Below are 288,358 nucleotides of genomic sequence, written 5' to 3' on the forward strand. Positions count from 1 at the left end.
GGGGTTTGGAATGTGCTGCCTGGGAGAGTGGTGGAGGTGGATTCTATAGGAGGTTTCAAGCGAGAGCTGGATATATATTTGAGAGTGATGAATTTGGAGGGCTACGGAGATAGGGCTGGAGAATGGGACTAGCTGGGTTGCTCTTTTGGGAGCCAGTGCAGACACAATGCGTCAAATGGCCTCGTCCTGTGCTGTAAATAACAAGTGAACAAACAAATCTTATACCAGTGAAAAATGGGGTCAGCCAAGGCTGTGTCATTGCACCAACACTTGCTTTTATTTTCCATGCAGCAATAGTGCACCCCCATCTCCAGCAAATTACTCACCGGTGTGAAAATAATCTAGAGAACAAAGTGGAAGCTGTTCAATTTACACGACCTTCAATCCAAAATCCAAACTACTCCAAACTCAGTCACGGAGCTTCAGTATTCAGATGACACTCCTTGTGTGCTCTCTCAGAAAGTGATCTCCACATCAGAATCACCTCTGTCTATAAAGCAAATGAGCGAATGGGCCTTTCATTAATCACCCAGAAAACTAAAGTTCCCTTCCAACCAGTTCCTACAGCAAAATGCCTCTCCTCGTTCATTAAGGTCAACAGTGAGATCCTGGAAGATGTGGACCATTTTCTGTATTGTGGCAGCCTCCTTGTGACGAAGGCAGGCATGGATGATGAATAGCCAAAATAAAGCTTCTGGGATCTAAGGCAAAGGCCAGAATTCTCCGACCTTTCCCTGGCAGCAGGATACTCTGGTCCCGCCAACAGCGCACCCCCGCCCATGGGTTTCCTAGTGGAATGGGGTGGCTTCAATCAGGATTCCGGGAGACTGGAGAACCCCACCCAAAGCAGCAAATTGGATCCAAAATTAGCTCAGAGGCAGGGAACAAAGGGCCTTTGGTATTTCTGTGTGGGAAAGGCTGTTTCCAATGGGCTCAGTAATAGGCTCCATGCTTTTTGTGGTCTATCTACATGATTTGGACTTCAATGTAATGGGCATGATTAAGAAGTTTACAGATTATATTAAAATTTGCTGTGTGCTTGGAAATAAAGAAGAAAGCTGTTGACTGCAGGAAGACAGGAATGGTTGAGTTTGTGGGCCAAACAGTGGCAAAATGGAGTTCAATGCAGAGAAGTGTAATAAAATGTATTTATAAAGGCTCTCAAGGAATATACAATAAATGGTGGGATATTGAGAAGTGTGCGACCTTGGAATGCATGTCCACAGATCTACGAATGTGGCTAGACAGGGAGATAAGAAGGTCATGAAGGTATAAGGTATATTTGTTTTTTAGGCCGCGACATAGTATATAAGAGCTGGAAGGCTCTTTTGGAACTGTATGAAACTCGAGTTTGGCCAACACTAGTTAGCTTGAGTACTGTAGTTCTGGTCACCACACTATAGGAAAGCTATGAGTGCACTATCAAGGGTACAGAGGAGATTTACTAGGACGTTGCCTGGACTGGAGAATTGTAGTTATGAGGACAGATTGAACATGTTATGGATGTTTTCTCAAGAGCAGAGGTGACTGAACAGAGACCTAAGTATGTAAAATAATGAGGAGTGTAGATAGAGCAGATAACAAGGTTCTATTCTCCTTGATTGAGAGGTCCTTAACCATAGAACCATGGAAAGGTTGAGGCACAGAAAGAGGCCATTCAGCTCATTATGCTTGCAGCAGCTGAATCTCACCTCCCAACACCCGATCCGTAACCTTGCATGTTACAGCACTTCAGGTACCGATCCAGGGACCTTCTTAAATGAGTTGAGAGATTCCGACTCAACCACCAATGTGCATTGCGAATTCTAGACACTGACCACCCTCGAGATGAAAAAGATTTTCTGAATATCCCCTCTAATCCTTCTACCAATCATCTTAAATCTGTGCCCCTTGGTAATTGACGTCTCAGCTAGGAGAAACAAATCTTTCCTGTCTATGGGCGGCACGGTAGCACAGTGGTTAGTGCTGTTGCTTCACAGCGCCAGGATCCCAAGTTCGATTCCCAGCTTGGGTCACTGTCTGTGCGGAATCTGCACATTCTCCTCGTGTTGCATGGGCTTCCTCCGGATGCTCCGGTTTCCTCCCACAAGCGCCGAAAGACGTACTGTTAGGTCATTTGGACATTCTGAATTCTCTCCAAACAGGCACCGGAGTGTGGCGACGAGTGGATTTTCACAGTGACTTCATTGGATTGGATTTGTTTATTGTCACGTGTACCGAGGTATAGCAAAAAGTATTTTTCTGCGAGTATTTTTCTGAGTGATAATGTAAGCCTACTTGTGACAATAATAAAGATTATTATTACTCTCAATCCAGGCCTCTCATAATTGTGTACACCTTCATCAAGTCATCCCTCAGCCTCCTCGGATGTAAGGAAAACAACCCTCACGTACCTAATCTCTCCTCTTAGCTGCAAGTTTCAAGCCTTGGCATCATTCTTACAAGTCTCCTCTGCACTCCCTCAAGAGCAATTATGTCCTTCCTGTATTCTGGTGACCAGAATTGTACACAAAATTCCAGCTGTGGCCTAACCAGTGTTTTATACAGTTCCAGCATATATCCCTACTTCTGTATTCAATACCTCGCCCAATAAAGGAAAGCATTCCATCTGCTTTCTTCACCACATTGTCCACCTGTCCTGCCACCTTCAGAAACCGGTGGGCATGAACTCCCAGGTCTCCCACTTCCTCTAACCCTCTCAATATCTTCTCATTTTTGAGTATTCCCTTGCTTTATTTGACCTTCCCAAAATGCATTACTTCACATTTTTCCAGATTGAATTCCATTTGCCACTCTTCTGTCCACTTAACCAAACCTTTGATATTATTCTGGAGTCGACAGTTATCCTCTTCTCTATCAACTCCATGGCCAATTTTTGTGTCATCTGCAAATTTCCCAATCATGCCACCCTCATTTAAGTCTAAATCATTAATATGTACAACAAACAGCAAAGGGCACCAACACTGAGCCCTGTGGAACGCCACTGGAAACCACTTTCCATTTGTAAAAACATCCGTCGATTATTATGCTTTGTTTCCTGTCACTGAGCCAAATTTGGGATCCACTCTCCACATTCCCCTGTATTCCATGGGCTTTTACTTTTCTGACCAGTCTGTCTTGTGGGACCTTGTCAAATGCCTTACTGAAATCCATGTAGACAACATCCACTGCACTACGCTCACAAAAATCAAAGTTAGTAAGACATGAATTTCCCTGAACAAAACCATGTTGACTATCCCTGATCCATCTGTGCCTAAGTAACATTTTATATTGTCTCTCAGAACTGATTCTAATAATCTGCCCACCACCGAAGTCAGACTGACCGGTCTGTAATTATTAACGACGTAGGGGGAAGAGATATAGGGCGCGATTCTCCGCAAATGCGGAGAGTCGTAAAGGCTGCCGTGAAACCGGCCGTGTTTCACGGCAGCCTCCGTGTCCCCTCTGGGACCCGATTCACCCCCCCGGTCGGGGCTAGCATCGCGGCCCCGGGAAGAACGGCAGGGCGGGCTTAGCGAACGTCGCTAAGCCCGGCCGCCAAGACTCACAGCGGCTGACGCGCACGATGACGTCAGCCGCGCATGCGCGGGTTGGACGGCTCCAACCCGCGCATTCGTGGATGACATCATCGCGCATATGTGTCAAACCCGCGCATGCGCGGTCCGTCATGCCCCTCAGCCGCCCTGCGGACTGATCCTGCGGGGCGGCGGAGGGACAAATAGTGCGCGGGAATCGGACCCGCTGCCCGCGATCAGTGCCCACCGATCACGGGCCCATGCCTTCCTTGGCACGGCCGTGGTGCGGCCATGCCAATCGGTGGCATGGTTGTGCAGAACAGCACTTTGCGGCCGTTTTCACGAACTGTGATAGCCGGTGTGTTTAAATTCGTGAAAACGGCCGTAAAGGCCTGGGAAATCAGTCCATCGGATAGGGAAGAATCGCTGCCCGCCGTAAAAAAAACGGCGAGCAGCGATTCGTGTCGTGGGGCGGCCGTGGGGGGGGGGGGGGGGGGGGGAGAATAGCGGGAGGTCGGGAAAAATGTCGGGAAGGCCCTCCCGCTATTCTCTGACCCGTCGTGGGGGGCGGAGAATCGCGCCCATAGGGTAAGAGGTAGCAGGTTTAGAGCAGATTCAAAAGGAAGTTTTTTTCACTCAGAGGGTGGTGAGGAGCTGAAGCTCACTGCCTTAAAGGGTGGTAAAGGCAGAAACTCACAACTTAAAAAATGCACTTGGGTAAGCACTTGAAGTACTAGAAGGCTACGGATCAAGATCTGGAGAGTGAGATTAGGCTGGATGGCTACTTGCTGGCTGGCATAGACAAAATGAGCTGAATAGCCTCGTTCTGTGATGTAAATTTCTGTGGTTTTTATAATTTGTTTTTGTACAACACTATTGGTGATAGAGATTGCAAACTTACTGCATGATTTAGACATTTTAAAATGATCTTCTTTAGGTTTACTGGGCAGGGACAGCCTAATATTACAGCCAAGTTGGGAGCAGGCAGTTCCATTGGAGAGAGGAGAGAATGTGAACGAGATTGCAGGATGAAAATAAATCATGTGGGGTGGGTACTGAGATAACTGCGATGGGCCTGAAGGAAACACTCCTCTTCCTTCTGGCCCACCAGCAGTGCAAGAAAGCCACCTTACCTTACCAAAAGAGTCCATCTTAATTCTTTCCAGCTGCCTGGTTTCCCAAAATTGGGAAACCTGACCCACTGCCATTAAATAGAATCACTGTTAAAGTAAAAGCACGCAGCCTCCTCAAAATGTTTCAGTGGCAAAAATCGCCTCTTGCAAGCAGATTGGTCACTTGAACCTTATTAAAAACAGAAGTGGACAGTTTCTTGATTTAAATTTTTCACATTTCACTTTCCTTCCACTAAAAACAAACGCACACATCTTTTGGCGTTAAATATTGCACTTATGATGAGAGGGAATGCAGGCGTCCATGAGTAAATAGACTTGAAGAGGACATAAACAGGCTGGTGGAATGGGTGGATATGTGGTGGACGAAATTTAACACAGAGGAGTATAAAGTTCTACATTTTGGTAGGAAAAATGAAGACAGGCAATATAAAACAAAGAGTGCAATTTTAAATGAGGTGTAGGAGCAGGGTGGTCTGGGGGTATTTGTGCTGGCAGGGCTGATTGAGAAAGTGGATAATAAGGCACATGGGGCACTGGGCTTTATAAACAGGGGCATAAAGTACAAAAGCAACAAAATTATGATGAGCCTTTTATAAAACACTGGTTCAGCCTCACCTGGAGGGTTATGTCCAATTCTGGCTCCCAAACGTCAGCAATGATGTTAAGGTGTTGGAGAGGGCGCTGAAAAGAGATTTACAAGAATGGCTCTGGGGAGGAGGGACTTCAGTTACATGCATATATAAGCTGGGGCTGTTCTCCCTCAAGGAGGTTACAATGCCATTTTCTGCAGGTGTTCAGAATCATGAGGGGTGGGGGCAGAATTGATAGGGGGAAACTGTTACTATTGGTGGAAGGGCAGAGAAGCAGAGGGCATCATTTCAAGGTGATTTGCAAAAGAAGCAACGGGGATGTGAGGAGAAATGTTTTTAGGATTCAGAAAATATTGCCTGAGAGTGGGATGTAGGCTCATTCAATCGTGGCTTTCAAAGGGGAATTCAATCATTACCTGAAGGCAAAAATATCCAGGGGACATTTTTCTTTAAAATATTTTTTTAAATTAAGGGACAATCTACTGTGGCCAATCCACCTACCCTGTACATCTTTGGGTTAGAACATTGAACATACAGTGCAGAAGGAGGCAATTCGGCCCATCAAGTCTGCACCTCACTTCCACCCAATTCATGTAACCCAATAACCCCTCCTAACCTTTTTAGTCACTAAGGGCAATTTATCATGCCCAATCCACCTAATCTGGACATCTTTAGACTGTGGGAGGAAACCAGAGCACCCGGAAGATTGGATTGGATTTGTTTATTGTCACGAGTACCGAGGTACAGTGAAAAGTATTTTTCTGCGAGCAGCTCAACAGATCATTAAGTACATGGGAAGAAAAGGGAATAAAAGAAAATACATAATAGGGCAACACAAGGTAAAAGAGAGAGGTTAGTAATAATGTTAGTCTTAGAATTAAATTTTAAAAGACTAGAACGAGTATAAGTTAAGTAAAAACTGGATCTGTTGGGGAGAGCTCGCAGAGAGTAGCCTCGCTCCCGTGCCATCTTTTGAAACCCTTCAGACACGAGGAGAACATGCAGACTCTGCACAGACAGTGACCCAGCAGGGAATCGAACCCGGGACCCTGGCGCTGTGAAGCCACAGTGCTATCTACTTGTGCTACCGTGCTGCCCCATGGGGGTGAGACCCACGCAGATCCAGGGAGATTGTGCAAACTCCACACGGACAGTGATCTGGTGCCGGGATCGAACCACTGCGCCACCATGCCGCCCTATCCAGGGGAAATTAGGGAAAGGGCAGGGCGTACTGGGACTAGTTGTGTTGCTTTTGCAGAGTGCTAGCACAGACAAAATGGGCCAAAAAGCTTCCTGCTGTGCTTCACCCATTCAATGGTTCATTGTATGATTCTATAACCCACAGCAAACTATAAAGTAACACTTTATTCACACAGTTAGGGATGTTTTGCTCAGTATCTACTCACCTTAATTTAATAAGGAATCCAGTAACATTATTTTTGTTGAAAATTGTACATTGGACTTTTATAATTTCTGTGAAATCTTACAGAAATGAGCCCATGTTTGAAACCAGTCTGAAGAAGCCTTTGGCTTTGCCTCAAAGCTGTACAATATTAGATGCCTGTTTTGCAATCATTGAACATGATTTCATTCTCAGGGGAGAATACATTTGACCCCACAGATGGCCGTTTACTTACATCAGATTCCTAAAAACAGTTACTAATCAGAAAAGTCACAGAGTAATCAGATAGAATCTATCTTTTACTGGCATCAACAACATTGGAATGCAGGTCATAGTTTTCCTGAATCATGGATGGCAATTCCCTGAATGCCTTTCACTCAACATACTTTTTTATTTTAGACCTAAGTCTGCAGGAGCCATCTGAGCCAGATAGAAGCCAGAATCCATTAATACTTTCGAGTCGAGGTGGTCTAAAAATTTACTGTTGAACTAAACACTTATTGTTGCATACACTAAGTGCAGGTAGCCAGGCTTATAGTCCTCTGCAATGGGGATTTCGTAGCACAGAGTAAAGCCCAGCGGTGCCTGACACATAATAACAGTTCTAAACAGAGAAGGCCAGCTCACAGTGGTTGCTACCCCCAAACTGCAACAATAAAAAAAAAATCTGTGAATAAAGCGCCTTTTGTCCTTCAATTAGTGAGAACTACTGTGTTTTGCGCCAGCTGGTTTGGCACGCTCCCTGACTGCATATTTTTGAGCATGTAACTGTTATGAAAACTATAATGGCAATAAATGTTTTGAACAATTGGGGCAAGATCCCATACTCCGGTCGCATTGTCTTCTACTCCGCTCTTAATTTGGACCAATTATGAAAATTAGCAACCAATAATCACCACAGAAGCTAACGTGCGAACAAACTGAAGCTTCGGTGAGAGTCAGGCCAAACAAAAAACAAAAGGGTTATTTTAGTGCCGTACCCTGTGACGTGAAATAGGAACATTTCAAAAACGTTTTTCGGAAGGCAGCCAATTGGCCGAATTCACACTTGCAAGCAATACGAGAATACCAATATACATATAAAAGTCATCTGTTCTCATTTAACTGAGGCATTAGCCAGTGTAAAAAAAAAGAAATAAAATAAGCAGGTCAAGACCACGATTAAAATAGTGAAGAAAGGAACATTATGTGGCTCCATTAATGCAATTGTATGTTAATGGAGTACAGTGTGACTCATTACACAGGCATATTTAACTCCACGTACGGGCAGCATGGTAGCATGGTGGTTAGCATAAATGCTTCACAGCTCCAGGGTCCCAGGTTTGGTTCCCGGCTGGGTCACTGTCTGTGTGGAGTCTGCACGTCCTCCCCGTGTGTGCGTGGGTTTCCTCCGGGTGCTCCGGTTTCCTCCCACAGTCCAAAGATGTGCGGGTTAGGTGGATTGGCCATGCTAAATTGCCCGTTGTGTCCTAAAAAAGTAAGATTAAGGGGGGGGGGGCTGTTGGGTTACTGGGTATAGGGTGGATACGTGGGTTTGAGTAGGGTGATCATGGCTCGGCACAACGTCGAGGGCCGAAGGGCCGGCTCTGTGCTGTACTGTTCTATGTTCTATTGCAGATTATTGCATGCAGAGAATCCGTGACAAGTCAGATCGATACGGGATCAATGTCAGCCTGATGATTATTACAGAAATCTCAGAACAGATCAGTGACATAAACCTCAATCTCTAAATCTTCAATTTCTAGCAAGAGAAAAAGAATAATTTTCACTTAAGCACTGTGCCTTCGAGTGCAGTATTGACGGTAAAACTACAGATAACGTTGATGCCAAACTGGCTCCTGGACAGTTACTATAAAGAGTATAATTTCAACATTATCCAATACTTTTCAGTTTCTGTACAAGTTCCTTATTTGTAAGGTGCATGCAAGATACTTCCATCCAAAACTAAGGTTTGCATTTTATAAATATCCCATCGGCCCATATATCTGACAATCACCTTGTAGACAGAAATTCCATTCCCAAAAAAATTCAATATATGTTTAAGGTGAACAATATTGAACTGGAACTGCAGTTATAGCAGTGCTTAATTATGCATTCAAATGAAAAACTGGCACAAAATTCCAGCTAGCGAGATAGAAACTTTTTTTCACCAGATGCATCGTCTCCGAGATCCTTCAGGCAATCAGCTAATCCATTCAAGCTGAGGATAAGACACCAGGGGGATAATTTTGACGTTAATGAAAATGAAAAGTGAGATGTGTTACGAGTGGCTGATTAGATGTTAACTGTTTTAAGACTATTGCCCAAAGCCATACTTCTGCTGTGCTTTTTCTAGTAGCCTCTGTGATCAGAGGAACTGTTCGTTGCAGTAATATTACAGCATTGTGCTGTAAAACTCACAAACACACACACAAGCAGAGTCAAGTGTTGAATCAGTGCCTGCTGAGATCACCGGCACAATCAAGTGTACCTGCTAGACCTTGTTTGAAAGTAACCATAGTCCAAGGTGACCATAGGCACTTTTGATGGGGAGAGCTGACTGGTGGTGATTTAATCTGAGGATCATCACACCACAGATGAGGGGCAAGGTTGAGAAGGCGGGACCTTCATGAATAACCTCAGCCGGTACGGGAATTGAACCCACGCTGTTGGCCTCGCTCTGCATCATAAACCAGTTGTCCAGCCAACTGAGCTAAACTGGCCCTCAAACCTTGTTCTCGCTGATGTGGTTGGTCAATCTCATCAGGATATCCATCAACCTGTTTGCAAACATTTTGGTGATGTCCCAAGGTAGTTTATTTAATGGATAAATGCACTTCTTAAAGGAAGGATGTATTCTCTGAATGTGAACACTGTCTTGTGTTCACAGTTTGATTCTGTCAGAGAGTTGGGTGGAAGGAAAAGGTTGGCCCCAGGATTTTAGACATCTCTCTGGAGGTGATGTTGGCAGAGGTCTCATTTCCATTTACTATTCTCACTCCGTATACACCTGCTGTTTGCTCACTGCAATGATTTTACTAACAGCCTGCTCTTCTCACCTGGTAGCAACTGCAGAACTTTCAACTCCTACTTGACACCTTCCCTAATTCGCACCCTTGTTAGCTGTTCAACACGTCCTCGTTGTGGGATGAAGGACTCAACTTTGTGCTCTTCACCAGGTGAACATGAGGCACAGTGAGACAATACCATTGGAGATGGGGAAGCTGGTAATTTTGCTTAGCTAGGTGACTGCTTATCATTTGGACCCCACTGTGTACCACAACTAATTGCAACTTTCAGCCAAGTTCAAAACCTCAAGCTGTTTGGTCAAACCCTTCAAGTGTTACTGTCCAGCCTTCCATTGCCATCCTAACACTTGCACCTTTCTTCTGGATTCTCCTCAGCAATCAGAACCTCTCCCAGGAGCTTTTGAAGAAGGGCACATCCCTCTTGAGGAAATACTGTCAGATGTTCCATGCTTCCTACGTAGTAGTGCCGAATTAACACCATGGACTTGCCCCTACTGAAACACACAGTACACACGAGCAGGAGAAGACGGTGGGGTGGCGTCTTTTAGCTGCATTAAAATTGAACCGGAAATAACTCAAAATGGTTCATTTTTTGGCTCAGTCAAATCTGTTGCCTATCCTTAAACAGGAAATAACGTTTGCCCTGAAGAATATCAATGATCACTAAATTATTGCGTGGAAGGGTTCCCATTTCAACAGCAAATTCCAATGGTCGGCACTTCAACTTCTCAGATGGTCAGTTTGTTATTTTAATTTCATAGATCTCTTTGACAGGCCTCAAACAAATTGCGCAGTTCAGAGAACGTAAGCTCCATCGTCTTCCAGTCCATGCTGCCACTGTTGGACAGCTCAGCACACTTCTGGACGGCTTTATACAGCTGGGATTGCAATGGATGGTACACCCTAAATTCACTTAGCCGTGGCGAAAACAAGGGACGGAAAATTTTATCACAAATAACCTGTGGGAGACAAATAAACAAGTCAGTCATTACATCTGTTAGTGGTTTCACAATGATATAGAACATAGAATGCAGAAGGAGGCCATTCGGCCCATCGTGTTTGCACCGACCCACTTAAGCCCTCACTTCCACCCTATCCCCGTAACCCAGTAACCCCTCTGAACCTTTATGGTCACTAAGGGCAATTTATCATGGCCAATCTACCTAAGCTGTACGTCTTTGGACTGTGGGAGGAAACCGAACCACCCGGAGGAGACCCACGCAGACACAGGGAGAACGTGCAGACTCCGCACAGACAGTGACCCAGCGGGAAATCAAACCTGGGACCCTGGCGCTGTGAAACCACAGTGCTAGCCACTTGTGCCACTGTGCTGCCTCTTATATACCTGTTGCTGAACGTATCAAATGATTAGTCAAGGAAAAGGTGGTCCAGTGACCAACACATAACAGGTACAGTAAGACCATGTGAGGATCATAATCCGGATTTTCACCAGCTGTTGGAAAGACTGTGTAATTGGAAATAAGCCATTTTCCCTGAAGGTTTGAGGGGAAAAAAGGCTTGAAAATCAATCTGGACTGTTCTGCCACGCTTCCACAGAATCAGTACCATGCTGAAAGAGGAAAGGACTGATGATGCATAACAGGGCCTGAGGTAAGGAAGAAAAATAATTATTTCTCCAACCTTTTCCCAGGGGTGCAATTCCACATACCAGCAGCCATCAGATACCTCTGAAAATTGTCTCTCACGCATGAGTCACAACATTAAGTGTTGATCAGCTATTTGATCAGAGGGCGGTTAGTCGAGCCTCATTTGTCTGAAGTCACACAGTGTTGAAGTCACTGGTTACTAATCAGGAGCAGGATCACAATCTCATATTCTACCTCTCTGGCTTGGCAGCAGTAACGCTAACTACTAAAGCTGTGCCAAAAAATAACTTAAAAATGAGGAAAATTTTAATTTAAAATCTAATTGAGGTAAGTTAGAAGTGAGATGTGCAACTGTTTTGGGCACCTCACCATACCGTAATTAAAACAAACTATTCCTTCAATCAAATCAAGCATTTTCCCCTTAAAGAAAAAATCTTTGATCTTATGAATCACTTTCTACCAAATCAGAAAGTGCCAATCAGGCCTGTGACCCAATTTTGATACATTGCCTCGTTCCGATAAAGTTTATCACCTCTTCTTGATGCCTTCAAGAAAACCCGCTCTTGAGATCAGGGTGCCTTGGTAAATTTTCTCTCGCTGCACTCTGCTGTCACTGTGTTACACCGCAGGAGTAATCATCAAAGGTAAAGTCTCCATCGTCCCAGATGACCACAGGCTGCTTTCCCCTTTGATGGGGAGAGCTGACTAATGGTGGTTTAACCTGAGGATCACCACACCTCAGGCGAGGGGCAAAGTTGAGGAGGGGCCTTCATGAATAACGTCATCATATCAGGTATATCTCAGGCAAGTTCTGGGGAAACTACACTAAAAGTAGGCCATTCTCTTGGGCCTATTTCAACATTCAGTTGGACCACTGCTGATCTCTACGCTAACTCTAACTATCCCACTCGATTTCAGTAACCATAACCCTCTTATCCACCAAAAATCTCTCTATTTCTGTTCTGAAATATTCAATTGGCCTCGGCTCAACAGCTTTTTGGGGTAGACCATTCCAAATTTTCACTACCCGTTGTGTGAAGAAGTCCTTTCTGTCATCACCTCTGAACAGCCTAGCTCTAATATTAAGATTAATTCCTCTTTGTTATAGTCCCAATGGAGGTCCTGGGATCAGACCGTACGGTTTCCCATGACCTCCCTGGAAAATGAACTTCCCCTTTAAGGGGTCGGGGCTTCCCTTAACAAGGAGAGTCCCAGCTTGTATAAAAACTCCGGCCTGGGTGCAAGTCGGGAAGGAGACCCGTAGGGGAGTGTAGGAGTTTTGTATTGTATTATATTGTATTGTATTTTATTGTATTGTATTGTACTGTATTGTAATAAACCTTGCCTGTTAATTTCTACTTATCTTCTATGTATTCTGCTTACTGCGGATTCAACACTCTTGGCCGGGATTCTCCCCTATCCGGCGAGGCAGGAGGTCCCGGCGGGATGGAGTGGCGTGAACCACTCCGGCGTCGGGCCTCCCCAAAGGTGCGGAATTCTCCACACCTTTAGAGGCCAAGCCCTCACATTGAGGGGCTAGGCCCATGCCGGAGTGGCTCCCACTCCGCCGTCCGGCGTGAACGGCCTTTGGCGCCCCGCCAGCCGAGGCCGAAAGGTCTTCGTCGGCCAGCGGAAGTCAGCGCATGCGCCGGTATGACATCAGCAGCCGAGTGCTCCGGTTTCCTCCCACAAGTCTCGAAAGACGTGCTGAAAGACTACAATGAAGTTACTGTGAAAAGCCACTAGTCACCACATTCTGGCGCCTGTTCGGGTACACAGAGGGAGAATTCAGAATGTCCAAATTGCCTAACAGCACGTTTTTCGGGACTTGTAGGAGGAAACCGGAGCATCCGGAGGAAACCCACGCAGACACAGGGAGAACGTGCAGACTCCGCACAGACAGTGACCCAAGCCGTGAATGGAACCTGGGATCCTGGAGTTGTGAAGCAACAGTGCTGGTTACTATGCTATCGTGCTGCCCATTAGCTTGGATCTTGAAAAATTCTGGTGGATCAGTCTGGAATACGCTGAGTGGAGCCAGGACCCAGAATTCAATATTCCGGCCGTGGATCAGAAACATTAACCCTATTTTCCCCTTTGCAGATGCTGCCTGATCTGCTGAGCACTTGATTTACAGCATCTGCAGTATTTGATCTTTTGATCCAATTGAGAACTGGGTGCAATGCCTAAGGCCCTTTTACTAACAGTGCACCTCCAAATGTGCATTCACCCAATATGGACCCAGGATACAGAGGAGAGAGGATCCATGCAGCCATATCTGACTTTCATGTTTGTGTCAGCTGTAGGTGCAAGGGTTTTACTCCACTCATCTGAGAGGGTCCTCAGAACTCGTTGGAGAACTGGACGGGGCCGAGGTCTGGCATTATGGATTGATGTTGCTTTTTTTCTGCTTTAACTACCAGGAAATATGTCTTCCCCAGGTGAAAAGCAGTGGAAACTTAGTCCTACATTTATTACATTATTATAAAATTAAACACAAAGCAACATGCACACAAAGTATGCTTCCAATAGCTGGGCTTACCATCAAATTATAATCCAACCCCGAAACTGTGCTTGCTCATAACTGGTACAGCATGTAGTGTAGGATTTTTCATTTTTGCAAATCCATTTCAGTTTTTGTCAATTTACCAAAAGACATTCTGCTACTCTGCACGTTTACATCTGCTTTGACCTGAGCTCCAGTTGTCTCTGATAGAATTCCTACAGTGCAGAAGGTGGCCATTCGGCCCCTCGAGTCTGCACCGAGCCGCTGAAAAAACGTTCTCCCTAGGCCCACTCCCCTGCCCTCTCCCTTGCCCTATCTCCGTACCCCACCTAACCTGCACATCGCTGGACACTAAGGGACAATTTAGCAGGGCAAATTCACCTAATGGGCACATCTTTGAACTGTGGGAGGAAACCGGAGCACCCGGAGGAAGCCCAAGAAGATATAGGGAGAAAGTGCAAAATTCACACCATTATCCAAGGCAGGAATTGAACCCAGGTTCCTGGCTCTGTGAGACAGAAGTGCTAACCACTGTGCCACATGCCGCCCCTCGCTGGGTGAGATCTAGATTAACATGCTTAAGCATGCCTGCGCCGTAGTCTCCTGGGACCCGGGAACTAACAGCCTCACCTAAGAGCTCTTGCCATGGTACGATTTAGCAGTGGTCCATTAGAGACCCTCGCGTGGTCGGGCTCTGGGCAGGTGGCAGCCTGCCACTCCCGCTGGCACCCGGGTACTTTGGCATTGCCAGCACTGCTGCAAGCACCGAGAAACCCCCCCCCCCCCCGCTAAATGTGCCCAAAACAGGGGCGGGATTCTCCGACCCCCCCGGAGGTTGGAGAATCGCCCAGGGCCGGCGTGAATCCCGCCCCCACCGTGTCCTGAATTCTACGCCCCCCGAGATTCGGCGGGAGTGGGATTCGTGTCGTGCCGGTTGGCGGGCCCCCTGCACCGGTCGTCGGCCCCCCCGTGCCGGTTGGCGGGCGCCCCGCGGCGATTCTCCGGCCCGCGATGGGCCGAAGTCCCGCTGCTGACAGGTCTCTCCCGCCAGCGTGGTTTAAACCACCTACATGACCGGTGGGATTGGCGGTGCGGGCGGGCTCCGGGGTCCTGGGGGGGGGTGCGGGGCGATCTGACCCTGTGGGGTGCCTCCACGGTGGCCTGGACCATGATCGGGGTCCATCGATCGGCGGGCAGGCCTGTGCCGTGGGGGCACTCTTTTTCTTCCGCCTCCACCATGGCATTCATCATGGCGGGGGTGGAAGGGATACCCTCCCCTGCGCATGCACTGGTATGATGTCAGCAGCCCCTGACGCTCCGGCGCATGGGCGGACTTACGCCGGCCGGCGAAGTCCTTTCGGCCCCGGCTGGCGTGGCGTCAAAGGCCGTTCACACCAGCTGGCGGAGTGGTAACCACTCCGGCACGGGCCTAGCCCCTCAATGTGAGGGCTTGGCCCCTAAAGATGCAGAGAATTCCGCACCTTTGGGGCGGCCCGACGCCGGAGTGGTTCACACCACTCCGACACGCCGGGACCCCCCGCCCCGCCGGGTAGGGGAGAATCCCGGCCCAGGTCTCTGGTTTGGTCCTTTTAAATCGCACCCATTATTACAAAATCTGGTCCACTCTCTTGTGGACTTTTTATTTCCAAAAAAGACATTAGAATTTGGATCTTTGCATCGCGTGGGGTACACCACTGGTTCGACCCTTTCCTGCATCGTTTAGTGTGAAATTCCTTTGCACAGCAACTCGCTAAAATAGTGAATATGACAGGGCTTCTAGGATCTTAGTGAACAGCGAGAACAATGAGATTCAGGGGTTGAGAAAGAAACACCGATATAATGGAGGAGGGTCAATTAAAATCAGCCAATCAGGTGCAGCGTGAGAAATAGAGATGGGAAAGAGGGAATGGATTAAGAGACAAAAAGATAAAAGGGACAGGAAGGTAAAATTAAAATAAATGTAAATTAATGTCGTAAATCCCCAGCAAGAATTCACTACTTGGAGGAAAGATTTAAATGTAAACTCGACATTAAATTTGAGAGAGTTTATTTGGCAATACCTTAATAATGATCATATTATTCAATGGGCAATTAGGCTCTTAATTACCAGACTAAACTTGCTTCATTTAGTTTAATGGGCAATTAATGTTCAAATCAGCAAGTTCTAAAAAAGTAGCGAGATGCTGCGCATGAATAAATGGTAAAGCATTGTAACTCAATCAGCAAGTTCTCAAGACTTGCAACTCTTGGTATACCTTTTAATCCCCTGAATTTGCTGGGCCGAATTGTACATTAATAAAGGAATGCAATATTAGCACCCATTTATTTCTCCAGGAACATCCAGCCTATGATTCTGCTGCCTCCCAGTGAGCTCTGACAGAGAGAGTAATAGTTTCTAAAGACCAATTTTATATATTTAAAATGTTACCATCTGCTTTAATTTCAGTGTTACAGTTTGTTAATAATATAACATTATAGAGTTAAAGGTGCTGATTAAATTGTACTCTGAGGAATTGCACTGACAGACATGCGGAAACAAGTCTAAGTTCACAAATGATCTGTCTTATTCTTTGTTTCCTGTCAATTTAACACTTTGTATGAAGTTTCAAGGATTAGTTGCCCTTATTAACTTCTGTTCTTTTCAACATATAGTCATTACACATTTGTGATAATTTGCTAAAGTCAAGTAGATGCAGATGCAACAGGGATTGGTGAGTTTATAGAAAATAAACTATGGCGTGATGCATCTTTCATGACCTCCACCAATTCAACATATCAATTCAGGCCATCTATAAAGTTGATTTCGTTTTCAGAGTAAAATTGCTTTCTTTCAAATTGCAAATGCTGTAGCTTATGGCAAACATTTTAATCATAAATTTGGAAGAGAAGTTGACTTGCCCCTGCTTCACTCGATTGAAATTCTGATCATAGGCGTCTCCGAAACTTTGAGGGATTAAGACTGAGACATCCATGAACAATATGTATGTACATCAGACTTATCTTTTTAGATATGGGTAGATCTTGGTCATTGTGGTTTTAGTCCCAATAGGTATTAAAGGTTAGGAGCGACATGGTGGCACAATGGTTAGCACCGCTGCCTCAGAGTGCCAGGGACTCGGGTTCGATTCCGGCCTTGGGTGACATTGTGGAGTTTGCACATTCTCCCCGTATCTGCGTGGGTATCCTCCGGGTGCTCCAGTTTCCTCTCGCAAGTCCAAAGTTGTGCAGGATGGGTGGATTGGCCTTGCTAAATTGCCCCTTAGTGTCCAAATATGTTTAGGTTAGATGGGGTTATGGGGATGGGAGGGTGGGGTGGGTCTCGGTGGAGTGCTCTTTTGGAGTCTCGGTGCAGACCTGATGGGCCGAATGGTCTCCTTCTGCATTGTCAGGATTCTAATTCAAATTTTACATTGGTCACATGGTTTCCCCCAGAGCAAGCAGTGTTAGCCAACAAAGTTCCTGCAACAATTCTGCACTGAATGGGAGTTTGGGCGGGATTTACCAAACAACCCGCTGTGTGTTTTTCGGCGGCAGAGGCAGTCCGCCAGCTGGATTTTCTGGTCCCGCCCTTGGCAATGGATTTCCCATTGACTGCACCGCTCGTCGCCGGGAAAGCCATGCGCCATTGGTGGGACCGGAGTATCCTGCCAGAGTGAATAGTCGGTAAATTCCGCCTGTTATATCAGTTTAGGGTGTGTTGCGATTTCATTGGCTGTCGGTCATAAAGCACAACCAAAGTAGTTAGCACTGCTGCCTCACGGTGCCGAGGACCAGGGTCTGATCCCGGCCTCGGTCACTGTCTGGGTGGTATTTGCACATTCTTCGTGTGTCTGCATGAGTCTCACCCCCACAACCCAAAGATGTGCCGTGTAGGTGGATTGCCCCTTAATTGGAAAAATTTTAAAATAAATAAAGCACAACCAATATTTCATGTTCAATACCACATCAAATAACCAGAGGGTGTGGGCATTCTGCATAATTGATGAAATTCAAAGTAACAAACTACAACTGACCTGCAAGTTATTATTTGTGCGCTCTGCTCTGCATTTTTTAGTTTTTATATTACACCTAGAGAAACAGTCAAAGAAGTTGCAGTCTTCATCACCTGTACAATTTTGTTCAAGGATGTCACGCATTTTGGGTTCAAAAAAGGCCATATCTACATCAATTGCAACAACCTGTAACAGTAAAATACAGCTCTTATCTTCAAATTAATTTCAACAGTATTCATATAATGCATTCTCAATTACAAAATTAGTTTACATAAACCAGGATGGAAACTACCATGACCAACATTGGTGGATAAAACCTAAAAGTGCTCATTAAGGGCGGCACAGTAGCACAGTGGTTAGCACATCTCCAGGCTCCCAGGTTCAATTCCTGGCTTGGACGTCTGCACGTCCTCCCCGTCTCAGCGTGGGTTTCCTCCGGATGCTCCGGTTTCCTCCCACAGTCCAAAGATGTAGCCGTTAGGTGGATTGGCCATGCTAAATTGCCCCTTAGTGTACAAAAATGTTAGGTGGGATTATACTGGGTTACGGGGATAGGGTGGAGGTGTGGGTTTGGGTAGGATGCTCTTTCCAAGGGCGGGTGCAGACTCGGTGGGCCGAATGGTCTCCTTCTGCACTATAAATTTGCTCATGATTTTTATGATTAATATTCCTGTTTGCTCCCTCAATGGAGATGTTAACCCATGTAGTTGAAACTTAGAGAGTAGTTTTACTAGGGCAGAAATTGAACTGGGAAATAACTCAAAGCAATCAAGTCAAGGCTGTGGTAACTCAGTGAAAAAGAATTTTATCTATTCATATAGAACCATTGGTCATCCTTTACCTCATATCACATGGGATATTTGACACAGACACATGAGATTCTTGCACAAACACACATGAACTAATGTTTGTACCAAACATTTTTGTGCATCTTGCATTAATTTTCCTTAACTTGCTCATATGTGATTGCATTAAAGAACACTTCACTTTTAATCATTCTTGATATCAAAGATTGAAAAGGGCGGCACGGTGGCAGATTCAATTCCGTCCTTGGGTCACTGTCAGTGCGGAGTCTGCACTTTCTCCCCGTGTCTGCGTGGGTTTACTCCGGGTGCTCCGGTTTCCTCCCACAGTCCAAAGATGTGCAGGTTAGGTGGATTGGCCATGCTAAATTGCCCCTTAGTGTCCAAACAGTTAGGTGGGGTTACTGGAATAGGGTATGTACCTGACCCTAGGTACCCTAGTGCTCTTTCAGAGGATCGGTGCAGAGTGGATGGGCCAAATGGCCTCCTTCTGCACTGTAGAGATTCTATGGAAAGTATTAAAATTGAAACCAGCAATCACTATAGGCACCAATCTGTTGAATAAGCACCTTCCACTTCATGGTTACCGTTAGGTTATTTGCTCTTGTTTTTTATATAAGTATTATCTTTGTAGGTAGCGTGACAGCGGGCGGGATTATGCCGTAATTGGTGGGGCGGGTAACTCCGACGGGACGGAGTGGTGTGAACCACTCCGGCGTCGGGCCGCCCAAAGGTGCGGAATCCTCTGCACCTTCAGGGGTTAGGCCCGGCCCGGAGTGGTTTGCGCCCCGCTGGTCGGTGGGAAAGGGGCTTAGCGCCATGCCAACCGGCGCCGAAGGGCCTCCGCCAGCCGGCACATGTTGGCACATGTGCGGGAGCGCCAGCGTGTGCTGGCGTCATCCCCGTGCATACACAGAGGGCTTTGTTTCCACACCGGCAATGGCGGGCTGCTACAGCCGCCGGTGCGGAACAATAGAGTTGCCCCCATGGCACAGGCCTACCGGCGGATCAGTGGGCCCCGATCGCAGGCCAGGCCACCATGGGGGCACCTCCCGGAGCCAGATCCCACCGCACCCCTCCAAGAACCCCGGAGGCCGCCTACACCGCTGGGTCCCGCAGGTGAGGGACCTACTCCAATGTACGCCGGCGGGACTGGCAAAAGACGGGCGAGACTTGGGGCCATCGCGCGCCGGAGAATTCGGGCAGCCCCGGGGCCCATTGAGTCGCGCCGGTCCCCGCCATTCTCCGAGGCGAGCGTGCGATTCACGTCGGGCCGATTTCTGGGGGTCGGAGAATTTGGGGGACGGCGGGGGCGGGATTCACGACGACCCCCGGCGATTCTCCGACCCGGCGGGGCGGTCAGAGAATCCCGTCCAGGATCTGAGTTCAAATTCAGATCAGGCTTTTAAATCTGATGTCATCTCTTTCTGATTCATAAAACATGGGATGAGTAAGTCGTCTCCAATCAAGTTCATGGTGAGAACAGGACCATAGCTTGCAACTATCCATGAATTGCAAGTATTTTGCATTAAATTAGCATTGCTACTCACAGAATTTCATTCCAAGTTATAGCTTCAGCATCCTAACAGCCAGCGCCACATTCTGGAACCTTCCACATTTCGAAATGTTAGAATCTTCACTGATACCCAGGATTGTCCCAGTTCATTGATCTTGGTCCCAACCATTTTTAGCTGTTCCAAAATTGTCATGCCCGGTGAGAGTTCCCTTTAAACGGTATTATGACAGGTGATTAACTTCTGTTGTTTCCAATACATTGAACATTAACTGTGAACATTCTGACCTGGATTCTAACTTTCTTCCCGAAGTCTTTGTACCCAGGTGATCCTAAATTCTTCTTCCTCTGACGGTGAGTCACTTTCCAAGGAGGACAAAGCATATTATCCTCATAGTGATTATGTGGGAAAGGGTGAGGGGTGGGGGGTGTGGACTTCCTTCTCCTTAGAATTTTCCATTATAAGAGAGCAGTAACTTTATCTGGAGTTGACATTTAAAGTCTGGTTAGATCACCATCATATTCTATATTTCCCCTGGTGGACACTTCATGGGCCTTGCCGCTAAATTTCTTAAGAGTCTCTTATCCCATCTATATTGTACATGTTTCACTCTCGATACCTACCACTCCTGCAGACCCGAACTTCCAAATCCTGCTCAAATATTTTGCTTTACTCGCTCACTATCAGCACATTCATAAATGGATTCCCTCGTGTTTTGGAATTCCTTCCCCTTACGTCCACCTCTTGCATCGCCCTCTACGTTCAGCAGTGACTCAAAAGGCACTATCAGTGCCCCCTACAAGCATGCGCATATTTCCACATGTGCACACATGTGCATGCTCACTTATGGGACTGAAAATCAATGGCCATTCCAACAGATTCCCTCCCTCAAAGGCCATTGGTGTAAGCGATCGGGAACTCTTGTAAACTGGGAGTTGCAGTACCCTCCCCCAGGATCTGGTCCAGTGTCAGTGCAGATATGCCAGGTCCCTTCAGCGGAAATTACAAATTATACCAACCCTCCGTGATCTACCCTCCTGATACACTAGCACCACAGGTTCAGCACTGAAGCGACAGCCGTAACTTTCCGCAGTGTGTTTAAGGAGAACTGCTGCATGATAGAATTGGTTCCATTGGGAGCGGTGTGAAAATTTATTTCTGATCTGCAACAAGCTCTTGTTAACATCCTGAAGACTGGATATAGTTAGGTAATGTGAGGATAAAGTTAGTTTCTTGTGTATTGTTAGGTTACAAAAACATGAACAAAGAGCCCAGTGTTGTACTTAAATTACACAAAGATTCTCTTTTATGGTTCAGGTTATTTGAAATTATGGAGATTTCCATAGGCTCCAGCCTCCACTCCAACCCCAGTAACATATATGATTTTAAAATTCCACTTGGCTGTTTACACCCCGAACCAACTGAAATGGTAGCAGAATGTGTACTTCACATGTTGAGAAAACGCCATCTGTTAAGTTACTGTAAATTAAGCTATTAAAGGCACTATTATCCTCTCTATTAAAATAACAGAGTCAACTTTTACGGAAGAATATCACTTACAGTAATCAAACTTAAAAATGACTTTCAGCCCTTCTCTGTATTAATAAAGTCCTGAAAAATCAAGAAATCCTGAAATAAGTTCAAATAACTTATTCTGCCCAATTTTCTCTTCTTTCCTACTACCGGCCATTCCCCCCCCCCCCCCCCCCCACCCCATTCCTATCCTCTCCTGACGATGTTAACATCAGTGAATTGGGTGGCATTTGGTGGACTAAACAAAGGGGAAAAATTACCACCGTGGCTAATTCCGACTTTATCTAACATCTGCACGCGCACGTAATCCCAGCAGGAATCGTTGGATAGTGACCAAGCGCTGGAACTCCAAACAATCCCACCCTTTACTAACATTTCTTGTGTGCATTTTAACCTCTATCCTTAAAATCTAAGAATACGAGAAGAGGAACAGATCTTTCAGTACGCAAGTGGTTCTGCCATTCTATTAGATCGTAGCTGATCTGTATTTAATTCAACTCCAATTTGTTGCATTTGTCCCTTATTCCCTGATACCCTCATCTAAAAAAAATCTCAGTGCTTTAACAGATTTATTAAACACTGTGGATAATTAAACATTATTTCCACAGATTTGATAAGGTGCATATTTGATTGCTTTCTTTCGAATTATTTTTTTTAGAACATGTTTTTTCCAATTAAGGGGCAACTTAGCGTGGCCAATCCACCTACCCTGCACATCTTTGGGTTGTGGATGTGACACCCACGCAGACACGGGGAGAATGTGCAAACTCCGCACAGACAGTGACCCGGGGCTGGGATTGAACCTGGGTCCTCGGCGCTGTGAAGTACAAAGCTAACCACTGCGCCACCGTGCCGCCCTACATATTACATTTCTACCATCTCCTTTTATCACCATTCATGACCTCACACGTTAGAAGCACCCAGCAGTTTCACCACCATCGGAAAAGAGAAAGGACATTTCAGAGATTATATAGATATTCCGTGAGAGGCTCGACATCTGTGGTCTAGAATGACAAGGGCAGCAGACTCATGGACTTCCACCATTTGGAAGCCCCCCCCCCCCAAGTCACTCACCATCCTGGAAATATATCGCTGTTCCCTCACTGTTGTTAGGTCAAAATCCTTGAATTCCTTCCTTAACAGCACTGTGGGTGTATCTACACCACATGGACTGCAGTGGTTTAAGAAGGCAACTCACCACCACATTCCAAAGGGCAATTAGGGATGGGTAATAAATGTGACGCCTACATCCCTCAAAAAAGATGAATAACAAAAGATTTTAGCCTCTCTTTTCCCTTTTCAGATACTGATGGGCCTGATATACATTTCAAGTATTCTATGATTTTGAAATCTAGTGAACGCCACATTAGCCTAATTGAAGATAATGATCTTGAATGTCACGTAGTCCATGAAATAGACAACTGTGTACCTTCAATTTCTGATACCTTTTAAGGTCATGTATGAATGGGAAAATGTGAACCTGTTTTTCAATACTGCCTCCTGTTCTATACTCAGAAATTACCGTTAGATCAGCCCTGATGGCAAAGTTTTCTGGCTTGATGTCACAAAGGTGAAGTTGGTGAGAGAAGTCATTCTCAAAGTGCCTCGCCAGCTCGAGGAAGCTCAGTGCAATTCCATTCGTCATCTTCCACAAGGCCTTTCTGCTACTGCCTCGCCAGGAAGGTGTGGCAAACTCCTCGAGAGAGAAAAGGCTGTGATGCCAAGCATGGCCAGCTGTAAGATACTCAACAGCATAGAAATGCCCACATGAGCCCACCACTCTGAGAACATGCTTACTCAGATCTTGGAGCAATTGGAAAAACACATATTCCTCCTGCTGAAAGAGGGACCACATACTGGCTAGCTCCGCCCTTGAGAATGAACCTCTTCTGTCTTTCAAGTGCTTGGTCCATAGTTGTGGTACTGTGACATTCTTCACCTCCAGACCCAAGGAATGTTTGATTTCCAGTGCAGTAAAGACGAGAATATCGATGTCTGGAATGGGTCGATTTTCTCGCTCGTCCAACAGGTACAGGCTCTCATAGCTCAAGAAGTTTTCCAGCTTGGATTTCAAAATTATTGGCCGACCGTTCCAATCAGCCTGGATGACTTTTTTCCCTTTATCGTAGTAAAGGCAGCGTTTATAAACCATTGTCTGCGTGACGCACAAATCCTCACACAGATCTCCTGTGAGGACTCCTTGTCTGTAGTCATAGCACTGGAATAAACATAGAAATACACAGTCATTTCTACTGTACTTTATTGACACAAGGGACATCAACATATGCGTGTTCAAAGCTTCTAAAGTTCAACTAAACACCAAGGATTTATGCACAGAAAATCTTGGGCTAGATTGTCCGCTGGCGGGATTCTCTGTCGTGCCAATAGCGCACCCATGCCCGGGGATTTCCCAATGGCGTGGGGCTGCCCACAATGGGAAACCCCATTGGCCGGCTGACGGGATGGAGAATCCTGCTGCCTAACTTTATTCTGAAATAAAACTTTCTTTTATTTATTAGGGGCAGCACGGTAGCATTGTGGATAGCACAATCGCTTCACAGCTCCAGGGTCCCAGGTTCGATTCCGGCTTGGGTCACTGTCTGTGCGGAGTCTGCACATCCTCCCCGTGTATGCGTGGCTTTCCTCCGTGTGCTCCGGTTTCCTCTCACAGTCCAAAGATGTGCAGGTTAGGTGGATTGGACATGATAAATTGCCATTAGTGTCCAAAATTGCCCTTAGTGTTGGGTGGGGTTACTGGGTTATGGGAATAGGGTGGAGGTGTTAACCTTGGGTAGGGTGCTCTTTCCAGGAGCCGATGCAGACTCGATGGGCCGAATGGCCTCCTTCTGCACTGTAAATTCTATGAAATATCATGTGACAGGTAATAATGTTTCTGGAATGATTTTCAGCCTATTAGCTTGATCATAACACTCATGTTCAAAACTTCTGAATATTTTTCTTCAGGCTTTATAAAAATTAAAACAAAAATGATGGCATCTTGACAGAAATATAATTAAATAAGCAACCCCGGAAGCATATTGTTTACGTTAGACCAACTTTAGAAAAGAACTTGCCCTCCAACAAAGAAGGAAAAAGCAAATTAGCATTCATTTTCATTTTTCTAATGTGTTTTTTTTAAATTTTGAGTACCCAATTCATTTTTCCAATTAAGGGGCAATTTAGCGTGGCCAATCCACCTACCCTGCACATCTTTGGGTTGTGGGGGTAAAACCCACGCAAACACAGGGGAGAATATGCAAACTCCACATGGACAGTGACCGAGAGCCGGGATCAAACCTGGGACCTCAACACGTGAGACAGCAGTGCTACCCACTGCGCCACCATGCTGCTCTATTTTCATAATGTTTTACTTTGAAATGTAGTTCAGAATCTTACCAGAATTTGGCAAAGTGTAGGCTCAGACTGAAAACCGCCGTGTAACTCTCCAGTTGCACAAACTAGGGGCTGGCGTAAATCCCGCCCCCGCCGTGGCCGGAATTCTCCGCCACCCGGGAATTGGCGGGGGCGGGAATCGCGCCACGCCGAACGGCGTGCCCCCTGCGGCGATTCTCTGGCCCACGATGGGCCGAAGTCCCACCGCTGTGAGGCCAATCCCACCGACGTGGTTTCAACCACCTCTGGTGGCGGCGGGATTGAAGGCGCGAGCGGGTCCCCGAGGTCCTGGGGGGGCGCGGGGCGATCGGACCCCGGGGGTGCCCCCACGGTGGCCTGGCCCGCGATCGGAGCCCACCGATCGGCAGGCGGGCCAGTGCAGTGGGGGCACTCTTTTTCTTCCGCCGCCGCCACGGCCTCCACCATGGCGGTGGCGGAAGAGAACCCCCCTACCGCGCATGCACTGGTGGTGACATCAGCGGCCGCTGACGCACCGGCGCATGTGCGAACCGGCGAAGGCCTTTCGGCCAGCCCCGACGGCAGGTGGCGGGCATCAAAGGCCGTTGGCGCCGGTTTTGGCGTCAGTCGGCGTGGCGCCAACCACTCCGGCGCGGGCCTAGCCCCTAAAGGTGCGGAGAATTCCGCACCTTTGGGGAGGCCCGATGCCGGAGTAGTTGGCGCCACTCCGCTACGCCGGGACCCCCCGCCCCACCAGGTAGGGGAGAATCCCGGCCCAGTTTTCTCTCCAGATATTAAGCCTCCTTAAAGAAAACAAATGCGGGTGGGGTTTACGACATAACTGTTGGGCGGGGTCTGATCGAGCCGGCAATCGGCTCCATAGAGATCGGGGTGCCATCTTTAAAGAGTGGCTTGCTCTGCACTGAGATCTAATCGCCTCCTAGCCCCCACCGCAGAGGTATGGGGGCCCTCCCCACTGCCATCTCCCCACCCCCTCGCAACAATCATCGGCAGCATCCACCTCGGCCCCCGCCAGCCGACAATCAGCGCTGGCATTCCCCTCGAACTGGCATTCCCCCTGCACCACCCCCCCGACAATCATCAGCTGCGTTCTCCCCCCACTACAGACAAATTGCTGATTCCCCTTCTGCCCTATCACCACTCAAAGGATGCCCACCCCCCGCCATGCGGCTCCCACTGGGCCCTCCCCTGACACTGTTCCTTGGCATAGGTTGTAACTGCCAGGTTGGCACTTCCAGGTTGTCAACCTGGCAGTGCCAACCTGCACTAGCCGGGCATGTTCCGCTCCCCCTCGGGGCTATTTTTACCTTTGTGTGCCTGGAGGAATCCCCTCGACTGAGTCTTGTTTGGCCAAACCTGCTGTAAATTTGGCAGTCTCAATCTATGGCAGGGGTTAGTACCAGGGCACTGCCTGGGCATGTCTCTCCTGCTCTTCGGGCCATACTTACCTCTGTGCCTCTGGAGGGATCCCCTTGATTGACTCTCATTTGGCCAAACCTGTTGTAAACCTCACCGACGACACATCACGTTGGTGAGGTATGAATAGTTTGTGTGGGAGGATCATGTGGTGGTGGGGGGGTGGTGGGGGGGGGGGGGGGGTGCGTTAATAATATTTAAATGTATTAAAATATATTCAAATGAGATTCGCACACTTTCTGGGCATTTCATGATTCTCTTTGGATTTTCCACCTGTACGGGTTAATCGCGCACACAGCTAATGGAAGGCTCAATATTGCCCCCGTTGACCTTTGTTATGTGAAAAAGCACAGCAGCCATTTGTGAGCAACATGATCTCACAAACAGAAATGACTGGTCAATTTATAAGCTTTTGTTCATGTTGGTTAAGGAAAGTATTGGCCTAAAGACTTGGGAGAACTTACTGCTCACAGGCAGTCAAGGGTGCTTCGGTTAATATGGAGAATGACATCTCAGACAATGCAACACTCCCTCAGTGTCGGACTGTTCAGTCGAGGTGATATTGTTCCCCGGTCTATGGTTAAAATCACTTAACAGTATCTGAGCAGGGCAGCATGGTGGCCTAGTGGTTAGCACAACCGCCTTGCGGCGCTGAGGTCCCAGGTTCGATCCCGGCCCTGGGTCACTGTCCGTGTGGAGTTTGCACATTCTCCCCGTGTCTGCGTGGGTTTCGCCCCCACAACCCAAAAATGTGCAGAGTAGGTGGATTGGCCACACTAAATTGCCCCTTAATTGGAAAAAATAATTGGGTAATCTAAATTTAAAAAAAAAAAAAAACAGTATCTGAGCTGTAGTATGTGATTTTGCTCCATTTCAGTTCCTTGCAGAATTAATTTAAAATTAGGAACAGCACAGTCAAACAGTCATTTTGATCATAGCTAACATTGCTAAGAAACAGTGACTAGTTACATTCAGGTTTAAATAGTGAAAGCTACTAATCCTACTGTTCCGTCCACAATCAGTTCGGATAAACAATAACACCTCCTCCACGATAGTCCTCAATACCGTGGCCCCGCAAGGCTCCATACTTAGCCCCCTACTATACTCCCTATGCAAATATGACTGTGTGGCAAAATTTGACTCCAATCCCAGCTACACGTTTGCTGATGACATGACCGTAGTGGGTCGGATCTCGCACAATGATGAGTCAGAGTACAGGAGGGAGATAAAGAACCTGGAGGAATGGTGCAATGACACCAATCTCTCCCTCAATATCAGCAAAACTAAGGAGCTGGTCATTAACTTCAGGAAGCAAATTATCGTACGCACTCCTGTCTGCATCAATGGTGCCCAGGTGGAGATGGCTGACAGCTTCAAATTCCTAGGTGTGCCCTTCACCAACAATCTGTTCTGATCCACCCATGTCGACATTACGGCCAAGAAAGCACAACAGTGCCTCTACTTCCTTAGCAAACTAAGGAAATTCAGCAGGTTCATTTTTGACGCTTACCAATTTTGACAGATGCACCAGAGAAAGCATCCTATCTGGCTACATCATAGCCTGATATGGCAACTGCTTGGCCCAAGACTGTAAGAAACTACAGAGAGTTGTGAACAAAGCCCAGTCCATCACGCAAACCCGCCTGTCATCCATTAAATCTGTCTACACCTCCCGCTGCCTTGGGAAAGCGGGCAGCATAATCAAAGACCCCTCCCACCTGGATTATTCTCTCTTCCAACCTCTTCCATCAGGCTGGATATACAAAAGTCTGAGAACACGCGCAAACAGATTCAAAAACAGCTTCTTCCCCGCTGTTACCAGACTCCATAATGACCCTCTTATGGATTGATCTCTTCACACATCTTCCCTCCTGGATACTCAGAGGAAAGAAGCTGCTCTCCCTCTCCCTCATACTTTCTCCAGGAAAGCTTCTGTATTTCAGAAACTGCAGAGGGCTGAATGAATCTACAGTGGAAACCAATACAGACTGGAAACAGAAACCTCGAACTGAAAGCCTGGACTGAGGGACGGTGTGCTAGAAATAACCATCTGAAACAAAGACTCTTATCTTTTTACTTTAATTATTATTTTTACACCCCCCCTTTTCCCCTCTGTTTGTCTGTCTTGTGTGTGTATAGAGGGTGGGGCGAGTTTAAATGAGGAGGTTGAGAATTAGATAATAATTCACCTGTTGCATTTTCTCCATATTTAACTATAATTATTGTCACTAATAAACTTAATTTTGTTTTGTTTGTACAAACCTGGTGACTGTATTTATTGTGTAGCTATGGTCTAAAAACTTTGGGTGTTCTTCTGAGAATTGGTTATTCATTTCAATTGTGTTGCCACTCTGGGTCAAATGGGGCTTGAATGGACTGCAAACTTTGTTTTCTGTTATTTTAGTTGGGGCAAGGCGGTAGCACAAGTGATTAGCACTGTGGCTTCACAGCGTCAGGGTCCCAGGTTCGATTCCCTGCTGGGTCACTGTCTGTGCGGAGTCTGCATGTTCTCCCCGTGTCTGCGTGGGTTTCCTCCGGGTGCTCCGGTTTCCTCCCACAGTCCAAGGACGTGGAGGTTAGGTGGATTGGCCATGATCAATTGCCCTTAGTGACCATAAAAGTTAGGAAGGGTTATTGGGTTACGCAGATAGGGTGGAAACGAGAGTTTAAGAGGGTCGGTGCAGACTCGATGGGCCGAATGGCCTTCTTCTGCACTGTATGTTCTATGTTCTAAACCCGCCCAGGGGTTGTAACAAGTAGGCTAACTCTATAATTTATGGCTCCACCAAAAGCCTCTTGTTCTTGAAACAAAGGAAGGACTACCCCAAAACAGAGGCAGGTTTGGGTTGGGTGTGGTGTTGGGGGGAGGAGGGGGAGTGGTTGTGGGCTGGAGTGGGGTGTAGCTAAAGTATCCAGATTCAAACCCTGTCCACCATTCACCTCATTCTACCACCTTTACTTTTTACGGAGGTGATGGAGCAGTGGACCAATCTACTCACAGGAGGTGGGTTGGCACATTAAATATTATAATGAGGCCTCATGCCTTTATCTTTATCCACCAATTGAAACCGAACTCTGAACGGCCAGTTTTTCTGAGCCTCGGGAAACCCTTCAGCTAAACTGAGGCGAGGGACTGCTGGATAAGGAGGTAGGCCCTCACAATAGGACAACACTACACGCAACCCTTCTGATCACCCACCCTATCTCCATCACAAGGCCTCTAACCTCACCCCTCAGGCTTCCGATTTCCTGCATAAGGCCTCTGATCCCACCTCGCACGGAGGCCTCCAATACCCATCCACCAACGTGTCCCCCCCTCCCCCCCCCACCCAACCCTGACTTGCAACTTCGCTTGAAGCTTCCAAATTCCACTCCCACCGCTGAACTCCAGGACTGGACATTCCCATCTCTCAGGATTCCCTCCATTTCCTCCTGGGAGCCTCCTGGATGTTACTCTGCATGTTAAAACTCCAGAGCGCGTGAGGAAACCCTGACTTCCAGTCCCCCTGTTCCACCTGCCAATCCACTTCATGCTCTGACACCACAGCAAGTCAAGCAAATTAAAATTCCCCACAAAATGCTTCATGTTACATGGAGAAAAGGACAATTGTACCGGTCAACATATCTCCACTGAGCTGCTATGTAATTGATTCTTTGATTCCTAAAGCATAATATGTCTTTTTTCCAAAGGCAGAAATCTTTGTCCTTGGGATAATTAGCAAGATATTCCATTGCTCTAATTCTGACTGTGCAATATATGGAAATTAAAAGGAAGCACCAATTAACAACGGTAAGTGGTTATTAAGCTGAATGATATCTTCTTTAAGTTGCTCACTACATTGCATTACAGGGAATTTGAATATTTATGTGAATTATTAGAGCAAATCATAAACCTGTCACAAAATAATTAACAGTTCCCAAGAATGAGTGCATACATTATTAACATTGAATGACCCCGGTAATGTCCTTGCATCTGGAGACTCCTCGATTCTTACCTCGTCAGGCATTGTTCTCATGGATCGAGGTCTCCTTCTGTGCTAAATCACACACACCAGCCTCACCATTCTTACAGTGAATCTCACACTGTAGGGGGCAAATTGGTTTTCAATAGGCTTCAGACCCCTTAAGCCTCACTTAAGTTCGGAGTTGAGCTTGTGTGTTTCATGTGTGATTTCTGCCTATACCACAACACTGGCACCAACTCAGCCAAAGCCTTGAATCATATCCTCCATGTGATATTGACCATTGTTTCTATATTTCTCTGTACCTTCCTCAATCTTAGAGGTTGTTCATGGTGTCCTTCTCTCCCTGCTTCTCCTCAATTGTCTAGCTCCATAAGTCTGTCCTTACTTCCACTCCTTTCTAACCACACAGCCAGAGCAGCTCTAGTCATAGTTTACCTCCCTCGCTGCCACTGGGATCTACCTATGTTCATCAATACACCTTGCTTGGTGATATAGTCGACAAGCAAGAGGTCAATTTCAATATATAAATGGACATTAACCAGCTCAACCTCTCCTCTTGATCTTTCAGACACTTCTATGCTATCAGGCAGTGTGTCCAACGTCAAGTCTTGGATAAGCTACAAACTCCTTCAGTATAATATTTAGTGTTCTTCTACGCCCTTGACTGTAACTCTAGACCTCTCAGCCTGAACAACTGTGCACAGCTTTGGCAGCCTTTTTAGCCCAAACTGAGTTTCAAACCTTACATCCCATCCATTACTTCTTAGAATTAGATCTCCTCCAACACTGTCCACTTCTGAGTCTTGCTTAGCCCCACCAATCACCCATGCTTCTGTAATCTCCAGAATTTGATTTTTGCAATGCCTGCTGACATTCCTTTATCCATGCTTCATCAACTCCAATATGATCAAAGCACAACTGTTCATATCCTATCTGATACTAAGCTTGTCTGTCCATCACATCTGTCCTCACAAATCGATGATGGTTCCCTCTTGCCCAAACCGTTGTCCTCCCCTTCAAATTGATCCTGATGCTTGTTGACATTGGTGCTAGGTTATATGAAATATGGGATGGTAAATAAATGTCCCTGAACAGTAAAGTTGCTCGACTAACAATAGAAGTGGACACGTATGCTATTCAGAAGTACTTGTTGTCAATTGAAACTTCACAGACCAGCTTCCTTTGTTGAACATGATGTTTTGCTGTTCATGATTCCAAAGCAATAGTCTTGTCTGCCTCCACCTCTGCTAAAGCTTTATGCACCTTCCCAGCGTCTTCCTATTGTGCTGTTGTGAAGCAGACCATATCTGGGATATATTACAATTCTTCGTTTCATATATTTAAGCATATGAATTGTTTCTTCTGAATTCTAAATGACTGATTACCTTTTGTGGGGCTCTGAAGGGAAGGGGTGCTCCTTCAGGATCCCAAGGAAACTGAAATTCCACCACCCACAGCTTGTCCCTCTGCTTGATAAGCCCACTCCATGGCCCTACCTACCTGCCAGCTGGTTTGGGCTCCAGGCTGACCAGAATCTCCCCTCTGGCCAAAGGCAAGAAGCAGCTAACTGGCTTCATACGCCTAAAACTGGCTGGAGCGCTTCTGCTGGGCCAATGGGAGGGAGTGTGCCTGTGCACTTCACTAATCAGCTGCCCAAAGGTCAAAATCTTTGTCCATGCACGTAATAAGTGAACACTTTACATTTCTGGAGTCCAAATGTGTACATGTATACTTAAAATCATACCCTTCTACGAATCCACATCGTGGATGCATTTGGTTCATGTATTATGCTGCAACAGACAGTATCAATTGCATGACTGCAAAGAAGGGATCTGTCACATCTGATATTGCATTTGATATCAAGCTGGCCGATGTTAGTGAAGTCTCACACAAGTGTCTTAAATGAGTCTATGGTACAGACGTTCAAAGCAACAATGATGCTTACAGCCAATGCAATGCTGATGTGCCAATTTGTGGAGACACTGTTTTATTTTCTGAAATCTATATTGTGTAATGTTGAAAATGCAAAGGGTGTCTCTGGGACCTATGGTTCCATCTCACTGGCTTCATGGTTCCTGGAGTCCCCTTCTTGCTCCTTAAATCTCTTACTTCATCACTGCATGCAAGACCCAAGCAGCTGACAACAAATGATTGTTTCTGGATTTATACAGCTTCACTGTTCTACTGAACAATGTTATTGGCCTCGAATGCTGCTGTGCGTCAACTTTAAGTTACTTTGGTAGATGCACAAAACGTACTTTGGGAGGATATGGAATTGCACGAGTTGTAAGCAAGTTATTGAACAGAAGGTATGTTATTAACATTTGTAGTCTCGATTGTAGGAGAAAAATTTCAGCTGGAACTGAATTCATAATTATCCAGTAATGCACCTTGCGTTTATGTGCTTAATGTTATGGCCTGAGGAATTTCTAATAAATCGACATGAATGTACAATGTCTGTTTAATCAGTTCTCTCTTATCTGATAGGTGGAATGCTTTACGTCTATCCCATAATACAGAACTGCAGGAAATTAAATTCATCTTAGCATAGGAAGGTGTTAATAAACTCACTTGTCTGGTGCTAGACAGCTTCCGTAATTCTCATGTTATATAAGCTAATGATTACCTGGGAGTAAATTTCAAGGCCATCAATGAAACGAGGAGTTTGGATGAATCATAAATCGTAAAAAGGGAAGCCCGAGCAGTTGAGGAACATCAGTTGAAGCCCAATAGTTCTGATTTGTTATTTAATATTACTTTACAGGAACATTCTGTTTCCAGTCTTTGTGGAAAAATGTCTGCTCGTATCAGTTTCTCATGGCTTTCCTCTGAAGCTGCCCATTTGAACTTGCTATTTAATTTGGTGTCACACAATCGGCAAATACATTTGGCCCAGCTTCTGTATCTCAAACAAAGTATCAGAGAAATGTAACAATATCAAACCATTTTTTTTCTGGCTACTGTCGTCTGTCACCAGCTCCTATAAACAAAAGGAGATATTCTCCTGCTTCCGCATCCATCAAACCAGCGTTCAGTCCTTTACGACACTTTTCACATCCCATGTCCCCTTTCACTGCACCTTCTTTGCTTCTTAACCCCTATTTCATTTGCTAATCCTTCAACTTTTCACAATACCTTTGACCATTGTTCAGCGGCAATTCAACTTGAAATAAAATATTTATTCATTACAAAATTTTCAAAGAAGCAATATGCTAAATTTAAATAAAAGCACAAAACTGGGAAATAAAATGAAGGGCGTCTCTTGTACAATCAACACATGATACAACACATAAGGAGGCCATTCAGCCCATCACGGCTGTTCTTTAGTGAAGCTGACCAATTAACCCCACTGCCCTACACTTTCCCCTGTAAATGTTTTGCTTTAAGTGTTCATCCAATTCTCTTTTGAATATTACTATTGAATCATCCAGCCTTTGAGGCAGTGCATTCCAAATCTCAACAATTCGCTGTGTAAAAATGGTTCCTCGTGTCAACTCCTGATCTTCTACTAATCACCTTAAATCTGTGTTTCTTGGTTACTGACCCCCTCTGTCACTGGAAACAGTTTCTCCTTCACAGTCTATTCAAAACTATTCATGATTTTGAGCATGTCTCTAAAGGTTCTGTTTAACCTTTGCTCCAAGGGGACGAGCCCCAGATTTTCCACATAACTGAAGTCCCTCATCCCTGGTAGCATTCTAATAAATCTCTTCTGTACACTCTCCGAGGACTTGACATTCTCCCTAAAAGGCAGTGCCAGAATTGAACACAGGATTTAATACAATCTATACCCTAAACAGTGCTTTATAATGGTTTTAGCATAACTTTGATAATTTTGCACACTTTGTTTTAGTAGTAAAGCCAAGGAACTTAAACGTGTTTTCAACTGCTTTCTTGTCCTGTTACTTTCAGAGACCTCTATATATAAACCCACGGGTCATTCTGTTCCGACACCATCTTCAAAATTGTCCCAATTAATTCAGTCTGACCCTTCCATTTCTCCCATCAAAATATATCCCTTCCCACTTCTCAGTATCAAATGGAACCTGTTACATGTTTGACCATTTTGTCAGTCAGTCCATGTCCCCTTGAAGTCTCTTCTTGTTCTCATCACTCGCTATTACATTCTCAGTGGTGTATTGCCTACAAACTTTGAAATTATGCCCTCTATGTTAATGCCAGTGCTAGCAGCTTATCTTTCTTTTATCTTCAGTAAGTTTATTCTACATGCAGCTCAGTAGTTACAAACTCCTTATCGTTCCCCCATCACAGCTCCAGCTGTGTCCATTTATCCTCTTTTGGTGGTCGAGCCAATAATTATCACCTGTCTTTAATAAGGCAATTTGCTTAACAATGTAATTGCCAAAATATGCACTTGCTGATACATGGACACTATGCACCCAGGTCCAGGTTATTAATATGTATATTATATATAATTTCATGGACTTTCTTTTTAGTAACAAGTTTATTGTGTGGGACTTCTTCAAGTCCTTGTATGTAACATCAACAACATAACTATCATCAAATTTTTATGTTACATTATCAAATTATTGAATTTAGTTGGACAAACTTAATTTGCCAGTAACAGCTCCCATGTTGACTTTTGTGGAATAACCCATACTTTTCCCAATCCAAATTCATTGTGTCCCAGATTATGGTATTTTAAAGTTTCCCGTGACCGATGTTAAACTAGCTGTGGCCTGTAGTTGCCGGATTTATCCCTCGTTCATTTTATAAGGAGTGCAACATAGCAATCATCCAGTCCTCTGTTATCACTTCCATATTCAAGGTACTAATGGAAGCCTGTATCTAGATTCTGCACAATTTTCACCCTTACTTTCTCAGTAAACTAGGACGCATCCCATCCAGGCTGGATGACATTCCTCTTTGAAGACTGCCAGCCTTTTTAGTACCCCCTCTTTGTCTGTTTTTATCCTATTCAGTATTGTTACTGCTTCCTTCTTTACTGCTACATTGGCCGCATCCTCTTTAGTGAGGTCAGATGTAAAGTACACTTGCCTCTGCCTCCACAAGAATATTTCCTTTTTGAACCAGAATTAGCTCCGGTCTCACCTTTGGCTGACCTTTTACCATTTAATAGTAAATTGTAATAATAGATTGTTAATGTACTCTCTTCTCCTGATTTAGAATTATTCTGTATACACTGTCATTTTATCTACATGACCTGCTAGTTCAATATGCCAAACACATTAAAGTTTTATATTGATGCTGTTTGAGCCAACTGGTATGTGCTTTCATTGATGCAAGGCAGAATATCTAAGAGCTTGTCACCTATTTTTCAAATGGCTTCATTGGATTTGTTTTCAGCATGTAATTGTGCATACATGTGTGATATATATAGTCATAGAAATAGATATAAAACCTACACACATACATATGTACATGAATGTTTATAATGACAGAATATATTCAGATCAGAGAGGTTATCTGAGGGAAAGATAGGAGAATTCTATGGTGTAGGAAAATGTACCCAAGGCAGCTTAAGAGATTTTGAAAACAGTTTTTAAAAAAAGATGTTTTCAGTCATATAATTTTCTTTTTATTGACTCCTGGGAAAGTTGAACTAATTAGGATTTCAGGTGTGAGCCCTCATTATATGAAACATAATTATATAGGGAGATCGGCAGTGGATTTCCTAAATTATTGTAATATAACCTCACCCAATCCTTCACCACCCCCCAGCTCTCCTCCACTAAACCCCGCTCCCACTGCCAAGTGTAATATTCACTTCATTCAACAGGAAGGCACACCTAGCTGAAGATTTTTCTCACAAAATGCTTTGGAAAGAGTGACCCCCAAAAATGTGGTGGAGCTTTGGTTATTCACTGATAATTTATTCATTGTTCAATTAAAGTAAGTACCAATGGCCTGAAGGATAGACACGCCTGCAGCTACAACACGATGGAGAGAACTCTCTCATTTATACATTTATATTTACATTTATATTTAGCTCACTCAGCTAAATTGCTGGCTTTTAAAGCAGACCAAGCAGGCCTACAGCACGGTTCGATTCCCGTACCAGCCTCCCCGGACAGGCGCCGGAATGTGGCGACTAGGGGCTTTTCACAGTAACTTCATTGAAGCCTACTCGTGACAATAAGCGATTTTCATTTCATATAAATCTTATTTCTGCCACTAGTCCCTCCACTTACTGAAGATGCGAAATGGTGTTGGGCAACATTTTCGAAATGTACTTCCAGCAATTTGATTGGGACCAATTTTCTTCAGAATCGACATTTGTATTGATAAAGTGTTGCTGATTGATGGTGGTTGTTTACTAGTTTTCACATGTCCTTGATGGCTTTGAATTCATTTCTACATTCAATGGTGTGCCGGTTACCTATTCAACTGGGACTCGTTGCTATTTCATCTTCAAACTAAAATCTGAGTCAATCAGTTACCGTCAAGACACAGTCATCCCCCCCCCCCCCCCCCCCCCCCTCGATAAGCCTTACTCATCTATGTGTGGTAATATGAGAGAACCCTGTCATATCTCAGTATGGCATTCAAATATTCTAGGGAGAATTCATTTATAAAGATAAATCAGTCACCCCATTATTGGCGGTCAATAACAGAAATAGTAATATTTTATTCTCACAAGTATGAAGTTACTGTGAAAAGCCCCTGTGAATCAGCCGAAATCCATCTTTCACCTTTTCATAAATAATAATTCTAAAATTATGTTAAAGTAAACGGGAATCCGGTTCAGTTTCAATAAGGCCGAGAAAAATAACATATTTTCAAACACTAAATGCCATTTGAAATCGCCGCTTTGACCAAATATTTCACTCCTGACATTTATTTATCTGTTAAAGGAAGTAGGAAATGCCTTCTGTGAGCTCTCTGGTGTCCAACAAGTCTCCTCTTACATGCAGTTGTAAACTGCGATTACAAGTGATTTAAGTTGTTAGGGAGGCAGTAATGAAACGATTAAAAACGTCACCGTGTCTTTACAAGCAAGATGCACTTTGACCAACTAAAATATCGTTGGGTGACAGTGCTAATCCCCCCCCCCCCCTCCCTTCTCTCCCCCCGCTGGACTGGATCATGAATCATCCACACTGTATCATCTCGACAGGGAGTCTGCACCAGGTTAAAGCCTGGCTAAGACTATTAAAGCGGCGCTCGATGAATGAAACATCCCTCCTAAACAGTGTTTGGGTGGAAAAAGTGGTCCCCCCCCAACCCCCCGCCCCCCGATTGTTTTTACAACCAGCAAAAACACTCCATAAAATGCGCTGTGGTGCAACTGCCTCTTAAAGGCGCAGGTTGAATTGTTCAAATCTTCACCCCAGCCACTTGTACTGGTTAGCGGCTCATATTATGGGATGGATTATAAAGCTAGCTCCGGTCATCCGCTAAAGTGGATCCTCTCTCGCTTCCTCTGCGGTTTGGAGGAGACACTTGGGAACTTTCCTTCATTCCTTTTCCAGCTCGGGGACGGGGATTGTTTTTCGGGGGGATAATGTAGCCTCCGTGCCATCCAAAGAATCGCCCTTCCCCAAACACATATAGATCAGAAATGAACAAATCTTGGGCTTGAGCAGATCCAGGCTGACAGGGGAAAACCCCAGCGGTTATCCACTTGAACTTGATTGTAGCAAACCGTGCCAGCAAACAAAAAACTGTTTCTTTTTTTTTTGTTTAACTACAGCAGACTTACCTTGAGATAAAACAGCTAAATGGCAATTTTCTGATTAAAGGACAAGTTTACTTTTCAATATAAAACTGGATCTTTCGGAAGGGCCAAATCCAGACATTTGCTATTAATGAGGGTGCAGTGTCTGGACATCTGCGTTACAGTGTAAAATCTCTTACCAGCCTGCGGATGATCCCTTTACTTTTCTGGTCAGTGCAATATTCGGCGAAGATACTCCTGTGGATGAAGATTGACGTGTTTACAAGAAGCCAGCAGGCGATCCAGACAAGGAAACAGAGCAGGGCAGATTTCCTGACCGTCTTCGGTCTGATTTGCCGGAATGTTGGGGGGCTCCAGGTGACTGACATGGCTTTGGGGGGGGGGGGGGGGGGGTGGATGGGAGGTGAAGCTGTCAGCCCTCCAGCTTGCCCATGTGAAGCCCCGGCAGCCTCCCCCAGGACATGGCTCCCCCCAGCAGCCGACCCCAGACCCTCTCCGCGATGCACCTCACGAACAGAGGTGCAAGACCCGACAGCTCCCTCCCCATGCTGTGTGTGTGTGTGTGTGTGTGAGCCAGGCAGCCTGCTCCTGCGCAGCCGGCCCACACTCACACACATTCCAAGATGCATAGACAGGAAATCCCAACCCCCGTGTCACCTTTATCCCCAACTCTTTCATTCTCTCTCTCTCTTTTCATTCTCTCTCTCTCTCTCTGGAGCTTCCCAGTTTGCTTTTGTATTCCAGCCACGTACTTCCGCATTCCCCCACTCTCTCTGAGTGCCAGACACCAGCAGCGTTCGGGCGAAGTTTGACCATAATAATGTGGGACACGATTCCTGTGAAACCACCCGCTGAAAATCTCACACTTGGCTTTCGATTAAAGGGAGAGGAAGGAGAAAAGGCAAAAACACTGAATATCATTGCAATTCCATCCTCAGGATTCAATGTTAACCCCATGCTTGAAAAATATCAGGGTCTGTGCATCAATGCAGTTAATTACTGGTGGACTGTTAATAATAACAATATCGCATGTTATCAAAACAACCATGGCTTTACTCAAAATCCAGGATTGTTTTTCCACAGCTCATTGAGCACAGGTCATTTCATTATGAACCAAAGCGAACATGCTGGAAAATCTCAGCAGGTCTAGCAGCATCTGTTCGGAGAGAAAAGAGGTAACGTTTTGAGTCCAGATGACTGTGGTAGTCACCACTGATGTATATATTGTATATGTAGGATGTATATATAAGTGCTTTACGGTAAGGCCCCTGTACTACAGGTACGGGGGTAGATCCCTGCCTGCTGGCTCCACCCAGTAGGTGGAGTATAAATGTGTGTGCTCCCCATACAGCAGCCATTTCGTCAGCTGCTGTAGGAGGCCACACATCTCTGTGTAATAAAGCCTCGATTACTCCCGACTCTCGTCTTTGTGTAATTGGTAGTGCATCAATTTATTATACTGAGACTTTTCAGAGATGGACCTCTACATCAAGCCGGATCGCCTGCAGCTGCATCCTCAAGCAGACAACGGCAAAAAGGACTACTAACATTGGCTAGCTTGCTTTGAAGCGTACATCGGGTCTGCGCCAGACACAAGTCCAGAAGCACAGAAGCTCCAGATCCTTTACACGCGGCTGAGCACCAACGTCTTTCCACTTGTCCAGGACGCGCCGACCTACGCAGAGGCCATGACGCTACTGAAGGAAAACTACGCTCAGAGGACTAACAAAATCTACGCCAGGCACCTCCTCTCCACACGGCGCCAACTTCCTGGTGAGTCGGTGGAAGATTTCTGGCGCACTCTGCTCGCCCTAGTTAGAGACTGTGACTGTCAGTCCGTTTTGACCATGGAACACTCGAATTTGCTAATGAGAGATGCATTTGTTACGGGCATAGGGTCTGACTACATCTGCCAGCGCCTCTTAGAAGGGGCCACGCTCGACCTCGCGGCGACCAAAAAACTCGCGCTCTCACTTACGGTCGCATCACGCAACATTCAGGCCTAAGCCCCCGACCACTCAGCCCACTCACCGTGTGCATAGTGGACTCGGGAGACGGCCGCCCCATCGTGGACCCCATCAGCGACTGCCCTCAGCCAACCCCATGCCTGTGCCGCGCGGCAGCCAGCCAACCCCGGGGGGCCCAAATGCTACTTCTGTGGGGCAGTCAAAACACTCCCAACAGCGATGCCCGGCGCGGAGCGTCCTCCGCAAGGCCTGTGGCAAGAAGGGACATTTCACTGCAGTGTGCCAGGCCCGCTCAATTGCCGCTATTGTCCCAGCACCCCCCACGTGCGGCCAGTGGGCGCTGCCATCTTCCCCTCCTCGGACCACGTGCGGCCAGTGGACTCCACCATTTGCTTGGCTCACAACACGTGCAGCCCGTGGGTGCTGCCATCTTGTTCCTCCGAGAAATAACAGATGCCGCCATCTTGCCTTCTTCACGACACGTGCAGCCCCAGGGCGCCACCATCTTGCCTCCCCCATGACACGTGAGGGCCGTGGGTGCCGCCATCTTACCTGGTTCAGGACCCCTGCCCGTTGGTCACCTCATCAGGCTGCTCATCACCTGCAACCGCCGACGACCAGCTGCGTCACGCCTCGGTCACGATTGACCAGTCTCGACCACACAACCTCGCGACTGCTTCAACTAAAGTGAAAGTTAATGGTCACGAGATCTCCGGCCTGCTGGACTCCGGGAGCACTGAGAGCTTCATTCACCCCGATACGGTAAGGCTCTGCTCCCTCGCGGTACACCCCGTTAACCATAGAATCTCCCTGGCCTCCGGATCCCACTCCTTGGTGATCCAGGGGTGCTGCATTGCCACCCTCACTGTCCAGGGCGTGGAGTTCAGCGGCTTCCGCCTCTATGTCCTCCCCAACCTCTGCGCTGCCTTGCTACTCGACCTGGACTTCCAATGCAACCTTCAGAGCTTAACCCTGAGATTCGGCGGGCCCCTACCACCCCTTACCGTGTGCGGCCTCGCGACTCTTAAGGTTGACCCACCTTCCCTTTTCGCAAACCTAACCCCGGATTGCAAACCCATCGCCAGTGGCAGACTGGCCAGGGTGTCAGCTTGCCCGATGGCAAGTGGGCCCCTGATGAAGTGGGCCCCCTATATCAAATAAAAATACAATAAAGAAACAAACACAGACAACTGTTTTAGTAATAAAAAGGAATAAGAAAAAAAAGAGAACAGGACACAAATAAGCAGTGAATGAAAAGGAACAAAGCAGGGGAGGTAGTGGAAGGATGTGGAATGGGGGGGCCCGGGTCGGGCATAATTAAGGAAATTCCATCTTTTCAGCAAGAGTGTGTGAATTTAAAGATAAAGTTACAATTCGTGATTTGAAATGGTTGGCAACTTCAAAGGATATCAAGCAGTAGTCTTGGTTCAGCCGGTACAACGGTCCGGGGCCCGGAGAGCCAAGAGGGGGCCCATGAATCTCTGAAGGTCCCTTAAAAATTATAATTAATTAGATAAATAAATCTCCAACGTCTTTCCTGAGATTTGTATTCTAACTTAATAAAATATAATTGTTTTTAAAAAGAGCAATACCAAATAAAAATGCAATAAAGAAACAAACAAATAATCACTCAGTATATGAAGGAACGTAGCAGTGTTAAACGGATGTGAAAAGGAGTGGAGGGGGGGGGGGGCTGGTTCACCCGGGTCGGACATAGTTGGAAATCCACGTTTTCAGCAAGAGTGTGTGAATTTAAAGATAAAGTTACAGTTCATGATTTGAGATGGTCGGCAACTTGAAAGGATATCAAGCAGTACATAGGGTCGTGAGGTCACCGAAAAGGAGAAGCGGTACCTTTGACCGTGAATCATGAGGTCAAAGATATTGAAGTGATAATCCATGATCAGTAAACTCAAAGGGTTGCGACTTGTAACACTACACTGGTATCAAACTGGACATGTTAACTTTGGTCGTGGGACCATTCTTAATGTCTTACTATAGTTGGACCAAACTTCTAAGTTTCAACAGTTGTCTCAGTTGCTTGCTGGTGTGAACACTGGACAGTGGATTGTCTCCTCTTCTGAAGCTGCATAGGCCACAGTAGTGTTGACTAATGAACATAGCCTATTGAAGTGTAAGTAAGTTATTTTATATTTTTTATCAAGTAGGGGTTTATCTGGCGTTTCTTCAAGTTATTCTTGCAATCATCAATATTCATTTTTCCCAATGCGGGCTATTTTTAATTAAGTTTTTATTTCAGGAATATTACCCTTACCAGCATGGAAAAGAAAACGCATAAATCTGGGTCGCTAAAACGCAAAGAACAAAAAGAAGCAGAAAGGAAGGAATCAGCCAAGCGTTGCAGGCCTATTACAGAGTTTATAATACCACAAGCACAATCCGCATCAATATCCAGTTCTGCAACAAATAATCAAGAAGCAAGAAACAATGCTCATGGTGATGATGCAATGACATGCGAGTTACAAGAACAGAGAAGAGCTACTTTGAATGTAGAGCCAAATACAAGTGCATCCATTACTAATCAACCCAGGCCCAATATTTCTTCTGGCTTCCTTGTTCCGGTATCTGTACTGCCTGTAGTTGCAACATCTGAATACATAGCTTCAACTAGTGACAGGGAATCAGATATTCCTTCAAGCATAAATGACTTTGTTTCTGAAGCACATCCTGCAAATGAACCTACGCAAGAAAAGGAAAGATCAATTACTGGAATCTTCCAATATCCATCACGAGCAAAGCTAAAACAGTTTTTTGCTGAACATCCACTTCAGCCACTTGATGATCTGCCATTTGATGCTCGTTTGTATGAGAGGAAAATTATGAGTGACTCAGTCCCAAGAAAATGGCTAACATATAACAAAGAAAATAGATGCTTATATTGTTCATACTGCTTAGCCTTTGAGTTTCCCAACACTTGTAATCCATCACCCTTTGTACGTGGCTTTAGTGACTACAGGCGTATTAGCCAGAGCTTGACTTTACATGAATCGACAACAACACATGTCAGAAATGCTCAGCAATATATCAGTGTGGTTAATGATGGCACCTTAGATAAATTTTTTGCAGCATCACTAATTAAAAGGAAAGAGGAAGTATTGAAGCAGAGAAGTAGTGTCATGAGGATTATAGACATCATAATGATGTTAGGCAAGCAAGCACTTCCTTTTCGAGGTCACAGAAATGAATCGGCCTACACTATAGATAATGAGGTTCTGAATCATGGCAATGTTTTAACTACAGTGCAGTTGATGGCAAAATATGACCCCATTATGGCAGCTCACGTTTCTGCAGTGCAAAACAAGTCTAAACAAAGAATCAAACGATTAGAGCAACAAGGAAAGGCTCAAAGTAAAGGCCGTGGTGGACTTGTTACATACCTGAGTAAAACAACTATAAACATGTTAATCAAAATTATGAAGAATATGATACAAGAAAGAATTAGTCATGACGTTTCTCAAGAAAAATATTATTCTATTCAGGTTGATTCAACGCAAGATAATTCATCCATCAATCAGTTTAGCATTATTATTCGGTATGTGCTTAAAGGTATTATCTGTGAGCGACTACTTTCAGTTGTGCCAAGTAATGATGGTACAGGACAGGGACTTTTTGATCTATTGATTGAAACATTACAGCATCTTAAAATTGACCCCCAAAAATGCTTATCTGATAGCACAGATGGCGCTGCAAGCTACCATGGCCAGTATAATGGTTTACCAAGTAAAATTGCTGATGTGGCTGATCAACATGTTCATATATGGTGCTATGCCCATGTCTTGAATTTGGTGATAACTGAAACAACAAAATATTGTGTGCCTGCAGTTTCTTTTTTCAATTTGCTCCAGAATATAGCAACTTTTGTGAAAGCATCATACAAGAGAATGGCTGTATGGATAAAAGTTGTTGGAAAACATCTAGGACAAGAAAAAATGAAACGATTAAAGCTAATTCGTGAGACCAGATGGTCAGGAAAATCCAATGCAGCAACAACTATATTTGGACGTTTTGATGATGCCGCTGCCAGTACCTTCGTAAACTATTGACATGCTTATCAATGATACAAGATTTAGAAAAGTTTGATGCAAAAAACAAAACATGAAGAAAATGTTTTACTTCAAAGTCTTCTAAAGTTTGAAACCATATTGACAGCATTTACTTACTTGTATATATTTGAAACTACAACCCCGTTATCAAGTTATCTACAGACAAGTGGTTTAGATATGTTTACTGCATGGAGTTTGGTAGATTCAGCTACAACAAAGTTGAAGGAACAGACAAGAACATTTGATAACGTTCACAGCAAGGCTTTGGAATTTGTAAATAAATGCAATGACAGGATTTCACAGATGAATATGGATGAAAATCAAACATTGGAAATTGATGCGTTGGAAACAGCATTGCCAGTTAAGAGGCAGAGGAAGAAGAAAAGAATGGCAGATGAGCTTATTGATGATGAAAGAAATTCCTCAGATTCTCTAGCTGATTTTCGAGTAAGTGTGTTTAACCTAATAATGGACCGCATTGTCCAGTCACTAAAATCACGCTTTGTACAACACAAACAGTTGTATAAAGATTTGTCCTGCTTGGACCCAGCAAAGTTTAAAACTATTGCAGAGAAGGGCCTTGAACATGAAGCATTGGAAGGTATTATTAAGCTGTTTCCACAAATCAGCAAAGATCAAGTAATATTGGAATTGTTTTCTTTTGCTTCAAACTTTGATGTATTAAAGCTATTGCTTAATTAATAATGGTGAGAATATGGATTCCAGTTGCAACAATTGTAAAATTTGCAGCACTTGCCCATCGTGTGTACTACAAATTCTGGCATCCAACAGACTTTATGACAAGGCATGTCATAACCTTTATGAACTTTATAGAGTCATCTGCACAATATCAGTTACTGAAGTCCAATGTGAGAGGACATTTTCAAAGCAAAAGATCATTAAGACAAGGTTAAGAAATTCGCTGTCTGAGGAGAATTTGGAATCATACATGTTGCTATCCATTGAAAAGGAATTGTTAGATGAATTGGATGCAGATTGCTCTTAATATAGTGGACTGCATGCAATGCTCTATTGTGCTTTTGAACTATCTATTAATGTGTAAATTGTGCAGTAAACTATTTAAAAATATCAACCAATTACTTAAAATTTAAAAATAAAAATAAAAAATTCAATTATAACATTCTGTATTTACATTTGGTATCTACTGCCAGTAATATGTACAGTACATGTACACTGTAATTACTAAGAAGTACAAATTTTTTCCACAAAAATTTTAATTGTACCCATTTTTCCATAGGTATTTAAAAAAATTTTTATTTATTCGTTATGAAAATTAAATGATAGCATTGTAGTTGTGGGTGGGCCCCCTTTGTCTCCTGGCAACCAATATTTTTAGACTCAGTCCGCCACTGCCCATCGCCACCAGGAGCAGACGGTACAGCGCCCAGGACAGGACCTTCATCAGGTCTGAAGTCCAGCGGCTGCTTCGGGAAGGCATCATCGAAGGCAGCAACAGCCCCTGGAGAGCCCAAGTGGTCAAAACTGGGGAGAAAAACAGGATGGTCATTGACTACAGTCTGTTATGGGAGCGGTGTTTTCAGAACCCCAAAATGTATCATGGAGTTCAACCAACCCCCACCTTTAATGGATTGTAAATTCTTTAAAGACATCTGGGGCGCAATTCTCCGCACTCACGACGGTGCGGAGAATAGCGTGGCTCGTAAAATTTTACGGCGACGCTCGTCCGACGCCCTCCCGCTATTCTCCCCCCCCCCCCCACGCCCGACTCCCGATATGAATAGCTGCCACCGTTTTTTTACGGCCAGCAGCGATTCTCAGCTGTCCGATGGGCCGAGTTCCCAGCCCTTTACGGCTGTTTTTACGAACGGCAAACACACCTGGTCTGGCCGTTCGTAAAAACGGCCGTAAAGTGCCAATTTTTAAAACCATGGCACCGATTGGCACGGCAGTACCACGGCCGTGCCAAGGGTGCCATGGGCCCGCGATCGGTGGGCACCGATTGCGGGCAGCGGGTCCGATGCCCGTGCACTCTTTGTCCCTCCGCCGCCCCGCTGTATCACTTCGCGGGGCGGCTGAGGGGCATCCCGGCCTGCGCATGCGCGGGTTTCGCGCAAATGCGCGATGACGTCATCCGCGCATGCGCGGGTTGGAGACTTCTAATCCGCGCATGCGCGGCTGACGTCATATGACGCGTCCGCCGGCGCAAACTCCCCGGTCGGGGAGGGGGGGGCTGGCGTCAAACCCGCCCGGATTTGACGCCAGCCTTACGATTTCTCCCCCTCTGGGATAATCGCGCCCCTGGTACCTTCTTAACAATTACTTCTTGAGCAGGCTGTACAATCGTTTGCACCTCCTTTGCTTCACTTGGGCTTTCCTTCACCACTCTCACAAATCCCACTGTCTTATCCTGTTTTACCACATCAGCCTTCCCAGTGCTTTTCTTCAACCACCAACACTGTGACTTTACATGGCCTAGTTTATTACAGTGAAAACGCACGCACAAAATGAATGTTGGCCTTATTCTTGTACTCTATTTTCCCCTTCTTAATCAATTCCTTTGTCCTCCTTTGCTGAATTTTAAATTGCTCGCAATCCTCAGGTCTGTGTTTGGTTTGGCCAATTGGTATGTCTATTCCTTGGATCTAATACTACCTTTAATTACGCTTGCAAGCCATGGTTTGGCCACCTTTCCCATTTTATTTTTACGCCAGACAGGAATGAACAATTGTTGCAGTTCACTCATCTGCTCTTTGAATGTTTGCCATTGTCTATCCACTGTCATCTCTTTAAGTAATATTCCCCAATCCATAATAGCCACATCATGCCTTATACTATCATAGTTTCCTTTATATAGATTCAGGACTCGAGTTTCAGAATCAATTACATTACTCTCCATCTTGTGAAGAATTCTATCATACTATGCTTCCTCATTTCCAAGTGGTCTCACACAACTAGATTGCCCATGATTCCTTTCTCATTACACAACACCTAGTCTAGGATGACCTGATCTCTCGTTGGTTCCTCAATGTTTTGGTCCAGGAAACCATCCCATATACACTCCAGGAAATCCTACTCTACGGTATTGTTACTAATTTGCTTTGCCCAATCTATATGCAGTTGAAAGTCAACCATAATTACAGATGTTCCTTTATTCTGTTGCTCTTTTATCTTTATTAATAATAACCACAAGACGCAAGTATGTTCCTTGTATTGGACAAATGACCAAACAACCAGTATATTAGTTCAATTATTGTTTATTATTAAACACAGGCTTGGTTCTATGCGCAATAATCTACACGTTGCTACACATTAAACTATATCTAACAGTTTAAATGACCTTTACTTAACTTACAAGTGACCGGCTCTGTGCAGGTTAGACAAGGCCTTTGTCTGAATCCCCACATGTGGCGGCTGGAAGTTATCAGGTATGTCGAGGCTGCGGTTCGTCCTTCAGGTAGCGATCGCGGGTCCTTGAACTTGGCTGGTCGATGTGCTGCAGTTGGTGGGGCAGAGGCCGGTCCCAAACGAGGCAGAATATTGGTTGGGCAGTTCTTCTTATACTCCGATCTTTCGCGCTCTTTTGTGCGATCCCAACCCGGGATCCAATGGATTGATAGGGTTTCGATTACCCTAATCAATTCTGGCCAATTAGAGATGGGTACCTTGATAGCTGGCCGTCCTAGTTTTTATTGTCCAAGGCACATAGGCATTCCCAAATAAGGCAAATAGGCGCCCCCAAGTCTGTTACTGCTGCTATGTTTCAATCTGTATTCCATTGACTGGGGAGATCGGTTATTGACCTTTAGCAGGTGCAGGTTTCTGTGTAGGTCTGGTTTCCTCGGCACAATACACAGGGGCTGTGTGTGGTAAACACTACTGGTCACACACTACGTGTATTACAGTAGTGCCACTGTACTACAGTTAATACAGTAAATCCCAGCCTGCTGGCTCCTCCCAGCAGGCGATGTATAAAAGTGTGCACTCTCCTGCGCTACTTCCATTCTAGTTCTAGCTGCAGGAGGCTTAACATCGAGTGCAATAAAGCCTCAATAGTTTCACCATTTCGTCTCGTGGTCATTGATGGTACATCAATTTATTGCACTAGAATTTTAGAGATGAACGTCTTAATCAAGCCTGATCGCCTGGAGCTGAACCTTCACACAGCCGACGCCACAGCCACGTTCGAGCACTGGCTAACCTGCTTTGAAGGATATCTCGGAGCATCCACAGAAGCCCTCTCAGGCCCCGCAGAAGCTCCAGATCCTCTACTCACTGATGAGCCTACAGGTTTTCCCCATCATTTGGGACGCGCCCACCTACACGGAAGCGATGGCGTCACTAAAAGGACAGTACATCAAGACTGTGAATCAGGTGTTCACCAGGCATCTCCTGGCCACGAGACAGCAACGCCCGGGGGAGTCCCAGGACGATTCCCTGCGTGCTTTGCGGATACTTGGAAGGAACTGTAATTGCCAGGCAGTGTCGGCAGTCCAACACACAGAACTGCTGATCAGAGATGCCTATGTCACAGGCATTAAATCCAACTACATTCGGCAGCAATTATTGGAAGGGGGTACGCTTGACCTTACAGAGACTGTACAGCTCGCTAACTCCCGAGAAGTGGCATCCTGCAATCTACACCTCCGACCACGCGGCACCCTCATCAGCATCATGGGCCCCACCAACTTCCGACCCGGGTACGCCGCAAGCCTGCGCTGCACGGCAGCCAGCTAACTCCGAAGGCCCCAAATGCTATTTTTGTGGCCAAAACAAGCACCCCAGACAACGCTGCCCAGCGCGGAGCGCGACCTTGCAACGGGTGTGGCAAGAAGGGCCACTTCGTCTCCGTTTGCCAGGCCCGATCAGTCGCTGTGGTTTCCAGGCCCATGCTGGATTGCCCATGTTACACCCCCCAAATACGATCCAGGGGCGCCTCCATCTTCGCCGCCGCCCGCCACGTGAGGCCCATGGGTGCCGCTGTCTTGGATGTCGTCCGCCATGTGTGCCGCGTGGGCACCGCCATCTTCAGCGCCATCTTGGACCGTGCCTCAGGACCCCTACTCGCCTGGCTGTTCGCGGGCAACCAATACCTCCGCCACCGCCGATCAGCCCAACAACTCCCAACACCTTCCGCAGCTCACCTCCATCACCCTCAATCAGTCTCGGCCCCGCAACCTCGCGACCGCTACAACGACTGTACGGATCAACGGGCATGAGACGACCTGCCTCTTCGACTCCGGGAGCACGGAGAGCTTCATCCACCCTGCTACGGTAAGGTGCTGCTCCCTCCCGGTCCTCACCGTCACCCAGAAAGTCTGCCTGGCCTCCAGATCCCATTCCGTACAAATCCGGGGGTACCCTCTCCATACAAGGCATAGAGTACAGCAACTTCAGACTCTACGTCCACCCCCACCTCTGCGCTACCCTGTTACTAGGTCCCAATTTTCAGTGCCACCTCCAGAGCCTTACTCTGAAGTTCGGCGGACCCCTGCTCCCTATCACCATCTGTGGCCTCACGACCCTTAAGGTCTACCCGCCCTCACTTTTCGCAAACCTAACCCCGGCCTGTAAGCCCGTTGCCACGAGGAGTAGATGGTACAGTGCACAGGACAGGACCTTTATCAGGTCGGAAGTCCAACGGCTTCTGCGGGAGGGGGTCATTGAGGCCAGTAACAGCCCCTGGAGAGCTCAAGTGGTGGTAGCTAAGACTGGCGAGAAACACCGGATGGTAAGGGCAGCACAGTAGCATTGTGGATAGCACAATTGCTTCACAGCTCCAGGGTCCCGGGTTCGATTCCGGCTTGGGTCACTGTCTGTGCGGAGTCTGCACATCCTCCCCGTATCTGCGTGGGTTTCCTCCGGGTGCTCCGGTTTCCTCCCACAGTCCAAAGATGTGCAGGTTAGGTGGATTGGCCATGATAAATTGCCCTTAGTGTCCAAAATTGCCCTTAGTGTTGGGTGGAGTTACTGGGTTATGGGGATAGGGTGGAGGTGTTGACCTTGGGTAGGGTGCTCTTTTCAGGAGCCAGTGCAGACTCGATAGGTTGAATGGCCTCCTTCTGCACTGCAAATTCTATGATAATCTATGACTACAGTCAGACCATCAACCAGTATACACAACTCGTGCGTACCCCCTCCCACGCATATCTGACATGGTCAATCAGATTGCGCAGTATCGAGTCTTCTCCACATTTGACTTGAGGTCCGCATATCACCAGCTCCCCATCCGCCCGGAGGACCGCCAATACACAGCCTTCGAAGCAGATGGCCGCCTCTATCACTTCCTTAGAGTTCCCTTCAGTGTCACCAATGGGGTCCTGGTCTTCCAGCGAGAGATGGACCGAATGGTTGACCAGTTGACCCAGGGCTGCAGGCAACGTTCCCGTACCTAGATAATGTCACCATCTGCGGCCACAACCAGCAGGACCATGACGCGAATCTCCAGAAATTCCTCCACACCGCCAAACTCCTTAACCTCACCTACAATAAGGAGAAATGCGTTTTCCGCACCACCCGCTTAGCCATTCTTGGCTACGTTGTGGAAAATTGAGTCCTAGGGCCCAACCCCGACCGCATGCGCCCCCTCCTGGAACTCCCCCTTCTCCACTGCCCCAAGGCCCTGAAAGAATGCCTGGGGTTCTTCTCATATTACGCCGAGTGGGTCCCTAATTATGCGGACAAGACCCGCCCACTCATCAAGTCCACAGTTTTTCCCTTGATGGCTGAGACCCGCCAGGCCTTCAACCACATCAAGCCAGACATCGCCAAAGCCATGATGCACGCGGTCGACGAGACCCTCCCCTTTCAGGTTGAGAGCGATGCATCGGACGTGGCTCTGGCCGCCACCCTCAACCAGGTGGGCAGACCTATGGCTTTCTTCTCCCGCACCCTTCATGCTTCAGAAATTCAGCACTCCTCTGTCGAAAAGGAGGCCCAAGCCATTGTGGAAGCTGTGCGACATTGGCGGCATTACCTGGCCGGCAGGCGATTCACTCTCCTCACTGACCAACGGTCGGTTGCCTTCATGTTTAGCAATACACAGCGGGGCAAGATCAAGAACGACAAGATCTTGAGGTGGAGGATCGAACTCTCCACCTCACTATGAGATCTTGTATCGCCCAGGGAAGCTCAATGAGCCCCCAGATGCCCTATCCCGCAGTACATGTGCCAACGCACAAGTGGGCCGACTCCGGGCTATCCACGATGACCTCTGCCACCCAGGGGTCATCCGGTTCTTCCACTTTAACAAGACCCGCAACCTGCCCTACTCCATCGAGGAGGTCAGGACTGTGACCAGGGACTGCCAAGTCTGCACGGAGTGCAAGCCGCACTTCTACCGGCCGGACAGAGCACATCTGGTGAAGGTCACCCGCCCTTTTGAGCGCCTCAGCATGGACTTCAAAGGGCTCCTCCCCTCCACTGACCGCAATGTGCACTTTCTCAATATCATTGATGAGTACTCCCGCTTCCCTTTCGCCGTCCCATGCCCCGACATGACGTCTGCCACCGTCATCAAGGCCCCACACAGAATCTTCACCTTGTTCGGTTACCTCACCTACATCCACAGCGATCGGGGATCCTCCTTCATGAGTGATGAGCTGCGCCAGTTCCTGCTTAGCATGGGCAACGCCTCGAGCAGGACGACCAGCTACAACTCCCGGGGAAACGGGCAGGTGGAGAGGGAGAACACGACGGTCTGGAAGGCCGTACTGCTGGCCCTTCGGTCTAGGAATCTCCCGGTCTCCCGCTGGCAGGTGGTCCTCCCCGATGCGCTCCACTCCATCCGGTCGCTCCTGTGCACTGCTTCTAATGAGACCCCTCACAAACGTGTGTTTGCCTTCCCTGGGAAGTCCACCTCCGGGGTCTCGCTCCCATCCTGGCTGACAGTTCCTGGGCCCATCCTCCTCCAGAAGCATGCGAGGAGCCACAAATCTGATCCCCTTGTCGAAAAGGTCCTCCTCCTCCATGTGAACCCACAGTACGCCTACGTGGCACACCATGACGGGTGACAGGACACAGTCTCCCTCCGGGACCTGGCACCCACTGGTTCCCCATCCACAACCACCACCACCCCCGACCTGGTACCGTCCCCTCCCCGTCCGGTTGCCTCCCCCGCCCCTGCACCGTTCACCCTCCCACCAGCGACCCTCACCGCAGCCCCCACCCCAGCAGCATCGGTCCCCTCACCGGATCCACTACTGGGTGAAGAAGGAGAGGACAACACGCTCCCGGAGTTGCAGGTGCCCACATCGGCACCCACACCACAACCGGGACTGAGGCGATCGCGGCGGAGGGTCAATGCCCCCGACAGACTCAACCTGTAACGTTGTTTTCACCCCGCTGGACTTTTTTTCTAAACAGGGGGTGAATGTGGTAAACACAACTAGTCACACACTATGTGTATTACGGTACTGCCACTGTACTACAGTTAATACAGTAAATCCCAGCCTGCTGGTTCGTCCCAGCAGGCGCTGTATAAAAGTGTGCACTCTCCTGCGCTGCTTTCATTCTGGTTCCAGCTGCCGGAGGCTTAACATCTAGTGCAATAAAGCCTCAATAGTTTCACCATTTCATCTCGTGGTCATTGATGGTACATCACTGTGTATTGTCTGTGTCCCAACCTGACCACAATTCCCATTATCCTTTGTGGGCGGCCATTTTAGATGGCCACAATTCCATGCATCTCTAATTTCCTGTTTAATACAATTCCCAACATCACCACTACTAATTGGGGGCCTATATACAACCCCACTGACGTATTTTGTCCTTTGGGGTTTCTCAGTTCTACCCGTCCGGATTCCACATCATCGAAGCTAATGTCCATCTCTCTATTAAGATAATTTCCGCTTTAACCAGCATGCAACCCTACTGCCTTTGGCTTTTTGTCTGTATCCTGAATATCCCTGGATGTTTAATTCCCAGCCCTGGTCACCCTGCAGCCACGTCTCCATAATCCCCACTATGTCATATCTGTTTACATCTATTTGTGTGATTAATTCATCCACTTGATTGCAGATGCTCTGCTCATTAAGGCACAAAGTCTTAAGTCTTGTCTTTTTAACATTCCTTATCCCGTTCCCATCATTTTTCACTGTGGCACTGTTTGGTTCTTTCTGCCTTTTGTTCTTGTCCACATATCCCCCTCCCCTGGCTCCCTGCAGAGGTTCCCATAACCCTGTGATTTTACTTTGAACCCTCCCCAACCACTCTGGCAAATACTCCCCCTCGTCCTCATTATTTGCCACTTTCCAAGAGAATGATATTAAAACCAAATGTCTGCTGCTGCCGAAATAACATCAAAATGCTCTTCATGGCAGGGAAAACTTGGCACTTCATCTGGGTCGCGTACTGGGAGCCATTCATGAACGAATGAATGAACAGTGATGTTGCTGGGAGAGCTTCTATTCACTGTCTACAGAACTGTCAGGATTCAGGCTGCCTAGTGATTTGTAGAGGTCCAGAAAGGAATGTGGGAGGGAAAGAAGAATCAGAATACTGCAGAGGAAAAGAAGTGAAGCACATACATTCTAAAATTATTTAGACATGCCACTGTCTAACAAACTAACTTTATTAATCTAACTAAGTGAATTCATGCAAAATATCAATGGCAAAGAGCCGCTGTCACCTGAGTATCAAAATTGAGGTGATGGGGTACGGTTCACTCAGGAGTCCGAGTTGCTGTGGCAACATGCACTTTCAAATTCATATTGTAGTTTTATTAGATAGTGATGATAGAGGCTCAAACTTTCACATGGCTGTCCAGGAATCCCTCCCATCTTACCCTCTGCTATTGGCGTTGGAAGAATTTTCAGGTTGGTACTCTGACTGTTTGACTGCATTCTGGACGCACCTTCCTTGGTCACACAAGTGCAGGGGTGGGATTCGATCCCTCTGGCTTAAAGGCAGGGATGCCACAAGACCTCCATAAATGCGGAAGCCCTCACCTAAATTTTTATTCCTGAAAATCACAACTTCAAGTGAAACGACTTGAAGTGAATCACTGGGCTAAATAACGCACTCCAAAAATGGAACTGATTTGTGCCTGCGGTGATGTAATATCTGGTATGATGAAGTTTGGTTGTGCTCCTGATAAAAAAGGTGAAGTCACCATAGACTGTTGCCTTGAGGGGGAGAGCTGACATGAGGCTATTTAACCTGAGGATCACCACACCTCAGGCAAGAGCCAAGGTTGTGAAGGCAGGGCCTTCATAAATAACCTCAGCTAGTAGGGGAATTGAAAACTCACCACTAGCCTTAGTCTGCATCATGAACCAGCTGTCTAGTCAACTGAGCTAAACCATGCTGCCTGAAAATGACAATATGGTCAGCAGATGGCCCTAAGGAATCAGGAACCTTCCCACCATTTTCAAGTAGTTAATTAATGGGTGCTTGAGCTCATTTAAAACCCCAATCAATAATAATAATATGTGCTGACTGCAATAATACATTCAGAGTCTGGGAAATATGTCAGGTGGGGCACAAATTGTATTCCAAGGTTGCATGCCTGGACAGGTTTAGAAGCTGCAGTTGGGATAAGTGTTTGACTTCAGCAGTCAACACTGATGTGAGCTGTCTGAGCAGTTAGTCTTTGAATGTGCGAATTGAGTGTAATCTATAGGTGTTTTAACTAACCCTGAAAGTTGCCTGCAGCCTTGTGCACCTTGTGCTTCATCTGCACTTCAGCATGTGTGGTTTGAGCAACATGGGGATAATGGACTGCATGTGAGACACATTGTGCAGTGAGGAGAAGATTGAGAAGGAGAGGGAGAAGGCCAGATGGACAAAGGCAGGATATGCACTGGAGGTGCATGAGGGTGGCCGACCTACAATAGGACCTAGAGTCTGCTGAGGGCAGTGAAGGACAACAGTGGGTTAACTCTGTGGTTTGAGCTTCGGCTGGAGTTACAAATTCTGATGGCAGCAAACTATCACATAGCCCAATTGAGAAGTAAGGTGCAATAAACATACGTGTTCCTCATCTACAATGAGCCACAGTGGTTAGCAACTGCTGCCTCACAGCACCAGGGACCCGGGTTCAATTCCAACCTCAGATGACTGTCTGTGTGGAGTTTGCACTTTCTCCCCATGTCAACGTGGGTTTCCTCCAGGTGCTCCGGTTTTCTTCCACAGTCTAAAGATGTGCAGGTTAGGTGAATTGGTCATGATAAATTGTCCGTAGTGTCAAAAGGTTAGATAGGGTTATGGGATTACAGGGATAGTGTGAGGGATTGGGCCTAGTTCGTGTGCTTTTTCAGAGGGTCGGTGTAGACTTGATGGGCCGAATGCCCTCCTTCTGCATTGTAGAGATTCAATGGGGAAAGAGGTAAATGGCTGATGATCTCAAGAACCAGACCATGGAAGGAGATCAGCTACAATTTGTGTAAATACAAGAATCATAGGTGAGAAAGATTGGCATTCTTGAGATTGATTATCGGCGGGGAATAGGTGGCTAGGGTCCTTCGTAGAAAACCCTTTCTTTTTTTTAAGCAATATCATGAATGAGATCACAATTGGCAATTGGAACTAAAGGTTTGGAGTGTTGCCAAATTTGGGGAAAGAGTTGGCCAGGCCAACAGCAAAAAATGGTTTAATTGGGAACAGATCATAGGACACCACAATTCTTGCAGGCAGTTAAGGAAGTCGGTAGTGTCGGCTCAACTCCACTGAGAGGCCTACAACACCATCAGAGGGCCAACTGAGGGATTATTGTAAGTTTTAAGTTAGGATATAAAGTTAGATATTTTGTTAGGAACCAGGTGAGAGTATAACCTCTATGCGGATACAGTTCTGAGTGACATAACTGTAGTTGTAACTGTATTTTGTTTAATGCTGAATCAAGACGTCCTCCGAGGGACCTGGACAATTCAATAAACCGATTGTGAATTATCAGAAGAAACTTGTCTTGCTGCTCATTCTGTTCAAGCCTGACTTGTGAATCTGCTGCCATGAACGTGAGTGTGGGAAGGGTCTCTGAGGGAGAAAGGGAATCCCCCTACAGCTTTCTGGCGACTGCAGCAGGACACCAGTAGATGGTAAGGCTGAACTGACGGCACTGCAGACAGAGGTGGGGGGGGGGAGGAAAAGTGATCATCCTGTGACAAAACACGTTTGCATGCGGAGTAGTGATGTCACATAAGAAACAGGGCTCGGTAGAATCGGAAGCAGAACCCCTCGAATCAAAGATAGCACAGATGAGCGATGACACTCTGCGGGCAATGATAAAGGCGAAAGAACAAGGAGAGAAGGGCCCAAGACATCCACATAAAGGAAGGGATGTTGTTTAAGGATGATAAGTGTGTTAACCTCTGATACTAACTAGGACTAGAAAGTAGGTCTTGACTTCTTCGACTCTGTGTTTATTGTGTTCTGCAATCACTTCTCCAACAGCACCACAGTGCCACCTGTATCCCCTTTATATTTGGTGCAGTCTATTAAACAATAAGTAGTCTATTAAACAATTAACTCAATTACAACGTAAATATTCGGGAACAATGTGGGAGGTGCCATTAGATAACTGGGAGGAATTTGTACAGCTAGCACATGGGGGGACAGGGAGAAGATCACCCAGGGATGGGCAACACACTAAAGAGGGTTGCAGCTGTGGTTTGGTGGCTTGATACGAGAACATGGAGCAGTCTGTTCACAATTGCCGGTTCTGTAGTTAATGACACAGACTCACAGAGAGGGAAGACATCAAATAGGGCGTACACACAGAGTAGAGGGATCCTGGAAAAGTGCTCAAATGGACTTTATTGGACCTCTTCCCCCTCACTATGAAAAGGAACAGGTGCTGTTTGGTATTAGTGGATAACTACAACAAGCAGCTACTGCCTTATTCACTACTCAGACTCTGGTGAAGGAAACGTTTTCTCCACAGTGTTTCCCGGATACAGTTGAGTCAGACCAAGGACCCCATTTTACAGGGCGGGTAAAGGAAGTAACTTTGGCCACATTTGGAATCAAAGGAAAATGGCACGTGGCCAATAACCCACAGTTGTCAGAGATTGTGCAGAGGATGAATAAGACTCTCAAGAAGAAACTAAGGAAGGAGTTGGGGAAGCAAAGGAGAAGAAATGGGATGACGCCATATCTCTCAAACTGATGAGAGGACAGGCGGGAGTACCTAAAACCACAGGGTAGTCCCCAGGTAAGTTAGCTACAGATAGAGAAATGAGAACTGCTGTGCATTTGTTGGTCCCAGGGTGGGAGGACAAGTTAGAGTCGGAAACCAACAGAGACACGCAAAAGCGAAGCGGGAGTGTGAGATTCAGTTAAAGGCTGCTAAAAGTGTGGGAAGTAAACACAGAGAGAATAAGTTGAGAATGAAATTCACAGGGACTCAGGAGTGGGATAATGGAGATTAGGTCATGGTTCGTAACTATGTCCCGATAGGAATGTTTGAACCCCTGTGCAAAGGCCATATACCATTGCGGATAAAGTCAGTCCTATGGCGTATGCTGCCCAAGTGAGTAAAATGGTTCCATATTAATCAATGTAAAAGGTATGCAGCAGGGGCCTCACAGATTAGGTAATAGAAGGCTACAGATAACCCCCCATATCAGAGACCCATCCCATCACCCCATATCATAACCCCCCACCCCACCGCCATCGGTCACCTTTGCCTGGAGGCTAAAGAGCAGTCCAAGCAGAAATAATGAAAAATCTCTCCTTTTGTACTTGCCTGTCCCTTACACCTGCTGCCTCAGACAGGGATGTAGAAACCAGCAGTTGTTACTTCACAGAAAGTCAAAACACATCAAGAAGCACATTGCAACCTTCCGGACTTAACATTGAGTTCAACAACTTCAGACTGTGAACTCTCTCCTCCACTTTGTCCCCATTTTTTTTATTTCTATCTATTTATTTTGATTTCTTCCATTGATCTGTTTTTCCCTCACCATTGTTCCTCCTTCACCCACTCCACTTAGACCAACCTTTCCTAGTTGCCTTTTGACACACTGCTCACCTTTCCTCTGGCATTCACACATCCTAATCTCTTTATGTGTCACTATCAGCTCCCTTCTTAGCCTTAATCACCCACCCCCCCCCCCCCATTTACATTCCTTTTGTCTTCTGTCCTCAACATCTTTGTCAATCTCCACCTATCACTGGCCCCCTATCCAACCACACTGCTCCACGCCCCCACACTACAATATAAATCTGACCCCATTTCTACTTCTCTTGAGCTTTGACAAAGAGTCATTCAGACTCGAAATGATAGCTCCCTTTTCTTTCCTTGTATGCTGAAATTAACTTAGTTCTTGGATCAGTAAAGTTTCGTTCTCCAGTTTAAATAAAAAGCGAGGGAGTTTAGAGTACCTGTTCATGCAATAATTAGTTGCCAATTGTTTTAATAACATCTCTGCATCAGTCGATAATTTTGGCTCGGTCAGTTTCAAAGATATACCTGCTCAGCAACTTTTTTTCTGTAAACTAATTTCATGGCCACTATAAACAGTGAGAATTGGCCCCATTATTGAAAAGTATTGAAGATATTTTACATGCTTGATAGTTCATCACAAATGTTATTCTTTCCAGTGGGGCCCTGGGTGACAAGTCTAAAAAATATTAGAAACCCAAAACAAATTGTCACTGAAAACATTTGTCAACCAAACTAAAAGAATGTAATCTTTGCACACATCTCTGGGAAATGGCACTCACACCCGTATATTTGGCCACCTTGTGACTTCCTGTCTTTTGTCAAATATCCTGTATTATTTCATTCATCACCATCATTCTCTCAGTACTCTCCTCAGGCCACACTTGACTTGATTACCTACAAAGTGTATGGCAGGGGTATGTCCAAGAATAACAATTGATTGGATGACTCGCCTGTTAACTTAATGTAACTTCTACTTTGAAGAGCTGCTGGAATAGATTTATTTTCCTCTGACAACCAACCATGTTTATTTTCATTCTTTGACAAGGCTCTGGGTCTCGCTGGTTAAGCCAGCATTTATTTTCCATCCCTAATTGACCTTGAGAGGGTGGTCATGAACCGCCTTCTTGAACTGCTGCAGCGCGTGCGGCTTCAAAATTGGTACTAAATACCCCCCCCCCCCCCCGTCATTTCTGGTCAAACTCCAATATACTAGGACATGCTGTGGGCATGATTTACAGTTCAAATAAGATTGCTTTTTACTGGCCTTTTTCCTGACAGACATTGGTGGTTCAAGACTAATTAATAAAATGGTAAAACCCCCTTTCTAACAGCACTGTGGGTGTACATACACAACTAGAACCGTGGAGGTCTAAGGAGGAGACTCAACATCACCGTTAGGGCAATTATGGATGGGCAATAATGATGTCCTTGCTGTTGCCATCTTGTTGGGGTGGTATGGTGGCACAGTGGTTAGCACTTCTACCTCACAAGGCCAGGGACCTGGGTTTAATTCTGCCATCGGGTGACTGACTGTGGGGAGTCTGCACGTTCTCCACGTGTCTGCGTGGGTTTACCCCGGGTGCGCCAGTTCCCTCCCACAGTCCAAAAATGTGCAAGTTAGGTTACGGGGGATAGGAATGGTTGGGCGGGGGAGTGGGCCAAGGTAGGATGCTCTTTCGGAGGATCACTGCAGACTCGATGGGTCGAATGGCCTCCTTCTGTACTGTAGGATTCCATGATCATCATAGATCATAGAATTTACAGTGCAGAAGGAGGCCATTCAGCCCATCGAGTCTGTACCGGCTCTTGGAAAGAGTACCCTACCCAAGGTCAACACCTCCACCCTATCCCCATAACCCAGTAACCCCACCTAACACTAAGGGCAATTTTGGACACTAAGGGCAATTTATCATGGCCAATCCACCTAACCTGCACATCTTTGGACTGTGGGAGGAAACCAGAGCACCCGGAGGAAACCCACGCACACACGGGGAGGATGTGCAGACTCCGCACAGACAGTGACCCAAGCCGGAATCAAACCTGGGACCCTGGAGCTGTGAAGCGATTGTGCTATCCACAATGCTACCGTGCTGCCATATAGCACGTGATACTATATAGACTATATACTATATAGTCCCAAACTGTTTGAAAGCCAATATAGTACTTTTAAATTGTAGTCACCGTGGAAATGCAGGAAAGGTGACAGCCAATTTGTGCGCAGCAAGCTCCCAAGGTATCCTGTCATAACTTTGATAGGAGGTCAGTGGAAATCTTGGAAATATGGCTGCTCTTCGGGAATTCCACTGAAGTTGCTTCAGGAAATCGAAAGATTGTCCACAGGAATGTTACCCCTTTGTTTTCGATCCAGGATTGATTGACACCCCTCTGACTTCAGAAACTCTGGGCGGCATCCTCCTGTTCCCAAGCCATGTGTTTCACTGAGGCGCCCCTTGTGCTGGCGGCAGAATTCTCTCCTCCCTCCGCCTGTCAATGGAATTTCCATTGAAACCACCCCATACCATTGGGAAACCCAGCCAGCAGGAAAAGGGAATCCCGACGACCGGAGAATTCCAGCTTCTATCGAGCAAGTGTATTAGAAAATTAAGTACTGTAGCTATGTTGTAATTCAGTAAAGTAACAAAAGTTTTGCTAACATTACAACAATTTGATTATAAGTTAAAAAGAAGGTTCATTGTTGCCAATTCATAAATCCTACTGGATCAATACATTTCTTCTGAAAATGCTGCGAAATCATAATATTAAAAATTATTTACTTTCCAGTTGGAATGACACTGCCACTTTGGGAAAGCTGAAGCAGCATGGGGCTTCCCGCCTGAGGCAAAAACGTATTGCATTTGTTAATCAAATTGGCACAAAGCCATTGCCATCAAGTCACCACTGAACAAAAAGAAGCTCTGGCCTGCTTTACAGCTGCTGTGCTGCCTGAACATTAGAAATAAACATCTGATTCTCCATCAGTACCGTATGTTTTTTTATCTGTCCACAGGATGTGGGTATCATTGGCAATTAAGGCCTGCGTTTATATTCCATCCCAAATTGCCCTCGAGAAAGTGGTGGTGAGTTGTCTTCTTGAACCGCTGCAGTCCATTTGATGTAAGTACACACGCAGTGCAGTTAGGAAGGGATTTCCAGGATTTTCGTTAATGTTGGAATTGTGCTGCTTTAAGTTGGCAATCGAGAGAATTTGTCCCTATTTGTGGAAGTATTAGGGCTTCATTACAAGAGTATTAAAAGGTGTTCACACTGGGTGTTGGGGGGAATTGCAAAACTCTGGGTTGGAATCTCTGATTTTGAGGCTAAGCCCAGAAGAAGTGTCTAGTTTTGCAATGAAAAATGCTCCCCCCGGTGGGGGGCTAGCAGCCGCGCCTGTAAATCCCCCCGCTTTGCCTGCAGATACGGATGGAGAATTGCCGTGTCCATGGCCGCGCATGTGCACGGCGGCGACCTGCGGCGGCCGAGCCATACAACATGGCGCCGGCCGCACGCAGACCTGGCCTGCCAGATAGTGCCCTCCTGTAACCGCCCTCGCCACCCTCTGACCATCCCCCACCAGTCCCCCCAGCTCCTGCCGAAGCCCCCCCGGCCAGCAGAAGGGATCCCCCACCCCCTGACTGTGGTAGCGCTGGACACAGTCCGCAGCCGTCATGCGAGGTCCCCGAAAACTGTGAGCACACGCGACCGACGCCGTCGGGAAGTCGGCCCATCGGGGGCGGAGCATCGGGGGAGGGCCCTCAGGTGACGTCCTGAGGCCGCCCCAACGGCGTGCGGCGTACTCAGTGAATATGCCGTTTTTGAGAGGTGGAGCATCAGAAAGACAGCACCACCCTCGATTCGGCGTAGAAATGGATTCTCCAACCAATCGGCGAATGCGATTTCGGCGTCGGCAATTGGAGAATCCCACCCACTGTGTCTTTGCAGGCTTGGAAATAAATTTGTCTTAAGGTACAGGCTTTAGATTCATTCCTCCCTCAACATACGACTGTGAAATGTAACAAATTTGACGCAGTGACAGTGAAGGAATGCCGATTTAGTTCCATGTCAGGATAGTGTGGGACTTGGAGAAGAACGTGCAGGTGACCATGTTCCCAAATATGTGCTTTCCTTGTCCTTTTAAGTGGCAGTGTTTGTGGGTTTGGAAGGTGCTACCACAGGAAGCTTGGGGAGGTTCTGCAAGGCATCTGGTAGCTGGTACGTACTGCTGTTACTGTGTGCTGGTGGTGGAGGGGGTGAATATTTAAGGTGCTCAGTGGGGTGCTAATCAAGTGGGCTGCTTTATCCTGGATGCTGTCAAGATTCCTGGATATTGATGGAACTTCACTCATCCAGGCAAGTGGGTTTGACCTCAAATTTTGCTTTTGCTGCTTTATTGATATATAACATTTGAACATAGGTAAATAGAAATTATCCAGAGGCAAATACAAACCATGTAGCACCCGCTGAGAGTGGAGTGTCAAATTTTGTACACTGCTAGTCAATCTTTGTGCTGTTGCACAGAGGAGAGTCAAGAGAAAGTGTACAGGTAAAGAAGAATGAGATGCAGAAAGGGGCAAGGAAATATGGAGGAAGCAGGTGGAGCTAGGAAAGAGTTGTGAGGGGAAAGGCAAGAATTAATAGTTGAAGGGTGATGGGAAATTGGCGGGGAGGAGAAGGGAAATCAGGAAAGGATGACAGAGAAACGGAGAGAGATATTAAAGCTGCCTGTTTCTCGCCTTAAAGCTTAGCAACCAACAGATAATTCTGGCAGAAATTTTTATGCACTCATTTAACAGCCTAAATCAACATTCATGGCGCGTTTAAATGGGCACACAACATCCCCAACCAAAACTGATAGAAGGCTGTTTAAATATTTAGTGGAAAACTTATATTCATTGGTCAAGGAGAAATGTTTGGAGCATTAATAGTGTGCGTTAGTTTGAGTTTCTCAAAGTGCTACGAGGTTTATGAAAATTTTAGGAGCCACCATGATGAGCCAGGAAGAACTAGAGCGGTTTTTTCAGCACCACAATATCTTTGTTTCAATACTAGCCAATTCTTGCTCCCAAGGTGCATTTATAACTTAGAGGCAAAGACCTTTTTCGACTGTGCAAAGCCTTAGACTGTCAACCGTGAAGGCTTGTTATAGATATCCTCTTTAAATCAATAAATCCCTACAGTGCAGAATAAGGCCATTCGGTCCATCGGGTCTGCAGCGACCCTTTGAAAGAACACCACACCTAGACCCAATCTCCTGTCCTATCCCCGATACACCACCTAACCTTTGGACACTAAGAAGCATGGTAGCATAGTGGCTAGCACTGTGGCTTCACAGCACGTTGTGTAGCAAAAATGCTAACCACTGTGCCACCGTGCTGGTGGTACATGGGTGCCACCATGTGCAGGTTAGGTCACGGAGATAGAGTGGGGTGGGCTGTGGAATGGACCTGGGTACAGTGGTCTTCTGGCGTGTCAGTGCAGACTAGGTGGACCGAATGGTCTCCTTCTGCACTGCAGAGATTCGATGATCTTCTATAAGTTGATTAAAATCAATGACAAGAACCTGAAAAATATGCACCTTTCCCCATATCTTAGGAGCATCCTCTCAACAAAGGGAGACATAGACAATGAAATTCATCATCATCGCCAATGTGCGTGCTCAGCCATCAGCCAACTGAGGAAAGAAGTATGTGAGGATAAAGACCTCTAATCCAAGACTCAAGGTTATGATTTACTGGGCAGCAGCAATCTGCACTCTCCAATATGCTTCAAAGACTTGGACAACAAACAGTAGGCACTTTAAAGCACTGGAGATTTACCACCACCGATGTGCTGACAACATCCACTATATATACTGTAGCCACCTAAGATGGACACTGGGCTACAAAAATGGAGAACTGCTAAGGCTGCAGGGAGAAAACAGTCTTAGCAAGGACAAGCAGTTTGCAGAAGGCTAATTAGCATTCTGCACGTACAGAAACCAGTTTATGGCCAGGTGCAGAATCTCAGCTAAAGGTGTAAATGGCAACAACGATTTGCATAGTAATGAGGTGATCCAGATCTAGGCCCACACAATAGAAACATTTAGGTTTGAATGGATACTTTGAGTGGACGCCCAGACGAAACGGCACCATAAGTATCCATCACAAAGCACCATAGAGACCGCCCCATGCATCGAGAAGCGACCCTCAGATTGGGGGGTTTGGAAAATATCGATTGGGAGAAGACCCAATCGATATACAGCAGGTAGAGACCGCCCCGAAGAGGCACGGACTTTGGGGGGGGGGACCTATAAAAGTAGACTCCGCACATGGTCCGTTCTGTTGTTTTGGCTCCGGCTCTCTGTTGTCTTCATCGCTTGCTGATACATCGCATCCTGACTCCAGTTCCATCACCAGCCGTTGAGCCACCAGCCATCGAACTGTAAGTTTCACCACGACGCTCGCTACGTGAACCAGACTTGCTAGACCCTGACGACCTCTAACTTTCTGAGAGTTGCAGACCAAGAACGGGACGAAGGCCTCGCTCCCTGACCTTGCCTTTTCCTGTTTAGATAAGTATTTTAGTTGTTTAGTTTAGAAGTAACTTAGTCTTTAGCGTATGCATGTATATTTATTATATTTGTTATAATAAATATCAATCGTTTGAACTTACTAGTCGGTGTACAGATTTATTACTTTGAACCTGACCTTGATATACTTGTGAGGTGTCTAAATACGGCACCTGGCGACTCCGAGCAGAATTACATACACAGAGCTGTAGTAGTGTTAAGCACACGGCCTTTAAACGGAGGCGTGTTAATACACGCCAATAAAACGCGTAATACACTCAAGTAAAACGTGCAACAATACTAGCATGAAAGGCAGTCCAACAGCAGCAACTCCACGGCCAACATCGAGGCATTAACAACTCAAAACCAGCTCCGCTGGGCAGGGCATGCAGATTCTCCAAACAACTGTTCAATTCAGGAATGACTCCCAAAAGGAGACTCCCAAGAGGACAATGCTTAATAAAGAATTAAGTATGGATCAAATGTGGTCACTGTTAAAATGTAAGAAGTGTTACTGGCAATTTGTGCACAAGGTTTCACAAACAGCACTGAGATAAATGACCATGTTAACCCCTGATTTTAGTGATGTTGATTGCAGGCTAGAAATGGCCTAGGACGTCCGAGGGACTCCCCTCCTGGTCCTCAAATAGTCTATGTGATCTTCCAAATCTTGAAGAGGTTAACATCTCATCAGAAAGTCTGCACCTCTGTGTTGCACTCACTCAGTAGCCGCACTGAAATGTCAGCCCAGATTATATGCTTAAATACTTGGAGTGTAGCTTGACCCCAGAACCTTCAGACCCAGAATAAAAATGCTATCACTTAGCCAAGGCTATGCGATTGGAAAACCCCTTGAATGTATTGGATCAGATGAGTAAATATATTGCAATTGCCTGACAAGTTAACCAAATATTCTGGTTTTAACAGCCAGCACATGCAGTTCTCAAGCTGAATGGATCTTGCCAAGGTACACAAAGCAAGAGCACAATCATTGAGCATTGAAATTGACAGGCGACAAAGCATTTAAATAGTGACACTGTACAGCTGAGCTACAGCCATGTGGACGCCTACTGACTTACCTTGCATTTTACTCAAAATTCATACCTGCCTCTGCCTTTGCTGCAGGCACATGCTGACATCCGGAGAGGAACGGGATGAGCAACACCAGCAGCAGGGACATCAAACAGCTGCCTTCTCTACACACACTACTCAACAGGACAGAGGGGAAGGACGCAGAGCTACAGCTCAAAGGAGACAATAGCCGCCAGTGACCGACAGAGTTTACTTTTACTGTCTGTAATCAGTATATTTGTATGAAAGTGGTGAGTGTTCTCTCACCCAGAGTGAGTGTCCCAATTAAATAATTACAGCAGCAAGCTTTTTGTGAATTTAACAAAGAAGATTACTCACACTTACCCTGAAATAATGCATGTTGCACTCACTCATCTCATAGACACGAAGATTAGATACAGGTGAAAGTAATTGACTGTTACAGCTTAGAAATATCTCTGTCTCTTTCATGGCAGGCCTGTAGTTTCTTAGATGAAGTTGATGCTTTACAGTTGAAGTAAAGGTCTTGTAAAACATGGGATTTTCAGCAGGCTGAGGTTTCGTGTTCTAATTTCCAGGAAGTTCAGGCAAATTTTCACCAGGACTTGTTGGGGAATCCTCCTTCCTGGCAGAATCACCCACTTTCAGGGTATTGCTATTTATTACTGTTACTGCTTGGATAATAACTTGCAGCTTGTTTGATGACTTTTGGTAGAACTCTGTCTGATCCTGCCTCCACCGACTTGGAAGCCACAAGCTTCCGGACACCCGCTTGACGACCCAGAACCCAAATCAGCCACCGGCCAAAGCAGAGCAACATCTCTGCTCCCTCGCGGTGTGGGCAAAGGTCTACATAAGTGCAGAAGCTCCAAAAGACTCCAGGAAGAAATCCGAAACAAAATGTGTCCCACAACGGTCTAGCCTAGGACATGGAATGGAAAGCCAAATTATGGGACAATCCTTTAAAATCCAGGATGGTTGGTCACCCTGATCTGTAGCGGCTTGGAACAAAACCTCCTTCCAAGAGTGTCAAGTGGGCACGCTTTTCTACAATCTAAAAGATTCAGCCACAATCATATTCGGTTGGAAAAGACTTGTGAGTGCCCCCTTATCAATCAAAACTCTATAAGATTTAGCCAAATTGATCCAGAGGGCCTTGCAATGAGGACTGATGTCAGAGGTAAAGACATTTTGTGATCAGGACAGTGTGTATTGGGTGGAAACAAAGGGTCAATTAACCTGACGATCGGCCCGCATGCTGAAACTGCTGATGAGCAAAATTGTTATGCCGGCCTGTAATACATGGTTGAGATTTGTGGAAATGCATTCTTATAAGAAGATACGTGAAATAACTATGAACTGTGGAGAAGGGGTAGGGTGGAGGTGGAGTGAAACCATCAAAATACCATTGGAGAGGGGAATAATAAAGTTGTAATAAAAAGCTATAGTTGGAAAAACCCACCTGGTTTGCTGATGTCCTGTAGGGAAGGAGATGACTTGGTCGGCCTACCTGTGACTCCAGACCCACAGCAAGGTGGTTGATTCTTAAATCCCCTCTGAAATGGTCTATTCCGTCAAACTGCTACAAAGTCTAAAAGGAATGAAACTGGACTGGCCATCCAGCATCGGCTGAGGCCCTGGAAACGCCAATGACACTTCCAGCCTCGTCAAACCTGCAAAGTCGCCACTACGAATATCTGGGGGCTTGTGCCAGAACTGGGAGAGATGGCTCGTGGCCAAGTCAAGCAAATAGCTAAGACAGCCACGCTCATAGAATGATACCTTACAAACTGTGGCCAGGATTCCCTGCCCGTATTGCACCTGACATACATCCTGTTTTTTCCGGAGAATAGCAGGAGATTTCCTAAACGGGTTTATGCCAGTGCTGAACACAGTGCCAACTCTCAGCACGAGGCACCATACGCCATCTGGTTCACACCCTCACTGGGCATGCACCAGATTAGCATATTTAAATAAGCTCCCTGGATTCTCTACCCTCACCAGCACAGAGTGAGGCCGGCAGCGATTACTATTAGTCTCCATCAACAGAGGCCAGATGTGATGACCAAACAGGGGATCTCAGAGCCCCTGGATAGTCAAGAACAGGACAAGGCCCTGCCATCCTGGCACCGGCAGGGGTAGGTACAAGGCTGGCATTGCCAATGTGCCAAGGGGCACTGCCAGGCTGCCTAAGGGCACTGTGAGAGAGTCAACGGGCGCTGCCAAGGTACAGGGCCTGAAAGGCAGTGTGGCCATGAAAGAACAGGGGGATTGAGTGGGGGCATGAAAGGGGGGGATTGAGGGGGAGCCATGAACGAGGGGGGAGGGCTTGGACCAGGACATGAAGGGGGGACATGAAAGGGTGGTATTTGGTCACACTCTCTTGATGTGTCTCTCACCAGGGTGGGGTACTGCTCCTGAGAATTGTGGACGGATAGGGCCTGCTGCTGGTTAGAAGGGAGTGGGGCCTGAAGGGGGAGCCTTTGGGGGGCCCCAATGCTAGCGATCATAGGGTTCGGGATTGGGGGGCCTGCACTCTAACCTTGAGATCGGGGTGCCCTTTTTTCTGGGCTTCCTGGCGTCTTTGGTGCCCACACATCACTTTCCTGGCGGGCATTACCCCAAGCACCAAAACAATGATTAGATTTGAGAGAACAGCGATGGGAATCGTGCCAGAACAGCCAGCAGGGTTCGCATATGTTTTCCCCAACCGAAATGGCACTAGAGTGCGATCTTCCCAAAAGGGGACAAAGTCCCCTGGCGAGCTTGTTTAGCCACATGTTTCCTGGCACTCGCAGTGTCGAGAAACATGTGGCTATTCAACGCTACCCGCGCTGAATAAGGGGCCTAAATGGGGAGTGCGCAGCAGGGCACACATAGCCCCGTTTTTTACAAAGGGGAGCTCTGTTCGCCGGAACTACCCAATGTAGCGAGAGATCGGGAAGCCATGGGAGAGTCCCCCACACCCCCAACACCCACGGTGGACAACCCTGGCCCAATCACCCATGCAGAAATGCCAGCTTTGCACCTTGGCAGTGCCAATCTGGCACTGTGTCAGCGCCCCTTCCAGCTGTTAGTGCCACCTGGGCACCTTGGCAGTGCCAGGCTGGCACCCAGGTGACATTGCCAGGGTGCCAGGCTGGCACTGCCAGGGTGCCAGGCTGGCACTGCCAGGGTACCCATGTGGCACCAGCAGTGCTAGGGCACCATCCTGCCCAAAAGCATGCAACTGGGGACTTTCGATTTCTTTGGAGACCCCCATGAGTGCCGTTCCGTCTGGTCCCCATTTGTAGGGACCAGCAGCAAACGGTGATCGCCCGAGGTGAAGGGATTGAATCCCAAAGCCTGAGGTACCTCGGGAATCTGAAAATTAGTGTAAGGCTTACTGCCTTGGCCTAATATGCAGGTTTTCTAAAACGTGATCCCGCTCATTGTGATTGGGAGTCACCTTGCAACATCTCGTGAGGTTGCGTTGAATCTCGCGAGGCATTGCGAGCTGGGTGGATCCCGGGAGCGGGGTTTCCTGGCTTTCACTGGCCACGCTGTGCTGCAACAAGGTGCTTTTCTGGCACTGCATGGCCAGAAGATCGCACCCTTAGTCATTTCTTGGGAAAATCCCACCTAATGTCTGAGACTCCACCATCACCATCCATGGATATGTCCTATTCCACCAACAGGAGAGAAGACCCAACAGAGGTGGCGGCACAATGGTATGCAATCAGGAGGGAGTTGCCCTGGCAGTCCTCAACATTGACTCTGGACCCCATGAAATCTCATGGTATCAGGTCAAATATGGGGAAGGAAACCTCCTGCTGGAACCATGTATCGCTATCCCTCAGCTGATGAATCAGTACTCCTCCATGTTGAACACCACTTGGAAGAAGCTCACTGGGCTAATCGCTGGCTTTGAAGGCAGACCAAGGCAAGCTGGCAGCACGGTTCGATTCCCGTAACAGCCTCCCCGAACAGGCGCCGGAATGTGGCGACTAGGGGCTTTTCACAGTAACTTCATTTGAAGCCTACTCGTGACAATAAGCGATTTTCATTTCATTTTCATTTCATAATTGTGACAAACTATTACAATTTTTTTCAATGCATCCATGAGTCCCAATCAGCTGGAACACAACTTCATCAGCACAATCTTTCTTCCCCGCTTGGACTTTAATTATGTTTAAATTAATGGTGAATGTAAATTAATCATGTGCTATTTCCTTGAAATATTGAGCCTTTGTATTTCATGCGATGAACAATTATAGTACTTTTTCAAATTTTGTTCATCTTTTCTTCCATCTGATTAGTTTAAAACACTGCTCCCTTGTTGAGGGATCCTAGGACTACTGAACTGGTAAACCATAAAAACTGAGAGCAATCCTCTGGGGTTCCAGGTTCGAATCTCACCACAGTGTGTTGTTCCTCGTGTCTTAATAAAGCTTGTAGTCTCAAAGGTGGAGAAGATGCTTTATTGTGAATTTGTTCTCTCTTCAGAGCTTAACTTATGGCTACCTCAAATGCTGCCTGTCTGTGTCCTGCTACGAGTTCTGCCTTCCTTGAAGTGTGCCGTCACTTCCTGTCCCTGTGTATATATAGCTCTCCCGTGCTCCCTCTAGTGCTTGCTCAGTTGTATTGCATCTACTCAGATCTACGATCACCACATCCCCCCCTTTTTTCTTTACATATTTTCTGTACATCGTTAAAGAAAATTGTACAAAACAGTTACTTATGATATGTGTATCTATACAAGTGATGGTGCTATTGCATATTTTACAAAGCCAACTTATATTTATGAGTCCACTCAATAAAAACATTTATGAGTCCATACTTGATGAATTTGTTCACTGAGTTTTTTCTTTTGTTGTTGTTGACGTGGTGAATGTTGTCGGTGTTCTTGTTATTTTAAGTACACAATGCGTCATCCTGAGGTGTTTGCATGGTCGAACCACTGATGTTGACTGACATGGCCATTTTTCTGTGGTTGTGGTATCGATTTATTATGTCATCTGCCTTGAAAGCTGGTGTGCTTGCTTGTTCTGGACAGATGTGAGTTTGTGTGATTCGTTGTCATCCCATGGCATGTTTGTAGTCTTGTCGCTGTTTTCCAGTGTGCTGTGACACTGTCCTTTATGTGCAGAGTTGTACCATTTTGTACAAGTCGTTGTTTCATTGCTGTTGTTTCTGTCGTTCCTGTCTTTGTTGTCGTTGCCATTCTTGTTACTGTTTTTGTCGTTTCTGTCTTTGTTGTTGTCGCTATCTATGTTATGCTTCTTGTTGGTTTTGTTGTTCTTCTTGTAGTTTTTGTCGTTGTGCTTGTAGTTTTTGTTGGTGCTGTTGTTCTTGTTTCTGCGGTGCTTCTTGCGACTTTTGTTGTTCTTGTCGTGCTTCATGTTGCTTTTGTTCTTGCTGTCGTTGTTCTCGTTTCTGCTGTGCTTCTTTTGGCTTTTGTTTTTCTTGTTAAGCTCAATGAGTGTCCCGTGTGGATAATTTGAGTCATTGAACGTTTCGTCTCAAGAATGGTGAGAATGATCTGATGTTGCATTGATGCTGGTGACATCAGTCATTTGTTGTGGGTTAGATTCGTCATCTTTGCTTTCTTGGTGCTCCTCTTCTGGAGTCAAATTCTTCACGATTTCATTTGACGCGGTCTCTCTGGACTCTTGATGCTCCTCTTCCGGAGTCAAATTCTTCACGATTTCATTTGACGCGGTCTCTCTGGACTCTTGGCGCTCCTCTTCCGGAGTCAAAATCTGCATGATTTCACTTGACGTGGTCTCTCTGGACTCTTGGCGCTCCTCTTCTGGAGTCAAAATCTTCATGGTTTCTGTTGATGTTGTCTCACTGGACTCTTGGGTGGCCCTACTCTGTGCTTCTGTACAGACAAGCTGAGAACTGTCAGTCTCGCTGTGATCCTGTATCTCCTGTCTGTCGAGTGTGATCACCTTGTCACTGTTTTTGCATGCAGTGGGTAGATGTACATTGTCTTTTTCTTGATTATGTGAGCTTGGTAGACTTTCATAGTCTGCTTGCGGTTGCTCAGATACGGCAGGTTGACCTTCACGGTCTTGTTCATGCATGGTGTTCGCCTCCCTTTTGGAGTCTTTCATCACTCTCACTGTGGAGCCTGTCATCGCTCTTTCTGTGGAGTCTTTCTGTGCTCTCTGTGTGGCGTCGTTTCCGTCTTGGGTATTGCTGTCATCCAATGTATCGACGATCTGCCATGGCACCATGGTGTTGGATTCATCTACCACGAGTAGATTCGTGTTGAGCTTTGCGACCATGTCGCTGATGCTGTGATCAGCATATCCGATTAACTCAGCCATGTCTGAGTAGTATTCTGCGAAAACCAAAAATGATCTTGGTTGGATTCATCTACCACGAGTAGATTCGTGTTGAGCTTTGCGAATGTATCGCTGATGCTGTGATCAGCATATCCGATTAACTCAGCCATGTCTGAGTAGTATTCTTCGAAAACCAAATGATCTTGGTTGGATTCATCTACCATGAGTAGATTTGTGTTGAGCTTTGCGACTGTATCGCTGATGCTGTGATCAGCATATTCAAATAACTCAGCCATGTCTGAGTAGGCCGGAGAATTTGGAGGACGGCGGGGGCGTAATTCACGCCGACCCCCGGTAATTCTCAGACCCGGCGGGGGGGGGGGGGGGTCAGAGAATCCCGCCCTCTGTCTGTTCACCCTGGCGGGATTCTCCGTCCGTTCATTCCGGCAGGATTCTCCGCCCGTTCATTCCGGCGGGGTTCTCCGCCCGTTCATTCCAGCGGGATTCTCCATCTGTTCATTCCGGCGGGATTCTCCGTCCGTTCAGTCCGGCGGGATTCTTCGTCCGTTCATTCTGGCGGGATTCTCCGTCTGTTCATTCCGGCGGGATTCTCCGTCCGTTCATTCCGGCAGGATTCTCCGTCCGTTCATTCCGGCGGGATTCTCCGTCTGTTCATTCCGGCGGGATTCACCGTCTGTTCATTCCGGCGGGATTCTCTGTCCGTTCATTCCGGCGGCATTCTCCGTCCGTTCATTCCGGCGGGATTCTCTATCTGTTCATTCCAGCGGGATTCTCTGTCCGTTCATTCCGGTGGGATTCTCCGTCCGTTCACTCCGGCAGGATTCTCCACTGGCGGGATTATCATTCTGGCTGCAGCAAATGGAGTTTTGGCTGAGCGCCGCATTCTCAGTTCTCGCTGGCAGCTGGTAGCTGGGCGAATTTGGAACGGAGAAATCCAGCCAATATTTGTGACAATGAGTAGGATTCTCCATTTGAGAGACAATGGGCGGAATTCTCCGTTGTCCAATGCCAAAATCATGGCCCGCGATCGGGTCCCCCCGCTCAGACTCCGGGCCTATGGGCGGGATTCTCCCCTACCCGGCGTGACGGAGGGTTCCGGCGTAGGGGAGTGGCGCCAACCACTCAGGGGTCGGGCCTCCCCAAAGGTGGGGAATTCTCCCCACCTTTGGGGGCCAGCCGCGCGCCGGAGCGGTTGGCACCAGAAGACTGGCGCAAAAAACCAGCGCCCCCGGCAGCGGGGCTGGCCGAAAGGCTTTCACCGGTCGGCGCATGCGCCGGCAGTGACGTCAGCGGCAGCTGGCCGCTGACGTCACTGCCGGCGCATGCGCGATGTGGTGTTCTCTTCCGCTTCCGCCATGGCGAAGGCCGTGGCGGCCGCGGAGGAGAAATAGTGCACCCATGGCACTGGCCCGGAGTCTGAGTGGGGGCCCCCGATCGCGGGCCAGGCCACCGTGGGGGCACCCCCGGGGTTCGATCACCCCCCGCCCCCCCAGGATCTCGGGGCCCGCTCGCGCCGCTGATCCCGCCGTTCCAGAGGTGGTTCAAACCTCGGCGGCGGGAGAGGCCTCCCAGAGGCGAGACTTCGGCCCATCCGGGCCGGAGAATCACCGCAGTACCCTCTCCGATCGGAGCGGCGAGATTCCCGCCACTTCCCGGGTGGCGGAGAATCTCTGCCACGGCGGGGGCGGGATTTTTGGCAGCCCGTGTTTGTCAATCGGGCGGAGAATGGGCTCTGACACTGAAATCGGGGGCCGGCGCCGGTTTGGCGTCGGTCAGCCATGCGCCAACCCCTCCAAACTGGAGTCATCGTGATGCGTACCATGTGCCATTGCAACAGTCTTGGCATGTCATCGGCCAGCCGACCCATGATGCTCCGCCCCCGATGGACCGGGTGCCCGACGGCACGGGACACATGTGGTCTCAGCCATGCGGGAACCCAGCGTGGCGACTGCGGACTGTGTCCAGCGCCGCCACACTCGGCCGGGATCAGTGTCGCTGGCTGGGAGGACTGGTGGCGGGTGGCCAGGAGGTGTGCTGTGGGGTCGCGGATGATGGGTGTGGTCCGCGCTTTGCTGGCGCCTTGATGTATGGCACGTCCGCTGCAGGTTGTCAGCCGTGTGTATGCGCGGCCCGGGTCCCAGCCATTCTGAGGCGGGGGTTTCACTTGGCACTGGTGCTAGCTCCTCACCAGTCCCGGAATCGATGAGGGTTTCGCGTAGATTATTTAGTCGTAAAATACTTAGTCGCTGAAACGGAGAATCCAGTCCTATGTTCGCTTGCCAGAGTTGAATCACTCCTGTTTTGCACTGGAGCTAGGAGCAGCACTCAGGAGTGCTTCACTCTCCCTTGTCATGTAAACTTATACATGGCAGGGAGCTCTCAAATCCCTCTATCAGGCAGCTATCTTGAGCTGTTTGGCAGCTGGACCTCTCTCCCCCACCAACATAAACCCTGCCCCCACCCACTGACATGTAGGGACATCCTCCCTTATCCCCACCTCCACAGTCATTTCTGGGTCAACCGCCCACAGCATACATGCATGAGGGTGACCCAACCCACCTAACCGATTCCCTCACGAGACCCCCATCAGAGACCCCCATATCTGAGACCCCCATCAGAGCACTCCCATATCAGAGACCTCGCCATCATGGACTACCCATATCAGAGACCCCCCATCATTCACCCTGCCTAGAAGCTAGAGAGCAACAAGTAGATACAGTGAAAAATTCAGCTTTTTCACTCACCTGTCCCTTATACCTGCTGCCTCAAGTACCCTGCTTTGAACCTGACCACAATGTTTATAAACATCTAGTTACAATTGACAGGTTGTCACCACACCAAAAAGCAGTTAAGTGCTTTCTGCTGATAAAAATAGGAAATGAAAGCACTTACCTCCCAGATTTTTATAAATATTGGTGGGGGGACCGGAGCATTGGAACATTTTACCTGACATGCGATTTTAGCTGCATTGGGAAATCCTGCTACCCGCAGCGGGCATTGGAAAATTCACCCCAATGTACTCGGGACTTGATGTTTCCTGCTCTCATCCTCCTCTCATTGAATGAAAATTAGCAAAATGTTTTCCAGTTTTCATGTGATTGATAACATGCCAACAAAATTGTGTTCTTAGAAATAGCACATTTTAAGGCTGTGCATTCCAAATATAATTTAATATCCAAGTCTAGTTTTAAAGTGAGTTTGTGTTAGCAAGGCTTGGTAAGCAAAAGGGATCCTGGTTGGATAGTATTTTATCTGACGAGAATTGACCACAAAATTGTCTCTTATTTGCTCTCTAGCCACAGGCGGCAAAGTAGCACAGTGGTTAGCACAGTTGTTTCACAGCTCCAGGGTCCCAGGTTCAATTCCCGGCTTGGGTGACGGTCTGTGCAGAGTCTGCACGTTCTCCCCGTGTCTGCGTGGGTTTCCTCCGGGTGCTCCGGTTTCCTCCCACAGTCCAAAGATGTGCAAGTTAGGTAGATTGGCTATGCTAAATTGCCCTTCGGTGAGGTGGGGTTACTGGGTTACAGTGATGGGGTGGAGGTGTGGGCTTAATGGGTGCTCTTTCCAGGAGCCGGTGCCGACTCGATGGGCTGAATGGCCTCTTTCTGCACTGTGAATTCTATGATACTTGCCATAGATCTTCAAATTTGGGATTGACTCAGGTTATGGGGAGTTACTCTTGTAAAAACTTAAGTGTAGCTTATTTAATGAGGTACTTTCTTGGATTCTCTGGCCTTACGATCGCGTGTTTCTTGGCAGCGAGAGGCGGCGCGCAATTCAATAGCGGCGGGATTCTCCGCTCCCATCGCTGTCAATGATAATTCTCGTTGAAGCCACCCCATGCTCCCGGGAATCCTGCAGGTCGGGGTGCCCTGCCGGTGAGAAATAAGGGTCGATACTCTTGGTCCATTAACGGCAGCGGGAGTCTCCCGTCCCGCTTCAGTGAATGGGAGGTTTGACTGAGCGCCAAATTCTCCACCCTCGCTAGCAGCGGTAGTGGGGCGACTGACAACGGAGAAGGCTTAAGAGGGATTTTAGAATTGGTACTTCAGAACCTGTAAAGGCTTGGTCAACCTGTCCTCTTGAACTGAAACCTGTGACTTGCTGAATCCTCTGCCACTTGCTACTTTAAGCGTTCCAAGTATGTAAGTAATTATTACCAGTAATGGTTAATTGTAAATAATAGTTAAAATTTTATGCTTGATTCCAATGAAAGCCAATAAAAACTGCCTTTGAAACCCATGATCTTACGTAATAATTATCAATGTGTGAGAAGAAAGTTCCACTCCTGACTGCCACATTTTTGGCTTGGGGGATCATGTGGAGTGCACATTTACAGCTGCATTTGCACATTACAGCAGTAATGATGATGGCTCAAAAGTGCTTTATTGGCTGCAAAACACTTTGGAACGTCCACAGTTTGCAAAAAGCATTATATAAATGCAAGCTGTTTCTTTCAGAAGGCCAAAGTCACTTTGAGGACCTGATTGTGGTGGGATGGGCTGGTTAAAGTGAGCATTTCTATTCTGCAATGTAATCCGCGTCAATGTTTCTCTCGGGAACTGGGAGGAGCTGGCTTGCTATTAGAGAGCTCCCTCTGGTGTGGAGTTGGTGGCTTAGCTCTGATCCTTTCACGTTAATAATTTTGTTTGCGATCTCCCTCTTCAAATGTCGGCATCAATCACTATCTTCATTCCAAACTCTGTTGAGTCGATTGGTAATAACTACAGCAGCAAATCTATCAGGGATTTTCAAAACTATTTTGGGTAAATTGGGGGTAAATGTGCTCCACAAATGAGGGGCAGGTTTAGCTCGATAGAATTGACAGCGTGCGGGAAGCTGGCTTCAACCTGCCAACCTCCTGGTCTCACTGTAGCACGCCAAGGACCGGATTTTATGTGGACCTCGCCAGGTGTGCTTTCGGCAGGGTGGGCACCTATAATCAGGCAGGTGCCAAACTCACCACCTCTCCGCTCCCATAACGTGAGTGGGTGGGAGCCAACATCAGCAGCCCTCTCGCCATATAATTAAGGGTCAATTGAGCTTGTTGAGAAGCCAACTGACCCCGACAATACACTGTCCATGCCATTATTTGGTTGGCGTGGGGAGTCAGATGGAAATAGGTAGTTTTTTATTTTACTTTTTAGAAGGGCAGGAAGGGAGGGTGGGTGTTAATCTTTGGGGGGGGGGGGGCACTCTTTGCACATCAATGCCAACCTCCCTAAAATAGCAACACCCTTTCCTCCGACCCACTTGCTCGCCAAAGGCCACCACCCTCACCACTCCAGTCCTCTATCAAACCCGCCGATTATCATGCTCTGGGGTCCGTTGCACGATTCTCAGACTGCTTGTAGTCCTGGCACTGCCTCCCAATTGCACTGCGTTTTGGTAATCACATTGACTGGCAGCTCCCAAGCGTGGGACCTCTTCCTCAGTGAGGGGTGTAAATCCCACTGGCAGGCTGTATAGCCCATCCATAGTGGATTATTGCTGCAGGGTGGGCTGACATAGACTTTCAGCTCTAAGCCGACTTTGTTTCCAGGGGCACGAACAATCTGCCTACCCCCTTAGAAAAGTTAGGTTGCCACTTGGTGTATATTAATCTTCTGCAAGTTCCGCCAAATCCAGCATGATGCCACCACCAAACACATCTTCCCCTCACTCCCCGTGTCAGCAATCCACTGGAATTCCCTGGTCCACTCCTCCATTACCCCAGCACCTCAGCCCCTTCCTTTGACACTTTCCCATGTAATCGCAGATGGTGTAACACCTGCCCCTTTACCTCCTCCCTGTTCACAATCCAAGGGCCTAAAAACTCTTTTCAGGCAAACCAGTGCTTCACGTGCACCTCCTTCAATCTGGTCTATTGTATTTGCTGCTCCAATGTGGTCTACTCAGCATTGGAGAGACTAAATGCAGACTGGGTGACCGCTTTGCAAAACACCTTCTGTCTGTAGGCAAACAGGACCCAGACCTTCCTGGCCTCTTGCTGTTTTAACACGGCATCCTGCTCTCATGTCTGTCCTTAGCCTACTGCAATGCCCAATGCAAACTGGAGGAGCAGCTCCTCATCTTCCGATTAGGCACATTACAGCCATCTGGACTTCACATAGAGTTCAACAACTCCAGGCTGTGAGCTCGCTCCTCCACCGTCACCCCATTTTTATTTCTATCAATTCATTTTATTTATTCCATTGATTCATTTTTCCATCCCCCTTTTCACCCTGCTTTTCACCTTGGATTTCCTTTACCACTGTCTCCCCTTCCGCCCCACCCCCCTCGGGCTATCTGTTCCCTGTTCCAGGTTGTCCTTTGAAACACTGCTTACCTTTGTTCTGTCATAACAAAGTCCGACCTCTTAAAATGCCACTATTATATAGCACCCTTCTTAGCCATGATCACAACCATTTACATTCCCTTTTTCTTTTTGTCCATGACATCTGTCAATCTCCCTCTACCTATCGCTGGACCACTATCTAGTCTCACTGCTCCACACTGCGTCCCTCTCCCCCCCCCAGCAGTATAAATCTCATCCTTTTTCCAGTTCTCTCTAGCTCTAAGTGTCCTCAAGTCGAAACGTTAGCTGCCTTCTCTCTCCACAGATCCTGTCAAACCTGCTTAGATTTTCCAGCATTTTCTGTTTTTGTATCAACTTACCCTTCTCAGCTCTTACTGCCCCACTTCCTTCCCCACTCCACCTAATTACATTTAAAGAGAGGTGGTGACGCTGCTAATGTCACCGGACTATAATCCAGAGGGTCCAGGCTAACGTTCTAAGGACACAGATTTGAATCCCATCAGTGCAGTTTGTGGAATTTAAATGAAACTGATGAATGTGGAATTCAAAGCTTATCTCAGTAATGAAACCATTATCGTTATTGTTAAAAACCCGTCCAGAAGGAAGTGAAAGACTGGAGAGGGGAGAGGAGGTCGACAAGCTGAGTCAGAGAGCTTGACTCCTGAGTGTTTGGAAATAATGGGCGGGATTCTCTCAGCCATGCCAGGCCGGAGAATCGCCGGGACGGGCGCAAATCGCGTGATGCCACCCTGACACCAGTCCGCCGATTCTCCGGAGAGCGGAGAATTGGCACCATTGGCACCGGGATTCTCGGCCCGGGATGGGACAAGCGGCCGTACAAAAAAGCCCCGAGTCCCGCCGGCGCCGTTCACACCAGGGTCGGGATTCTCCAACCCCCCGTCGGATCGGAGAATAGCCGGGGCCCGGCGTCAATCCCGCCCCCGCTGTGTCCCGAATTCTCCGCCACCAGAGAGTCTCCGGCCCGCGATGAGCCGAAGTCCCGCCGCTGTCAACCCTCTCCCGCCGGCGTGATTCAAATCACCTACCTTACCCGCGGAACCAGGCGGCGTGCTCCGTGCCCTGGGGGGGGCTCGGGGCGAACTGGCCCCAGGGGGTGCCCCCACGGTGGCCTGGCCCGCGATTAGGGTCCACCGATCGGCAGGTGGGCCTGTGCCGTGGGGGCACTCTTTTCTTTCCGCCTTTGCCATAGTCTTCACCATGGCGGAAGCGGAAGTGACCCCCTCCCCTGCGCATGTGCGGGGATGACGTCAGCAGCCGCTGACGCTCCGGCGCATGCACGGACTTATGCCGGCTGGTGAAGTGCCTTCGGCGCCAACTGGCGAGGTGCCAAAGGCCGTCCACGCCAGCCGGCAGAGCGCCAACCACTCCGGCACAGGCCTAGCCCCTCAAGGTGAGGGCCTGGCCCCTAAAGGTGCGGAGTTTTCCGCACCTTTAGGGGCAGCCCAACGCCGGAGTGGTTCACCCACTCCATCACACCGGGATCCCCCGCCCCGCCGGGTAGGGGAGAAACCCGGCCCTGGTCTTACTCGGCATGAATGGATTAGGGGGCGGCCTGGTGAGGGGAGACCGACCCCGGGGAGGGCCTCCGCTGTGGCCTGGCCAACGACCGGGGCCTACCAATCAGCGGGCCAGCCTCTCAGGCTGGGGGCCTCTTTTGTTCCGCACCAGATCCTGTATCCTGACGCAATCTTGCGTGGGGGCTGGCGGGGATGAAGGGAGCCACCGCGCATGGGCAGCAATCGCGCCGGACCCACTGTGCATGTGCAGACCCGCGGCACCTGACGCCGGAATCGGCAGCTGGAGCGGCGTGGGTCGCTCCAGTCCGTGCTGGCCCCCTGTAGGGGTCAGAATCATTGCTACTGAGGCCATATTGACACTGTCGAGAAAAGCGACGGCGTTTACGACGGCACCAACACTTAGCCTCAGGATCAGAGAATCCTGCCCAATATATTTAGGCTTGTTGTCACCTTTTCTTTCACTTCCGAGTGACTGCACAGAATCAACTATAGTGTACTAAGACATAGATGGTTTTGGTAGTTCCACCCTACCACAACCATTCGGAGCTGAGAATTAAGAAGGTTCTGGAAAGATAGGCAGCACAGTAGCACAGTGGTTAGCACAGTTGCTTCACAGCTCCAGGGTCCCAGGTTTGATTGATGGCTTGGGTCACTGTGCGGAATCTGCACCTTCTCCCTGTGTCTGTGAGGATTTCATCCGGGTGCTCCAGTTTCCTCTCTCAGTCCTAAGAGGTGCAGGTTAGGTGGATTGGCCATGATAAATTGCCCTTAGTGTTCAAAAAGGTGAGATGGAGTTACTGGGTTACGGGGATAGTGTGGAGGCGTGGTTTTAAGTAGGGTGCTCTTTTCAAGTGCCGGTGCAGACTCGATGGGCCAAATGGCCTCCTTCTGCACTGTATATTCTATGATTTGCACCAGATAGGAACCCTGTTTATAATAAGCTGCTGCCTCTGGACAATCAGCTAAGTCCTTGAAGGAAAGGAACTGGAATTTTGTTTGGAAGAATTCTGTGGCCAAAACTGGGACCATCCAGACAGAGTAGGCGCCTTACTAACTCCATGAGGTAGTCTTTCTTGTATCTGGTATTCCATATGTAATTTATAGTTTGTACCAATCTGAATTTGCCTGCTAATTTATGTTGATTCAGATTCAATAAAAGTAAAAGTTACAGAACGTGAAATCACGTTGTCTGGTTGTTCAGTGAATTTATTATTTTGGTTGAAGGATCCCCATGGGGATCCTGTGCTATATTTTTCATTTGTGTATCTTTTTTCTTTTATTTCATGTTGTCTTTTATCTCTTTAGTTGTCCAGGGCTGTTCCTTTAGCAAGTAGAACATGGGTTCTTACTGTTCTTTTTTCAATTCCAGAACTGACTTCAGTTGTAGTATTTCCTATCTGCTCGAACTACTCATTATACAAAGATAACACCTGGCTTATTTTCTGTACTGCAAACTGTCTTCACCCATCTCTATTTCTGCCTTCTGCCCTAGCCCTGAACTCGTGTCTATCTCTAGTTACTCTTCTATCTTCCCGCGTGCCATCTCTGAACTTACCTTGTCAATGAGAGCTCCTGTTGTCACCAGAGTAACAATAAGGGGTCAGGGGGAAAAGCCATTGTAGGTGATACTCTGGCTAGGATTACATAGATAAGAATGGAACCAGGCGAGTGCAGTCCCACCCACTTGGGTGAGAGTAGAAAGGTTTTGGAGAAGGGTGCTGTCATCAACCATGTCAAAGGCTATAGATAGGTTGAGAAGGACGAGGAAGGATAGCTTACCTTTGTCATAGTGACATACAATGTTGTTTGTGGCTTTGTTAATTGCCAAGTTGGAAACCTGATTGGAGGGATGAAAACATGGGAGTTCTGGTAAAGATGGGCATGGATTTTTGAGGACTCTGGAGAGGAAGGGGAGGTTGGAGTTGGGGGCGGCAATTTGCAAAACAATGGGATTGAAGATTTTTTTTGACAAACAACGACAAATTTAGAGGAGGTAGAAGCGAGAGAATCATTAACCACACCAGATAAAAAGGCAGCATGGTGGCACAGTGGTTAACAATGCTGTCTCATGGTGCCGTACTCCCAGCTTCGATCCTGGCTCTGGGTCACTGTCCGTGTGCCGTTTGTACATTCTCCCCGTGTTTGCGTGGGTTTCGCCCCCACAACCCAAAGATGTACAGGGTAAGTGAATTGGCCATGCTAAATTGCCCCTTAATTGGAAAAAAATAACTGGGTACTCTAAATTTATGAAAAAACATACCAGCTAACATGGGGACCAGGCGGGAAAGTTGGGTGGTCAGCTGTTTAACTGGAATAGGGTTAATGGGGCAGCAAGTGGATCTTATGAACAAGATGAGCTCAGGGGTGGTCTAAAGTGAGATTAGAAATAAATTAGAGAAAGATACAACAAAGCAGGTAATAATTTATTTATAATGAATCCAGGTTTTTCCAAAATACATTGAATATGCAACAAGTTAGAATGGTTGTGTTAAGTACAACAGACTTTATTGTTTAACTGTAAATTTTGCAGCAAACCTTCAAAAACCTTCTTCCCAAGGTGATTAAGTAAATATTCAGTTAGTTGGTAACCAGTTTAGCACCTAATTTAGATGTATGCTACAAAAAACACAATTAGAACTAAAACATTATTTGAACTTCTTCTACTTAAAAGTATTTTTACATTTAAACAAATTCCAAAGATAACAAAAACATGAAAGTCAGAATTGTTTAGATTCAATTCAGATTGAGACTACAAGGTAGACTGTAAAGTGGCCCTGAAATTGCATAAGACTATCACTGGTACTCATTGTAACTTTAATTAAAACCACAGGGAAATGGTACGAACTGCCATTTTCAGCTGTTTATACCACTTTATTTCCACTGGAATTATTGGTACTAGATCTAATTTATTTTCTATGCGAGAAAGATCTTCTATGTGTCAACATGCAGAAAAGTTGCGATTGCACTCTTTGTGAAATCATTTGATGGTCTCATATGCAGTACAGAAAACAGAAAATCTTCCAGGTTCAATTAACAGATCAGTAAAATTAACTAGGATCGCAAAGTGATTCTTACGGGATAGATGTTGACCTCGTTTAGTAGTGCACAATGGGTGACATTGAATCGATAGCCCAATTTACAACTCTCCCACTTAATATAGCCTATGATTTTAATGAAGATTGTGAGAGTTTTACAATGAGCTGCCAATTTGCTATCATTCAGTCACACTATTGCACAAAATCAAAATTGCCATCAGCGTGCTTTTATAGTCTCCATGCAACATCAATAATCCAAAGGCAATACTTGATCCAAAATGATAGCAAGAATCAAGTTGATCACCTTTGAATCAATTTTATTTCAAAACTGGTTACCTATAGACAGCCATGTCAGTGACTATCAGTTTCTGCTCCACGACCTATTGGCCAGTGAAGTCACTTAAAGGAACGGTCAATGGTATGAGAAAAGTTTGATTTTAAATGCCAATTAATCATGCTGGACTATTTTTGTGCTGTTGTTCATATGTCTGGAGGAACTTTGATGTTTTGTATGGATAAATTCCTTGTCCTTTAAAGGCATCAAACCTAACGCTCAAGGTGCCCACTTCCTGCAGGAGCATTTGGACAGCACTCAGGAACGGCAGCTTTGTGTGACTTTGCACTTTCTGTCTCAGGAGGTGCTACGGCCAACCACTGCCTCAATTGAGTTCAGCTAACTCAGCACAGCTTGCGCATAGAACCTTGGACCTCATGTTTGTAAGTCTTAACTTCTCAGTAACCATCAATCAGGAACCTATTCAAGTTACAGGATCGGTTTCAATTGTTTGCACTCGGTTGGGGGGGGGGGGGGGGGGGGGGGGGGGGGGGGGCGGAGAACAAGTGTCAGAAAATCAGTCACCGATATCATGGAGAGAAAGATCAAATTGAATGTAAAATGACTGACCAGCCTGCTGCTGCCTGCTTTTCATTTTGCAGAATCAGTTAAAATCGAACCCCACGTGTTTTAAATGAGATATAATTATAATTTTACCTATTCAATATTAATTCTATTCTCAGTTGTCTGAATCTCACTGGCAGTAAATGGATAACTTCTTAAATAAATGTTTAATATATTTTAAACTATCTTGATGGAGCAGATCAGACCACATTCATATGTAATAAACTGTTAATATCACTGTACTTATCAGAATGATGAATTAGTGTCTTCTTTCATTAAGAGTAAAATGCACTAACATTTTCTTTGGCTCAGTAACTTTTACATTTCTAAAATTCAATGGCACAGGAAGTGAATTAGATGTAGATTCTTTCTGATTCGCACAATAGTTACTGCAGCGAATTAATAGTGAATGTAATAGTATATTGAATAGCTTTTTGAAATAAATTACTGTCGCCATCACCACTGGATAGTGTGAATCAATTCTGCACTAGTCAATATATTTGTTTCTGAATAAATTAGATGGCATTAGGATACAAGTAAAAATCAAGGATAACACTCAAGACACACACTGCACAAGCTAAACATTCCAGACAGTAGGAGGTGCACAAAGAACATGCAACTTACATTAAAATACTTGGAACATCAATTTTCTACTCTATTCTACTCTGTGTAGAAATCCATCTGGATGAATATTCCCAAATTCATTCTGTAGGGCCTTTGATGAATTCCATGATTTTGGAAACTAGGTGCTCTTTCTTGTCCCTTGTCTTTACAGAAACGCCACGACTTTTCAGCCAAGATTGAAGAGTAACACTATTCAGTTTGGACAGCTGCAGAGAAAGAAAATGTAGACTTCAGAATTATTAACCCAGGCTCTAATTTGACTTTTTTTTACATGAAGTAAAAACAGACAACTTTCTTCCTCCATTCAACATCACCAACGTAACCTATAATAACTCCCTCCTTCCCATAAATACTTTACTGACAAACTGTAAGATAGCTTGGGTTAAACACTCATTCTACTGTACTGATAGATCACTATAGACCTTCATCTATACATTAATGACAATTTCAACAAAAATTATCCAAATCTGCCACTAACTTTGGCAGAAACCCTGAGGAAATAGAGTAAAAGGCAATTTGCACCATTTTCCAGAGTTTCCACCTGTCGCTCGTCGGAAGTTCCAATGAATTATGCCCTGCACTCTAACAATTTAACACCAGGCTTTCTCACACGATATAATGAGCCAATTTAAATGAGTTGGAAAAATTAAGTTGGCCCGAATCAATTAAACTGCAGTTTCTTAGTCCACCTATTCTGTAGAGATTTCACCTCTTTGGGTGGCAGTATCATAGATTTAAGGTAGAAGGCTAAAAGGGGAGTTGAGGAGAAACTGGGGGCTGGATTCTCCGCTGGCGGAATGCTCCGTTTTTCCGGCGGCCCGGGGGTTTCCCGACGGTGTGGGGCTGCCCCACAATGGGGAACCACATTGATCAGCCGGCGGAATGGAGCATCCCGGCGGTGGGGTGAAACAGAAATGTGGCGCGGCGGGGCGGAGAATCCAGCCCTATATCGCCCAGAGGGTGGTGGGGGTCTGGAACTCCCTGCCTGAAATGGTGCTTGACTCAGAATCTCTCGTAATATTTAAGAGGCATTTAGATATCCACTTGCGCTACCATAACGTCCAACGGGCCAAGTGTAGTCAGATTTTTGATGATCGGTGTGGATCGATCGACAAACCGAATGACATTCTTCTGCACTGTTAACATCTACAAATCTAACCTAATCTAAAAATTATGAAAGACAGGTTTAAAAATTGCATTATAGATAGGCCACGTGCAGGCAAAAGCACAGAAAGTGATGGACAGATAAGTTTATCTAAAGAGCACGGATATTAATTTATCTATGGCACAGTACAACCCGCTTCTAAAGTAATATTTCACATCGGGGAATTACATTAAAAAATCATCAATTTATCCTTCTAATTTCTCACAATTTTGAGTATAATGCAAGGAAGTAAAAATAAAGATAAGTTGCTCCACTAAACCAGTTTCTGTACAGGCCTTGTACAATATTCAAATATGTACAAAGGGGCTGGGTTAGCTCACAAGGCTAAATCGCTGGCTTTTAAAGCAGACCAAGCAGGCCAGCAGCACGGTTCGATTCCCGTACCAGCCTCCCCGGACAGGCGCCGGAATGTGGCGACTAGGGGCTTTTCACAGTAACTTCATTGAAGCCTACTCGTGACAATAAGCGATTTTCATTTCATTTTCATTTCATATTCTGGAAGGAAATGTTCTGCTAAATGTTTCCTGTCTTTTCTCTTCAGAGACATAACAAGCTAATCGCCTTAAGTTACCCATCCTTCAGCAACTGCCTCCCTTAGCATGAGATTTTCAATGGCCCAGTGGCTCAAAGCATTATGTTACAAAGAACATTCAGTCATCTTTTACTCAAGTTACTCTTAGAACTCTTAATTCCATTCCTCACTCGGCATCTAAACACCTCTGTGAAGTACCTTGGATCTCTCTCTCTCTCTACATTACAGGTGTTATAGAAATGCAAGCTATTACTGTCAATCAACCCCAGATTAAATAGTTCAGGTGTGAGCATACTTTTCATGCCCAGAATTATGTCAGGACTTTCTCAGGGCTTGTTCACTTTATTCCTAACTCCTCCAGTTCCTTGCCCATTGCATAAATAACCTTCGTTTAGCTTTGTTATCCATCTCAGTTGTTAAATAAATCTGGATTTGCCCTCAATTTTATTTCGTTTCACTAAGCAGCTGCATAAATAAATCTATGCACAACTAAACAAACCCCTGCACATAATTAGTCAGTTTTAAAAAAATTACTTCAGATAAAATAGATAAATTCATGCTTTCCTTTTCTTTTGTTTAATATTTTCATGCAAACAAAATGAAAACAGTTAGCTCCACAGTCCTACCATCAATTTTCTGGCTTTTAATACCATTGGTGGATAGGTATTTTCACTGTCGGGTTATGATAATAGTGAGTCATTTGCTAAATATCAGGGCTTAAAGGTTAATGCATGGGGGGAGGTGACGTATATTCCCTTGAGTGTAAAAGTTGAGACTGGAACATCATGGTATTGCGAGAATAAACTTCAAATTCTCTCTATGTGCAGACAGTTTAATCTCTCTGGGCGAAATTCTCCCCCCCCCCACGACGGGTGGGAGAATAGCGGGAGGGCCTTCCCGACTTTTTTGACGCCCTCCCGCTATTCTCCCCCCCCCCCGCCGAAATCCCGACACGAATCGCTGCCGCCGTTTTTTTACGGCCGGCAGCGATTCACAGCTGTTAGAAGGGCCGAAGTCCCAGCCCTTTACGACCTTTTTACGAACGGCAAACACACCTGGTCCTGCCATTCGTAAAAACGTCGTGACCACCTGGAAAAAAATAACCATGGCACCGATTGGCACGGCAGTACCACGGCCGTGCCAAGGGTGCCATGGGCCCGCGATCGGTGCCCACCGATCGCGGGCAGCGGGCCCGATGCCCGCGCACTATTTGTCCTTCCGCCGCCCCGCAGTATCAATACGCGGGGCGGCTGAGGGGCAACCCGGACCGCGCATGCGCGGGTTTCGCGCAAAAACGCGATGACGTCACCCGCGCATGCGCGGGTGGAGTCTTCCCATCTGCGCATGCGCGGCTGACGTCATATGACGCGTCAGCCGGCGCTAAATCCGACAAGCGGGCTTAACGATTTTCGTTAAGCCCGACTTGTCGGGGCCTCCGACGTCGGGCTGCTAGCCCCGACGGGGGACCAGAATCGGTCCCCCGTCGGGAAGGGGCGCGATGCCGTAAAACCCGCCCGGGTTTTACGGCAGTTTGACGATTTCTCCCGTTTTGGGAGAATTTCGCCCTCTATCATAAACACAGGGCACAATTTTCCCCAAAATTGTAAGTGTCACTTTTGGAGTGAAATTTGGTGCGACTTTCACCGGCTTGATCCAGGTCGCAATCTTTAGGCACTTAGAAATATTGTTTTCCCCTACATGAAAAACACCAGACCTGAGGCACCAAGCGAATGATTCAACCACCCCAGGGGGTCATCTGAGCACTTCAATCAAGGTGGTAATACACAATAAACAGCTCCACACACTTGACGCTGGATTCTCCATCGGCGGAATGCTCCATTTTGCCGGCAGCCTGGGGTTTTCCGAAGGCGTGGGGCTGCCCCACAATGGGAAACCCCATTGACCAGCCGGCCTAAGAGAGCATCCCGCTGGCGTGCTGAAACAAAAATGTGGCGCGGCAGAGCGGAGAATCCAGCCCTTGATCTCAGTCAAGCCACGGGGATGGCAGCTGGAAGACCAGATCCCAGATTTTTGTTGAGCTTGTGAATGCCCCATCACCAAACCTTTTGTCATCAGGAAATAAAATACGAACAACACTTGATTCAAATTTGAGGATAAATTTTAAGGTATGGAATATTTCCCAGATACCTGATTATTGTTTGCATGCTTTGCCACATCAACATCCTGGATAGCTGGCTTGGACCTTGGTTTCTTTGGATTTGTATCAGACCCTTTTTCCTGTGATTGAGAGACCACAAAATACAGCTTAGAATTTTTCAAATTCAGGACTCAAGAATACTTTGTATTTGGACAGTCGCTCAATAAAATGTCAACAATCACCGGAGATATCCAAACAAAAATTGTGCTTGCTACTTTGATGAGACACCAAACTATATTTTAAATTAGCAACGATGCAAACTATTAGATTACCCAGTCGTGGGTGCTTCAGTCAAAAAAGACCATACTATCATGAGAAAAATTTTACGCAACAGAAGGCCATTCAGCCCCTCGAGCCTACTTTGTCAGTCATTAAGATCATGGCTGATCTGATGTGGCCTTAACTCCACTTTCCTGCCTGTCCCCAAAACCCTTGACCATCTTGCCAATCAAAAATCTGTCTAACTCAGCCTTGAATATATTCAATGAACAAGCCTCCATTGCTTGTTTGGGGAGAGAATTCCAATCAGTAATAGCCCTCTGGGAGAAGGATTTCTACATCATCTTCATTTTAAATGGGAGATACCTTATTTTGAAATAGTGCCCCCTTGTTCTATATACTCCCATGACGGCAAATATCCTTTCAGCATCTACCCTATCGAAATCCCTGAGAATCTTATATATTTCAATAGGATCACTTCTCATTCTTCTGAATACCAATGAGTATAGGCTCAACCTTTCAACGCAAGCCAACCTTTTCATCCCAGGAATTAGCCTAGTGAATCTTCTCTGAGCTGCTTCCAATGCAAATATGCCCCATCTTAAGTAAGGTGATGTAAACTGTACACACTACTCTGTGGTCTGACCAGTACCCTGCACAGTTGTATCAAGACTACCCTATTTTTGTACTCCATCCTCCTTGCAATAAAGGCCAACATTCTGTTTGCCTTCTTAATTACTGGCTGCATCTGAGTGCTGACCTTTGGTGATTCATGTACGAGGACACCCTAGTTCCTCTGCATCACAGCATTCTGCAATCTCTCTCCATTTAAATAGTACTCTGCATTTTTATCCTTTCTGCCAAAGTGGATGACCTCACACTTTCCCACATTATACTTCACCTACCAAATTTTTGCTCACTCATGTAACCTTTGCGAACTCTTCGTGTCCTCCTCACACCTATGTTGCGACCTATCTTTGTATCATCAATAGATTGGGCTACAATACAATCCGTAAAACTGTGTAGCACTCAGTGTAGGCCAAACAGGGTTGGAGGTGGCTGGCTCCAGGATATAACTGGACCTGGGGAAGGGAGTAAGCAAAAAGGGAAAGTGGAACAGTGACGGAAAGAGAGAAGGGAGGAAGAGAGAGCAATAGTGGAGATGGGAAGTGAAGGTAAGAGAAACTAAAGGGGGTTAAATTGTCAGGTTCAGGAGGTGGCTCTAGAAATAGTGGATGCATTGGTGGTCATCTTCCAGGATTCTATAGACTGCGGAATAGTTCCTGCAGATTATAGGGGGGCTAATGTAACTCCACTATTTAAAAACGAGAGAAAGCAGGGAATTATAGACCAGTAAGCCTGATGTCAGTAGTGGGGAAAATTCTAGAATCTATTATCAAAGATTTTATAGTAGAGCACTTAGAAAACAGTGGCAGGATCGGACAGTCAGTATGGATTTACAAAGGGGAAATCATGCTTGACAAATCTACTGGAATTATTCAAGGATGTAACTAATAGAATTGGGAGCCAGTGGATGTGGTGTATTTTGACTTTCAGAAGGCTTTCGACAAAGTCCCGCATAAAAGATTAGCGTGTAAAAGTAAAGTGCTTGGGATTGGGGATAGTGTATTGAGATGGATAGAAAACTGGTTGGCAGACAGGAAATAGAGTAGGAATTAACGGATCTTTTCAAATCGGCAGCCAGTGACTAGTGGGGTACCGCAGGGATCGGTGCGAGGACCCCAGCTATTCACAATATATATTAATGATTTAGATGAGAAAACAAAATGTCATATCTCCAAATTTGCAGATGACATCAAGTTGTGTGGGAGGGTGAGCTGTGAGACGGTTGCAGAGATCCTTTAGTGTGATTTGGAGAAGTTGAGTGAGTGGGCACATGAATGGCAGATGCAGTATAATTTGGATAAATGCGAGTTAATCCACTTTGGTAGCAAAAACAAGAAGATTTTGAATGGCCATAAATTAGGAGAGGGGAACATGCAACAAGAACTGAGTGTCCTCATACACCAGTCACTGAAAGTAAGCATGCAGGTGTAGCAGGCGGTAAAGAAGGCAAATGGTATGCTGGCCTTCATTGCGAGAGGATTCGAGTACAGGAGCAGGGATGTCTTGCTGCAATTATACAGGGCCTTTGTGAGGACATGCCTGGAATATTGTGTGAGTTTTCGTCTCCTTATCTGAGGAAGGATGTTCGAACTGTAGAGAGAGTGCAGCGAAGGTTTACCAGGTTGATTCCTGGGATGGTTGAACTGACGTAAGAGGGCAGACTGCATCAGTTAGGATTGTATTCGCTGGAGTTCAGAAGAATGAGGGGGAAATCGCATCGAAACCTATAAAATTCCATCAGGACTGGTTAGGGGAGATGCAGGAAGGATGTTCTCGATGGTAGGTGTGTCCAGAACCAGGAGCCACAGTCTGAGGATGCATAGACCATTTAGGACATAGATGAGGAGACATTTCTTCACCCAGAGAGTGGTTGGCCTTTGGAATTTGTTACCACAGGAAATGGTTGAGTCCAAAACATTGCATGGTTTCAAGAAGCAGTTAGATATAGCACTTAGGGCGAAGGGGATCAAAGGATATGGGAGAAAGCAGGATTAGGCTATTGAGTTGGATGATCAGACATCATCATAATGGATGGCACAGTGGGCTTGAAGGGCCGAATGGCCTACTCCTGCTCCTAATTTTTCTATGTTTCGGAATTTGTGCAGGCATATAGGTTTCGAAAATTGGGTCCAAGATTTCTGATGGGAAGCACGAGACTACCATTGCGTAAAGGGGTTTGCAAATGCACCCAACAACCATAATCTAGACCACAACATGGTGCCATTTATGAACTCAACACTCCAGTCAGTCTTAACCTCGTACAGCTGAACATGGAATTGAATGGCCTTGAGATCCCCTCAACAAATATTGTTTGAAGGGATTAAGAAGAATTTATGGGTTATCTGAGAATTATTTTTTTCTGGTTGCTGGTTCAGTTTTAGATCTTTTGAAGTTTCCCTGGGCGCGATCCTCCCAGCCTTGCACCAGGCCGGAGAATCGCCGCAACCGCCCGAACGCTGGCGCGCGATTCTCCAAGGTGCGGAGAATAGACGCGATTTGCGCCGGCGCATTTGGCGCGGTGCCAGTCGCGGGCCGCTGTACGAGGCTGGGCCGCCGATTCTCCGGCCCGGGTGGGCCGAGAGTCCGCGCGGAAAAAGCAGAGTCCACACCTGGTCGCTGCCGGCGGGAACTCTGCGCGAAGGGTCGGGGGGAGGGTGGCCTGTGGGGGGGGGGGGGGGCCTCCGTCACCAGGGGGGCTTCCAATGGGGTCTGGTCCGCGATCGGGGCCCACCAATCGGCGGGCCGGCCTCTCCACAACCCCCCCCGGCCTTCTTTGTTGCGCATCCGGCCCCAGAACCCTTGCGCCATGTTGTGTCGGGGCCAGCGTGTTCCGTAACGCCACCGCGCATGCGCGGGTTGGCGCCACCCCCAGTGCGCGCCAGGAAGTGAGGCTGGAGCGGCGTGAACCGCTCCAGCGCCGTGCTGGCCGCCTATGGGACACTCTGTCACGTGATCAGAGATTCGCTCCCCCTATACTTGGCTAAAGTTTGACAACACTATAGGCAATAGTGTGACTGGTGCTGAAACACTTTTTAAATTTGAATATTGTACTGAAGAAAGTTGCTTCCAGACATGGGTGGCTTGGTAGGGGTTCCTCTGGGAATTGAACATGACTGGGATAATGAAGGTGGTCATACCGAGAAGGACAAGCTGGCTGATGATATAAGTCAAATTTGCAGTTTTCAGTATGCATATGTGTAAGGGTGGTCACTAAAGCGACCTTTGCAAAGAGAAACATATTCATATCATACCCACTTGCCAGAGACAAGCAGGGAGTAAGGGCACAACAATTTGCATGTAGGCTTCCCCACGGTGCAGGATGCCATTGTCTGCATGCACACTGCCTTGAAATGGAAGAAGTTTCACTCTCCCAATACGAATCTGGGGCGGAATTCTCCGAACCCCCGCAGGGCCGGCCAGCGATGGGCTGAAGTCCCGCCGCTGTCAGGCCTCTCCCGCCGACGTGGTTTAAACCACCTCTGTGCTGGCGGGATTGGCGGCGCGAGCGGGCCCCGGGGTCCTGGGGGGTAATCCCCGCAAATGGAGCCCACCGATCGGGCGGTGGGCCTGTGCTGTGGGGGCACTCTTTTTCTTCCGCCGCCGCCACGGCCACCACCATGGCGGAGGCGGAAGAGACCCCCTCCACCGCGCATGCACCGGTGGTGACGTCAGCTGCCGCTGACGCTCCGGCGCATGCGCGGACTGACGCTGACCGGCGAAGGCCTTTCGGCGACCCTCAGGAAACCCTTCTTCAGCTGGGCTCGCATTCAAAAAACCTTGCAGTACTCACCTGAGAAGTTATCAAGATTTCCAATTGTGTGCTGCATGCTGTCCCAAATTTTACTCTTCTCTTGCAGCATCTAATAGTCACTAAGGCAGACTTTCATTCATTTCCACAGCTAATATTTCCTGGAACAGGAATCTAGTCTGTCGCCAGGGGCTTAAAGATTGAAGGGCGCCATTGTACATCAAGCATGGCTGACCGGTAGGCTTTCTTGCTCTTACCGTCAGCCATTGGCACGTTTGGAAGAATTTGCAGGTTGGCACACTGAACCTGTTTGACAGCATTATGAACGCACCTTTCTTGGCCATCAAGTCCTGGGGTGGGACTCGAACTCGGAGCTTCTGGCTCAGACGTAGGGACACCACCACTTTGTCACAAGACCTCCACCACATGCTGTACAACCTGACAATTATGGGGAACAGTCCTTGGTTCCACCTATCAAAAGCAAGTGTACAAAACAACTACCATGGACAAAGCTTCTCTGATCCAAGGCAAAACTTTACGGGGGCGATTCTCCATTATGGAGTCCAAGTGTTCGCGCCGTCGTGAATGCCGTCGCGTTTCACTACAGCGCGAACCGGGCCCTGGTACGACCGATTCTGGCCCCCATAGGGGGCCAGCACGGCGCTGGAGTGGTTCACGCCGCTCCAGCCTCCTTTTGCAGCGCCAAATGGGCCCCACGTCAACCCGCGCATGCGCGGGGGACTTCTTTAGCGCGCCGGCCCTGACCAACATGGCGCCGGTGTTCAGGGGCCGGCTGTGCCAGAAAGTAGACCCTGGAGGGGAGAGGCCAGCCCGCCGATCGGTGGGCCCTGATCGCAGGCCAGACCCCATCGGAGGGCCCCCCCCGGTGAAGGAGACCCTCTCCGCCCCCCACAGGACACCCACTGACCGTTCGCGAAGAGTTCCCGCCGGTAGCGACCAGGGGTGAACGGCACCAGTGGGACACTGTAGTATCGGCGCGGCCACTCAACCTATCCGGGCCAGAGAATCGGCAGCCCCGCCGATTCCAGCGGCCCGTGGCGGGCACCACGCCAAATGCGCCAGCGCAAATGGTGCCGATTCTCCGCACCTCGGAGAATCGCGTGCCGGCATCGGGGCATCGCGGCGCAGTTGTGGCGATTCTCTGGCCCGGCACAGGGCTCGGAGAATCGCCCCCTACTTTTCTTCAGTGGTCAGAGAATTCCGCCCATGATGGTAAACACCGTCTCACACTAATTCGGTGCACAAACTGCCATCTCGGGGCTGGTTAGCACACTGGGCTAAATTTCTGGCTTTTATAGCAGACTAAGGCAGGCCAGCAGCACGGTTCAATTCCCGTACCAGCCTCCCCGGACAGGCGCCGGAATGTGGCGACTAGGGGCTTTTCACAGTAACTTCATTGAAGCCTACTCGTGACAATAAGTGATTTTCATTTCATTTTTTCAACAGCCTTTTTAATGTCCAGTTTTAAAAGAAGAGGCAGTTCTGGAAAATTCTACACTGAATGCAGTCCATGTTTAAAGCTATGAATATGACATGCGTTTACTGGGCATGACAACGGAGTCGATATGATTTCTCCAGTTCTCCTGAGAACTCAAAAATTGTAAATATAAACCTTAGCGAGAAACTTTGTAAAAGGACTTCAGTTGATCTTGTAGAACAATCCTTCATTTATTTTTTGAACAACAGTGACAAAAGTAAGCTAATTGCTGAAATACTAAAAATTATTTCAAGAAGGTTCAGATGCTAAGGACATGAGTTATCAGGATTTCGATTCACAATGTCTGTTTGATGGAGGAGCCCATACAGAATTGCAGGGCCTGAACCTCCTCAAAGTGGCAATCGGATTGCCACTCCGTGCCCAATTACATATGGGATTTGTTTTCTCCAGCCTGTCTTGCCCAATCTTCCGATTCAGAACAGGCGAGATCCAGGCAGCGCGAGGCACAGGATCAAAGTGCAAGAGAGTTGGAATGAATAGCTTCTGCTGAGAATCAGGTGACTTCTGCAATTTCTGCACAAACTACCTGAAGTCTCTGGAGAGGTTTCGAGTTGATTGACCATGAGATGCCCCCTTGAATCGACATAATAAGATGAAAAATATTTGTGGATTTCGCACATTCTATTGTGTGTGAGATTATACAAAAGTCAAAATCTATTGACACTATAGATGTTCAGGAGACCTGAGAAGGTGAATTAAAATGTTTATCTTCAGCCTAAAGAAAAAGGACGCAATGTGGCATACAGTACAAAGCTCCCAACCGGGACAACCAATCATGCCGGTCCCAAACCAGGCTGGCTTTTAAGAGGTGATTCTATAAGCCCCAGCTGATGGGCTTCCGCCTATTAGCAGGGGAGCTTTAGTCCATGAGCCCCACTGGGAGATCAATCAGGTTGTCCCTGTAGGTCTCGTGAGGGTTATTACATCCCTGCCCCATGAGGTCCGAAGGTCCCTCTGTCGCTGGATGCAGAGGAGGTCTTTGCCACTTTGCCTGTGGCTGTGCTTCCAACATCTGTGGGACTGGGTCAGGAACCTAGTTTTCATGCCAAACATCGGAGGAGTCCCATCAGAGATCCGTCTCTGACCATACTGTCCTCCAAAAATATTGATTCCGTATCCCTGTGTGATGCCAAGTCTTTGATCTCTTGCTGACCTGGGCCCAGGTCCTTGGAGAGTTGAGCTCCTTGGCTAATAGATGGTGGGCAGGGGGAATGAGGGACTGATTCATCTGGAGAGGTTACCTCTGGTGCGGGCTCCCTCCCTTTGAGGCGGTCCACTTGCTTGGGTACAGTCCATTCTCTGCTACGACCGTATAAGAGATTGGTCCTGTTTTCTCCTCTATGGCCCCGGTATTCACTGGGTGCCATCCACAGAATTCCAGACATATACTGTACACCCTGGTTTGAATCTCTCTCCTGCTTCTGGTGGCCGTGATACTTCTTCTGGAGATCTTGTTTCTTTTCCACCTTCCAAGTTTGGGAAATGCTAAGCTTAGACAGGTCCGGAGCCGCGACCCCACCAGTAGCTAATCCAGCGCTACGCCAGTCACAGCATGCAGTGTGGTTAGATAATTAGATTAAAAACCTGCCAGTTTTGTTTTAACTGACCCTCGTGGTTTGTTTCTTCTCTTCTTAAAGGTTTGCACTGCCCATTCAGTCAGACCGTTCGAAGAAGGGTGAAATGGGGCAGTATTTGAGTGTGTTTGACCACATTGTTTGCATAAACCCCTGATATTCTTCACTTATGAAAGGGGTACCGTTATCGGTGACAAGTGCCTCTGGAATACCATGGGTGCTGAATGATTGGTGTAGCTTCTCTATGGTGACTCTCAAAGAAGTGGTGAAAGGCATCCGGTGTATATCCAACCATCGATCAGTAGCAAAAACATTGACCCCAGGTAAAGTCGGCTTGCAAGCACACTCAAAGGCTGGTGCAAGGCTGATGGTGGGAGCCACTTATGCTCTTGGCAAGCCGCACACTCCTGCACCACCCTCCCAATATCACCATCGACTCACCACACGTAGCTCCTGGTTAGCATTTTCATGTTGGAAACCCCCGGATGTCCACTGTGAAAGTCCTGCAGAATGGTTTTCTGGCCTTGCCTCGGGGAGACTACATGGGCTCCCCACAGAAGGATGTCGTCCTCTAAAATGGGCTCCTGCTGCACTGTTACAAAAGCTCGCAACTCTTCCAGAAGTTTCTCTTATAGCCCCCCATGTAGGACAAGATGCCGCAGTTTTTTCAATGTGGGATCCTTTAGGGTCCATATATAAATTTATGAGGGTATGACTGGTAACATGTCTATTAAATTTAGGGCCAACTCTGTTGGACAGGTATCTCTGCACAATCACTGACGGTAATGATTCATGACAAGCTCCACGAGTTCACTTAAAGTCTTTGAATCTGGAGCTGCTGGGTATCAATTATCACATTGAAAGTTGGGGCTCCACAGGCAGTCAGGACTATTACCTTTTGCCGGACGTCTCCTATCACACTATTCTCTTGGAAGAAATATGCATCCGTTCGGTAAACTGGGTTCAATCTTCCACACCTGAGTGAAAGGCCTCTAGCCTGCCAAAAAGCGGCATTTTTAAAATCTCGCCGACCTTGTTCTCGTGCTGAGGAATTCAAGTGCGGTACGGACGTGTAGAATTATTGCCAGCTTAAACACTCAGGAGACCCGAGAAGGTGAATCAAAATGGCAGTTTATTTTCAGCTGAAAGATAAAAGGCTGCAACACGGCACACAGAAAATAGATCCCAATTGGGACTATGGATCATGCCAATCCGTACCCTGGCTGGCTTTTAAGAAATGATTTATGAGCCCCAGTTGATGGTTTCCACCCATTAGCAGGGGAGCACGTATTCCATGAACCCCACTGGGAGATCAATTGTGCCATCCCCTCGGGTCTCGTGTGGGTTATTACAGGCTCCTCAACTTGCTTTCTCCGAGCTTGTAATTTTACAACCACAGTTGTTGAAAAACCAATCAAATCATAAGTAGGTGCGAATGGCCACTATGTATTCTCCTTTGTATAGCAATAACTTTTAACTTTAAATCATTCTGGGCAGACAGTAGAATTATTGATCATGTGACTAAAACTGACTAAAGATAACAATAAGAAGTCTTACAACACCAGGTTAAAGTCCAACATGTTTGTTTCAAACACTAGCTTTCGGAGCACTGCTCCTTCCTCAGGTGAATGAAGAGGTATATTACAGGAACATATATATGTAGACAAATTCAAAGATGCCAGACAATGCTTAGAATGCGAGCATTTGCAGGTAATTGAGTTTTTACAGATCCAGAGATAGGGGTAACCCGAGGTTAAAGAGATGTGAATTGTCTCAAGCCAGGAGAGTGGTAGGATTTTGGAAGCCCAGGCCAGATGGTGGGGGATTACAAGTCTAATGATGACCATGAACCCATTGTCGATTGTTGTAAAAACCCATCTGGTTCACTAATGTCCTTTAGGGAAGGAAATCTGCCGTCCTTACCTGGTTTGGCCTAAATGTGACTCCATACCCAAAGCAATGTGGTTGACTCTTAACTACCCCTCAAGGGCAATTAAGGATGGGCAATAAATGCTGGCAAGGCCTGCGACGCCCACATCGCATGCAAAAAAACACTCTGCGGGTCTCGGTGTTTCCACCCTGGGTGGTCAGGGACAGGGCAACCTAGCAATGTCAGGGTCCCAGGGGCAGTGCCCGGATGCCAGGTTGGACATGTCAAGGGGTGGGGCATAAGGGAGCCATGCCATTGAAAGGGAGAGTGAAGAGGTATGAAGGTTGGGGGGGTGATGAAGGGAGGATCCTGAATGGGGGTCCCTAAAAGCGGAGGGCACTCAGCAACCCCATAGCGTGGTGTTCTCACTTGGTGGGAGGGGGGGGGGAGTGGCAATGCCCCGATGGCCACAAGGATGGATGGGTGTGGGGCAGGGTCACCTACTTGCCTGGGTGGGGGCACATGTTCACATTTATTGTTTGGGGGGGCGGAGGTCGCCCTCGAGGGTCGGGGGTTGGGAGGGTTGCCCATATCTGCAGGGGGGTGGGGGTCACATTGTCCATGGGTGAGAGGGTGTGGGGGACCCTCAAACTCACTTTGCAATCTGGGCATGCTTTTGAAATGGCGCCCCGATCTCTGAGGAGCAGGTCTGGCCTGTAAGTTTAGTTCCTCACCACAGAAAAAAATTCCATGTGTGGGATTGAACAATGAGAAACTCTCCTCGTCCCAAAAGATGAAGTGAGGTTGGGAGGGTAAGAGAGATGTGACTGAGGAGGGATATAACAAACAGATCAGAGATAGCCTTATCCCTGATCGGCTCAATAGAAGTAGAGGGGCAACAAGATGACACGGTTGAGCGAAAGGCAGTGAATAGGGTAAAAGTGTTTGTATGGAGGAAGAGATTAAGAAAGGTTAGGAAGGCTGGGGTAAATTGAGATGGAGGTTGAATTATGGTGCAGAGGCTGAAGGAAGTAAGCTGTAAAGGTATCTTGGGCTGGATTCTCCCCTACCGGGTGGGGCGGGGGCTCCCGGCGGGATGGAGTGGCGTGAACCACTCCGGCGTCGGGCCGCCGCAAAGGTGCGGATCCGCACCTTTAGGGGCCAAGCCCTCACCTTGAGGGGCTAGGCCCGCGCCGGAGTAGTTCCTGTCCCGCCGACTGACGTGGAAGGCCTTTGGCGCCACGCTAGCCGGGGCCAAAGGGACTTCGCCGGCCGGCAGACGTCCGCACATGGCCAACGCAGAAGGAAAAGAGTGCCCCCCACAGCACAGGGGCCGATGGGCCCCGATCGCGGGCCAAGCCACCGTGGGGCACCCCCGGGGCCAGATCGTCCCGCGCCCCCCCCTCCCCCCCAGGACCCCAGAGCCCGCCCGTGCCGCCAGTCCCACAGGTAAGGGAGGTGGTTTGATTTACGCCGGCGGGAGGCATTACAGCAGCGGGACTTCGGCCGGAGGATCGCCGGGGGGGGGGGGGGGGGGGGGGAGACACACACCGACCGGCGCAGCGCGATTCCCGTCCCCGCCGAATATCTGGAGCCGGAGAATTCGGCGGTCGGTGGGGGCGGGATTCACGCCGCCCCCCCGGCGATTCTCCGACCCGGTGGAGGGTCGGAGAATCCAGCCCCTTGTTTTTTTTATAGTTACTTCATTTGAGCCTTTGGAATGGTGGCTACAATTTTCTGGGCCACCATGCATCCATTTGCCTTCAAGCAGCTCTTTAAGAACTGTTAGTACAGCAGATATTCAATTTCCTCTCTTTGTCAAGCTCCTATTGGAAGTTTCTCATATACATGAAATGAGAGCTCAACTCTAAGATCTGGTAGGGTGTCTCGTTCCTAAATTGAGGGAACACAAACTTACTCGCATATTAGCATCACAACCCAAATACCAAGACTGGAAGATCTGATCCAATTTTTTAAAAAGTCAAACAGCAAGTATTTTAAAGATGAAAGCTTACTTCACATTTCCTTTTTTCAGGTCCTTTCATATCAGAAAAATGTCTCTCTGTCAAAGGTTTAAGATTCAGAAATTGAGTAGACATTTGTTTTTCTTGCTGATGTTCCTTTACATCAAACACATGTAGTACCTGGAAGACAAAATACAAATAAATAATGATATATTAGACAACCATACTTTTTAGTTCTCAAACTTACATGAATTAGCGGAGTTTGTGAAATTTCTCAGTCAATCTCCAACAAATCAAACGCAAATGAGGAACCTCAGGATTACATTTCAGATGAAAACCTCTTTGCGGAAATGTTTTTTAAGGGACTTATTCACTGCAGACAATTCTACGAGTGTGTGACAATATGTGTATTGTAAGAATAATGAAGGGTTAACAATTTACAGTAACTACATCCAACCACTAGGTGGCGATCAAGCGTGTACACGTGGATCGGGACTGGAATGATTGCCAAAGGACACAGACATTTTAACCTGTGGGAGCAGGGAAAAGTGACCTCTGCTGGAGAGCCAGGAGTTACTTTGAGGCGGATACTTTAATGCTAGATATCTGCCAAAGGTGTGGCATTGAGTAAAGTGTTGCATAAGATATATTTAGCTTATGTTAGTCAGTGAATGCAAAATTTACCTTTATCTTTAGTTCAATGTTATTAGTTGCCTGTTTATTACTGTGTGATTTGTTTATTTTAGTTTGCTTATTACAGGAAAAGTATTAAAAAGTGAAATCTTGTCCTTCAGCTCTCTCCGTTGGTTGTTTAAGAAATTCATTTCTTTTCAAAAATCGTTGGTCCCTACAAGGACTCTCACTTCAAATTAGTTCAGAGTTTTGAAAATGGGGATGGAGTTAATTGATTCTGTACCACAAATTCCTACAATCAGATGCCTAATGTTCGACACAGAAAGTGAGATGACAGACAGGGAATATATGCTCTCAGTTTGTGATTTATAGGTTATTACTGAATGCCCTAAGTTGTTCTTCACAGTAAATTATTCATTTTTTAATATCAGCAGTATTATTATACAAAGCAATGCCCGACGTAGTACTCTGCTGCAAAGAGAAAGTTGTGATCCTGTGGCCTGTCATGAAGGATAGAAAATCTAACTGCTGCAGGTAAACATAGCCCAAAGTGAAAGAATCCTCCTGTTTAAACCCTGGATGTTCCCCTTTCCTCCTTTTAATATTCATTAACCTGTTCTCTATTGTTTCAAACACTAGCTTTCGGAGCACTGCTCCTTCCTCAGGTGAATGAGGATTCACCTGAGGAAGGAGTAGTGCTCCAAAAGCTACTGTTTGAAACAAACATGTTGGACTTTAACCTGGACTTCTTACTGTGTTCACCTGCTCACCCCAGTCCAACGCCGGCACCTCCACATCCTGTTCTCTATTACCATTTTTGTCCGTGGATGGTTAATGCTTTTAAGACCAAGCAGCTTACCTTTAATTTAAAACAGGAAACTCTAACAGGATGTGCTGTTTAGTTTTACATCAGTGGTGATGACATCTCTTGATGGACTTGGCTGGCGGCCAAGTACCGTTTTAAATTGCCGGGCCCTTTGCTGATACTGCCCATTCTGGAATATTCTGCAGAGCTATGATAATTTGACCTTGGTTCTCAGTTTTAAAAATCCAGCAGAAGAGCAACACCTGGGCTCGAGCTCACTCCAGGTAAATGGATCCAGTCAGCGTTTCCTCTGTATCCAGACTGTGAGTGTTTAAGTCCTGAAGACAAAGCTGGAGGGAACTCTTTGGATTTCTTTCCCTGAAAGGTTATCAGACCTCTTTAAACACTCATGGAAGGTGCTTCACTGATATTCTCTTTCTTCCTCAGTAAAGCTAGGGGACATTCAGGTGAGTCTGGAAACCAGTTACATTTAAACCACAGGCTGAAGCTGGGGAGGTGAGACTGGGAGTCTTATGATTCGAACTGGCCCGAGGCTGTTTTTTGAGTGAAGGCCCAGGGTAATAAAACCTAAAATTACTCCGCCAGAGAAAAACCATACAGCCTGAGAGTTCTGACTGAATGCTACTGCCAGAAGATCTTCATTAGCAATCCAACCGGTGGTTTCAATCACCCAACTTCTTGGGAGGACAGCCTGCTGCAGCGACTTCCACACCAGAAGCAAGGACACTCATCTCTCTCTTTTCATCTTAATCCCCATTATTTTACACAATTGCTTCCCTCTGTGTGTGTCTGCCTTGTGTGTGTTTGGATAGAGGGTGGGACGTTAAAAGGGGGAGTAGTAGCTTAGCTGGCCGTTATTGTGCTATAGCTATTGCATGTTTCAACTCTATTTCTGTTATGAATAAACAGTTGTGTGTAATTTACAAATCTGGTGCCTGTAAGTTTTTGGAGCAATCGAGGGCCAAAAGTCTTTGAAACATCATACAAAGTATTGGTTAATTCACTTGTGTTGGGTCTCTGGAGCCTGTGGGTTTGGAATTGCTTTGCAGATTCAAGTATGCCTATCCATTTTCGGTAGCTGCAATTTAGAATTAGCAATACTTTGAAATTGTTTTATCAATGTCATGTACTTTTTTCATATATTAAGGTAAATTCAAATATAAAGGTGGACTCTGCATATGAAAATAAGCTATTTTAAATATCAGCTTCTCTGTATGCAAGGTCTCGAAAAAAAATATTAACAAGTGCAATTTTATGTTTACTACACCGGTATCCTGTTAGCAAGTGACAGACCAAATGAGCAAACCATTTGTTTCAAATACATGCTTCTAAAAGAAGTACTGATTTCAGCAGTCATTGTTTGTGAGAAATGAATTGTTGAATAAATAACTTCTGCCTCTACTTTTATATAAAAAAGCAGGAAAAATAATGCAGGTTACAATATAAAAAACAAAAGATTACTTGAAATCCAAGATTATCTCACTTGTTTACGTTGATGATTTCCTGCCAGGTTGTCATTCCATTTTGTGCGTGGTCCATCAGAAATTGCAACACCAGTTGTAGTTTTGCCTCCCATCTGGATATTTGTGGTGCTCAGATCTTGATTTTTTCCAAATGTCTGAAGTGGTCTAGCTCCAGCTTTCACAATATCTGTACTTGTTTTTGACTTATGAAGTAGAATATTACTTATGCTGACTTCAGAATTGGAATTGACATTTTGGATAAGTTTGGCACATGGATTTTCCACCCTTATATTTGTAATTGACTTTTGTTTTTGTGTAATCTCTAGCAGAATTGTTTCCTTTTCACTCCTGGATTCTTTTTCCTGCATATTGTTTGTTCTTTTTGTTTCTGTGTTTGCAGTTGATGACTTTAAAGTTAAAGGTTTCTTTGAGTTAAGTTCGACGTACTGCTTAGTTTTACTTGCGTTTACCTTTGCACTTATGAACTGCTTATCTTGTTGCAGCAATTTGCTTTTAAATATAGGTATAATCTTGTAAGCTTTGGAACTATGGCTATATGAAGTAGAATGTACTTCCATCTGATGGGATGCAGCTAATGGAGTAACTTGTGATTTTTCACTTTGTGAAAAACTGTGGAAAACCACACCTGTCTTATCTGTTGATCTGAATGTGTTTCTGCATTGCATAGCAGTATTTGCTGAACCGGGCTCCAACCTTGATCTTAAGTCGATTTTCTGCTCATTGTCTAAGACTCTGGTGTTTTGACTTCCACCAGTTGGACAAGTTGAAGAACTTTTGTTGACATGCGTGGCTGTGGGAACCTGTGTCAGAGCAGTCTTGAAGGCAGGTTTGGTAGTAAGGTTTGGTGGTCTTGTCTGAACTGTCTAATTTATAAACACATAAGAACAATATTATCACCAGAGCTCAGAGATGCACGACATAAAATACCTTTCTGCACTACAGTGATTCTGCAATCTTTTCCATTTAGTAGAAGGAGAAACCACTCAGAGGGAGGGAAGTTTGGAAGGGCCAGGCTACACTGTTCTTGCCTCATGTTCAATTGGCACTCCTGCTAAGTGTTGCATCAGCCCTATAATCTGGAATCAAACTTCTCTTTATTTTCCCTAAATGAAAGCAGAAAAGCCGGAAATACTCAGGTCTGGCAACATCTGTGGAGGGAGAAAGAGAGAAACATTTCAGGTAGTAAGTGACCTTAAGGGCAGAATTTTGTCAACGGCATATCATTCCTTATGGTCTAACCGGAAACATGTGCTACTTCCACTCTTTCACCCTTTAACGTTTTGAACATAATAACAATAAAAATTTAAAGGGCCTCTGCCGCTCTCAAGAAAGCTGTGCAATTCAGTGGCAGGGAAAGTTTCTCGTTGGTGAAACCCTGTCAGCTGGCAATGTTGCAGCTACAAGTGGCCTAATAAAAAGGCCTTCTGTTCAACATGAAGCTGTGCTTCGCTGCCTGAATACTGCAGTTTTCTCAATAAATTCCTCAAGGAAAAGCATCAGCCGAGAGCTGCCCAGCACTTCAACAATGCCTTCTGCAGGGTGTCCTCCAGGTCATTAGGGAAAGGCGCTAGGCGCTCCTTCCCACTTCTGGCATCAAAACACCCTGGCCAAGGCGACCTTTGGGAAAGTTGCAAAGTAGGTGAGCAACCATGGAATCCAGAATGGAATCTGGGCCCTTTATAGGAAATAGGTCAATGAACTGCTCCAATCCGCCAGGGTAAGTGCCAGTCTTGCATCTTCAACAGGAGTTTCCCAAGAGGTTATCAATAATTATGTTCAAGCTATGCGAGAAGAATGAATGGGCTGATCAAGCCTTAGCATCATGTGGCATTGAGACCAAAACGTATGTAGTCTGGCTTTTGTGCGCGTTTGGATGCGTGAGATGGAGATGCATGCAGATAAATGGGTTAAGTCTCACTTGCTAACTCACTTGCCATGCAGAACAGACTGACAATGCACGTGCAATGGACAGGAGGATGAGTTCCTGACTTCAAGCTCCTGACAGCCACTGAGGAACAGGCAGTGGAGATCACTGGTGGTGGTGGTATGATCCACCTGCCAGGCAAAAGGAAGAAAATACAACCATGCTGGGTGGTGGCATATGGGCTCACAGGAGACATGTGATGAAATGTGACTTGTTCAAACTGTGATAGATCACCTCCATCCAAGTTTGGAGATGAGGTTCTAATGCCCTGGAGGATGTAACATCACCTGTCTCATAAGCAACCTTTGCTACTGTTACACCCACACGGCCCAAACAGGATGTGTGTTTGGATTCAGAAAGGCAATCTGCTGAGCACAACAAAAATACATCTCAGCATCTGAGGGAGACTCGAACAGCCAGGTCCCCAGATAATTGGGGTGCTGCTGAAGCCTAGGCCCATGCTGAGCCTCATACTGATAATGGGCTCTGGTTGCAAACATAAGGATATGCAGTAAAGGATAGGGTAAAGTATAGCTAAGATGCGAGGGATTTTATGCAGCTTTGCAGGAGGTTATGGAAAAGTCCATGCCAGCCATGCGTTCTGCCATGTCTCAGGCATTCAAGCACATGCCTTCATCCATGGAGAGAACGGCAACCATTATGGAGAGCCAGGTCATGCATTCGATACATATGCGCTCAGACCTGTATTCCAATGCATTAGTCTTTGGCTCAGTGCAGCAGTAGCTGGGCGAGGGGGGGGGGGGGGGGGGGGGGGGGGGGGGCAAGGCACATTTCTTCCAGGAACCCAATTCCTTCATGTAAACAGGGAGGTGACTTTATGTACCAGATGGAGTAGGCATGTGTCATCTGCCTTGGGACCTTCCTCTCAGAGTTTTCATCTCTCACCTTTTCCTCTGCCATTGCTCCAATAGCACCAGCAAGCAATGCTGTGTGGGGCACCACTGTATCAGTGCAGGAGACCCTCAGTAGGCTGGAACCTTCAATGCCCCATACCTCCAGATGATAACCCCCAGTGCCATCCAAGGAAAGAGGCAATCACACTGAGCAGGCTGCCTCCTTCTCCCATGCTGATGTTGGGGTTATATAATTGTATATACTTAGTGAGAAGTGTTGGGGCATGTCACAGTATCAGATCTAATGGTCATAGCATGCATCATGTTTGTCACTATTTGATGGTTACAGAGGTAGAAACGTGGACATTAGTCCTGAATGAGACATGTTGTGTTTTTGCGCCTTCTTTACTGAATGCTCATGTGAATTATTACATCTGTGATGATCATTCTAAGGAGAATGGCTTAAAATGCAGGCACAACTGCTCCCCATTCTTTGCGCTCTAGAGGATATTGGCCCAGATTACTCTCAATTAATATAACTGAAACAGGTCCAGTTGCTCCAATGTACTTTAAAAATGGCGTTGGATCAGAAACATTGGTTGACAGGTTGTTATATGTTTTCACTTCATTTCATATGTATGTCCACTTTCCCCAGAGATATCCTTGGTACTGTCACTCACTAGTGAGTGTGTGTGATAAAGCTCTGCTGGTAGGACATTCAGACATATAGTTCACTCAGCAAGGGAGGATGGCAGGGCAAGATCTTCACTCTAGGAAGGCAATGGAGGTCTGACTATAGAGCGAAGTCATGCCTTATTGTTGTGCAAACCTTTTCCGATCAGGTTGTCCTTGGCATGCCTTGCACGTCTCTCCATGGCTGGCACCTGTAAAAGGCTCATTTGCATTTATGGCCTCCTCGTGCTCCGACAAATCTTCATCATTTGAGGAGGACTGATATTCCTTGTGTTCTTCCCAATGCAACATATGCCCACATTGTAAAGACAGGTTGTGCAGTGCACAGCAGAACACTACTTTTCATGACACCCTCGGGGATGTGTATCGCAGAACCCCGCCAGACCAGTCAAGACAACCAAACACAGAGACACAACTACACAAAGCTGACTGATGGACACCACCTCCTGAACCAGGTATCATGAGAATCTCAAGTGCCATTAACTTTATGCTGAGGGTAGGAGCTTTATTAAAAACAATTCCAGGTGAATGAGTGTCCATAGCATGCAAATATATTGTAAGTATGAGCCGCCATCGGCTAGTGAGGACTTGCATGCAGCAAACATGCTGTTGACTTGGTGTCTGCATCTCAACCCGTCGCCAAGAAGTCGGATTCAGTCACCTGCACGCCATGTTTTCTGCCAGCACACCACCCCCAACTTTCCCTCTCCACAATTGCTTCCAGACCTGCTAAATATTTTCAGCATTTCTTTTTATTTCAGATTTCTAGCATCTGCAGTATTTTGCTTTCTTTTTTTCTCCTATTTTTATCAGCAGAAAAAAATTCAGTGAGGGAAAAAATTAACGTGCTGGCAAACTGTTTAAAAAATGTTGCGCACGATCAGAATGCAAGAACAACTCCAAATGGCAGGCCTATATCTTTGGAACGTCTCAATTAAATCATAGGTTAGGGGTGAAAACAAAAATTATTACATTTCTTTGGCGGGGACTTTCTGGCCCTTCTCAACGCCGGGACCACAAGGCGACCCCGGGTGACGGGTTTCCCGGCGCTATGGACAATGAGCAACGCAAATGGCCATTGAATTTGGCAGGACCAGGAGATCTATCAGTACCCAATGGCACGCCAGCTCTGTTGTTGGGGAGGGGGTGGGGGGCAGAAAATCCCAGCCTTTGTCTTCTACTGTCACTTCTAATCAGCATCACAGCATAAAACAGTGAAGTTCTTTCAGTTGTCACTTACCTAAGAATTAATTCAATACGCACTTTAAATGTCTTTGGACCTAGTTTTAATTATTATCCCAATGCTACCATGTGTAGCTTTGTCTCGTCGTTCTATGTTGTGTCAAATGTATTTTTCCTATTTTTACCTGAGAAATGTTGAGTTCATTGGTAGCATAGTAAGGCTTGTTGGTCATTTTTATTGGCAGTCCACAGAGATTAGGCAGGTTTACTTTTAGGTCAGAGAAGAACGACGTCAGTACTGCCTCCAAATCCACTCTTGGGAAAAACTGAACAGGTTCACTTCTGATGCAACAAAAAGGGTAACTGAATTGCTACATTAAGGATCTGACAGCTCTTTGTGACAATAATGTTTAGGAGGTGTTTATAAATCAGGTCTAGAATGCCATAAAGTTTCTTAACCCCTACCTTAAAAGTTGACCACCAATCCATTGGTCTTTCAATTCGCACATCACCATCCAACAGTCTCGGTAAGCAAAACTGCTTACCTCTGCTTAACTGCTTAAGTTCATAACTTTATACTGAATAAAGAAAGAGACTTTCATTGCAAATGAAACGTTGAAGCTCTGTGCAAGGCAGCAGCTTCAGTCTCAGAAAAATATTGGTCAACAAACCAAAGTTGCGGCAATCAGACAATTCACCTTGACTGTCTAAATTACCTGATCACATTTAATAGAAACAATGCCAGAATATGCAAGGCTCCCACCCATAATGTGCCATGATCCTTGGCAGTGCCACCCTGGCAGTGCTCCTGCTGACTTTGCAGTGTTAGCCGGGCACCTTGGCAATGCCAGGCTGCCAGTCTGGAAGTGCCAAGATTCTTCTATTCCATAGGGAGGGCCAGGGGATATCCTGCACTGTCTCTGGCCACCCAGGGGCCACCGATGGCATAGCAGACCCTCCAGGAGCCATTCTGCGTTGTCCACATGTGTGTGGACCAGTACTGAACAGCACCCGGCCGGGGTCTCCCTGGGGATACCGGTAAATCCCGGGAGGCCAGTAGATCCCGGGTGAGCTAGCTGAAGTTGGTTGAAAACCGATTTAAGCGAGCGTGGTTTGGTCACGCACATTATGGGTGGGATCCTGGTCCCTGCGCCTCGCAAAATCTGGATGGATCTCTCGAGGTATACTGGCTTCCAGGAAGCCAGTGGGAGGCTTCACTCGGCATCTACCAGCCGCGCGAGGCTCCCATGCTGCGACATGGCGGGTAGATCGTACCCTCTGTCTTTCTATTTCTAGTTAACCTTCTCTCGTAGTCTAATATTTCCATCCTTATGAATAGTCATTCTTTACTATTATTTTTAATATTCTGTCCAATCTTCTCACCTGCAACCCATCTTTTTGAAGTTATATGCATTTTGATACTATCTTTGACTTTTTTGTTAACCACTAGTGGTGAATCCTCCCCTTGGAATTTTTCTTTCTCATCGGAATGCATCTATTCTGCGTATTCTGAAATATCCCCTTAAATGTCTGCCACTGTATCTGTTGACCTATCCCGTAATCTGATTTGCCAGTTTACTTTAGCGAGCTCTGCTTTCATGCCCGCACAACTGCACGTAAAATACTAATCGTGGACTTACTCTTCTCTCCCTCAAACTGAAAGTAAAATTCAGTCAAATTATGATTGTTGCAATTTAGGGCCTTCAGTATGCGGTCATTAATTAATCCTATCTCATTACACAATACCAGGTCTAAACCTGAACTCTGGTTGGTGCCAGAACAGCTGTTCTAAGAAACTATCCTGAAAATATTCTATAATCTCCTCATCTAAGCTACCTTTACCTATCTGATTTTTCCAGTCTATACGTAGATTAAAATCTCCCATGATTATCGTTGTGCCTCTATGACACCTCCAATTGTTTCATCCTTTTTACCCCGTCCTACCATGTGGTTACTGTTCGGGGGCCTGTACACCACTCCTATAAATGACTTCTTGCCTTTATTTTTTTCTAATTTCTACCAAACCGTTTCTTCATCCTTGTTTTTAGAACTTGGGTCACCCCTCTCTATTCTGCTAATAACATCATTAATTAACAGAGCCACACCTACATCTTTTCCTAGCTTTCTGTCCTTCCTAACTACCATGTACTCTTCAATATTCAAGTCGAAATCTATGTCATCCTGCAACCATGACTCCCTAATGGCTACCAGATTGTACTTATTTCTATGTGCGCTATCGGTTCATCTGTTCCATTTTGAATGCTACCTGCATTCAGATGCAGAGCCTTCAGTTTTGTCCTTTTATTATTTTTATAACCTCTAGCCTTATCCACTGATTTACTCTTATATTTGTAGTCCCTGTCACAGTCTGTTTATCATTAATACCTTTCTCTCTTGCCTTTTCTTAACTATTTTGTTTCCTACATCTTTGCAAATTTGATCCCTTGCCCCCACTATATTGTTTAAAACCCTCTCTACTTCCCTACGTCCACCGCTTGTTCCAACACAGTTCAGGTGTACACCGTCCCAACAGTACAGCCCCCATTTTCCCCAGCACTCTTGCGCCATGAACTGGAACCCACTTCTCTACACCAGTCTTTGAGCCACGTATTCATCTCTCTAACTTTTTTTACCCTATGCCTACAATTTGTACATGCTTCAAATAATAATCCACCATTGAGCTTCTGCTTTTTAATTTATTGCCAAGTTCCTCATACTCTTTATGCAGAATCTCTTCCCTAGTTCTACCCATGTCATTGGTACCTATGTAGACCATAACGGCAGGATCCTCCCCTCCCACATCGAATTCCTCTCCAGTCACGAGCAGATGTCCCAAGCCCTGGCAAAGGGCAGGCAACACAGCCTTATGAATTCTCCCTCTTGGCTACAGAGTTATTCTCGCGACTATATTGCCCCGTTCGCTGGTGGTGGGATTCTCTGCTTTTGCCGCTTGTCAATGGGATTTCCCATTGAAGCCACCCTGCTGCCGGGAAATCTCTCAGCGGGAACAGAGAATTCCAATGGCGGGAGAATTTAGCCGATGATGTTTAATCCTATGAAACAGAAGGATTCTATGACAACCCGAACAAAGATGAAGGGACTCTGACACCAGCCAGTGGGAGTACCCCATGTATCACAACACAAAATTAAACGCTGGAGTTACGGTCTCCACTCGCTGGGCCTATCTATGGTGGATCTTTACAGTAGTCGCCCAACATGGCACTAAAATACAACAGGACAGTAAAATTAAACGCAGAACAAGCATTTAAAATAAAAATGTAAAATGTTGGAAACACTTAGATCAGGAAGCATCCATTCAGAGAAAGGAGTATCTGTCAGAACTCAACACCCGAATATTGTAAAACAGTCAAAACAATAAAAATAAAACTTTACAGTGCAATGGTAAACATCTAAGGCAAGGAATGCTGCATGCCACACTAAGCTCCATAATTTTACTGTAATGGTACATCTATAACATTACATTTCCAAAGCTAAATGCAGAACATTTAATGATTTTTCAAGATAAATAATGTTTTGTGGACTATATATATTTTTGGCACACATCAATTCCTTAATTGGATTATAATGGCCTTGCAATTATGCTGTGTCCACCCTGTGCCTGAATGTTGAAGCCTGGTTTTCATATTAACTTCAATGCAATGTTAATGTAAGCCGACTTTTAAAGTTTAATAAAGTTTAGTAAAGTTTAATAAAGACTAATAAAGTTTATTATTATTATTGTTGTTTTTGAATTCATGAGATATGTCCTTATTACAATATTGCTGTTGATATGTGATAATCTTTTCATTTAAGAGGAGTCAAAGTTTGGGCCTTTTCTAGCAGTAAAGTGGTCCTCTTCAACATGCCATCGGGGACTGGGACCAAGGTCGACACCGCTCGTCAGAGATGCTGGATGGTGGCAGGTATTGAGAGGAAGAAAAGAAAGACAGAATTGGTAGAGGAGGCTTGAGAACACCAACTGGGGGTTGGAAGACAAGGTGGGAAGATGGAAATGGCGATTGCAAGAGAGTATAAATTTGGGATCAGAGGAACAAGAGTGCCCACATTCAGATAAGTTGCCTGCCTTCTTTGTTGCAGACAATTACTAATGCTTAGTGTAGCTCGTGATATGGTTAACGTTTGCTTCAAATGTTGATAAAGGATGCTTTTGTTTGCCATTACCCATCACATCAAGCAACACAAATTCGAATGGATTAGGACATGCTTCCTGTCCACCATATATGTGCCTTAGTAGTTCAGGTGGTACCTGAACAATGTGTGCTGAGCAGAATAATTCCTAGTTAAGTTGCTTGAGTAAACTTGTCAAAACATGTGCAGACATTTCAGAGAACACAGCTATGAGATCACATGAATGGCATTTCAAAAATCAAAAGCGACCAAAAGAACTATTGAGCCAGATTATTTTGGTTACTTCCCTGGAAGAAGATCATTTTATGTTCTTTTCCTCTTGTTTTAAATATGAACATACTCAACATGATGTTGATTAGTAGTATGCAACGGAAGGAGAGCACAGTTACACAATGGATTCTTCCTACATCAAGGATACGTGAAAAGCTTCTCTCCAATCAACTTGAAGTAGACAGTGTAGTAAAGTGTAGCATCATTACACTCTGGAAGATTATAACCATACTGTAATAAATAAAAACAATTAGCAATGTTATCCAGGCTTCACTGCTTATTTCTCATTGAATAAATAATTTAGAATTAACAAGAAAGGTAGTATATTCAACTTTAATACAGTCATCATTTTTGTGTGGATTTCACCTTATTCCAAATTATAGAATTGGGAAAATGAGAGGCAGCAGCTTCTTTCAAGTGTATATATGCGGTATTTTCCAATTCTAAAAGACAATCCCTTATTTCATAACCTTAAGTTATTGTTGATCATACAAGTCTTTTGCTCTCCTATGGCAATTAGGAAAAGTAGACATGACAATAAATATTGTATACACTTTGAAATAAATGAATCAAACTTCTACTGCTGCAAACTTCTGCTGCTGAAAGAATGCCCTCCTGTTTTGGTGAATCTGGAATTGTAGCTTCCTCAAACATGAATGACCAGAGGGGACAGGCAACCACCGCGACCAGAGGGTAGGTGAGTGGACCGATGAGGGAACCTGCACCCAGACCAAGTAATGTTCCCGGCGGGTGTCTAGAGTACAAGGCCTGGGGTCCGGTGCCCAGGCTGCTGCCGGGGTTGCACGTGTAGTGCGGGATCCCCCAGCACAACCGACTCGTTCGACGGCACCCTGGGGGTGGACAAGGCCTGGGGCTCCTGAAGGTACCAGAATGGAAGCTATAACTGATTTTTGATCTCTCACCCTCTCCGATTCCTTACAGGTATCACATTATGGATGATATTGTGGATCCCACAGCAGCTTCCCTCATGGTATTGGCAGCAGTCCAGGCGGCCAGATGCTGGAGAATGCGGTGGCAGCAGCATCGACAGAGGCTTGAGGCGGCAGCCCATGTGTATGACCCCGCCCCACACCCTGAGGATCCGGCCACCCATTAGACCAGGGAGAGACCCAGAGGGGGAGACTAGTGACGGCCCAAGGTGTCCAGGTGCACTGGTCGTTCAAAGAGAATTCGGATAGCATGTGCCACAGGAGGCTCTGCCTCAACAAAGGGATGGAGCAGCATTTGTGGCATATCCTTGTGGACTAGGCATCACGTGAAGGAGGAGGCTACTCATTCCCGGTGGCCATCAAGGTCACCGCAGCCCTGACCTTTTACGCTTTGGGATCGTTCCAGGGCTCAAGCGGGGACTTGTATGGCATTTCCAAACCTACAGCCTATAAGTGCATCCGTGAATTCACAGATGCCTTTTTTCCCGGGAAGCTGGCTGGACCAAGCCCATCAAGATGCCCGAGCTGCAGGGTTCCCTACCATCGCCGGGATGCCACAGGTCCAGGGGTTAATAGATGGTTTGCATGTCGCCTTGCGCGCATTAGGTAGTCCGGGAGCCCCTTCATTCCACTCCCGGAATGTCCAACTTGTGTGCGACCACCACCTCTGGATCATGCACGTGTACACACTCCCAAGGGTATCCTCTTAGGTCCTGACTAATGACGCTAGTACGGAGACCGATATGGAGGAGGAGAACAAGCCCAAGGAGGACCTGCAGAAGCAGCCCACTTCTCATAGGACATGGCTTCATCCATCATCTCACTCCACTTCCCCACCCCATCCGCCTCCCCCTCCCCACTCCCTTCCCACCCAACCATTATAACATCCACACACCCATTAAACACCCCCCCTCCCCCCAACCCGACCTGTTCCACCCTCCCAGGATCTGTGTTACATCACTCCAGGATGATGGGCCTGTGTCAGCCTGTTAGCGGGTCAATTTACAACACAGGACGGTGATAATAATTCACTGTGAGCTGAGCTCTGGTGCTCCTCAATCTATGCCATAGACTGATTCCAGTTGACAGCGTGCAAGCACCCATCATCTGCACATGGTATGCCTCAGGGGCTCCAGATTTAGGACTACTGTGCTCGGGGCCAGGGGCTAAGGGGGGAGGGCAGAAGGTAACTGGGGGAGGGGGGTGCACTCCGGCCGCAGTGCAGAATAGCATGACAGAGACTTCACATGTCTTGGGTGTAACGTGTTTTAATGGTGTACAATCATGACCCCAACTATCCCTAGATACAGATGGTGCTAACTCCCTTCCCCGCAGTGCCCTCTGAGTGATCCACCACCTGCTTAACCCTCCGTGCTCTGCCGCTACATCTAGGTGTGTCCTCACAATGCACATCACAGTGGAACCAGTCTGCTGCTTACCAGGCCGTGGCCTTTGACGCCCTTGGTGAGTGTCGTTTGGATGCCCTGGGGCCGGATGACCCAGGCCGGCTTTACAGTGGCACATGCCTCGCTGTGCCACTCTGTTCTGCCTGCTGACCCTGGGACGTGCCGGTGTCAGGAGGGGGTCACTCGAGAGAGCTGGTGACTACTGTCGTCACTCTGTAGGGAGGCTCTTGGTTGACTCCCAGCACTCCCTCCTCCCTGTTAGTGCACGTAGGGCCCTGGGGGTCACCTCGGGAATGAGGGGCAGCACTATTGAGCTCCGAATGCCCCTGCATCACCTGGCTCTGCCAGTCCTGGAGGCTCCACATTGTCTGCACCAAATTTCTGATGCCCTCAGCGAATGCCCACATGTTTCTGGGACAAGGTCCTCAGTGACTGGCACATGCTCTGGAGCACCTCGCCAATGCCCACATGAGATTGGGACATGCTCCTGAGCACCCAGCAAGGTTCACATGAGACTGGGACATGCACCGGAGTGCCTCGGCAATGCCCTCCTGAGACTGGGGCACACTCCGCAGCATCTCAGCAAGGTCCACCTGCATCAGGGACATGCCCCCAGCGACTAGGGCATGCTGCCGAGGCATTCAGCCATTGCCGTCACTGACTGAACAACGCATGGTGTTGACATTGTGTTCCAGGTTCACCACTGCGGTCGGCACCCTAGCAGTGTTGACCTCGGTGCCACGCACTGCTGGCACAATCTCCTCCGCCCGTAGCCTTTGGGCCCGCTGGAGTGTCGCTGCCAGACCCTCTAAATTTCACCATTGCACCCTAGCATCTGCACCAGCTCAGGAATAGCCTGGCCCAGAGTCTTGACATCTTAGTAGGATCCAACCGGGTCCTGGGATCCAGCAGACCTCTGACTACTGTTCCCCCCCTGGGTGTTCCTGCCTCCACTTGATGGGCATCAGCAACTGCGTCGTGCACACCAGATTGTCCACTCGTGCCACCCACTGAGGTGCATGTCTCTGCGCTGGTGGAGAGTGGGGATGACAGCCGTGACACATTGATGGTGGCCTTCTCAGAGCTCTCCTCCTAGGTGTTCTATTGGGTGGCAGTGGGGGGCCACCATGGATTGGCTGGCAGCATCGGATAGGGATGGTGTTGGGGAATGGACATGTGGTTAGTGGGAGGGAAAGATCATTATTCTGGCATGTACAACTCATGTGTGACATCTGGGTGGGGGCCGGTGGATAACCACCTCTGTAGCGCAGGCCCACCGAGACATCGGTGACCAATCTGTACTCGGCCACCCCACGACCTGCAGGGCCCTTTCCTCGTTTTGGGTGCGGACTCCTCGTTAGCTGGTAGCCACCGGCCATGGTCCCAGCGAATCAGCTGTTGTGATGGCCATTTCTGGCGTGAAGCCAGTGGGGCATTACTGTCCCTCATTGGTATTAGATACCAGTGGCAGTCTTGCCAGGTCAGCCATTGGGAAACACCCGACATGCCTCGCTGTGCCACTCTCTTCTTCCTGCTGACCCTGGGACGTGCCGGTGTCAGGAGGGGGTCACTCGAGAGAGCAGTGGGCAGCACGGTAGCTTTGCGGAATTGCTTCACAGCTCCAGGGTCCCAGGTTTGATTCCGGCTTGGGTCACTGTCTGTGCGGAGTCTGCACATCCTCCCCGTGTGTGCGTGGGTTTCCTCCGGGTGCTCCGGTTTCCTCCCAAAGTCCAAAGATGTGCAGGTTAGGTGGATTGGCCATGTTAAATTGCCCTTAGTGTCCAAAATTGCCCTTAGTGTTGGGTGGGGTTATTGGGTTATGGGGATAGGGTGGAGGCGTTGACCTTGGGTAGGGTGATCTTTCGAAGAGCTGGTGCAGACTCGATGGGCCAAATGGCCTCCTACTGCATTGTAAATTCTATTCTATGATTTCCCGCTCGCTCCCACACTTAAAAGCTTTTCCGTTAGATCACACCCTTAAAGGTTACTTTCTTACACTACTGAATATGAAGGGCCTAATTTTAAGTAAGTGGATCTGTTCTAAGTGAGTTAATAATATTTAAACATATATTATAATATGAGGTGTGGAAATCAATGGGATATGTTTTCAACTTGTCAACAGGACGTAAAACTGTCAAAGATTTTTAAAAATTAATTTAGAGTACCCAATTTTTCTTTTCCAATTAAGGGGCAATTTAGCACGGCCAATCCACTTAACCTGCACATTTTTGGGTTATGGGGGTGAAACCTACGGAAACATGGGGAGAATGTGCAAACTTTATTCGGACAGTGACCCGGGGCCGGGATTGAACACGGGTCATCTCCACCGTATGCAGCAGTGCTAACGACTACGCCATCATGCCGCCAAAACTGTCAAAGATTTGAATGAAAATTAAAACTGGGTAATTGCTACAATATGCAGCTATACCATACCATTGGTTGTAGCCCAAGTAACAAGCTGAAAATCAACCCTAGTATTTACTTTTAAAGCCAGGCCATTTTCCCAGCATTTCTGTATTCAGCCACGATTGGCGAGTGCGGCATGCCCCGTACCAACGGCCTCAGGACATTGCCTGAGGCCTGCCCCCTGATGCTTCGCCCCCAACCGGTCGAGTACCTGACGGCGTCGCTCGGGTGTTGTCTTACCCGTCGGGAACTTGGCGTGGCGGCTGCGGACTCAGTCCAGCGCCACCACGGTCGGGGGAGGGCCGATCCACGGGCAGGGGGGACTTTGCCAGGGGCTGGGGGTACAGTTGGGGGGTGATCTAGAGCACGTGAGCCGGCCAAACAGGGGGCACTATTTTGCAGGCCGGGTCCACCATGTTGCACGGAGCGCTCGCTGAAGGCCACCGCCGTGCGCATGCGCGGACACGGACCCCGGCAATTCTCCAGGCCGTATCGGCAGCTAGAGCTGCCTTGATGCTAGCCATCAGCCAAACAGAGGATCGGGGGCCGTTTTATGCCATTTTTTTCTGTAGTAAAACGCTACCGTTCCCACGCCGGCGCCGGTAGGGACATAGCCTCAAAATCGGAGAATCCAGCCCCATGTATTCAAAACGTGCGTTTCAGGTAAATATCGATTCCATGAACTGTTGTTAATTTATAGAGAGCATATCAGGAAATTTGGCTATTCAAAGCAAAAGATGCACTAAATTAGCTACAAGTCCAAGGAATTAAGTTGCCCACCATCCTTCAAGTAGTTTGGTTTATGTGTTTTTGTCTATTTGTAAATAAGAAAAACATAATAGGCATGATGCTAATCATATGTACATAACAAGTAGTACTTGTGATTATTTTGCAAGTAAATCAAATGCTCGTCTCCTTGAAGCTTTGAGGCCATGCAATATGCTTAATATGGTTGTATAGAAATTTGTTTGCCACGATTTAATTTGTCAACCTTGTCCCTCACCTGAGGTGTGATAATCCTCAGGTTAAATCACCATCAGTCAGCTCTCCCCCTCAAAGGGGAAAGCAGTTTATGGTCACATGGGACTATGGCGACTTTACCTAACCGTACTACTCATAATTCATTTACGCTAAATTGGTCATTTTTGTTTTGCACAATACATGATTGAACCAAATGATACTATTTTTTCTGAAATAAAGGTCAAAAGTCTTATTATCTCACCATATTTTTCCAGTGTTTCTGAAAATCTCCGTAGGACTGAAATGGACAGTGTGGCGGAATCTCATGGCTGATGCTGACAATTTGTCCCTTCTTCATACTTAATTTTTTAAAAAAAGCAAAAATTTGAACATCCATAACAATTTTATTACTTTGTGAGAACTGACCTAGGCAAAGACATGTCAGGTTTCTATGCCTAGCGACTAGAAGAGTCACAGAAATTACTCTGTACCTTGTCTTTCTCTTTAATGTACACAGGGGCTTAACTTTTGTTCAAGGATAAGGCAATTTGTTGGGATTAGCCCATCCCTGAAATACCCACTGAAACACATTGGGCAGGGTTCTTCATTTGGGAGACTATATTATGTTCTCCTGCCAGTGCTGAACGTCACCTGATTTGCACTCACGCTGGGAGCACAAATCAGGAAGCGGTTCCCAATCCTCAGCCATGCCAATTTTTGCAAGGCGACGATTGCGAGGAATTCCCTAGGCACGTCCCTCCACTGGAGACCCCCTAATTACAGAGCCCCCCCCCCCACCGCACCCCAGGACCTCCTAATTAAAGAGACCCCCGGGGCAGCATGGTGGCACAGTAGTTAGCATTGCTGCCTACGATTCTGAGGACCCGGGTTCGAATCCCGGTCCTGGGTCACTGTCCGTGTGGAGTTTGCACGATCTCCCCGTGTCTGCGTGAGTTTCACCACCACAACCCAAAGATGTGGAGGATAGGTGGATTGGCCATGCTAACATGCCCCTTAATTGGAAAAAAAATTGAGTACTCTAAATTTAAAAAAAATTAAAGAGATCCCCCAGACCCCAAGCTGTGAAACTAACAGAAAGCACTGAACTCTTTGATGTGGTCCAGGAGCTGTCAATCAAAGCTTGATGTTGATAAACGTTGTGGTTAATTTCACAGCTGACTACTTCAAAGTCAATCAACTTTGGAGGGAACAATGCAGACCGCTGGGCGTGTGTTGAAGCTGTCAATCACAGCCTAGTAAAATCAATATCAAAAATAAATTAATAAATGGCTTGCAGATCAAAGCTCTGAGGGGGTTTAAACCAGCTGACTGGTTTTCTCTTTCCAAGAATTGACAGGTGCTGCTTCCTCTGCCTGAGTCAGCTGGTGTGTTGCACAGGTGAGTGTTAAACCAGAGGTTTTTTCACTGCCTCTGTCTGGACTGCTCTCTAACTTCCAGACAGTGTTCTCCCTTCTGGGGGGCTTCCAAACAAGGGTCTCTTTTCTGGGGGACTTCCAACTGAGGTGAGGGGGGGGGCGATGGGGAAGGGTCTGGTGGGGGTGGTCAGGTCTTACATTCTGAGGAGGGAGGATAGCTCTTCGGTGGACTTTGGGGGAAACTCCCTTGGCCCACTGCGAGGTTCACCATGTCAGTCACATGCTCGTCAAGACCTGCACTAATTCTCGCACACGTGATTCCCGGCCTAGAGGGCTGGAAAATCACAAGGACATACAAAATATGATGCACAGCTTGTTAATAAAATACAAATGGGAATGACCGATTTACATCCTCCCGCTGGCGCGGGGGAAACCTCGATCCTGACTCCAACAAGGGCCGGATTGGCACCTGTTTTCTACCCAAAACTGGATTCTCCGCTGGTCGCCATTGCGGCGGAGAATCCAACACATTATCACATTATTAGAAAGACAATGGCGTATTGCTAACGTCATTAGATTGGTGATCCAAAGGCCCGTCTAATGCTCGCCAAAGCTCTAGGAATCGTGGGTTCAAACCGGATCAAGACAGCCAGCAGAATTTAAATTTAATCAATAAAATCTGGAATTGAAAGTTGATCGTGACAACCATCAGTGATTGTTGTAAAACCCATCTGATTCAGCAATGTTCTTTAGGAAAGGAAATCTGCCATCCATGTCTGGCCGACATATGACTCACGGCACACGGCAATGTGGCTGACTTTTATTAGCCCTCTTAAATGACCTAGCAAGGCATTCTGTTCAAGGGCAATTGAAATGGCCAACAAATATTGGTATGCCTGCTCAATGACATCCATATTCCATGAAAGAGTATGACAATAATATACTGTACCCTAAGGATAAATTAATGCTACTACCACTTCATTAAGCACTCCTTACAAATCTATTTTCCACAATCTCAGGTTCTGTGATATCAAGGTTTGTGTCTTTTCTAATAGTCCTTTCAGAAACAGTTTGGCTTCGTTTTTACAATCCTTTCCTGTGATACACTCAGTTATTTGTTCAAATAATAACTCTATTCCAATTTATTCCTTTTCTCTATGGAAATAATAGGCAGTGTAATATGATTACAAAATTACAAAAATGACTCCACAATCAATTCGAAAATGTTGATTCACTTTGGATTCTCCTATTCCAATGTATGCTCATCGCCATAGCTCAGGGAACGTTTTCCCTTCAGTATTTATCTTCAGAAAATGATTAACGTTTCAGGCAATGTAATCCAGAGCACAACTCACGATTTTAAAAAATCCTCATTACATCTCTCCTTCTTTTGCCTTTCATGTTACATCTGCGTTCTTTAGTTACCGACCATTCTTCCACTGGAAGCATTTCTGCACATTTACTCTATCGAAACCATTCATGATCTCGATCTCTTCACCTTCCCTGCACAATTTTAATAAATTGCTTCTGCAATCCCTTTAGGCATTGACATTTTTCCTAAAGCGTGACAAATCTCCCCCTCCACTAACAAGTAGGGGCACCACCCCCCCCCGCCCCACCACAGGGATAATGGATCACTCCCCACAGCACGTACGCGTGAGGGTGACCTGAACCCCCCCCCCAAACTGTCAATCCTAGCAAGAGTGTATATAAACATTGTGGCTAGCATCACAACAGGGTACTTGAGACGCATTCAACTGTGAAGAGAAAGATAGATCAACAATCCACCAAGTAGCTATCTCTGAAGTAATAAAACTGTCAATAACTGGGTATGCAATGTACTGCTGTGGGAAATTGAATAGAAGATTTGCATTTCAAAGGCTGTCAAGGGATTCAAAGCCCTTTAAAATGTACTTGCCTGTTGAGGAAGCCTCTGACACTTGTAACAGCAGCTGCTTTAAACATTTTTGTCTGCCGCAGCAGATGTTAGGGAATGGTAAGTGAAAATGCATTGATTTTCACTCTACTGCATGGACTACTCTTTAGCTTTCAGGCAGGAGTGGCTGATGGGGGTCAATGTTGGTGGAATCTGTGATGAGGGGCCTGATGGGGGTCTCTGATGCGGAGTCTCTGTTGGGAGGGTCTGGGCGGAGTCAGTGGGGGGAGTCGTGTAAAAGGGAGAATTTGCTTTGTGAGGGGGACTTTGCGATGGACTTTGGAGGACACCTCATTTATCCACTGACCTCCTTGACACCCCCCCAACGGGGTCCACCACATCAGGACCACGCTTGGGAAAGCTTACTGGGACGGCTTGCCGCTGTGGGGGTCGATGCATAATGGAGGGGGGTGGGGGTCGATGCATAATGGAGGGGGGTGGAGCTGGGGCTCCCAGCCATTTAATCAGATGCAAATGGGTGCTAATTACTGATTTGCATCCCCCTGCTGGTGCGAGGCGTGTAGTTCTTTCCCACCGCCAGGGGACTGGAGCATCGGAACGGGTTTGGCACCCGCCGCTGATCCCATTTTTCGGCTGCAGCTCATTTCTCCACCGCATCGGGGAAACCTGTTACTGATGTAGGGCAATAGGGAATCCACCCCAGGTTAATCCCTTTCAATTTTCTTCAATATTAAAAGCATAATTAACCATTTTGACGGCAAATACTTATGCATGAAAAGCATTCACCCTAATCTGAAGAAAACCAATAGAAATAGTACTACTGTGTTGTAATATTGCTGGTTTGTGAAATCATACAAAAAATACCTGGGCAGCACATAACACCATTTACTTGCAATAAAATGTTTTGGGATTACAGCAACTCTCTTGTGGTAGAAACTCTTCAAAATTCCTGTTGATATATCAAAGTCTTCAACCTATGAATAAAAAAAATAATTTTAATTAATCAATTAACCAGGAGATCCTCATGGCTCTGAGGATCCAGGTTCAATCCTGGCCCAAGGTTATTGTCCATGTGGAGTTTACACATTCTCCCCGTATCTGCGTGGGTTCCACCCCCACAACCCAAAAAGATGTGCAGGGTCGGTGGATTGGCCACGCTAAATTGCCCTTTAATTGGAAAAAAATAATTTGGCACTCTGAATTTAAAAAAAGAAATAACCAGGAGATGGGCAAGGACAGTGATGAACCTTTGGATGAAAATGGTTCTGGGAGTCCTTAAAATGACTCCAAACCCCAGGAAATTTCAGACAGGCAGTCAAGACCAAGCTTCAGAGGAAGCGTGTTCAAAGTTGCGAACTAGAGCACAGTGCACAGATATAAAATTTAGGAGTTTCGCTGCAATACGGGTAGGGGAGCTGAGAGTGGTAAAACTCAGATGCTACATGCAACAACAGTCTCACCACTGATAAGAAAATGTCATTAAAATATTACAGATTTTCCATAATAAATGTGGACAAAGGAAGCTACACTAAGAACTTAAGGAAAAGAAAATAACAAAATGTGACAAGAGGTAGTTGCCCTTGGAGAAAACATATTAATAATAGAAATAATTCCAACCAAAGTAGTGAGATAATGACCTTGTACTGGCCGCCCATGAGGTTGCTAGAAGCAGAGGCGATCCATGATTTCAAAAGGAAATTGGATTGTCACTGGATGGAAGTAAGTCTTCAGAGTTGTGAAGATAGAGCAGGGGAATGGGTTTACTGGACTGCTCCATGGAGAGTCGGCATAGGCACGATGGGCTAAATGGACTCCTGTGCTGTAAATGACTATTCATCCAGAAGTGGCTAGGTCCTGTTGATTGCAGATCTTCTTCTGACACTTGCCAAGACCCTTCCTGTTGACGGCAGTAAGAGTCTCTTGTGTCTTCCATCTTTTCGGACTATGGACCTTGGTTATCATAATAACTGGACCATATTGACCTCAAAAGCTTCTCTACGATACGATATCCAATAATGTGCTGAGTTTTTTGTTTATACCGGAGATTTTGAACCCACCCAAAAATTGCCTACCTTTCATAACTTTCTTTCATTAACTTTCCAGGAAATGAAGCCCTCTGTCGTCATCCTTCCAGAAAAGGATGCCTGCAAAAGTGTCATGCAAATTACTAGCCCCATCTTGTGTAATTTGTACAGTCTCCAAGAACTGTTTCTCAGAAACCCAAATATCAATGTCATCTGCACTATCTCTGTGCCTTTCCAAAAGCATTCATTAGTTTCACAGCCCAACAAATTTAGCAAGTTTATTTTTAAGCAGACTAGGAACCAAGCACTTGTCCCTCGACTACTGTTTATAATTTTCAATCCACGCTGGTTAAATAAACTTGTTTAAAAGTTCCTCCAGCCTCCTACAGGAGCTGGTGCCAACGTTGGAAGAGCCGTTCCACAGACCAGTCAAGCAACAGCCTGACGCAGTCATGCTTACAGAATCTTACCTATCAGGTGCATGTTCATTGACTGGGCTCAATTTGCAGGAATGTCCCACAGGATGTAGGCAAGGACAATGATAAACCTTGGATGGAAATAGCTCTGGGAGTCCTCAAATTGACTCCAAACGCCATGAAATCATCAGTTCAATCATGGGCAAGGAAATGGCCCGCTGATTACCATTTCCTTCCCTCAGTTGTTGAATCAGCACCTCTCCATATTGACCACGTGGAAGCAGCCGTGGGGGTAGCAAGAGCAAAGAGTATACTCAAAATTCAGGACTTCAATGCACATCAACAAGAGAGGCTGCATGGTAGCACCACTGACCAAGGTGGCTGAGACCCAAAGGACAAAGGTACCAACTGGTCGTGCTACTTCCTGGCATCCTACTGAAGTCCCTGTCATCAAATATGCCATTCTTTAGCCAATTAAATTCATTCCACAAGGTAAGGAAACAACAGAGTGCACTTGACATAGCAAAGACTATGGGTTCTGACAACGCTCTAGCTGTTGTCTGAAGACCTGTACTCGAGAACTTGTCCTCCCTCCAGACAAACTGTACAGCTACAACATTGGTAGCTAGGGTTAGGCAGTGGCGTAGTGGTCTTGTTGCTGGACTAGAGACCCATGGTAATGATCTAGGTGCCCGGGTTTGAATCCCACTACAGCAGATGGTGGAATTTAAATTCAATTAAATATCTAATCAAAAGTCTAACGATGACCATGAAACCAATGTAAATTGTCATAAAAGCCTCATCTGCTTTCGAGAAGGAAATCTGCTGTCCCCACTTGTTCTGGCCTACACGTGACTCTAGATCCAGACCCACAGCAATGTGGTTGACTCTTAATGGTCTAACAAGCGACTCAGTTGTATTCACCCACTATAAAAACAAAAGAAAAGGAATGAAACTGGATGGATTACCTGGCTTCGGAGCCTGGCATTACAAACAACAGGGGCAAACCCAGTCCTGTCAACCCTGCAAAGTCCTTATTACTAACATCTCACGCTTGTGCCTTTGGAGGGCTGTCTCACAGACTAGTCAAGCAACAGCTTGACATAGTGATACTCACAGAATCATACCTTACAGAAAATGTCCCAGGCACGACAATCACCATTCCTGGATATGTCCTGTCTCACTGGCAGGACAGACCCAGCAGAGGTGGGTGGCGGCAGTGGTACACAGTCAGAAGGGAGTTTCCCTGGGAGTCATCAACATCGACTCTAGACCCAATGCGGTCTCATGGCTTCAGGTTAAACATAGGCAAGGAATCCTCCTGCTGATTACCATGTAATGGCCACCATCATCTGATGAATCACTGCTCCTCCATGTTGAACACCACTTGGAGGAAGTACCAAGGGTAGCAATGACGCAGAATATACTCTGGTTGGGGGACATCAATGTTCATCACCAAGAGTGGCTTGATAGTACCACTACAGAACAAGCTGGCCAGGTCCTAAAGAACATAGCTGTCACACTGGGACTGCAGCAGGTGGTGAGCAAATCAAAAAGAGGGAAAAACACACCTGACCTCATCCTCACCAACCTGCCTGTTGCAGATGCCTCTGTCCATGACAGCACTGGTAGAAGTGACCACTGCAGAGCCCTTGTGGAGACAAAGTCTCATTTTCACATTGAGGATACCCTCCATCGTGTTGTGTGGCACTACTACCGTGCTAAATGGGATAGACTTCCAAAAGATCTAGCAACCTAAGACTGGCCATCCTTGAGGTGCTATGGGCCATCATCAGCAGCAGCAGAATTGTACTCAGTCACAATCTGCAACCATATGGCCCGGCATATTCCCCACTCTACCATTACCACCAAGCCATGGGATCAACCCTGGTTCAATAAAAAGTGCAAGACAGTATGCCAGGACCAACACCAGGTATACTGAAAAATGGGATGCCAACCTGGTGAAGCTCTGACACAGGCTTACTTATGTTCCAAACAGCATAAGCAGCAAATAATAGTCAGAGCTAAGCAACTCCATAACAAACGCAGATCTAAGCTCTGCAGTCCTGCCACATCCAGCAGTGAATGATGGTGGACAATTAAACAACTCACTGGAGGAGGAGTCACCACAAACATCCCCATCCTCATTGATGGAGGAACCCAGAACATCTGTACAAAAGACAAGGCTGATGCTTTCGCAACAATCTTCAACCAGAAGTGCCAAGTGGATTATCCATCTCAGTCTCCTCCGGAGGTCCCCAGCATCACAGATGTCAGTCTTAAGCCAATACGATTCACTCCAGAAGATATCAAGAAACAGCTGATGCTAGATGCTGAAAAGATTATCGGCCCTGACAATATTCTGGCAATAGTACTAAAAACTTGTGCTCCAGAACTTGCCGCACCCCTAACCAAGCTGCTCCAGTACAGCTGCAACACTAGCATCAACCCGGCAATGTACACAAGAAACAGGCAAATCTAACCTAGCCAATTACCGCCCTTTCAGTCTATTCCCCATCATCAGCAAAGTGCTGGAAGAGTTATCAACAGTGCTATTAAGTGACACTTGCTCAGCAATAACCTGCTCATGGATGCTCAGTTTGGGTTCCGCTAGGGTCACTCAGCTTCTGACCTCATTACATCCTTGGTTCAAACATGGACAAAAGAGCTGAATGTCAGGAGGTGAGTTGAGAGTGACTGCCCATGACACCAAGACAACATTTGACAAAGGAAGATGGTTGTGGTGGTTGGAGGTCAATAAACTCAGCTCCAGGACATCGCTGCAGGAGTTCCTTTGGGTCGTGTTCAAGACCCAACCACCTTCAGGTGCTTCACCGATGACCTCCATTCCATCAGAGGCTGGTTCAGTTCATTGGGCTAAATCACTGGCTTTTAAAGCAGACCAAGCAGGCCAGCAGTGCGGCTCGATTCCCGTACCAGCCTCCCCGGACAGGCGCCGGAATGTGGCGACTAGCGGCTTTTCACAGTAACTTCATTGAAGCCTACTCGTGACAAGCGCTTTTCATTTCATTTTTTCATTCATAAGGTCAGAAGTGGGGATGGTTGCAGATGACTGCACAACGTTCAGCACCATTTTCGACTCCTCAGATAATGAAGCACTCAATGTCCATGGCTTAGGCTGACATGTGGCAAGTTACATCCACACCATACAAGTGCCAGGCAATGACCATCTCCTACAAGAGAGGATCTAACCATCGCTCCTTGACATTCAATGGAATTGCCATCGCTGAATCCCCCACAATCAACATCATGAGGTTACCATTGATCAGAAACTGAACTGGACTAGTCATATTAATACTGTGGCTGCCAGAGCAGATCAAAAGCTAGGAATCCTAACTGAAACTTACAGAATGTTGAGAGGTCAAGCTAGAGTGGATGTGAAGAGGATGTTTCCACGAGTAGGCAAAACTAGAACCCAAGGGCACAGCCTCAGACTGAAGGGCTGATCCTTTAAAACTGAGATGAGTAGGAATTTCTTCAGCCAGACGGTGGTGAATCTGTGGAACTCATTGCCGCAGAAGGCTATGGAGGCCAAATCACTAGTGTCTTTAATGCAGAGATAGATAGGTACTTGAATAATAAGGGGGTCAGGAATTATGGGAGAAGGCAGGAGAATGGGGATGAGAAACATATCAGCCAAGATTGAATGGCGGAGCAGTCTCGCTGGGTCAAATGGCCTAATTCTGCTCCAATGTCTTATGGTCTTATAGCGACGAACCCCTCCTGATCCCCCAAAGCCTGTCCACCATCTATCTACAATACACAAGACAAGAGTGTAATGGAGTACTCTCCACTTGCCTAGATGAATGCATCTCCAATAATATTCAAAAAGCTCGACACCATATAGGACAAAACAGCCCACTTGATTGCTACCCCTTCCACAAACATTCAATCCCTCCACTGCTGACGAACAGTGGCAGCACTGTGTAGCATCTACATGTTGCACTGCAGTAACTCACCAAGATTCCTTAGGCAACACCTTCCGCTTCCATCCAGAAGGAAAAGAATATTGGGTACCTGGGAACCCCAGCACCTGGAGGTTTCACTCCACGTCACTTGCCACCCCTACTTGGAAATATATCACTGTTCCTTCACTGTCGCTGGGTCAAAATCCTGGAACTCCCTCCCTAACAGCACAGTGGGCATACCTGCACCTTAGGGACTGAAGCAGTAAAAGAAGGCACTCATCCCAACCTTCTGAAGGGCAACTAGGGCTGGCAATAAATGCTGGCCTAGCTAGCGACTCTCGCAAAAATTTATTTTGACAAAGTTAGCCAAACAGGTGCAAATTCACAAGAGGTGAAGACAATGGGCGGGATTCTCCGACCCCCCCGCCGCCGGGTGGGAGAATCGCAGCAGCGCCACGCCCCGCCGCCGGGATGCGATTCTCCCAGTCCTGTGAAAAAGGCCGTGCGCGAATGGCGCCGGGCCGTACGGAGAATTGGCAGAAATGTAGCGCCGATTCTCCGGTGGGCCAGCGATTCTCCAGGGCGCAAGGGCCGAAGTCTCGCCGGCGCGATCGGATGTCACGCCGGCGCCGTTCCAACATGCTACAAAACAGCAGTCGTGCTGGGTGGGCGACGGCGTGTGGAGGCCCCGGTGGGGGGGGGTTGCACGGCGGCATTGGGGATGGGGACCCAGGGACGGGGAGTGGGACGTCCGTGTCTGCGGGCGGTGTGGGGGTGGGCCGGGGGGGGGGGATGACCCCACACATCCGCTGCCAGGGGTGGGGGTATGTAGGCGTGGAGATGGGGGTGGCCCCACACATAACTGCTACTGGGGTGGGGGTGAGGGGAGGTGGGGGTGGCGGTGGGAACAGTGGGGGCGCGGAAGGCTGCGGGGCCACCCAGCCCATCCGCCGTCGCGGCCCATGGGGCCGGCCGTCCTGACGTGTTCCAGACCCCCACCCTCCCCCACCAGGCCAGCGGCACCCACCAGCGGGTGGCTCCAGGGTGGCACACATGGCAGCCACCCCGAGAGGGCAGTGCCAGTGGACGGTGGCCCTGGCACGGGGGACGGCCGACAGGTGCCTGGGCACCGAGGGGGCGTGGGTGGGGCACGTGCTGGCAACTGGGCCTGCCATGCTGCCCATGGCACCTGGTCGTGGAGGGGGGTATACCAATGATGAAACCCTGTCTACTCCCACCCCCTACAGATCGTACAGTGTTCAGCCACCTTCCAACGTTGTTGGTCGCCGTGGCGGGGGCTGTTGCCTTCGTGAGGCTCAGTGGGAGCTGGATCACGGGCGTGAGAGGGAGGTGGTGGAGCCTGCTGTCGAGCAGCGGGCTGCAATGGGGCACATGTAAGCCGCCCAGGCTGCAGTGCCATATGCCCGAGATGCACAGGAAGGTCACCACGCCATGTGGGAGTCACAGCACGGGGATGTCGAGGGGGACGAGCAGGAGGAGGAGGGTGTGTCACGGCCACGGAGGCGTCCGAGGCAATACTGTGTGTACCGGCTCCGCATGTCCTTCGAGGACATCCCGGATAGGGCGTGCAGGAGGAGACTGCGGATGACCCGCGAGACCGTCGCCCACATCTGCCACCTGATGGCACACCTGGCACCACGCGGGACCAGGGGTGGACATGCCATCCCGGTGGCCATCAAGGTGACGGTCGCCCTCAACTTCTTCACGACGGGGTCGTTCCAGTCGCCGTGTGGGGACTTGTCTGGCATCACCCAGCCATCGGTGCACAGGTGCCTCTGGGCCATCACCGACGCCCTGTACGACATCGCGGACCGGTACATACAGTTCCCTGCGGACCACACCCATCAGGATGCCCACGCAGTGGGGTTAGCCGCTGTTTCCCAGATGCCCATGGTGCAGGGGGCGATCGATGGAGTGCACATCGCCATGTGGCCCACCTCGGAGGAAAGGACCATGTGCCTAAACAGGAAGGGTACACATTCAATGAACGTGCAGGTTGTCTGCGACCACAGGATGACAATCCTGCACGTCTGCGCCAGGTACCCTGGCAGTGTGCATGACTCCTTTATACTGGCCCAATTGTTGATCCCTGCCGTATTCAAGGGACACCCCCCCGGCTGTGGGGCTGGTTGCTGGGCGACAGGGGTTACCCATTGCTGTCGTGGCTGATGACGCCTATACGGAGGTCACAGACCGACGCAGAGCAATGCTACAACGATGACCATGTAGCGACCAGGGGTGTGGTCGAGAGGTGCTTTGAGCTGCTCAAGGTGCACTTCAGATGCCTGGACCGCTCTGGAGGGGCCCACCAGTACCCGTCGGAGAGGGTCCACTGCATCGTCGTGGTCTGCTGCGTCCTGCACAAGATAGCCCAGCAGAGGGGAGATATGCTGGAGGAGGAGGAGGATGGTCAGGATGAGGGAAACCCTCCCCAGATGAGGGGGATGGCGAGGGGGAGCCGATGCATGGGTCATGGGGGATGGACGGGAACACAAGGCTGCCCGGTGCCGCTGGCTGGGCCAGGAGGCACGGGAGACGCTGCCCGTTTCGGCGACCACGGTGGGCGGCAGTAGTGATGGGTATGGGCACTGGCAGCGGGTTTGGCACCTCTCCAACAGACGACCACCCTCACCTCCCCCAGCCCGACCACAACAGCCTCACCTCCCCCACCCACAACCCCCACCACCACAACAGCTGCATGCACACTACCCCCCCATGACACATCTGCCTGTGGCACAACGGGATGGGGGCACAGTCGATGGTGTACGCGGGTCTGCTATAAGGCATGGAGGATGATGACAGCCTGCTCTGCGATGGGCTCCGAGCCATACATCGTTCGACAATATCTGACTCATGGCCACATCACGACCCTCCAATTGGGTGGATCTGCATGCAGCCCTGACACTGCATCTCATGGCTCTGTCATATGGGAACCGTGGGGGTGGGGGGCTGCAGTCACATGCACTGGAGCCCAACTTCTATCGCGGCGCCCCTCACACACACTGGCACACAGTCTCCGCCCAACCCCCCACGCATCGGACAGAGTACAGAGGCAGTTCGCATAGGTGTGGAATGTATTTAATAACAGACATCCTGTACATGTGCCTGATGCACAATCAATAGACACGAAACGTAGGTGTAGTCCGAAACGAAAGGCTTTAATCAGCAAGAAGTATGCCCAGCAGCAGGAGTACAGAAATGACCTGGCTGCTGGGGAACTTGGGTTCTTATACCCCGCCTCATAGGCGGAGCTACCTTCCTCTCGACCAATGAGGATACAGAGGACACGATACTTGGGCCAATGGGCAGCGAGCCCTCTGCACCAATGGCAGCTCACACTCCCAGGTACCGTAATACCCCTAGTCATACTACCACAGTGCCCCAGCCCATCTAACTAATCTGTGCCCTGCACCCATGTCTGCCTTTCTGGCCTTACGGGCCCTATGACTACCTCTTAGTGTTCCCCCAGACGGTACATCAGAACTGGAGGTGGACTCCTGTGATTCCTACCCTGTGACTGGGGTCCCCGTCGCCGGCCGCTTCCTGGACGGCCCGGCTTGGATGGGCTAGGCCGCACCTCGGGCAATTGGGATGGCTTGGTGCCACCCTGTTCTGCTCGCTAACCACCAGGAGCGGATGGGGGGAGGGCGGAAGTGGCGCGGGGTCCTGGGACCCTCCCTGCAGAGGTACACAGGATGGGCCCCAGTACTTCCTCCCCCCCCCCTAGGGTGCCCGGTGGCCCCCGGGGCTCTTCATGGGATGGGGGTGCGGGTGGATCCAGCACCTGGGGCACCGGCATCACCTGGCACTGCCAGTTCTGGAGGACCGCGCTGGTATCGACCAGGGTCTGGCAATTCACGGCCATGGAGCTCAGGGAGCGCGCCATCCGTGTCTGACTCTGTACAATGCGTCCATCACCCGGCCAATGGCACTGATGCTGTCAGCGATGGCCTGCAGAAACTGGGCCATGGCCTGCTGGGAGTGGGCCATGGCCTGCTGGGACTGGGCCAGGTTGTTGAGCGCATCTGCGATGTTCAGCTGGCTCTAGCCCATGGCTTCCTGTGGGATGTCAGCCCTGTCCCAGGCCACGGAGGCCGTGGATAGCCCCAGGCCTTGCAGGCTCAGACCCATGCCCGACACCAGCGCCACAACTGTCTCCACCGTGGACGCCACCTGTGCGGTGTTGGCCTGTGTGGCACTCATGATCGCCACCATTTCCTGCTCCTGGACGCGGATGCACTCCTGCACTTGTGTCTGCAGGTGCTGGAAGCCGGCCGTCACTTTCTCACGCCCCTGGGTCCCCAACTGCATCGGGTATATGCGTGGGCGGGGGAAACTCCAGGGACCCGGGACCTGTCCGGGCGACAGATGTTTGCCGGGGCTGAGCTGCCCTCCCACCGTCCGGCCCCTCAACTGCTCCTACCTCCACCTGCTGTACCGGAGCGGCTCTGTGGTGCGCACCAGTTAGTGTCCCAGAAGCCTCACATCAAGAAGCCTCATGGCCAATCGAGGTGAGTGTCTCTGCGATGGTGGGGGGGGGTGGAGGAGATAGCTGTGACGCAACCTCAGTGTCTTCATCGGACCTGTGGTCGGGGGTCCCCTGGGGTGCTGTGTCCTATCTGTCTGTCCCCTGTGTGCTGGTGTCCTGTATGGTCGTGTCGTGTCCCGTCTGTCCCCTGTGTGCTGGTGTCCTGTATGGTCGTGTCGTGACTGTCTGTCCCCAATGTGCTGGTGTTGTGTGGTCGTGTCGTGTCCGTCTGTCCCCTGTGTGCTGGTGTCCTGTGTTGTCACTGGACTGGGCCGGGAGGGCTGTTGTTGGAGCTGCCCTCCCCGTCGCTGCTAGAGACCCTGTGGGCTGGGTGGTGTCTGCCAGGTGCGCCCTGCTGGTCTGCGTCGGCTGGCCAGACAGGTGCTGGATGCGGGCGGCGTCAGCCGTGTGCTCCAGGTCGGTTACCGCGTGGCCCTGCAACACACAATACACCATCATGGTTAGGCGGGTGCAGGGGGGTGTGGTTTGCTGTATGGGTGAGGGGAAAGGTGCTGAGGGGAAAGGGCTGAGGGGAGAGTGCTGAGTGGAAGGGCTGAGGGGATAGGACTGACGGGGGAGGGCTGAGGGGAAGGGCTGAGGGGAAAGGACTGAAGTGGAAGGGCTGAGGGGAAGGGGGCCAGGCAGGGAGGGGATCTCACTTGGTGGCGCGCCCCCAATCTCGGCATTGGCAATCTCCCGGTCGTCGGGTGCACCGGCTATGTCCAGTGCCCTCTGCTCGTGCATGGTGAACTGGCGCAGTTCAGGTTCACCCCTTCCGGTTCGGGCTTGCTCCCTTTGGTTATGGACGCTCTTTTCCTGGGGGGAGGAATAACAGCATTGTTAGGCGGTCCACTGCATGCAGTTGGGTCTACGTTGGCATGGGTGCACAGGCCACAGTGCCAACGTGGCTTGTATGGGTGGCCATGTGCCCCACGGCTATGGTTGTACCATCCCCCTGGGGAGGGGGTTGGTGCCATGGGCACACAGCTGGGTACTCACCCTGGCTGCCCTCAGTAGGTCATGGAGCTTTTTGTGGCACTGCTCGCCAGTCCTGGGTGTCACCGCGGTGGCACTCACGGCCGCGCCCACCTCCCTCCACAGACATCGGGCCACGTTGGCTGGCACCCTCCGGCCGGGTCAGGGGTACAGATGCCCCATCCTCTCCTCAAGAGCGTCCAGCAGCGTCTCCAGGTCGTGGTGTATGAACCTGGGCGCTGCTCGTTGTGGCGCCATGGTCCCCCCGTCGGCGGCCTGTGCACTTGCGTAACCTGTTGTGCGCCACCATGCCTCGTTGTTTACATGGCGCCTGGTCTCCGACCCCGCTCCGAGGTCGCGCACCCGCGCCTCCCGCCATGGCTCTGCTAGCCCCCTTGTGGGCCGGAGAATGCAGTCTCGGAACAGGCGCCGGCAGCGAGGTAAAACGCGCCCGTTTTCACGCTAGCGCCCACACTCTGTCGCCGGAGCGGAGAATCGCGGCCAATATTCCTAGGTGGGGGTGGGAGCCACTCCTGGGTGGCCAGCCATAATGGGTGACAGTGTCAGGGGGTTATGCTTTGCTCCATGAGAGGTGAAAGATAATGAGGCGGAAGGGACAATGATGCCACCTACATATCTCCCCCATCCTCAGGCAGCAATCCGCAGCTGTAGGGCCTGAGAAGTTTGGAGGAGCCCTGCCACTGGACTGGAAAATCTGGCCAACTGGTTGCGTGGATGGCTGGGTATACGGAATTCAAGGCTCGTAACTCTGGGAGCTGGGGAATGCAGGCCATTGTTAATGGTCGAGTAAAGTTTAATCTGGAGGCTTGGCAATAATCAACTCACCCGGAACACACTTAACTATTAACACTCCTGAGCCTTCCTGAATGAGTCTATTGTGCCTATTTAGTTAGTAGTTTGATAGGTGAATCTGCCACTGTGCGCCACTCACGAATTAACCCTATCATCGCTGAGTACCCTCCCCTCCCCCCACCAATACATTGAAGTCTCGATTTGAGAGAAATGGCAGAGGTACTCCCTCCACAGACGTCGGGCCATGTTGGCTGGCATCCTCCGGCCGGGTCCGGGGTACAAGGGGGAGTGATTTCAGAGCTCAGCAGGCAGCCCTGATCTGATGACATGCGCTGTTGCACGGGCATCCCCGCTGGCATTACATCCCCCCCCCCCCTCAGGATATCTGCACACATGCCCATCAGTTAACACATGTACCCTCAGTACTGATCCTTGGGGAGTCCTGAGGGCCATTAAGGGTCTCTGAGGTAGATGTCAATCTGTCATGCAGAGTTGAGAGATGCTCGTGTGGGTTCATGGCCATTGTGGGTGAGAGTAACGGAGTGGAGTTCAGTGAAAAGGCGTTCATAGCAGTGAATGGCCACTAATGGCATATCCCATGTCTTGAATGGGCAATGGGTCATGGCATTGACAGGACTCAGTGCTCACAATGTTTCCTCTCTTTCAGTTATTGGAATTTTACAATCATAAATCCTGTGGAGCCGGCAGTGATCCTACTAGTCGTGGGACAGGAGAAAATACGCCAGCGTCAACCTGCGGCTGCACAGAGGCATGGACCATGCGATGCAAGAGGATGATGATGACTTGCAGTGAGTACAGAGCAATGATCCTCATATATCTTCTCAAATGTCTGACTCCTGCCTGATGGAATGATGCTAGCGAAGTACCACCGATCAGGGTGATCTCAGAGCGATGAGATGCTGAATGACCCATTCCTGCTGATGAAACCTCCTTCAAGGTTAGGGATGCCAATGAGGATCTGCATCACTGGTACAAGTTGAACGGCTTTCACAAGACTTTAGCCAATGGCTTTCTCATGCTGAAATCAGGCTTCCCCAGGTGAATGGGGCCGGTGGGTCCTCATTACCAGGATCACGGCAGTGTGAGGGAAGGACACCCTTGCAGAAAGGAATCATAGAATCCCGACAGTGCAGAAGGAGGCTATCTGATTCATCGAGTCTGCACCAACCCTCTGAAAGAGCAACCTACCTAGGCCCATTCCCTCCACTATCCCCGTAACCCCAGTAACCTTTGACACAATTTAGCATGGCCAATCCATCCAACTTGCACATCTTTGGACGATGGGAGGAAACCAGAGGGCCCAGAGAAAACCCACGCAGACACGGGAAGAAAGTGCATACTCCACAGTTGCCCAATACCAGAAATGAACCAGGGTCCCTGAAGCTATGAGGTAGCAGTGGTAACCACTATGCCACCATTGTTGAATATCCAGTCTAGACATAGAGAATGGCAGTGCATGCTGAATGATGTGAGAGTGGATAGGTACTAGGGCATTGCATAAGTGATATTTAATACATAAAATGATGGTTACATCAGTGCTCACAATCTTATCATGTCTAATACCACTACGTGTCCAAACTGTGACTGTAATTTCTTTCCCTTTCTAACCGTACTGCTACGACTAGATGTTTCCCCAGGATCCACTTACTATTTTATGCTGGATGTCTTTGCATCTTCTGGTCCTGACTCCAGTTTGAATTTAGTGGTGAGCAGAGTTGGGAGTCCGAATGTAATTCCAACGAAGACATGCCCCCTTTTTCTCACCGTGAACTGAAGATGTACCCCATAAGGTCTGTCTTCAATTCATTATTGACTTGCACTGATTTAAATGTTCACCTCAATGTTCACCCCCTCCCTCATTCCCAACAATGCTCACCCTCACTCCTTCCCCAACAATGTCCATCCCAGAGATGGAATAAGGCTGTCGGCAAAAGAGACTTGAGGGTCTCATCAGTTGGGTGGAAAACTTAAGAGAACCTCCACTGGAGGCAGATTCGGAAAGACTGTGAGATCCTACATGGTGCCACATTTGTGCAAGGAGTGATGCGGATACTTGTAAGTTTGTGAAATAGTCTTTGCTGTATCCGCTATTCCATGTGTAACATATAGTTCATGCCAACCATAATTTGTTTGTTAATTCATGTTTAATCAATGTTGATTCTGATTCATGTTGAAGTAAAGGTTATAAAATGTAAAACCTTGCTGGTAATTTCTTTATTGGGGGTCATTCAGTTTTTTTTGTTTCACATTTTCTTCATGGGGGGTCATAACTATATATTTAAATATATATGTCTGTGTTTAATTTTAAATTGGGTGGCATGGTAGCACAGTGATTAGCACTGTTGCTTAACAGCGGCAGCGACCCGGGTTCTATTCCTGTATTGGGTCACTGTCTGTGTGGAGTCTGTGTGGGTTCACTACCGGTGCTCCGGTTTCCTCCCATAAGCCCCGAAAGACTGTTAGATTAATTGGACATTCTGAATTCTCCCTCAGTGCACCCGAATAGGCGTCAGAGTGTGGCAACTAGGGGATTTTCACAGTAACTTCATTCGAATGTTAATGTAAGCCTACTTGTGACACTAATATATTATAATAAATTTGTTGCTATACCAACATTTTGGACAGGATACAGTGTGTCAGCAATTTGAAATATGATATGGCAGAAGTATCATGCTTCTAATGGGCAGGTGACTTTGAAATGAAAAGTGAAATGAAAAGCGCTTATTGTCACGAGAAGGCTTCAATGAAGTTACTGTGAAAAGCCCCTAGTCGCCACATTCAGGCGCCTGTCTGGGGAGGCTGGTACGGTAATTGAACCGTGCTGCTGGCCTGCTTGGTCTGCTTTAAAAGCCAGCGATTTAGCCGAGTGAGCTAAACCAGCCCCATTTGGACCTATGATCCCTAATACATTCCACCATTGAAGACTTCCTTGCATCGTGTCTGGGTCTGTTGTCGACTAAAAGAAATAGCGATTGATTGCAAGGATTAGTCAACAACACCTTTGTTGTAACATAGATTATCATAGAATCATAGAATTTACAGTGCAGAAGGAGGCCACTCGGCCCATCGAGTCTGCACCAGCTCTTGGAAAGAGCACCCTACCCGAGGTCAACACCTCCACCCTATCCCCATAACCCAGTAACCCCACCCAACACTAACAGCAATTTTGGACACTAAGGGCAATTTATCATGGCCAATCCACCTAACCTGCACATCTTTGGACTGTGGGAGGAAACCAGAGCACCCGGAGGAAACTCACGCACACACAGGGAGGATGTGCAGACTCCGCACAGACAGTGACCCAAGGCAGAATCGAACCTGGGACCCTGGAGCTGTGAAGCAATTGTGCTATCCACAATGCTACTGTGTTGCAAGATCGTAAGAAAGCAAAGTAGCTAGACCTAGGGGCGGGATTCTCCGACCCCCCGCCAGGTCGGAGAATCCTGGAGGGCGGCGTGAATCCCGTCCCCGCCGGCTGCCAAATTCTCCGCCGCCGGGGATTTGGCGGGGGCAGGAATCACGGCGGTCGGCAGCCGCTGGGAGCGGCCCCCCGCCGAATCTCTGGCCTGCGATGGGCCGAGTGGCCGCCCATTTTCGGCCGGTCCCGCCGGCGTATGTTATGACAGGTACTTACCAGCGAGACTAGGCTCGGCAGGCGGCCTCTGTAGTTCTCAGGTGGGCGCGGGGGGATCTGTCCCTGGGGGGTGCCCCCATGGTGGCCTGTCCCATGATCGGAGCCCGCCTGTGCCGTGGGGGCACTCTATTCCTCCACGTCGGCCGCTGTAACAGTCCGCGATGGCCGGCACGGAGATGAACCCCCCTACGCATGTGCTGGGATGACGCTAGCACACGCTGTGCTCCCGTGCATGCACCAACTCGTGCCGGTTGGCATGGCGCCAAGCCCCTTCCGCGTCGGCTGGAGCGGCGCAAACCACTCCGGCGCCGGCCTAGCCCCTGAAGGTGCGGAGGATTCCGCACCTTCAGGGCGGCCCGACGCCGCAGTGGTTCACTTCGTGCCTGAGTTGCCCACCCTGCCGGTTTTCGAAAAATCCCACCCCTAGATCTTTCATAGCCTAGAAATGTTCAGGATTCATGTTCGCAGCCATCATTTCATTTTGAGCTTGACCAGAATTAGGTTATCCACCCCATCATTTAGGGAAAAACTTATGTGCATAAATAACCAAAGTAGGAATAAAAATCCATTAATTTTTTTAAAAATACATTTAAAATTTTAAAGGATAAAAGCGGGCAATACCTTTGCCAGAGACAGTCGAACAGTTGAAGCTTCCACACTAACACACAGTTGTGTCTCTGAGACATTTAACTCCACAACTGTAATTAAGAAGGACATTGCACCACTGATTAAATTAGTAGTATAATTCTTTGAGCAATTAACTCTTGAATAGGTTGAACACTTTTTAACATGTTGAATTAATTAATGGTGACCTTTACTTTTTTAAAGTCATGCAATCTCACTTTACAAATATATTTAGTTACTATTGTTACAAATCAGTAATTTAATAAATTCATCACTGACAAAATTGAGCAATTGAATTTCAAAGAACAATCCACCTCTGCAAATATTCGGAGTGTGTCACACTTCAAAATGTCAAAACGATAATGAAAATACAAAAGAAATGTTGTAAAATGTTGACCTTGAGCAGGAAATATAGAAGCTTCTGATAATCTGAAAACTTTTCATTGCAAAGCAAATTAAGCTCCAGCTGACCTCAGGGCGCATTTAGACCACTCCTCACAGGGAATGCATGAGTAGATTTTAAAGTTCACACAGGTTAGGAACCAAATATTACAACCATTCTCCAGAAACATGCCACAGCATGAAAAATCAATCTTACTGCAGAACCTGCAGCCCGATAAAGCTTGAAGATTACTGAAATCTCAGAAGAATTTTTAAAGCCATTTTATTTTGCCTTGCGCCGGGTTACAACTTGATCTGACACTGACACCCGGAAGACACATGAAACATTTTGCCCCCAAACATATTAAGAGGTTCTGGATGTCATAGGCATTCAATTGCTTGCAATTTTGATGAAGGATCAGACAGAGGAAATAAGAGTAAGGCAATATATCACACGGGTCCATTTTACAAGATATTGGCCACATCCCACACTCAGAGAAAGAAACAGGTCAGTCACATCGGGTCTTACAAAGATCTATGTGAGAAGAGTGCATTTTACCAATGGGGAAATAACAGCTGGGCAACAACTATGTAAAGAGCAAGGGCCGGAGGGGGATTCTCCGGTCTCCGACTCCGTAACCGTGTTTGGCGATTGGCCGGAGAATCCATGTTGGTGCCGAAATCGGGGACGCGCCGCTTTTGCGATACTCTGCCCCCTCCAAAACGGCGTACTCTAGAAGTATGCCGCACGCCGTATGGACAGCCTCAGGACGTTACCTGATGCCCTCCCCCCAATGCTCCATCCCCGACCGGCTGAGTTCCCGACAACGTGGGTCTCACATGCTTTTTTCGGGAACTTGGCAAGGCAGCTGCGGACTGAGTCCAGCGCCGTCACAGTCAGGAGAGAGCCGATCCACGGGCAGCGTGGGCTTTGGCAGGGGCTGGGGACGCTGGTGGGGGGTGGTCCGGGGATGGTGAGCATGGTCAAAGGGGGTCACTATTTGGCAGGCCGAGTCCATGTGTAGCCGGCGCCATGTTGCACCACGCTGCCGCTGCAGGCTGCTGCTGTGCGTGACCACGGACCCGGCAATTCTCCGCTATATCGCCAGTTTAGAGTCCGGTGCTCTACTCTGCGTGTCTGCTAACCTCCCACCAGATGGAGGATCAGTGGCCATTTTGCATCGATTTTGCGGTCATAAAACGCCACCATTCCCAGGCCGGCGCCATGACATAGTCTCCAAATTGGAGAATCCAGCCCATGATTTGTCAACCAGAACATGTCTGCCTGTAACAGTGGAAGTGATGGCCCCATGTAATCTGTAATCTTTATACCGCAGGTTAATTTCAAGCAGCCATTGAAAGTCTGCGCAATATCTGCAATAGTAGGCTTGTGGGCACTAAATGTTCTCATGCATTTTCCAGGTGACTTTTAGGCCAATTGTGGAATTCATCGAGATTATCAGTGAGCTAATGCCAGCCATGCAAATGGATTCTTCAAAGTGCAGGATGCAACTGATCTCATGCATGATTGTAAATTCCTACCAATAATTACCTTCAATTTTCTTGATACAAACGGCTATCAATCGGCAAATATCCAGATTTTATACGATGCGGTGCAAAGAATCCTTTGTGTTAATGCTAGAAATTCCCATTCATTCAGCTTTAAGAGTTCTGCACTCCTCCACTCTTCAACGATAATCAAGTGAAGTAATAGTTTGAGTAGAAAAAAACCTTGCTGCCATCAATACTAACCCCTCCCAAGAAAGAGAAGAACAGCAACTAAGAAGCACTAAATTGAAAACTCAACCAGAGTTGTCGTTAAGTGAACAGTAGCAATTCTAAAAGGGTGCTTTTGTTGTCTTCACAGATCAGATGAAGTTCTACAATATGCTCCAGAGTATGTATCTATCATTGATGTTGCTTACTATGCAGCACCTAGATCAGGAGACATCTGATAAGGTGCTGCACAATGATGCAATGGGGTTGAGTTTTTATATTAGCTTGGGATAGTGGATTAGCTAACCAACAGAAAGCCGAGAGTGGGGATAGATGGGTTTTTTTTTGGTTGCAAAGCTGTGACTAGCGATGTGCCACAGGGTTCAGTACTCAGGACCCAACTATTTACAATCTATATCAATGACTTGGATGCAGGGATAGAATGTACAATAGCCAAATTTGCAGATGACACTAAAATAGATGGGAATGCAAATTGCAATGAGGAAATAAGGGTCAGGATCCTCTGGCCTCCCAGGCGCATGTTTCTCGGTGTCAGGAGGCAGCGTGCCTTTCGCTGGCGGCAGGATTCTCTGCTCCCGCCACTGTCAATGGGAATTCCATGCCACCAGGAAACCCGCGGGGTGGGGGCGTGCAGCCAGCGAGACCAGAGAATCCCACCGCAGCACACGACCAAGGAATTCCGGCCAAGAAATATAAAAATGGATATGGATAGGTTAGGTGATTGGGTCAAAATTTGGTAGATACAATTTAAAGTGGATAAGAGTGCCGTTATCCATCTTGATCAAAGGAATAAAAAGGCAACGTATCATCTAAATGGAGAGAAACTTCAAAATGGTTTGGTGCAGAGGGATCCGATTGTCCTAGTGCGCGAATCACAGAAAATTAGTAGGCAGGAACAGCAGGTAATAAGGAAGGCAAATGGAATTTTGGCATTCATTGCTTATGGAATAGAGTATAACAGTAGTGAAGTGCTGTTGCAACTGTACAGGATATTAGGGAGACCGCATCTGGAGTGCTACGCACAGTTTTGGTCCAATTACTTAAGGAAGCACTTAAATGTATTTGAGGCGGTTCAGAGAAGGTTCACTGGATTGATTCCAGGGATGAAGGACCTGTCTTATGAGAAGAAATTGAGCAATTTAGTGATAAGATCCCTTGTCATTCTTCTAAACTCCAGTAAGTAGACAATGCCGGATGACGGCGGAGACCCAGGTCTCGTTCCAGCTGCACCCCTGTCTCAGGGAGTAGCCCCAAGAGAGGAGGAGGTAATGGGGCCTGGGCCAGTGACAGGGAAGGTGCCGGAACCACAGAACCTCTGAAGCCTTCCCAGCTGTTCCTGGCACATCTGATGGGCAGAGGGCAGAACAGGGTGGCACAATGCCATCTGTGACACCCAGTAGACTGCCGCGCCTATTCAGGCCTGGTCACTCCCGAGGACAGCCACCAAAGAGGACCCAGGTCAGCATAGGTGGAGGCAGCCTGCTGCCTACCATGTCCTGTGGCGTTCGCTGCTTCTGGCGGGCATCCCCTGGGGGCCCTGCTGGTCACCAGAGGGCCTCCGGGCCACTTGCTGGTGGCACATGCAGGTAAGCGCTGTCACCACTCCTGGTTGGCATCCAGCTCACCCTCCTCCTGATCGGTGCCATTAAGGCCCTGGGATTCACCTTGGGGTGGAGGGGCAGCTGAATCGAAACCCTATGTCTATGTGGGTTTCCTCCGAGTGCATTGGTTTCCTCCCACGAGTCCCGAAAGACGTGTGTGTTAGGTGGATTGGACACTCAGAATTCTCCCTCAGTGTACCTGAACACAGCAACCTGGGGATTTTCACAGTAAGCCTACTTAATGTAAGCCTACTTGTGATACTAATAAAGATTATTATACTTGTGGGTCTGACCAAGTAGGGAGTCTTTTGTGAAAATGTTTTGTAAGACTAATTTTAATTGTATAACTGTAACATTGTGCACATAAGTTTTCTTTTCTTATTCTTAATAAACCTTTTGCTTCTTATTTTAAAATCCCAAAAGTGTTATAGATTTATAGAGAAATACAGCACAGAACAGGCCCTTCGGCCCACGATGTTGCGCCGAACTTTTGTCCTAGGTTAATCATAGAATTTTGGACAATTTGTCATGGCCAATCCACCCAACCTGCACATCTTTGGACTGTGGGAGGAAACCGGAGTACCCGGAGGAAACCCACGCAGTCACGGGGAGGATGTGCAGACTCCACACAGACAGTGACCCAAGTCGAAATCGAACTTGGGACCCTGGAGCTGTGAAGCAATTGTGCTATCCACAATGCTACCGTGCTGCCCTTAAGAAGTTAACCTACACTCCCTTATTCTACCCTAATCCAAGTACCTATCCAATAGCCGCTTGAAGGTCCATAAATTTTCCGACTCAACTACTACCACAGGCAGTGCATTCCATGCCCCCACTACTCTCTGGGTAAAGAACCTACCTCTGACATCCCCTCTATATCTTCCACCATTTATCTTAAATTTATGTCCCCTTGTAATGGTGTGTTCCACCCGGGGAAAAAGTCTCTGACTGTCTACTCTATCTATTCCCCTGATCATCTTATAAACCTCTATCAAGTCGCCCCTCATCCTTCTCCGTTCTAATGAGAAAAGGCCTAGCACCCTCAATCTTTCCTCGTATGACCTACTCTCCATTCCAGGCAACATCCTGGTAAATCTCCTTTGCACCTTTTCCAAAGCTTCCACATCCTTCCTAAAATGAGGTGACCAGAACTGCACACAGTACTCCAAATGTGGCCTGACCAAGGTTTTGTACAGCTGCATCATCACCTCACGGCTCTTAAATTCAATCCCTCTGCTAATGAACGCTAGCACACCATAGGCCTTCTTCACAGCTCTATCCACTTGAGTGGCAACTTTATAAGAACAATGAACATAGACCCCAAGATCTCTCTGCTCCTCCACATTGCCAAGAACCCTACCATTAACCCTGTATTCCGCATTCAGATTTGTCCTTCCAAAATGGACAACCTCACACTTGTCAGGGTTAAACTCCATCTGCCACTTCTCAGCCCAGCTCTGCATTCTATCTATGTCTCTTTGAAGCCGACAACAGCCCTCCTCACTATCCACAACTCCACCAATCTTCGTATCATCTGCAAATTTACTGACCCACCCTTCAACTCCCTCATCCAAGTCGTTAATGAAAATCACAAACAGCAGAGGACCCAGAACTGATCCCTGCGGTACGCCACTGATAACTGGGCTCCAGGCTGAATATTTGCCACCCACCACAACTCTCTGTCTTCTATCGGTTAGCCAGTTTGTTATCCAACTGGCCAAATTTCCCACTATCCCATGCCTCCTTACTTTCTGCATAAGCCTACCATGGGGAACCTTATCAAATGCCTTACTAAAATCCATGTACACTACATCCACTGCTTTACCTTCATCCACATGCTTGGTCACCTCCTCAAAGAATTCAATAAGACTTGTAAGGCAAGACCTACCCCTCACAAATCCGTGCTGACTATCCCTAATCAAGCAATGCCTTTCCAGATGCTCAGAAATCCTATCCCTCAGTACCCTTTCCATTACTTTGCCTACCACCGAAGTAAGACTAACTGGCCTGTAATTCCCAGGGTTATCCCTATTCCCTTTTTTGAACAGGGGCACGACATTCGCCACTCTCCAATCCTCCGGTACCACCCCTGTTGACAGCGAGGACGAAAAGATCATTGCCAACGGCTCTGCAATTTCATTTCTTGCTTCCCATAGAATCCTTGGATATATCCCGTCAGGCCCGGGGGACTTGTCTATCCTCAAGTTTTTCAAAACGCGCAACACATCTTCCTTCCTGACAAGTATCTCCTCAAGCTTATCAGTCTGCTTCACGCTGTCCTCTCCAACAATATGGCCCCTCTCATTTGTAAATACTGAAGAAAAATACTTGTTCAAGACCTCTCCTATCTCTTCAGACTCAATACACAATCTCCCGCTACTGTCCTTAATCGGACCTACTCTCACTCTAGTCATTCTCATATTTCTCACGTATGTGTAAAAGGCCTTGGGGTTTTCCTTGATCCTACCCGCCAAAGATTTTTCATGCCCTCTCTTAGCTCTCCTAATCCCTTTCTTCAGTTCCCTCCTGGCTATCTTGTATCCCTCCAGCGCACTGTCTGAACCTTGTTTCTTCAGCCTTACATAAGTCTCCTTCTTCCTCTTAACAAGACATTCAACCTCTCTTGTCAACCATGGTTCCCTCACTCGACCATCTCTTCCCTGCCTGACAGGGACATACATATCAAAGACACGCAGTACCTGATCCTTGAACAAGTTCCACATTTCACTTGTGTCCTTCCCTGACAGCCTATGTTCCCAACTTCTGCACTTCAATTCTTGTCTGACAGCATTGTATTTACCCTTCCCCCAATTATAAACCTTGCCCTGTTGCTCGCACCTATCCCTCTCCATTACTAAAGTGAAAGTCACAGAATTGTGGTCACTACCTCCAAAATGCTCCCCCACTAACAAATCTATCACCTGCCCTGGTTCATTACCAAGTACTAAATCCAATATGGCCTCCCCTCTGGTCGGACAATCTACATACTGTGTTAGAAAAGCTTCCTGGACACACTGCACAAACACTACCCCATCCAAACTATTTGATCTAAAGAGTTTCCACTCAATGTTTGGGAAGTTGAAGTCGCCCATGACTACTACCCTGTGACTTCTGCACCTTTCCAGAATCTGTTTCCCAATCTGTTCCTCCACATCTCTGTTGCTATTGGGGGGCCTATAGAACACTCCCAACAAGGTGACTGCTCCTTTCCTATTTCTAACTTCAACCCATATTACCTCAGTAGGCAGATCCCCCTCGAACTGCCTTTCTGCAGCTGTTATACTATCTCTAATTAACAATGCCACCCCCCCACCTCTTTTACCACCCTCCCTAATCTTGTTGACACATCTATAACCAGGGACCTCCAACAACCATTTCTGGCCCTCTTCTATCCAAGTTTCCGTGATGGCCACCACATCGTAGTCCCAAGTACCGATCCATGCCTTAAGTTCACCCACCTTATTCCTGATGCTTCTTGCATTAAAGTATACACACTTCAACCCATCTCCTTGCCTGCAAGTACTCTCCTTTGTCATTGTTACCTTCCCCACTGCATCACTACGTGCTTTGGCGTCCTGACTATCGTCTACCTTAGTTGCTGGACTACAGATCCGGTTCCCATTCCCCTGCCAAATTAGTTTAAACCCGCCCGAAGAGTACTAGAAAACCTCCCCCCCAGGATATTGGTGCCCCTCTGGTTCAGATGCAACCCGTCCTGCTTGTACAGGTCCCACCTTCCCCAGAATGCGCTCCAATTATCCAAATACCTGAAGCCCTCCCTCCTACACCATTCCTGCAGCCACGTGTTCAACTGCACTCTCTCCCTATTCCTAGCCTCGCTATCACGTGGCACCGGCAACAAACCAGAGATGACAACTCTGTCTGTCCTGGCCCTTAACTTCCAGCCTAACTCCCTAAACTTGTTTATTACCTCCACACCCTTTTTCCTACCTACATCATTGGTACCAATGTGCACCACGACTTCTGGCTGCTCACCCTCCCCCTTCAGGATCCTGAAGACACGATCAGAGACATCCCTGGCCCTGGCACCCGGGAGGCAACATACCTTTCGGGAGTCTCGCTCGCGACCACAGAATCTCCTATCTATTCCCCTAACCATTGAATCTCCTATTACTATTGCTTTTCTATGCTCCCCCTTCCCTTCTGAGCCCCAGAGCCAGACTCAGTGCCAGAGACCTGGCCGCTGGGGCCTTCCCCCGGTAGGTCATCCCCCCCAACAGCATCCAAAACGGTATACTTGTTTTGAAGGGGAATGGCCACGAGGGATCCCTGCACTGTCTGCCTGTTAGTTTTCTTTCCCCTGACTGTAACCCAGCTACTCTTGTCCAGTACCTTTGGTGTGGCTACCTCCCTGTAACTCTTCTCTATGACCCCCTCTGCCTCCCGGATGATCCGAAGTTCATCCAGCTCCAGCTCCAGTACCTTAACACGGTCTCTGAGGAGCTGGAGTTGGGTGCACTTCCCGCAGGTATAGTCAGCGGGGACACCAGTGGTATCCCTCACCACCCACATCCTACAGGAGGAGCATGCAACTGCCCTAGCCTCCATCCCCTCTTACTTTACAGAATTAGCTGCCCCGTGGACCAACTGGACCTCCGCCCTCCGACTCTACTTCCAGTCAGCTGTACTCTAAACTCCTGGCTCCCTTCACGCTCTTTGATAAATATATGAAATTAAATGTCAGGAGCACCTTACTCCCTCCTCACCTAACTCCCTCAGTCACCAAACTCTCACTGTAGCACTCAAATGCCACAAGCTCAGCACTCCCTCAGTCACCAAACTCTCACTGTAGCACTCAAATGCCACAAGCTCAGCACTCCCTCAGTCACCAAACTCTCACTGTAGCACTCAAATGCCACAAGCTCAGCACTCAGTGCAAACAAAGTCTGCACTGTATCTAGCCCCTATTTATACTGTGACTCTAGCTTCTAAAAACTGGCCTAATGCAATTAACTAATTAACAAGCTCCAGCTGCAAGTAAGTCCAAGTAGAACCTTGTTTAAAGCTGATTCAAAATTCACCTTCTTATAGACCAAACAGCAACTTTTAAGTTAATTAACTAAATAAAAGAAATACTAGACTTTAAATAACCCTTATACTCCCTCAGTCACCAAACTCTCACTGTAGCACTCAAATGCCACAAGCTCAGCACTCAGTGCAAAACCTTACTGGACTTCATTCTATGGAGGTTGATACTTTTATTCTCATTTTCAGAATACAAACAAAGTTCAGGGATGGGATTTTCCCCTAACCGGCGGGACGGGTCATACTGGCGCCAAGGAGTGGCATGAACCACTTGGCGTCAGGCTGCCCGGAAAGTATGGAGTCCTCCGCTAGGCCGGCACCGAAGGGCTTGGCGCCGCGCCGGCCGGCGCGCATTGGCGAATGCGCGGGAGAGCCAGCATGTGCTGCCGTCATCCCAGCGCATGCGCAGGGGAGCTCTTCTCCACGCCGGCCGAGGTGGACCGTTACTCCAGCTGGCACAGAGGTACAGAGTGCCCCCATGGCACAGGCCCGCCCACGGTATGGTGGGGCCCGATCGCAGACCAGGCCACCATGGGGGCCACCCCCATCCCCAGATCCCCCGCTCCCCGCCAAGGACTCCACAGGCCGCCCGTAGAGCCAGGTCCTGCCGGTACTGACCTTGTGTATTTCACGCCGGTGGGAGCCGCCGAAAACGGGCGGCCTCTCGGCCCATCGTAGGCCGAAGAATTGCCGGGGAGCCGCTGCCAACGGCCCCCGACCGGCGTGGCGCGGGTTTCACGCTGCCCCCCCGCCAATTTCCCTGCCCGGCGGGGGGGGGTCGGAGAATCCTGACCCAGATCTGTGAGCCAAGTATCCCTCTGGGGTTTGATTTGTTCAGCAATTCACATCTGCTGCGATCATAACAATGTTCCAATAAATCTGGAGTATTGTGTTCAGTTTTGGTCTCCTTACTTGAGAAAGGACGTACTGGCGCTGGAGGGTGTGCAGAGGAGATTCACTAGGTTAATCCCAGAGCTGAAGGGGTTGGATTATGAGGAGAGGTTGAGTAGACTGGGACTGTACTCGTTGGAATTTAGAAGGATGAGGGGGGATCTTATAGAAACATTTAAAATTATGAAGGGAATAGATAGGATAGATGCGGGCAGGTTGTTTCCACTGGCGGGTGACAGCAGAACTAGGGGATATTGCCTCAAAATAAGGGGAAGTAGATTTAGGACTGAGTTTAGGAGGAACTTCTTCACCCAAAGGGTTGTGAATCTATGGAATTCCTTGCCCAGTGAAGCAGTTGAGACTCCCTCATTACATGTTTTTAAGGTAAAGATAGATAGTTTTTTGAAGAATAAAGGGATTAAGGGTTATGGTGTTCGGGCCGGAAAGTGGAGCTGAGTCCACAAAAGATCAGCCATGATCTAATTGAATGGCGGAGCAGGCTCGAGGGGCCAGATGGCCTACTCCTGCTCCTAGTTCTTATGTTCTTATGTTCTTATGTAAATGAGTTGGCCACGTGGCTTAATGTAGCATTAGTTCCAAGATGAATGATGTGTAGAAAGCCTGGCTTACTGGTGCAGTATTAGGGCAAAGTGCCCTGTAGAATTGTCGGTCTAATTCATTTGGGTTTATGTGTTTTGACAAATTTGATTTTGCAAGCTTATCATGCATACAAAATTTGAATTCAATGCAATTTTTAACATTACCCAACATGAGATTGGATTATCAATATTTTTTAATTGTTCACAAATTCAGTATCAACATTTTAACTCACCAACTGCATTCTGTTTTTCTGCTTTCCCCAAAAAGTCTTTCCCTTATTCAGAAAAGAAAACAATTATTGCACTTTAGGAACAACAATATATTCTGCAAAGCGTACTTTGTTGTCTTGCTTTACTGACGAATAACATTACACATGCAATGCGTTTTTGCTTTTCATCACTGCAATGATGTTCTAACATCATTTCTTTCACTGATAATATTTACGACTTGAACAAAATGGGTTTTTGGCACTGTTAAATTTACTTGTCTGATCTGCCTGAATGTCACAGGCTCTGAGATAAGTGTAACACTAATATGACAAACAACACAAAACACAATTTTTTTCCCTGACATCCATTTCACTGACATAAAACACATAAGTACACGCTGGAAAAATGAATTCTGAATACAACTGGCAAATCACAATACGAATGACAACTCTTAACTTACTGAAAATTTAAACGATGCTGTACTCCACTGGCTTTCAAAAATATTCAACTGTCTATACATACTTTTGTTTGTTTGTTTTAAAGGGCGCGATTCTCCCGAGTCACGAAGACTCGGGAAGCTGGCGTCAAAAACGGGCGGGTTTGACGCCAGCCTCCGCCCCCCCCCGACCGGGAACCGATCCAGCTCCTCGGTCGGGGCTAGTACCGCGCGGCCGTGAACTCCGGCATCGCGAGCTTAACGAATTTCGTTAAGCCCGCTAGCCAGACTTAGCGATGGCTGACGCATCAGATGACGTCAGCCGCGCATGCGCGGATTGGACGACTCCAACCCACGCATGCGCGGATTACGTCATCGTGCTTGTGCGTGAAACCCGCGCATGTGCGGGCCGTTATGCCCCGCAGATGGATCCATCGGGGCGGCGGAGGGAGAAAGAGTGCGCGGGGTAAGTACTCGCTGCCGATCGCGGGCTCATGGCACCCTTGACACGGCCGTGGTACTGCCGTGCCAATCGGTACCATGGTTCCCCAGATCGGGACTTTACGACCGTTTTTACGAACGGTCAGACCAGGTGTGTTTTACGTTCATAAAAACGGCCGTAAAGGCCTTGGAAATCGGCCCATCGGCCAGGGGTGAATAGCTGCTCGCCGTAAAAAAACGGCGGGCAGCGATTCGTGTCGGGAGGCGGGCGTGGGGGGGGGAGAATAGCAGGAGGGCGTCGGACCAGCGTGTCCGTAAAAATTTACGCCGCCCGCTATTCTCCGCCCCGTCGTGAGTGCGGAGAATCGCGCCCAAAGTGTTCTGTGCTGCATGCAACTTATTTTTTTTTAAAACAGTAAATAAAAGAATAATATTCTCTTTTGGAAGAAATCTAAAAATGCCAGGATCATTGACATCTATAAAACAAGAATACACATAAAATTAAGTTTTGTCAATTTGATACACGCTAGGAGAAGAAAATATTCCAAATGGCACACTTTAATGGGATAAATTCAATTCTGAAATCTAACTCACTAAATCATATATCAGTGTAACAGATCATAACTCCATTGTTAAGTTGATCAAAAAGAAACTGCTTTTCCAAAATACTTATTGTGTCTTCTTTTTAATTCATGCTAGTTCTTAAAGTCACATTCAATTCTATAAATTCAATATACACATTAAACAAGTGCACTGAATGATTTAATATCCTGATAATTACCATGAATCAGTAAGTGTCCTACTTTGTTCCAGTTGGGAGAAAGTTTTGCCACCAGGGCAAAGGACAGGCATGTTTGTAGGATAGTCGGGATCACCCTTTGCGGAACATCCATCTGTCATCATTGAGAAATAGTCATGAACACCACTATAAAAATCGCTGTCAAAGTTCTCAAATGTAAATCACAATCCACCACAAGATGCTGAACGCATCTAAAACTTAAGGTAATTTGAACTTGAAAAGTCAATCAAATTAAATCTATTTCTAAAAAATGTTCTCACCACGTTTTCTACCCTTGTTGTTTGTCCTGATAATAATAATCTTTATTGTCATAAGTAGACTTACATTAACACTGCAATGAAGTTACTGTGAAAAGCCCTCAGTTGACACATTCCGGCGCCTGTTCGGGTACACGGAGGGAGAATTCAGAATGTCCACTTCACCTAACAGCCTGTCTTTCAGGACTTGTGGGAGGAAACCGGAGCACCCAGAGGAAACCCACGCAGACACAGGGAGAGCGTGCAGACTCCGACAGTGACCCAAGCTGGAAATCGAACATGGGACCCTGGGAGCTGTGAAGAAACAGTGCTAACCACTGTGCTACTGTGGCACTGACTCCATGTTGAGGTATGGGTAGGTAATCCTCAGTACCTTTCCAACTGGTTATCAACAAAAAGTTGCAATTATATAATTCCTCTAACATTAAAAAAAATCCTAAGGAATTTCAGACGAGTATGTGAAAAACATGCTAAGCCTAGAAATGAGAGATTAGGTATGGGTAGCGAAAATTGGTTTCAGGGTTCAAGCTTGAGCGTCTTTGACCTCCCCACCAGCCCAACCCGACCCCATGAACCTCACTCAGCACTCCCCCCCCCCCCCACAGACCAGACCCGACCTGACCCCCCACCCCTCTCACCGAACCGGCACCCTTCTTGCCCGCAGTGGCATTCTCCTCCACCCCACCTCCGGTCCACCCTGTGTCCAGTCCTTGCTTTACAGCAGCTAGTGACATATAAAAGGGGCTCTTTGCTTCATTCCTTTTGCACTTTGCCATTGGAGGCGGGGGCATGTTTTGTTTCTTCAGTCTCACCCTGCCTGAGTCGGGAAGGTCGGCGGGACTGGTGTTTTACATTTCAAGTGCGGATAAGTCACAATGGAGCAGCAATCCGCCGTTGATTGCCACTCTGAGGAAGTTGCGGGCCCATATTCCTTATCTCGGAGGGAACTAATGGTGTAGTAGTAGTGTGACTGGACCCAACCTAACGCTCTCGTGCAATTTAAATTCAATAAATAAAATCCGGAATTGAACAGCTAGTCTCAATATGGTGGCCATGAAACTATCATCGATTATCATAAAAACCCACCTGGTTCACTAATGTCCTTTAGGGAAAGAAATGTGCCATCCTTACCTGGTCTGGCTGTTTAGAACAGGGCTAAATCGCTGCCTTTGAAAGCAGACCAAGCAGGCCAGCAGCACGGTTCGATTCCCGTAACAGGCGCCGGAATGTGGCGACTAGGGGCTTTTCACAGTAACTTCATTTGAAGTCTACTCGTGACAATAAATGATTTTCATTTCATTTTCATTTCATTTTCATGTCGCTCCAGATTCACAGTAATGTGATTTACGCTAAACAGCCCTCTGAAATGGGCTAGCAAACCATTCAGTTCAAAAACAATTAGGGATGGACTACAAAAGCTTATGTTGCCAGCGACACCCACATACCACGAAAGAATACATTTTAAAAATTAATCTCATTTCGTTTTCATAAGTTCACTCCTGCAGCCTGATTCAAACCTGATTCACAATGATGGAATGCAATTGAGAGGTACATTTTTCTACTGAACATAAATCTCAACCCACTTACTTCTTAGTAGGGTGAGAGTCCATTTCATAAAAACAAAGAAATTAATAATGATGCCCAATCTTATTCAAACAGATTGCGAAGTGGACTGCTGTGACCAACAGAAATATTTCACACGTGAAGCAGAGTTTTCATCAAAGTTGAGTTCAAGGCAGGAAGAAATGGGATCCTTACACCCAACTTGCATCATCTCAGACCTGACAACGCATATTAATATCATTGGCTCCCCAGTATTGAAATCCTTCACTTGATTAGCAATAAAAACAAAATTTTTAATTAAGTTCTTGAAAGAACACTAACTCACTATCAATTTTGATATTGTAAAAGATTCAAGTATGTTCATTTACATTTGTGAAATTAAACTGAACTTATCGTGTGTAGTAAGGAATACAACTTGCAGAATATCTCTAGATATGAAATAGAACAGCTATGCTAACCATGAAGTCAACTTAATGTCACTCAGCATCAGCATTTTTTTTGCTGTAAACACAGGGACACATATGTACACAAGTTGTTCCCTCATGAGACATATATATGCACAATTGGTGAAAAATCAATATGGAGCAACAAACATTGATGACCTACCAGTGAGCCTAATAAATCTAAGCAAATACATTAACCTCAAATCTACTTGACATTCCCATTTAATGAATACATATTTGGAGGACATGGCACACTGGTGAATAAACCGGAAAGTGTCACATGGTTGACAGTTAAGAGCTAGGTCTAACACATTGTGATGGCATAATTTTCCAAAATCCACCAATATTCTGCTCCCATTCTGCATCTTAATTTCCTTGAAATATGAAAATGACTACATAAGACCATAAGATATAGAAGCAGAATTAGGCTACTCAGCCCGAGTCGGCTCCGCCATTCAATCATGGCTGATATTTTTCTCATCCCCATTCTCCTGCCTTCTCCTCATAACCCCTGACCCTCTTATTAATCAAGAGCCTCTCTATCTCTGTCTTAAAGACACTCAGTGATTTGGCCTCCACAGTCTTCTGCGGCAAAGAGTTCCACAGATTCACCACCCTCTGGCTGAAGAAATTCCTCCTCATCTATGTTTTAAAGGATCGTCCCTTTAGTCTGAGATTGTGTCCTCTGGTTCTAGTTTTTCCTACAAGTGGAAACATCCTCTCCACGTCCACTCTATCCAGGCCTCGCAGTATCCTGTAAGTTTCAATAAGATCCCCCCTCATCCTTCTAAACTCCAACAAGTGCAGACCCAGAGTCCCCAAGCGTTCCTCATACGAAAAGCTGTTCATTCCAGGGATCATTCTTGTGAACCTCCTCTGGACCGTTTCCAAGGCCAGAACATTCTTCCTTAGATACGGGGCCCGAAACTACTCAGAATACTCCAAATCGGATCTTATACAGCCTCATACTCCCTCTTAAATGTAAAATTGTGGTGCTTTTGTTGGTATTTTTGCACTGAAGCAGTGATTTAATAGGATCACGATATCTTTGAAATCAATGAAGAATTGGGGCTTTAGTCAAAGCTCAGATTCCTGGGTGGATTCAAGTCCCGCCGCTCCCCTGCTGGCAGCGGGATTCTCCATCCCAGTAGCCGACCAATAGGGTTTCCAATTGTGGGCATCCGCATGCCGTCGGGAAATCTGCGGGTGTGTGAATACGTTGCCGGAGTAATGGAGGATCCCGCCGACAGAGAATCCAGCCCCTGATTTTAATCAGAAACTTTAAGAGAGGGGAAGAGATAGATTAGAAACATAGAAATATAGAAAATAGGAGCAGGAGGCGACCATTCAGCTCTTCGAGCCTGTTCCACCATTCATGATGATCATGGTTGATCTTCCAACTCAACAGCCTAATCCCACGTCCCCTCCAGATCCTTTGATCCCTGTCACCCTAAGTGCTACATTTAACTGCTTCTTGAAAAAATACAGTGCGGAATTCTCCGCTCCCCACGCGGCGTGGGAGAATCGCGGGAGGGTCTCCCGACATTTTTTACTCCCCCTTGGCGCCCCCAGCGATTCTCCCCGCCCCCCCGGCTCGGAAAAATCGCCGCTCGCCGATTCTCAGAGCCCGATGGGCCGAGCGGCCGGCCCTTCACGCCCGTTTCACCACGGCAGCAACCACATCTGGTTGCTGCATTCGTGAAACGGGCACCTTATGCCCGTTTGGGGCATCTAGGGGCCCCGATTGGCACGGGAGCACCACGACTGTGCTCGGGAGGGGACAGACCCGCGATCGGTGCCCACCGATCGTCGGGCCAGCGTCCAAAACAGACGCACTCTTTCCCCTCTGCCGCCCGGCAAGTTCAGGCCGTCACGTCTTGCCAGGCGGCTGAGGAGAAAGACGGCCACCGCGCATGCGCGGTTCGCGCCGTCTGCGTGATGAAGTCATCCGCACATGCGCGGGTTGGAACTGGCAACCCGCGCATGTGCGGATTACCTCACAAATGCGCCGTTTTGCGCTTCATTTCCGGCGCTTCAAGGTCGCGGCCGGGAAAGACAGAGGCCTGCTCCTAGCCCCCCGGGTGGGGGTGAATTAGGTGCGGGGAGCGGGCTCTGAGGCCGTCGTGAACCTCGGCCGATTTCACGACGGCCATCCCGATTTTTATCGGGAGCGGAGAATACCGCCCCCAATGTTTTGGACTCAAATACGTCCTGTGATAATGAATTCCACAGACCGACCACTCTCTGGTTAAAGGCATTTCTCCTCATCTCTTTCTTAAATACTCTACTCCATATTCTCAGACTTTGACCCCTGTTTCTGGACACACTCACCATTGGGAACATCCTTCTGCATCTACCCTGTCCAGTCCTGTTAGAATTTTATAGGTTTCGGTGAGATTCTCCGTCATTCTACTGAACTGCAGAAAATACAATCCTAACCGATTCAATCGCTCCTCATACATCAGTCCCGCCATCCCAGGACTGTTCAACCTTTGTCGCACTCCCTCAAGAGGAAGAATATCCTTCCTCAGATAAAGAGACAAAAACTGCACACAATATTCCAGCTATGGCCCCACCAAGGCCCTGTATAATTGCGGCAAGATATCCCTGCTCCTGTACTCGAATCTTCTCACTAGTTACTGCCTGCCAATTTGAAAAAGACCTGCTAATTCCCACTCTTTGTTTCCTGACTGCCAACCAGTTTTCTATCCATCTGAATACACTACTCCTGATTTCAGACGCTTTAATTTTGCACACTAATCACTTATGCGGGACTTTATCAAAAGCCTTCTGAAAGTCCAAATATACCACATCTACTGGCTCCCCCTCGTCAACTCTACTAGTTATATCCTCGAAGAATTCAAGTAGATTTGTCAAGCATGATTTCCCCTTCATAAATCCATGCTGACTCTGTTCTACTATAAAATCTTTGATAATGGATTCTGGAATTTTCCCCAGTACCGATGTCAGGCTTACTGGTCTATAATTCCCTGTTTTCTCTCTACCTCCCTTTTCAAATAGTGGAGTTACATTACCTACTCTCCAATCTGCAGGAACTGTTCCTAAGGGTATAGAATCCTGGAAGCTGACAACCAATGCTTCCACTATTTCTAGAGCCACTGATTTCAGTACTCTGGGATGTAGATTATTAGCCTTCAATCCTATAATTTCCCCAACACCGTTTCTCTGCTAATATTAAACTCCTTCAGTTTCTCCCTCTCACTAAACCCTGCATTTCCCAACATTTCTGGTAATATTTGTGTCCTCATTTGTGAAGACAGAATTAAAGTATGTGTTTGTTGCTCAGCCATTTCTTTGTCCCCTATAATGCATTCCCCTGTTTCTGACTGTAAGGGACCTTAAGAGACCTATAGGAACTTTTACAGTCAGTTTTTATGTTCTTTGCAAGCTTACTCTCGTACTCTATTTTCCCCTTCTGAATCAATCCCTCGGTCCCTCTTTGCTGAATTCTAAACTGCTCCCAATCCTCAAACCTGGTATTTATCTTCCTTGGATCGAGTACTATCTCTAATTTCCCTTGTAAGGCATGGATTGGCCACCTTTACCGTTTTACTTTTGTGCCAGTTAGGAATAAAGAATTGTTGCAGTTCCCCCATGCACTCTTTGAATGTTTGCTATTACCTATCCACTGCCATCCCTTTAAGTAACGTTCCCCAATCGATCAAAGCCAACTCACACCTATTATCATCGTAGTCTCATTTATTAAGATTCAGGACTCTAGTCTCAGAATCAACTACTTCACTCCGCATTTTGATTAAAAATTCTAGCATATTATGGTCGCTCATTCCCAAAGGGTGTTGTACAACTAGATTGCTAATGATTTCATTCTCATTACACAGTACACAGTCTAGGATGACCTGCTCTCCAGTTGGTTCCTCAATGTACTGATCTAGAAAACCATTCCGTATACACGTCAGGAATTCCTCCTTTACGGTATTATGGCTAATTTGATTTGCCCAATCTATATTCAGACTAAAATAACCCATCATTACAGATGTTCCTTTGTCGCATGTGTCTCAAATTTCCTGCTTAATGCCATTACCGACATCACTACTGCAGTTTGGAAGTCTATATACGAAGCACACTTATGTTTCTTGCCCCTTGTGTGTTTCTCAGCTCTACCCATACAGATTCCACATCATCAGAGCTGATGTCCTTTCTCACGATTGCGTTAATTTTCTCTTTAACCAGCACTGCCACTCACTGCCTTTCCTTTTTGTCTGTCCTTCCAAAATACTGAATACCCCTAGATATGCATTTCCCATCCCTGTTCACAGTGGGCAAAGAAGTGGCAGATGGAATAAAATGTGGAAAAGTGTGAGGTTATGCACTGTGGAAGGAAGAATGGAGGCATAGGCTATTTTCTAAATGGGAAAAAGCTTCAGAAATCAGAAGCACAAAGGGATTTGGGAGTCCTAGTTCAAGATTCTTTTAAGGTTAACGTGCAGGTTCAGTCGGCAATCCCGAAGGCAAATGCAATGTTGGCATTCATGTCGAGAGCGCTCGAATTCAAGAGCAGGGATGTACTTCCGTGGCTGTATAAGGCTCTGGTCAGAGCCCATTTGGAGTATTGTGAGTAGGTTTGGGCCCCGTATCTCAGGAAGGACGTACTGGCCTTGGAAAGGTCCACAGGAGGTTCACAAGAATGATCCCTGGAATAAATAGCTTGTCATATGAGGAACTCTGGGTCTGTACTCATTGGAATTTAGAAGGATGAGGGGGGAATCTGTATCTATACAGGATACTGGGAGGCCTAGATAGAGTGGGTGTGGAGAGGATGTTTCCACTGTTTCCACAATGTTCCGCGCATAAAGTAAAAGTTAAAAAGAGATAAAGTGCTTAGCACAAATGAAAAGGAAAATAACAGAGGCAAATGATAGAGGGACATACTATGGAAGCACCTCAGGAAAGTGGGCAACAATTAACAGGTAACAAGGTCTTAAATTAGAACATGGATATTAAAATTTGAGAGTAGGTTCACCAGAGGCTTCCAAGGCTTCTGAAACAATGTCAGTGAATTGAAAAGTGTACCTACCTATTGTACTCCAATATCATCAGTTCTCATCAGCAACTTACCTTGCCACCCCATTTTTGAACATATGTTTGAATGTTGCCCGTCTTATAAAAGGGTATCTAAAATACAAAAACACCTTTTAGCAAACTGTGGGTTAGACATTATTCCAGAATTTCAGACGTAATGAAACGAACTGTCATGGCAATATGCACTTATGAAAAGCAAAAGTTATGGAGGTCAATTGATATTCAATGTCACTCACACCATCTCTGCTGTAATTTCCTAGGTCCAGGAAGATGGTAGGTAACTGCCCTTGAAAATACCATATGCATGCATCGGCAACTTGATGTTAGGGACTTCACCCTTCCCCTTTTTATTGTCGCTTGATATTCTTATTCTCCAATTTAAGCATCTACTGAAAGGCTGCTAACAGTTTTGTAAAAAACAATCTTATAGCCTTAAATCATGTTGACTCCTCTTACCTTCCAAGTTCTTTCAACAAACAAAAGCCTGAATTTTCATGCAGAGAGAGGCGTTCCATCTCAGCAAAAATAGCAGTAGAGGCACAGGTACAGATCTCCCATCCCATACCACTTTCGCAGGGGTGTGGGAATAGGGCGGGTTCCAAATTGTACAACCGTAGTTCACAGAGGCAACTGCCCACAAGGCCCCGCGAGATGCCACAGAGCTTTGCTCTTTTCTTGGATTGGTCAATTATTATGGTAGATTCATTCCGAATTTGGCAACAGTCCTCCCCCCCCCCCCCCCCCCCATTTGCACCTCAAGAAGCACCAGTTTTGGGTGCGGAGCAAGGTTCAGGATGAAGCATTTAAAAAAGTGAAATGGCGTTTGTCCTCTTCGAGGGTGTTGACGCATTTCAATCCTTTGAAGCCATCATTTGCCACATGTGACACATCGCCCTGTGGGATTGGAACGGTCCTGTCTCACTTGATGAGTGATGGCCATGAATGTCTGAAGGCCTTTGCCTCCCGGACGCTGGTTGCAGCTGAGAGAAAGTACTCCCAAATAGAAAAGGACGATCTGGCGATCGGATTTTGAGTGAAGAGATTCCATCAGTACGTCCATGACCACCATTTCTTTATCATCACGCATCAAAAGCTATTGCTGGGCCTCTTCCATGAAGACAAGGCGATCCCACAAATTGCTTTCACGAGGATACAGCGTTGGGCCTTTTTACTGGTTGTTTACGAATATTCTTTCGGCGTTGAGCCGTCTTCCTCCCCAAATCAAATTCGCAAACCCCCCCTACGGCAGACGAGGTGGTCTCTGCCCTACATTTTATGGACTCATTGCCTGCCACAGCATCATGTTTTGTGACAGGACACAAACAGACCCCGTCCTTACCAAGGTGCGGCATCTGGTGCTATACGGTGGCCATCATCGACAACTACCAGGGGAGTTGAAGGCTTTCTCCTCGAAGTTCTCGGAGCTGACCGCTGAAGACAGTATCCTCCTGTGGGCACAAGGGTTGGTGTTCCAGTGAAGGGCCAGGCAATCATGTTGAAGGAGTTTCACAACGGGCACCCGAGGTGTCCAAAATGAAGATGCTGCCGAAAAGTTTTGCCTGGTGGTCGGGTTTGGACACAGATATTGAGACGTTGGCTCATAAGAACATAAGAACTAGGAGCAGGAGTAAGCCATCTGGCCCCTCGAGCCTGCTCCGCCATTCAATGAGATCATGGCTGATCTTTTGTGGACTAAGCTCCACTTTCCCGCCCGGACACCATAACCCTTATTCCCTTTATTCTTCAAAAATCTATTTATCTTTATCTTAGAAACATTTAATGAAGGAGCCTCAACTGCTTCACTGGGCAAGGAATTCCACAGAGTCACAACCCTTGGTGAAGAAGTTCCTCCTCAGCTCAGTCCTAAATCTACTTCCCCTTATTTTGAGGCTATGCCCCCTAGTTCTTCTTTCACCAGCCAGTGGAAACAACCTGCCCGCATCTATCCTATCTATTCCCTTCATAATCTTATATGTTTCTATGAGACCGCCCCCCCCCCCCCCCCCCCCCCCCCCCCACTACTCAACCTTTCCTCATAATCCAACCACTTCAGTTCTGGGATTGACCTAGTGAATCTCCTCTGCACACCCTCCAATGCCAGTACGTCCTTTCTCAGGTAAGCAGACTAAAACTGAACACAATACTCCAGGCGTGGCCTCACTAACATCTTATACAATTGCAGCATAACCTCCGTAGTCTTAAACTCCATCCCTCTAGCAATGAAGGACAAAACTCCATTTGCCTTCTTAATCACCTGTTGCACCTGTAAACCAACTTTGTGCAACTCATGCACTAGCACACCCAAGTCTCTCTGCACAGCAGCATGTTTTAATATTTTATCATTTAAATAATAATCCCGTTTGCTGTTATTCCTACCAAAATGGATAACCTCACATTTGTCAACATTGTATTCCATCTGCCAGATCCTAGCCCATTCACTTAACCTATCCAAGTCCTTCTGCAGACTTCGAGTATCCTCTGCACGTTTTGCTTCACCATTCATCTTGGTGCCGTCTGCAAACTTGGACACATTCCACTTGGTCTCCAACTCCAAATCATCTATGTAAATTGTGAACAATTGTGGGCCCAACACTGATCCCTGAGGGACACCACTAGCTACCGATTGCCAACCAGAGAAACACCCATTAATCTCCACTCTTTGCTTTCTATTAATTAACCAATCCTCTATCCATGCTACTACTTTACCCTTAATGCCATGCATCTTTATATTATGCAGCAACCTTTTGTATGGCACCTTGTCAAAAGCTTTCTGGAAATCCAGATATGCCACAACCATTGGCTCCCCGTTATCTACCTCACTGGTAATGTCCTTAAAAAATTCCACTAAATTAGTTCGGCATGACCTGCCATTTATGAGCCCATGCTGCGTCTGCCCAATGGGACAATTTCCATCCAGATGCCTCGCTATTTCTTCCTTGATGATAGATTCCAGCATCTTCCCTACTATCGAAGTTAAGCTAACTGGCCTCTAATTACCCACTTTCTGCCTACCTCCTTTTTTAAACAGTGGTGTCACATTTGCTAATTTCCAATCCGCCGGGACCAAGCCAAGGTCGCGTGAAATTTGGTAAATTATCACTCGTGCATTTGTAATTTCCCTAGCCATCTCTTTTAGCACTCTGGGATGCATTCCATTGGGGCCAGGAGACTTGTCTACCTTTCGCCCCATTAGCTTGCCCATCACTACCTCCTTAGTGATAACAATCATCTCAAGTGCCTCACCTGTCATAGCCTCATTTCCATCAGTCACTGGCATGTTATTTGTGTCTGTATTTTAAATTCCACCATATTGTGATCGCTCCTTCCGAGAGGATCCTTAACTATGAGATCATTAATCAATCCTGTCTAATTACACGAGAAGTAAAAACATAAATGGAAAGCGACATGCCTACGTTCCCTCGTAGGTTCCATTACATATTGTTCACGGAAACTATCGCGGATACATTCTATAAACTCCTCCTCAAGGCTGCCTTGACCGACCTGGTTAAACCAATCGACATGTAGATTAAAATCCCCCAATATAACTGCTGTACCATTTTTACATGCATCAGTTATTTCTTTGTTTATTGCCTGCCTGATTTCCATCTAAATGGATTCAGCCTTATTCTCCAGAGCACCGATGTCATCCCTTATTATTGCCCGAATGTCATCCTTAAATAACAGAGCTACACCACCTCCCTTACCTTCCACTCTGTCCTTCCGAATAGTTTGATACCCATGGATATTTAATTCCCAGTCGTGACCATCCTTTAACCACATTTCAATAATGGCCACTAAATCATAGTCATTCACGATGATTTGCGCCATCAACTCATTTACCTTATTCTGAATACTACGAGCATTCAGGTAAAGTACACTTACGTTGGCTTTTATACCTCTGTTTTGAATCTTAACACCTTGATCAGTAACCTCTCCTAAGTTATTTTTCCTCTTAACCTTTCTCCTAATTTTCCTTGTCATTGAACCCATATCTACATGTAACAACCTGCTGTGTCGCTTTCTATTTATCATTTTACTTCCTATTTTATTCCTTTTCGTATTACTGGGCCTATTCACTGAGCTCTTCTCAGTCACTGTACCTTGTGCTGTCGCCCTTTTTGATTTTTGACTCTGGTTTCTCTGCCTTACACTTTCCCCCTTACTGCCTTTTGTTTCTGTCCCTGTTTTACAGCCTTCCAACTTCCTGCATCGGTTCCCATCCTCCTGCCACATTAGTTTAAACACTCCCCAACCGCTCTCGCAAATAGCCCCCCTCGGACATCAGTTCCAATCCTGCCCAGGTGTAACCCGTCCAGTTTGTACAGGTCCCACCTCCCCCAGAACTGGTCCAAATGCCCCAGGAATCTGAAACCCTCCCCCTGACACCATCACTTCAGCCATGTATTCATCCTATAATCCTGTCATTTCTACTCTGACTAGCACGTGCTACCAGTAGTAATCCTGAGATCACTACCTTCAAGGTCCGATTTCTTAATTCCCACAGAGTGGAAGGTAAGGTAGCTCTGTTATTTAAGGATGACATCCGGGCAATAGTAAGGGATGACATCGGTGCTCTGGAGGATAAGGCTGAATCCATTTAGGTGGAAATCAGGCAGGCAATAAACAAAGAAATAACTGGTGCATGTAAAAATGGTACAGCAGTTACATTGGGGGATTTTAATCTACATGTCGATTCCTTCCTCACTCCTTGTATTCTGCTTTTAGGACCACATCCCTTTTTTTACCTATGTCATTTGTATCGATGTGGACCACGACCACTGGCTGTTCACCCTCCCCCTCCAGAATGTCCTGTGCCCGCTCCGAGACATCCTTGACCCTAGCACCAGGGAGGCAACATACCATCCTAGAGTCTTGTTTGCGGCCACAGAAACGCCTGTCTATTCCCCTTACAATTGAATCCCCTATAACTATTGCACTGTCACACTTATCACCCCTCCCCTCTGCAGTAGAACTAACCGTGGTGCCACGGGTTTGGCTGTTGCTGTTTTCCCCTGAGAGGCCATTCCCCTCAACAGTATCCAAAGCGGGATATCTGTTCTGCAGGGGAATGGCCACAGGAGGTTCCTGCATTACCTGCCTCGCTCTCTTGCTCTGTCTGGTGGTCACCTATTCCCTTCCTGCCTGCGGAGTCTGAGCCTGTGATGTGACCACTTCTCTATACGTGCTATCCACGATGCTCTCCCACTCGCGGATGCTCCACAGTGTCTCCAGCCGCCGCTCCAGCTCTGAAACGCGAGCTTCCAGGAGCTGTAACTGGAAACACTTCCTGCACACATGCTGACCCTGGGGACTGGAACTGTCCCCAGCCTGCCACATGGAGCAAGAGGAGCAGGCCACGCCTTGGAGCTGTCCTGACATGATTTATTCCTTGAAATTAAACTTTTGAAATTAAACTTTCGAAGGATGTTTTTGTGTCAGATTATATCCAATCTCCTGTATACTATTTAATTAGGGCTTTATCCCTGAGTATTTATCTTGCTTGATCTGACAACAAATTAACTAGTTATTTAATTAAAATTAAAAAGTTATTTAATTAAAATTAAAAGTTATTTAAATCAACTTAAAAATAGTAATTTAAATCAACCCAAAAATAGTTATTTAAGTGAGCTTTAGAAATTAAAAAATAGTAATTCAAATCAACTTAAAAATAGTAATCTAAGTCAAATGTTTAAAATGGTAAATCAAATCAGCTTTAAAAAAGTAATTCAAATCAAATTAAAACTAGTAATTCCACAAATATTCAAATTTAGCCCAGTCTGCCTTTCAGCCAATCAGGTCACAGTCTCTTGTGACGTCACTTTACCGGGTTTTTTTCAATTTTGAAATAAACAAACAGACAAGCAGCTGTCCTACCTGCAGCAGAGTGCCGTGCAGGTCTGCTCCTCTCTGCTCCCGGAAGGTAAGTGAAGGCCTCGAGCCTGGCGTTGCCTTTATCCTCTCCCCTGCAGCAGAGTCCCGTGCAGGTCTGCTCCTCTCTGCTCCCAGAAGGTAAGTGAAGGCCTCGAGCCTGGCGTTGCCTTTATCCTCTCCCCTGCAGCAGAGTCCCGCGCAGGTCCGCTCCTCTCTGCTCCCGGAAGGTAAGTGAAGGCCTCGAGCCTGGCGTTGCCTTTATCCTCTCCCCTGCAGCAGTGTCCTGCACAGGTCCGCTCCTCTCTGCTCCCAGAAGGTAAGTCTCAACAGGGCTCCACCTGTCGCGAGCACCAGAAGATCCCCATGGCTGTACCCCCATACCCTTAGGAGCGTCTGGGGTACCTTTCGGCTTGCGTACACGCAAATTCCATCTAGGTTCAATGTTTCTTGTCCTGGTGGATGCCTACTCCAAGTGGCTGGAGGTCCACAAGATGGCAACCATCACCTCCCAGGTGACCGTCGAGTGATTGCACATTTCTGTTTTCACCCATGGAATCCGGACGTGCTCATAACAGATAATAGGGCCTCTCTAATGAGTGAAGAATTTATTACTTTCATGAAAGGCAATGGGATTTGGCATGTGAGATACCCTCAATCACGACACAAGAGAGAAGATAGATGATTCAAAGGCTTTAATCATCTGAGAACTGTACAGCAGCCGAGAAGTGTGCTCATCACATGTGGCCTGAGTGAGCCTTATCTTATATACCGTTTCCTTGGGGCGGAGCCATAGGCGGAGTCCCCCAGGGTTCCAAGCCCAGTCTTAAAGGGCCAATGCATTAAAGGTAAGGTAGCATTATATCAGCTACTGATAACATTCATCACAGCATGTATGTACTACCCCGCACCATCCAGCATCAAATAGCTTGGCAGAGAGGGCAGTGCAGATAGTTAAACGGGGGCTAAATAAGCAGACATTGGGCTCGATGGACACCAGGTTAGCACGTTTTTTATTCTTGTACAGGACCATGCCATACGCAATAAGTGGGGTGACCCTGCTGATGTACTCAATGGTCATCGGCTGCGTAGCCGACTGGTTTGATTCGCCCAGATAACGGCGAGCCGTAACGACGTGTTGCAAGGGTGTTGCCTGGTTTAAAGTCAACCTCTTTGACGCTTCGCACCTAACAACGCGGTGTTCGTTGGTAACTTCACTTGCTGGCTCTCTGGGATTGTCGTCTGTCAAACAGACTCTTACCAAGTTCGGGTCCGGGGCAAACTCGTCACTTGCGGAGGTTGGTCCTTCTTGAGATTCCTTGGAAGAAATATGACCTTAATCCTCCAACTCCATTGCCGAACCAGCTTGCTGTGATGCCTCCAGTCTGTGTCAATGCCTGACGTTGTATCTTCAGATTCGAACATGGAGATGCAGATGTCTGAGGATGCAGATTCAACTATTCAACCGCCTCCTGACGATTGTTCACCAGTGTTCCTGCTGCAGATGACATACCTCTGCGAGGTACAGGCCGACTGATCCGGCACATCAGGTGTGCGACAATTTACTGGAGCCAAAGAGAGTCCGATGTCTTCCACCTGTTCCTCCTACTCCTCCTCATCGGCCGTCAAGGGGGTCCTCGGACTTACACTTAAGTAATGGGGAAGGAATGTCATATCCGACAAGGGCCCTATGGAGTGGGAATGATTATCCTCCCTGTGGTTCTCGTGGAGTCCAAGCACTGAGGGGTCGGGGACCTCCATTTAGCATTGTATAAAAGATCAGCCAGTAAGGCACCGACCAACAAAAGACCAGATAGGGGTCTACCGTCAGTTGTATATAACGTGGAGTTGTATATAACGTAACTGTAAATAAAGCAAAGTTCTTTATTTTACTCAGTGTGGACTCTCCATGACCTTATTAAAGCTGCAATTATGTTACAACCATACAGAGATATGGGGCGGCATTCTCCCCTACCCGGCGTGACAGAGGGTCCCGGAGTAGGGGAGTGGCGCCAACCACTCAGGGGTCGGGCCTCCCCAAAGGTGGGGAATTCTCCCCACCTTTGGGGGCCAGCCCCGCGCCGGAGCGGTTAGCACCAGAAGACTGGCGCAAAAAACCGGCGCCCCCGGCAGAGTTGCTGGCCGAAAGGCTTTCGCCGGTCGGCGCATGCGCCAGCAGTGACGTCAGCGGCAGCTGGCCGCTGACGTCACTGCTGGCGCATGCGCGATGTGGGGTTCTCTTCCGCTTCCGCCATGGCGGAGGCCGTGGCGGCCGCGGAGGAGAAATTGTGCACCCAGGGCACTGGCCCGGAGTCTGAGCGGGGGGCCCCGATCGCGGGCCAGGCCACCGTGGGGGCACCCCCCGGGGTTCGATCGCCCCCCCGACCCCCCAGGACCCGCTCGCGCCACTGATCCCGCCGTTCCAGATGTGGTTCAAACATCGGCGGCGGGAGAGGCCTCCCAGCGGCGGGACTTCGGCCCATCCGGACCGGAGAATCACCGCAGGGGCCTCTCCGATCGGAGTCGCGAGATTCCCGCCACCGCCACTTCCCGGGTGGCGGAGAATCTCTGCCACGGCGGGGGCGGGATTTTCTGCAGCCCCAGGCGATTCTCCGACCCTGCTGGGGGTCGGAGTATTTCGCCCCTGATTAGACCCCAGTTGGCAGTCCCTCCATCCCTGGCCCAGTCCTCTCACATTCCCAACACCTTGGGTGGGATTCTCCCCTACCCGCCGGGGCGGGGGGTCCCGGCGCCGAGGAGTGGCATGAACCACTCCAGCGCGGGCCGCCCCAAAGGTGCGGAATCCTCTGCACCTTCAGGGGCTATGCCAGCCCTGGAGTGGTTTGCACCGGCTGGCGGGGAAGGGGCTTGACGCCACGCCAACTGCCGCCTAAGGGCCTCCGCCGGCCGGAGCGAGTTGGCGCATGCACGGAACCGGCCATGGCGGACCAATACAGCCGCTGGTGCAGAAGAATAGGAGTGCCCCCACGGCACAAGCCCACCCGCGGATCAGTGGGCCCCGATCGCAGGCCAGGCCACTGTGGGGGCACCTCCCGGGGCCAGATTCCCTTCGTGCCCCCCCCCCCCCCCGAGGACCCCGGAGGCCGCCCGCGCAGCCAGGTCCCGCCGGCAAATACCTGGTGTAACATACGCCGGCGGGACTAGCCGAAAACGAGCAGCCACTCGGCCCGTCGCGGGCCGGAGAATTGCCAAGGGGGGGGGGGGGGGGGGAGGCGCTGCCAGCGGCCGCCGACCAGCACGGCGCGATTCCCGCCCCCGCCAAATCTCCGGCACCAGAGAATCCGGCAGCCAGCGGGGGCGGGATTTCACATCGCCCCCTCCCCCAGTGATTCTCCGATCCGGCGTGGGGTCAGAGAATCCCGCCCCTTATCCTCCTTCCACGACATTCTCCCATGCAGTCTCAGAACATGTAACACCTGCCCTTTTACCTCCTCTGCCCTCACTGTCCAAAACACTCCTTCCAGGTAAAGCACCACTTTACTTGTACTTCTTTCAATTTAATATTCTGCATTCACTGTTCAGAATTCAATTGTTTCTACATTGGGAGACCAAAAGTAGACTAGGCGACCTCTTTGCGGATCACACCCGCTCAATACCCAAGCATAAAAACACGATCTTCGGTTTGCTTGCCAATCTAATTCACCACCTTGCTCACAAGCTCACATTTCTGACCTCCGCCATTGAAGCCCAACACACTTCATCTTCCGATTAGGCACCTTACAGCTTTCAGGACTCAATACTGAGTTCACAACTTCAGACCATGAACTCTGTCCTCCATTTTGATTTTTTTGTTTGTCAAGTGCTAGTCTAACTTGCTTTCATGTCTTTGTTTTCAAACAGAGCTGTCCTTTATCCTGCCATCAACATTTACTCTGGACCAATGCTTTGTTTCTTTATTCCATTACCACTTCCCTCATCTTTTTCCATTATACCGTTGTCACATAATCTCCTCTGCCCTCCAACCTATCCGACCGTCCACTCTTTTACAGTCGATGCTGCCAGTCCTGCTGAGTTTTTTCTGCACTTTCGCTTTTCAAACAAGTGCACGCTACTAGCAAATTTATAGGTACCCACAAAAATCTATAGGGGAGAATTCTCATAATACATTTTTTCCAAAAATGATACTTTATTATTAAAAATTCGTAAAATTACACTTAATAACAGTTCAAATTGGGCATTGCCTAAAGCGCAATAGGGTTCATTTCTTTCCCCTTTTAGCACTCTGAGGTGCCTCAATACAATTACAACATATATTACACGACAAAGGTACCACCCTAAGGGCTTTGCAAAGTTACCAACCCTTGGTAAACTATGATAGGTGGAGTACCAGAATACTGATGCATTAGTTCACTGGTGGAGCTGAATACAGAACAAGTGTCGTGCAGCAACAGAAGATGGAAAAATCTGAACCAAAGGCAGCCAATCAGAATGTAAGGGAAGGAGATTTTAAGGAGGAAAAAAGGTGCAGTTAAACTTTAGCAGGTGTATTTTGGACAATAATTGGAAGCTTTCAAAAAAAATGCAAGATTGTGATGAGAGTCACAGCATTCATATTTAAATCATAGGTTTTTTTTACAGCGCAGAAGTAGGCCATTCAGCCCATTGAGTCTGCACCGACCCTTGGAAAGAGCACCCTACTTAAGCCCACGTCTCCAACCTATCCCCGTAACCCCACCTAAGGGTGGGACTTGGACACAAAGGGGCAATATAACATGGCCAATCCAACTAATCTGCGCACCTTTGGACTGTAGGAGCACCCAGAGGAAACCATGCAGACATGGGGAGAAAAGCAAATTACTGCTGGAAACTGAAACCAAAAAGAAAATGCTGGAAAATCTCAGCAGGTCTGGCAGCATCTGTAGGGAGAGAAAAGAGCTAATGTTTCGAGCTCAGTGACTCTTTGTCAAAGCTAACAGACAGGGAAAATAGGAAATATTTATACAGTGGAGTGAGAATGAAAGTCGAGTCATAGCCACAGAAACCCAGGGAAACCGGTTGTTAATGGCCACAGAAAACAAGGGAAAGAGTGCTCATGGAAGTCCCCAGAGAGAACAAAAGATGTGAGAGGCCAAACAGCAGAAAAACTGACATCAGAGGGTAAACTCTGACAGATGTAGATGTGGGGGGAGGGGAAGGGAAAGGCAAAGTGGAGAAAGGGTAAGGAAAGATGGATATGATGGTTGGGGGGGGGGGGTGTTTAATATATATTAAGAAAGAAATGGTAAAAGACAGTTAAAATTAAATGGGATGAAAACAAATGGGTCGAGGTGGGGTGGAGCTAATCATCTGAAGTTGTTGAATTCGATGTTAAGACCGGAAGGCTGTAGCGTGCCTAACCGGAAGATGAGATGTTGTTCCTCCAGTTTGCATTGAGCTTCACTGGAACATTGCAGCAGGCCAAGGACAGACATGTGGGTATGGGAGCAGGGCCTTTTGTTAAAATGGCAAGCAACGGGAAGGTCAGGATCCTGAATGCGCATAGACCGGAGAGGCTCACCAAAGCGATCACCCAGTCTGCGTTTGGTATCTACGATATAGAGGAGACCACATAGGGAGCAGCGAATGCAATAGACCAAATTGGAAGAGATGCAAGTGCAACGCTGCTTAACCTGGAATGAGTGTTTTGGGCCTGGGATGTTAAGCATGGAAGAGGTAAAGGGGCAGGTGTTGCATCTTCTGCGATTGCATGGGAAGGTGCCATGGGTGATGGGAGAGGTACTGGTATGGTGGAGGAGTGGACTAGATTATCTCGGAGGGAATGGTCTCTGCGGAATGCTGACAGAGGGAGTAAAGGGAAGATGTGTTTGGTGGTGGCATCACGCTGGAGTTGGCGAAAATGGCAGAGGATTATGCTTTGCATACGGAGGCTGGTGTGATGAAATGTGAGAACGAGGGGGACTCTATCCTTGTTTTAGGAGGGAAGGGAGGGGGCGAGGGTAGTGGCGCGGGAGATGGACCGCACATTGTCAACAACTGCAGGTGGGAAATCACGGTTGAGGAAGAAGGAACACATTTTCAAAGCACCAATTTGGAAAGTGGCATCATCGGAACAAATGCGATGGTGGCAAAGGAGTTGAGAGAAAGGGATGGAGTCCTTACAGGGTGTTGGGTGCGAAAAGCTGTAGTCCAGATAGCTGTGGGAGTTAGTGGGCCTGTAGTGGATATTAGAAGATAGTCTATTGCCGGAGATGGAGACAGAAAGATCAAGGAAGGGAAGGGAAGTGTCTGAGATGGACCAGGTGAAAGTGATGGAGGGGTGGAAACTAGAAGCGAAGTTAATGAATTTTTCCAGGTCCGGACGAGAGCATGAAGCGGCACCAAAATAGTCATCAATGTATCGGTAAAGGAGTTGTGGGAGGGGACCCAGGTAGGCCTGGAACAACAAATGTTCCACATACCCCATAAAAAGGCAAGCGTAGCTAGGACCCATGTGGGTACCCATTGCTACACCTTTGATTTGGAGAAGTGGATGAGTTAAAGGAGAAGTTGTTGAGAGATAGAACAATTTCAGCCAGGCGGAGGAGAGTGGTGGTTGATGGGAATTGTCCGGGCCTCTTTTTGAGAAAGAAGTGAAGAGCTCTCAGGCCATCCTGGTGTGGTATGGAGATGCAGAGAGATTGCACATCAATGGTGAATTGATGTGGGCCCGCGAACTGGAAGCTGTCAATATGACGCAGTGCATCAGAGGAATCCCGGATGTAGCTGGGGAAGGAATGGACCAGAGGAGTGAGGATGGAGTCAAGATAAGAGGAAATAAGTTCGGTGGGGCAGAAGCATGCTGACACAATGGACCTGCTGGGACAGTCCTTTTTGTGGATTTTAGGAAGTAGGTAAAAGCGGGTTGTCCAGGGTTAAAGGCATGCGGAGAAAGTGGAAACTCCACAATCACCCAAGGCCAGAATTGAACCCGCGTCCCTGGAGCTTTGAGGTGGCAGTGCTAACCACTGTGCCACCATGCCGTCCATAATGTTAATACAATATATCATTCAGGTACCCACCTAGGCATACTTGCTGAGATTTTGAAATCTTTTATCCAGGGGATAAATACGGTTTGCATTCACATGAGTCAGCACCTTCTGCCAATTATCCTTTATTCTGGCCTAAGAGGCATCACCATCGATAAGAAAGAGAAATTCCCTCCTCATCCAAACGCTCCTACTAAAACTCTTGCAACTGTATTAAAAATGTGGGCAGCACCACGGTTCTCAAGATTGCTGGTTGATATGTTTGCAGATCTTATTCAGCTATTTATAACAGTGCACCCTTTAAACTGCCTCAAAATTTGAAGTCCTACAACTTGTCCACTAATGGACAAACTGACAATCAGTCCTATCTAATGTGTGAAATGTTTAAATCAAGCTGAGCTCAAACGCAGGAAGGTTCAGTATTCATCAGCTCAATCAACTCCTGTTTACCTCCACCCACAAGAATACATTCAGTCCCGTTGCCTTTTGGAAACAAAGGAGAGACTGGAAAAAATTACTCTTTTAAACTTGTATTTATCTAGCACCTTTAACATAGCAAAGTGTCTCAAGGTGCTTCAAAGGTGCAAGATTAATAACTAAAATGCTTCATTTTCAATGGGGCAGCAGGGTAGCATGGTGGTTAGCATAAATGCTTCAGAGCTCCAGGGTCCCAGGTTCGATTCCCGGCTGGGTCACTGTCTGTGTGGAGTCTGCACGTCCTCCCCCTGTGTGCGTGGGTTTCCTCCGGGTGCTCCGGTTTCCTCCCACAGTCCAAAGATGTGCGGGTTAGGTGGATTGGCCATGCTAAATTGCCTGTAGTGTCCTACAAAAAGTAAGGTTAAGGAGGGGTTGTTGGGTTACGGGTTTAGGGTGGATACGTGGGTTTGAGTAGGGTGATCATGGCTCGGCACAACATCGAGGGCCAAAGGGCCTGTTCTGTGCTGTACTGTTCTATGTTCTATATGTTCTTTGTTATGATCTTCAATTTTTCTATTTGATACAATCAAGTTATCAAATTTCAGTTACCAAATGTCAGCTTTATCATTTTATTCTACATTTTAATCCATTTATGTAATTACTTCACATCTCCTAGATAGAATATGGTGATTTAAAATCCATTAACAGTGTTATATTAAAAATTATACTCACTGGCATTATCAATATAATTTCTTTATATTCTCCTGGAGCAGCAACAACTTCTGGATAAAGAAATAGCAGTTCCCTGTAACAATAAAAAGGAATTAATTTCCTGAGTATCTTGTCACTGTTTGTGAGAAAATGGTAACTTAAAAGAATGCAGATGATTTATCCAATGATGTATGTATCTTGCATTTCATAACTACAGTTCAACTGTAACGGTAAAAATCTACTGGAAACCACACTTTACAATACAGCCAATAGTATGGTAATCCACAAAGAAGTAATCAACTTGAAATAATTTGTTTGAGATATCTCAGCAGAATCTGGGAACTGCTACAATTACAAAGCCGTGAAAATCTTTAAAACAAACACTTGTCAGCTGCTGTTACATTTTAATAGTGCATTTGAGGCATTTTTCCATCATTGGTCAAATCAAGACATATAAACCGACTGACTTAATTGTTCCAACACCAGCAGAGATGTTTTTTCTTCTGAACCTTGTGATTGCCAGAATAGCCGTCTTCTTACTAATGTGTGGGAGAATTTACCAGATGTGAATGTAAATGAGAGTGGGTGTGGGGCGGTGGGTTCAAGAAGGAAGCAGCAGAGTGTCTTGCTGGAGTGTCTGCCAGAATCAGAATTGTAAAATTAAAAGCACGTACATATTGTCAATTTCACAGGATTGTTTGGCAAAAACCCTGAGTGAAAGGTACACTACAAAATAGCAGTCTTGGCAATACTTTGCACCACCATGCAAAAGAACTTTGGTGAACCCTCCTTGGAATGGTATTTTACATTCTTCTTTGGTCCTTTTATTTTTTTTAATACACTTCTATTTACTTTAATTGAATTAACTGCTATACTGAACTAATGATTGTGCAGTGGTGATTTTGATCTTCCACCAAATACCAGATTTCATAATCATGGGCGGGATTCTCTCAGCCCGCACCTGTTCGGAAAATCGCCGGTACAGGCGCAATTTGCGTGATGCCGGTCTGCCGATTCTCCGGGTGACTGAGAACCGCCGCCATTGGCATCGGTGCGGTGCCAGTCGGGCACAGCTCTGCGCTGCCTCCCTGGAAATTCTCTACCCGGGATCAGCTGAGTGGCCGCCAAGAAAGCCCGAATCCCGCCGGCACCGTTCACATCTGGTCTTACCCTGCGGGACCTCGGTGTCCATCCTGTTGGGGGCAGCCTGGTTGGGGGGCGGGGGGAGGGGTGTCCGACCCCGGGAGGGGCCTCCACTGTGGCCTGGCCCGCGATCGGGGCCTACCGATCAGCAGGCTGGCCTCTCCTGGTGGGGGCCTCTTTTGCTCCGCGCCAGCCCTTGTCGTCCTACGTCATGTTGTTTCAGGGCCGGGGCGGAAAAGGAAGCTACCGCGCTTGCGCGAGTTTGTCGCAGTCCGCATGCGCGCATTCGTGCCGGTCGCAGCGCGCATGCGCAGATCCACGGCACACGTTTGACACTGGTATTGGCAGCTGGAGCGGCATGAGTCGCTCCACTGCCGTGCTGGCCTCCTGTAGGGCAGAGGATCACTTCACTTAGCGGTCCAATGACGCCGTCGTTAAACTCTCCGGTTTTTGCGACGGCGTCAACACTCTGCCGTCAGAAGGGAGAATCCCGCCTCATATCTTTTTTCCAATCTACAATATACAAAAGAATTAAACTGTGGGCCAATTCTGTCCTCGCATAGCAGATCAATAATCATTAGATACCTTGAATGCAATAATGGTCAGTCGGTATATTAATATTTTTGGTGCCTCTTCCAGAAAGGAAAGCATCATGCACTGCAAGTGTCTATTTGGTAGGAGACTAGAATGTGAAGTGCTGCTAGATGCTGTTAACATGCGACCATTTGTACAGCAGAAATGGTGGGGGCAATTACAGTCCTGTTGTAGTATTTGACCATTGTAAGACTTTAAACTTGAAGCAGCAAATGGAGATATCCCCTTGAGCCTCTCCTGCAGTGTGAACCTTCTAGCACTCCAGGTGACCCCTCTTCTAAATAAAACTGCAGCCAATATTAGACTTATGTAAAGTTTTCACACTGGCGTATAGAGCATATAATTAAGCAAGGTTGACTTCAGGACTTCCACACTGCGATAATGATGTATATTTGCAAAATGGATCTCAGCCATTGTGTTTTTACCCCTGTTGATTGCCATCGTACAATATGATTTTTAGCACCATACCTTCAGATGATCTTGCACCGCAAACAACTAATAGTGAAATAGCATTGCAGTAAAATGCTCTGGTGCGCTAAACAAGAAAAACTTCAATACAAAAAAATGACATTCTTTGCCTCTGAGCTATACGCCAAAATCAGGAGATGACACAAAAGCTTGATCAAAGACTTAGGATTTTAGAAACATCTTAAAAAGAGAACTGGAAAGACAAAATTCCAGAGTTTAAAGCCGAGACAGCTGAAAGCACAGCTGTCAATAGCGGAATGATTAAATTCAGGAATGTGCAGGAGATCAGAATTGGAGGAGCGCAGAGATCCCGGAAGTTTGTAGGGCTGGAAGAGGCTACACAGAAAAGGTCATGCAGGGAGTTGAAAACAAGAATGAGGATTTTGAAATGGAGGCACCGATGGATGGAAGCCACTGAAGGTTGGCAAACATAGGGGTCATGGGTAAAATGAGATTTGGAAGGACAAGCAGCAACAGAATAAAAAATAGTTTACAAGGAGTAGAAAGAGGCTAACAGGAAAGCAGACTCACATTGTGTTGAAATGAATGTGTTAATGTGAGGTGCATTACACGAGGTCAATGAGTTACAGACACAAGTTGCCACATGGGGTTATGGCACAGTTGTTGCAACAGAGAGGTGGACTAAACAATGTCAGAATTGAGAACTAACGATGCCTGGCAACGACGAATGTGAAATGGATAGAGAAGGGGAAAACGACGTGGAATGGGAAGGTGGCAGTATTGTCTAAGGATACAATTACAGCTTTTCAGAGGGACAAAATTAGACTGGAAAGACTTCAAAGACTGAACCTATATGGTAGAGTTAACCAACAGAAACGCAGCTCTTATATGGTTGCGTGATTCCTCTAGACCCAAAATAGTGATTTAATGACCAAGAAAGCCAGCAGTACGAAGCAAAAGATTTATTTAATTTTGAACAATAATCTGTCCGCATGCAGTATCGACAATCACAGTCCCCGTTGGGACAACCAACATGCTGGTCTCTGCTCAGGCTGGCTTTTATGCTCAATACTAACAAGCCCCAGCTGGGTCGGCCTCCGCCTCCTACCTGGGAAGCTCGTACTCCACAAGGCCCATGGAGAGATCGATGATGGTTCCCCCGTGGGTCTCATGGGGGTATCACACCCCCCCCTCCTACCCCTCCCCCCCCTCCTACCCCCCCCCCCCCCCACTCCTACCCCCCTCCCTCCCCCCCCCACCCAAGTCCGAAAGTTCCCCCTCTGCCATCATCAGCGGGGGCTTCCTGCGCCACTTTGCCCGAGGCTGGGGCCTGGGATGGGTGGTGTATACCGGTTGGTCAGCCATCTTTTTCTGGCAGACCTGTGGAGGGTTATTGCCAGAACCTCGGCCTCGGCACAACATCGTCCGTCTGAGTAGATGCCTGTGTGTCCATGTACGAGCTGGAGTCATCTTCCTCCTGCTGACCCGGTTGATGGGCCATGGCAGATTGGGTTCCCTAGCTGAGGGATGGTTCTTGGCATGGTGAAGGCATCGACGTTGTCGTTTGGGTATCGTGCAGCACGGGCTCTAGCTTCTTGAGGTGGTACACATGTTTTCATTGGATTTTCCCTTGAATCTTGACTTTACAGGAGACTTTGATCACGGCTTCAAGGAGCCAGAGTGCACTGTCTCCAAAGTTGCCGGCATAGACTGTGTTCCCTGATTGAAACTTCTACCTTCAAATCCAACAGTCCTGATGCTGTTTCGGTGCTTTTTGCTGCACTTCCACTTTCCCCACCCAGGTTCGGGAAAGTCAGACTTAACCTGGTCCTAAGCCTGCGGCCAATCAGCAGTTCTGCTGGTGCTACCCCTGTCATCATGTGTGGTGTCATCCAGTAATTAAAAAGGAATTGTGCCGGTCTGTGGAGCTGTGGTCTGCTTCTTTATGACTCTTTTGAATGTCTGAACCGCACTTTCGCGTAGGCAGTTTGATGAAGGATGGTACGAGGTGGCTCTGGTGTGCCGGAATGTGGCAAACTCCTTGCTCGTGAACACCCTTCCATTGTCCATCACCAAGTCTTCAGGAATCCCATGGGAACTGAACAAGCACCTCAGCTTCTCGATGCTGGCCCTTGACGTCATCGAGGCCAATTTATAAATGTCAAGCCATTTTGAGTGAGCGTCCAGGATAATGAGGAACATGGACCTCCTGAAAGGCTCTCTGAAGTCTGCTTGCAGTCTCACCCATGGCCGTCCTGGCTGTTCCCAGGAATGAAGGGCGGCTGCCGGCGAGAGATTTTGGTGCTCCTGACATACCGCGCAACTGTTTAAGACTTGCTCTGTCTCCATCGCCCACAGGATGCCATAGGTAGCTCCAAGCCAGCATCTTCATCATCGAGGCACCCGTGTGACTACTGTGTAGATCCTTCAGAAGGGAATCCTGACCCTGTGGCAGGATGACCATGTGAGCTCCCTGTAGCGCTAACAATTATACTCAAAGCCGAGAGACGAGTACAATAGAGGCTTTATTGCTGTACGATGTTGTCCCTCCATCTGCAACAGTAGAGTAAGGGTCTGAGCAGCTCTCATACATTTATACATAAGCTCCCTGTGGGCGGAGCTAGCCGGCAGGAGCTTACCGGAGGAACCTGTATTACAGGTACAGGCATACATCCCCCTACTGCAGTACACATAACTACAGTGGTTATCTCACCACATTCACCCCCTGTAAAAATGAGTCCGGCGGGGGTGACATGTAACTCTAATACAAAGGATGCTATTTACAAGAGGGTCCAACAAGGAAAATCAAGAGTCCATCCGGTTAGCAGGTTACAGGTTGAGCCGAATCGGTGGTCGAACGTTCCGCTGTGATCGGCGTAGCTGTGGTGGTGATGTCGGCACAGGCGGTGATGGCAACGATGGTGCAGGTGTTGGCGGTGTTGGTGCTGGCTGCTGGCGGGATGACTCCGAGAGCAAGCCAAAATCTTCCGTGTCCTCCAGGGTGGGCAGGGGGATGAGGGATGGACCTGATGGGGACGAATAGGGGTTGGCGCGGGAAGGGGTGTGGGCATGGGATCGGCACCTGAGGGAGCCAGGTCCCGGAGCGAGACTGTGTCCTGGCGGCCGTCGGGGAACTCCACGTAGGCATACTGAGGATTGGCGTGGAGAAGGCGTACTTTGTCCACCAGGGGTTCCGCCTTGTGGTGCCGTACATGCCTACGGAGAAGGACTGGGCCCGGAGTCGTGAGCCAAGTCGGGAGCGACACTCCAGATGTGGACTGCCTAGGGAAGGCAAAAACATGTTCATGGGGTGTACTGTTAGTTGCGGTGCACAGTAGCGACCGAATGGAATGGAGCGCGTCAGGGAGGACCTGCTGCCAGCGAGCGGCTGGGAGGTTCCTGGACCGTAGGGCCAGCTGGACAGCCCTCCATACCGTCCCGTTCTCCCTCTCTACCTGCCCGTTTCCCCGGGGGTTGTAGCTGGTCGTCCTGCTGGAGGCAATACCCCTGCTGAGCAGGAATTGACGCAGCTCATCGCTCATGAATGAGGATCCCCTGTCACTGTGGATATAGTCGGGGAAACCGAACAGGGCGAAAATGGAATCCAGGGCCTTGATGACGGTGGCAGACGTCATATCTGGGCATGGGATGGCAAAGGGGAACCTAGAAAATTCATCGACCACACTAAGGATGTAGGTGTTGCGGTCGGTGGAGGGAAGGGGCCCTTTGAAGTCCACGCTGAGGCGTTCAAAGGGGCGGGATGCTTTCACCAGGCGCGCGCGATCTGGCCGGTAGAAGTGCGGCTTGCACTCCGCACAGATCTGGCAGTCTCTGGTGACTGTCCGTACTTCCTCGACGGAGTAGGGCAGATTGCGGGCTTTGATCAGATGGTACAAGCGAGTGACCCCCGGATGGCAAAGGCTGTCGTGCAAGGCACGGAGCTGGTTCACTTGTGCACTGGCACATGTACCTCGGGAGAGGGCGTCTGGGGGCTCGTTGAGCTTGCCGGGGCGATACAAGATCTCGTAGTTAAAGGTGGAGAGCTCGATTCTCCACTGCAAGATTTTGTCATTCTTGATCTTGCCCCGCTGCGTGTTGTTGAACATGAAGGCTACCGACTGTTGGTCAGTGAGGAGAGTGAATCTCCTGCCGGCCAGGTAATGCCTCCAGTGCCGCACCGCTTCAACGATTGCCTGGGCTTCCTTTTCAACAGAGGAATGCCGAATTTCGGAGGCGTGGAGGGTGCGTGAAAAGAATGCCACGGGTCTGCCGGCCTGATTCAGCGTGGCGGCAAGGGCGACATCTGAAGCGTCACTCTCTACTTGGAAAGGCAGAGTCTCGTCTACGGCGTGCATCCCCGCCCTGGCTATGTCAGATCGAATGCGGGCGAAGGCCTGTTGTGCCTCGGCCGAGAGGGGAAAATGTGTGGACTGGATAAGTGGCCGGGCCTTGTCTGCGTATTGCGGGACCCACTGGGCGTAATAAGAGAAAACCCAAGGCAGCGTTTGAGGGCCTTGGGGCAGTGGGGGATTGGGAGCTCCATGAGGGGGCGCATGCGGTCGGGATCGGGCCCCAGTAGTCCGTTTTGGACTACGTAGCCAAGGATGGCTAAGCGGTCTGTGCGGAACACGCATTTCTCCTTGTTGTACGTAAGATTAAGGAGAGATGCGGTGTGGAGGAATTTATAAAGGTTGGCATCATGGTCCTGCTGGTCATGGCCGCAGATGGTGACATTGTCCAGGTACGGGAAGGTGGCCTGCAGTCCGTACCGGTCAACCATTCGGTCCATTTCTCGCTGAAAGACCGAGACCCCATTCGTGACACCGAAGGGAACCCTCAGGAATTGGTACAGACGACCGTCTGCCTCGAAAGCAGTGTAGGGACGGTCCGATTTACGGATGGGGAGCTGGTGGTAGGCGGATTTCAGGTCAATAGTAGAGAAGACCTGGTACTGTGCAATCTGATTGACCATATCAGAAATGCGGGGGAGGGGGTACGCGTCGAGCTGCGTGTACCGGTTGATGGTCTGGCTGTAGTCCACGACCATCCTGTGCTTCTCCCCGGTCTTAACCACTACCACCTGGGCTCTCCAAGGGCTGTTGCTGGCCTCGATGATACCCTCCCGAAGCAGCCGCTGGACTTCAGACCTGATGAAGGCCTTGTCCTGGGTGCTGCACCGTCTGCTCCTGGTGGCGACGGGCTTGCAATCCACAGTCAGATTGGCAAAGAGGGAGGGAGGCTCGACCTTGAGGGTCGCGAGGCCGCAAACGGTGAGGGGAGGTAGGGGTCCACCGAATTTGAGGGTGAGGCTCTGGAGATTGCACTGGAAATCCAGGCCTAGTAAGAGTGAAGTGCAGAGGTCGGGGAGAATGTACAGACGGAAACGGTCGAATTCCACGCCCTGTACAGTAAGTTTAACCAGGCAGAAACCCCGGATCGGGACAGAGTGGGAACCGGAGGCAAGGGAGATCTGCCGGTCGGCGGGATGGACCGCAAGGGAATAGCGCCTTACCGTGTCCGGGTGGACGAAGCTCTCGGTGCTCCCGGAGTCGATGAGGCAGGAGGTCACATGGCCGTTGACCAGCACCGATGTGGAAGAGGGTGCCAGGTTGCGAGATCGGGACTGGTCGAGCGTAACGGAGGCGAGCAGTGGTTGGTCGGCGGTTGAGTCAGATGAGTCCGACGAGGAGCGGTAGCGACCCGTGTCCCGTGATGGCGGCCCCTGGAGACGAGATGGCGGCATCCGCAGTACCTGTGGGTAAAATGGCGGCATCCATGGAGCGCACGTTATGGGGTCAGAACAAAATGGCGGCGCCCATGGAACGCACATGGCTGTGGTGGATGAAGATGGCGGCGCCCATGGGGCGCACGTGGCGGGGGCGGCAAAAGATGGCGGCGCCCACTGATCGCACGTGGGTCGGGGGAAGCGGACGGCGGGGCCCATTGAGGGAGCGGCTGAGGCGTGGGGACCAGCGGTGCGATAGCGGCGACCGTCCGGGACTGACACACCGCTGCGAAATGGCCTTTCTTGCCACAAGCTTTGCAGGTCGCTGTGCGGGCCGGGCAGCGTTGGCGAGGGTGCTTCTGTTGGCCGCAGAAGTAACAGTGGGGACCCCCAGGGGGTGCGGTGCGGCGGGCAGCGCAGGCATAATGCGCAGGGGCGGCTGCTGGGGGGGCCGTTTGCGGGGTCCACGAGGGGTAGGACGGATGGGCCTGGGGAGCCGTTTGCGGGGTCCACGAGGGGTAGGACGGGTGGGCCGAGTGGCTAGCGGAGTAAATTTGCGCACTACGGGAGGCGGCCGTCATGGAGAGCGCCAGGGCCTTTGCGGCCGCGAGGTCGGGGGCGACCCCTTCCAGCAGTCGTTGCCGGATGGGGTCCGAAGCAATGCCTGTAACGAAGGCATCGCGCATGAGTAAATCAGAGTGTTCCGTGGCTGTGAGGGCCCGGCAGTCGCAGTCTCGTACCAGAGGTATAAGGGCCCTCCAGAAGTCCTCAATCAACTCACCCGGCTGCTGGACGCGAGTAGAAAGTTGATGCCTCGCAAACAGGGTGTTCGCCGATGGTGCATAGTTCTCCTTGAGCAGTTCCATAGCTGCGGTGTAGTCGGTCGCATCTCGAATGAGCGGAAAGACGCTGGAGCTAAGTCTGGAGTACAGGAGTTGCTTTTTCTGAGCCTCCGTCAGGGGAGGGTCTGCTGAAGAGATGTAGGCCTCGAAGACTGCGAGCCAGTGATCAAAGTCTTTTCTGGCATGAGGCGACTGCGGATCCAGCTGCAGACGGTCAGGCGTGATTCTGATGTCCATGGTGACTGGGAAATCGTACAGCAATAAATTGTAGCGGTAACAATTATACTCAAAGCCGAGAGACGAGTAGAATAGAGGCTTTATTGCTGTACGATGTTGTCCCTCCATCTGCAACAGTAGAGTAAGGGTCTGAGCAGCTCTCATACATTTATACATAAGCTCCCTGTGGGCGGAGCTAGCCGGCAGGAGCTTACCGGAGGAACCTGTACTACAGGTACAGGCATACATCCCCCTACTGCAGTACACATAACTACAGTGGTTATCTCACCACACTCCCCACAGCATGACCATCCCCCATGCTTAGTTCTTGAAGTTTCTGGGCATAGGGCAGGAGGGAATCCCCTGCAGTCCATCGGAATTTGCGGTCGAGCTGTGTCATAATGGGTGAGGAGCTGCAAAGACATTGGTGCTTTTTCACCCAAGTGAATGATTCTTCTTGTAAGCACCCCAAACTCCCTCTGGTTCTTCTTTATCAGTATGTATGTGTGTGTGTGTGTGTGGGGGGGGAGGGGGGGGGGGGGGGGGGTGGTCAACAGAGTGGCCAAGTTGGAGTTGAATTTCCCTTAATAATTCACCAGCCCCAAAAAGAACCAAAGTTCAGTGGCATTCCTCAGAGTTGGGGCCTCTTTTATGGCCTGAACATTCTCCTCCACAGGTGTACGCCATCCCTATCAACCTTGTACCCCAAGTATGTTAATTCCTTCGCTCTGAACACACACTTGCTCCTCTTCAGCCAGGTGCCCACTTGGGAGAACTGTCTGAGCACTTCCTAAAAGTTATCCATGTGCTCCTTATCGGTGACACCCATGATGAGCATGTCATCTAAGTATATGGCTACCTTTGGCAGACCCTCCAACACTTTCTGAAAGAGAGCTGAACTGACGACACTCTAAATGGGATGCAGATGTACTCAAATAACTCTCTATGCGTGTTTATAGTTGTGTATTCCCTGGATGAAGTTCCACCTGTAAATAGGCATGGTTCACATCGAGCTTTTTAAAGTAACACCCTCCAGCCAGTTTCACGTATAAATCTTGCACCCTGGGCATCGGGTAATGGTCCAGGCGCAAATCCCTGTTCATGTAAGCTTGTAATCCCCGTAGAGCCAGATAAGCTTGTCCGGCTTGCTAACCAGTAACACGGGTGCGGAAGAGTGTTCTCTTCACCGATTCTGGTGGCTCTGACCACTACATACTTTCCATCCACACATCTGGCAATGTGGTCGGCCTCCCCTTCGTCCTCAAGGGAGATATCCCATAGTTCTGCAGTGGCTCCTGAGTGCTGGTCCCAAATGCGCAATTGCTCCTTGGGTTGCCTCTTGGGAGGTGATCTGGCCAGCCTGGCACTGCCCATGATGCTGCGGAAGTCTGATATGGAGGGCGCGCCAAACTATGGACCCCATAGTCCATGGACCCCTGAAACTTCAGGGCGATAGTGACAAGTCGATGGCGCATTTCAAGTCTAACGTAGGCTCCACCAACGTTATGTATTCCACAAACAAGCCTATCCCCGAACATTTCCGAGAGGAACAGCCCAAACCCCCAGTGCTCTGATAGTCGCCTAAGGCTGGTCAAAAAGTCAGTGACCGACTCACCCAGACACCGTGCAGCCGTATTGAACCTGTGACGTTGCATTATAACTGAAGGTTTCGGACCATAATGTTCAACCACTAGTGCAACCAACTCACCGAATGATTTGGAGTCCAGTGTAGTTGGGTTTCATAGATTTCATAGAATTTACAGTCCAGAAGGAGGCCACTGTGCCCATAGAGTCTGCACCGGCCCTTGGAAACAGCACCCTACATAAGCCCATGACTCCTCCCTATCCCCAAAACCCAGTAAACCCACCTAACGTTTTTGGACACAAAGGGCAATTCACCTAACCTGCACATCTTTGGACTGTGAGAGGAAACACCCGGAGGAAACCCACGCAGACACGGGGTGAATGTGCTGACTCTGCATAGCCAGCGACCCAAGTCAGGAATCAAACCCGGGACCCTGGAGCTGTGAAGCACCTGTGCTAACCACTATGCTACCGTGCTGCCCTTATGCAAGACTATGTAAGGGTATGTAAGACTCTTTATAATTCCAAACGGCGGAGCCCCACAAGCTGTCAGGAGAATCACATTTTGGTGGTCTTCCCCTCAAATACTGTTGGCCTGAAAGAAGTACCTCATAAATTCTGTGTATTGGCTCCAATCTTCCAGGCCTGCAAAAGAGGCCTCTCGCTTACCAAAAGCGGCTTTTTCAAATTTTATATCCTCACGTATCTGCACAGTAGTCGCCTGGGCTGAGCATTTTAACAAGCGGGTTCGGAGTCTCCTTTGTTCCCGTCACCAGTTTAATGGGCCAAGGAAGCCAGCAGCAGGAAGCAAAAGATTTATTTTACTTTTAACAATAATCTAACCACAGCAGATCTACAATCACAGTCCCCATTGGCGCCTCGTGGTGGTTAAGAAATATGTATAAAAATGTCAGAGTAATGTAAAAACAAAACAGCAACAGTAGAAGGCTTCAATTATTCTCATATCGACTGGTGAAAAAGATAGTAAAAAGGGCAAGAAAAGTGAAGAAATATATATATTTTAAAGCAATGAGGAATGAGGCTGAGAAGGATCTAATTCTGGGACTGAATGAGACCAGTGGACTGTGTTTCAATGGAAGAACATCTGGGAAATAGTGATCAAAATATAATTAGGTTCAAAGTAGTTATGGAACGCAAAAAAAAAAATGAAATACCCACCTAATAATCAATGATTGAGCAATGGCGGGACTTCAAGACAGAGATAGTTCAGATACAAACCTATTATGTTCCTATAAAGATGAATATGAAACATCTAAAGTTTGAGCTCCTTGGACAAAAAAGGGATTCGAGTTTAAACAAAATAGGAAAGGAAGTGTATGATAATTGTCAAGTACTGAATACAGTTCAAGAACCAGCAGGAATACAGAGGAATCTGTAAAAGGATGCAAGAAGGACAAGGTGAGAGTGCTCTGTTTATTTTCAACAAAACTTGGGATACAAGACACTCCCAACAATTAATCTGGAACCTGCAATTTGATCATGTCTTCTGGAGTAATAAACCCATTTTTATGCATAGAGTAAAGCCATTCAGCCCATTTTGACTCTCTGTAGTGCAAACCAGTCAGTCTCATTCCCCTGCTCGATCCCCGTAGCTCTGCAAGCTTCCAGCCAATATCCCAGATTTCATGTGCCCATCCAAATTCCTTTTGAAATCGTTGATCTTCTCCAGACTCATAGGCCACAAGTTCCAGGTCATCACCACTCACTTTGTAAAAATAAAATCTTCCTCATACCAAACCTGCATCTCTTTCCCAAAAACCTTAAATATGTGTCCCCCAAGTCCCTGCACCAACAGCTTGGGAACAGCACTTTTTTTACCCACCTTATCCAAGTACATCGTAATCTCTAACAAATATCCCCTTAATCTCCATTGCTTCAAGGAGAACAAGCCGAGCTTCTCCAACTTAACTTTGCAGCTAACATCAGCCAGCCCTGGACATCTGATAAATCTCCTCTGCACCCCCTCAAAGACCCTCACATTCTTCCTGAAGTGTGGTCACCAGAAATAGAAGCAATACTCTAGTCACGGCATAACCAGAGCTTTATGAAGGTTCAGAAAACCTTTCCTGCTTTTGTATTTAATACATCTATTTATGAAGCACAAGATCTCGTATATTTTGCTAGCCACTCTCTCATGTCCCATTGAGTGGAGGATGGTGACACTGATATTTTTACTGGACCAGTAATCCAGAGACCCAGGCTAAAGGTCTTTGGATATGGATTCAGATGCCGCCATGGCACCTGGTTGAATTCAAATTCAATTAATTACTAAATCTGGAATTAAGAGCTAATCTCAGTAATGGTGACAATGAACCTATTGCATTGTCATTAAAACCCATCTGGTCCGCGAATGCCCTTTAGTAAATCTGCTGTTGCTACCTGGTCTGGCCTGCATGTCTCTCCAGACTCACAGCAGTGTGGTTGACTCTTAACTACTCTCTGAAATGATTGAGCAAGACACTCAGTTGTGCAAATCACTACAGTAATTTAAAAAAAATTAGATGGATCACTTGCATGAACCGAGGCACCACACACTGCTTAGTCAACCCTGCAAAGTCTTCCTTACTAACATTTGCCAGTGGCTTGTGCCAAAATTTGGAGAGTCCCCCCAAAGATTAGGCAGGCAGCAGCCTCACCGAATCGGGCCTTCCAGCCAATGTCCCAGACTCCTCCATCAACAGCCCTGGATATGTCCTATTCCACCAGCAGGAGAGAATTAGCAGAGGTGGCAGCAGAGTGGTGTGCAATGTGGAGGGAGTTGCCTTGGAAGTGCTCTGGACCACAGAAATTCTCACAGCATCGGGTCAATTATGTGCTGATTACCATCTAGGTTCCCTCCGCTGGTTTGAGTCTGGCACAAAGGTTGCAGTGGTTGGAGGTCAAACATCTCAACTCCAGGAAATCACTGTAGGAGTTCCTCAGGGTAGCGTCCTAGGCCCAACTATCTTCAGCTGCTTCATCAATGACCTCCCTTCCATCATAAGATTAGGAGTGGGGATGTTTGAGGATGGCACCATGGTTCAGCACCATTCGTGACTCCTCAGAAAATGAAGCAGTCCGTGTCTAAATGCAGCAAGACCTTGACAATACCAGGCTTGGGCTGATAAGTGGCAAGTTACAATCACGCTGCACAAGTGCCAGGCAATGACAATCTCCGACAAGAGAATATCTAATCACCATCCTTTGACATTCAATGGCATTACCATTGCTGAATCCCCCACAATCAACATCCTGGAGGTTTACCATTGATCAGAAACTGAATTGAACTAGCCACATTAATACTGTGGCTACCAACGCAGGTCAAAGACTAGGAATCCTACGGCGAGCAACTCACCTCCTGACCCCCCAAAGCCTGTCCACCATCTACAAGGTACAAGTCAGGAGTGTAACGGAATACTCTTCACTTGCCTGGATGAGTGCAGCTCCAACAACACTCAAGAAGTTTGACTGCATACAGGACAAAGCGGCCGCTTGATAGCTCCCCTTCCACAAACGTTCAAACTCACTACCACCGATGAACAGTGGCAGCCATGTGAACATCTACAAGATGCACTGCAGTAACTTACCAAGGTTCCGTTGACAATACCTTCCAAACCCAAGACCACCACTAACTAGAAGGACAAGAACAGCAGATACCTGGGAACCCCACCATCTGGAGGTTCCCCTCCATGTCACTCACCACCCTGTCTTGGACCACCCTGTCTTAGAAATATATCACCGTTCCTTCACTGTCACTGGGAACTTCCTCCCTAACAGCACAATCGGTGTACCTACACCTCAAGGGCTGCAGCAGTTCAAGAAGGCAACTCACCACCACCTTCTGACGGGCAACTGGGGATGGGCAATAAATGCTGGCCTAACCAGTGACGCTCACATCTCACAAATGAATTTTTAAAAAATGAATCAGTACTCCCCCAAGTTGAACACCACTTGGAAGGAGCACTGAGTTGCAAGGGTACAGAATGTATTCAGCTTGGAATATTTCATTGGACATCTCCAAGAATGGCTTGGGAGCACACTACTAACCAAGCGTTGAAGGCTGATCTGCCAGACTGGGCCAACAGAGAACAAAACTTATTCACCAATCTATCACAGACTGGTTGGGGTCACACCGAGCACAAAGGAGGATGGTTGCAGTTGTTGGAAGCCAATCATTGCAGCCCAGGACATCACTGCATAAGTTCTTCAGAGTAGCATCACAGGCCCAGCCATTATCAGCTGCTTCATCAATGACCTTTCATACATAATACTTTCAGAAGCGGGGATGTTCTCTTATTATAGCACAATGTTCTGTACCACTCATGACATAACAAATACTGAAGCAATCTGTGTCCATATGGAGCAAGGTTAGGGGCAGCACGGTAGCATGGTGGTTAGCATAAATGCTTCACAGCTCCAGGGTCCCAGGTTCGATTCCCAGCTGGGTCACTGTCTGTGCGGAATCTGCACGTCCTCCCCGTGTGCGTGGGTTTCCTCCGGGTGCTCCGGTTTCCTCCCACAGTCCAAAGATGTGCGGGTTAGGTGGATTGGTCATGCTAAATTGCCCGTAGTGTCCTAAAAAGTAATGTTAAGGGGGGGGGGTTGTTGGGTTACGGGTATAGGGTGGATACGTGGGTTTGAGTAGGGCGATCATTGCTCGGCACAACATCGAGGGCCGAAGGGCCTGTTCTGTGCTGTACTGTTCTATGTTCTATCTGTCCAATATTCAGGCATCAGATGCCGCGTGGTCTTATGGGCCAGGGTTTAGAAAACTCCAAAGTATATCATGGAGTTCACCTGACCCACGACTTTTAATAGATTTTGGTTATGGGGAGCACAAGGGTCCACTCTCCAGGTGTTATGCAACAGACACCTAAAGTATTTTTAAAACAAAACAATGTTTATTCTATGAGGGAATGGGACGTTTCGGCGTGGCCAATTCGGCGTGGCTGATTCAGCGTGGCCCATTTGCCGTAGCCGATTCGACGGAGGAATTTTTCAGCGGAGGGACGTTTAGCCGTCAAATTAGTCGTTATAGTCGTTATTAGTCGTTAATTGCCAAATAGTCCAGTTCTAATTGCCAAATAGTCCAATTAGCTCTCTCTCTCTCGTTCAAATGAGCTATTCTAGTCGTAATAGTTCTAATTGCCAAATAGTCCAGTTCTAATTGCCAAATAGTCCAATTATAAGCTAGAAACTTGCATAGAACTCGATTTCCTTCAGTGCAGCTTCATAGTTTTCAGTCGTCTAAACCCTTTTATTCCAAATGGAAGCAAATATTTTATCAAAACATGGAAGAAACAAAGTGATACACGATGGATACCTTTTTATTTTTGACGCAACGAGCAAAGGTGATCCTGAATTAAAGTTTTGGCGATGTGAACAGAAAGATCGATGTAAAGTGAGATTGCATATGAAGGATGGAAAAGTTATTCGCCAGTTGAATGAATACACCCATGAAGCATCTGCCGCAAAAATAGAGGTTGAAAAGATAAAAACAACTGTTAAAAAAGAAGTGTTGAAACTCTCGAGCCACCAACCGTTGTGGTAAATGAATGTTTGGCTGGCGCTTCTCAAGCTAGGCCTTAGCTCCAGACTTGCCTGCAATGCGAAAACTTATAGCTAGGAATTGAAAATTATTAAACAAGGCACCAGCTAATCCAACTGATTTGGAGCATTTAGTTATACCTGAGTCCTATACATTATATGTTCCCCAATTGGGTGTGGAAGAGAAATTCTTATTGGGAGACACTGGAGAAAGCAATAATAGGATATTAGTATTTGGAAGAATAAGCTGGCTGCAACATTTAGTCTACTCAGAAATTTGGTTTGCTGACGGGACTTTCACTATTGCGCCTAGTCTTTTTCATCAGGTGTATGTTATATCGGCTAAGAAACGTGATGGAGTTAATCCTATAGTTTATGCTCTGCTTCCTAACAAACAAAGAGTAACTTATTTTCGTTTATTTGAGTTACTTAAAACCATCGAACCTAATTTGAGACTTGCTTCTATTTGTGACTTTGAACAAGCTGCCATTCATGCTCTGCAAGATGCATTTCCCACCGTTCGCATTAAGGGATGCTTTTTCCATCTACCCAAAACATGCACAGACATCTTATTTCATGGGGTTTATCAAATCGGTATAAAACCGATTCTCGAAAAGTTGACAGCTGGATATCCGCCCCCCAAAAAGCTAAAAAAATAGAGATGCTGATGAACGAATCAAAAAAGTCATATTGGAAGTTGAATCATTATATCCTATTGAATTCCTGAGAGGTATTGCTCATAATTACGAAATGAAGAAGTAATTTCTAAGATTGAATAGCTTTACTAGGTTTTTTAATTTTTTTTTTATAATACAGTATTTGCAAAATTTTAAAGACAGTGACGTCGAAATGTCCTGGCGCCTAAACGGCTACGTCGAATAGTCCAATTATTTCCCTGACGCTGAATCGGCCACGCGGAATCAGCTACGCCAAATGGGCTACGCCGAAACGTACCAAACCCATTCTATGAACCCAGTTAACATTTTATAAACACACAGTAAACATCTTATCAACTAATAACACACGTAACCCCAGATACAATACTCTATAGGTAACCCTTAATACCTTTCCTAGCAACATCCATAAGTTAAACCCTTTTTAAATAAAGACAGCAGGTTTAAATTCTCTGCAGAAACAGGTATCATTTTGAAATCAAGTGAGTTGAAGACAATCTTTAGCGGGAGATCAGAACATCTTCTTGCTTTGAATGCAGCTCTCCAACAGTGAAAACGAAACCAAAAACAGAGCCAAAAAGCAGCTTTTCAGTTCAAAACAAAAGTAAAAGGCAGAAAGACAGCCCAGCTCCACCCACACACTGACATCGCTGTAGCTATTTGATAAACACCCATTTCCTAAAGGTACAGCCACATGACAGTGGTAAATAATATTAGCGCTGCATAAATACCAGGCAATGAGCATCTTCAACAAGTGAGAATCTAACCATCTCCCATTGACTTTCAACAGCGTTACCATTGCTGACTCCTCCACCATAATATCCTGGAAATTACCAAATTGGATCAGCCATATAAATATTGTGGCTACAAAAGCAAGTGAGGCCGGGAATTCTGGAGCGAGTAACTCACCTCCTCATTTCCCAAAGTTTGTCCACCATCTACAATGCATAAATCAAGTGAGATGGAACACTTTCCACTTGCCTGAATGAGTACAACTTTAACAATACTCAAGAAGCTCAACAGAATCCAGGACAGAGAAGCCTGCTTGGTCGGCAGCCCATTCACTACCTTAAAGATTCACCTCCTCCACAACCAATGTTCTTGCGTTCAACACAGCAACTTCTAAACCCGCAATCTCTACCACCTAGAAGGACGATCAGACACCACCTGCAGATTCCCCTTCAAACTACACACTGTCATGACTTGAAACTGTGGGTGCAATTTAACAGAAATAAAACAGACTCCCGTGTCAGGCTCATTTATCCGGGTGTTCCCCAGCATTTGCAGAACCAAGAACAACCCAACTATTAAACGGGACTCTGCTTTATTTTTGGATATAGGCAAGAACGTCCCGCTGAGGCCACACTTAGACCCATTTCCTACACTAACGAGCTCTGCCTATCAGTGCAGGAAGAGAAAAATGGCACCCCGATCTCTAAACCCCTCACCGTGACCTCTGGACCAATGCACCAATTAGCGGGTCATCGAGCCCCCCCCCCGGATCTCATTACGGCAGGGTGCACCAAGACCCAGTCTCCAGCATGGGCAAGATGCTACCTGGGCACCTTGGCACTGTCTGTCTGGCAGAGCCCCTCCCAGTGCCACCTGAACACCCTGGCATTGCCTGGGGGTCACCTGGGTGGCACTACCAGGCTGCGAGGCTGGCTGTGCCACAGTGCCTGGGTGGCATCGGGGGTGTCAGAGTACTACGCTGCCCAGTGCCTGATCACCCAGGTGCTCCAATTGCCTGTGAGACTTCCCCCAAGTGCCAGTATGCCTGGTCCACAATTGTAGAAACCAGTGCTAAATAGTGCCCTTCGGAGTCTCCAAGGCAAGGCCTTTAGATCCCGGGTGCTGGGTAGACCTGCCGTAGACATATTCAAGTGAGACTAACTACTCACTTGAATATGAAAATCTGATCCCGACCTCTATCGGGATCTCACAAGTTAAGGCATGACGACACTGGTAAATCTTGCAAGAGGCCTCTTGCGAGCTTTACCGGCCTTGTCGCATCCTGAGTCGGGCGCGATGTGGCCGATAGATCGTCCCCTGTAACGCTGTTCCTTCACTGTTACTGGATCAAAATAACACCAAATGAATTGCAGAGGCTTGCCACCACCTTCGAGAGGATAATTAGGAATGAGCAACATATTCTTGCTTTCCAGATTCACTCACATCCCATGAAAAAATAAATAACCTTCAAAAATCTATGTACATGCCGCCCCCAGGTCCTTCTGTCCTTGCAAATTACTTTTGTTGAAGTTCTATCTGCACTTCAGCCCCAGGCTCCTGATCTACAGGCACCCGTCCCAGAGAGGGGTGAGGGAAGGAGGAAGACCTCCTTGTGAACCTGCTCCTAGGCCTAGTCAAATTTGCCATCATGTGGAGGTGCTGGCTTTGGACAAGGGTGGGAACAGTGAGAAGTCTTAGAACACCAGGTTAAAGTCCAGTAGGTTTGTTTCGAATTGCTAGCTTTCGGAGCGCGGTTCCTTCCTCAGGTGAATGAGGACCTTCCATTCACCTGAGGGAGGAGCTGCGTTCCTAAAGCTAATGATTCTAAACAAACCTGTTGGACTTTAACCTGGTGTTGTAAAACTTGCCATCAACAGGTCCATAGAGCGGGCGATCAAGGGGGTCATCCGGCCCAACTGTCTACCCCTCCACCGCAGCTACATTTGCAGCTGGGTGTCCCTGGAGAGAGAGCATGCAGTATTTCACTGGCACCCCTTGAGACCTTCTCTTGACCCTCACCCGTTGAGGGCCACAGGGGCTGGGGTATCTTATTGATCCCGGTAATCGCGTTTAGGTTTGATGTTTTAAGTCTCATTTGCAATTCGCTTTCTCTTTAAGGTAAATTCCCTTTAAGGGTCAGTCCCTTTAATTTGTCACTCAGTTTATTTGATTTACTTTACTTGGTTATCTATGTTGATTAAAAAAATTCCTCATCCACATCTTAAATAGGAGCCCCATTATTTTTAAACAGTGCCACCCACGGTTCTATTTATCCCACAAGAGGAAACATTCAGCATTTACCCGATGATGCCCCATTTAGCATGACTCACTGTTTTCTGTCCTTTGGCCAACTGTTTTACCCAAGCTGACATTACGTTCATGGAATAGGAATGTTAATCTTGTTCGCCAGCCTTGTGTGTTGCATTTTATCAAACACTTTAAAATGCATACGGACAATCACCATTGCTTTCCCTTCATTAACCTTCCCTGTTATTCATCAAACAATTCAATTCGATTAGTCAAGCACAATTTGCCTTTTGGAAATCAGTGCCCTGAATTAACGCAAATCCCTCCAAGTGCCTGTTGATTTTTTTCCCCTAATTATTGCTTCGGAAGAGTAACTCAATGTTCTCTGTCATATGTAATTTAAAATGTTTAATTTAACCCAGTCATTATTAGGCAGACTCCGTAGCTCCCAGGCTGGAGTTGAGCACTGCTGAGGAATTTTGTAGAATACAGTAGTGATATAGTAGGATGTACAAAGTAGGCTGCCGTCACATTGTGAAGATCCTCTGATCTAGGACCCTACAATTTTAATTGTGGGTACCCTTGACTGGTAAAACAAAATACATACTCTAATTAGTGGTTTAGTTATTTCCTCTGAGATTTTTTTATTCTGGAAGTGATAATAATTATCTAATTCAGAATGAAAGGCTCAAGAGTAAGACTACAACTTTAAATTGCAAACAAACATTAAAACAAGAAATGGCAAACAAAGTGCAAGTATGACTTCCAGGTCTCAGGTGTGGCTGCAAAGCAGGAAGCTGGTAAAGATTTGCCAGTGGGAGTAGGGTCAGTGATTATTTATTTATAGCATTTTTAAAACAATAAGCTCCAGCATGCTTCCATAGTCAGTACTACTTCAGCTTTTGTCATCTGGCAAGGCCTTCAGGCATGCAGCAGAGGTTCGTGGGCCTTACTAAACGCCTCCGAGCGGCTGAATACTTCTGAGGGTCCACCATCACTAGCTCATGTTTATGATGCACCAGTTCAGATACCTGACCTTCAGGCGGAGCAATCAGACAGGAGTTTGACATTTCATCAGGTGACTGGTTAACTGTTCAAAAGTGAGAGCAGATCATGGTAGCGGGGACAGCTGCGGGGAGTCCCTAGAAGCTGTAGCCCTCCCTGGGTTCTGCTCGGATACACACAGGTGTGATGTCCTGGGAGCTACTGATGAAAATTAATCATTGACGAATATCAGACAACCTATTGACGGACACTTTCCACGACTGGAGAGAGAATGAAGGTATGCTCAAGCAATGGGTTGATTTTTCAAGGCATTACAAAGTTGTCGCGATTTAATGGAAAAGATTCTGAGTCCAGTAGCGAGCAGGAAGTACTGCGAGCTCCCTGCTGCTCGGCCCAGCGAGGCCATCACCGCAATAAAACACCACTTAACAAGACCCCACGGGATTCATGCTGCAAATCATGGTTCACCCGCTGATTCACCCAGGACCGCTCTCGCCAACCCCCTGCTAACAAGTGACAGCAGCACTTAAACCGCTTCTGCACAGCCAACCCCACTCCGGTCGCAGCCATGCTGCCATGGAGACCAGCCCCACACTTTCGTGATGCCGACTTGGACGACTGTTAAATGCAGTAGAGACCAGACGGGATGCCCTGTTCCCCCGAGGGCCCAGGAGGGCCACCGCTGCCTGGAAGAATTGGCAGCAGCCGTCAGCTTGGGGAGCGTGACCAGGAAGACCGGCACCCAGTGACGCAGGGCCGTATCGGTGAGTTCGAACCGGACCCCGACCACCGCCACCACCCTCCCCCCCCACCCCTCCACATACTCTCCCCCACATATGGCCCATGCCTTCTCCCTGGCCCCCTCCTCCCCACAGTGAGTAACCACACGTGCAGCTAACAATGCCCCCCTCTGTATCACCAAAGCAGACGTTGTCCCACAACCGACGGGAGAGGACCCAGACAGGCGGCGGGGTGCCAGACATCAAGTCCTCACAGCAATGAGGAGTGGGCTCTGGAGGTTACGGAGGTGGCCGAGGACAGATTGGTCACCAGTGTGGAGGTTGGCACACGTCGCAGGTGAGCATCCACCGACTGGCACACAGATGGCCAGTCATACATGAGTTGTTAATACCAAACTGACTGACTCATCCCTCCCACTGACCATGTCTTCATTCTCCCGCAGCCGACAGTGCCGACCCATCCGGAGTGGTCTCTTCCCAACCCCCCCCCCCCCCCCTCCCCTCTGCCTCCCATGAGAATACAACGGAGGGGAGCTCTGAGAGTGCCACCATAATAGTCACGGCACAGCTGTCATCACACCCTTACCAGCGCAGAGACACACACCTCAGTGGGCAATAGAAGCAGACAGTCTCTCGGACACAATCGGGTGAGTACCACATAGTTGCCAATGCACCTCAGGTGGAGGCAGGAATGCCGAGGCGTGACAGCAGTTGGAGGTCTGCTGGATCCCAGGATCCAACTGCGTTCCAGTCAGATGCTGAGCCTTTGAACTAGGTTTACTTGGAGCTGATGCAGTCGATAGTGTGCGGCCGTGATACTCAGATGAGGATGTCAGCGACCCTCCAGCAGGTCCACAGCCAATTGGAAGAGTCCCAGAGACTATAGGCGCAGGAGATGACACTCGCAATGTATTGCACTGAGGCCAACACTGCTTGGGTGGAGACCGCAGTGGAGAGCCTGGTGCACAATGTTAGCAGCATGACTGAAGGTGTCCAAGGCGTGGTGCAGTCGGTGATGGTCATGGCTCAGGGCCTCATCAGAATGTCTGACTCGCTGGGGGATGTGACCCAGTACCAGGCGGATCTTGAGGCACTGCGGGACATGTCCCAATCGCAGATGGCTACTGCTGAGGCATTGCAGAGCATAGCCCAGTCATGGAGGAGCATTGCCGAGGGCGTCACCACCACGCTCCAGACATTGGGCAACCGCCAGGGCAGCAGAACCAGATGAAGCAGCGGTTTGATCCAGCTGCCCCTCCGTCCCAAGATGAACTCCAGGGCCCTATGGGCACCGAACAGGATGAGGGCATGCTGGACGCGAACCCATTCTACGGAGTGGCCGCAGCAACTTCCAGCTCTTTCGAGTTCCACCCCTCTGACAAAGCAGCGTCTCACGGTCAGCATACGGTACAGTGCAGCACGGCGGGGCATGTGCTGCCAGCAAGCGCACCGGGACTCTTTGGCCCCAGGGCTCGTAGAGGACACCCGCCAGTCACCGGCCTCCATCCTGGCATCATTAGCCAGGTCCTAGGCAGGTACCCCTTATCCCCTAACAGCCAACTAGCCATCCTGGGTCGGTCCTCGAAGAGGCCAGGGATGTCCGACTGCCCCAGGATGTTGTGCATACTCCCTGGGAAGCGTGCACACACGTGCATGATCCTCATCAGGTGGTGGCGCATGAGCTGGATGTTAAGGGAGTATAACCCCTTCCTGTTGATGTAGGGCACTCCCAGACATCCCAGTGAGCGCAAGGCGACACGTGTGCCATTTATTAGCCCCTGGAGCTGGGGCATCACACCAATGATGGAGAATCCTGCTGCCCGAATATCTTGTTGGCCTAAGTCCATGTCGAAGTTTATTGTTAGGTTCCCGGGCAAACAGGGCATCCATGACCTCACAATTGGTCCTGTGAGCTGTAGCTTGTGAGATGCCACACAAGTACCAACTCGCGTCCTGGAATGATCCTGAGGCATAGAAGTTCAGGGTTATTGTGACCTTGATGGCCGAGAGCAGATATCCTACTCCTCCACATGGTACCAAGTCTACAAGGACATGGCACGGATGACGCGCCGTCTTCGTGTCGAGGTGGAGCGCATGCGACATGTGCCGTTCTTCATCTGGTTGAAAGATCAGTGACGCCTGTGCACCTTGAGCTGTTGCGGGCCTCCCCATCTGGGTCTCTCCCTGGCCTGATGGGTGGCTGTATCCTCAGGAGCCCTGCACATGGGCTGCCGCCTCGAGTCTCTGTCAACACTGCTGCTGCCTTCTAGCCGCCTGGCCTGCCAGCAGCACCGCTCGGACACGTTCCGCTGGGTCCATAATATCGTCCATACCGTGCAATATCTGTAAAGTATTGGGAGAGGGTGTGAGACTGATGTCTTCCACACCTGGACAACCCCCACCCCCCAGTTTCTGCAGAATGTCGGCCCCTTCTGGCTTATCATCCGAGTATTCACCTTCTTCATCGTAATCATGGTTGTCGTAGTTTCCACCGTCGTAATGGTCATCATCATAGTCAGCGTCATCATACTCATCATCGACATCGTCCATGAAGTATAACACTCCTTGTGGAATTATGTGTTCATGCAGAAAATGACCGATTTTCAAGTCAGCAGCGAGTCTTGCTGTAGATTCCATCTAGCACTCAATGCTCTGGAACCACAGGAGTAAAGAAATTTAAGGAGTCATTTAGTGCAGTTTTTTTTTAACTGTTTTACAAGTACACCCACCCTTATGCAGCTGTTTCATTCAATGCGTTCCAGTGTGACATTTTTGCCTTTGTCTTGTCGAGGTGGCACCCTGTGATTGCACATACGAAGAAATCTGATCCATGAAATGAAAATTAAATGAAAATCGCTTATTGTCACAAGTAGGCTTCAAATGAAGTTACTGTGAGAAGCCCCTAGTCGCCACATTCCATCACCTGTTCGGGGAGGCTGATACGGGAATCGAACCGTGCTGCTGGCCTGCCTTGGTCTGCTTTCAAAGCCAGCAAATTAGCCCTGTGCTAAACAGTCCATGAGGCCGTGACTCCAGCTGGTATGTTTTTGTGAAGTACTCATTCAGTTCAAACTTAAACTCCAGAGTGAAGCTCATTGGCTGTCTTGAATCTTGAGAACTTTACGGCAACATCTTGTAGATGCTGCAGGATAGGCTCATCACGCTCCTGTATCATGTCACTGAGAAAATCCTCATTTTTGAAGACCGCTAACCAGAACTCTGAAGTGCCCTTTGGATTCTCCATCTCTGTCTCTGGTTGATCTTCCTCCACTTTCACTATCGCTTGTATCTCATCGGATAATTGTGCCACTATATCTCGTTGCGAGTCGCAGTAATCTTCTGTCGCCTGTTGTCTGGGATGTACAGTCACTCAACTAGGTTCAGGGCCTCACAAGCATCCGTCCCTATGATGGACACGTCTTTCGTGCCCACAATGGAAAATGGCACGATGTGACTTATTTTGTGTACCCATGCTTCGAGTTCACATAATCCCAGCATCTCAATCTCATTCCCACTGTCATCTATCAGCAGTCTCGGTTGATTGATGACTTTCGGTCGTACTCGCAATCCATGCAAATCGGACAGGCTGAGGAGGTTTGTCCTCACACCCGTATCGATCATCATCACTGGAATTGCCCATCTGTTTTCGACGGCATCAGCTAGATCATCACTATTATTACAATTGGTCAGTAAGACATCTTCATCATGTCCTTGGTTGAAATTAGATCAACTAAAAATTATTCTTCAAAGGTGTTGACATATCTTAACTGGTCCCTTGTAGGACACGAAAAGCACTGTTTCACAAAATGATTTGTGCAGCCACAGCTGGAACTATTTTTCCATATGCTGGACATTGCCGTGGCCCATGACGATTCCCACATTTCTGGCACAAAATGACGGACCCGGCCAGCTGCTTAAAATGGCCGCCAATACTGAGACCATGTTTCTTGTCGAACTGCATCACAGTGCTGATGGCACTGCCGTCTTCTTCCATGTTGGCGACAAAATGTTTATCATTCAATATCCCGATCGCTATCTGGTCGCGGATCATCAATGACTTTAGATTACTGAAATTGCAGGACTGTTTCTTCAGCCTCATGTCGGTTACAAAGCTATCAAAAGAGTTGCCTGCTTTTTGGGTACGCGTACAAAATATGTATCTTTCAGGTGTTTTGTTTATGTTCAGAAAGCAATGCCAATCGAAGTACTTTATCACCTCATCGCAGCTCTTGCTTTCCTTTTTACTGTCAAAAGCGAAGGTATTGTAGATTTTGATTGCTTGAGGACCTGCTACCATGAGTAGCAACGCAATACGCCTTCGTCAGGCTGTGCCTGCAGGCCAAGGGCTGAAACATAGAATTTAAACTGTTGTTTGAAAACACGCCAGTTTTCATCCAAGTTACCTGAGACTTGGTGGGGTGCCTTTAAACCTTGTGTCTCTAACTTCACCGTCATTTGTTGTGTTAAGTAGCAGATAGCTGTAGTTCACCAGGTTGACGGAAGAATCAGCTTTTCGTTTTTCGGCCTAATTCGCCTCGTCTTTTCTGTTTCTATCTTTAAATGTTCATCACTTCCTGGTACCATGTTGTGTTTTGTGATCTTGCCATTACAATGATTATACACAGATCATCTAGTTGTTTAACTAGAACAATGATTTATTGATGAACATATGGAAAGATAACAAACAAATTACTACACAGACAAAGTTACTAAATGAATTCAGTGAACTCTCTTGGAGCTACACTATGTGCAAATGATCTGCTGCACGCCTTACTACCAACTGGCCAGTGTCTCACATCACGTGTTGATGTCTGATGCCATCAGATGGTTGGAAGTCGCATTACTATGTATAAAACTATTCACAGGCATATGACCACAACGTGAATACCCCAATTAATCTCCCTGTGATCCTCGTCTAGTATGAGCTGCCCCGCTAAGTGGGTGGAGGCCCATCAGCAGGCTAGTTAATTCAGTACCCTAAATGCCGGCCCAGGTAGGAGCAGAGCTTCAGCATAGTCCTGACTGGGACTGTTACTAGTAAATATATTCTTCGGAAATATTAACATTGTTTTTGACTCTCCTTTCCGGACTCCTCCATGACTACTAAACTCGTGACAACCCTTTTTTTGGATTCTGAAAGGAACTACTGATCCCAGGAGCATAGAATTCCAGCAACAATTCTAGGATTTTAAAATGTAAAATATTTATTTACAGGAAGAAAAGAAAAGTTAAGCACACAAAACTAAAGCAACACAGTTGAAACAGTATTATAAAACATCCCTGTAAAAAGCACTGGTCAGAACACAAAAGTGGACATCTTCAACACAATATAGATTTTGTACTATTAAAAAGTCCAGTAATATTACCCAAGGCAAAAACTGCTGTTACTGTAGTAAAGGAAGGTAGATCACGCAACCTCTCACTCTTCCCCACTTTTGAGGAAATCCAAAAAAATTCAGAAACAAGACTGCTTTCTTAAATAAAGACATGAGCAAGATTTTGTACCCTGAAGAGACTCCACAGCTGAAAAAAGGGGCAAAATTCTCCCTTACCTGGTGGGGCAGGGGGTCCCTGCGTAGCTGAGTGGCTAGGCCCGCGCCATAGTGGCTCCCGCTCCGCCGACTGGCGCCAACGGCCTTTGGCACTCTGCCGGCCGGCGTTGGGGCTGGCCGAAAGGCCTTCGTCGGTTGGCGTGAGCCCGTGCATGCGCCGGAGCGTCAGCGGCCGCTGACGTCACCACCGCCGCATGCGCGGTGGAGGGGGACTCTTCCGCCTCCGCCATAGTGGAGGCCGTGGCGGCGGCGGAGGAAAAAGAGTGCCCCCACGGCACTGGCCCGCCCGCCGATCGGTGGGCCCCGATTGCGGGCCAGGTCACCGTGGGAGCACCTCCTCGTCCGATCGCCCCGCGCCCCCCCCAGGACCCCGGGGCCCCGCTCGCGCCGCCATTCCCACTGGCACAGAGGTGGTTTAAACCACGTTGGTGGGAGAGGCCTGACAGTGGCGGGACTTCGGCCCATCGCGGGCCGGAGAATCGCCACGGGGGGCAAGCCGATCGGCGGGGCGTGATTCCCGCTCCCCCCGATTCCCAGGTGGCGGAGAATTCCGGCCACAGCGGGGCGGGATTTACGCCGGCACCGGATAATTCCCCGACCCTGCGGGGGTCGGAGAATTCCACCCAAGGTCTCTACCTCTAATGTTTTCAGAATGCTCAGTCCGTTCATTCAAATGGGCAGTAACTGGTGTTATAACTGCTAAGCTCAGTCTCTTGAGGTCAGCTTCAACTTTTAGACTCATCATAATAAGCTTAGCCATTAAAAAATGGATTTCCCACATGGCAAGATTCTGCCTTGTTATTGCAATCAAATGGGTCATAATTATACCTTTAATTGAGATTACCAAAGCGCGGATTTTAAGCCCGCCCACATATCACATTATTCAAAACCAGCAGGATGACTTTGGAAATGCCAAATTACATCATCACGGCTGATAACATCACAACTGATGATATGTTTCTCAATGCAGAAATCGCTCCAATGTGTGGAGTGTATTATTCAGTCCCTTAAGTCTGTTAATAACTCCAAATTAATCAGGGAACTTGGACTACTGCAGGACAAAAGCATCATGGCATTCTCCAAGAATTTTCTGTACATGTGAATGCATATATGCAAATACATTTGGTTGCACAACAGCTGCACTATTGATTGTGTAGGTCTTGTGGTTTACAATTACATCTGGTTCATCTGAGGACACATCTTGTCACAAGTGCCCAATTAGTGATACCCCGCACCTGTGGGGTGTGTTGTTCCTCGTGTCTTAATAAAGCTCGTAGTCTCAAATGTGGAGAAGATGCTTTATTGTGAGTTTGTTCTCTCTTCAGAGCTTAACCTACGGCTACCTCAAGTGCTACTAGCTGGTGTGTCTGTGCCCTGCTACGAGTTCGGCCTTCTGTGAAGTGCCCTCACTTCCTGTCCCGGTCTATTTATATGGCTCTCCCGTGCTCCCTCTAGTGTTTGCTCAGTTGTATTGCATCTAGTTAACTTGTGATCACCACATCCCCCTTTTTCTCTTTACATATTTTCTGTACATCGTTAAAGAAAATTGTACATCCTGTCCCGGTGTATTTATAGCTCTCCCTCTAGTGTTTGCTCAATTGTATTGTATCTAGTCAATCTACGATCACCACATCCCCCTTTTTCTCTTTACATATTTTCTGTACATCGTTAAAGAAAATTATACAAAACAGTTACTTACGATATGCGTATCTATACAAGTGATGGTGCTATTGCATATTTTTTTTACAAAGCCAATGTATTTATGAGTCCAATCTTAATAAAACATTTATGAGTCCAAACTTGATGAATTTGTTCAGTTTTTTTTTCTCTCTTTGTTGTTGATGACGTGGTGATATTGATATTGCAGCTCCGTTGTGAATGTTGTTGGTGTTCCTTGTTATTTTAAGTACCCAATGCGTCATCCCGAGGTGTTTGCATGGTCACATCACTGATGTTGACTGGCATGGACTTTTTTCTGTGCTTGTGGTATTGATTTATTATCTCATCCGCCTTGGATGCTGGTGTGCTTGCTTGTTCTAGAGCAGATGTGAGTTTGTGCAATTCGTTGTCATCCCATGGCATGTTTGTAGTCTTGTCATCGTTTTGCAGTGTGCTGTGGCATTATCCTTCATGTGCCGAGTAGTACCATTGTGCACAAGTCGTTGTTTCATTGCTGTTGCTTCTGTCGTTCCTGTCTTTGTTGTTTTCGTTGCCGTTCTTGTTGCTGTTCTTGTCGTTTCTGTCTTTGGTGTTGTCGCTATCTTTGTTCCTGACTTTGTTGTTTTCGTAGCCGTTCTTGTTGTTTCTGTCTCTGTCGTTGTCGCTATCTTTGTGCCTGACTTTGTTGTTTGACTTGTCGCGCTTCATGTTGCTTTTGTTCTTGTTGTTGTTGTTCTCGTTTCTGCTGTGCTTCTTGCTATTGTTGTTGGTCTTGTCGCGCTTCATGTTGCTTTTGTTCTTGCTGTTGTTGTTCTCGTTTCTGCTGTGCTTCTTTTGACTTTTGTTTTTCTTGTTATACTCTATGAGTGTCCCGTGTGGATAATTTGAGTCATTGAGCATTTCGTCTCGAGAGTGGTGCGAATGATCTGATGTTGCATCGGTGCTGGTGACATCAATCATTTGTGGAGGATTTGATTCCTCATCTTTGCTTTCTTGGTGCTCCTCTTCTGGAGTCAAATTCTTCTCGATTTCATTTGACGGGGTGTCTCTGGATTCTTGGTGCTCCGCTTCTGGAGTCAAATTCTTCTCGATTTCATTTGACGGGGTGTCTCTGGATTCTTGGTGCTCCGCTTCTGGAGTTAAAATCTTCATGATTTCTGTTGATGTTGTCTCACTGGACTCCAGGTGCTCCTCTTCTGGAGTCAAAATCTGCATGGTTTCTTTTGGCGTGGTCTCTCTGGACTCCAGGTGCTCCTCTTCTGGAGTCAAAATCTGCATGGTTTCTGTTGGCGTGGTCTCTCTGGACTCCAGGTGCTCCTCTTCTGGAGTCAAAATCTGCATGTTTTTTTTCGGCGTTGTCTCTCTGGACTGTTGGGTGGCCCGACTCTGTGCTTCTGTACAGACAAGCTGAGAACTGTCAGTCTCGCTGTGATCCTGTACGTTGAGTGTGATCACCTTGTCACTGTTTTTGCATGCAGTAGGTAGAGGTACATTGTCTTCTTCTTGTTCATGTGAGCTTGTTAGACTTTCATAGTCTGGTTGTGGTTGCTCAGATACGCCGGGTTGACCTTCATGGTCTTGTTCATGCATGGTGTCAGTGGTTAGATGTACGTTGTCTTCTTCTTGTTCATGTGAGCTTGGTAGACTTTCATAGTCTGCTTGCGGTTGCTCAGATACAGCGGGTTTACCTTCATGGTCTTGTTCATGCATGGTGTTCGCCAGGGAGTGTTTGCTTGCATCCCTGTTGCAATCTTTCATCACTCGCACTGTGGAGCCTGTCATCGCTCGCTCTGTGGAGTCTTTCTGTGCTCTCTGTGTGGCGTCGTCTTCGTCTTGGGTATTGCTGTCATCCAATGTATCGACGAGCTGCCATGGCATCATGGTGTTGGATTCATCTACCACGAGTAGATTCGTGTTGAGCTTTGCAACGGTGTCGCTGATGCTGTGATCAGCATATCCAAATAACTCAGCCATCTCTGAGTAGTATTCTTTGAAACCCAAATCATCTTGGTTGGCTTCTTCTACCACGAGTTGGTTCGTGTTGAACTTTGCGACCGTGTCGCTGATGCTGTGATTAGCATATCCGACTGACTCAGCTATGTCTGAGTAGTATTCTGCGAAAACCAAATCATCTTGGTTGGATTCTTCTACCACGAGTTGATTCGTGTTGAACTTTGCGACCGTATCGCTGATGCTGTGATAAGCATATCCGACTGACTCAGCCATGTCTGAGTAGTATTCTTTGAAAACCAAATCATCTTGGTTGGATTCATCTACCACGAGTTGGTTCGTGTTGTACTTTGCGACCGTGTCGCTGATGCTGTGATAAGCATATCCGACTGACTCAGCCATGTCTGAGAGGTAATCTTCGAAAAACAAATCATCTTTTGTTGTTTCGGAATTCTTTTTGTTCTCTTCACTTTGGGTGGTGCAGACTGCTTTTTCCAGGGTGTTGTGCGAGTTATTTTTAACTGCTGGTTTAAGTTCAGGCGTTTTTCTGTGTTCTGAGGCAAGAAAATTTGCTTTTACCACTTTAAGTGTCGTTTTCAATTTTCGGGCATTTCCCTTTTAAGTAGGCGTGGTCGGGATGCTCAGACGTCATGACGTCACGCGTAGGAATGAATTGCGCATGCGCAAATCGGCCTTCCTCCTTCACTGTGCGGTTTTGTGTCCATTGCGCATGCGCGGCTTGCGCATGCGCATAACGATCCGCGACCAAAACTTTTTTAGAATGCGCATGCGCGGCTTGCGCATGCGCATAACGATCGGCAACGCGACCTTTTTTTAACTGCGCATGCGCGGCTTCCGGTTCCGGCGCATGCGCAGACGCAATTTGTAGTTTTTTGCTTGCCCGAGACTGCAAAATGTGCTCCGACGCCATTTTATCGCGGATTTCAGCGTTTTTTCTTTCTAAAAGTTGTAAGTTACCTTTTCTTTCCGATCTGGACTGGATTTCAGCGTTTTGGCTTTGTGAAAAATTCATGTTATTTCTTCTTTTTGATCTGTACTTTTCATTCGCGATTTCTTGTTCTTTTCGTGATTTTTTAAGTTTTGCATCACTCAGTCTCTGTGCAGTTTGGCCTCTGAGCATGCCTTGCTGTTCAAATTCCTTACAGTACTCTTCGAATTTGTTTAGTATCGTTTGTAAGCTGTTTCTGTCTTCACTTTTTGAGTATTTAAATCCATTATAAACTTTCCTATTTTCATGCCCTGCGATGAGAATTGCTATTTTAATTTTGTCTGAGGCTGCTGCTACATCATTAGCTATGATATAAAAATCGAACATTTGTTTAAACCTTTTCCAGACATTTCTTACATTGCCAGTCATGTCCAGCTGAGGTGGGTATCCATGCCACATCCTCGAATTAGCGATGTCTTCCCAAGTCAAATGTCCAGTAGGAGATTTCCATGCCATTTTGTTCTTTCTGCATCTGCAGCTGAGTTGTCCTGTAGTAAGCGTCTGAAGCCACTGCTGGTACCATGTGTTGTTCCTCGTGTCTTAATAAAGCTCGTAGTCTCAAATGTGGAGAAGATGCTTTATTGTGAATTTGTTCTCTCTTCAGAGCTTTACCTACGGCTACCTCAAGTGCTACTAGCTGGTGTGTCTGTGCCCTGCTACGAGTTCTGCCTTCTGTGAAGTGCCCTCACTTCCTGTCCCGGTCTATTTATATGGCTCTCCCGTGCTCCCTCTAGTGTTTGCTCAGTTGTATTGCATCTAGTTAACTTGTGATCACCACATGGGGAACCAGCCAGAAACACAAATCTGAACAGCCGCTCATTCTGCTTGGTGTCAGCAGAGTCACATTTCACAGAATTACCAGCTCCAGCAAACAATCCATGCATATATATTTGAGAGCTGCCCATTGGGAGATCTCAATATGCTTCCAGCAGAATCCTGGCAGGATCCAGATTCAAAATCGTTAAAAGAGGGCAGCACGGTAGCATAGTCATTAGCACAGTTGTTTCGCCGCTCCAGGGTCCCACGTTCGATTCCCGGCTTGGGTTATTGTCTATGCAGAGTCTGCACATTCTCCCCGTGTGTGCATGGGTTTCCTCCAGGTGCTCCGGTTTCCTCCCACAGTCCAAAGATGTGCGGGTTAGGTTGATTGGCCATGCTTAATTGCCCTTTGTGTCCAAAAAAGGTTAAGTGGGGTTACTGGGTTACGGGGATAAAGTGGAGGTGTGGGCTTGGGTGGGGTGTCTTTCCAAAGGCCGGTGCAGATTCGATGGGCCAAATGGCCTCCTTCAGCACTGTACATTCTATGAAATTCTATGAAAGGTGATGACTTTGACAGCCACAAGGGATGCATGGTCACAAAGTCCAGTAAGGAACAGGTCTTCTTTCAGAAGGCTGCGCCTAACCTGATCTGATTTGATCTGATTCAGGAAACCTATAGAATTGAAGCTTCCAGCAAAAGTGCTGCGAACAGACTAAGACCCACAGTAGTCGAGTATTGAGTATTTATTGGAGTGTTTGCATAAGTTTTAAACAGCCTGTTAATTGTTCTGTTTATGCCATGCTATCAAAATGGAAACTTTCAGGAGGCCCTAGCAAACCTGTGGATGCATGGTTATATTAAACAACTCTGTTGAAATATCATTCCAATTAAGCAATTACCTTCGGTTAGTAGGTAGCCTGCCTCTTCTGAGTTGGTTGCATGCAACAAGTCTCGTGTAATTGCGTTAACACAGAAGTGAGTGGGTTGGAGCAGGGTTCGAGCCAGGTTCCAATACTTCCACGTTTTTGCTGAATTTAATACCCACATGGACCTAAACATGTATTTCCATGTTAAGTTTTCCCTATGCTTAACAGAAAAAATTGGAATCTACAAACTGACAAGGAGCATTTCAGGAGCAAATGAATATATTCGACCTTAAATGTATTGTAATGAGTAGGTTACATTACCTGCATGTTATAATCTGTAAACTTCTCACATCAGCATCATCACAATTCAAAGAAACTGTTACACCACACAATTTTCGAAGGTCAGGGAGACTCATGAAGAACAAAGACTGAAAACTACAATTTTCCTTCATCTTGCCAGGTACTGAACTCTGATCTGACCCTGTGAAACAATTTTAAAAGAGTAATATCATCAAAACTATTAAATTACTGCATAAATTGTGTTTAAATTAGTTCTTTTGATGCATAGAGCATCCAAAACTACTAAAGTACTGCATAAATTGTGTTTAAATGAGTTCTTTTGATGCATAGAGCATCCAAAACTATTAAAGTACTGCATAAATTGTATTTAAATGAGCTCTTTTGATGCACAGAGCCTCCAAATGTGCTTCAGCAGCATGGGGAACACAAATATTGAGACAAAAAAGAAGTGAGAAGGGGATTGGCTGAAGAGGTGGACCTTAAGAAGGGATTGGAAGAGGGAGAGATGCAAGAATTGCAGCAAAATTAAGCTAAAAACAGATGAGAGTCATAGTGTCATAGTGGTTCGCACAATTGCTTCACAGCGCCAGGGTCCCAGGTTCGATTCCTGGCTTGAGTCACTGTCTATTTGGAGTCTGCGGATCAGAGTTCAGAGTGGAGTCTGCACGCTCTCACCGTGTCTGCGTGGGCTTCCTCCGGGTGCTCCGGTTTCCTCCTACAGTCCAAGGATATGGAGGGGTAGGTGGATTGGCCATGCTAAATTGCCCTTAGTGTCCAAAAAGGCAAGGTGGGGTTATGGGGATAGGGTGGAAGTGTGGGGATAGGGTCTAGGTGTGGGTTTAGGGGCGCTCTTTCCAAGGGCCGGTGCAGACTCAATGGGCCAAACGGCCTCCTTCTGCACTGTAAATTCTGTGATCTGTGAGAGACTAGAGCTGGAAGTGGCTAATGAAGAAAGAAAGGAGAAATGTCATGGAGGAATAAGCACACCAATTTTAAATTTCCGATTGTTGGATCAGGAGCCAACAAAGGGCATGAGAAAATATATAATGGCAAAGCAGACCCTAGGTGCAGGATAGGAAAAGAGCAACATTTTGGAAGAGCATGCGGACGGAGAGAGATTGGATGTCGGCAAATAAAGCATTGGAGTAAAAGCAAAATACTGTTGGAAATCTGAAATAAAAACAAAAATGCTGGATAAACTCAGCAGGACTGGCAGCTTCTGTGAAGAGAAACCAAGTTAGCGTTTCGAGTCTAAATGATCCTTCTACAGAACTGAAGAAAAGCAGAAATGTATAGAATTATATGGTTGAAAAAGGAGCGTAGTGTTGGTCGTTCTGAGTTAGTGTGTTTAACACTCCTCCAATAGAGGCAGTGTGCTTAACACTCGTTTGGCTCTGTTTCTTATTTCTATGCTCTGGAGTCGCCAGGTGCCATAAGAGACACCGTCACAAGTGCTAAGGTCAAGTTCAAGTCAATAAAGTCATACACCGATTAGTAAGTCCAAAACAATTAGAGTTTATTATAACAATTATAATAAATACTCATGCACACGCTAAAAGACTAACTTACTGCTACTATTAAACGACTAATACTTATCTAAGTAGGAACAAGCAAGGTCAGGGAACAAGGCCTTTGTTCCTTTCTGGTCTGCAACTTCTGTTCGCTAATAGTCGGCAAGAGTATAAGCAATGCCTGGGTCATGTAGCGATTGTCGTTGGCACTTACTGATCGATGGCTGCTGCTCGACGGCCGGTGATGAAGGACAGGATCTGGAGGCTGGAGTCGGAGGCCGGAGACAGGAGGCAACAGACCGAACCATGTGCGGGACCTTCTTTTTATAGGTCCCAGGAGGTCCGTGCCCCTTGGGGTGGGCTCTCTCACCTGCTGGGGATCGATTGGGTCTTTCCCCAATCGATATGATTCGAACCCCCCTATCCTAGGGTCGTTCCTTGATGGCTGGGGCGGTTCTTAGGGCTTATTGTCCTGGTTTTGTTGGCGCCATCATGTCTGCTTCGCTATAGAAAAGTATCAATCGATACTTAAGTGTATCTATTGTATCTGGGACTGTCCCGGTATCACCTCATTAGTATGCAGATCGTTTTCCCATTAACATCGCTGCCTGGACTCTGCAGCTGTGGGGAAACCGGTTTTTACGAGTGTCTCACTGTTGAAAGCTTCTGCAAGCTGTTTGTCCTGGACCATGTCCGTTTTTCCCTGCAGTCTTTGCAGTTCTCCATTTTGCATACTGGTGTCCATTTTAGATGGCTACATTAGGAGATGGGGCAGAATAGAAGACCAGGGATAGGTTGGGGCAAGTGAGATATTGACAAATTTGTCATGGGCATAAGACAAAGGGGCGTGTTAATGGTCCATTAACGGATGAAGCGTGCTGATGGTGGCAAAAGGTGAGGAAGTAGAATGTGTTAATGGGAGCAAGTGAGCAGCAAGGGGCAGGTAGCCATGGGGGGAGGGGTGGGGTTGTGCTGTGACAGACCAAGGAGCTGAAAAACAACTAACAACAAACTACTATATTGGGGGTGGGGTTAAGATGGAGTGGAAGTTTTCTGTCTAAAGTTGTTGACCTCAAATGTTGAGTTCAGAAGGAAGGACAATGTCAACTCGGAAGATGAGGTGTTGTTCTTCCAATTTATATTGGGCATCACTGCAGCAGGCCGAGGACGGACATGTGAATATGAAGGCACGACACTGATTTGAAATTGTAAGCGATTGGAAGGTTGGGATCATGCTTACGGGCGGAGCGAAGATGTTCCGCAAAGCGGTCACCGCGCCAGCATTTAGTCTCCCCAATGTAGAGAAGACGGCACAGGGAGCAGCAAATGCAGTAGACCAGTTGAAGGAGGTACAGGTGAAATGCTGCTTCAATTGAAAGGAATGTTTGGGGCATTGAACGGCGAGGAGGGAGGAAGTAAAGGGGCAGATGTTGCGATTGCATGGGAAGATGCTGTGGGAAGGGGATGATGAATTCAGGGCAATGGAGGAGTCAAGTAGGGTGTCAAGGAGGGAATGGTCCCTGAAGAATGCTGACGGGGGAAAGGTGAAGAGAAGACATGTTCAGTGGTGGTATCATGCTGGATTCAACGGAAATGGCAGAGGATGATTCTTGGAATGCAGATGCTGGTGGGGTGAAAATGAGGACAAGAGGAACCTTGTCATGGTTCTGGCAGGATAGGAGGAGAAGGGGGTAAGGGCAGAGGTGAGGGAAATGGGTTGGACACTGTTGAGTGTCCTTCCAACCACAGTTGAGGAAAAAGGCAGACATATCAGAAGTACTGTTTTCAAAGGTAGTAGCATTGGAACAGATGTGGCGAAGGCAGAGAAACTGGGAGGATGGGCTGGTGTCCTTACATGGAGTGGGATGTTAGGAGTTGTCGTCGAGTTGGCTGTGGAAGTCGGTGGGCTTGTAATATATATTGGTGGTCAGTCTATTGTCTGAAATTGAGACAGAAAGGTCAAGAATGGGAATGTGAAGGTGAGAGAGGGGTGGAAATTGGAAGAAAAATCGATAAATGTTTGCAGGTCCAGACGAGAGCATGATGCGGTATCGCTGTCATCAATGTAACAGAGGAAGAGTTGTGGGATAGGACCCGAGTAAGACTGGAACAAGGAATGTTCCACATACCCCACAGACAGGCATAACTGGGGCCCATGTGGGTACCCATGGCCTTTAATTTTCAGGAAGTGAGGCAAATTAAAGGATCAATTATTTAGTGACAAAACAAGTTCATCAAGGCACAGGAGTGGTGCTGGATGGGGATTTTTTAGGGCCTCTACTTGAGGAAGTAGCAGAGTACATTCAGACACTACAGGTGGAGGATGGAGGTGTAGAGGGATTGAATGTCCATAGTGAAGAGGAGGAAATTAGGACTGGGAAACTGGAAATTGTAGATGTGACGTAGGGCAACAGAGGAATCACCAAATGTAGGTGGGAAGGGATTGGATAAGTGGAGTGAGGAAGGAAGAATTCAGTGGAGCTGTTACAATGGGTCTACCTAGGCATTGTTTGTGGATTTTGGGGAGCAGGTAGGTGCAGGCTCTCCGGGATTGTGGGACTATAAGGATGGAAGTTGTGGAGAGAAAATCCCCAGAGGCGATGAGGTCAGGGACAGTCCTGGAAACAATTGCTTAATGTTCGCTGGTGGGCTTGTGTTCAAGGGAGAGGTAGGAGGCAGGTTTGTCAACCACGTCAGGGTTGAATTTGTGAGTACGGCATACAGCAAGTTCTGACGGAGGCCGGTTGGAGTGGGTAAGAGGAATGGAGAAATTGAGGCGGTCGAGGTCGCGCCGACAGTTCTCAATGAAAAGATCAAGAGCAGCTAGGAGGCCAGAGGATGTGATCCAGCTAGAGGGAGAATACAGGAGGTAGGTGAAAGGATCCATTGAATGGAATAAGTGAGCATTGAGACAAAGGTGATGGAATAAGAGTTCAGCATCGTGACAAGCTCAGAAGGATGAAGCTAATCACTTTGCTGAATACAGAAGGTTCAGCATCAGAGAGGTGACGGGATAAGGACTTATTATTGAAATAGTCATTTCTGGAGGTGACAAAAGCATGAATAAGAATTTTCAGCAGCAGATGAACGAATTTGCAGTGAGACGGTGGAAATGAGCAGTCTAATGATGTAGAGGAGGCAGGAACAGAAATTTGGTTAGAGGTTAAAGAAGGCTTTCCGATTACAGTGTGGTAGTGACTGAGTGACCAGGGAAGCTGAAGGAATCAGAATCTCTGTCAGATGTTAAAGACAATAGTTTCAGCCTGTCAGTATTAAGTGGAAGATATTAGCCTTGTTCAAAACTGAGTATTAGACAAACAATTATTTGTTTCATCAAGTTTGTGACTTATTGCACTTTTCCCATCACACATCAATCCTGGCATTGACAACTCTGTTTAACATTAACATATTTTTAACTACTATATATTTTACCACATAGCATAGGCAGGTTCTGCAGAAAAATATACATGGGACTTAAAATTACGTAACTTTTCTTCAAATATTTGCTTATAATTCCCAGCATTTTTGATTTTCCAACTGAATGAAAGTAAGATTATCACAGATTATCATAGAATTTACAGTGCAGAAGGAGGCCATTCGGCCCATCGAGTCTGCACCAGCTCTTGGAAAGAGCACCCTACCCAAGGTCAACACCTCCACCCTATCCCCATAACCCAGTAACCCCAGTCAACACTAAGGGCAATTTTGGACACTAAGGGCAATTTGTCATGGCCAATCCACCTGACCTGCACATCTTTGGACTGTGGGAGGAAACCGGAGCACCGGGAGGAAACCAACACAGACTGGGGGAGGATGTGCAGACTCCGCACAGACAGTGACCCAAGCCGGAATCGAACCTGGGACCCTGGAGCTGTGAAGCAATTGTGCTATCCACAATGCTGCCGTGCTGCCCTAGTAAGTTCCATTAACTGTTTGGATTGGTTAAATCCTTCCATCCAAGGACTCATCCACATTCTACAGTTGTAACTTTTGCAATTTATTCCCATTCCATGATCAGTTCTGACCTCCACTACACCATACGAAGAAGAAAGATTTCAGACACTTTGTGCATTTGAATGCCAATACGTGCAACCCCAGCTCCAAACCAGACCAGGGTCTAGCTAATCCATCAGCTCTTTGCTCTTTATATGCTTTCCCACAGACCCAGAATCAGCCCATAAATTGAACACCACACATCCGAATCCCAGTTATTTACACACCTCAGTTCACCCCAATGATCCCATATGAAGTCTGGCGTATTATACATTTACACCTCTAGGCAGGAAAAACCTTCACATTACTTGCTCCCACCTCGCTGGAACTTTTATCATCTTAATCAGGAGTGATCATTCATGCCTTAATACAAAGATTGAGCACACAGTTATCCCAAAAGTGAGAAATATAATTGTTTAAAAGTTTAGGGAGCTCTTCACGTATTTGTCATACTGGCTTACAACCTGTTTTATGGATCCAATAGATCCCCTGATAAAGCACAGTACTGGAAATATATTCAATTTGGCATCAGATTAAAATGGTATGAATCACTTCTGGCAAACCTCAGGCTAGGATTACACAGCCAGTTCGAAAATAAAGTTTGCAGTTACGTTGGAATTATTTGAAATTTGCAGTCAAGTACTTTTGAGATGCAGTCACTGTTGCAAAACAAGAAACACAGCAGGTAAATTGTGCACATGAAGCTCCGCAAACAGCCAGGGTAAGGACAAGATAATCAGGGTATTTTTTGTGATACTGTTTGGGGGATAACTATTGACCAGGGCACCAGAGGTAAAACATCATCTCGAAGAAGTGCCCAACCGAAAGGGCAGTAGATCCTGGTTTAGCACCTCATCCATTAATCCTTGCCGAAGTCACTTTATGTCGACATTCATAGAATCACTACAGTGCAGGAGGCCATTCAGACCATCGAATCTGCACCGACCCTCTGAAAGACCAGACTAACCTCAGCCCAGACCTTGCAGTATCCCCATAATCCAACCTAACCTATGGGTCAATTTTAACATGGCCAAACCACCACACCTTTGGACTGTGGGAGGAAACCGGAAAACCTGGACAAAACCCACGCAGACACAGGGAGAACGTACAAACTCCACACAGTTGACCCAAGGCAGATGTTGAACCCAGGTCCCAGGAGCTGTGAGGCAGTAGTGCTAACCACCATGCCAACCCATGAACCTATATCGGACCCATCCACCCCCAGCCTGGGCACAACCAACCAACAACCTTCTCGCTGGCCAGAGCAAACCAGCTTTAAAAGCACAATTGTGGATATTTTTTAAAAATCTATATTTGAGGTGGGAAATATTACACAATAATCGTTAGATTTGCGCTTTGCCCTTCGTTCCTCACACACCCTTCGCTCGACTCCCTCCGAAAATGGCGCCGAAGAAAGCGCGCCAATGGGCTCGTGCGCAGCCTCACAGGCACAGACAAAGCGCATGCGTGAGCAACCCAAAGCCCGTCCCGCCCCCAGACCGTGCACCATTCCCACAAAGCACAGCGACACAGGCCACAGATAGGGAGCTTTCTGTCATGCAGTGCACTGTGGGTAATGGAGCGCTTCATGCAAACCAAGCCGTCCCCCCCCCCCCCTCAAATTGGAGAATGCGTGATTGTGATCTCACAAGTGAGACTTTCCTATTCGAGCAGGCACCCCCCCCCCCCCCCCAACCATCAATGTGCCGCCAGAAATATCATTCTAATTGTCTCACATAAATGTATTTTTGCTTTGATCAAAACATTATCGACTTTGAGGCCGATGCCGAAACTCAAGACAAAAACATGAAATGCTACTCCGCTTCTCTGCACAGATGCCGCTTGAGTGTTTTCAGCGTCCACAGTATTTTGCTTTATTACTGATTACCTATAAAATAGTTATCCCTAAACTTTGAGATGTACAAATTAGCAATTGATGAAATTTGCAATGGATGCATGTATACTTCCCATCAGGAAGAAACCAGTAGGATTCATAGACCTTGGTTCATTAACTTTTGCTTGTAAATGATTTGCATTTTGCACCTCGATTTGACATTTTGAGAGTATCACATATTCATGCTTTTCGTGGAAAGATGAATAGATTTTAGGAATTTAGTAACACATCAAGAAGTACGCTGTTACGCTGCTTGAGCAGGCTCTGTCATTCCCGTACCAGCCTCCCCGGACAGGCGCCGGAATGTGGCGACTAGGGGCTTTTCACAGTAACTTCATTGAAGCCTACTCGTGACAATAAGCGATTTTCATTTCATTTCATTTTTTCATTCAACTACTCAATCATATCTGATCTTCCATCTTGTCCCCCTGGGCTAGTGCACGGTCAACTCCAGGATCTTGGCTGAGCCCAATAAACTGCAGTCACCTTGTTTGTAAATTTAACACACAAATAACCTTTTATTATTTGACAGTAATATAATTAAACTGACAAAAAATGAAACTGACTACCTAATACCGCTTACCTAAGTACCCCTTTCCAACTTGCCCCACTCTATACACACAAAGGATGAAAGATGCCTGATGCACAATGATAGTTTTCAGTTAAAGTCTTTCAGGAGTTCATGCTTTCGCTTTGATGCTTCGTCCTTTGAAGTTTGAGAGGGTTTGCTCTGGCAAGACTCTCTACTTTCTTTGTAGTTTCAAGATTATTTCAGCTATATAGTAAATATGTGCTAACCACCCACTTGTTTTACACCAATAAAACAGGCCTTTACTTCAGCACAGAGAGTGAGAGCTTCAAGGTCAAATCACATCTGCCCAGTTCTCCGAGAAGCATCGCACAGGAACCGATCACTGACTGTTGTCAGGGAGAACACTCTCAGGCCAACCCACAGGTCACCAGCGGCCAATCAAACTTACTTCCTCCAAAGCTGCTTCTTGAGATTCCCTCGGTGCCGGCAAGTCTGGATCCTCCTCGTCAAAAAGACACATCCTGGAATACGCTGTCCTGACGAGCAGGCTGCCTCACTTAAGTCCACTGCATAAAGATTATGAATCCATGGACCAAAAATAATAAAACAAAAAAAGGGAACAAGGGGAAATCAAAAGGAAGGATTCTAACAATCTCAATGCTATTTGCCTGCACCAACCCCATGTCCTTTTAAATCTTTAATATTTAGAAATCTATTGATCTCCGCTTTGAACATACACACTGACTGAGGCTCCACAGCCCTCTGAGGTAGAGAATGCTAAAGATTCACTACCCTCTGAGTTAAGAGGTTCCTCCCTATCTCAATCCTAAATGGACGACATCTTATTCTGAGACTGTGTTCCCTGGTTCCAGACCCAGCAACCAAGGGAAACAGCTTTTTACCCTGTCAAGTATTGTAAGAATCTTGTAGCTTTTAATAAGATCAGTTCTCATTCTTCTCAATGCAAGAAAATATATGAATATATGCTCTGTCTCCTCAATCTCCCTTGGGACAATCCAGCCATCCCTGGGATTAGTCTGGTAATTTTTCAATTTGATACTCCAAATACAGGTAAATCTCTGTAGAATTCAATGCATTTATGAATACAAAGTGATTTGTTTGAGCACTTTAACTCAATTACAGTGGTTAGGAACCAGGGAATAGCACCATAAAATGTAGGGAATTGATAGGCATGAGATTTACAATTGGAAAACACAAAGCTAATCAACATTAAGGACAGAACATACAGAAGAGTATTTATTTTTGAAAGTGAGATAAATCAAACTTGGATATATTTCTAAATCAAAATCAATGTGTCTTCCAACAAATATATGAGACTTTGTAGCTGAGATGCAAGGCACTGGATATGTAGGGAGAGTAGTTTTTACGTTTGTTTCTTTTAAACAATTGATGAGTACTATGAAGATTTTTTGAAACAGCAGCTGAAGCACCTGTATAAATAAAACGGTCAGGAGGATGCAGAAAAAGAAATGAACAGAAAATATTTGGAAGTTGATGGACTCTTAAATGTATCCTTACCAATGTTAACATTGACCGCTAGCCAATGACAATGTATTGCAAAATTGGTATTGACTGTTTTTTTCTGATAAAGTATTCCATTTCAACAGCAATTCTCTAGAGTTAATGACTGAACAGGAATACAATGAATTATTAACAGAATCCAACAGAATAGCTCCAGTTGGCTGCCCTTTTTCTGGTATTGAGGTATATATGTAACAGATGAAAATTGGGAAGAGGCTGTTTTGAGGTGTTTACATTGAGTATTCATCCTGAAAACTGGAGGATTTTCATCCAATATCACTGCATCTCTGACTGCTGCATCTCTGTTCCATTGCAGTTAGAGAATATGGGGTCTGGCGCAGTACGACAATAATAGCAATTATTGCTCTGCAACTGCAGTTAGAGAGAGGCACTGGATATTTCTTGTAACAGGCCAGGTGCACTCGATGCATAAAGGCTGGCGAACACCAGTGCTTAAATAATTCTTATTATTTGTTTTATTATATTTTAGTTGTATTTATTAAAGATTTTGCCACATTTGATCAGGGTTTTTAAATTATCTTTAAATGTTTTTAAGTGTTTTAAAGTATTGGTAAAGATTTTTAAATCTCTTTCAAAATTTTAATCATATTTTTAAGTTTAAGGCTTCAGAATGAGCCTCACAAATCATTGGATTTTCCCTCGGCCTCCTCTATTCAAACACATGGAGGAAGAGGTGACAGCAGATTGTCTCACACCTGTTACATTGATTTCCACACTTGCTTGACAGCAGATGCAGGTCAATGTGGCTTTAAGTGCAGCTTTAAGTTCCTGGGGGTCACCATCACCAGCAATCTGTCCTGGTCCACTCATGTTGATGCAACGGTCAAGAAAGCCCAACAATGTCTCTACTTCCTACGGAAGCTAAAGAAATTTGGCATGTCTGCATCGACTCTCACAAACTTCTACAATTGTGCCATAGAGAGCATCCTATCCAGCTGTATCACAGCACAGCTTGGTATGGCCACTGCTCGGTCCAAGAGCAGACTATACGGTCAATGGAAGAGTCCTGGGGAAAATTGATGTACAGAGTGATCTGGGAGTTCAGGTCCATTGTACCCTGAAGGTGGCAACGCAGGTCGCTAGAGTGGTCAAGAAGTGGTGTTCCACAGGGATCCATGCTCGGACCACTGTTGTTTGTGATCTACATAAATGACCTGGAGGAAGGTATAGGTGGTCTGATTAGCAAGTTTGCAGATGATACTAAGATTGGTGGAGTTGCAGATAGCGAGGAGGACTGTCAAAGAATACAACAAAATATAGATAGATTGGAGAGTTGGGCAGAGAAATGGCAGATGGAGTTCAATCTAGGCAAATGCGAGGTGATGCATTTTGGAAGATCAAATTCAAGAGCGGACTATATGGTCAATGGAAGGATCTTGGAGAAAATTGATGTGCAGAGAGATCTAGGAGTTCAAGTCCATTGTACCCTGAAGGTGGCAACGCAGGTTGATAGAGTGGTCAAGGAGGCATACAGCATGCTTGCCTTCATCGGACGGGGTATTGAGTACAAGAGTCGGCAGGTCATGTTACAGTTGTGTAGGACTTTGGTTAGGCCACATTTGGAATACTGCGTGCAGTTCTGGTCGCCACATTACCAGAAGGATGTGGATGCTTTAGAGAGGGTGCAGAGGAGGTTCACCAGGATGTTGCCTGGTATGGAGGGTGCTAGCTATGAAGAAAGGTTGAGTAGATTAGGATTGTTTTCATTAGAAAGACGGAGGTTGAGGGGGGACCTGATTGAGGTCTACAAAATTATGAGAGGTATGGACAGGGTGGATAGCAACAAACTTTTTCCAAGAGTGGGGGTGTCAATTACAAGGGATCACGATTTCAAGGTGAGAGGGGGAAAGTTTAAGGGAGGTGGGCGTGGAATGTTTTTTTATGCAGAGGGTGGTGGGTACCTGGAACGCTTTGCCAGCAGAGGTAGTAGAGGCGGGTACGACAGCATCATTTAAGATGCATCTAGACAGATATATGAACGGGTGGGGAACAGAGGGAAGTAGATCCTTGGAAAATAGGCGACAGGTTTAGATAAAGGATCTGGATCGGCGCAGGCTGGGAGGCCGAAGGGCCTGTTCCTGTGCTGTAATTTTAAAACAAAACAAAAGATCGCAAGAAATGGCAGACTGTGGTGAACTCAGCCCAACGCATCACACAAACTTGCCACCCCCATATTGATTCTGTATACATCTCTTGCTGCCTTAGGAAGGCAGACAGCATTATCAGAGAGCCCTCCCACCCAGGCATTGCCTTCTTCCAGACCCTTCCATCAGGCAGAAGGTACAGAAGTCTGAATACTTGCACATCCAGACATAGGAACAGCTTCTTCCCCACAGCTACAAGACTCCTCAACGACTGCCTTTCGGACTGATCTGTTCCCTGTAAGAACACTATTCACGACACCCTGTGCTGCTCTTGCTCATGTATTTGCTTTGTTTGAGCCCTTGTTCCACACTGTAACCAAGGACTGTTTTGTCGATGTATCATTTGTCAATGTTCTCTGTTGATTATTCTTCTGTCTACTATGTATGTACTGTGTACGTTCCTCGGCCGCAGAAAAATACTTTTCACTGTACTTCAGTACATGTGACAATAAATCAAAATTAAATCAAATTACTTTACCGTGATGGTCAGCAATCATTCAGAAGAATGCACTCGCTTATAATAACAATAATATCTTTATTGTCACAAGTAGGCTTACATTAACACTGCAATGAAGTTACTGTGAAAGACCCTAGTCGCCACATTCCAGCGCCTGTTCGGGTACACAGAGGGAGAATTCACAATATCCAATTCACCTGATGGCACTTCTTTTGAGACTTGTGGGAGGAAACTGGAGCACCCAGAGGAAACCCACGAGGCACAGGGAGAATGTGCAGGCTCCACACAGACAGTGACCCTAGCTGGGAATCAAATCTGGGACGCTGGAGCTGTGAAGCAACAGTGCTACCCACTTCATAAAGCAATAACTGCATTATTCTATCAGACACTGAAAAGATGTAAGCACAGTTCATAAGAGAAACATTCAGTCAATAAAATCTGAGGCTACAGACAAATTGTTCTATCACAAGCCATGTCAGTATTTATAACCCATCCCTAATTGCCTTTGGAAAAAGTAGTGGTGCGGCTTCTCCTTGAATCACTGCAGTCTGTGAGATTATGGAACTTGTACAACTTCGTTAAGATATTCTAGGAATTTCCCCAGTGACAATGAAAGAACATGACATATTTCCAAGTCTGATGGAGAGTGACTTGGGGAAGATATTGAGGGCAATGATGTTCCAATGTGCCTACTGCCTTTTCCTCCGAGGTGGTAGAGGTTTTGTGTTTGGGAGATTGCTGTGGAAGAAAAGATGCCCTGTCATCACATACTCTTCTTCAAAACAAACTTCATTCTCCGTTACAATAACAAAACATTATGGATTCTGAAAATCTGAAATAAACATAGAATACGTTGAAATGCTTGGCCGGCCAAGTAGCATCTGTGGAGAGAGAAATAAAATTAACATTTAAGGTTGATGACTCTATCCTTTTTTTAAATATCTTTGGAGTATCCAATTATTTTTTTTTCTAATTAACGGGCAATTTAGCATGGTCAATCCACCTACTTGTACATCTTAGGGTTGTGGGAGTGAAACCCACGCAGACACGGGGAGAATGTGCAAACTCCACACGGACAGTGACCCAGAGCCAGGATTTGAACCCGGGTCCTCAGCGCCGTTGGCAGTAATAATGTCACCAATTGATGACTCTATCCTATTGGAAACAAGATCATCAACCTGAAATTATCACTATGTTTCTCCCTCCAAAAATGCTGCTTAATGTGCTATGTTTTCCTCTGCTTTCCTCTGGTGTCTCTTCTTGCTTGACTTTTCAATCTTAGGCCAGGAAATTCATCCTCAAGGTAATAATCAGAAATGGGAAAATACTTGGCTCAGTCTACGTGCTTCTGGATAAAGTACCTGCACAGGTGGTATCGTCATTGCCGAGGGTGGGGGAGGGGGGGGCAGTTGGGGGGGTGACTGGAGTCGGGCCAGCTGACACAAAAAAAGGTTTGGAGGCAGCCACGTGGGCTGTTTAAAAGGCCTCCCCCCATTGCTAATGGGCTTCTCCGCAGTTAAAATGAAAGATGCTCTCAAGCCCTCATTCCCTCTCATCCTTCAAGCATATTCCATGTCCTATCTATGCCACCTCACCCACTCCATATGACCCATCGTGCCCAATGCCAGACTCTGCCCTCCTACCAACCCACTAAGGCCCCTGTGCCCCTTTGCCCCTTCTATCCACCTTCCCATGGCTTCATATTCCCCCATGCCAGGATCTACTCTTCCACCCACCACCTCTTGCTCCTTGTTCCCCCCCCATGTCATTCTATACACCAGTTTGGTCCCTCATGCTCTCTATGCCAAGCTATGGCACTTCCATTAACATTGACTAGAACCAATGAAATGCACTTCAGGTCTGAATCACTCGCTGCGTAAAAGTATTATTCCTCATGTCACCATTAATTTTGTTGCCAATCACTTTGAATCATTTTGTTCTCACCCCTTCCATCTCTGAGAACTGTTTCCCTCCCCATCTACTCTGTCCAGACCTCTCATGGTTTTGAAAACTTCCATCACATTTCTCCTCAAAGAACAAAAGCTCCAGCTTCTCCAATCTATCCACATAAACTGTGGTCTCTGATCTCTGGAACTATTTGTAAATGTTTTCTGCTCCATTATTTAAGCCCTCATCTCCCTCCTAAGGTGCAGTGCCCAGAATTAGACATATTGGCCGGGATTCTCTGAAATCCCGGCCCAAGTGTTGACGCCGGTGTCAAAATCGGCGCGAGCAATGCCGGCGTCAACAGGCCTCCAGGCCCAGTCATTCTCCCCGTCTTCGGAGGCTAGCATGGCACCGGAGTGCTGTGTGCTGCTCCGGCGCCGAAAGCCGGCCCGCCACGGTCGGCGGGGGTCCGCACATGCACGCCATGGCCGTCTCCATGCCGGCCTGCGGGCAACATAGCGGAGCCCTATAGGGGCCCGTCGCAGAGGAACATTGGCAACCCCCCCAGAATTAGCGCTCCCCCGCCGATCGGTTGCCCCCCGATCGTGGGCCTAGCCACCATGGAGTTGGCTCATGATGTGGGACACTGGCCAGCTGGTCGTAAGCCCTACAACAGGGCAGTCGCACATAGGGTAGTTCCAGGAGAGTTCACCGAGTTCAAGTAGTAACCTAATATATTCTGTATGTTATCCTTTCATGTGTTCATCAATATATCATGATTCTAGTTAAGTCACCAGCAGTTCTGTGTGCACTAGTTCAATGGCAAGGTCACAGAACACAACATGGTACCCATGGTACCAGGTGCCTTGAACATTTAAGGATAACAGCAGAAAAACGAGGCAAAATCGGCCAAAGAACTAAAACAGAGAAGATTCTTCCACCGACCTGGTGAACAATGGCCATTGGTGACTCAACGCAACAAACAATGGTGAATTTCGAGGCAGAAGGTTTAAAAGCACCCCACCAGCTTCAAGTCTCAAGTGGCGCAGATAAAAACTGGGGCATTTTCAAACAGCAACTTAAGCTCTATAGATTATAGAATTATAGAACACTACAGCGCAGTACGGGCCCTTCGGCCCTCGATGTTGCGCCAACCTGTGAAACCATCTGAAGCCTATCTGACCTACACTATTCCATTTTCATCCATATGTCTATCCAGTGACCACTTAAATGCCCTTAAAGTTGGCGAGTCTACTACTGTTGCAGGCAGGGCGTTCCACACCCCTACTACTCTCTGAGTAAAGAAACTGCCTCTGATATCTGTCCTATATCTATCACCCCTCAATTTAAAGCTATGTCCCATCGTGTTGGTCATCACCACCCGAGGAAAAAGACTCTCACTGTCCACCCTATCTAACCCTCTGACTATCTTATATGTCTCTATTAAGTCACCTCTCAGCCTTCTCCTCTCTAACGAAAACAACCTCAATTCCCTGAGCCTTTCCTCGTAAGACTTCCCTCCATACCAGGCAACACCCTAGTAAATCTCCTCTGAACCCTTTCCAAAGCTTCCACATCCTTCCTATAATGTGGTGACCAGAACTGCACGCAGTACTCCAGGTGCGGCCGCACCAGAGTTATGTACAGCTGCAGCATGACCTTGTGGTTCCGAAACTCAATCCCCCTGCTTATAAAGGCTAGCACACCATATGCCTTCTTAACAGCCCTATTAACCTGGGTGGCAACTTTCAGGGATTTATGTACCTGGATGCCAAGATCTCTCTGTTCATCTACACTACCAAGAATCTTGCCATTCGCCCAGTACTCTGCATTCCTGTTACTCCTTCCAAAGTGAACCACCTCACACTTTTCCACATTAAACTCCATCTGCCACCTCTCAGCCCAGCTCTGCAGCTTATCAATGTCCCTCTGTATCCTACAACATCCTTCAGCACTATCCACAACTCCACCGATCTTCGTGTCATCTCCAAATTTACTAACCCATCCTTCTACACCCTCTTCCAGGTCATTTATAAAAATGACAAACAGCAGTGGCCCAAAAACAGATCCTTGCGGTACACCACTAGTAACTGAACTCCAGGATGAACATTTGCCATCAACCACCACCCTCTGTCTTCTTTCAGCTAGCCAATTACTGATCCAAACCGCTAAATCACCTTCAATTCCATACTTCCTTATTTTCTGCAATAGCCTACCGTGGGGAACCTTATCAAACGCCTTACTGAAATCCATATACACCACATCAACAGCTTGTTTCAGCCCTTGCCATGCAGGCACTGCCTGACGAGAGGCACGCTGCATTGTGCTCACAGTAGCAGGTCCACAAGCAATCCAGCAGAGGGCAGCAGAGCGGAGCTGCTGATTGGCTGTTGCGGGGAAAATCTGCATCAGTGCATTGCGGTCACTGTATCCAGAAGGTGTACCTGAGCCCCACACTGCTACTGATATACATAGAACATAGAACATAGAACAGTACAGCACAGAACAGGCCCTTCGACCCTCAATGTTGTGCCGAGCCATGATCACCCTACTCAAACCCACGTATCCACCCTATACCCATAACCCAACAACCCCCCCCCCCTTAACCTTACTTTTATTAGGACACTACGGGCAATTTAGCATGGCCAATCCACCTAACCCGCACATCTTTGGACTGTGGGAGGAAACCGGAGCACCCGGAGGAAACCCACGCACACAGGGGGAGGACGTGCAGACTCCACACAGACAGTGACCCAGCTGGGAATCGAACCTGGGACCCTGGAGCTGTGAAGCATTTATGCTAACCACCATGCTACCCTGCTGCCCCATCAGGGGCAGGCAGGCACTTCCAAGGGAGACAGCAGTCAGAGTTCTGCTGGCCCACAGCTAGAGGCTGAGCCTCTGGACAAGGTTCTCCCTGAGCTGCTAGAGGTGATAGGCCAGAGCTGTGAGATTCAGGAGGTGATGTCAATGACATTCCTGCAACTGCAAGACCGATTGGAGAAGTCCCAAAGTCTTCAGGTGCAGGACATGGTTCCAGCACTGCAAGGGTGTTGACCGCAGTGGAAAGCCTGGGGTATGAGCGGTGGAGTCCAAGGCATGGCTGCCTCTGATAACCATGGCTGAGGGCCTCGATATTGTGTCCCATTCACAGAGGAACATGTTCCAGACACATGTGGACATTGTCAACACACTCCAAAGCTTTGCCCAGTCACAGAGGACCATTGCTGAGGGTTTTGACACCATGGTGCAGGCAATAGCGGGCCTCCAGGAGTAGCAGCGCCAGATGACTGAAAGGCTTCTGGAACTCACTCAAGCTGCCCTTCCTCCCATGGAATGACCCAAGGGTCCACAATCATCCGAGGATCGAGGAAATACTGTAGCCCGCCCGGGGCATTCCACCAAGGAGACTCAGGCAGTCTCCAGGTGTTCTGGCTCATCACAACACCGGCACATCTCAGGAGCAATAGCCAGAACATGGCAGCACGACGACACCTGTGACACTGGTAAATCAGCCAGGGCCCTCCGGCTCCAAGCTCTCCAGAGGACCACCAAGGGCCTCAAAGGCCACAGGGCGCAGAAGGCAGCAGGCCGCCTCCACCTCTGATGTGCAACTGGGGAGACACCCAGACGTAGCACTCGACCATGGAAGATGAAGAAGTTGTAGGAACACTTGGGCACCGGTGAGGTCAGGAATTGTAGTTAGGGATTGGATTATTGCCACATGAAATGTTCACCATTAAAATATGTCACACCTGAAATATGTAATGCTTCTGTCATTTAACGCTTTTGAACAGGGTGTGGCTCTCTCCCCATCTGGACCTTCTGCCTGTTATAGGCCCCTAAGGGAGACCACTGATAAGAGCCCATGAAATCCAGTGTGACGGATATCCTGGAATGCAATCCACTCACTCACTGGACTCAGACATGTCCCTTCTCCCCCCACACTGTGGTCCAAAATAAAGTGCCACTGATGCACGCTCAGGCATGAGGATGGGAGTCAGTGCACTGTCAGCAGAAAGACAGGAGTCAGACTTAATCAGAACCTGAGTATCACCGCAGCTTTCTTCACAGTGATTGCTCATCCCCTCCTGCCGTGAATAGTGACCTGCTGACAGTGCCAACACAGGCCCGTCACCTTGCTGGGATGTCACAAGGACCCTTGGAGGGGGGGGGGGGGGACTGCGTGATCAGGGGAGGGGGAACTTGGTTATTGGGGAAGGGGGATTTGGGGTCGAGGAAGGAGTGGTGTAAGGCAAGGGGCGGGTGTGTAGAGTTTTTAAAAATACATTTAGTGTATCCAATTATATTTTTCCAATTAAGGGGCAATTTAGCGTGGCCAATCCACCTAGCCTGCACATCTTTGTGTTGTGGGGGCGAAACCCACGCAAACACGGGGAGAATGTGCAAACTCCACATGGACAGTGACCCAGAGCCGGGATCAAACCTGGGACCTCAGCGCCGTGAGGCAGCAGCGCTAACCCACTGCACCACCGTGCTGCCGGGTGTGTAGAGTTGACGGACACAGAGCCTCCTGTCATGCGAATATGGAGGCTCCGAGGGCTTCCCTGGTCCTCCTGGCCTGTCAGACCCTTACCGCTGCCTGTCCTCCTCCTCCTCAGATGAGGCTAAATGTTCCTCCTCCTCCTTCTCCTCATCTAGCATGTACCCCACCGCCTTGCCAGGTTCTGGAGGGCATAGCAGACCACAACAAAGCAGGAGACCCTCTGGAAGCTTTACTGCAAAGCACACAGGAGCGGTGCAGGCAGTGGAACCGCATGTCTGGCAACTGGATACACCACTCCATGACAGTCCAGGTGGCAGCATGGGCCTCATTGCCTCATTGTATCTCTGCCTCAGTCTGGGGCCTCCACAGTGGCGGCATCAGCCATGACCTCAACAGCTATCCTTTGCCCTCCCATCAGCCAATCAGTTACCTGGGTGCTCTTCGAAAACCGGGAATCTTCGAGTGCCCCAGGATGCAACTTCCAGGATAGCATTAACGTACGTGCATGATTCTGAGGCGGTAGTCACACAGGATCTGTAAATTCAGAGAGTGAAATCCCTTACTCTTAGTAACAGGCTCTCTCTGATGCCACGATGCTTTCAGGGCAGGCAGTGAATTTTGCATCCTGTTAAGCCTAGTTCAGATAGAAGTTGATGTAGTCGGATGCCTGGGCATACAGAGCATCCGTGACCTCCTTGATGCACCTGTGGACTGATGACTGTGAGATGCCACACAGGTTCCCGCATGAGCCCTGGAATGAACAGAAATTAAGGGCCTCCACGGCCACTGCGAGCTGGTGTCATCCTCCTCCACAGGGTCAGGTTGAAAGGATGTGGCACAGGTGCCGCACTGTCTCGCTGGTGAGCTGCAGTCTTCTGTGGTACATGGTGTCTGTCAGCTCACTGAAGGACCATCGAATCCGGTACAGCATAGGTCATCGTCAGTACACCCTTCTGGTCCCCTCCTCAGCCTTATGGGTGGCTTGGTCTTGAGACTGAGCAGCGGTCGGCATTTGTTGTGGGGCAGGCCTTGGCTGCATTGGTCTTGCCGCAGTTGACAACGCCAGCCCGCCTTGGCTGGCGACTGTCACTCCTTCTCTCAGAGTACCATTCAGCGAGCCACTTGTGCTGGCAATCTTCATTCTATACACTGACTCGCACCCAGATCAGGAGCCCCGAAACACCATTGAACAGCAGCATCAGGGAGATCGTGCTCAGCTCTCTGCCGCTCATCCAGATAGTTAACTTTTGGCCACAAGAGCTCCTCAATGGTGAACCCCTGGTCTTTAATGTATGAGTGTTCTAAGCTGCCTCCGATGTGTGAATGCACCTACAGTACATGCGTGCTGTTCAAGCATCAAAGGTTGCAGGATATCCAGTCTTGAAATATTTCTCTCAAACAGGTCACCTGCGGCGGGATACTCCAATAAAGGGGCTATGTCCACACTCCAGCATCAAAACGTGTGTCCAGAGTGATTCCCCTACCTGAAGGGGGCCCCGGAGTACTCCACGCAGCTCTGCCTGCCGATACGGGGCCCTGCACTTCCAGTCGGGAGTCCGTGCATGCGCACGGCGGCAGCCTTTGGCGGTCGCCCCATGCAACATGGCAGACTGGCACCGTGGAGCAGCCCCGAAGATATAGGCCCCCCAAGATCGCACGCGCCCGTGGATTGGTGGCCCTCTATCGATGGCCTGGCTGTCCCTGAGGCCCCCCGCTGGTGAAGGATCCCCCCTCCGCCCCCCCACCCCCCCCCGCCCCCACCAGGGCAGCCGCGGACTGAGTCCACGGCCGACGACGACTGTTCCCAAAAGGCAAATGGTGCTTAGAACCACGCCTTTGGGAACTCGGCCAGTTGTCATCGGAGAATCGCCGCGGGGGCCTCTGTCAATGGCCCCCTACCGCGCCGCGTAGTCCGGACCGGTGGGGACCGGAGAATCGCGGGAGCGGCATCGCGCCGGTCTTTCAGAGTGAACGGCCATTCCCCGACGCACTTCAGAGTTCATGGACCATCGAGTGCAATCACAACTAACACGGATAATCCCTCTTTTGAGATCGCTTTCAGCTGTCAAACTAGAGGCTGGTCACCGTCAATGGTGCAATGGAGTGAAATGGGCTTTAAACAAGGAAGATCAAAGGGGAAACTTCAAGGGGATACACAGGGGAGTTTCGACTGCACCTGAGAAGATGTTTGAAGTATAATCAATGAGCTGCCATTGGAAATCAGATGACAAGACCTCTACTGAGCTGAAACCACTGACACCAGCAAATGATTGACCTGAGAATCGGAAGTTAGCTTGCTGCTCAGTCCTAAAGCATTCCACACATTACTGTCAATATCTATCAACTATGCACCTATTTTGAATTTCTGCATTTTTAATTAGTTAAACCACTATGCTAATATTAGCAATGCTGTTGTGTTTTTTTTTCATTTTTGTTTATCTGAGCTGTGTCTGAATATTAAGTAAGGTCAATGTAGCAACAGTTATGTGTGTGCAGTGCAATGAGAGGAAGAGTGAATGACAATAACAACATTTTTCTGTTAAGTTGGTAAAGACTAAAGTTGCTCTGAAGGGTTTTCTACAAACAAACAATGTGTTGACTGGAAAACTATTTCGAATAACAAATGGTGATTTGATGTCTCATCCATGAATACCTTAATGAAGATGACATCAAAATAGAAGTACAGCTGAGGGAGGCGATTTAGAACATATAACATAAAACAGTACAGAACAGGCCCTTCAGCCCTCGATATTGTGCCGAGCAATGATCACCCTACTCAAACCCACGTATCCACCCTATACCCGTAACCCAACAACCCCCCTTAACCTTACATTTTAGGACAATACGGGCAATTTAGCATGGCCAATCCACATAACCCGCACATCTTTGGACTGTGGGAGGAAACCGGAGCACCCGGAGGAAACCCACGCACACACGGGGAGGACGTGCAGACTCCGCACAGACAGTGACCCAGCCGGGAATCAAACCTGGGACCCTGGAGCTGTGAAGCATTTATGCTAACCACCATGCTACCGTGCTGCCCCAAGATTTAGCTCATCAATCTTTCAAAACCCATGTACTTGCTCTCACCACAACTAACTGTCACTTGAATGATCCCAATATTTTAACCTCCAATATCCTACATAGGATAGACTTTAGGTACGAATCACTGGTGTAAGGAAATACTTCCTGGTATCAGTCTGGAGCTAGTCTCTTACCACGTCTTACCTATGTCACACCTGCGTGTGTAATTTAACTTAAAACAAATCTTTGGATTTACCTTTTCGATCGATTCTGCTCACTATTTTAAATACTTCCATAAGGTCTCGCCTTATTTGCCTCCTTTCCAATTTGAAGAGCCTTAAGAGTTTGCCGAGACGTTCCTCTTGATTCAAACTTCTGACACTGGGCATCAGATTTCTATTCCTTCATATCTCAGTGACCACTGCAGTTTCCACATACTCACTTCAGATTTGTAATCTACAAATTTAGTAATATGGCTGAGTTCTGTTAACGTTACTAACTGATCATTTCCTACGACATGCACATATTCTTACTGACCCTAAACTCCATCTCCACTATGTCTCATTCATAGAGGAAGCTGGTGACACCTTTCTGAGCTGCCAACTCCACTAATATTATTCTTTCCATGCATAGTTGCCTTGCCTCCATCATCATTTTCTGTGTTCCCTCTTTCTCAGTTAGTTAGCCAATTTCAGTGATTCTGACTTGACTGCAAGAAGCAGTACACTTACACCTTTTCTACCCCCAAACCTATTAAGCCAAAGTCATTGTAGGTGGCAAGAATGGCTCCCAAGTATTTTTTCCTATATCATAACAGGTCTCCTCAGACCATTCTAGCTGTCATTCTGTACCTTTTTATGGCAATAGGCACAAACAACATTTGTTGATATCTATGTATATCCCTAGAAATCAAGAATAATTGACATTTATGGCACAGAAAGAGGCCACTCAGCCCGTCAAGAACAGAAGAAGTAGGAGCAGGTGTATACCACATGGCCTGTCGAGCCTGCTCCACCATTCAATATAATCATGGCTAATCATGGGTTTCAACTCCATTTTCCTGCCTGCTCCCCATTTCCCTTGATTCCCCGAGGGATCAAAATTCTGTCTATCCCAACCTTAAATTTATTCACCAGCAGAGTATCCAAAACCCTTTGGGGTGAAGAATTCCAAAGATTTACAACCCTTTGGGTGAAGTAATTTCTCCTCAAACCAGTTCTCAATGATCGGCCCCCTAATCCCGAGACTGTGCTTGCGTGGTTTAGATTCCTCAAGCAGTCGAAACAATCCTTCAGCAAATTTCTGGCTAACTATAACCAAGGCATGATGGGCTACTTGGCCATAATTGTGGTGTACTGAAAATACTGCTGAGAGGGTAAGAATAGGTTGGAAGGTCCCCTTTCCTGTGTATTGTCGTGTCACTTCCTTATCTATATCCATCTGTTTCCACACATTGTCACACACACATAGGCATGTATTGATACATTATTGATACAGCTTGAGTGCATCGTGGCATTGTAAGGAATCACAATTTGAAGTTAAATAAGGTCTTTTAGGATTTTAGGCTGACTAAGGTTTTTTTAGGCACCAAGATTCAAAGTCATGTGGCATTTGTTTACTCCAGTGTATAAATATGCAGGAGAGCTGTTGTACTTTGGATTCTCGCCCTAACCCTTGCTTAGGCGCAGTCTCCCCTTGTGGCAAATAAAATAAATTAACTGTTGATGTTAATCTGTATTTTGTTGACTGAGTCTTACTCGGAGTCGGGTTTTCGATACCCAACAAATAGAAACGATCCTTCAGCATTACCCTATTGCTCGTTGTGTTCTCTCTCTAATTGGCCGGGTTATAGCGGTTAATATGGTCGCTGCCCTTAATTCTAATTATGCTGCTTAAGAGTCGCCAGATATATTTTCGATACCGCCACAAGGTTCAAAATCGAATACTGATCAAAGACTCGATACACCAGCTAGTAAGTTCGAAATCAATACTCATTTATTTACACACACAGTCAATTATACTCATGCACAAACTCTACCACTAAACTATCACTACTACGAAAGCCTATACTTAGCTTCGGGTGCCCACTCAGTCAGAGGAACAATGGCCGTTGTCCGGTTCTGAGGCTGTTGGGATCGAACTTGTACAGAATAGTAGCTAGGAGCGTCTATCTCGTAGCATGCATTGACTTTGGACTTACTTGTTCTGGTGGCAGCTGCTAGGCAGGCTTCTCATCGCTGAGAGCCAAGGCCAAGAAGAACGATTCTCTATTGGGGGCTTCTTCTTATACCCAAAGGGGGCTTCGCGCACTTTTGGGCGGTCCTTGAACTTGGTCCCAATTAATTGGACCATATCCTGATCATTGGTATCGATCTCCTCCAATTAAGGGGTGGCTGCCCTGATTGCTGGGCGGGCCCTAGGTGGCCGTTGGCCTGCTTTGTTCTAGTCTCCTCTGGCGCCGGGGTGTCTGCTTTGGTATCGTTTGCTTAAATAGAACACTACATAGAACACTACAGCGCAGTACGGGCCCTTCGGCCCTCGATGTTGCGCCGACCTGTGAAACCATCTGAAGCCTATCTGACCTACACTATTCCATTTTCATCCATATGTCTATCCAGTGACCACTTAAATGCCCTTAAAGTTGGCGAGTCTACTACTATTGCAGGCAGGGCGTTCCTCACCCCTACTACTCTCTGAGTAAAGAATGTTTCTCTTTTGTCCCCGGAGATGGCTCATTAGTATGCTAATGGTTTTGCAGTATCGGTCTTGTCTGGGAGCTGCAAACTCCAATCAACAGACAAACCTTGCACCTGCTTGCTTTCTCAGCATTGTCCATTTTTCCCTTCATTCTCTGCAAGTGTCCATTTTGTAATCAGGACATGGCTACCCCAGGTGGCTACAACCCTGTGAAGCCCCTTCAAAATCTGGCACGCTTTGATGCGATTGCCTCTTATACTTCTGAACTCCAGAAAATATAAGCCCAATTTACTCAACTTCTCAACAAATGGTCACCTCCTCTTCCCAGGCACCAACTTGATTGATCTTCACTGTACTACCTACAATGCAAGTATATCCTGTCTTCAATGTGGAGACCAAAACTACACACAGTATTCCAGATGTGGGCCGCGATTCTCCGCAACCACGATGGGTGGGAGAATAGCCGGAGGTCTGCTCCCGCACCTCCTGCTATTCTCCCACCACCCCAAAATAGCGTGTCCGGTTTTCCGACATGCCGCTCGGAGAAACGCGGGCTGCCGGATGGGCCGAGCGGCCTGCCATTCCCGACCTGTTCACGGCGGCAGCAACCACACCTGGTCACTGCCGTTGTGAACATGGCGCGCCAGGTAAGTGTGGGGCCTAGGGGGGGGGGGGGGGCGGATCGGGGATCGAGCACCATGGCCGTGCTCGGAAGGGGACTGGCCCGTGATCGGTGCCCACCGATCGTCGGGCCGGCGTCTCAGGGGGACGCACTCTTTCCCCTCCACCACCCTGCAAGATCAAGCCGCCATATCTTGCGGGGCGGCTGAGGGGAAAGACGGCAACCACGCATGCGCGGGTTTGAGCTGTCCAACCGCCGCTGCACGGCTGACGTCATTAGGCTCCGCCGCGGCGTCATTCTTGGTGCGCCAGGCCTTGAAGACAGGGACAAGGCCCGGCTGCCGAGTTTCCCAGTACGGCCCACCTATCCCCCCTGGGTAGGGGAGAATAGGGGGCCGGGAGAAGCTTCCGACGCCGTCGTGAACCTCACCAGGTTTCACGACGGCATCGGGCTTTGCGGAGAATTCCGCCCGTGGTCTCACCAAAACCGTGCACAACTGTAGCAGGACTTCTTTATTGCTGTACTCCAATCCCCTTGCAATAAAGCCAACATGCAACTTTCCTTCCTAATTACTTGATGCGCTTGCATGCTAACTCTGCTCATTCCTTGAATGAGCACATCCAAGTCTCCTTGAGCATCAACATTTACAAATTTCTTACCTTTTAAAAAATACTCTGCTTTTCTATACTTAAGACGAAAGTGGATAAATTCGCACTACCCTACATTATACTCCATCTGCCATCATGTTGCCCAGTCACTTACCTCTACATCTCAGTTTATATCTCTTTTCAGCCTTTCCCTGTCCTCCCCATAGCTTACCTTTCCACCTAGCATTGAATCATCAGCAAAGTAGACATGGTACTCTCTTCTCTCTTCATCCAAGTCATTAATATAGATTATAAATAGCTGAGGTCCCAGCACCGATCCTTGTAGGGTTCCATTACTTATTTCCTGTCGACCTGAAAATGCTCCATTTATGTCCACGCCCTCCTTTGTGTCTGTTAACCAACCTTCGATCCATGCTAATATATTACCCCAAACTCCATGAGCCTTTACTTGCTCCAGATTTTCAAGTAGTGTATTAAGAACCCCTGGATAAAAATATTTCTCCTCAATTCCGTGCCAGTCCTTCTACCAATTAGTTTAAATCCACTCACCGGTTGTTCAAGGAGACTTGGATGTGCTCATTCAAGGAACAAGCAAATTACCTGAATTATTTGTGCACCATGTAATTTGTAGCTTGAGTATCCTTTAACTATAAATCCAAAAATCAAACACATCCAAAATCACATTTTTTTGATTCTCATCGGCCTTTTAGTGCGGGAGATCTCTGACCGAGTTGACATAACCCCAGCCAATATGAATCTCAGTGACCACAACTGACCTTTAGTGCATGAAATCCCTGACCCAAGCCGACAATCTGTGGGACTCATTGCCGCCGAAGGCTGTGGAGGCCAAATTACATAGTGTCTTTAAGACAGATATTAGATAGGTTCTTGATTAATAAGGGGATCAGGGGTTATGGGGAGAAGGTAAGAGAATGGGGATGAGAAACATATCAGCTGTGATTGAATGGCAGAGCAGACTCAATGGGCCGAATGGCCTAATTCTGGTCCTATGTCTTATGACATGACACCAGTCGACAGTAACCTCGAGCTAGCATGACCTGAGCCGACACAAATCTTGACAACTGCACCCAGGCTAAAGTGCAGGAAGTCCCTGACCCAAGCTGACATGATCTGAATGAACACAATCGCCAACCACACCTGACCTTTAGAGGGGGAAATCTGGTTGTTTATCTGCACATCAACAGTGTGAACCGTCTCCAACAAGCAGACTGACATGTGGCACCGTGCATGGGAACTTATTGCAGGTACCCTGTATTTATTTTTTAGTGGTACATCTTACTTTTCTAGCCTTTCACTTACTTCAGACTAAAGTTTGCCTCGGCTTAGGCTATTGTAATGCAAGTAGGCCGAGTCAGGGACTTCCAAAAACTGAAATGATGTGAAATCCAAAACGTGATCGGATCCGAGGATTTCTGATAATGGATACTCAACCTATATTACCATTGCTCCTATTTGTGCTCCACTCCTATGGTTCCCTATTCTCCAAAGTAATGACTTTAAAGACTAATACAAAAGCAAAATACTGCAGGTGCAGGAACTCTGAATAAAAGCAGAAAATGTTGGAAATATGCAGCAATTCAGGCAGCATCTGCAGAGAGAGATACAGGCCAATGATGACCTTTCATCAGAGCTGAGGAAAGACAGAAATGTGATACGGGTTTGAACAAGTGAAAGTGGGCAAGGAACAGGCAGCTCAAAATGGAAAGTCTGTGAACTGATGGAGGGCAGGAGAGATTAAATGACAAAAGATTTTGCTGTTGTGAGTAAAGCAAAGAAGCATAAGATGTGTCCAGGTGAGGTACAAATGTTTAGATAGAGGCAAAGTGAAGGAATAAAGAAACAAATTAGGTGAACTGAACCACGAGGACAAGGAGGCAAATGTAGAGGCGGGGGGTGGGGGAGTGGAGAAGGGTGAGGGCTCTCATCAACAGACAAAGGGTCAAGGAGATGGATGAAGAAGACAAACAAGAGATGGCAGAGGGAAGACTGAGGGGAAGGAAATTGGACCCCAATAAGGCTGCATGAAAAGCTCACAAACAATGGGGTCAAAGGGATACCGCATTGTTTACCGTATCAAGAAGCTCAACACCATCCAGGACCAAGCTTGATTGCTCCCCCTTCCAAAAACATTCAATCCCTCCACCACCGACGAACAGTGACAGCGTGTGTACCATCTACAAAGTGCACTGCAGTAACTCACCAAGATTTCTTAGGCAACGCATTCCAAACCCACCACCATTACCATCTAGAAGGACAAGGGCAACAGGTACCTGGGAACCCCACCACCTGGAGTTTCCCTCCAAGTCACTCACCACCCTGACTTGAAAATATATCACTGTTCCTTCCCTGTCCCTGGGGCAACATTCTGGAACTCCCTCCCCAGCAGCACATGGACCTATACCTCAGGGACTGCAGTGGTTCAAGAAGGCTCACCACCACCTTCTGAAGGGCAACCTAGGATGGATAATAAATGCTGCCTTAACAAGCGATGCCCACATCCCGTTAATGAATTAAAAAAATTAATAAAAATTACTGAAAGAGGATACGCAAAGACTCCAGATGCAGGGGTAGAGATTCAAGTGGAGCATGGACACCTCGCAGGTGATGGGCTCAGGAGGAGAGTGGTTGAATCAAGGAACAGACTCCCTCTTGAGACTGCGAGTCTTATCCCTGTCAGTTGCTGACATTCTGCACAGTCTGGTGAAGAGAGTTGGACGAGAGAGAGTGATTTGAGCGGGTTGGACTGGTATTTAAATATGGCATCGGGACCTTTGAAGCGGCACAGCTGCCGGCTTGGAGGTAACTTGGAGGGGAACTCACCTGTGCATAATTTTTTTTTTTTTATAAATGTTTTTATTCAGTTTTCATATTTTATATTGAACAAATTACAAATTGTTAGGAGAGAAAAAAAAACAAACACGCAAAAATTAACATACATATTTACAGGTAAGCATCTTCGTAGTAGTAACTGCGCCCCCCCCCCCCCTCAACATGTTTATTTAGTTTGGTTTTGGGCCTTAGCTAGCCATCGAACCCCCGTAACGAACCTGTAGCCCCCCCCCCTCCCGCTACCTTCCCCCGACTATTCTTCCTCTTGTACATTGGCCACAAATAGGTCCCGGAACAGTTGCATGAATGGCTCCCACGTTCTGTGGAAGCCGTCGTCCGACCCTCGGATGGCAAATTTGATTTTCTCCATTTGGAGAGATTCCGAGAGGTCGGACAGCCAGTCCGCAGCTCTGGGCGGTGCTGCTGACCGCCAGCCAAACAGGATTCTACGGCGGGCGATCAGGGAGGCAAAGGCAAGGGCGTCCGCCCTCCTCCCCAGGAATAGATCTGGCTGTTCTGAAACCCCGAAGACCGCCACTATCGGGCATGGCTCCACCCTCACTCCCACCACTTTGGACATAACCTCGAAGAAGGCTGTCCAGTACTCCACGAGTCTGGGGCAAGACCAGAACATGTGGGCGTGGTTGGCCGGGCCTCTTTGGCACCGTTCACATCTGTCTTCCACCTCCGGGAAGAACCTACTCATACGGGTTCTTGTTAAGTGGGCTCTATGTACCACTTTTAGTTGCGTCAGGCTGAGCCTTGCGCACGTGGAGGTGGAGTTGACCCTATGCAGTGCTTCGCTCCAGAGTCCCCACCCTATCTCCATCCCCAGGTCGTCCTCCCATTTCCTCCTTGTTGCGTCCAGTACGGTGTCGTCCCTATCTACCAGTCGGTCATACATGTCACTACAGTTCCCTTTCTCTAAGATACTTGCGTCCAGTAGGTCTTCCAGTAGTGTCTGTCGTGGCGGTTGTGGGTACGTCCTTGTCTCCTTTCGTAGGAAGTTTTTGAGCTGCAGGTACCGTAGCTCGTTCCCCCCAGCTAGCTGAAATTTCTCTGTCAGTTCGTCCAGTGTTGCGATCCTGTCGTCCGTGTATAGGTCCCTGACTGTCAGTGTCCCCCCGTCCTGCCTCCACCTTTTGAAGGTGGCGTCAGTCAGTGCTGGTGTGAACCTATGGTTGTTGCAGATGGGAGCCCTGTTCGACATTTTGGTCAGGCCAAGTTGCTGCCGCAGTTGGTTCCAGGATTGGAGGGTGGCTGTCACCACTGGGCTGCTGGAGTGTTTTTTGGGTGGGGATGGGAGTGCTGCCGTGGTGAGGGCCCGGAGGGAGGTTCCCATGCAGGAGGCCTCCTCCGCACGCACCCACTCAGCTTCTGGCTCCTGGATCCATCCCCTTACTCGCTCGGCTGTTGCTGCCCAGTGGTAGAATTGTAGATTCGGGAGGGCTAACCCTCCCCTGGTTTTTGTTTTTTGTAAGACCTTCTTTGGGATCCTAGCATTTTTACCCCCCCATACGAACGCCATGATGAGTTTGTCCAGCGCTTTGAAAAAGGCCTTGGGGATGTAGATCGGAATGGATCTAAACAGGAAGAGGAACCTGGGCAGTACGTTCATTTTGATCGTCTGAACTCTCCCCGCGAGGGAGAGCGGGAGTGTGTTCCATCTTTGCAGGTCCTTTTTAACTTCCTCCGTCAGGCTGGTGAGGTTCCATTTGTGGATCCCTTTCCAGTCATGGGCTATTTGGATCCCCAGGTAGCGGAATTTATGTCGGGCTTGTTTGAACGGCAGCCCCTTTAGTGCTGCCCCCCCCCCCCCCCCCCCCCCCCCCCCTTGCGGGTGTACTGGGAAGATCTCACTTTTGCTCATGTTGAGTTTGTAGCCCGAGAAGGCTCCAAACTCTTTCAGGAGCGCGATGATTCCGTCCATGCTGCTTTGTGGGTCCGAGATATAGAGGAGCAGATCATCCGCATAGAGTGAGACTCTGTGCTCTCTACCTCCCCTTCGGATCCCCCTCCAATTTTTTGCTGCCCTGAGCGCGATTGCTAGCGGTTCAATTGCTAGTGCGAACAGCAGCGGGGACAGTGGGCATCCTTGTCTGGTGCCCCTGTGCAGCTGGAAGTATTGGGAGTTGGTATTGTTGGTCCGTACACTCGCCATGGGAGCGTTGTACAGGAGCTTTACCCAAGCGGTGAACCCTGTTCCAAGCCCGAACCGCTCCAGTACCTCTATGAGGTATTTCCACTCGACTCTGTCGAAGGCCTTTTCTGCGTCCAGGGAGACGATCACCTCTTGTGTTCTCTCCCCGGAGGGGGTCATTATCACGTTCAGCAGGCGCCTGATGTTCGCGGTAAGCTGTCTACCTTTGACAAAGCCCGTCTGGTCCTCTGTGACCACCTCAGGTACACAGTCTTCTAGCCTTTTGGCTAGGATTTTGGCCAGTATTTTGGCGTCTGCATTCAGCAGAGATATGGGTCTGTATGACCCACATTCCGTTGGGTCTTTGTCTTTCTTAGGTATCAGCGAGATTGAGGCCTGTGCTAACGTGGGTGGCAACGTGCCCCTAGCTAGCGAGTCTGTGAACATCTCCCGCAGGTGCGGGGCCAGCGCTGTCGCAAATTTTTTGTAGAAGTCCGCCGGGAATCCGTCCGGTCCCGGCGCCTTCCCCGCCTGCATGGAGCTAATGCTCTCCATGATCTCTCCCAGTGCTAGTGGTTCTTCCAGATCCCGTTTTCTGCCCTCTCCCACAACTGGTATGTCCAGTCCGTCAAGAAACCGGTTCATCCCAGCCTTCCCCGTTGGGGGCTCTGAGGTGTACAGCTCTTGGTAGAAGGCCTTGAAGGTTTTGTTAATCCTCTCTGGTTCTGTTTCCAACGTGCCTCTGGTATCTCTGATTTGCGCAATTTCTCTGCTGGCTGCCTGCTTTCTCAGCTGGTGGGCCAACAGGCGGCTGGCTTTGTCTCCGTGTTCGTATAGGGCCCCGCGTGCCTGGTGGAGTTGGTGTACTGCTTTCCTGGTGGAGAGCAGGTCAAAGTTCCTTTGTAATTCTTTTCTCTCCGCCAGGAGTTCTACAGTCGGGGCCTCGGAGTATTTATGGTCTACCTCCAGTATGGAGTCGACCAGCTTCTGCCTAGCCACCCTTTCCTCCCTATCTCTTTGCGCTTTGTAGGCTATGATTTCCCCTCTTAGTACGGCCTTAAGCGCTTCCCAGAACGTGGAGGGTGAGACCTCCCCGTTTTGGTTGATCTCCGTGTACTCCGCTATGGCCTGCGCTATCCTTTCACTGAAGGCCTTGTCAGCTAGTAAGGCACCGTCCAACCTCCATTTGGGGCGCTGGGCCCTTCCCGTCTCTAGCCGCACATCCATATAGTGTGGAGCGTGGTCTGATATCACAATTGCGGAGTATTCCACCTTGTCTATCTCTGGAAGCACCGTTTTCCCCACCACAAAGAAGTCAATTCTGGTGTACACGTTGTGTACTGGGGAGAAGAAAGAGAATTCTTTCTCCCCCGGGTGGGCGAATCTCCAGGGGTCTACTGCTCCCATCTGCTCCATATAGTGACTGAGTTCCCTTGCCATGTTTGAGGTTTTCCCCGTTCTGGGGTTTGATCTGTCCGTCGTTGGATCCTGTACACAGTTGAAGTCCCCCCCCATGATTAGTCGGTGCGTCGCTATGTCCGGGATTTCTGCCATGGTCTTTTGGATGAAGCTCGTGTCATCCCAGTTGGGCGCGTACACGTTAACTAGAACTACCGGCGCCCCATCCAGGGCCCCGCTGACCATGACATACCGTCCCCCTGGGTCCGTAACCGTCTTTGTCGCCCTAAACATTGTCCTCTTGCCAATCAGGATCGCCACCCCCCTGGCCCTTGCCCCATAACAGGAATGATAGGTTTGTCCCACCCAGCCCTTTCTTACCCGCAGTTGGTCTGTGCATAATTAATGAAGTTTCAAGCGCAGGATCTGGGATGGGTTCCCTTCATCCTGTCCAGCGGGAAAGGCACCAGGCAGCCACTCGTCACTGCATCTCAAAATAGGAGAATTCTGTCCATTAACTCCGCTTCTTTCCACAGATGCCATGTGATCTGCTGAATATTTCCAGCCTTTTGTTTTTATTTAATGAAGTCAGGAGGTGAGTTATCATAGAATTTACAGCGCAGAAGGAGGCCACTCGGCCCATCGAGTCTGCACCGGCTCTTGGAAAGAGCACCCTACCCAAGGTCAACACCTCCCCGATCCTAATAACCCAGTAACCCCACCCATCACAAAGGGCAATTTTGGACACTAAGGGCAATTTAGCATGGCCAATCCACTTAACCTGCACATCTTTGGACTGTGGGAGGAAACCGGAGCACCCGGAGGAAACCCACGCACACACGGGGAGGATGTGCAGACTCCGCACAGACAGTGACCCAAGCCGGAATCGAACCTGGGACCCTGGAGCTGTGAAGCCATTGTGCTATCCACAATGCTACCGTGCTGCCCCTAAAGCCATTTCCATTTTCCGCATGCGGCTCAGGGGCACCGGAGCTGCTGCTCATGTCCTCGGGGAGGGGTGGTGGTACCCTCAGAGGGGTATGATGTGTTGGGTAAGCTGGGTCTGCGAGGACTGCGTTTACTGCAGTGGTGAGAGACAGGCTTCCAACACTTGAAGAAATGCAACTCAATTTTATTGAACTCTTAACTATCATGCATACTTTAACTGTGGGTTGACACTATGCTGAGTTGACTGGAGACCTGAGGCTAACCTGACCAGACTATCTTACTACCACATGGTGTATCTTCGTGTTGTTGCTCACGGGCTCTGACTGTCTCAGAGGCTGGATCCCAAGAGAGCGGGAAAACTAGTGCCTTCTGGCTTTATGGTGGTCGTGTCCTGTCTGGTGATTGGCTGCTGTGTTCTGTGTGTTCATTGGTCATCCTGTGTGTCAATCACTGCCTGTCTGTGCACCATCATATACTTGTGTGTATATTATGACAGGGTAGGGTTTGGTCGGGGGGCTGAATCGTTCCAGATTGGGCGTCGCCCCTGGCCAGTGGGTGAGCGGCTTTACAGCTGTCAGACCTTCAAGACATCCTTAAATATTGTGGAGACCCATAACAAGGGACAGCCACAGCTGCTGACTGTCTGTCCTACCAAACACTGAGGTTCCTTCCCTGACCACTTGAAGAAATGTTCCATTCTCCGAGGGTCTGTGTAGCATCACTCCAGGGTGTTGGGCTGGTGTCACACTGTCAGCACTATACAGGATAGGGAGTGATGACAACTCGCTGTGAGAAAAGCTCAGGTGCTCTTGAGTTCCTTTAAAGCCTGACTCCTGTATTTTTACCGAGAGCGTGCTCACACCCATCCTCTGAACTACTGAACTGATCTTGGACTACTGTGCCCAGGGGCATGGAGATTGGGGGGGTAGGGGGAAGTGGAGGGCAACAGGGGATGGGGTGCAGGCAGTCCCACTGTGAAAATCAACATGACAAAGACTTCACATATATCAGATGTAATATGTTTTAATAGTGAACGTTTGACATTTCCATTCCCCCTAGCTACAGATAGTGAACCCCCCTCCCCCAGTGCCCACTCAGTGATCCTCAATCTTCTTCACCTTTTGTGGTCTACTGCTACCTCTCGGTGTGTCCCGAGGATGCACATCAGAAGTGGAGGCAGCCTGCTGCTTTCCACATCCTGTGTGATGCCCTTGGCAGACGTCCTCTGGAGCAGGAGAGCCCTAGCAGACTTACTGATGTCACAGGCATCGCCATGCCACCCTGTTCTGCCCGCTGCCCTTGAGATGCGCCGGTGTCAGGAGGGGCGGATTCAGAAGAACTGGGGATGGCCGGCATCTCCTTAGTGGCAGGCCGCGGATTGGCCTCCAGCACTTCCTCTCACCTGACGGTACCCGCAGAGCCCTGGAGGGGAAGAGGAAGTGCTGGACAGAGGGGCAGCTGGAGAGAGCTCCAGAGGCCTCTCAGTCATATGGCTCTGCCAGTCCTGGCGACTCCCCATTGTCTGCACCATGGTGTTGATGCCCTCAGCAATGATCCTTAGGGACTGGGCCACACTCTGGAATGCCCCGTCAATGTCCATCTGTATCTGGGTAATGCCCCTCATCACCACAGACTGAGCCGTGCCTTGGGCACTACCACTCAAAACGCGCACCTCCTGCTCCAGGCTCCTCCGAGGTGGTGTCTTGGGTGATGAGGCAGGGTAGGGGCATGATTCCAGATTGCCGGACCTCGTCCTGTGAGACAATGGGCATGTGGTTAATGAGTGGCAAGAATCATTTTGTCTGACATGAACTATTCACTTGAGACAGGTCATCTGGGTGAAGGAGCTGTGGATCCTCATCTTTACGGTGCAGGCCAACCTTGCTGTCGGTGACTGCACTCTCCTCGGTCAACCCTGCAATTTCCGGGGCACGTTCCTCCTGGGGGGTGAGGACTAAGCTCTCGGGTGCTCCGCCCTCTGTCTTGTCAATTTTCCACTTATTATGGGCTATCTTCTCCTGTGGGGACAAAGAGAGAGCATTGAGACCTGCACGCTTGATGGGTCTGGGCCAGGGATTGAGTGGGCGAGGGAGGGGGGGTATAGCAGGTGACATGAGTGGGCACCGAAACTGGACATGATGGAGGGTGCCAGGGGCTTCTGAGGAACAAGCATGAAGATCAGATGTAAGGAGGGTGCGCGGTGCCAGCCAGTGATTTGTGGGAGGTTTGGGGATTTGAGTGTTGGCAGGCAGAATTGATGCCAGAGCAAGGTGATAACTTACCCTTGCAGCTCAGTGGAGGTCGTTGATCTTCTTTCTACATTGGACGGTGGTCCTCTTGGTCATGCTGCCCACTCTGACAGCTGCTGCCACTGCCTCCCAGGCGGCATTGCTGACCCTGCTGCTGGGCCCCTGACCCCCTTGGAGGAACAGGATGCCCTGCTTCTCAGTCACAGTGTCATGAAGCTTGGCCAGGTCGGCATCCCCAATGTGGGGAGCAGGTCTGCGGGCTGCCATGCCTGTGTGTTGACTGAGAGTGAGCGGTGAAGGAGTGTTTAAAAGCAGCTCCCTCTTGTAAGCGGTGGACTGCTGAGGCGCGAGTCCAGCAGTGAGAATCTGGTCGGGGCTCATTTTCGGCACCTCGGACCATGATCTCACCGACGCGGCCATCGAGGAACACATTGCAAAACGCACCCAAAATGACATCTAGAAATGTTTCCGTTGAATCGCGACCCATGATTTTGTTCAGAAGTACTTCTGCGGACTACTTCACTTATGTCCTCCAATAATATATCACAACAGAAAGCCCACATGCTTTTGAATTTAGCTTCTCTGTTCACTTTCCTCCACCATAAGTCATCAATCCTTTGGTCAATATTCCCCCGACCTTTGGATCCCCTTTGGTCCATAGATCATTCTGATTTGCCTTTTCTCTCAGTTTCTTTGGTCATGTTTTCAGTCCCCATATCTACCTCATCCCCATTTGGTATTCTCAATCTCCTCATGACTTAGCACCTTGAGACAGTCTATTACATGAGTGGCAGTCTACAAATGTACATTGTTGTTCCGCAATTACTGGTTGTGCAAAGCATTAAAGCTGTCATTCCTTTGACGCTTTCTGGTCTAGCCTCGTGAGCACACTTTATTTGGTTAACTTTGTCTCCAATTTTTTCTTCCGATGTTTAAGACTTTGCATTTACCTGTATTAAACGTCACCTGTTACAGATTCCAGATGAAAATTGAAGTGGGATAAGTGAAATAATTTGATATTAAAACTCATATTAGGATGTACATTCACAGCTTTAGAAATAGGTAAATGTAGTTTGAATTTTAATAGCTTTAAACTCACCTATGGAAGCATTTCAGGCATGATGGGAATAATAGCCAAAACAAGACATAAAGGAGATAGTAAAGCAGACAGGGAGTTATCCCTGCTGTGAGTCAGGAAGGCCACACTACAGAGATAAGAGGCCATCCATGTAAGCTCTGTAACTGATTCATTGATGCATGTGTGGGATCTCCTACTTTTCTATAAGCAAAATATATAAATATGTGACATGGCCTTAGTACCAGTCAGATATGTCGTAGAAGCAGAGCTCTGTCGCTCAAATATGTTTCTGAATAAAGTCTCAGTTATGCAACTTACAGACTTGAGTGGTTTCAATTTTTGACCGCAACAATTTGGCATAGTCGGCAGATTCCTCACAATGCCGCACAGTGGAACCAGATCGAATGCTGATAGCAGAGGATGGGTGAGTATGTTTATTTACCACCCATTAGATGGTGTGGTCAGCATTTGAAACGGGAAGAATGTGGGTCAGTTTGAGGAACCGAACCAGTATACAAGCCTGTGAGTGGAGTAAAGAGGCAGGTGGAGCAAGGAAGTTAAGAGCTGAAAAGGCACTGGATCTTTTGCCTAATGGAGCACACTTTGATGAGATCTTGAAAAATAAAGAAATGACTTAGGAGGAGAATTTGAGAAAGCAATCCAGCAGAAAGGTGAGGGGATAGATGGTTTAGAGAGGCAGGTTCATTCTTTTGGGATAGGAGCTGAGCAGTCAGTTGCAATATTGCAATAGCAGCGTACATCCAGTTTTCATGCAGGAACTGCCTGGGTTGGGGTACAGCAGCTCAGAGAAAGTAACAGGGTAAATGCGTGGCACTCACAGGAGCTGTGTGATGCCAGAGGAGCGTTAAGGGAAGTAGTTAAGCAGCCTCACAGAGAACCTGGACAGTCCCTGTGTAAGTTTTGGATAGTGGTGTTATTACAGGAATTGAGAAAACAGCAGCCATTGTTACAGGAGATGATCTCCCTTTTCAGCGAGATGAAACACCAGCTGCTCGTGTACCTGAAGCAGATATATAACTGTAATGAACTCCAATTGGCTTTATTGGTTGGCCAATTGGAGTATGAGCTCCCTCAATGATAGCTCATTGAGGGGGCCCATATAATCACCTGTGTAGGCTTTGTGAGCCAGTCTTAAGTTGACTGGACTGCTAGCAGCACTGTTTGTAGCTGCTCCTGTAATATCGTTATTGTAAATAAATATTGGTGTGGTGACGGAACTCCTGCCTCCCGTGGATTACTACAGTGGCGACGAGGTAAACTACGAATTTTGCGGAGACCAGCTGCCGCACTCGGAGGGTAAGCCTTGCCATTTTAAAAATGCTGTTTTTTGGAAGGTTCGAGGCATTCGACCCGGCTATTGAGGACTGGTCCCAATATGTGGAAAGAATGTGTTGCTTCTTCCGGGCAAATGATATACTGACGGACGAAAGGAGACAGCTTATCCTGCTGTCGGCGTGCGGACCCTCCGCTTTCGTCATTATACGTAGTCTGACTTATCCCGATGTGCCGGACACGAAAACTTTCCAAGAAGTAACGGAATTGGTGAAAGAGCACTACAACCCAAAACCACCCCTCATTTTGCGTAGGTACAGATTCTACACAGCGAAGCGGGAAGACAGGGAGTCAGTCACGAATTTCTTGACCTGCCTGAGAAGGCTGGCGGAAAAATTTGAGTTCGGCCCAACGCTAAATGAAATGCTTCGGGACCGGTTAGTGTGTGGTATAAACGACCTCACAATACAGAAACGCTGTTGGCGGAAATGGAGCTAGACTGTAGGCAGGCGTTACAGCTCGCACTGTCCCTAGAAAAGGCAGCAAGTGGGGCGCAGGAACTACAGGGCACGCCAATGGAGGTAGATACCTGTGAGAGGGACTACCACAACGGGTCCTGCTACCAGATAGCTGCTCTCAGGAAAAACCTGAGGAATAGAGGGAAAAAGAAAAACCCCAGAACTGCCCCCAAGTCTGCCAGGACTAACTGGATACAGAGGGAAGTACCGGCTGAGGCTCCCCCAACAGAGAAGGACCGTTTCTGGCACCAGACAGAGTGGGGTAACAACGACAGAAACCCTAGAAGGAGGTAGCAAAAGAGGAATAGCAGGTGGGGACGCAGGGAAGTACACAACCTAGACGCCCCATCCTCCTCCGAAGGGGAACAATTATATAATATTACAACGAAGAAAGCAGAACCCATTAGGATTACCCCACGGGTGAACGGGCGGCCGACAATAATGGGAATAGACATGGGTGCGGCCGTATCAGTAATGGGAGTGGCAGCATTTAGAAAAATCAAAGATGGACTCCAGCCACTAACCCTAACAAAAACATCGACGAAACTTAAAACCTACATGGGGGAACCCCTGGAAGTTCTAGGCACGACTCATGTACCTGTGGAATATGAGAAACAATTGCTCAGATTACCGTTGACGATAGTAGAGGGCACCGGACCGAGCTTAATTGGACGGAACTGGCTGAAAGACCTAAAATTAGATTGGATGAAAATTTTCCAGAGTGGAAGCGGGCAGTTGAGTGGAGTACTCCAAAATTACCCAGAGGTCTTCCAGGAAGGTTTGGGGGAAATCATAGGCGCCAAAGCAACTTTGCACGTGGACCCAGAAGCCCTTCCGAAATTTTGTACGGCCAGGCCGGTACCTTTTGCATTAAGGAAGAAAGTAGATGATGAAATATAAAGGTTACAGCCCGATGGCATTATCAGACCAGGAATGGGCAGCGCCGGTGGTACCAATTTTGAAGCCAGACAGCTCGATACGTCTCTGTGGAGATTTCAAACAGACAGTAAACAAATACGCACTGCTGGACAAATACCCAATCCCGAAAATAGACGACCTATATGCCAAATTGGCAGGTGGGCTTTTGTTCACGAAACTAGACATGAGCCACGCCTACCTGCAGTTAAAACTGGACAAGGACTCCCAGAAGTTCGCTACAATCAACACCCTGAAGGGCCTTTTTCGCTATACTAGGCTACCTTTTGGAGTGTCATCAGCCTGCGCTATATTCCAGCGTACGATGGAAAATATTCTGCAGGGATTACCGCAGGTGGCGATTTATTTGGATGATGTCTTAATCACGGGTAGGACAAACAGGGAACACTTAAGGAACCTGGAGGAAGTGCTCAGGCATTTCGCAAAGGCAGGCGTATGGCTAAAAAGGGGAAAATGTGTTTTTCTGGCCCCACAAGTGACGTTCCTGGGATATAAAGTAGACGAGTCAGGCTTACATCCATTAGAAGACAGAGTAAGGGCAATAAAAGAAGCCCCAGCTCCCACCACGGTCCAGGAGTTACGATCATTTCTAGGGTTGGTAACCTATTATGGAAAATTTATTGAAAATAGGGCATCCATCCTAGAACCCGTCCACCAGCTACTAAAAAAGGGGCAAGAATGGAAATGGTCCACCCGCCAAAACCGAGCATTTAGGGACATTAAGGAACAGCTGTCATCCGAAAATGTCCTAGAGCATTATGACCCAAGGAAGGAGTTGGTGGTCACTTGTGATGCATCCCCCTATAGGGTAGGAGCCGTCTTAGCCCATAGAGGAAGGAATGGGGAAGAACGGCCAATAGCCTATGCTTCGAGGACCTTGGCGATGGCTGAGAGGAAGTACGCCCAAATCGAGAAGGAAGGACTGGCGGTGATATTTGCAGTAAAAAAATTTCACCAGTATCTGTACGGGCGGAAATTCACCATAGTGACGGACCATAAGCCGTTATTAGGGTTATTAAAAGAAGACAAGTCAATACCCCCGATTGCATCAGCTAGAATCCAACGCTGGGCGTTGCTACTGGCGGCATATAGATACGTTGTGGAGCACAGACCGGGAACGCAAGTAGCACATGCAGATGCTTTAAGCAGACTTCCCCTCCCGGACACTCCACCGCAAATACCAAAAGTAGAGGAGACAGTAATGACTCCAAATGTTTTGGGTACCTTACCAGTAGACGCACAACATATTCGGTTGTGGACGCAAAAAGACCCAGTTTTAGCCAAGATGAAGCATTTACTGCTAACAGGGGAACTGGAAAGACCAGTGGAGCCCCAGATGCACCCATACTGGAGCAGAAGAGACCAAATAACCGTAGAAGACGGTATCCTATTATGGGGAGGCCAGGTAATCGTCCCAGCTCAGGGCCGTCAGGCAATCTTAACTGATTTACATCACGGACACCCAGGGGTGTCTAAAATGAAGATGCTAGCTCGAAGCTACGTTTGGTGGCCAGGTTTGGACAAAGACATAGCAGCCTTGGTACGTCGGTGCCAGGAGTGCCAACAGGGGCAAAGAGTGCCACCAGCGGCACCATTGCACCCGTGGGAATGGCCAGGCAGACCGTGGACCCGCCTGCATATTGACCACGCCGGCCCTTTCATGGGCTCAATGTTTTTGGTGATAGTGGACGCCCACTCCAAATGGTTGGACATCCACCGTGTAAACACGCCAAGCACAGCATCGACAATTGAAAAGCTCAGGGCCTCGTTTGCAACACATGGACCTCTGGAGGTATTGGTGTCGGACAACGAAACGGCATTCACAAATGGGGAATTTGGAAAATTCCTGAAGGAAAACGAAGTCCGTCACATCAAAACGGCCCCTTACCATCCAGCGACAAATGGCCTGGCAGAGAGAGTGGTCCAGACACTTAAAAGCGGGACTCAAGAAGCAGCCGGCAGCGTCAATAGACACAAAGCTCTCCCGCTGGCTGTTTGATTACAGAACCACACCGCATTCCACAACGGGCATACTGCCAGCTGAACTCTTAATGGGAAGGCGGCTGCGAACGAGGCTGAGTCTCCTTTTCCCAAATTTAACGGGGAAAGTGGAGAAACATCAGGAGGCCCAACGCAGGGGGCATGATAATAGTCGGCAGCAGAGACATTTCCAGGTGGGGGCACCGGTTTGGGACAAGAATTATGGGAATGGACCAACGTGGGTCAAAGGCACGGTAGAGTCCCAAACAGGGCCCATATCCTATGAGGTTTCAATAGGAGGTAAGGTGTTGAAGAAACACCTAGACCAAATAAGGGCAGCGGAACCACACCTGGAGGCAGGCGAAGCAGGACCGCCTCAAGCTGGGATAGCCCAAACGGAAAGGATACCCACACCCCAGCCCCGAGCAATTTCTCCAGACCCCGTCATCCAGTCATCAGAGTCGGAGATGGACACACTCGACGAGGCTGCCGCGACACCTCTCCCCGAGGAGGAGGAAGAACAACTTCCAAGGAGGTCGTCAAGGAAAAGACGGGCACCTATAAGGTACACCCCGCCCACTTCGGAGAACGACCCGGCGAACGACACAGAGGTGACAGATCCAGACATGAGAAGCAGGAAGAAGCTCAGAGGAATGCCAGCTGGCAGGAATTCCTTGGACCTTGGGGGGGGGGAGGGGTGTAATGAACTCCAATTGGCTTTATTAGTTGGCCAATTGGAGTATGAGCTCCCTCAATGATAGCTCATTGAGGGGGCCCAAATAATGACCTGTGTAGGCTTTGTGAGCCAGTCTTAAGGTGACTGGACTGCTAGCAGCACTGTAATATCGTTATTGTAAATAAATATTGGTGTGGTGATGGAACTCCTGCGGATTACTACAATAACAATCTGTTACTGTAAATCCCAGAGTCACAAGTAAGGTTAAGACAGTTATGGAGAAAGTAAGAAATTAAGTTTATAGCCCTAGTATAGTTCAGATGCTGTGCGAAACGGTATCAAAAAGAAAGAAATAAGGGCAGCACGGTGGCGTAGTGGGTTAGCACTGTGGCCTTACAGTGCTGAGGTCCCAGGTTCCATCCTGGCTCTGGGTCACTGTCTGTGGAGTTTGCACATTCTCCCCATATTTTGTGGGTTTCGCCCTCACAACCCAAAGATGTGTGGGGTTGGTGGATTGGTCATACTAAATTAGCCCCTTAATTGGAAAACATGAATTGGGTACTCTAAATCCGATTTAACTCCCCCCGCCCCCCCCCAAAAAAAATATAGCAAATAAACCCAATTGCTGGAAGGCGTTGCAAATTTTGGATGGCCACGCACAGTTACTTTCTAATAAATGTCCGAAGGTGGGTGGTGTGTGTTTGGGCTCCACGCAGGTAAACTAACTGAGAAACTCCACCACACAGAAGCGGTTCATTGATAAATCTCCGCCGAGCACGCCCCCCGCCAGCGCCGCGTTCCATTTTCGAACTGTCAGCGTTGTGGCGTCAGCTTGAGTGACACACTGAGCCACCAATGAACGCCCGAGAGCGCTGGGGACGCGCGAGTTGCTAATGAGAAGGAGTCGGAACGAGGGCGCTGGGGCCGGCTTGAGATATCGCTGGCTTTTGCCTGAGCTTGGCACCGGCCGCACAAAGTTCTTCCAACATGGCTGAGAACAAGGAAGAGGAGGTAAAGAAGTATTACCGGCTGGAAGAGCTGAATCAGCACAGCAGCGGGAACAGCGCCTGGATCAACATTCACAACAAAATCTACGACGTGACCACCTTTCTGGAAGAGGTAGTTTGTGCCCAGTGCCCCTGATTCCACTTAAATAAATGTTACGCAACTTTGTCATTAACTCCTCTCTTAATTCAGTATCCGACGCAATGCCCCCCCCCCCCCCCAAGTTGACCGCAGTGTATAATGTTCAACAAGTGTAAACTTTCTCAATCGACAGCTTTGCTTCTAACATGCATTTATTTGTAAAATTGCAGTTTAAATACTTTTCTGTTAGTGTGCCTGCAACCAGAAAGTACTTGGCCGCTGTGTCCTTTGACTTTTGATTGCTCACCAGAGTTGGCGCTTGCAGGAACATGCACGGTAGAGTTTGTGAACCCTGGACCTTTTACTGGTCTCGAATGTAACTTGTGTTTCAGCACTGCCGAGTTCAATAGGCTCCTTTGGTGCTCCTTCAGTATAGATTCCTTGCCACATAATTTTGCAACGTTAAAGTATCTCTAGTTATACATAAGATTTGCTGTTTTAGATTTGATGGCCTCGGGTAGAAAATCAGGTGAACCTGTTTGTCTCTTATAGAATCCCTCTAGTGTCGAAGGAGGCCATTCGAGTCTGCACTGACTCTTTGAAAGAGCACCCTACAGCCCCAGCCCTATCCATGTAACCCCCACCTAACCTTTTGGACACTAAGGGGCAATTTAGCACGGCCAGTCCACCTAACCTGCACATCTTTGGACTTCCATTAAACTCTTCCATTTGAGTAGTTGAGAGATTTCACTCAGCTTGGGAGTACTTTCTAGCAGAGGTTCTCTAGGATCTTGAAAACAACCTAATGCTTACCTATATCTTTGCTGATAACTTTCTGTATCCCTGACAGGAAACCCCTCCCTGCCATCCCATGGCCCAGTTTTCCATTCCTACTCTTTGAGATCTTTCTCTTCTTCTACCCCCCCCCCCCCCCCCCCCCATATCCCCACGACAGGCTTTTTCACATTGCTTCAGACATACCCATTGGAGCCAGCAAGCTGCACCAGTATGTAACATTTTAGATGTTTTTGTAATGGACAGTAAGACATCACATTTGTGATGTGCAGCATTTTTAAAAATCGGGCCCGTTCTAGCAGAACATTGTTTTTTTAGGATTGTCAAAGTAACCAGTCTTTTGCCGAGCCGACCAAGAATGAACTCATTCTATGATACCTGCTGAAAGCACCAGTTTGGGTCATTGCATTCCAAGTGATTGCATACAGCATGTTGCATAATACGAAGAAGACTTTACACCATGCTAACTTCCAAACTGTTTGTAAATGACCGCTGCAACTGTCTTTTGATTTGTTGACCTGCACGATGGCAGTTGTTTGCAGAAGCCTTCCACAAATTGCTATGTGTTTTGTAATTGGAGGGTGTTCTGAACTTAAAATGTATTACCAAAATGTCCATTTGCATGCATTTGAGTCGGATATTAAATTCTGAGCCTTTTCCGCAGAAAGCAATGCTTCTAAACAAATGAACAGTAAAGAACTGCCGTCCCATTTACATTGAGATAAAAGGAAAATACTGCAGATGCTGGAAACTTGAAATAAAAGCAGAAAATGCTGGGTAAACTCAGCAGGTCTAGCAACATCTGCAGAGAGAGAAACAAAGTTAACCTTTTGGATCTAAACTATCCTTCTATGGAAGGTCCTGCCTCAAGCATTTGTAACCGAACTGCTAACTCTGTTTCTCTCCACCGGTGCTGCCAGACCTGCTGAGTTTATCCAGCATTTTCAGTCATTTACACACAGATATTTATTCATGTAACTCTGCCCGAAGCTATCGCTGTTTGTGAGAGGAGAGTAAGAAAAATAATGCACTTCATTGTTTCTGGGAAGCTTCCCACAAGCTTTTCTCCTAGAATTTCTCTCTTTATCCATTTCCATATTCAAGTGACTAGGGCCCTTTTGTGACAGCATAACCTTTAAAGTGATGCTTATGCTTGATTCAATCGGAATGGGATGAGTTAGATTACATAGTGACATTTATCAGCCAGCTGTTGGAAGGCCGTAAACTGACCTCTGTTTAAAAAAGAAATGGTGCTATTTTCCACCTTGAACATAGAACATAGAACAGCACAGAACAGGCCCTTCGGCCCTCGATGTTGTGCCGAGCCATGATCACCCTACTTAAACCCTCGTAACCTGTATCCCAACAATCCCCCCATTAACCTTACACTACGGGCAATTTAGAATGGCCAATCCACCTAACCCGCACATCTTTGGACTGTGGGAGGAAACCGGAGCACCCGGAGGAAACCCACGCACACACAGGAAGGACGTGCAGACTCCACACAGACAGTGACCCAGCCGGGAATCGAACCTGGGACCCTGGAGCTGTGAAGCATTGATGCTAACCACCATGCTACCGTGAGGCCCCGTGCTTCAAGCCCTGACACTTGGTGCTCTTTTTGATCAATAGGGAGAAGCCATCATGTCCAGGAATATTTTCAATGCGACCCCTGCTCAAGGTCATTGCACTATTGGTATTTCTGGTGAATTCATAATCACATCTGGCTTTTACAGCACATGAATAGGTTGGCAAGGAGACCATGGTCCCGGTTTCTGTTAAGGCGTTTGAAGTCGGGTGGCATATTGGTTAGCACTGCTGCATCACAGTGCCAGGGACCTGGGTTCAATTCTGGCCTTGAGTGACTATCTGTTTGCACTTTCTCTCTGTATCTGTGTGGGTTTCCTCCAGTGCCCCAATTTCCTCCCACAGTACAAAGATGAAATGAAAAATGAAATGAAAATGAAAATCGCTTATTGTCACAAGTAGGCTTCAAATGAGGTTACTGTGAAAAGCCCCTAGTCGCCACATTCCGGCGCTTGTTCGGGAAGGCTGGTATGGGAATTGAACCGTGCTGCTGGCCTGCCTTGGTCTGCTTTCAAAGCCAGTGATTTAGCCGTGTGCTAAACCAGCCAGGTTAGGTGGATTGCCCATGCTAATTGTCCCTTGGTGTCCAAACAGAAGTGGGGATAGGGCGTGGACCTGGGGAGGATGCTGTTTCAGAGGGTCGGTGCAGACCTGCTTCTATGATTCTAAGTCAGTTTGTACAGGTAGGAAGACTGTGCTGTCTCTTGTCTTGTCTACTGGAATCTTTTATGCACCGACCAGCTGCAGAATGGGCAGAATTCATCTGACATTGGTCGCAGAAATGATTTTGAGCATGTTCCTCAATTAATGAATTTGACCTTCACAGAATGATTTAGGCAGATTGTTATTTCATTCAGATTGGCCTATATGTTTTGGGAATGTTATTTAATCCTCCCATCGAACTTCTGTTTGTTTTCCAGCAATCAAAGATTCCTTTGCAACTTAGTGACTTGCGCAAGTTTTATTGCTGGCAGTAAAAATAATTCACACCCTTCCCCAAATTGGGCAAAATATCAATGCCGACAGATGATGCCTTTACTCCAGACTAATATATGTGATCTTTGTCATCTTCCTACTGCATTCCCTTGAAAAGGAGGCTCAGAAATAGTACTTGTGATGTGAGCTCAGGGAGAGCCCTCCCTTGAGCTCAGCAAGGAGCAGTTATTCTGTTTTTTTCTTGATTGGGATATAACTGATAAACTGCTTCAGCTCACTGCATTGTGCAGAGCTTTTTCTCTTTGGTACATGTGATTTTTAAAATACTTCAAATGTTTTAATGTCACTTTTGTGGGACGTGGAGCTTATTGGGAAGACCCGCTGTTTGTTACACTTAAGAAGGTAGCCGAGAGTCATCTTGAATCAATGCAGTCTATGTGATTTTATACAACTGTGGGGTCTGCTGGCTTATTTCACACTGGTAATGAATCTGAAATTTCTTTGGACCGTCTGTTCAATAGTTTAAAGTTGACTCCATATTATAATCTTTATTTTTTTTAATAAATTTAGATTACCCAATTATTTTTTCTAATTAAGGGGCAATTTAGTGTGGCCAATCTACCTATTCTGCACATCTTTGGGTTGTGGGGGCGAAACCCACGCAGACACGGGGAGAATGTGCAAACTCCACACGGACAGTGACCCAGAGCCGGGATCGAACCTGGGACCTCAGCGCCGTGAGGCAGCTGTGCTAACCACTAGGCCACCGTGCTGCCCTATAATAATCTTTATTATTGTCACAAGTAGGTTTACATTAATACTGCAATGAAATTACTGTGAAAATCCCCGAGGTCGTCACAGTCTGGCGCCTGTTCGGGTACACAGAGGGAGAATTCAGAATGCCCAATTCACCTAACAGCACATCTTTCAGGACTTGTTGGAGAAAACCGGAGCAACCGGAGGTAACCCACGCAGACGGAGAACGTGCAAAGTCCGCACTGACAATGACCCATGTGGGAATCAAACCCGGGACCCTGGGTAACAGTTTATGATGTTATTTTAGCAAAGGTGTGAGCAGCAGATTAAAATAAAGTATAACTGAGAATTGTAGCCTGTTATTTTCCTTTGAATGGAAGGTGTGACCCAATTCCCATTCCTTCTCCTCATGTCTCCACCTGCCTGGTGTCCTTCTTGGCACTTCCGCATTTCATCACCCACTATGCTAAATCCCAGAAAGCAGAACAGCGGGGGAAATAAAAACATTCAGTCATAGACACAGCAATTTGTTTTGTTCAGGCACTGGCCTTCAGTTTCCATTTATCTGTTTTTCGTCCTTTTTTGTTTGTTTTCATGGTTTGATAGAAGGGCAGCACGGTAGCCTTGTGGATAGCACAATTGCTTCACAGCTCAAGGGTCCCAGGTTCGATTCCGGCTTGGGTCACTGTCTGTGCGGAGTCTGCACATCCTCCCCGTGTGTGCGTGTGTTTCCTCCTGGTGCTCCGGTTTCCTCCCACAGTCCAAAGATGTGCAGGTTAGGTGGATTGGCCATGATAAATTGCACTGTGTCCAAAATTGCCCTTCGTGTTGAGTGGGGTTACTGGGTTATGGGGATAAGGTGGAGGTGTTGACCTTGGGTAGGGTGCTCTTTCCAAGAGCCGGTGCGGACTCGATGGGCCAAATGGCCTCCTGCACTGTAAACTCTATGATATCTATGATACTGCAAACCACCAATATGCAGATGAGTTCAAACTGTAATTCAAATTTATGCTCAACATACTTTTGATAAATCTAAAGTCATTTTTTTTCTTTCACATGATTTGAGCATTGCGGGAAAGGCCAGCATTTGTTGCACCTACCTAATAGCCTTTCAATATAGCGTAGGCAGCCCTTTGGGATCAAGGAAGACTTGTTCCGGTTCAATGGGCTCTGAAATGGCTGACGAGTACAATGCATGATCTGCAGATTTGTGCCACATGTTGGGCAGGTTGTGCTTGAAAGGTTGGATGGACAGGTTGTTAGGTAAGTGGGGAGGTTTGTGCTCTCCCTTCCATTCCTCGACTTTGCCTTTGCACGTTCCCAACAAAGTCTCTCAATGTGATTGATGCCTTCCTGATTGAGAATTTTCCATTTTCCCCACAAAGCAGAGTGTTCCATGACTCAGCTGCTCTGTCTAACTTCAGGGATGCTTTGAGGGACATCCTGAACGTGTTCCTACTGTTCTTCTGGGAGTCTTCAGCCATGACGAGTCCCGATTAGAGTAGTTGCTTCGGGAATCCAGTGTCAGGCCTATGAATGACTTCCTTTCCAGTGAAATCGAATTTGAGTGATTAGTGCCCCAATGTTGAGCAAGTTGGCTTGGGAGAGGATGCTACTATTAGACCACCTTTCTTGCCACTGGATTTGAAGAATCGTGCAAAGATATTGCTCGTGGTACTTCTGTCCTTTGCAATGCCTGCTGAATGTTGTCCAAGTTTCCAAAGTATATAAAAGCATGGGGATATAAAATATAATCCAGCAACTTTCGTAGTAAACGGTAATCTAGCAAAGTTCAATGCTGAAAAGTAATAAAAGGGAATTTTATTTGATTACATTTCAACAATGTCCAAAAGAGTGTGCATTCTACAAATGTGGAGAGAGGTTGTAGGCAATTCTTAATCCCAACTCATTCTTGTTTTTCTCCTTTTTTGTCCCCTCCACAATTAGCAATTTGTTTATAGCACATTGACGGAGTGGGTGTGGAAAGGATATTTCCTCTTGCAGGAGAATCTGGAACTAGGGGTTGCTCACCGTCCATTTAAGACAGAGATGAGAATTTCTTTTACCTGAGGATCGTGAGTCTTTGGAACTCTCTCTTCCTCAAAAAGTGCTGCAATCAGAGTTTTTGAGTATTTGTGAGGCAGAGGAGATAGATTCTTGATAAGCAACAGGACGAAAGGTGATCGGAGGTAGGCAGGAATGTGGCGTTGAGGTTACACTGATCAGCCACGATCTTGTGTAATACTGTAGCAGGGCAGGCTTGAGGGGCTGGGTGGCCTACTCCTCGTTCATATGGTCGCATGCCGGAATTCAGCAGGTAGTTGAAAGCAGTGTTATTTTTGCCCAACAGTAGGTTTGGAAAAATGGTTAATTTAACTCTTTCAATGCCTTGCCCCTCAAAATAGGAGCTGGAGAAGGCCATTTGGCCCTTCGAGCCTGCTCCGACATTCATTATGATCATGGCTGATCATTTTTTTTTCCATTTACGGGATGTGGGCATCTCTTGTTAGGCCAGTATTATTGCCCATCCCTGGTTGCCCTTCAAAAGGTGGTAGTGAGTTGCCTTCTGGAACCGCTACAGTCCTTGAGGTGCAGGTACATCCACTGTGCTATTAGGGAGAGAGTTCCGGGATGTTTCCCCAGCAGCAGTGAAGGAATGGCGATATATTTCCAAGTCAGGGTGGTGAGTGACTTGGAGGGGAACCTCCAGGTGGTGGGGTTCCCAGGTATCTGCTGCTCTTGTCCTTCTAGATGGTAGTGGTCGTGGGTTTGAGAGGTGTCTAAGAAATCTTGGTGAGTTACAACATCTTGTAGATGGTACTCAGGGCTGCCATACTTTGTCGGTGGTGGAGGGATTGACTATTTGTGGAAGGGAGAGCAATCAAGCGGACTGCTTTGTCCTGGATGGTGTTGGGCTTTGTGAATGTTCTTGGAGCTGCATTCATCAGGCAAGTGGAGAGTATTCCATTACATTCCTGACTTGTGCCTTTTAGATGGTGGACAGGTTTGGGGGGGGGGGGGGGGGTCAGGAGATGAGTTACTCGCTGTAGAATTCCTAGCCTTTGACCAGCTCAATAGACTAATCCTGTTTCTCCCCCCCCCCCCCCCCCCATATCCTATAAAAACTCATATCCTCTTTAAAAACCCATATAATTACATTATTGCACATTGTTGGAGCTACATGTGAACAAGGTGAAGTAAGGGCAGCAGTCAAGTGAACCAATTTGCTTTTTAATGATAAACAAGTAGATTCACGTCCCTGACATGAGCTGTTCAAGATTCCAGATTATTTAATTGAATTCAAATTTACAAATTGCCACGCTGTGGAAAATGGAGGCGTTGTAATCTTCCAAAATTCTCTGCATTCTGAAAAGATCCCAGTGGATTGGAAAACTGTAAATGTAACGGCCTATTCCAGAAAGGACGTAGGTAGAACCAGATTGGCTAGCACCTGTCGTTGGGGAAAATGCTGGTATCTATTATTAAGAGAGTAGTAGCAGGACATTTAAAAATCACAGTACAATCTAGCAGGGTCAACATGGTTTTATGAAAAGGAATTAATGTTAGACAAATTTATTGGTGTTCTTTGAAGATGCAACAAGCAGGTTGAGTAAAGGCGAGCTAGAGGATATGGTATATTTGGATTTCCAAAAGGTATTTGAGAAGGTGCCATATAAATGGTTACTATACACTGTGATACAGTAGTCCCCCGTTATACCGCGCTCCGCAATACCGCGGTTCGCGATATACGGCGGGGGGGCTTATGGACCCCAACTGTCAGCTTCCCTCTCCGGATCAAAGTGCCGGCCGCTGAAGTTGACACTGCCGGCTGATTGTGGCGGTCAGAACATATTTTTGAAAGGCAATCCTTTCCTCCAGTTTGGTGAAACCCACCAGAGTTCCTGGTAAGTTTCTGTGGGTTTCCCTCTGGAATAACTCCCAGCCTCATTCTGTGGCAATCAGAGAGCTTGTTTTAATTAGATCCACGATGGGGGTTTTAAATTTATTTAAAAATCTACGCATGTGCTTCCCATTGTGAAAGCAAGGCATGAAAAATAAGATTCAGACAGGCCCTCGGCAAAAATGAAAGTAATAAAATGGAAGAGAGATGGCCTGAAGTTGCTGAACTCTACTTCTGATGTTTTGCAGTCAAATTTGCAGATGATACAATGATAGGAGCAAGTGGTGAGGATACAGAGTCTACAAAGAGATGTAGATCGGTTAAGTGCGTGGACAAAATGTGAGGTTGTCTACTTTGGATGGTGAGACTGCAGAAAGCTGCGGCGCAGAGGGATCTGGGTGTCCTTGTCCATGATTCAGAAAAAGGTAGCATGCGTGTACAGCAAATAATTAGGAAGGCAAATGGGATGTCGGCCTTTAATGCAAGAGGGATGAATTTAAACAAAAGGAAGTCTTGTTATAACTGTATGGGACATTGGTGAGACATTACTTAGATGGGCAGGGTGTAGTCCTGGTTGCCTTGATATAGGAGCAGATTGCATTGCAAGCAGCTCAGAGAAGGTTCACCACATTGATTCTCGGGCTGAAGGAGTTTTTCTTATGATGAAATGTTGAGGAGGTTGGTCCTATACTCTTTTGAAGTCTAGAAGAATGAGAGGTTATCTTATTGTTGCATTAAAGATTCTGAGGGTCTTGACATGGCCGATGCTGATAGGCTGTCTTCCCCCTGTGGGGGAACCTGTAACTTGACAAACAGTCTCCAATTTAAAATGGCGACGAGGAGGAATTTGTTCCCTGGGGATCATTTGTCTTCGGAATTCTCGCACCCAGAGAACAGTGCAGATTGGGTCATTGCACATATTCAAGGCTGAGTTTGACAGATTTTGGATAGATCAAGTTAATTTGAGGAATATGAGGGCAGACAGGAAAATGGCGCAAGGCCACACTATCGGATCAACCATGACTTTATTGAATGGCGGAGCAGGCTCGAGGGGCTGAATGGCCTAATCCTTGTCCTGCTTTGTCGGAATACCAGTTCTGCAACGTAACCACTGTGCTACTGTACCTCCACTGTTATCCAGGATATAGTGGAACAAAGAGGATGGCAGTTATCCCATTGGAAGTTTCCACCTGCTGTTGTTAAATTTGTGATGGTAGTGGGAATTTTGAATTAAACTTCTCGGGTCTGGCAAGCCTTCACTTTCTTCCAAGACCACTGAAGTTACTAACTTGTTAATGCAACCCTTTGGCAAAAGGCCTGTTTGATTTTGTGCAACACATGTTAAACCTGACAGCTGACTTGCATTTGCAAATATGACTTCCCTGCATATACTGTTTGTGCAGCTTACTTAATCTACAGCAATCAGTTTACAGTCAATGTTTAGAGGTTTGTTAAACTGTCATGTGATGATCAACTGCCCTCGACCCGCTGGAGGGATTCTCCGTTACGCCGGCGTGGCACAGTCCCACGTCGCTGGCAAACCTCGGGCGCCGGCTAAACGGAGAATACCGCCCAAGAGCTCCAAACTACTGTAATAACCCCACACAACGCTTGGAACCATGATTTATTAATAAAAGCCTCAATTGAAAAACCACAGGGAAACCCCACAGTTCTGCCCAAACCTCAACTGTTTCAACTGCAACCCCCTCAGGATTAAGTTGCTGCACTGAGCGTTAAACCTTAGCCCCAAAATCCCTCTGATCTGACAGATACATACAACTCCCCACATGTTTGGTCCTTCCCGGTGTGAGTTGTAGGCCCATGAATCAGGTTGTCCCTTCTCCATTCTCCGTCATAACTACAGTGCCAGACCCAATGGTCTTGGCCCTTAAAATATCCAAGCATATTTCCTGGAGACAGTGGGCGGGATTCTTCAGTCCTCCAACCGCATGTTTCTTGGGACCGCACTGATCGTTGGTGGTGGGATTCTATCTTCCTGCCGCTTGTAGCCACCCCGCGCTGCTGGGAAATCGGTGGACGGGGGTATGCTGCCAGCAGGAGAATTCTGGTCATTCACTTTAGATGATTGGTACTTAACATCTTTTTAATGCCTTCATTCTGGATCCTACCTTGGTCCAGGTAAACCCATTCATCACAATGCTACAGTGGACCCCATCCAGGTGTGATATCTCTGGCTCACAAGTGGATTTGTATCTAATAAAAGTCAATTTCTCCTTGTTGATTTTTGTTTGTAAAGTGGCTGATGTCTGCGGCCATCAGCAATGATGGCCTCTCAGTTTCTTTAATTAGATTAACTGATGGCGAGATGATGTCCCAGTGTCTTTACCTAATGTCAGCTTGGATTCGGGATTGACATGCTTTGGCGATTAACTCCATACAGTACAACCTGCCTCTCTGTGAGGTTTCCCCCTGATAATTTGCATGTTTTATGTGCATGAAGCTTCCAGGGTTTCATATTTAGTAAAAGTCCAGCTGGAGGGATTCCGATCCGACGTGACTTTGTGAATTTATAGTATTCTAGGTACTGGTACAATGTGTATTGGGGTCAATTAAGAAAGAAAAAGTAAACTTGTTTTTATATACCGATTTTGTTCAGAGGACGAAAAGAAGAGCATTTCTGTACTTGTGGTGATTCAGTATTTGACATCACATGACTGTCTCAATTCCTTTTACCCACCATTGGTAACAATGTCTTCAGCTGTCTAGGTGTTAAACTCTGAAATTCCCTTCCTAAATCTTTTTACTTCTCCACCCCTCTCTTTAGCACGATCCTTATTACCACTTTGTTGACCAACTGTCCTAATAGCCCCTCCTTTAGCGGGTATCAGTCTTCATCTAATTACACACTACACACATATGAAGTGCCTCGGGACCTTTTTCACTATGTTAAAGACACTGCATAAATGCAAGTAGTTTATGTTATTTACCTACCGACCCATTGTGAATTTTTAAAAACAGTGTGCGTAGATCTGAGCCTCTGAATGACTGCCGCCTCTTTGGCTCCCCATTAGATATCCGCCGCATTGAACACCACTCCAATTTTGCAAAAGGATGCAATTTGCATTTAGCACATGGTACAGTAATGGGAAATAATTGACTTTATGTATAGATGTCCCAAAAGGCTTTCTAGCCAATTAAGTACTTTTAAAGTATCGAGAAATCTGGCAGCCAATTTGCGGATAGCAAAGTCCCAACGAGATACATTGCCAAATAATCTGTTTTGAGGGACAAATATTGGTCTGGAGATTTGGGGGGGGGGGGGGGGGGGGTTGAAATCTCCCATCCTCCTCTTTTTGAATAGGCCATAATTTAATATCTAATCCAAAAGGCAACACTTCCTCAGTACTGCACTGCTGTGCCAGCCTACGTTTTGTGCTCAAATTTCTGGAGTTGTATTTTAATCCATAACCTTCTGATTTCCTGAAGGTGGGATTGCCCTCGGAGGTAAGGGCAAGTTAATAAGGTTACATGGTAATATTTAAGGCTGAGTTCTCTCATTTGTTTCCTTATGCCAGTGTGTAATGATAATTTTCGTTTAGAATGATTCGAGATCTTTGTAATTGTTTTGAAAAAGTGTGCAGGGAGCTGATGAGGAAAACTGGATAAAATGTAAAAGTTGATCTTAAGATTGGCGAAGAACCAGTTAAGTGTTGTTTGAGAGGAACATTTTTTTTTTCTCCAGCTTCAATAACTTAAACCTTCGGAAGTGTAACAAAGGCCGATATGTTCTCCTTGCTGGTGGCTTTTGGCTTGATGCTTGTAATGTCCGAAGGATATAAAAACTATCTTCTAGTGAGAGGGTAAAACTGAACAATATTTGGGGCCTGTCAGTGCTCAACTTGGCTGGCCTGCCCAATAACCTATTTGCGTGCAGGGAGAAAAATATTGCAGAAATGAATATTACCTCATGGAAACCCCCCAATTTAAATCCCACTTCAGTCCTGGAATTGAATCAAGAAACAATTTGTTTGAAATAGCTGGCTTGGAATATAACGTGAAAGAATGTGAAGTTATCCACTTAGGTAGGGAAAACAGTTTTTCTTAAATGGTGATCGATTAGGAATTGTTGATGTCCAAAGGGCCCTGGTTTTCTTGTTCATAAGTCACTGAAAGCTAACATGTAGGTATAACAAATAGTTAGGAAGGCAAATGACACATGACCCTTTATTGCAAGCTGATTAGAGTACAGAAGTCGGGACGTCTTGCTGCAACAAAAACAGAAAATGCTGGACAACCTCCGCAGGCCTGACGGCATCGGTGGAGAGAGAGAGACCGGAGCTAGCTTTTTGAATCCGGGGGCAGCTTTGGCCTCCATACCCAAGGGAAGATATATTGGCCGTAGAGGTTGCAGCAGATGTTCACCAGACTAATCCCTGGCAGGATTGCTCTGTGAGGAAACATTAAGGAGGTTGGGGCCATGTTCTCCAGAGTTTAGAATGGCAGGTGATCAATGAAGTGTACAAAATTCTTGCTTGGGGGGAGGAGTGGGGGTGGGGGGGGGGGGGGGGGGGGGGGGGGAAAGGGGTCTAGAATCGAGGGATACGGTTTCAGAATATGAGTTAAGCCAGATAGGGCCAAGATGAGGACTTTCTTCACTCGGAGAGTGCTAAGACTTTGGACCTCTCCACCCCAGAGACTGTGGCGACTCAGTCATTGCGTATGCTCAAATCGGAGGTTGATAGATCTTTTGGATACCAGTGACATCCAGGAATATGGGAACCGTGCAGGAAAATGGTGTTGTGCTAGAAGATCAGCCAGGATCGAGTTAAATGGCAGAGTAGGTTTGACGGGGCAAATGGCCTACTCCTGCTCCTCTAGAACATAGAACAGTACAGCACAGAACAGGCCTTTCGGCCCTCGATGTTGTGCTGAGCAATGATCACCCTACTCAAACCCACGTATCCACCCTATACCCGTAACCCAACAACCTTACTTTTTTAGGACACTGCGGGCAATTTAACATGGCCAATCCACCTAACCCGCACATCTTTGGACTGTGGGAGGAAACCGGAGCACCCGGAGGAAACCCACGCACACACGGGGAGGACGTGCAGACTCCGCACAGACAGTGACCCAGCCGGGAATCGAACCTGGGACCCGGGAGCTGTGAAGCATTTATGCTAACCACCATGCTACTGTGCTGCCCACGTTCCTAATTTATCTAAGACAGATAGGTAGTCAGACATGTGTGTCAAAATTAGGTAAATTTTGGGAGCATATCCAAAGTTCCATAAGTATCAGTGCTTCTCAGGCAATCATGGCAATCTTTCTAGAACCTAAAACGTCATTGCTCAGCACGGTAGCATGGTGGTTAGCATAAATGCTTCACAGCTGCAGGGTACCAGGTTCGATTCCCGGCTGTCTGTGTGGCGTCTACACGTCCTCCCCGTGTGTGCGTGGGTTTCCTCCGGGTGCTCCGGTTTCCTCCCACAGTCCAAAGATGTGCGGGTTAGGTGGATTGGCCATGCTAAATTGCCCGTAGTGTCCTAAAAAGTAAGGTTAAGGGGGGGTTGTTGGGTTACGGGTATAGGGTGGATACGTGGGTTTGAGTAGGGTGATCATTGCTCGGCACAACATCGAGGGCCGAAGGGCCTGTTCTGTGCTGTACTGTTCTATGTTCTATGCTCAGTGTGAAAGTAGCTGATTACTTCAGTTTGGATTAGTGAAACTGAGGAGCTTATTTATATAGTGCCTTTAAATAAGTTGCTGTTTCAGAAGTTGCATAGAATTAGACTTGTGTATAATGTGATCTGGTTACCTGAGCTTCTTTCTTTTTAGTTAATTTTTTGTAATTATGATAATTTTGTTTTGCTGGATTGAGTTGCATGCATCTTATGGTTTAGTTCAGTTGGCTGGACAGCTGGTTTGTGATGCAGAGCGAGGCCAACAGCGTGGGTTCAATTCCCGTACTGGCTGAGGTTATTCATGCCTTCTCAGATCCTCAGGTTAAATCACCACCAGTCAGCTCTACCCCTCAAAGGAGAAAGCAGCCTGTGGTCATCTGGGATTGTGGCGACTTTATCTTTTACTTTATTCGATGAACCACTGTGATATAGTAATGCAAAGACTTTGAACTCTGTTTTTATTATCATCTTTGTTCAGATACTGATAGGGCGGAATTCTCTGCTCCCGCGAAAAATTGGGAAGGCCGTCGTGAACTCGGCCGAGTTTCACGACGCCCTCGGCGGCCACACCTCTCACCTTATTCACCCCGACCCGGAGGGCTAGGAGCGGCGCTCCGTTACTCTCGGGTGCCGGGCCTTGACGCTTGCGAGAATGACGCGACAACGGCGCCTAGGTGACATCAGCCGCGCAGGTCGGCCGGCTCCAACCCGCGCGTGCGTGGCTGAGGTCACTTCGGCTGACGGCTCAAACCCGCACATGCGCAGTTGCCGTCTTCCCCTCCGCTGCCCCGCAAGACGTGGCGGCTTGATTTTGCGGGGCGGCGGAGGGGAAAGAGTGCGTCCCTTTGAGACGCCGGCCCGACGTTCGGTGGACACCGATCGTGGGCCAGTCCCCTCCCGAGCACGGCCGTGGTGCTCACTTCCCTCTCCACCCCCCACAAGCGTCAAACCAGCGTTTGCCGCCATGTTCACGACGGCAGCGACCAGGTGTGGTTCACGAAGGCAGCGACCCGGTGTGGTTGCCACCGTCGTGAACCGGTCGTGAACGGCAGGCCGCTCGGCCCATCCGGGTTGGAGAATCGCCGGTCGGCGTGAAAAACGGCGAGCGGCGATTCTTCCGAGCGGGATGGTGGGAGAATGGCGGGGGGGGGGGCGCCAGGGGGGCGTGTCGTGAGTCGCCCGGCCCTCCCGCGATTCTCCCACCCGGCGTGGGGAGCGGAGAATTGCGCCATAGTGTAGCGAACTGTGTATTTTGGAAAAATGAGTCTATTTCATATTTTAACGTCCTCTGCTTGTAAGAGTTAAATAGATCAGAAAGTACAATACATTTCAAATTTAAGTGCATTTGGAAAGTCTGTACAAACTCGCATTTAATTTGTCTTGAATTAAATGGCTTTTACTCACTTCACACTTTATCACATTGCCTTAGTAGGTCGAAGTTCAAACCTCTTTATCTAGTTAAAAATTAATGATGTTCCTTTCCTTATTCCCAGATGCAGTGAATGGAGAGCAAGTGTTGTCACGCTGGCTCAATCAGTGTTGTGTTATCATCTTATGAAATCATGCTGGGCTCCATCTTTTTTAAAGGACTTTTATTCTAATAGCTGGTTACTTTGATAGTTTTTAAAATTATAATGCTTTGCTTTCACAATGATCCATAATCAGTCGGATCCTATTCCAGATCATGTCCAGACAGTTATACTCGTGGATAAAGGGGGCGTTGTTAGTTCAGATCCAGTCTCCGCATTAACGTCCAAGATGCCGGATCCACGTTCTGCAGATTTGAATTACACAAAATAGAACATAGAACATACAGTGCAGAAGGAGGCCATTCGGCCCATCGAGTTTGCACCGACCCACATTAAGCCCTCATTTCCACCGTAACCCAATAACCCCTCCTAATCTATGGCTCCAGATGAAAATGTCTTGAGACAACAAGACCTCATTCTTTCAGAATACCAATCCTACTATCTTCCCACTGCAACATTTGAATATTTCCTCTTAAATGACTGTAATGTCCTGATCGTGACCACAAGCGTTCAGATTTCTACTTACAAATACGGCTTATTATTGTAAAAGCAAAGGCAATAAACAGATTTTAAACTCAATTCACTTTTGATAGAGTGGAACATGATTCCTAAGGAAACACAACTATGCTTGAGTATTCAATTTCAAATGTTTTATTTATTTTTTATTTTGCAGTATATTTTGCAGGGGGGGGGCAGGGGGGTGTCTAAGACTCTGTTGATGCTTGAGATTATTTTAAGTTTATTATTGATTGTTGAAGGATCAACTACAGTTGTGTTTGCCTTAACGTAATGTAGAGTACCAGAAAAGTTAATATTTATCACTGATTTTGAAATGCTTAGTAATGGTCCTTGGGTGAACATTGATTTGTACTTCAATAGGTCGGAGTTTGAACTTGTTTAATCAGGGTGCTGAGATGTTTCAAAGGCGTGTTGTTTTTGATACTTACAACCTACCCTTTACCCAAAACTTATCTAGGTTTTCAGATTAAATCAACAGTTCATTAGCGGAAATATTTTAGATTTGTTTATTACCCTTCCTTCCATTTGTTTACTTGAGCTCTTCAGGATGTTTTGATGTTTTTGCACCAGTGCTAAATTTTTTGACAAAATTATTTTGAATTGCCGGTTTTCAAAGTGACCATGTTTGAATAGTTCTAGTGACGTCGAACTCCATCTTCTCTGCGCCGTAACCTTTTCCTTAAAGAATGTTTAAAATTGATTTGCGAAAGCAACTTGTTTGTGCAGTTGTTTTTTTTTTTAAATTGCCAATTTTAACTGACCCCTTTTTTTTATTTGTGTAGAGACAAGAAGGGTTTTGAGTAAATGTTTACAGAATTGAGGGAGAGGTAACCTGGGTTTGGAGGGACCATTGGATGGCAAGAACATGTCGGCTAAAGGGTCAGTCGCCAATGGTGACTGAACAATGGGGTAACTAAGTACACACTGGCAATAGTAAAATTATAGGTTGGAATTCTCCAGCCACCTGTTCCCGTCAGCAGGGCACCCCCACCTGGAGGTTTCCCGTCGGCGTGGAGTGGCTCACAATGGGAAAAAAGAACAAAGACGAACAAAGAAAAGTACAGCACAGGAACAGGCCCTTTGGCCCTCCAAGCCTGTGCCGACCATGCTGCCCGTCTAGACTAAAATCTTCTGCACTTCCGGGGTCCGTATCCCTCTATTTCCATCCTATTCATGTGTTTGTCAAGATGCCCCTTAAATGTCACGATCATCCCTGCTTCCACCACCACCTCCTCCAGCAGCGAGTTCCAGGCACCCACTACCCTCTGTTAAAAAATAAAACATGCCTCGTATTGGTCCTTTAGAGGATGAGAAGGGAGTTTTAATAATGGGAAATGAGGAAATGGCTGAGGAACTGAACAGGTTTTTTGGGTCGGTCTTCACAGTGGAAGACACAAATAACATGCCAGCGACTGATAGAAATGAGGCTATGACAGATGAGGACCTTGAGAGGATTGTTATCACTAAGGAGGTAGTGATAGGCAAGCTAAAGGAAGACAAGTCTCCTGGCCCTGATGGAATGCATCCCAGAGTGCTAAAAGAGATGGCTAGGGAAATTGCAGATGCACTAGTGATAATTTACCGAAATTCACTAGACTCTGGGGTGGTCCCGGTGGATTGGAAATTAGCAAACGTGACACCACTGTTTAAAAAAGGAGGTAGGCAGAAAGCAGGAAATTATAGGCCAGTGAGCTTAACTTCGGTAGTAGGGAAGATGCTGGAATCTATCATCAAGGAAGAAATAGCGAGGCATCTGGATAGAAATTGTCCCATTGGGCAGACGCAGCATGGGTTCATAAAGGGCAGGTCATGCCTAACTAATTTAGTGGAATTTTTTGAGGACATTACCAGTGCAGTAGATAATGGGGAGCCGATGGATGTGGTATATCTTGATTTCCAGAAAGCCTTTGACAAGGTGCCACACAAAAGGTTGCTGCATAAGATAAAGATGCATGGCATTAAGGGTAAAGTAGTAGCATGGATAGAGGATTGGTTAATTAATAGAAAGCAAAGAGTGGGGATTAATGGGTGTTTCTCTGGTTGGCAATCGGTAGCTAGTGGTGTCCCTCAGGGATCCGTGTTGGGCCCACAATTGTTCACAATTTACATAGATGATTTGGAGTTGGGGACCAAGGGCAATGTGTCCAAGTTTGCAGATGACACTAAGATGAGTGGTAAAGCGAAAAGTGCAGAGGATACTGGAAGTCTGCAGAGGGATTTGGATAGGTTAAGTGAATGGGCTAGGGTCTGGCAGATGGAATACAATGATGACAAATGTGAGGTTATCCATTTTGGTAGGAATAACAGCAAACGGGATTATTATTTAAACGATAAAATATTAAAGCATGCCACTGTGCAGAGAGACTTGGGTGTGCTAGTGCATGAGTCACAGAAGGTTGGTTTACAGGTGCAACAGGTGATTAAGAAGGCAAATGGAATTTTGTCCTTCATTGCTAGAGGGATGGAGTTTAAGACTAGGGAGGTTATGTTGCAATTGTATAAGGTGTTAGTGAGGCCACACCTGGAGTATTGTGTTCAGTTTTGGTCTCCTTACTTAAGAAAGGACGTACTGGTACTGGAGGGTGTGCAGAGGAGATTCACTAGGTTAATCCCAGAGCTGAAGGGGTTGGATTTATGAGGAGAGGTTGAGTAGACTGGGACTGTACTCATTGGAATTTAGAAGGATGAGGGGGGATCTTATAGAAACATTTAAAATTATGAAGGGAATAGATAGGATAGATGCGGGCAGGTTGTTTCCACTGGCGGGTGAAAGCAGAACTAGGGGACATAGCCTCAAAATAAGGGGAAGTAGATTTAGGACTGAGTTTAGGAGGAACTTCTTCACCCAAAGGGTTGTGAATCTATGGAATTCCTTGCCCAGTGAAGCAGTTGAGGCTCCTTCATTACATGTTTTTAAGGTAAAGATAGATAGTTTTTTGAAGAATAAAGGGATTAAGGGTTATGGTGTTCGGGCCGGAAAGTGGAGCTGAGTCCACAAAAGATCAGCCATGATCTCATTGAATGGCGGAGCAGGCTCGAGGGGCCAGATGGCCTACTCCTGCTCCTAGTTCTTATGTTCTTATGTACCTCGTAGACAGTCAGAGCCTTTTTCCGCGGGAGGAACAAACCATTACAAGGGAACATAAATTTAAGGTAAATGGTGGAAGATATAGGGGGGATGTCAGAGGTATGTTCTTTACCCAGAGTGTAGTGGGGGCATGGAATGCACTGCCTGTGGAAGTAGTTGAGTCGGAAACGTTAGGGACCTTCAAGCGGCTATTGGATAGGTACATGGATTATGGTAGAATAATGGAGTGTAGATTCATTTATTCTTAAGGGCAGCACGGTAGCATTGTGGATAGCACAATTGCTTCACAGCTCCAGCGTCCCAGGTTCGATTCCGGCTTGGGTCACTGTCTGTGTGGAGTCTGCACATCTTCCCCGTGTATGCGTGGGTTTCCTCTGGGTGCTCCGGTTTCCTCCCACAGTCCAAAGATGTGCAGGTTGGGTGGATTGGCCATGCTAAATTGCCTTTAGTGTCCAAAACTCTATGATAATCTATGATTAACCTAGGACAAAAGTTCGGCACAACATCGTGGGCCGAAGGGCCTGTTCTGTGCTGTATTTCTCTATATTACCTCTATATTACATCTCCTCTAAACCTTGCCTCTCGTACCTTAAACCTATGCCCCCTAGTAATTGACCCATCTACCCTGGGAAAAAGCCTCTTGCTATCCACTCTGTCTACGCCCCTCATAATATTGTAGACCTCTATCAGGTCACTAAATCCCAACGACAGGCCATTGACAGGCAGCGGGAGTAGAGAATCCCGCCGCCAGTGAACAGCGCGCTGCAGAGAAGCACGCGGCTGGGGGAACCGGAGAATCCAGCCCATTGAATACGGCCATGGGGGAATCTGGAAAGGAATTTGAGAATTTTGAGGTCCATTTCGCACGAACGGGGAGAATCGGGTGACGGGAAGTTGACACTTTTTTAGGTGAAGAAAAATGATCAGCTTACCAACTGCTTCGTATGCTTGTCAGTTGAATGCAAAGTGAAGCAGCCTGACAATTTGTATCTGGTCTTGTTTCGCTATAGTTTGTTCCAGTCTGTCATAGAATCCCGGCAGTGCAGAAGGAGGCCATTCGGCCCATCGATTCTGCACCGACCACTCGAAAGACCATTCTATACAGGCCCAATCCTCACTCTATCCCCACCTAACCTTGGGACACTGGAGCAATTTAGCATGGCCAATCCTAAACTAACCTGCACATATTTTGGACTGTGGGAGGAAACTGGAGCACTCGGAGGAAACCCACACAGACACGGAGAGCATGTAAACTCCACACAAGTCGCCCATGGTCTGAATCGAACCCTGTCTTTGAAAGTTTGAGAAGGACGTATAAGGACACATAGAACCATAGAATTCCTACAGTGTAGATGGAGGCCCATCGAGTCTGCACTGTCCCTCTGAAAGAGCACCCTATGTGGCCCACTCACCCGCTCAATCCCTGTAACCCCACGTAACCTGCACATCTTTGTACACTTGAGGGGCAATTTAGCATGGACAATTCACCTGCACATCTTTGGACTGTGGGAGGAAACCGAAGCACCCAGAGGAAACCCATCCAGACACTGGGAGAGCATGCAAACTCTACACAGACAGGCACCCAAGGATGGAATCGAACCCAGGTCCCTGGCGCTGTGAGCCAGCAGTGCTAACTGCTGTGCCGCCCACATGTGTAAGATGCACCCTCCAGATGTTTGTATGCACCTGGATTCAAGTTATTTGGATCACTTATGACCAGCACCATTATGCCCCAGAGAACAGCTCTATTGTTGGTTGTCTTCTGCATACACAAGTGGTGTTTATAAATAACACAGCGCAGCACTGCTTTTAAATGTTACAATCATGGAGCTGTGTGGGTTTTTAAACTATCCCCATCTCAGACTGTCAGTAAAGTGTGCATCTCAAAACGTCCCCATCCATTCCCCCCCCCCATCCCAATGTCTCAATGAAAGCAAGAGGATTTGGATGGGTACCGTATCTCTGACTAAGCGTGGAAGGGCTAGACTAGGTTAAGAAAAGTTGAACAGGGTAGTGACAGTTGATGATGGAATCAGAAAATCTGACATCGCTTTTTTTTTTGTCAGAGTATCAGTATTAAAAATTAACCAGGACATGCTGTTTTTAATCTAAACTATTGAATCATGACTCTGGCCCCTCCGTCTTTCCACATTTCCCAATTCCGAAATGGCTAAAGAAATTCCTGGACCCCTGGAAATTCTGCCGTGGTCTGTTGCGGTTTTTTTGTTTTTGTTTCCAGCATTTCCTACTTGTTTGCCATTTATTTCAGTGATAGAATGTTGAGTATGCGCCTCGAGTTGCAGTTCCAATGTCCGCGTGAGTGTGTTCTCACTTGGAAGCCGATGGAACAGCAATGGCAGGAGTTTTTAGTTATTTGGGAAGCACAACAGAAATTCATCCCAAGGAGGAGGAAACATGTTAAGGGAAGGATGAGGCACTGCCTGCCGAGGGAAGTCGGGGACGGCGCAACATAAGCAAAAGAGAAAGCAAACAATGTGGCGAGGATTAGTGGGAAGCTAGAGGATTGGGAACACTTCAGAAGCGAACAATTGTAAAAAGCAGTATTGGGGGGGGGGGGGGGGGGAGGAGGAGAGACGATAATGAGTGTAAGCTAGCTAGTAAATAAAAGAAGATGGCAAGAGTTTTGTTTCGATTCGATTATATAAAAGGTAAGAGAGAGAGGCAAGAATGGACATTGGACCACTGGCAAATGAGGCTCCAGAAGTAGTAATGGGGAACAAAGAAATGGCCGCGGAACTGAATCGGAACTTTGCATCAGTCTTCATGGTGGATGACACCAAGAGAGTTGGGGTAGAGATGAGTGTCGTGGTCATCACTAAGGGGAAGGTGCTGAGGAAGCTGAAAGGTCGGAAAGTAGATAAATCACTCGGACTAGATGGACTACACCCCAGGCTTATGAAGGAGATTGTGGAGGCATTGGTAATAATCATTCAGGAATCTTTGGTGTCAGGGAGGGTCCCAGGGGACTGAAAAATGGTTAATGTAATACCCCTGTTTAAGAAGGGAGGGAGGCTGATGACTGGAAATTATAGGCGCCTTAGCCTGACTTCGATTATTGGTATGATTTTGGAGTCCATTATTAAGGTTGAGATTGCAGAGTAGTTGGTGCGTGGTAAAATAGAACTGAGTTAGCACAGCTTCCTCAAGGGGAGGTCATGCCTGAAAAATCTGTTAGACTTCTTTGAGGCGGTAACGAGGAAGTTAGACAAAGGAGAGCCAGTGCATGTGATGTATTTGGTTTTCCAGAAGGCCTTTGAAAAGGTGCCATCCAGGAGGCTGCTAAATAAGATAGGAGCCCATGACATGGATAGAGGACTGGCAGAGGCAGAGAAGGGAGATAAAAGGGTCTTTTTCAGGATGGCAGCCGGTGACTAGTGGTGTTGTGCACGGGTCAGGGTTGGGACCAGTATTATTCACAATATACATTAACGATACAGAAGTAGGAACTGAGAGCATTGTTGCCAAGTTTGCAGATGATACAAAGATGTGTAGAGGGTCAGGTAATGTTGAGGAAGTGGGGAGGCTACAGAAGGACTTTGACAGACTCTGAGAGTGGGCAGCAGATAGAATATTACAAGGTGGAAAAATGTAAGGTTTATGCACTTTAGAAGGGAAAATAGAGACACAGATTATTTTCTAAAGGGGGAAATGCTTCGGAAATCTGAAGCACAAAGGGAATTCAGAGTCCTAGTTCAGGATTCTCCTTAAGGTTAACATGCAGGTTCAGTTAGCAGTTTGGAAGGCAAATCAATGTATTCACTTTGAGAGGGCTAGAATACAAAAGCAGGGATATACTGCTGAGGCTGTATAAGGATCTGGTCAGATCCCATTTTGGAATACTGTGAGCAGTGTTGGGTCCCGTATCAAAGAATGATGTACTGGCCTTGGAGAGGGTCCAGCGGAGGTTCACAAGAATGATCCCCGGAATTAAGGGCTTGTCATATGAGGAGCGGTTGAGGACATTGGGTCTGTACGTGAAAGAGTTTAGAAGGATGAGGGGGATCTCGCTGAAACTTACAGAATACTGAGAGGCCTAGATAGAGTGGACATGGAGAAGATGTTTCCAGTAGTAGGAGAGACAAGAGCCCAAGGGAACAGCCTCTGACAGAAAGGACAAACCTTTAAAACTGAGGTGATGAGGAATTTCCTTCATCTGTAATCTGTGGAATTCATTGCCGCAGAAGGCTATTGAGGCCAAGTTACTGAGTGTTTCTAAGACAAAGATAGATAGATTCTTGATTAGTAAGAGGATCGGGGGTTATGGGGAGACGGCAGGAGAATGGGGATAAAAAAACATATCAGCAATGATTAAATGGCGGAACTGACCCGATAGGCCAAGTGGCCTAATTCTGCTGTTAAGTCTTATAGTAATAGGCTGTATATCCGAGTGAGGCAAAATGGGATTCCTCCTCCAGTAATCAGCTTGTACGGTGCAGTTCAGCTGGTTTCGACTTTGCTCATCAGCTTTTCCAGTTATCTGGATTGTTGTGAGACCTGATGCTAAATCCTTGGTGGGAACCTGATTGAGATGCTGAAGAAGAACAGGAGAGGGGGGGAAACTGGGAACATTTCTACCAATGTGACAGAAATTAAATGTGAATACAGGAAAGGAACAAGTCAAGAATTTCTCCAGTTTTTGAGGATTGAGCAGTTCACAATCACTTTGCCATCTGTAGCTGTGTGATGTTTCCAGTCATCTTGACGGACTTTTTTTTTCTGAAATTGAGGAATGTTCCTTTTACATTTTTGGATACAGGTGCATGCATAAATAATACAGCTCACTCTTCCGTTTAAATTGTCAACCTTGAATCTTTTTGTGTCTTGCAGCATCCAGGTGGCGAAGAAGTGCTGAAGGAGCAAGCCGGAGGCGATGCTTCAGAAGCTTTTGATGATGTTGGACATTCTAGCGATGCACGAGAAATGACCAAAAAATATCTCATAGGAGAACTTCATCCTGTGAGTCCTGTAATTACTGCTATATTTGTTTTTGTGTTAGGAACTGGATAATGCAAAGTACTCCTTCAACAGAGAGCTTGGCTAAGGAAAACATGTTCAGTAGAGCCTCTTTCTACTCTGCCTGTAGCAAGAGTACAACATCATATTGGTCAGTGCATTTAACAGGCGAAATGTATCCACCTAAATGACCCCTCCTATAAATGGTGAGCTCCGTACTTCAATTTTCTCCCAAATGGCAGCTTGGGACATATCAACGTCCAAGTTTGATATTCACTCCATGGCCTCTGTGATGGATAGTGAATAAAAACACTTGAATTTATTTATGACTGGACATGCCAGAGTGCTTTGTCTAGTGGATTACTTTTGATGTGTAGCAATCATTATAATGGAACGAAGAACAAAGACAATTACAGCACAGGAACAGGCCCTTCGGCACTCCCAGCCTGCGCCGATCCAGATCCTTTATCTAAACCTGTCTCCTATTTTCCAAGGTCTACTTCCCTCTGTTCCCGCCCATTCATATACCTGTCTAGATGCTTCTTAAATGATGCTATCGTGCCCGCCTCTACCACCTCCGCTGGTAAAGCGTTCCAGGCACCCACCACCCTCTGCGTAAAAAAACTTTCCACGCACCTCTCCGTTAAACTTTCTCCCCCTCACCTTGAAATCATGACATCTTGTAACTGACACCCCCACTCTTGGGAAAAGCTTGTTGCTGTTCACCCTGTCCATACCCCTCATAATTTTGTAGACCTCAATCAGGTCCCCCCTCAACCTCCGTCTTTCCAACGAAAACAATCCTAATCTACTCGACCTTTCTTCATAACTAGCACCCTCCATACCAGGCAACATCCTGGTGAACCTCCTCTGCACCCTCTCCAAGGCATCCACATCCTTCTGGTAATGTGGCGACCAGAACTGCACGCAGTATTCCAAATGTGGCCGAACCAAAGTCCTATACAACTGTAACATGACCTTCCAACTCTTGTACTCAATACCCCGTCCGATGAAGGCAAGCATGCTGTATGCCTTCTTGACCACTCTATCAACCTGCGTTGCCACCTTCAGGGTACAATGGACCTGAACTCCCAGATCTCTGTGCACATCAATTTTCTCCAAGACCCTTCCATTGACCATATAGTCCGCTCTTGAATTTGATCTTCCAAAATGCATCACCTCGCATTTGCCTAGATTGAACTCCATCTGCCATTTCTCTGCCCAACTCTCCAATCTATCTATATTTTGTTGTATTCTTTGACAGTCCTCCTCGCTATCTGCAACTCCACCAATCTTAGTATCATCTGCAAACTTGCTAATCAGACCACCTGTACCTTCCTCCAGGTCATTTATGTAGATCACAAACAACAGTGGTCCGAGCACGGATCCCTGTGGAACACCACTAGTCACCCTTCTCCATTTTGAGACACTCCCTCCACCACTACTATCTGTCTCCTGTTGCCCAGCCAGTTCTTTATCCATCTAGCTAGTACACCCTGAACCCCATACGACTTCACTTTTTCCAACAATCTGCCATGGGAAACTTTATCAAACGCCTTACTAAAGTCCATGTATACGACATCTACAGCCCTTCCCTCATCAATTAACTTTGTCACTTCCTCAAAGAATTCTATTAGGTTTGTAAGACATGACCTTCCCTGCACAAAACCATGCTGCCTATCACTGATAAGTCTATTTTCTTCCAGATGTGAATAGATCCTATCCCTCAGTATCTTCTCCAACAGTTTGCCTACCACTGACGTCAAGCTCACAGGTCTATAATTCCCTGGATTATCCCTGCTACCCTTCTTAAACAAAGGGACAACATTAGCAATTCTCCAGTCCTCCGGGACCTCACCCGTGCTCAAGGATGCTGCAAAGATATCTGTTAAGGCCCCAGCTATTTCGACCCTAGCTTCCCTCAGTAACCTGGTATAGATCCCATCCGGTCCTGCGGACTTATCCATCTTAATGTCTTTTAGAATACTCAAAACATCCCCCTTCTGTATGACAACTTGACTGAGAGTATTTAAACATCCATCCCTAGCCTCAACATCCGTCTTGTCCCTCTCCTTTGTGAATACCAATGCAAAGTACTCATTAAGAATCTCGCCCATTTCCTCTGAGTCCACGCATAAATTCCCTCTTTTGTCTTTAAGTGGGCCAATCCTTTCCCTAGTTACCCTCTTGCTCCTTACATACGAATAAAATGCTTTGGGATTTTCCTTAATCCTGTTAGCCAAAGATATTTCATGACCCCTTTTAGCCCTCTTTATTGCGCGTTTGAGATTCGTCCAACTTTTTCCGATATTCCTCCAAAGCTTCATCAGTTTTGAGTTGTCTCGATCCTATGTATGCTTCCTTTTTCATCTTGGCTAGTCTCACAATTTCACCCGTCATCCATGGTTCCCTAATCTTGCCATTTCTATCTTTCATTTTCACAGGAACATGTCTGTCCTGCACTCTAATCAACCTTTCCTTAAAAGACTTCCACATTTCAAATGTGGATTTACCCTTAAACAGCTGCTCCCAATCCACATTCCCTAGCTCCTGCCGAATTTTGTTATACTCTGCCTTTCCCCAATTTAGTACTCTTCCTTTCGGACCCCTCTTGTCCTTGTCCATGAGTATTCTAAAACTTACGGAATTGTGATCGCTATTCCCAAAGTAATCACCGACTGAAACATCAACCACCTGGCCGGGATCATTCCCCAATACCAGGTCCAGTATGTCCCCTTCCCGAGTTGGACTATTTACGTACTGCTCTAAAAAACTCTTCTAGATGCTCCTTACAAACTCTGCTCCATCTACGCCTCCAACACTACACGAACCCATTCAATGTTGGGGAAGTTAAAATCTCCCATCACAACCACCCTATTGCTCCTACATTTTTCTATAATCTGTCTGCATATTTGTACCTCTACTTCATGCTCGCTTTTGGGAGGCCTGTAGTAAAGTCCCAACAATGTTGCTGCACCCTTCCTATTTCTCAGCTCCACCCATATTGCCTCAGTGCTTGAATCCTCCATCATGCCCCCCTTAATCACAGCTGTGATATCATCTCTGACGAGTAATGCAACTCCTCCACCCCTTCTACCTCCCTCTCTATCCCTCCTGAAGCATCTATACCCTGGGATATTCAGTTGCCAGTCCTGCCCTTCCCTCAACCAAGTCTCAGTAATACCAATAGCATCATATTCCCAGGTACTGATCCAAGCCCCAAGTTCATCTGCCTTACCTGCTACACTTCTCGCATTAAAACAAATGCACCATGGAGGCAGCTTGGCAGCCACAGCAAGGTCCCACAAAGAACAATGTGATTAATGATCCAATGATCTGTTACTTTTACTGATGTTTTTTGAGGAATAAATGACTGTGCCACTGAGAAACCTTTTCCATCCACCTAAGAGGGAAGAAAGAGCCTCTGTTTAATATTTCATTTGAGAAATGGCACCTCCAACTGTGCAGCACTCTGTGTAGTGGAGTCTCAGCCAAACCCACAACAGTAGATGCCATTCTTTGGAGAATAGTGGTTCATGGTTTGCACATAAAAACTCATAATGCTCTCTGTCATCTTCTACTTATGTAACATGCGGTTGGAGCTTGCAAGTGTGACTGTGCCTTGTGAAGCCAGGAGTTTTATTCGTGAGTCCATGATCAAGCCTTGATTCTTGACCCTGTTTACTCCCTGGGTCGGTACTTGCTTTTCGGTGAGAGTTCTGAGGTTTTGAGAGATCTACCTGCTGAGCAGAAGGGATTCCTGGACTTAAGACAACACCTTTGAAACATAGTCATCGGTGTCTACAGCACAGAAATGGCCCTTCACATGTACGCCGGTCAAAAACCATTACCTCCATACTCTCATCCCATTTTCCAGCACTTGGACAATAGCCTTGCCTTCACAAATGCACATCTAAATACTACTTAAATGTTCTGAGGGTCTCTGCCTCTACCACGGTTTTCAAGCAGTGCGTTTCAGACTCCCAGCATCCTCTGGGTGAAAAAGCTTTTCCTAGCATCCCCTCAACCTCCTGCCCCTTACCTTAAATCTATGCCTCCGGTTATTGATCCTTCCACTAACTGGGAAAAGTTTCTGCCTGTCTACTCCACCTATGCCCCTCATAATTTTATACATCTCAATCATGCCCCCCCCCCCCCCCCCCCCCCCCATTAATCGCCTCTGCTCCATGGAAAACAACAATGTCCATCTAATCTCTCTTCATAAAACTTTTCAGCCCAGACAATATCCTGATAAATCTCCTCTGTAACCTTTCCAGTGCTATCACATCACTCCTATGATGTGGATTCCAGAACTGCACACACTACTCCAGCTGTGGCCTGTGGAGTTCCAGCATAACTTCCCTGCTCTTCCTCGGCTAATAAAGCCAAGTATACCATATGCCTTTTTTTTTCTTGTTTTTTTTTTAATTTAGTGTACCCAATTAGTTTTTTTCCAATTAAGGGGCAATTTAGTGTGTTCAATCCACCTACCTTACACATCTTTGGGTTGTGGGGGCGAAACCCACGCAAACACGGGGAGAATGTGCAAACTCCACACGGACAGTGACCCAGAGCCGGGATCGAACCTGGGACCTTGGCGCCGTGAGGCAACAGGGCTAACCCACCCATATGCCTTCTTAACCAGTGCCTTCTTAACCCATGTATCTACTTGTCCTTTGCTACCCTAAGCGATTGGTGTACATGCTCACCAAGATCCCTCTGATCCTCAGTGCTTCCCAGGGCCCTGTTGTTTATCATGCATTCACTTGCCTTGTTTGTGCTGCCCAAGTGCATCTCCTCTAAATTATCTGGATTGAATTCCATTTGTCTCTGACCAGCCCATCTATATCCTCCTGTAACCAAGGCTATCCTCCTCATTATTTACCACCCACAAACTTTCGTATATCTAAGATATAGGCAAGCAACCACGGGCAAGCAATGATGGATTGGAGCAAAATGTTTTTGTTTGACTTACTCACTCACTACAGACTATTCCCCGAAGGGTCCTGTAGAAGTCAGGTATTTTAAATACACTTAATATAGGTAAGAAGACTGTTTAAGACAGAAATATTAAATCCCAGTTTTAAAATGAAAGAAATATACAACTTCCAAACTCAGACATGTGTTTGGGAAAAACAGAACCACTGATAAAAACATCACATTCTTTCAAGGGCAGCAGCAAAATCCCATGGATTTTAAGGTGGTATAATCAAAGGACCCATTGTTTTGAATTCTGGCCACTTGTGATAACAGCCTGAACCACATTCCATAACGTATGCAAGCTGAAACATTTTAAACTGTGTCAAAATACAGTTTCATTTATATTTTCGAAATAATAGTATGATGAGATGACATAATGTTTTAATTGTTGCAGATAAGCAACAATTGGAAGTGGCGTTGCATTGGGAGGATGGACGGCTTGTTATCAAATCAAATGTGTTTTGAATATAGTTTAAACCAATTAGGATTATATTGGGGTGTGATCGGATCGCTTAAGACAGATACCAAAGAGTATATCCATGGATAATTTGGCCACCATTTTAAGACTAGAGACAAGAGACTAGAAGGCAAGAAGACAGACAAGTCAGAGAGACAGACAGAAAGACACAGAGAGAAAGAGACAGGAAAGAGACAAAGAGAACAAGGCAGAAAGAGAGAGAGAGAGAGAGTAAAGGAAGAGAATTAGAAAAGAGTTCTGTATTCCTATTTCATTTTCATACTTTAACTTCAGCCGTTGACTTTTAAAGTTGTGTTCAGGCTATTGTCTCAGAAGATAATTCCTGTGATTCTTTGAAGAAAATCAAATTGTCTACAAACTACCTTTTAAATCATTTTCAAGTTGTAACCAATGAACTTCAATAAAACAATTCTTATTTGCACCTGACAAGTTTTTAACTTGAATTTCTACTGAGTTTCAGCAATGTCTCACCAACAACCGGCAACCGTAATTTAAATAAAACTGGATTCAAATCCTAAGATATAACACTTGAAATCCTAAGATACTACAATTGGCGTAGTCGGGCAGCGGGGGAGGAGTTCTGATTCGACCTTTGGAGAGGTTCGGAAAGCTTCGTGAGAAATCGGAGGAGGAACAGGCGACGACTTGAATTTCTACTGAGTTTCAGCAATGTCTCACCAACAACCGGCAACCGTAATTTAAATAAAACTGGATTCAAATCCTAAGATATAACACTTGAAATCCTAAGATACTACAGGTCCCCCGATCCTGGCCCACACTCGGGTTGGGGTATTTATCTTGTTGGGCACCTTTGCCCCTCATCTAGGAAGATCATGCTCTGGTGAGACCATAGCCTCAGGTTGGGTTACAAAGCGCTGCCCCCCCCCCCCCCCCCCCCCCCCCTTTCAAAGCTGAAACATCCCCCATTCCGATGGCTGGAGGGTTCTGCTCCTTGGACCGTTTGCCTGGGGCTGCCTTTAGGGGTGTCTGTTGTATCATGTAATGGACTGGGGAGTGGCGTTTTCAGGCTGACATTCCGAGTGGAATGAACTCGCTGGGGCCAACGAATGGCCCCAGGTTTACGGCAACCTCGGTTGGTTGAGTTTCCATGTCTGATTCCTGGTCTGAGGTATCAGCTTCCCACATCTCCAATCCGCGGGGCAAGTCACTCTCAAAATATTGCTATGGCAGCTGCGCTGGAGGAAGAGGTACCACTGCTCTTGGGATCTCGGGGTGGTCTTTGAGGACCTCCTGGGTCCGGTTCCGGAGGTGGTCCAAGTGCCTGTTTGACTCTTTCCCTTGTCCTCGTACTGAGTAACAGACCGGTCCCGACTGTTTCACCGTGACACCCGGAATCCACAGCGAAAAACTGCATGTAGACCGTGTCGCATGCGGCAAATTCCCAGATCTGTCTGATTGCCTCGTGTCGGGGTGCTCTTGCCTGTGGCAGACCTTCACCCCAATGTCCGGCACGACAGGGTTGTGTGCACAGCCAACGTCCCACCAGTAGCTCGGAGGGTGCTACCATGGTGGTGGAGTATGGTGTGGTATGGTAATAAAACAAAAACAAGGCCTATGGGGAACCTGAGGTTTGTTTTACGCATGCCCATCTCGAAGGTCTGCACGGCTCGCTCACCAACCCATTGGATGACTGGTGGTAAGGTGCCGTCTTGCATGGCGGACGCCATTTGTCTGCAGGATATTCTGAGCTGGTAAATGCCGTGCCGTTGTCCGACACTAAAACCTCTGGGATTCCATGGACGCTGAAGGTCTGGCGGAGCTTCTTATTCGCGAACTGTGATGTTGTCGTCATCTTGCAGTGGATGTCTAACCACTTCAACTGGGCATCCACTATTAGCAGAAACATTGAGCCTTGGAAAGAGCCAGCAATATCTATGTGTAATCATGACCACGACTGGCCCGTCCACTCCCACGGGTGGAGGGGTGCCGCATGTGATGCTCTTGGCACCATGTGCATTGTCTTGCCAGAGCTTTGATGCCAGCTTCGATCCATGTCACGCGGTTCAACGTCATTTTGTAGCCCCCGCACAACCTGACTGTTCCATCAGGTTTCATCACTGGAACTATTGGCGCTGCCCAATCAGCGATCTGCACTGGGTAGATGATCCCTAAATGCTCTGATCGGTCCAGCTCCACATCCACTTTCAGCTTCACGGCATAGGGAATGGGGTGGGTGTGAAAGTACTGCGGCTGGGCCGTGGGATGCACAAAAATCTTGGCAGCAGTACCTCAGATGCTCCCGAAACCTTCCTTTAATACTGGTGGAAATTTCGCAGGCACCGCATCTGGCCCATCAGAGCACATCTGGCACAATTGCTGCCAGTCCAATCAGAGGCGCTTTAGCCAATATCGGCCTAGCAGGCTGGGGCCCGTCCCTCGGACTACCACCAATGTTAGATTTGCGGATTGTCCCCCTTACTCCATGGGGACCTCTGAAGACGCCTCTGATTTCTAACAGCTCACCCTTGTACATTGCCAGCCTTGTCTTGTAGCTCCGAATATTGGATACCCGAAAGAACATTGTCGAATGGGTGTCTGCTTACCATGGGCATTTCAGTCCCGGTCTCCAACTTGTGAGGATTGGGACCCATTTAACCAACTTGGTCAGATGTGACGACCCCTTAACAAAACCATGCTGACTGTCCTTGATTAATCCCTGCCTCCCCAAATGAAGATTAATTTGGTGTCTCACAATTGCTTCCAATAGTTTCCCTGCCACTGAGTTAGACTGACTGGCCTGTAGTTCCCTGGTTTATCCCTTCCTCCCTTCTTGAATAATGGTACCACATTGGTATCCTCTAGTCCTCCGGCACCTCTCCTGTGGCCAGAGAGGAGTAGAAAATTATTTCCAGGGCCCCTGCTATTTCCTGTCTTGGCTGACTCAGCAGCCTGAGTTACATTTCACCTGGCCCTGGAGATCTGTTTACTTTTAAACCTGCCAGACCACTCGGAACCTCTCCCAGTCTGCGTTTAGTTCTTGTTAATCACAGTGCTTCTCCCCGATTTCTGTACCTACGTGGCCCTTTCACTAGTGAACACCAACACAAAGTATTCATTTAGATTCCTACGACTTTCAGCTTCCACACACAAATTAGCACTGTGGTCCTTAATGGGCCCTACTCTTTCCCTCGTTATCCTTTTACCTTTTAATGTATTTGTGAAACAACTCTGGATTTTCCTTTACTTTACCTGCCAGAATACCTTCATTTCTCATTGTTGCTCTCCTATTTTGCTTTTTAAGTTCTCGCTTGCACATTCTAAACTCCTCTAAGGTTTTTTCGTTATGAACCTTCAATATCTGCCGTAAGCCTCCTTTTCTCTCCTTATCCAATGCTGTGTATCCCTCGATATTCAAGGTTCACTGGATATGCAAGTCCCACACTTTTTCTTGATTGGAACGTGTTAACCTTGTACTCTCCCTATTTCCGTCTTGAATGCGGCCCACTCTTCTGTCACAGATTTGCCTAAAAATGTCTTCTCCGCGCCCACTCTGGCCAAATAATAATCCGGGACGGAATTCTCCGACCCCCCCGGGGCCCACCGATCCGCGAGCGGGCCTGTGCCATGGGGGCACTCTTTTTTTTTTTTTTCTTCCGCTCCCGCCATGGCCTTCACCATGGCGGGGGCGGAAGAGACCCCCTCCCCTGCGCATGCGCCGGTATGACGTCAGCAGCTGCTGACGCTCCGGCGCATGTGCTGACTTTCACCGGCCGGCAAAGGCCTTTTGGCCCCGGCTGGCGGGGCGCCAAAGGCCGTTCGCGCCGGCCGGCGGAGTGGAAACCAGTCCGGCGCGGGCCTAACCCCTAAAGGTGCGGAGAATTCCGCACGTTTGGGGAGGCCCGACGCCGGAGTGGTTCACGCCACTGCGTCCCGCTGGGACCGCCCGCCCCGCCGGGTAGGGGAGAATCCCGGCCCTGATCTTATTAAAATCGACCTTTCCCACCCCCACCGTAGTTTAGATCTGCGGCCCATCCTCATCCGTTTCCATCATAATCTTGAATTTAGCAGAGTTATGATCACCGTCTGCAAAATGCTCCCCCACTGTGCTTTGTTACCTAAAATTAAATGCCGGACTGCTCCCTCTCTTGTAGGACCTTCTATATACTGGCTTAAAAAGTTCTCCTGGATGCACTTTAAGAATTTTGCTTGCTCTTCTGGAGGTCTTCATTGGTATATAGTTCCAGGGTTCCTAGTTCTGTTTGATTATTGCTACTTTTCTTCTGACTGGCAGTGGTAAGATATGTAGAAGGTCAGGGAACTAGGCTATACTTTAGAGGTCTCCCTTTTAACCCCTTTATTTTATGCTGTTTCAACTTTTCTAACCATTCCTTGTAGCCTACCACATTGATACTTTAGGTCAGTCTTTTTGTGAATAATTTCTAATGAAAACAAAGCCATTACATAGTAGGGTGACAAAATCTGAATATAATAGTCTGCCTTGATATAAATTATACAACTTCTGCCAATTTATAAGGGATGACTCTGTGATCGGACATTCCTTGTGCGAATGGCCTCTTTTTGAGATGCAGGGATTCGATAGATATATTACAACATCCTCCTTTCTTTTGGGCGACCTGCTGCCAGTGTTTAGCACTGCTGCCTCGCAGCACCAGGGACTTGGGTTCGATTCCTGCCTTGGGTGATTCTCTGTGTGGTGTTTGCACATTCTCCCACTGACAAAAGATGAACAGGTTAGGTGGATTGGCCATGCTAAATTTCCCCTTAGTATCCAAAGTGTTCGGTGAGGTTACAGGAACCTGGCACCGGACAATTTCCATGCAGTCGTTGAGTTGGGACGTCCAAGAAGTATATGTCTTGGCGGAAGGGGGTTTGTCCATTTTCCGGGATTTTGATGGCCGGAAGATCTGAGTCCACGTTTCAGGTTGATTACTTTCATCACAATTGGATTCAACAGTTTCAGCATACAGAACTAGGGGAGAAGTGTGGCAGGGAGCAAGGAATAAATGGAACAGACTGTGTGTGTGAATTATTATCTAACAAAAGAAAGGTTGGTCCACTGGCAAGAGTGAGACAAATGGTGCAACTTATTTTAAAAAAGGATTGGTGGAGAAGAAGTGTAAATAACAACAGCAGAACTTGATCTCCAAGAGAAGAGATGCTACAGTTATGTGCCAAAGTTGTTGAACTCCAATTGGGAACAGAAGGTTTTAAAGTGCCGAATTGAAATATAAGGGGCGCGATCTAACCGAATTGGAACAGAGACCCCGAATAAAGCATTTAGCTGGATATCGCCTGCCGTTCGCAGCACTGAGAAACGCCACTCTATCTACCAGGATACTGGTTCTATTCAGGCTTCAGCGGGGAACGGCCCGCCGAGGCTGCACTTGATCCATTTCCTGCACTCAGGAGCTCTGCTTGCTGTAATTCCGCAGTGCAGGAAGGAGATCGGCTTAAATGTCATCCCAATCTCACGAGCCGTCCCCTAACCCCGCCAACACTCCGATAAGGGGATCTTCGGGGGGGGGCACTGCACCCATGCACTGGCACTGGCAGCGCCAGGCTGGCACCCAGGTGGCAGTAGCAGAACCAGGGTGTCACCCTATCCAGAGGGCAAGCACAGGGGGCCTCCAATCCCTTAGGAGACGCCCTCAAGTACTGTTCTGTCTGGTTCCTGTTTGCCCAAGATCTCCGAGGGGAGGGAGTTAGGACCCCATGGCTCAATCAGAGAGTGCAGATTAGAATGAGACTAGCTACCTCACTCTAACATGCCGATTTGCGAAATAGTGGTGCCGCCCACAATGGCTGGGATTCTGATTGCGACGTCTCGCAAGGTCACTTTAGATCTTGCAGGAAGGAGATCAGCTTAAATGTCCCAATCTCACGAGCCGTCCCCCTAACCCGCCAACTCGCCTATAAGGGGGTCTTCAGGGGGGGCACTGCACCCATGCAGGGTACCCCTGGCCTGAACCCTGTTACAGGAGAGTTGCCAGCTTGGTCCTGCCAGAGCCACTTTAGATCTTGTGAGGTGTGGCGAGCGTGTAGATACCAGAAGAGGGATCTCCCACCATCTACCAGCCTTTCGGGCACAACACGACTGGTAGATAGCGCCCAAGGTGTTGTTCCTCAAACTTGAATTGAGCTTCATTGCAAAAAAATAGGAATCTGTCATCAGTGTGATGGAAAATTAGAATGGCAAATGACTGGATGCGGGGAGTCACTTGCTATTAAATTCTTTGCGTCCCAGAAGTGTATTCTGCCACCGCATGTGTTTTTTGCTGATTGCAAATTAACTATTGGGATACAAAGCAGCATTACATGGAGACTGGAATTATTGAGTAATATTTCAAGCAATAATTTGCCTTGAAGAATGTTCGAACCAATTGTCATCTCTAACAAGGGCAATTTCATGGGGCCCAGGATCCACTGAATTGAGACGGTAGAGATCCATGGGGAGGGGGAGGGAGGGAGAGGGAGAGGGAGAGAGACCACTGATAACCTGCAATTCTGTTAGAATATGTGTCACTGAGTTTTAAAAAAGAATAAAGTTAGTCTGTATACATTTTATTCATTGACGCAATACTGCGGCTCAAGTTTAACATTCCGGCTGTTCCTTTTGATCAGCCATGTTTTTTGCTTCTGACTCCAGCAGTATGCCCTAGAATTATTATTGTATAGAAAAACATAATTCGATCCTTCATGTCTGCGCTTTCTCTTCAAAAGAGCTGGTTCATTAGCCCCATTCTCTTTTATCTGTGCTCTCATATTCATTTATTTATTTACTTCCATTTTTAAAATATTTAATTGCTTCACCCGTTGAAAGGCATTTATGAATTCTGTTTCCACCCCACTTTCGGGTAGGGCAATATCTGTCCTAATAATTTTCAGCTTTTTAAAATATCTTATTCCCTTCCCCTTGCCCTCCCATCCTATCATTTTGACCTTAAAGTAATGTGGCCCAGTTGCTGATTGACTAATAAGTTTCAAGTGGTTTTCCCGACCGCTTTAGATTTTTCATTTTGTATATAATTTACTGTCCTCTAATTACTCGCCTCAAAATGTCTTATCTCTCATTTCTCTCCTTTAAATTAAATTTGTTTTTACATCCATCCGCCCAATCTACTAATTTGTCTGTCTTCCTAAAGTTGAACCAGCTTCCCATTTTAGTGTCGTCAGCGGAGTTTGATAATGTTACCTTTTAAATCCAAGAACTGGTCAGTTATAGGAAACGAACCAAGGTTGCTGAATAATTTTCAGAAACTCTGCTGTATTGATAGGGATGTGAACACACCAGTTCTAACAAACAGTGGAAAATGGAGAAGTTAGTATAGGATTTGGATGACCAGGCTTAAACAGTAGGTAACTTTTGATGCAAATGAGGTAAGGCTATTGGATTTTCAGAATCAAGTTTTTAATATTCACTTGTTTAATTTTTCTTATTCCAGGATGATAGAGCTGCTTTTGAGAGGCCAACGGTAAGGTGATCTTTGTTTCTATTTACAGCAGGGTTTGTTTCTTTTTTTTAATGTTAATCTGAATCCGTAGTCATGAGTTAACTTGATATCTTGCAAGCAGTTGACAGATTTTGTGGGATCTCATGCAAAATTAGGTTCTGTACCATGTTTAAGAAATATATTCATATGCTCATAGAATCCCAATGTAGAGCAAATATACTCCCAGTATCAAGATATGTTTGGAATCTTTCAACTGGAGGTTTCTTTTCTTTTAAAACAAATATATCGGAAAAGTAAATAAAAAAACATTCCGCAGGTATTCTTTCCAAAGAAAGGGCTTCCACAGAGCTACAGACACTACAGATCATAGCATATTACTATTCTGGTGGGACAGAAGTTTCATCTAATTTATATAGCAATGACCTGCATTGTGTCTTAATGATAACCGGTAGAGGTTGTTGAGTGTTTTGAGTATCTGGGAACATATTTAGACCAGAAGCTATGCTTCACAATATATTTTTTTTAATGGCTGGTGTGTGTCTGCTTTTAACTAGAAACTGAAAGGGTTTGGAGTGATTAAAGATGTTTGAGCAGGTATACAAAAGTCTGGTACAGAGCGTTTTAATATTCAACATGACAGTCTGGTATGGTAACCTGAGTGTGAAATGCAAGCTGGCCAGAATTGACAACACTGGGTAAAATCAGTGGTAGACAGCAGACACTGCTCGATCACTGGTGGGTGGAAAGCTCAGGCCATCATAGGTGACCCCTCTCTTTATATCATCAATTTGAAAGGCTTCCTTCGGGCCAACGCTTTAGAATGCCTATTGCATTGTTCGAGGTTGCTTGTATAATATAATGCAAATTTAACTGTGTTCATTTATTTCTGCTGCAGTAAATGCTTTAATGACAGTGAAAGGGTGCTATGTGTAGTGTTTGTATGGTGTGGATGTATGATACATGTGCACAAATGTATGAATGTAGGTATACATGCATGGTAGGGGTAACACAGCAACAGGGTCCCAGGTTCGATTCCCGGTTTGGGTCACTGTCTGTGCGGAGTCTGCACATTCTCCCCGTGCCTGCGTGGGTTTCCTCCGGTTTCCTCCCACAGTCCAAAGACGTGCTGTTAGGTGAATTGGACATTCTGAATTCTCCCTCTGTGTAACCGAACAGGCGCTGGAGTGTGGCAACTAGGGGCTTTCCACAGTAACCTAATTGCAGTGTTAATGTAAGCCTACTTGTGACAATAAAGATTATTATTACATGAAATATTTACTGTTTTTAAACTAATGACTGAATATTATGTTATATGGGAGGTGAGGCCAAAGACAAATTTCCACTTTTTTGCATGGATAATGACGCTCCATTCTAATTTGGAATTAACTTTATAATGTAGACAGGATGTACATGCAGAAGGTGAGCTTCCTGGACTGTACCAGGGAGTTGCACTCACCTGGGGCTGGAGATGGAAACTTTGGGGCTTCCTCCAATGGGCAAAAGAGGGAACCTGATGAGTTGCCTCCATTTTGGCCTTGCACCATGACACCTTTTATCATTTAATCTCTCCTGACTTCCAGCCTATCGCAAACATTTCCTTTCATTAAGGATGGCGCAGTGGTTGGCACTACTGCCTCACAACACAAGGGACCCGGCTTTGATTCCGGCCTTGGGTGACTGTGTGGAGCTTGCACGTTCTCTTTGGGTCCGCGTGGGTTTCCTCCGGGTGCTCCCGTTTCCTCCCACAGTCCAAAGATGTGCAGGTTGGGTGGATTGGTCATGGTCGATGTGCAGCGTTATGGGGATAGAGTGGGCCTGGGTAGAGTGCTCTTTCGTAGGGTCGGTGTAAACTCGATGGGCCAATTAGCCTCCTGTCAGGATTCTATGAATTTCTAACATTCTCTAATTCTGCAAATTGGTCACTCACCTGAAACATTAACACTGGCTCTCTACAGATGATGACAATCCTGCTGCGTTTTGCAGAGTTTTCTGTTTTTATTTCCGATATACAGAATCTGGAGTAGTTTTGCCCTTGTATATTGCTATATTTCTATATAGCTTAGTGCCTCATGTCTGCAGACTTAAAAAAAAAAAACATCTTTCACAGGATTTGAGTACCGCTGACTAGATCAGAATTCATTGCCCAACCGTAATTGCCTTGACTGCTACTTTCTTGAACCGCTGCTGTCCATGTGGTGTAAGCACACCCAAAGTCCGGGCAACTTGTTGCGCTCTGCAGCGCTGAGCTCCCGCTCTATTCTCTTTGATGTCAGTCCCCTGCTGCACTCCATGCACTGCATTAAGTGTGATTTGTAACATTGGTGCAAGTAGCTTGACCACTCCAGAGGACAATTGAGAGTCAACCACATTGGTGTGGAACTGGAGTCACATTATAGGCCAAATCGGATGAGGGGGGGCAGATACCCTTTCCTAATGGGAATCAATGAATTAGTTGATTTTTTTACAATCCAACAGCTTCATGATCACTAATGCTAGATTTTATCTCCAAACCTAAACCAAAACTTTATTCACGATCTGCCATGGTGGAATTTTGGCCTTTGGATTACTGGTCCAGGAACCTAATCACTATAACAGATGACAGAATATATGAAATATAACATTGAATTATATATTAAAATCGAATACAAATTCTATGTAGCAACTAGAATGTTGTAGTAATTCAGATAAAAGACCCTGAAATGTAATCGGTGCAACTGTATGGGGGGAAAAGCTAGTGCAACTGGTAGCTTCCTGCATGTTGACTTCCATTATTTTTTTGGCTTGCAGGTCAGATCTCCCTGATTTGAGATTTTTCATGTTCCTGAGTTAACATCTTGGTCTTTCTATTATAGGAGCCATCTATTGTCGTGTTGGAGTCCGAATCAAGGTACAAAACTGTCTTTTTCATTCTTTCATAAAGCATATTGTGGCATTGGCTTTCAAATATCGAGAAAGGTTTGAAGAGTAGTGTTTGCCAGTTTGCACGAGTGCATATTTAGAAGTCAAAATGTAACAAATCTTTTTATTCAATTAGAGACGTCCTGTTGGTTCAGCATAACCCACTTGTATTTTACTCAATTCTAGCAGTTTTGTGCTGAAAGATATTTTAGCTTTTTCCCTTTGTTTTGCTATTTCTGATAATAGTTTATTTTATTCCATTCATAGAAGTTTGTGTCCTTGCAGTATTTGCATCACCACTTCTTTTCTGCCACACACACACACACACACACACACACACACACACACACACACACACACCTGCCCCAACCACTTCTTAATGGTCAAGACCAGGTTCAGTCCAAGCAGGCTCTAGAATAAGCCTGAGGAAGTTTGGGGCAATTTCCTCTCTCAGTTGCACCAATATTGTAAAAGCTTTCTTTCTGCTCACATTCTGTATGGCTTGCTCATGAACCATGGCGTGCATTTGTAATGGCTGTGTTTACTTAAAGATACCCTATAGGTGTTTATAAATTAAATTAAGAAATCAAAGTACTATGCTCTTGTACTATGATGTTTTTGATTCTGTTCTTTTCTTGCAGGTGGTTGTCCAATTGGATAGTCCCAGCAATAGCCGGCTTGACTGTGGCCCTCCTATATCGCCTTTTTGCAGCCGATCACTGAACACTATGCATAGAACCGATGTTGGCACGATTTCATGTTGATTTCTACCTATTATAAATTAGTTAACAATGTGAAAATTGTATTACGTTCATTAAAGGGATTTTTTGGGTAGAAATTCTGATGCTATTCACCCATTTTACTGGCGTAAAATGAACGCAAAAAAGGCCACATTAGCAGTGGGATAGCCTGTGCCTAATCTGCACAGACTTGTGTCTCACTGCTAAATCCATAGGAAACGGTTACCCGGCCCCTTAATATGTTAAGGCAGGAGCTAACACCCTTTGAAGAATCCTTTGTTCCCAAGGTAGGATTATCCAGCAGCTGCTAACTGTCAATTAGAAGTAAAACAAAAACACAAACTAATATGCGCCTCTGTGGAGTGGCAGCGCCCAACCCCCCCCCCCCCCCCCCCCCCCCCATCCAAAGGCAATCGCCTACCCCTCCATCCCATTGCTCGATCCAACATCCGTCCTAGAACTTGTGGGTGATGGAAAAGATACTGAGGTGTTTCAGGACATGTAACAAGTGGTGGCAGCACATCCTGAAGATATAGAGAAGACCTGAGGGGCTGACTCTGACCCTGACATTTTTCAATTTCAAGGACATCAGGGTAGAAATTGGTGTGCTTGTTTGCCGGGCTTGAAATGGACGGGAAACATTTATTTTGGTCTTGTGAATTATATTGTCTCGCCTCTCATGGATGGGTATTGACTAAAGCCCAGTAATAGAAAACGGTCCCTGATTCACTTCCAGCCCTTCTGTCCCTTAACATTGTCAAAACAGATCTTTTGCATCTGGTTTATACCTTTTATGCCTCATCACCTGCGTATATTTGTCTACTTTGATACAAGTGTTCAATATTCAGACAGTTGGAAAACAACATTGTAACTTATTCTATTGTTTGCCAGGCAAGACACTGTACCTGTGAGCCATTAAGAGGCA

The 288,358-nt window shown here is 47.2% G+C and overlaps 3 protein-coding genes across 4 annotated transcripts in view; 1 reads left to right on the plus strand and 2 right to left on the minus strand.

Annotated features, from left to right (window-relative positions):
• Nucleotides 1-10,376: 10,376 nt before the first annotated feature.
• Nucleotides 10,377-38,665, minus strand: dipk1c (divergent protein kinase domain 1C). Of its 2 annotated transcripts, XM_038810053.1 has the most exons (4): nt 38,196-38,661; nt 23,126-23,821; nt 17,775-17,939; nt 10,377-10,607 (listed from the first exon to the last, which is right to left on the minus strand). In XM_038810053.1, exons 1-4 carry the CDS (start codon nt 38,643-38,645, stop codon nt 10,404-10,406), a joined length of 1,515 nt encoding a protein of 504 aa, XP_038665981.1. In that variant the 5' UTR covers nt 38,646-38,661; the 3' UTR covers nt 10,377-10,403. The 2 variants fall into 2 exon arrangements, with proteins under 2 accessions (XP_038665981.1, XP_038665982.1); XM_038810054.1 differs by lacking the exon at nt 17,775-17,939 and having other exon boundaries at nt 38,196-38,665.
• A 44,841-nt stretch (nt 38,666-83,506) lies between these two features.
• LOC119972744 (uncharacterized protein C18orf63-like) lies at nt 83,507-211,525 on the minus strand. The gene is made up of 15 exons (XM_038810055.1): nt 211,466-211,525; nt 204,605-204,764; nt 171,031-171,103; nt 157,064-157,120; nt 149,686-149,797; nt 148,051-148,092; nt 137,560-137,636; nt 121,442-121,551; nt 117,567-117,663; nt 111,731-111,813; nt 107,349-107,526; nt 102,510-103,373; nt 99,619-99,747; nt 88,037-88,126; nt 83,507-84,397 (listed from the first exon to the last, which is right to left on the minus strand). Exons 2-15 carry the CDS (start codon nt 204,733-204,735, stop codon nt 84,269-84,271), a joined length of 2,172 nt encoding a protein of 723 aa, XP_038665983.1. The 5' UTR covers nt 204,736-204,764; nt 211,466-211,525; the 3' UTR covers nt 83,507-84,268.
• Nucleotides 211,526-246,896: 35,371 nt separating this feature from the next.
• LOC119972745 (cytochrome b5) overlaps nt 246,897-288,358 on the plus strand; it is a 42,586-nt gene continuing 1,124 nt past the window's right edge. The window contains exons 1-5 of the mRNA XM_038810057.1: nt 246,897-247,207; nt 270,779-270,907; nt 283,787-283,816; nt 286,648-286,682; nt 287,335-288,358. The exon at nt 287,335-288,358 is cut by the window's right edge and continues 1,124 nt beyond it. Of these exons, the coding sequence (XP_038665985.1) occupies nt 247,076-247,207; nt 270,779-270,907; nt 283,787-283,816; nt 286,648-286,682; nt 287,335-287,416 (408 nt within the window). The 5' untranslated portion in view covers nt 246,897-247,075 and the 3' untranslated portion in view covers nt 287,417-288,358. The remainder of the gene's footprint in view (nt 247,208-270,778; nt 270,908-283,786; nt 283,817-286,647; nt 286,683-287,334) is intronic.

The sequence above is a fragment of the Scyliorhinus canicula genome, chromosome 10, assembly GCF_902713615.1.
Source record: "Scyliorhinus canicula chromosome 10, sScyCan1.1, whole genome shotgun sequence".
Taxonomy (NCBI): domain Eukaryota; kingdom Metazoa; phylum Chordata; class Chondrichthyes; order Carcharhiniformes; family Scyliorhinidae; genus Scyliorhinus; species Scyliorhinus canicula.

What these genes read in the sequence shown, in the direction of transcription:
- dipk1c (XM_038810053.1), bottom strand. Translation starts at nt 38,645, where the DNA reads ATGCATCTTGGAATGTGTGTGAGTGTGGGCCGGCTGCGCAGGAGCAGG. An exon ending in AAGGGATCATCCGCAGGCTG is followed by an intron (nt 23,822 to 38,195) that starts GTAAGAGATTTT and finishes TGTTTATTCCAG; the next exon opens with TGCTATGACTACAGACAAGG. An exon ending in CCATCAGGGCTGATCTAACG is followed by an intron (nt 17,940 to 23,125) that starts GTAATTTCTGAG and finishes TTACTGTTACAG; the next exon opens with GTTGTTGCAATTGATGTAGA.
- LOC119972744 (XM_038810055.1), bottom strand. Translation starts at nt 204,735, where the DNA reads ATGAAGGAAAATTGTAGTTTTCAGTCTTTGTTCTTCATGAGTCTCCCT. An exon ending in AGGACACTTACTGATTCATG is followed by an intron (nt 148,093 to 149,685) that starts GTAATTATCAGG and finishes TTTCTGAATAAG; the next exon opens with GGAAAGACTTTTTGGGGAAA. An exon ending in ATGAACTCAACATTTCTCAG is followed by an intron (nt 103,374 to 107,348) that starts GTAAAAATAGGA and finishes TTTATAAATTAG; the next exon opens with ACAGTTCAGACAAGACCACC.